Source organism: Oncorhynchus mykiss, chromosome 15, assembly GCF_013265735.2.
Source record: "Oncorhynchus mykiss isolate Arlee chromosome 15, USDA_OmykA_1.1, whole genome shotgun sequence".
Classification (NCBI taxonomy): Eukaryota; Metazoa; Chordata; class Actinopteri; order Salmoniformes; family Salmonidae; genus Oncorhynchus; species Oncorhynchus mykiss.
In genome coordinates, this window is record NC_048579.1 from 32092474 (window position 1) to 32350498 (window position 258025).

At 42.1% G+C, this 258025-nt stretch overlaps 1 protein-coding gene across 4 annotated transcripts; it reads right to left on the reverse strand.

Annotated features, from left to right (window-relative positions):
• Positions 1 to 28457: 28457 nt before the first annotated feature.
• Positions 28458 to 193747, reverse strand: sugct (succinyl-CoA:glutarate-CoA transferase). Of its 4 annotated transcripts, XM_021563085.2 has the most exons (14): positions 193549 to 193747; positions 188901 to 188949; positions 188621 to 188694; positions 186679 to 186764; positions 183481 to 183531; positions 180062 to 180182; positions 171222 to 171313; positions 170322 to 170465; positions 149953 to 150048; positions 133371 to 133442; positions 133069 to 133166; positions 129761 to 129863; positions 51547 to 51610; positions 28458 to 29432 (listed from the first exon to the last, which is right to left on the reverse strand). In XM_021563085.2, the coding sequence occupies exons 1-14, from the start codon at positions 193682 to 193684 to the stop codon at positions 29269 to 29271; spliced, it is 1350 nt and encodes a 449-aa protein (XP_021418760.1). In that variant the 5' UTR covers positions 193685 to 193747; the 3' UTR covers positions 28458 to 29268. The 4 variants fall into 4 exon arrangements, with proteins under 4 accessions (XP_021418760.1, XP_021418761.1, XP_021418762.1 ...); XM_021563086.2 differs by lacking the exon at positions 149953 to 150048; XM_021563087.2 differs by lacking the exon at positions 188901 to 188949 and having other exon boundaries at positions 193549 to 193683.
• Between the last annotated feature and the right edge of the window lie 64278 nt (positions 193748 to 258025).

A 258025-nucleotide genomic window follows, 5' to 3' on the forward strand; every position in this document is an offset into this window, starting at 1 on the left:
GTGGCAAATGGCTTAAGGACAACATATTCAAGGTATTGGAGTGGCCATTGCAAAGCCCTGACCTCACTCCTATTGAAAAGTTGTGGGCAGAACTGAAAAAGAGTGTGCGAGCAAGGAGGCCTACAAACCTGACACCGTTACACCAGCTCTGTCAGAAGGAATGGGCCAAAATTCACCCAACTTATTGCGGGAATCTTGTGGAAGGCTACTCAAAATGTTTAACCCAAGTTAAATAATGTAAAGGCATTGCTACCAAATACTAATTGAGTGTATGAAACTTCTGACCCACTGGGAACGTGATGAAAGAAATAAAAGCTTGAATAAATCATTCTCTCTACTAATATTTTGACATTTCACATTCTTAAAATAAAGATGTGATCCTAACTGACCTAAGACTGGGAATTTTAACTTGGATTAAATGTCAGGAATTGTGAAAAAATGAGTTGAAATGTATTTGGCTAAGGTGTATGTAAAGTTCCAACGTCAACTGTAAGTGTCACAAAAACGTTAGAATCATAGGACTCAAAAAATACTGTGTTTAGGGAGGACGTGGGTCAAATTGACTGGTCACCTGGGAAGTCTTTAAATGTAGATTCCTTGATGTGGTGAATGTGATGGCTCCCATTAGACTGGTCAGGGTAAAGCAGAGATCTAGCCCTTGGTTTAATAATGAGATTCTAGAATCTATAAAAGCAAGGAATAAGGCATTTAACCCTTGTGTAGTCTTAACATTCTGTATACTCCCCTTGTCCCAAGGATAAAAAATGACCCACCTTCACTAAACCCCTAAAATAAAGCATCTTAATTTAAATTTAAACCCCAAATCTATTTTGCACAAAGAAACAACCTGTCATTCATCACAAACTTTGTGATATCTGGGTTGTCCCTCTTTACAATGCAGAAAGACTGCATTTAATCAGTGGACACCACTCGTTTTTATTTCAACACACCCTGTCATAATTGTTTTCTTTACTAAAGTAGAGGCTTATTATTAATATTATTGCTAAAGGTACTGCATAGGTGTAAACACATTTTTTTTTAGCAAGAGATAGCACTTGCATAGCCTTAGAAAGTATCAGAAATGTGCAGTAACCAGTTTGAATGCATTTTATTTAAGGGAAACAATAACAGTCTTGAACGGTTTTGGCAAAATAGTGACATGTTCATATATACTGTACAATGAGGAATTCAACTACAAAATACTAGTCTTCTCACATGTTTTAACCATTGCCCCCACCTACAAGGTGAATAAACAACAAATAATAATAAAATAAAATACATACAAAACAAAAACGTGAAGAACATAAATCAATCAACTCTAATTAGCAAAAGTAGGACAGTATGCAAGTGTGCGTGCATAGACTTTGCAGGTGTATTTCTCACATGTGCAGCACATAGTATTTATTTTACAGTCCTTCTTTGGGGGTCAGAATTGGCATCTCCTCCTCTTACCTGCCCCAGCTGCAGCTGGAGGATCAGGACCTGCCCCAGCTACAGGTGGATCAGGACAAGATTTAGCCCCCAGAACAGCTTTCACAAGCGCTGCAGAGGCTGCTGTGCGGGGGAGGCGCTCCCTTCTTTGAATGTGTGGGGTTACAAGTGCCTTTCCCAGCTGTTCCAGGAACACCCTCCTCTTGTTCCGCTTATCAGGTATCCAGGTAGGGTTGATCTTGTTCCATATCACAAAGGCATTCTATGAGGACACATCAACAATGTTATGGAAATGACCAGGGGCCAGCGGGCAGCCATCCTCCTGCAGCTGTAAGTTCCAATCACCTTGTCCAGGTTGTCCACGCCTCCTTTCTTGTGGTTGTAGTCCAGAATGATGGCTAGCTTTCTGTCCTCACAATCACTGATCTCAGCTGTTTCGTGCAGTGTGCTCAGGAGGACCACATTCTTGTTCCTCTTTGGGAGGTAAGAAACTAGAGTGGTGGTGGGGGTGAAGGCAAACTTTGATAAGAAGGCCTCTCTCCCCCTTGTTGTGAGGAGTGCAGGGGGGAGCTCAGGCTTGTTATTTCTAACTGTGCCAACCACGGTGATCTTCCTCTTCAGGAGCTGCTGGCCGAGTTCAATCAGTAGCACACATAATCTCAATTTCTCTTTGTGTGTGTGTGTGTGTGTGTGTGTGTGTGTGTGTGTGTGTGTGTGTGTGTGTGTGTGTGTGTGTGTGTGTGTGAGATAATTATTTTATAACTGCTGGGTCAAAAATTATGTTTCACTTTTTCTAATGTTGGGGTCATTCTAGGAAAAGTAATCAAATTTTAAGTTGAAAAATATCATTTAGGGGGATTTCTCTGCTGTTAAACATAGTGGTGGGTCATGTTTTAGCCTTAAGACAACACACGTGTTCAGAAATGTAAGAACTCTCAAGAGCAGTCTGATTTTGTCCTATGTTAACTTCTTTGGGACTGGGGGGCAGTATTGAGAAGCTTGGATAAAAATGTGCCCATAGTAGTGCCCTGCTACTCAGTCCTAAAAGCTAAAATATGCATATAGTAGATTTGGATAGAACACACTCCGAAGTTTCTAAAACTGTTTGAATGATGTCTGTGAGTATAACAGAACTCATATGGCAGGCAAAAACCGGAGAAGAAATACAACCAGGAAGTGGGAAATCTGAGGTTTGTAGTTTTTCAAGTCATTGCCTATCGAATATACAGTGTCTATGGGGTCATATTGCACTTCCTAAAACTTCCACTAGATGTCAAGTCTTTAGAACCTTGTTTCATGCTTCTACTGTGAAGGAGGGGGGAATGAGAGCTGAATGAGTCATGGGTCTGGCAGAGTGCCATGAGCTGATCACGTGCCCACACGTGAGAGTTAACTGCGTTCCATCGCATTTCTACAGACAAAGTAATACTATTGAAGATTTATTTTAAAAACATCCTGAAGATTGATTCTATACTTAGTTTGACATGTTTCTACGAACTGTAATATGACTTTTCGTCTGAACTTTCGCCTGGACTTGCCCGCGCCTCCTGAGTTTGGATTGTGTACCTAACATTGCGCACAAAAAGGAGGTATTTGGACATAAATTATGGTCTTTATCGAACAAATCAAACATTTATTGTGGAACTGGGATTCCTGGGAGTGCATTCTGATGTAGATCATCAAAGGTAAGTGAGCATTTATAATGCTATTTCTGACTTCTGTTGACTCCACAACATGGCGGATATCTGTAAGGCTTGTTTTGGTGTCTTAGCGCTGTACTCAGATTATTGCTTTGTGTGCTTTTTCGGTAAAGCTTTTTTTAAATCTGACACAGCGGTTGCATTAAGGAGAAGTGTATCTCTAAATTCCATGCATAACACTTGTATCTTTTAGCAATGTTTATTATGAGTATTTCGGTAAATTGATATGGCTCTCTGCAAAATCACTGGATATTTTGGAACTGCTGAACATAACGCTCCAATGTAAACTGAGATTTTTTTTAACGAACAAAACATACATGTATTGTGTAACATGAAGTCCTATGAGTGTCATCTGATGAAGATCATCAAAGGTTAGTGATTCATTTTATCTCTATTTCTGCTTTTTGTGACTCCTTTCTTTGGCTGGAAAAATGGCTGTGTTATTCTGTGACTAGGTACTGACCTAACATAATCGTTTGTTGTGCTTTCGTCATAAAGCAAGTTCACTGGTAGTTGTTGAGGTGGGACGCTTGCGTCCTGAATATCCTAGAGAGTTTAACATCACAGAAACTAAGCACAGAGCAGGATGGATGAAGCTAAGCGGGGTTACTTTGCTGAGAATATAATTGAGAACAAAAATGACCCTAAAATGCTTTGGAAATAATTTAAGGAGCTAGGCTGCAGTATTGCTACCAAAACAAACTAAACAGTTTTGGACTGAACATCAAGGGAGATGCTATATGAAAAAACAGAGGTTGCCAATTAATTCAACAATTGTTTTACTTCTGTTGAAAGCAAGCTGAATAGCAAGCTGCCCACCAGTTCTAGATTGTATGGAAACAACCAATAAGTATTATGCAGAGGTAGGGGTCCAGCCAAACCCTTTTTCTTTTGCAAAAGTAGCAACAGCAAAAATAGTCCGTTTGCTAGCAGAGCTTAAATGCTCCAACGCCACAGGCCTGGATAATACTCCTGCAATGTTTCTTATAGATTCTGCTGAGCAAATTGGCCCTTGTATTACACATGTCGTTAATCTCTCTCTTGAACAAGGCATCTTTCCCAGGGACATGGTACAAGCAAAGATCCTGGAGAGAGTTGTACATTAGCAAATGCATGAATATGTCCTCAAACAAAGTCTAATGTATGATTTTCAGTCGGGTTTTAGAAAAACACACTCCACTAATTAATGTCTACTTTACTTGATTTCTGGTGTCTACTTCACTTACATTTCTGGTGTCTCACAATAGTAAAACTATGTTGGAGAGCATACTTAGCACAGAGCTTACTAACATTAGCAAATGGCTTGGAGGTAAGATAATAAGCTATCTCTGCACTTAGGGAAAACCGAGGCAATTATTTTTGGATCCAGACCTAAATTGAGTAGGTCCTCTGAAATCAGAGTGGAGTTAGGGGGTGAGGTGCTGACTACTAAAATCTCTGTTAGCTACCTGGGTTGTATCCTTGATGGAAGCTTGGGAGGTGTGAGCATTGCCAATAAAGTGTGAGGGAAGGTTAATGCCAGGACTACGTTTTTGGCTAGAAAGTCCAAGCTGCTTGATAAGAACTCCATGAAAGTGCTAGCCACTGCACTCATTCAATGCCATTTTGACTACGCTAGTACATTCTGGTTTGGGGGCTTATCTAAACTTATGAAGGAGAAGCTCCAGATAGCGCATAATAAGCTGATCAGGGTAGTATTGAAGGTGAGTCCACATACTCACATAGGCAGGAGCTGCTTTCGGGAGCTAAACCTGTTGAGGCTAGGGTGTCCCAGATTAGACATGGTTTGGTTTAAAAGAGTATTTATGGTTCTGCCCCCAGATATCTAACTGATTACTTTCCTCGTGTTAGGTATGCACACAATCACAGCACCAGATCAGGTGTTGCTGATGTGTGACTATACAGGTTCAGGAGTAATGCTGCGAAAGGTACTTTCTTGTATGCTGGAGCCTCAGAATGGAATGAGTTGCCTCTGCCCATAAAAACAACGTCCTCTCTGGGCAGCTTTAAAAATATAGAAAAAATATGTTTGCTGTCTTCTGTGCCCATATAAATAACCTCTATGATGTAACTGCAATGATGAGATAGATGTTCTTCTTCTTTGTTTTGATGTTTTATTATCTCCATGCCATACTGTGTTTAACTGTGCTCGATCTTGCCTAGCCATCTTGTCTCAAGAGGACCACGATGGAAATAAGTCCCAGACTTTATTGTGTGTTATCCTCAATGATTTTACTCATGTGCATCTATGGCTTTTTCAAGTTTTATGTGTGCTTGTTTTTTTTAAATGGTTGAAATAATCAAGTAAAGAACTGAACTAAAAAGCAAAGCCGAGAATACAGTCTAAGAACTCTGGGGGAAAGGGTGAGATGGAGAGCTCTCCGGGCTCCAATCATGAGCCATTACTGACGCAGGTTAATCTAGAGATGTGTACTCTATGAGACAGTGGGGGTGTAGGCAGAACTGTCATTCAAAGCCCTGCTGTGTGGCTTGTGTAGGGTTTGCTTGCGGCAACCTCATGGGGGGACAGTCACAGTGGGGGATGAGGAGGAGCGGGGATTGGAGGAAGCACAGAGAGAAAGACTACACCAAGGGAGCAAAGAGCATGGAAAACAACAGGAGAAAACAACTGGAAAACAACAGAACACCTGACCTAGTTCACTGGTTTAAACAGGGAGATCTTTGACACGTGTGTAAACCCTGGGAGAAAATCTGTTGCTCTCTCACCAATTGGGATTGCAGTGACCTCAACCAGGACAAATTGATAGAGTAAGAGAACTCACCTTTGAACTTTGATAGAAACTTCCTCTGCAAAGATGCCAAGGTGACAGATGCACTTGCATTGTCCCTTCTATGCTATGTATTGCACCAACACTCATGGGCAGGCTTCATTATTACATCATTACCACTGCATAAGTGCCTCATTAGATTATTTGACTCTAGAGTACAAAAAAAAGAACACATGGATCTTCAATACCAAATTGACCTGTAAAATCACGTAATATCTGAGGTCTGACCCAGTTGTATGTGAAAACTTGAAAAGTAAGGCAGCGCTTCAGCTGTCTTGGGACACTTTGTGTTGTAACAAGAGATATCAGGAATCCAAAGGAAATTATCAAGGTCCAAGAAGAAAGTTCCTTTTGTCGTACTAGAAGTAATAAAAGTGATCATAGGATGTGTCTTTGGCTGACAGAAACAGTTAGGTCCTCGCCCTTTCACAGCCCTTCTTTCTGCTAAAGCTTTCAGGGGGTGTTTGGTCAGGGCAGGACTGAGCCTGTTCATGTGATTGGAAAAACGTACACTTCCTTTGTGTTGAATGGGTCAAGAGTGGAAGCCCATCCCGCCCGCCATTTTATTGGACTGAACTTTCTCCCAAAGTGAACTCTCCGGAAAAGAAAATCCCTGAAGGAGACTGTAGACTCTCTCTCTCTCTCTCTCTCTCTCTCTCTCTCTCTCTCTCTCTCAGAGTTCAAGAGGGGGTCAACAGTTGCGTCTTGTATTTGCGGAAAACGTTTGCCATTTTCCACTCAACGTGATGACACACTCTACAGTAGTGAGAAAGTAGAGTGAACAACAGGCACCTACGGATTAGGCCGCAAACTTGTCGGAGCATCGAACAGAGCGAACTTCATAGGTAGCGAAGCTTGAACCAGGGCCCTCTGAATGTGATGAAAGGGAGGAGCATCAGGCTTTTTTTATAGGCCCACGCACCTCTGAGTAACAGCTGGACTGGCTGTTTAGACTGGAACTGCCTCCCCACCCCTCATTTCCCAGAGCTCCCAGTAAACAGAGCACGCCCATGGCAAGACTTCAGAAGGGACGGCAGACAGTTGCACTTCCAGCACTGCACTGCATAGGCATGTGGGAAATTGAGGCTTATATGGGCCATGATGCCGTGTGAGGTCCTCTATCGCTGGTCAGACACCAGATTGATGCAATAGTTTTTTTCTGTTTAATGTCTGAGGTGGTGGACATTTTTTTTAAAAGAACAAAACAAGTTCAGAAAGCTACACAGAATTTGGAAAAGCTGCAGCCTGTTGTATTAACATACAAGACTGACATCTTGGTCATGGTACATTTGCAGCAACCGTCCTAAAATATGTTTACAGTACATGCCAATTGGGTTTACTTTAACAGAGGGGCAGAGGTGTAGCTTGGGGTGTAAACAGAGGTCAGTTTTCTCATCAACACCTTTCAATAGAATTCTACCATGTCATCCATTGCCTTCAATTAATACTGTTTGCAAGAGGTTTCAGCCATGGTGCTTTGCCACCAATGTTGAACTGTTATGGGTGTTTTCTTAGCAAAGAAAATTCAGCATGAATGAAAAGAGGTTGACGTAATAGAATATTGTGTGACTCTTGGAAGCCCACACAAGGCCCTCTGTTTGATATGCTACTGCGTCGGGGGAGAACTGGGTGTGCGAATGGGAATGTGTTTTTTGGATATTTCTTCTCCATTGCGATCTGTCATCTCCGTTTCCCTCTCAGCCCCACCTCGGTGTCATCCCACCCCCATGTGATGGGGCCATAACTGGGGCAGGCTGCCTGGGAAGAACATCTGGGACACGTCTGTGTAACCATGAGTGATCACTCTCTCAGCAGAAGCCTCAGCTATCGCTCACTGTCCTGTCCCTACAGTAACAGGGCAACCAAGCACTGTGAGAGAGAGAGAGAGAGAGAGAGAGAGAGAGAGAGAGAGAGAGAGAGAGAGAGAGAGAGAGAGAGAGAGAGAGAGAGAGAGAGAGAGAGAGAGAGAGAGAGAGAGAGAGAGAGAGAGAGAGAGAGAGAGAGAGAGAGAGAGAGAGAGAGAGAGAGAGAGAGAGAGAGAGAGAGAGAGAGAGAGAGAGAGAGAGAGAGAGAGAGAGAGAGAGAGAGAGAGAGAGAGAGAGAGAGAGAGAGAGAGAGAGAGAGAGAGAGAGAGAGAGAGAGAGAGAGAGAGAGAGAGAGAGAGAGAGAGAGAGAGAGAGAGAGAGAAAGAAATAATTACATTAAAGCAGAGAGAGAGGATGACCCAGGTAAATATTATATGGAGATTTTTGTAATGTTACCCATAATGTTCCCCTAATTTCTGCGTGTCCAGTTTTACGTTAGTTAGGGGAACGTTCTATCTATGTTAGCAAAAACCTTCTGAGGTCCTTTATAGCATGTTTTTGTGTTAAAGTTAGGAGAGCATACCCTTAATTTCAAGCAGAATTTATCTACACTGAACAAAAATATAAATTCAACATGGAAAGTGTTGGTCCTGTGTTTCATGAGCTGAAATGAAATATCCCAGAAATGTTTCATAAGCACAAAAAGCTTATTTCTCTCAACTTTTGTGCACAAATTTGTTTACATCTCTGTCAGTGATAATGTTTGCCAATATAATCCATCCTTCTGGCAGGTGTGGCATATCAAGAAGCAGATTAAACAGCATGATCATTAGACAGATGCACCTTGTGCTGGGGACATTAAAAGCACACTCTAAAATGTACAGTTTTGTCACACAACACAATGCCAAGTCTCAAGTTGCCAGAGAATTGAATGTTCATTTCACTACCATAAGCCACCTCCAATGTCGTTTTAGAGAATTTGTCAGTAGATCCAACCAGCCTCACAACTGCAGACCACTTGTAGCCATGCCAGCCCAGGACCTGCACATCCGACTTCTTCACCTACGGGATCGTCTGAGACCAGCCACCAAGACAGCTGATGAAACTGTGGGTGTGCACAACCGAAACATTTCTGCACAAACTGTCAGAAACCATCTCAGGGACGCTCATCTGCATCCTCACTAGGGTCTTGACCTGACTGCATTTCTGCGTCGTGACCAACTTCAGTGGGCAAATGCTCTCCTTCGATGGCCAGTGGCACGCTGGAGAAGTGTGCTCCTCACGGATGGGTCCCAGTTTCTAGTGTACCAGGCAGATGGCAGACAGCATGTATGGTGCCCAGCGGGCAAGCGACTTTCTGATGTCAAAGTTGTGAACAGAGTGCCCCATGGTGGCAGTGGGGTTATTATCCTGAGACCCATTGTTGTGCCATTCATCTGCCGAGCATGTTTGGGATGCCGTGGATCGTGTTCTAGTTCCCGCCAATATCCACAACTTCGTACAGCCATTGAAGAGGAGTGGGAAAATATTCCATAAGCCACAATCAGCAGCCTGATAAACTCTATGCGAAGGAGATGTGTCGCGCTGCATGAGGCAAATGGTGGTCACACCACATACTGACTGGTTTTCTTATCCACGCCCCTACCTTTATTTAAAGGTAGTATCTATGACCAACAGATGCATATCTGTATTCCCAGTCATGTGAAATAAATAGATTATGGCCTAATTTATTGATTTCAATTGACTGATTTCCTTATATGAACTGTATGAAACTCAGTAAAAATCTTAGAAATTGTTGCATGTTACATTAATATTTTTGTTCCGTGTAAAATGTGGTTACAAAGTTCTCAGAATATACAACAATATTCTAGACGGGATTTATGGGACATTGCAAGAACATTAATGCGTCCAGTTTTGTGAAGATTATGAGAATATTCCATCAAACATACACAGGACATGGTTTCCATGCTCTCAGAATATACAATATTAATGTTCTTGACACACTTCATGGAAACATTGCAAGAACGTTTGTGTTTCAGTTGTCAGGACGTCTCACCTGTTACACATTGTCACTGTTGCCAAGCCCATCAAAGCCCTGATTGATGAACCACTGATCCATTTACAGCTCTTTTTGTCTGTTGGCAAGGTTAGGGTGACACACAATTCTTTCAACTCACACATTTGACACAATTGATTACAATGTGCATGTTGAGTTATAAAGTAATTAGTATTCAACATGTCCTCACCTGGGATTTGAACATCACAACCTGTTGGTTCACAGCATTCAGAGATTCCTGCTATGCCACCTTGTATGTGTCAGTTATCAGATAACTTGACTATTCTCTTATCATTGCTTCTCTCATGAACAATTTAAGGGCTTTTTGTATAGTTGTCTCATGTTGCTGGGGCATATTAACCTGTTTTAATGATACTCTTGAATCACTATGATAGATAAAGGTTTTTCTTGAGTGTACTTTTAAGAGAGCTGATATTTACTTCAAAGTGCATAACCCTATTGCTTACATCTATCAAGTTGTTTTTGATCTACACAATATATCCCTTATTGGGACAGTGGTTAGGTCAGGGGTGTCAAACTCATTCCATGGAGGGCCTACTGTCTTCCTTGTGTCTATCGTCAGAATAAACACCAATCAACTGGGATCGGTGGCTGGACAGTACTTTTTTTAAAACACAATGCAAGAGAAGTACGATCACATCTGTTACACTAGTGCCGAGACCAGTCTTCTTGTCTTCGCTGGACAGCTGTTACACAAGCTCCCAGCTACTATCTAATCAACACAACATTGACATTATTCCACACCTGGTTAACCACTATTGGCTTAATTAAAAAGGCAAACCTAACATGCTGACCACACTGCTTTCGTCGTAAAATAAATTTACACATACATGTTACCCAATCTATGATCACTTGGCCCTATGATCACTTGGCTACATAGCTGATGCCTGCTGGACTGTTCATTAATCACGGTACTCAATTTTGTTTATTTTTTGTTTATTTGTCGACCCCAGCCGCGAACTCAGGCCTTGTGTGTAGTTAACTTACCCTCTCTGCCCATTCATCACCATTTTACCTGCTGTTGTTGTCTAAGCTAATTAGCTGTTGTTGTCTTACCTGTTGTTGTCTTAGCTAACTCTCCCAATCAACACCTGTGATTGCTTTATGCCTCACTGCGACCTGTAGGCTCAGGGAGGAGTGAGTTGGGGTGGGTATTCTATGTTCTATGTTGTGTAGTTCTATGTTTTGGCCGGGTAGGGTTCTCATTCAGGGACAGCTGTCTATCGTTGTCTCTGATTGAGAACCATACTTAGGCTGCGCTTTTTCCCACCTGTGTTTGTGGGAAGTTGACTTTGTTTATGGCCTTTAGCTTCACGGTTTGTTTTTGTAGTGTTTATTGTTTTGTTTGGCATCATTTTCCAAATAAAGAGAATATGTAAGCTCACCACGCTGCACCTTGGTCCTCTTCATTCAACGGCCGTGACAAAGAGTTGCAATCTACTGCAGAGATAGCCTGCAAAGTTCTGTCATACTTTCCAGGTCTATGCCCAAACAGTTCGAGCTTCTAATTAAAAAAATTAATCTCTCCAGAAACAAGTCTCTCACTGTTGCCACCTGTTATAGACCCCCTCAGCTCCCAGCTGTGCCCTGGACACCATATGTGAATTGATTGCCCCCCATCTATTTTCAGAGTTTGTTCTGTTAGCTGACCTAAACTGGGATATGCTTAACACCCTGGCAGTCCTACAATCTAAGAACAACACCTTATCATGTCAAGCTGTGGAAGACCATCGCGCAAGTTTGTTTTCGTTTGTTTTTACAGTGTCTTTGAGATTCTCTATGTAATAAATAGAGCTTTATAAACTAGATGGTAATTTACTCTTTAAAAGCATTTTTTGTGGTAGAAGGTAAAAAAAATTTTTTACCTTTACCATATAAAGCAAAACAGTTACATATAGTCAAAGTTAAATGTAGTAAAATATATGGTCTGATTACGTGTATAGACTACTATATCAACCATATTAATTTGGCTTGTGGGGCAGTTAGATCACAAAAATGTCTAAACTACAGTAGTTGAAGAACTATGTAGAATAGGTTTGTATGTAGGCCTACTGATAGCTAGCTGTAGTTCTATCTAAAAAAAATCAACTCTAGGCTAAAAGTACATTTCTTGAAGAAAATATGTTGTTTGCTAGCTTGTTTAAAAGTATGTATGGTTTAGAAATACATTATAGTAGTAGTAGTAGTATCTGCAGTGGTAATGATGGTGACTGGTTATAGTTGAAAACGTAGGTATATGAAAAGTTTAACATACGAAAGTTGGTTTTGGTGTATCTAGCTTGAACGGTTCAAGAGTTACTGTTGATGGGTTATTTTATTGAAATGTATACAAATTGATATACCTATAGCTGATAAACATTTTACCGAATTTGAAGTTAGGATAGCCTGAACATGTATGTGAAAGTTGGTGGTAGTGTCTGCAGTAGTAATGGTGGTAACTCGTTATACATGAACATGTAGTTAGATGAAATGAAAGTTGGTTTGGCTTGAACGGGTCAAGAGTTACAATTACTGTTGGTGGGTATTATATACTAATTTATGCTTATTTATTTAAGTAGTTATAATGTATAGTGAAGACCACTGCTTGACCAGAGCTAGTGCAGACAAGAGCAGTATTTCTGGTCAGTAGTTGTGGTTGGTAGTTGTGTCGTTGTGTTGCAGGTTCTTTGGACCCTACAGTATGGACGTGGTCAGTACTTGTGGTCAGTAGTTTTGGACAGTAGAGGTCAAGCAATACTCTTTACTAGAGGATGCTGGCCTACTAATCTCATTGCGACCCCCCCCCCCCCCAGGTCTCTGATCACTTTGTTTCCTTTTCTTTTTCCCTTTCCAACCCTAAACACTCAGCCCCTAACCAGATGGTGATGCGCTGTCACAATCTTCACTCTCTCTATCCCATTACTCTCTCCTCTTCTATGCTATCATCTCTCCCTTCTGCTAATCCTTTTCCTTCCTGTCTCCCGATTCTGCCTCTTCCACCGTATTCTCCTCCCATTAGGCATCCTATGACTAGCACTGTCCCCTTTCCTCCCGGCCGGCTTGGCACTCCCCTCCTGCTCCATGGCCGAGGGACTCATTGCAAGCTTACAGAACAGTGCTGCAGACATATGAGCAAAAATGGAGGAAAACTAAACTTCCGGAGGACCTATCATCCTTTCACTTCCTTCTCTCTACCTTCTCTTCCTCTGTATCCACTGCTAAAGCCACTTTCTAACACTCTGAATTTCCCTAGGAAACTCTTTTCCACCTTCTCCTCCTCCTTAATCCTCCACCCTCCCTCCCTCCCTCTCTGCCGACAACTTTGTCAACCACTTTGAAAAGAAGGTTGAGAACATCCGCTACTCATTCAGCCTACTAAGTCCACTGGTCTCACTCACACATAACTACCAAACACCTTGACCTCTTTCTTCCCTCTCTCTCCAGATTACATCCTGTGACTAGTGAGGTCTGGCCGCCCATCAACCTGCCCGCTCGACCCCATTCCCTCCTCCCTTCTCCAGACCATCTCTGGAGACCTTCTCCCATTCCTCACCTCATTCATCAACTCACGCCCTGACCTTAGTTATCTATGTTTTCTTTGTTATTTTGGTTAGGTCATGGTGTGACTAGGGTGGGTATGCTAGTTTTTCCTTGTCTAGGGTTTTTTTTATATCTAGGTGTATTGTAGTTCTAGGTATATTTTTGTCTCTGGTGGCCTGATATGGTTCCCAATCAGAGGCAGCTGTTTATCGTTGTCTCTGTTTGGGGACCATATTTAGGTAGCCATTTTCCCTTGGGTATTTGTGTGTTCTTGTCTATGTGTAGTTGCCTGTTCAGCACTCATTTGTTTAGCGTCACGGTTCGTTTTGTTAGTTTTGTTCAGTGTTCATTCTTGTAATGAAGAAAAATGCACGCATACCACACTGCGCCTTGGTCTCCTCCTTTTGACGGCCGTGACACTAGCCCTTTGTCCACTGATCTCCACGGATGGTTGCCGGCATGGTTGTATGCTCTGCAAAAACACATTCACGTTTTTAGAACACAACCATTTTTATTTAACCTTTATTTAATTGTTGATTTTATTACACAGTACAGTGCCTTGCGAAAGTATTCGGCCCCCTTGAACTTTGCGACCTTTTGCCACATTTCAGGCTTCAAACATAAAGATATAAAACTGTATTTTTTTGTGAAGAATCAACAACAAGTGGGACACAATCATGAAGTGGAACGACATTTATTGGATATTTCAAACTTTTTTAACAACTCAAAAACTGAAGAATTGGGCGTGCAAAATTATTCAGCCCCCTTAAGTTAATACTTTGTAGCGCCACCTTTTGCTGCGATTACAGCTGTAAGTCGCTTGGGGTATGGCTCTATCAGTTTTGCACATTGAGGGAAAAAATTGTTTCATCAATTTTAGATTAAGGCTGTAACGTAACAAAATGTGGAAAATATCAAGGGGACTGAATACTTTCCGAAGGCACTGTATACGGGTAAGAGTCTAGCTACAGTATATTTTCTGATATTACAAATTTCTAATTTTGGCAGAAAGATGTTTTCCTTGCAAGTTAAAGAGTACTGTTAGCTAGCTAGCAAACTTTAGTGTGCTGGCTCGCTTGCTAACATTGCGTGTATGATCTGTGTAGTATTAATATTTGTATCTCAGAAAGCGATTTGCATTGCTAGTTATAGCCTAACGTTAGCTAGCTAGCTAACATTGAACCTAGTTGGCTAGATTTAGCTACCTGCAGATTCATCCTACGGCATTTCATGCATGGTGGCTAGCCATGACAATCTGCCCAAAAGGTCACAAGAAAACAGGGGAGATGGATGATACCTTTCCTGTGTGTCAGACAAAATGCTGTCCCACAAACAGAACACAGGCCTGCCTGCCTCTGCCACCTATGAGTGTCTTTTTAGCTGTGTTGGACTGTTCTTCACCGCAAAGTGAGCCAGAGTAGACTCGATTCATTTGAAAATCAGCGCCTGCTGAAACTGAGCAGCAGATTCAGAGAAGAGGCGTTAGAACAGAACTCCTCTGTTTTTGCTCAAGGAACACTACATAACCTAATGTATTCTGTACATGTAGCCTATATATAGTTTGTCAATCTAATGCAACATCCAAAGCTCCTTCTCTATTTCAGGGGGTTTGCTCATAAATGTTTATTTCCATGATGTTCCAGAGCTTATTTGACATATAATCATTTTGGTATGTATAGTGTGCCCTGACACTCCCCATTTTGCCTTTGATGGTTGAGTGAGTGAGAAGACATTCTACCAGCCAATGGCAAAATCTACCATTATTTTACTGTTGGCTGGTGTTATTCCCACCCCTGAAAATGAACCCACCAGCCCAAAACCATCTGAATTGAATTCTCAGGGGCTCTTTACCATATCTCTATGTTATGTTTTCACCAAAGAAGAAGTCAACCATAGGCTGGGCAGGCATGTGAACCCAGTAAGTATGTGTGGAGAGCGTGCCATTGTCAGAGTTTAAGGTCCTCTTCCTGCTACCTCAAACCATGAACCCTTTGTGACACCTTGGGGGAACAGAGTTCAATACACCCAGGATGGGTAAGGATTCAGCATGCAGCTGAAACTATTTATATTCGGGTGGAAATTGTGGTATTTATTTGATTTCCATTTGACGAGCACAGGAGAGGAAGGGGAAAGAGGAAGGACAGGACAAGCCGCAACAGGCAGGCAGGGCACAGTGTCCTCCTCAAAGAATACATGCTTAAATCATTACCCTATGAAGGGGAAGCCACAACAAGGACACAATGCATGTTATCACAATTAAACAAATATTAAATGGACGAAAAGATGGATAATGCAAGACATCAACAAATGAGAGAGATTGCTTAAGGCTGTGGTATGTGGAATACAGGTTGACATGGGACAGGACTCCTGCAGGTCTTGTGGGTCCCGCGGGATTCGAGCAAGAATGGGAGTGAAGTTCTCGAGTCAAGTTCGAGACAAGACAGGACAGTAGAGGTTGACAAGGGAGTGAATATTCATTCCTGTCCCATCTTGTCAAATAGTTTCCCATACTTGCCTGATCCCGCAACAGTTCCTTAGCCTGGAACAGTTCCATAACATAGAACTTTCCTGTCCCATTCTGATAAACATCACTCCCGTCCCTTCCAGTGCTCATTTTTACACACAAAAATCAAAAACAACTTCTTTTTGTCCCCACTCTGCGGCACAATCACATCAGTGGAAACCAAGACTGTTCTCCGGGCAAGCTTTGTTGTACCCAGATATATTTGAGTCATGTCAGGGACAATTTTAGCATTTTAGCTAATCCTAACCCCTTTCCTAACCTTAACCTAATTATCCTAACCTACCACGCTAATTTTCCCAATTCTCGTAATTCTCCTATCTGCTACGAAATGCCACTTCCGCTAGCTATATCCGGCAGATATGCCCTGAGAACTAATTCCACTAATGCAATACAGCCGCTCTGCTTGTGAGTAGCCATAGAAACTTCTCAGCTTGCTGCTGCTCAGCACTCAGTTGCCTGGACAGAGGTGATTTTGGAAATGAAGGCAGCCCTTGCACTTACCCAGAGTTGGCTTGAATATTAAATGTGGTTTGAAGACCAGGTATTTGAAAACTTAAATTAGTCGACTTGCTTCGCATTCTTGCTGATCGATCGACTCTTTCCTGCCTGTCACGATAATGTCCCAAATGGTATAGACAACTTCACGAAAATGGATGTTCAAGATAGCTAGCAACAATGATAAGAAGCTGCAATGTGGAGAATCATTTGTGGCTCGTTTCAGCTTGTTATTGGTACCATGTTTTGAGGTGTTTTGATTCATCACGTGTATGCTAATATGGCTAAAATTCAAAAGCTAGCTAACCAACAACTGTAACGATGTATGCCTCCCAATTGGTGCAGTGGACTTGGCATTGCATTGCAGTGCTAGCTGTGCCACTAGAGTTTCTGGGTTTGAGTCCAGGCTCTGTCGCAGCCGGCTTCAACCGGGAGACCCATGGGGCGGCGCACAACTGGTCCAGCGTCGTCTGGGTTAGGGGAGGGTTTGCCAGCTGGGATGTCCTTGTCCCATCACACACTAACAACTCCTGTGGCGGGCCGGGCTCAGTGTACGCTGACATGGTTGCCAGGTGTATGGTGTTTCCTCTGACACATTGGTGCGGCTGGCTTCTGGGTTAAGTGGGCATTGTGTCAAGAAGCAGTGTGGCTTGGTTGGGTTGTGTTTCAAAGGACGCACAGCTCTCGGCCTTCGCCTCTTCCGAGTCCATACGGGAGTTGCAGCAATGAGACAAGACTATAACTACCAACTGTATATCATGAAATTGGGGAGAAAAAAAACAAACTGTAACAATGTATTTGAGAGACAGCAAGTTCTCTTTGTGCAAATGTATTTATATTTTCAATAAAGATTTGGAAAGGAAATATAGTTGACATGTTGTCAACAATCCTTTGATTCTTAGCCAACCTCGCCTGTTGTGCTCAACACTTGCACACACATCAGTTTTGTTGCTAAACAACACACATTTCTGTAGTCATATTTGGTAGGAAGTTAACAGAAGAAAACACTCTGGAAATCAGTAAAACTGGGAGGTACCATCTGTCCAATAAGAAACACTTGATTTTATTTTCATTTACACTTAGCTTGCTCAGTCAATGATAATACAGGAGGGTTATTGATATTACTTGATAATAAGTATTTTCTTTCCGTAGTACCAATGAATTGAACTGCTCGCCATATGAAATAAAGAAATCTAAAATACTTCCATATTCCTCAGGCAGCCACACAGATGTGTTATGCATTCAACCTCTCCTGTCCTTCCCCAGCACTTCAGTTAAAACCATAGATTCGTCTTTGGTCTGGTTATTTAATCTCACTGCATGTTATTTCTTTAGAAAATATGGGGTAGGGGTGGGAATCAATTGCTGCTATGGAAATGGGGTACACACATGAAACTGGAATTGATGGTGATGCGGTTCAGTTCCCATTGGCTGAGGCCAGGGCAGTGCAGCGTGGGCCGTGGGGGGAAAGGTAATGTCATGAACAGCTGCCCCAGCTGGATAATCGGTCCGTCCCCTTAATGCGTCAGCAGACCGCATACGGACAACAGGAAGTATTTTCCACAGCTCTCCTCAGACTTCATATCAATGTGCTCAAAATGAGATGATGAGGTCTTATATAAAATATTGCATAAAAACAACATTGCTTGAACTCTGGACCATTTCTTGTTTATCTTTGGTATTTCGTGCATTGCTCCTCTTTTATTCGCCTATTTGCAACCAAATTTTGAACAATGAATGTTTATCAGATATATTTCCCAAAACACCAGCATCCCTACTGTATAATCGCTCCCGAGGGAGACAGTCTGAAAATAGAAGCAGAAAAACATTATAATGTGCATCACACTGTCCGCTGTGGTGGCTGTAGAAACATAATAATATCCATGGGCCCTTATGCCATGTCAATTTGCATGACACCCATAGCAATTCAAGTTCCCTGTTTGGTTACTCCATGTTTAATCATCATTAGGGCTCGACTCAATCTTCAATCGTGGAAGATGCATGTTATAGTGTGATTTAAATTTAAAGACAATCATCCCGCATTCGCAGACTGCATTCACGTTAAACACTGCATATGTCGGCTCATTCGGAAATTACCTTTACATTTAAATCAAGCTACACCATGGATCTTCCACAATACAGATTGAATCAGCCCCTTACTTCCTCCCTTCCTTGAATAATCAATGTTTTGTCATGACTAGATTGGGGTAAAATAGCTTTCCATTGCAAGGCTTTCACCATTTATGTCTTGTCAGATTAGTGACTTTAAAGAGGTGATGAAGGAAGGATGCACTTGAAGAGTATTCGAACAGGGCCTAGTTCAGGATTGTTCATAGTCCTATGTGGATCAAAATTAACAATGGCAGTGTATTCCTGAGGCGTATTTGCCATGAATCAAATGGAAGCAAACAGGCCGAAACTGGGAGGGACTAACCTGGGCTTATCCAATAAGAAACGTTTGTTTCCGTTGCAGAAGCATCACTGTAACTCATGAGAATTAGAGCACGTAATAGCACAGGAGTGACTGAAGTTGCTCAAGACCACCACATTTCGGGTTATGATCAGAGGGATTATGTTTAAAACAGCAGTATACAGCACTTTATTTATAATTTCATTGCACATAGATATTAAGAGCTATTTGAATGAGGAATTGTAAGCACTGTCAATATAATGCTGGGAATTATTTAAAAAAAACACACTGGTAAGCCCGTTAATTACTATATAAATACATAGTAACAAAAAAAAATATGTAGTAACCATTTAGTCTTAACTTTACTTACTAGTAATCAAGCAAGTAAGCACTATATATTTAATTAGTAAATAAAAAAGTTAATTTGTTTTATTATAGGTAAATACAAGTAAGTAAAAAGGTAGGTATAACTAAGTGACAGCTAATAACTACAGTATGTAAATACCTAGTCACGCCACTATTTCAATATAATATATAAGAAACACCAAGGAACACAGTCACAAAATGTATACTAACACATTTTAGTCCTAAAGGTAAGTACAAGTAAGAACCAGCTTAATACTATGGGAATACATAGTCATGCTCTTTCACACTCTTTCAAAGCAATACCTAAGACATACCAATAAATATACATGGTAATTTATCATTTATTACCACGTAATTACCAAAAAAATACCTTCCAAGTCACCTTCGTGTTTATATTATCTCCAGTTATTTCAATGTACTTCACGTTTATCTACCATGTACTGTACGTTCGTAGCTTGGTGTGGCTGAAGATGATGTGTTACCGATGGTGTCTTTCAAAACTTACCCAAATCAAAAACCGTGGATTGATGGCAGCCTTGTCAGGAAACTGAACGAGACAGATGCTGCTTATAAACACGGCAAGTTGACCGGAGACAATTGTATGGTTAAACAGTACAAATGCAATCTATGCAGATCCATCAAGATGGCGAGACCCAAGTATAGGGACAAAATGGAGGAGCAATTCATTGGATTGGATATGAGGCGTATGTGGCAGAGGCCAGTGGTGAAAAGAGTACCCAATTGTCATACTTGAGTTAATGTAAAAATACCTTAGTAGAAAATGGCTCAAGTAAAAGTCACCCAGTAAAATAACACTTGAGTAAAAGTCTAAAGGTTTTAAATGTACTTATGTATCAAAAGTAAAAGTTAAACTATAAATTACTTCAAATTCCTTTTGTTAAGCAAGTCAGACGGCACCATACAATGTTTTATTTTTTATTTACTGATAGCCAGAGGCACACTCCAACACTCAGACATAATTTATAAATGAATGATGTTCTCTTGATAAGTGTGTGAATTGGACAATTTTCCTGTCTTGCTAAGCATTCAAAATGTAACGAGTACTTTTGGGTGTCAGGAAAAACGTATGTAGTAAAAGGTACAGTATTTTCTTTAGGTATTTAGTGAAGTGAAAGTAAAAGTAGTCAACAATATTAATAAAGTCATGTACAGATACCCCAAAGAAACTGACCAGGGTGCCAGCGTTGGAACTTAAGCGACGAGGCCTGGGTCCAGGATGTCTCTAGCGGGGACCCAGCACCTCTCCTCTGGGCCACAACCTTCCCTTTCAACCAGGTACTCGAATCCCCTGCCCCGTGATCAAACCATCAGGAGTTGCATCATCGTGTATGCCGGTTGGCCGTCGATGACATGGGGAAGAAGGGTGGGCCTAGAAACAGGAGACTGTGAGACATAGGTTTAATCCTAGACACATGAAAAGTGGGATGCATACGGAGGGTATGGGGTAACAGAAGACGAACAGCAGAAGGGCTAATAATCTTGGAGATGCGGAAAGGGTCGATAAAAATGGGGGGAAAGATTGTGGTACTCCACCCGGAGGGGCAGGTCTCGAGTGGACAGCCATACCCGCTGCCTGAGATGATACCGGGGAGTTGGGGTTCGGTGGTGATCCGCTTGTTGTCGATACCTGCTGGTGGTCTTGAGAAGAGCTGACCGGGCTCTCTTCCAGGTACGGCGACAGCGGCGGACAAACATCTGGGCTTAGGGTATGCCGACCTCTTCGAAAGCCCAGTGGTAGAGCAGGGGAGGATGTTGCGGGCTAATTCAACCCACACTAGTTGCTGGCTCCAGGTGGTGGGGTTGGTGGAGACAAGGCAGCGAAGCGTCGTCTCCAGGTCTTGATTGGCTCGCTGATTGGCCATTGGACTGAGGGTGGAACCCAGAGGACAGGCTGGCCGATGACCCAATGAACATGCAGAATGCCTTCCAGGAACGGGACGAGAACTGAGGACTCTGGTTGGAGACCATGTCCACCGGGAGTCCATGGATCCGGAAGACGTGTTGTACCATGAGCTGGGCCGTCTCTTTGGCAGAGGGTAGCTTGGGGAGGGGAATGAAGTGGGCGGCTTTGGGAAACCGGTCCACTACTGTCAGGATAGCGGTGTTGCCATCAGACGGGGGAAGACCCGTGATGAAGTCCAGGGATATGTGAGACCAGGGACGATGAGGGACAGGCAGAGGTTGAAGGAGACCAGCCGGAGCTTGCAGAGGAGTCTTGTTCTGCGCACAGACTGTGCAGGTCACAACGAACGCAGAGACGTCCGGGACCATGGTCGGACACCAAAAACGTTGCAGCACAAAGGCCAGGGTTTGACGGGAGCCCAGGTGGCAGGTAAGCCTGGAGAAGTGGGCCCACTCCAGGACCGAGGAGCGGACAGCGTTAGGAACAAACATCCGGTTATCTGGGCCCCCCTGGGGTTCGGCTGGGAACACAGCGCCTCACGGACCTGCTTCCCTATTTTCCATCAGGCACGAGGTGGGAAGGATGGTCTTGGGGTGCGAGAGTGTAGCGGGGAGTGTAGCGGGGCTATAGTGGCATGACAGAGCTTCTGGCTTGATATTCTTGCAACACGGTCGATAGGAGAGGGAGAAGTTCACTTCTCTAGGCTAGGTGGGACGATAATCTATCAGTGGTGGCAGTTGGTTTCTCATCAGAAGCAAACAGAAAAATACTGCAGCTGGAGATTACGCAATAATTGCAACGGAGGACACCAAGCTACCACCTGGTAGATGTAGTCTCTTATGGTCAATCTTCCAATGATATGCCTACAAATACGTCACAATACTGTAGACACCTTGGGGAAAACGTGGAAAACGTAAGCTGACTCCTAGCTCCTTCACAGCCATATAAGGAGTCATTGGCATGAGGAAATTTCAAAAAATGCAGCACTTCCTGATTGGATTTTTATCTGGGTTTCGCCTGTAACATCAGTTCTGTGGCACTCAAAGACAATATCTTTGCAGTTTTGGAAACGTCAGAGTGTTTTCTTTCCAAAGCTGTCAATTATATGCATAGTCGAGCATCTTTTCGTGACAAAATATCTTGTTTAAAACGGGAACGTTTTTCATCCAAAAATTAAAAGAGTGCCCCCTATATCCAACTGGTTAATCACCCTGTCATCTCAGATTTTCAAAATATGCTTTACAGCCAAAGCTAGACAAGCTTTTGTGTAAGTTAATCGATAGCCTAGCATAGCATTATGACTTGCTAGCAGCAGAAAACCTTGACACAAATCAGAAAAGCAATCAAATTAAATAGTTTACCTTTGATGAACTTCGGATGTTTTCACTCACAAGACTCCCAGGTAGATAGTCAAAGTTAATTTTTTTCCAAAATATTATTTTTGTAGGCGAAATAGCTCCGTTTGTTCTTCACGTTTGGCTGAGAAATCGCCCGGAAATTGCAGTCACGAAAACGGTGAAAAATATCCGTAATATCGACAGAAACATGGCAAATGTTGTTTATAATCAATCCTCAAGGTGTTTTTCTAATATCTATTCGATAATATATCCGTCAGAGTGTTTTCTATTCAATACTACTAATAATATATGCATGCATATATTAGCATCTGGGACAGAGTAGGAGGCAGTTCACTCTGGGCACGTTATTCATCCCAAAGTGAAAATGTTGCCCCCTATCCCAAAAAGGTTAATGAGTCAGACATGAAGGATATATTGCTTTCCCGGGAATAGGCCCAAATCCCTGTCATTTGAGTGAAGAGAAGACAGAGAAAAAGGGGGCAGAGGTCGGCCTGCCTTCTGAGAATTCGTAGGCAAGCGAGTAAAACCCGACTGCCATCCGTTCTATTGGCCAAAGTGCAATCATTGGAAAAATACTGTAAATCGTTGACCTACGAACAAGAAAACTACCAATGGGACATTAAAAACTGTAGTATCTTATTTTTCACCTTCTCGTGGCTGAACGACGACATTAGTAATATACAGCTGGTGGGTTTTAAACTGTATCGGCAGGATATAACAGCAACCTCTGGTAAGACAAGGGGTGGCAGCTGGTGCATGATATCTAAGGAAGTCTGGAGGTTACACTCGCCTGAGGTAGAGTACTGCAACAACATTTCCCCATGGGGACAATAAAGTCAGTCAGTCAGTCAGTCAGTCAGTAAGTAAGTAAGTAAGTAAGTAAGTAAGTAAGTAAGTAAGTATCTTAAATCATTTTAAATGTGCAACCAGAGGGAAAATAAACTCTAGACCACCTTTACTCCACACACAGAGACACGTACCAAATTCTCCATTTGGCAAACATGACCGTAATTCTATCCTCCTGATTCCTGCTTACAAGCTCAAATTAAATCAGGAAGCACCAGTGACTCTGTCAATAAAAAAGTGGTCTGATGTAGCAGATGCTAAGCTACAGGACAATTTTGCTACTTACAGATGAATATGTTCTGGGATTCTTCTGATGGTATTGAGAAGTACACCACATCGGTCACTGGCTTCATCAATAAGTGCATATACGACGTCATTCCCCACAGTGACTGTACGTACATACCTTAACCAGAAGCCATGAATTACAGGCAACATCCTCACTGAGCTAAAGGGTAGAGCTGCAGCTTTCAAGGAACCATCAAACAGGCAAAACATCAATACAGGACTAAGATCAAATTGTACTACACCGGCTCTGACACTCGTCGGATGTGGCAGAGCTTGTAAATTATTACAGACTACAAAGGGAAGCACAGCCGAGAGCTGCACAGTGACACGAGTATACCAGACGAGCTAAATTACTTCTATGCTCGCTTAAAAGCAAGTAACACCGAAACATGCATGAGAGCATCAGTTGTTCCTGATGACTGTGTGATCACTCTCTCCGCAGCCGATGAGATTAAGACCTTTAAACAGGTCAACATTCACAAGGCCGCAGGGCCAGTGTACTCCGAGCATGTGCTGACCAACTGGCAAGTGTCTTCACTGACATTTTCAACCTCTCCCTGTCTGAGTCTGTAATACCAACATGTTTCAAGCAGACCATCATAGTCTATGCCTAACAACACTAAGGTAACCTTCCTAAATGACTACCGACCCGTAGCACTCACGTCTGTAGCCATGAAGTGCTTTGAAAGGCCGGTTATGGCTCACTTCAACACCATTATCCCAGAAACCCTAGACCCAACCCAATTTTCTTACCACCCTAACAGATCCACAGATGATGCAATCTCTATTGTACTCCACATTGCCCTTTCACACCTGTACAAAAGGAACACCTATGTGAGAATGCTATTCATTGACTACAGTTCTGCATTTAACACCATAGTGCCCTCAAAGCTCATCACCAAGATAAGAACCCTGGGATTAAACACCTCCCTCTGCAACTGAATCCTGGACTTCCTGATGGGCCACCCCTAGATGGTAAGGGTATTTAACAACACATCCGCCACGCTGATCCTCAACACGGGGGCCCCTCAGTGGTGCGTGCTCTGTCCCCTCCTGTACTCCCTGTTCACTCTTGACTGCATAGTCAGGCACGACTCCAACACCATCATTACATTTGCCGATGACAAAACAGTGGTAGGCCTGATCATCGACAACGACGAGACAGTACATAGAGAGGTCAGAGACCTGGCCATGTGGTGCCAGGACAACAACCTCTCCCTCAACATGATTAAGACTAAGGAGATGATTGTGGTCTACAGGAAAAGAAGGACCGAGCACGCCCCCATGCTCATCGACGGGCCTGTATTGGAGCAGGTTGAGAGCTTCAAGTTCCTTTGTGTCCACATCACCAACAAACTAACACGGTCCAAGCACAAGACAGTTGTGGAGAAGGCACGACAAAACCTTTTCCCCCTCAGAAGACTGAAAAGATTTGGCATGTGTGCTCATATCCTCAAGGTTTTACAGCTGCACCATCGACAGTACTGGTTGCATCATTGCCTGGTATGGCAACTGCTCGGGCTCAGACAGCAAGGCACAACAGAGGGTAGTGCGTACGGCCGGTACATCGCTGGGGCCAAGCTTCCTGCCATCCAGGACCACTATACCAGGTGGTGTCAGAGGAAGGCCCTAAAAATTGACAAAGAATCCAGGCTCATAGACTGTTCTCTCTGCTACCGCATGGCAAGCGGTACCGGAATGCCATGTCTAAATCAAATCAATTTTATTTATATAGCTGATATTTCAAAGTACTGTACAGAAACAAAGCCTAAAACCCCAAACAGCAAGCAATGCAGGTGTAGAAGTACGGTGGCTAGGAAAAACTCCCTAGAAAGGCCAAAACCTAGGAAGGGGTGGCCAGTCCTCTGCTGGCTGTGCCGGGTGGAGATTATAACAGAACATGGCCAAGATGTTCAAATGTTCATTAATGACCAGCATGGTCAAATAATAATAATCATAGTAGTTGTTGAGGGTGCAGCAAGTCAGCACCTCAGGAGTAAATGTCAGTTGGCTTTTCATAGCCGATCATTAAGAGTATCTCTACCGCTCCTGCAGTCTCTAGAGAGTTGAAAACAGCAGGTCTGGGACAGGTAGCATGTCCGGTGAACAGGTGAGTGTTCCATTGCCGCAGGCAGAGCAGTTGAAACTGGAGCAGCAGCTCCAGGTCCAAGAGGCATAGGTCCAAGAGGCTTCTAAACAGATTCTACCCCCAAGCCATGAGTGTCAAGGTTTTCTGTATGTGAAGGAGAGTCGGACCAAAATGCAGCGTGTCGATTGCGATTCATGTTTAATGAAAAAACACACTAAACACAAACACTACAAAAACAATAAACGTGACGAAAACCGAAACAGCCTATACTTGTGTAAACTAACACAGAACAAGGACATCAGGACACTAAGGACAATCACCCACAAAACCCAACACCAAACAGGCTACCTAAATATGGTTCCCAATCAGAGACAATGACGAACACCTGCCTCTGATTGAGAACCATATCAGGCCAAACATAGAACTAGACAAACTAGACATGAAACATAGAATGCCCACTCAGCTCACACCCTGACCAACCAAAACATAGAAATATACAAAGTAAACTATGGTCAGGGTGTGACAATGAGCCTCCTGAACATCTAATCAAATGGCTCCCCAGACTATTTTCATTGCCCCCCCCCCCCCTCTTTTACACTGCAGCTATTCTGTTTATTATCTCTGCATAGTCACTTTAATAACACTACCTGCACGTACATACTACCTCAAATATTTTGACTAACCTGTGCCCCCCACATTGACTCTGTACCGGTACCCCCTTGTATATAGCCCCGCTATTGTTATTTTACTGCTGCTTTTTAAGTATTTGTTACTTTTCTTTCTTTCTTTTTGGGGGGTATTTTTCTAAAAACTGCATTGTTGGTTAAGGGCTTGTAAGTAAGCATCTCACATGTGACAAATACAATTTGATTTGATTTGACTTAAGGCTGTAATCGCTGCCAAAGATGCTTCAACAAAGCACTGAGTAAAGGGTCTGAATACTTATGTAAATCAGACATTTCTTTTTTTATTTATAATACATTTGCAAAAATGTCTAAATGCCTGTTTTTGCTTTGTCATCATTGGGTATTGTGTGTAGATTGGTGCGGGAAAAAAACGATTTAATCAGTTTTAGAATAAGGCTGTAACGTAATGTGGAAAAATTCAAGGGGTCTGAATACTTTCCGAATGGATTGTACAAGTGAATATATTGATAAAAGGCACCTTGTCCTAGAGAGATTTACACGGTTATCAAAATGTCACGCTAGGGTAAGCCTATTCAAAACAGCCATTATTTTAAGTGTTTCTAAAATCCCCTAATGGAAAAATGAATGGTGGAAAAACAATTGCAAACATTTCCCTGCATGACCGCTAGGTTTCATGGGTATTATGACTGATACTGTGGTACTCTATAGCCATTGGTTTCTCCATCCAAAAGGACCCATGTGCATGTCATATTGGGAGTATGTCAAATTGGGTGTCAAATGAAAGATGAGTCTATATATCTTTTTTTATTTTTTATTAAGACATATATACATTTTTCAACAATCTTCCATCCTAAAATTAGGAATAAGCAAATGCTTTGATTTCTGGTCAAGCAGATGGAAAAGGGGTCTCAGATGACATATACCAGAAAAAGTCTTAAAGGGTATTAGAAATACATTAAAACACATTCATGTTGAAGTAAAGACCCCTACCAACTAATATCAACACTTATATTTCGTTTTGGAGAAATTAATTGCCTTGTGTAAGTTTAAGAAACATTTCCTTGTGCCTTGTAGTTCCGTTACCGAAAACCAACAAATCTTTAAGATATTTTCTAATTTCCCCCTCATGAGGAGGAAGGATAATGAAAGTTCACAGAAGTAACAAGTAAAGGCTTAAATATCAATAGTTATAGTGTATTTACAGACATCAAGTTTGTTTATGAATTATATAGTGATAAAACTCTATGAACTTTATGAAATATATAGTGACCAAATCGGTAATGGAATTACTGAAAAACCCATAATGGAATTATTGCAATTGAATTGTCTACATTGGAAAATCATAGTAGTCACAAACCACAGTTGGATCACTTGTTACTGTCCTCCCTTATACTACCTGTCACGACTTCTGCCGAAGTCGAAGCCTCTCCTTGTTCGGGAGGTGCTCGGCGGTCGACGTCACCGATCTTCTAGCCATCATTGATCCATTTTCCATTGGTTTTGTCTTGTATTCCTACACACCTGGTTTCAATCCCATTCACATTACCTGTTGTGTATTTAACCCTCTGTTCCCCTCATGTCTTTGTCAGAGATTGTTTGTTATGTCAGTGTTGTATATATTTTTGTTTTGGTGCACGTCGGGTCCTCGTACCCATTTTTGTTATTTGTTACATTTAGTGTTTGGAGTATGTTTCGTTCATTGTTATTAAATAACTCCATTACACTCAGTTTGATTCTCCTGCGCCTGACTTCCCTGCCACCTATACACACGACTCTGATACTACCACACTGTTATGTTCAGCTAAATAACTGTTTTTTTTCCCCTCTTTCTGTCATTTGGTGGTCAAAGCAAGACTGTGAAAACAGTTTGGGCAACGCCTTCCTCTCACTCTTCCTCTCTCTGCCCCTGGCCGGAAACAATCTCAGAAGTCTATGTTTCATAAGTTTGGACAGCACAGTACAGTACATTAAAGTACAGTAATGTACAGCAAAGTAGGGTACAGCATAATGTACCATACTAAAGATATCTACTTTACTGTACTGTGCTGTGATGTCCAAACTTATGAAACAAAGACGTCTATGATTGTTTCAGATTTGGTCTGGTCCTTTACCAACCAAATGTGATCTTGTTTGGGGCAAAACATAGCTAATGGTCACAAGACTAATAGTCCTGTGAAATAACAAGAACAATGTTCACAACCATTTTATTTGTTGCTAATGAATGTCAGGTTAACAATTACAAATCACCTAGTTGGATCTCACTGGTTGATAATAATTTCTTACATGTGTAAAGTACATTTCATTACAAAAATAATTTATAAGTTCCTTAAAAGAAATGTTGTATGCATCTCCAGCACAAACGTGCACTTGGCTGAACATGGATCAACTCTGGATATGATATAAAGGATTTAAGTGCAGTAATGAGTGATGACTGACCACCAAGATAGCATTAAGCGATATCCTTCCAAAGGCTGAAATGTTTTCCTTATTTCACTGGCCTGAGTGAAATGTCAGACCTACGGTAGAGTGTGTCATATTGATTAATCATGTGTGAATCACAAAGTGATGCCATTGAGACCTAGGAGAGATGCAAATAAAATGCTAGTTGGCTAAGGAAAGGGTGTGTACATACATCATTATGTCATTATTGCTACGTTGGTGGTTTCGCTGATGGTTATTCATGGTTTACAAAAGCAAAACCTTTGTATCAAGGAAGTAACACAAAAATCCTGCAGAGTGGTCCAAACAGGGCTTAGGTGGAAATCCCTGAGATATCTGGAAAACCTAGGAATTTTGGGAAAGTTACCAGTATTTTGCAACCCTTAGGTGGAACATGAAGGTTTTCATTGGTTAACAGTTGTGCTCCATCCAGGGTGTGCAAATTGCTCATTTACCAATTTCACCCGTGCTCTTTCTCAATTATTATTTTCTAGATTCTTTGCGTCCGCTCTCTTCACCTCCTTTATGTAGTGCTTATGTAGTTATTGAGATAGAGCACAGTTATCAATGCACTTCATTCTGGGCAACTGTCCCTGATGCCAGCAGCTGATTGATGACATCATCATTATAGGACAGGCTGTCTCTGAGAACTTGCACAGTGTGTTGACCAATCACGGGAGGGGGCATCGGCTCCCTGCTCTCAAAGGTGTTGAATCGGACCGCTGGCCCTGTGGAAAAAGAGTAGATACAAATTGGTTACACTAAAAACAAACTACAACTTCTGACTTTTGGTGCAGCTTATAAATGCTTCATAAAGCCTTCATAAACACTACATGTGTTACACATAATCTATAACCGTATGTAATGCTTTATAAAGGGTTCATAAATGTGGCATAACTGTGTGACATAACCACCCATGTCAAATGTGACATAACCCACTATGTCAAATATGACATAAACCTGTGCTTTATAAAAGGTGGCATTAGCACCTCTTAATAAAGGCCTTATAAATCATATCATTGGGGATTCACAAAGCATTTATAACCATGCCATGCATCTTGGTAGAGCATTGCAATGCCAGGATAGTGGGTTTGATTCCCGGGACCATCCACGCATAATAATTTATTCACACATGACTGTAAGTCACTTTGGATAAAAGCGCCTGATAAATGATATATATTATATTACTCTAAAACATTTATAGGATGGCCCAACCTCTTTCCCTCTTGGGTGCATTGTCAATATTGGACCTGACCTTAACCTTCTCCGAAATGCTCTACAGCCTTTTAAAATGTTTTTTTTTTTTTTATCCCCGAAATTAGATTCTCTCGGTTCAGTTTTTCCAAGTTTTGGATTTCCCCCATTCTTTCAGGTTTTCCCATTTTGTTCACACTTTAAAAAAAATTGAAAACAACCAAATGTCATTTTCTGTCTTCACAACAATGCATCACCACATCAGGGGTACACTTTTGAGGTTTGGGAAAAATCTATGAAATGTTGATATTTTTGTGTGGTTTCCCTTTAATTCAGTGAACATGAATGTTGTTTGGTTAGCAGGTTTTCTGTAGAGCAGTAATTGCATATGATGATTATTTATTCCATATACAGTGATTCGCATTGTGGCCGCTATGGAATGGCTGGAGTAAAAAGCCAGCAACACTTCGTATTATTCAGAGCCCCATGAAATGACACTATATTTACAATCTACAGACCCTACTGAGAATTCTCTACAATACTTTTACTGCGGCACCCAGAATAGTACTCGCTCTAAGCCAATATCTATTCCATATACAGTGATTCGCAATGGGGGCATTTATTTGACCATGGAACATCTTAAAACCAACATTTAATGCAAATGTCACTTAAATATGAACAAATATGAATCATTGTTAATGTTTAGATAAATTGTTTCATATATATCGTGAATAAATACAGGTTATTGACACCTTTTTACTATTACGTGGGGGACTTTTATTTTGATAATTTGAGAAATTCTGACGTACTTTTTTAGTGTTGCTGACTTGACACTGATCATATGGCGAGTTCGCAAATCAAATGCACACTTGTGGTGCCACTGGAAAATGAACAACAATTGACTTACCCTTTGTTTATTTAAATACTGCTGAACACAAAAATAAATACAACATGGAACAATTTCAAAGATTTAACTGAGTTACAGTTTATATAAAGAAATCAGTCAACGGAAAAAAATTAATTAGGCCCTAATCTATGGATTTCACATGACTGGGCAGTGGTGCAGCCATGGGTGGGCCTGGGAGGGCATAGGCCCATCCACTCGGCAGCCAGGCTCACCCACTCGGGAGACAGGCCCAGCCAATTAGTTTTCCCCACAAAACACCTCAGATGATCCTGTAGGTGAAGAAGCCGGATGTGAAGTTCTTGGGCTGACGTGGTTACACAAGGGATTATATTGGCAAAGGTGAAATTCATACGAATGGGGATGAAAACAAAGTTGTTCACAACATTAGAGACAAATAAGCTTTTTGTGCATATGGCACATTTCTGGGATTTTATCATTTCAGCTCATGTAACATGGGACCAATACTTTACATGTTGCGTTTATATTTTTGTTCAATGTAGTTTGTAGTAGTTGAGTTAGATTACATTGTAGCTACCTCAATTGTTATTTCAAATACTTTTGGTGACTTCACAGCAATTGCTAACTAGCCTAAATGTAGCTAGCTAGCAGGCTCAGCTATATAAAAATCCCTCTAAATACAGCCACGTCTCATGGTCACATCATGAGATTTGTAAATTAAAGAGGAATATAATAATACGAATCAAATGGAGTTTCTACATCTCCCCATTTAGAGTTCCTGGCACAGCACAGAAATGCCTTATCCAGATGGTGTGACATAAGCATTTCTTAACAGACATGCTACCTTTCTTTGTTGTTACTTTTAAGGTTGCAACCAACATGCAGTACCTCCAGCAGGCAGAGAACCATTTGTCTGCAAGCTCAGGGTAGAGCTACACTATTCACAGCCCTTTGCAATGTTCAATGTAATTGCATTGCTGGACTTTGTGAAAGTTAATGTATTTGAATTGTTTTAAAAATATACAAATATAAGGAAATGTATGGTTTAACCATGTCTTTATTTGTTTTAGCTGTTAGTGATAATTCCCTAAGTGTTAATACATTTGTGTTTATATCATTAAGCCTTTATGTACAGAATGGCTTTCACAGCTGGCTGAAGGACTGGACCAAGGTGCAGCATGGTAAGCGTACATTTGAACTTTATTTAAAAATGACGCCGACAAAACGATGGCCAAATGTGTCGGACTTTATAGTAAGTAGAGCGTCATATGACATAAGGCATTTATGTATTTGTTACGAATGACCATAGGTGGCTGACTTTAAAGTATGTACAGCGTCATATGATACAAGCCATTTATGTACTCAATGTGTCATAAATGACCAAAGGGGTCTGAATCATGTCCAATCAATTGAATATACCACAGGTGGACTCCAATCAAGTTGAAGAAACACCTCAAGGATGATCAATGTCAAGTCTCATAGCAAAGGGTCTGAATACTTACGTAAATAAGGCTTTTACATTTTTTTTATATACATTTGCAAAATTTTCTAAAAACCTATTTTCACTTTGTCATTATAGGGTATTGTGTGTAGAATGATAAGGAAAAACTTTAATTTAATACATTTTATAATAAGGCTGTAATGTCACAAACTGTGGAAAAATTGAAGCGGTCTGAATACTTCCCGAATGCACTGTATAGGCCTAATAAACAATTTATGAATGCTCTATAAAGCCCAGCTGTAGTTAATAAAAAATGGGACCCAAGTTGGGGTTAACAAACCTGAGAAGAGTACAATTTAAAAGATGTGGAATTAATGGAGTTGAGAATTGACCTGGATTCATTATTCTGGGGTTTCAGTGATAAGGCTTTCATCATGACAGACAGAGACACATAGATGAGACTGCTCTGATAGTTTCACCTAATTCATGCAGTGTTGGAACAAAGAGGGAAAGAGAAGTAAAGACACATGAGTCAAGACACTTCCTATATTTCAACAAACCAGCGTAGATGATGCTAAAGATACCATTAATTTCCTCATCCAACTTCCTTTGCTCTTATTCCACATTTTGTTGCGCTACTGCCAGATTTCAATTAAATATAAAACATTTTCTGACCGATTTATACACAATGCCCCATAATGACAAAGTGAAAACATTGTTTTAGACATTTATTGAAAATTAAAAACAGAAATGTCCTATTTAAATAAGTATTTACACCCGAGTCAATAATTTGTAGAAGCACCTTATGGCAGTGATCACAGCAGTGAGTCTTTCTGGGTAAGTCTCTAAGAGCTTTCCACACCTGGATTGTGCAACATTTGCCCATTATTCTTTAAAAAATGGGTTCGCGCCCAGGCTCTGTCGTAACCGGCCGCGACCGGGAGGTCCGTGGGGCGACGCACAATTGGCCTAGCGTCGTCCGGGTTAGAGAGGTCTTGGCCGGTAGGGATGTCCTTGTATCATCGCGCACCAGTGCCCATCCAAGAAGGCTCAAGGTCATTGGCCACAGAAAAAATGACATCAAATCACATTATATGCATAGTAACTTTGATTGGAGTGATACTTTCACAATTTTAGCTAGCAGCTAGCAAATCCTTTTTAATAGTTGTCATAAGAAGATAAATAATTAAGAGAAATGATCTATAAAACGTATCGGTGCTCATTGGACATAAAAATTACACAACAAGTTGGAAATCGCAAATTCAATTAGTGGTTTGAAAGGAATCAGTGCCTGTGGCTGTGTGGTCCCAAATCTGGGCTTAAGGGGCTCTTTTCCAAGTTTAAAATGATACATTCAGCATTGGCCATGCAGTCAATGAAGCAAGATTTGTGCCGCGCTCAAAACAAATGTTAAGTCGTAGGACCGCCGCTCCACCTTCCTGCTCAAGTGAGCCGAGCACAACAATGTGAGTCCAAAAATGTATTGTATGCTGCTTCATAAATTATGTAATATGCCAGGGAGATATGTATACTGTAGCTAAGAAAGTAATACTATGTGTATGTTGTGCAGTAAGATGTTAGTAGCCCATGTGCCTCACCCTAATAACGTGGTCTATTTACCCCTCTTAATTTCACTTACTGTTCTTACTGTTCTACTGTAGCCTATAACCTGTTTTAGAGAAATGTAATCACCGAATAGTTCATTGTCTGCTTATATATGCCCCCTTTATTTATCCTACGGTTTAACTTGGTGTACAGGGAGAGCACCATCGTTGTACATTTCAAAAGTGCTAAACAAATAGTTTGGAACTAATGTTACGTCCATCCTAGCTCGCTCATTGTCTTAATCGAAATGACGGATTGTCTCTTATCTGCTTGTCGTCCCCTTATGCCATAGTTTGTACATATCAACTGTCATTAGAAACCACATTTGTTTGAGCAAGTCAGCCATATCAGCTGTTTTTTTTTAACTGTTTCGCTGCCAGACAAGGCTCTGCTGATAGCCAGGTGTAGCAGTGGTAAGATGTTGGGACTGCTGTTGGGACAGATTTATGTAGGCCCTAACAGTTAGTGGGCATATAGTGCAATTCATGTATTGTTTAGTGTTGTGTTGTGTAGTGGCTTTGCTGGCATGCAATACACAATTAAATTTTTTTGCCCCACCAAGATTTACATGCTAAAATCGCCACTGATTACAAGCATACCCATAACCTCATGTAGCCACCACTATGCTTAAAAATATGGAGAGTGGTACTCAGTAATGTATTTGCCCCAAACATAACACTTTGTTTTCAGGTCAAAAAGTTAATTGCTTTGACACATTTTTGCAGTATTACTTTAGTGCATTGCTGCAAACCGGATGCAGGTTAGTATTATGGAGTAACTACAAGGATGTTGATCCATCCTCAGTTTTTTATATCACAGCCATTAAACTCTGCAACTGTTTTAAAGTCACCATTGGCTTCATGATAAAATCCAAGAGCAGTTCCCTTCCTCTCCAGCAACTGAGTTAGGAAGGACACCTGTATCTTTGTAGTGACAGGGTGTATTGGTACACCATTCAAAGTGTAATAATAACTTTACCATGCTCAAAGGGATATTCAATGTCTGTTTATTTTTTATATACTGATAGGGGCCCTTCTTTGCGAGGCCCCTGATAGGGGCCCTCCCTTTCTGTTTGTGTGGTTGGACACAGGTGTGCTGGAGCCAGAGCGGATCCTCACTAGCTGCAACCCGTTCCATAATCAAGACCTCTACAAATACTCAGTCCTGCCACTTCCACTCTGCTGGATCGTAATCTCTGTTCAGTCATGCTTCTAGCTATTTGTTGTTATTTAAGATCCTGTCTCCTGCTGTGCCTATTTCTTTGCCTGACGCTGTTTCTCCTCTCACTGCAGTTTTGCCGCTCTGACTCTAGTTCCTGTATCCTGTTCCACATCTTACTACCCTGTTCTGGATTCAACTCATCATCACTCCCTTGGATTCCCCTCTAGACCTGTTTACCCTGTCCCAACCCAGCTCACTCCAACCTCCGCCTCCACATCTGGTTTCCTACAACTCATCCAAGCTTCCCTGGATCTGCACTTCATCCCTCCCTGTGTTACAATAAATATCTTGGTTCATTCATCCCCACATGAGTTTTCACTGAACCTGTCTGTTCTACAGAGTCAAACCTTCGCCCAAAGCTCACAACCTGTTCCTACTCCCGAGTGCTACGATGAAAATCTCGGAGCTTGCAGAGCTTTTCTAGTACAATGTTCACTAGTAATTGAGCAACAGCCCAGCTCTATTGGTTGCCTCTGTGGTGCAGCGCTTTCCTGGGCCACTGCTGTGTGGGAGAGACTGTCACCCATTGGCTTCTCCTATAGCAGATTCACGGAGGAGATGAGGAAGGTCTTCGACCACCCAATCTGCGGAAAGGATGCTGCTAAACGAGTCATGTCCCTCCGTCAAGGTGGCATGTGAGTTCCGCACCCTCGCCGCAGAGAGCGGCTGAAATGAAGAGGCTCTTCAGGGAGCTATCCGGAACTCACTCACTGAGCCTCAAGGTTAGTTGGCGTCCATGGAAGGATACTGATCTTGCTGAACTCCTTTCTCTCACTATCCGCATTGACAACTGCCTCCGGGCGCGTCGGAGGGTAGGTAGGGTTGCAAGTTCCTTAACATCTGCTTCAGTGCCTTTTCCTTCTCCTCCGACTGCATCCTTACCCCAGGCATGTTCTAAGCCTGAACCAATGCAGCTTGGCCGGACCAGTCTATCTCCAGAGGAGAGGCAGCGGCGTGTCTATACTGTGGCCAGGTTGGCCAGCTGGTCTCTACTTGTTCCCTGCGTCCAGTAAAAGTTAGGCCTGGACACCATTCCACTTAACGCCCTTCTCGATGCCAAGCTTCTCTTCCGTGTACGTGAGAAAACCGTTCCAGTCATCCTACGTCTCTCTGGTAATCACCAGGAAAAGATCAGTTTCCACATAATTAACAGTCCCAACTCTCCCCTGCTTCTGGGTCATCCATGGTTAAACTTTAAAAAAGACGCTCCGAAATTCATCTCAGCTGGCTTGGTCTGTGTCCGGAATAAAACATCCACCAAACCTATGTCCGGTCTGCTTCGCCCTCTTCCCATACCCAGTTGCCCCTGGTCACACATAACTCTGGACTTCGTTACTGGCCTTCCTCCATCTAACGGTAACTCAGTCATCCTCACTATTATTGACCGATTTTCCAAAGCGGCTCACTTAATTCCCCTCCAAGCTTCCTTCCTCCAGGGAGACTACGGACCTACTGGTATCCCATGTGTTGTGGTTGCATGGCATCCCTATTGATATTGTTTCTGACAGGGGACCACAGTTTACTTCCAGGGTATGGAGAGCCTTCTGCACAGCACTTGGGATTAAGGTTAGCCTTTCATCTGGATATCACCCCCAGACCAATGGCCAGACCGAGCGGGCCAATCAATAGTTGGAAACTGCCCTATGCTGTGACTTCGGCTAACCCTTCCTCCTGGAGTGCCCAGTTACCCTGGGTGGAATATGCCCACAATACCCTCATCAACGCCTTGTCAGGTATGTCACCCTTTGAGTGTTCCCTGGGTTTCCAACCCAACTTGTTCCCTGCCCAAGAGGTCGAGGTGCCCTCAGTCCAGGACCACATGTGCCGTTGTCATCGCACCTGGAGGAGGGCCCGGGCTGCTTTTCGTGCCTCCACCAGGACCCAATCTCAAGCTAACCGTTGATGTGCTTCAGCTCCAGTCCAAAGGGTATGGCTCTCGTCTAAGGACTTGCCCTTGAAAGTGGCTTCCAGAAAACTAGCACCCCGATTCATTGGTCCATTTGAGATTGATCATGTCATTAAGCCTTCTGCTGTGCATCTAAAACTCCCAAACTCTCTCTAAATCCACCCCATCTTCCATGTGTCTTTAATCAAACCAGTCTGCTCCAGCCACCTGTCTCCCCCTGCAGCTGCTCCTCCACCCCCTCGGCTCATCGATGACCATCCTGCCTATACTGTCCAGCGGCTTTTGGATGTACTCCGTCGGGGTCACGGTTGCTAGTATTTTAGTGGACTGGGAGGGATACGGGCCTGAGGAGCGCTGCTGGGTGCCCTGTCACATTCTGGACCCATCCCTCCTACAGGATTTCCATTCCTCACACCCTGACAAGCCAGGTAGTGCGCCCGTAGGGGGGTGTACTTGCACATCTGCTCCTGCCACACCCCCTAGTGGACATCCGGTGTCTCCTTAACCTGCAGCCACTCCTCCAGTACACTCTATCTCTCCAACCACACACAAACAGAAAGGGAGTGGAGATGGGTGTGCTGGAGCCAGAGCGGATCCTCACCAGCTGCAATCCGTTCCATAATCAAGACCTCTACAAATACTCAGTCCTGCCACTTTCACTCTGCCGGATCGTAATCGCTGTTCATTCAGTCATGCTTCTAGCTATTTGTTATATAAGATCCTGTATCCTGCTGTGCCTATTTCTTTGCATGACGCTGTTTCTCCTCCTCACTGCAGTTTTGCCGCTCTGACTCTGGTTCCTGTCTCCTGTTCCACATCTCACCACCCTGCTACCCTGTTCTGGATTAAACTCATCACTCCCTTGGATTCCCCTCTAGACCTGTTTACCCTGTCCCAACCCAGCTCAATACAACCTCAGCCTCCACATCTGGTTTCCTACAACTCATCCAAGCTTCCCTGAATCTGCACTTCATCTCTCCCTGTGTTACAATAAAAATCTTGGTTCATTCATCCCCGTTTCCTGGTCTGAGTCTGCTCTTGGGTTCCCCTGTGCTGCTCCACTTTATCATAAACTGATGAGTATCCTGTAAAATCCCCCTCTTGATCAAAATATATGCCATGTATACAAAAGATTTTCATTGACTATCAAACAGTGAATTTCAAATAAAGGTCCCTTACTGTTTGACGAACGATATCCAACCCCGGAAGTTAAACAATTGTGGGTAATGCAACACAAGGACACCGACATTGCGGTAAAGCAACCCGAAAGCAGAGTTTTGGTATGCAGTAAAGTCTGTCATCTGGTATTTACACCACATATCAATCGCTGCGCTTTTCAATAGCTTTGGAGACTCGCGGGGGATGTCAGACAAAAACAAGCCATTTGAGGATAAAGGGACACATCTCCACATCCTCAGAGGGACCCGATCAAGGTCTGAACATTCTATAACCATTTCCTGACACTTTCTATGATTGCATTTCTGTAGAGGACATACGTTTTCGGCAGACTGAAACGACTGACTTTTCATTTGGTGGGCGCTGCCATAAAATTTGTCGTTGCCTCACTGCTTTGATTCCAGTTTTTGATTTTTCTCTCTGCCACTGCGAGTAAATAAATCCGTTGATCTAATGACTGTTTGCTGGAACCATGACATACTGCGTTATGAGAGACAGTTTAGATGTAGAGAATATTGAAAAATAAGAGCCATACAATGCTTTCCCAAATAAACCACAAGGGCTGGACTGAAACTAATGCCCCATATGACACCCAATTCTCTGTACCAACTTTTCAGACGGAAGGTTAACTACAAAACTGAGAGAACGCACCAAAGGACTGAGGCTGTTTTCAATGAAAGATGAGGCCAGGCTGTAAAATGTGAGATCAGAATGAAAAGCAAAGATGGGAGGGAAAGAAAGGAGGGGAGAACAGGACCCTGAACATGGCTGTGTGCGTGTGTGAGGACACGTGCGGTTTCCCTCTGCCTTTCAATGCCTCAGCAGTAATGAACGATGCCCTCACCACATCCTCTATTTCCTCCCCCACTCCTTCGATACGATGGGCGGCCGCAAGGCCACATCTGCTTTCCCACACTGTTCCGTTATCGGAGGAAGATGCTCCTCGTAGTCTCACCACAAAAAGCTCTCTGTTCTGTTCGGGTCTTTCCATCTTTCCTTTTCTAGTCCTCTGCTGGGTCTTACAACAGACTGATTCTCTCTCCCTCTATCTAGAGTCTATCCCAACCTCTCTGCTTTCATTTCTATTGGAGATCAATTCATCAAGTGAAAAACTCAAGGCCTCATCGTAAAGCAAAGGGATTTATCCCTCTATTGAAATATGCATGTACATACACACACACCCACCCACCCACCCACATTCTGTGCCCAGCAGTTCCATAGTCGGTGCCAACTCATTACTGGCCATGGCTCAGCTCCAGAGTATTGTAAATGGGATGGATCGGTCCGATGCAGACAGTCCCATTCAGGAAGCACCCTTTTGGGGGACACGGATGGAGAGAGACCGGGAGACTAAGCCAGTGAGACAGAGGGCATCGGGGCTTCCTGACCTCCTGAGGAAATAGCATGCCGCCGAGCCTGAGGTTTCAGTGCTCAGTGGCCCATGAGTCAGCCAACAGACCCACAGGCCCACAGGAGATTTGTGGAAAAGTCCAGAGAATTTGATAAATACCTAAATAAGCGGTGAGTCAACACATACTGGAGCTCTCTGTATGGCCCATTCCTGACGGTACCCTGTGAAACGACAGACGATTGAGATAAAAAATTTAAAAAGACTGTCTGCCCAGTGGGTTGGCACAAAAGGGCCAAGAATGGGACAAAAGAGCGGTGCTCATGTGCAGACCTATGCCCTTGAGGTTCTTGGTCCCTGCTGGTTGCGCGGGGTGGGGGCACATCCGGGACAAAGATGAAGTGAGAGGGGTTCAAACTCTGAAACAGTCCGTCAGAATCTGGTCTAGTGATAGCGCTGCCAGCCCCGGACCACACATAACCCTTGACGACAGGGGTTTGAGACACGTCTCAGCCACTCTTCTGTCTTTGCCCCTCGCTACCATGTATCAAACACTTTTCTTTCGCATCTGTTTGATCAAGGAAAATAAAATATGTGGGAGGGAGAATCAGAATGTAGATCTTCTTTAAAGCAATAACTAAAGCAGTCAGATGAAATAGGGCTATGAGAAGAGAATACTTTCCGATGTATCGTGACAAAGTATTGCTCATTATATTAAAAAGAACCGGACACTGTGTCCCTCTCTCCTCTCTCTTGCAATTGTTACTCTCTTTGGCTCTTATTCCAGTTCCAAAGAAAATTATGGAGAGAGGAGTGGGGGGGGGGGGGGGGGGACTCATTCACAGCATGAAGCTCCACAGAGCTGTCGGTTGAAGTACATCTTCATCCTCTGCACTTTGAACCCACGCAACAAGTCACCCCTTTTCAGTCTCTTTAATCAGCCTCCCTGGCTTCCCTTGAACGGTGGAATACATGTTTCATGGGTATTTCTCTTCTGAGAAATGGATACAGAGTGGTCTGGATGAAAAAGTCACATTTTTGATCTCACAGAAAACTTTTTCTCCTCCCTGATTATTGCCATACAATTTTTAAAACACACCCTGACTGTATACATGCATGTACTTTATGTAGCCATGTGCGCACGTACACACACACATTTCTTGACTTTGTTGCATCACGATTCCACCATCCACCATAATAGAGTTTAAGAAAACAAAAATGTGTATTTTACAACGAATGCTTCATTGAGGGATCTACATCCAGCAGACAGTGACCTAAATGCTCTGTAAGATAAAATAGCCTGAGGAGGAAATGCAACTTAAAGAACCTTGATGTCAGAGTTAAGAGGCCTGGTGGTTCCCTCAGCACCCAAGCAGCTCTTTGAGAGCGAGTGCTTCGGTGGGTTTACAGTGGGGAGGAGATAGAGATGTTTCAGCCTGGGCAACTCACGCTGGGACCCTCCCATTAACGTCAATAGCTGCCATAGTGTACCGAGTGGCAGACTGTAGATAACAAGAACCTTGTACTGTCATTCCTGTACCCCTGGGGCCAGTGAGGTGCCTATTTCATCTGAAAACATGCTTGAGTTTGACACATTGGAGTTTTGATCTATATTGTTGAATCAGTTGAACCCATACCGCAACCCTGCTCTTCCTGTCTGTGCTAAATTCTTGCCTCCGGGAATGAAAAGGAGATGCCACTTCTAGTCAGGAGTAAAAACATGGTAGAAAACAACAAAAAACGCAGGGGGTTGTGTACAGAGCTGGTGTAATAAGCGAGTAAGGGAGTTTTCCATTGTGACATATTATAATTAAGCAATAAGCCCCGAGGGGGTGTGGTATATTCTTATGCACGACGCAACGCTGATTGCCTAGATAGAGCACTTAGCCTGTTGGTATGTATGTGGACACCCCTTCAAATTAGTGGATTCGGCTATTTCAGCCACACCCGTTGCTGACAGGTGTATAAAAGCGAGCACCCAGCCATGCAATCTCCATAGACAAACATTGGCAGTAGAATGGCCGGTACTGAAGAGCTCATTGACTTTCAACGTGGCACTGTCATAGGGTGCCACCTTCCATCAGTTTGTCAATTTTTTTCCCTGCTAGAGCTGCCCCGGTCAACTGTAAGTGCTTTTACTGTGAAGTGGAAACAACAACGGCTCAGCCACAAAGTGGTAGGCCAAAAAAGCTCACAGAATGGACATACAAGTGCTGAAGCGCATAGCGTCTATCCTCGGTTGCAACAATTACTACCGAGTTCCAAACTGCCTCTGGAAGCGACGTCAGCACAAAAAACTGCTCGTCAGGATCTTCATGAAATGGGTTTCTACGGCCGAGCAGCCGCGCACACAAGCCTAAGATCATCATCTGAAATGGAGTGGTATAAAGCTCGCTGCCATTGGTATTTGGAGCAGTGGAAACAGGTTCTGAATCACGCTTCAACATCTGGCAGTCCGACAGACAAATATGGGTTTGGCCAGGAGAACGCTAACTGCCCCAATGCATAGTGCCAACTGTAAAGCGTTCTAGTCTAGGGCTGTTTTTCATGGTTCGGGCTAGGCCCGTTAGTTCCAGTGAAGGGAAATGTTAACACTACAGCATACAATGACATTCTCAACAATTCTGTGCTTCCAACTTTCTGGCACAAGTTTGGGGAAGGCCCTTTCCTGTTCAAGCATGACGATACCCCGTGCACAAAGCGAGGTCCATACAGAAATGGTTTGTCCTGATTGGTGCGGAAGAACTTGACACGCCTGCACAGAGCCCTAACCTCAACCCCATTGAACTCCTTTGGAATTAATTGGAACCCCGACTGCAGGCCAGGCCTAATCGCCTAACATCAGTGCCTGACCTCAACAATGCTCTTGTTGCTGAATGGAAGCAATGTTCCAACGTCTAGTGGAAAGCCTTCCCAGAAGAGTGGAGGCTGTTACAGCAGCAAAGGAGGGACCAACTCCATATTAATGCCCAGGATTTTGGAATGAGATGTTCGACATGCAGGTGTCCACATACGTTTGGCCATGTGGTGTATACTGGTCATATACCACAAACCCCTGAGGTGCCTTATTGCTTTTATAAAATGGTTAACATAATTTAGAGCAGTAAAAATAAATGTTTTGTCATACCCATGGCATACGGTCTGATATACCATGGCCAATGGTACAGGGTTCAGGGTTCAAACCAAACAGTTATAAAATAATATAAAATACGCCGGTAATATACCCATTCGGAAAGTATTCAGACCCCTTGAATTTTTCCACTTGTTGTTGCGTTACAGTCTTATCCTAAAATGGATGAAATAAAAAACGGTCCTCATCAATCTACACACAATACCCCATAATGACAAAGTGAAAACCGTTTATTTTTTATTTTTTTACATTTTGGAAATGTACAGTATATATAAAAAATGTAAATACCTGATTTACCTAAGTATTCAGACCCTTTTGTATGAGACTCAGGTGCCTCCTTGGACATGCTTTGGAAAGGCACACACCTGTTTATATAAGGTCCCACAGTTGACAGTGCATGTCAGAGCAAAAACCAAGCCAAGACAGGATTGTGTCGAGGCAAAGATCTGGGTAAGGGACCCAAAAAATGTCTGCCGCATTGAAAGTCCCTAATAACACAGTGGGCTCTATCGTTCTTAAATGGAAGAAGTTTGGAACCACCCAAGACTCTTCTTAGAGCTGGCTGCCCAGACAAACTGAGCAATCAGGGGAGGTGACCAAGAACCCCCTACTTGGACAGGGAGGTGAACAAGAACCCGATGGTCACTCTGACAGAGCTCCAGAGTTCGTCTGTGGAAATGGGAGTTTCAGAACTTTTCAGAAGGACAACCATCTCTGCAGCACTCCACCAATCAGGCCCTTTATGGTCGAGTGGCCAGACGGAAGCCACTCCTCAGTAAAAGGCACATGACAGGCTGCTTGGAACTTACCAAAGGGCCCCTAAAGGACTTTCAGACCATGACAAACAAGATTCTCTGGTCTGATGAAACCAAGATTCAAACACTTTGGCCTGAATGCCAAGCATCACATCTGGAGGAAACCTGGCGCCATCCCTACGGTGAAGGATGGTGGTGGCAACATCATGCTGTCGGGATGTTTTTGAGTGGCAGAGACTGAGAGAATAGTCAGGATCGAGGGAAAGATGAACGGAACAAAGTACAGAAAGATCATTGATGAAAACCAAACCTGCTCCAGAGAGCTCAGGATCACACACTGGGGCGAACGTTCACCTTCCATCAGGACAACAATCCTAAACACACAGCCAAGACAACACAGGAGTGGCTTCGGGACAAGTTTATGAATGTCCTTGAGTGGCCCAGCCAGAGCCCGGATTTGAACCCAGTCTAACATCTCTGGAGAGACCTGAAAATAGCTGTGCAGCAACGCTCCCCATCCAACCTGTCAGAGATTGAGAGGATCTGCAGAGAAGAATGGGAGAATCTCCCCAAATATCATAGCCAAGAAGACTCGAGGCTGTAACCGCTGCAAACGGTGCTTCAACAATGTACTGAGTAAAGGGTCTGAATACTTATGTAAATGTGATACTTCAGTTTTATATTTGTAATAAATGTGCATAAAGAAATTCTAGAAAACTGTTTTTGCTTTGTCATTATAGTGTATTGTGTGTAGATTGATGAGGGACAATTATATATAAACAAATGTTTAAAATGAGGCTGTAACGTACCAAATGTTGAAAAAGTCAAGGGGTCTAAATACTTTCCGAATGCACTGTATATCAGCATCTCCATCAATCTCCTTCAGTTGCATGGATGATCTGATTAATGACTGTTTCAAATGACACTCATTTTAATTAAGCCCTTCTAATTTTGCTTAGATGAGGTTTAAGCGTGGTTCATTAAATGTAGGAGTTATCAAATAATCTATTCACAACCTGTGATGACTCTTATTCTTCAATGTCACCATAAATGCTTTGAAAAGCTTTATTAACATAACTGTCAGATGTTGAGGGTGCTTCTAGGATGAGGTAAGCCTGCATTTAAAATAAGATCAAATAACTTTGGCATCTGCACTAGGAGACATTGACTTGGAGATACAATTCCATGGGAAACATTGCATTAGAGACTTATATAATATTCATATATACTGAACAAAAATATAACCACAACATGTAAAGTGTTAGTCTCATATTTCATGAGCTGAAATAAAAGATAAAATAAAATAAAAGCTTATTTCTCTCACATTTTGTGCACACATTTGTTTACATCCCTTTTAGTGGCATGTCAAGAAGTTGATTAAACAACATGCTCATTACACAGGTGCACCTTGTGCTGGGGACAATAAAAGGCCACTCTAAAATGTGTAGTTTTGTCACACAACACATTGCCACGTCTCAAGTTTTGAGGGAACGTGGAATTGGCATGGTGACTGCAATAATTCCCACCAGAGCTGTTGCCAGATAATTTAATCTGTTAATTCTGTCTGTAATAAAGCCCTTTTGTGGGGAAAAACAAATTGTGATTGGCTGGGCCTGGCTTCCATGCCCTCCCAGGCCCAGGACCCTCTGTCCAGTCATGTGACATCCATAGATTAGGCCCTAATGAATTTATTTCAATTGACTGATTTACTTATATGAACTGTAACTCAGTTAAATCGTTGAAATGGTTGCAAGTTGCATTTATATTTTGTTCAGTATATTATATGCATAACCACAAAATTCTCTAGGGTATATCCTATTCCTCCCATTTCCAAAGGTCTATCTCCAATTTATCGGGGTGAACCTACCTACACATGTATTTGTTTGATATGAGATGGAAAACACATTTCCCCAAAGGGACACAATAAACATTGTAAGACTAGAAATGTTATATCCACAACCGTTTCGCTGAGAAAAGTATTTGGGCTCTCAATCTTTACCATAAAACTGCCTGGCCTGGTCAAGTTTGTAGTAAATGGAATATGTCTGACATTATTTATGAGGCCTATGTTATTTTCCTTAAATACATGGGACATTCCATCTGATACAAGTTACATTAGATATAGACTAATACTAAGAAAACATGATGAATTCTGAATCATCTGCTGGATTTGAATAACAAGTAACATCACTTTTTTTATTGTGATAAAGGAGCAGTAAATATTACAGGGGGGTTCTAAGCTATGAGGTAGTCACCTGAAATGGTATACAGAAGTTAGCCCTATTTGGTAAAAGACCAAGTCCATATTATGGCAATAACAGCTCAAATAAGAAAAGAGAAACAAAAGTCCATCACTTTAAGACATGAAGGTCAGTCAATATGGAACATTTCAAGAACTTTGAACATTTCTTCAAGTGCAGTCGCAAAAACCATCAAGCGCTATGATGAAACTGCCTCTCCCGTCACAGGAAAGGAAGACCCAGAGTTACCTCTGTTGCAGAGCATAAGTTAATTTGAGTTACCAGCCTCAGAAATTGAAGCCCAAATAAATGCTTCACAGAGTTCAAGTAACAGATACATCTCAACATCAACTGTTCAGAGGAGACTGTGTGAATCAGGCCTCATGCTGCAAAGAAACCACTCGTAAAGGACATTAATAAGAAGAGGATACTTGTTTGGGTCAGGAAACACGGGCAATGGACATTAGACCAGTGGAAATCTATCCTTTGGTGTGATGAGTCCAAATTTGAGATTTTTGGTTCCAACCGCCGTGTCTTTGTGATACGCAGAGTAGCTGAACGGAGGACCTCTGCATGTGTGGTTCCCACTGTGAATCATGGAGGAGGCGGTATGATGGTGCTTTGCTGGTGACACTGTCAGTGATTTATTTAGAATTCAAGGCACACTTAACCAGCATGGGGACCACAGCATTCTGCAGTGATACGCTATCCCATCTGGATTGTGCTTAGTGGGACTATCATTTGTTTTTCAACAGGACAATGACCCAACACATCTCCAGGCTGTGTAAGGGTTATTTGACCAAGGAGAGTGATGGACTGCTGCATCAGATGACCTGGCCTCCACAATCACCCAACCTCAACCCAAATGAGATGGTCTGGGATGAGTTGGACCGCAGAGTGAAGGAAAAGCAGCTAACAAGTGCTCAGCATATGTGGGAACTTCTTCCAAGACTGTTGGAAAAGCATTCCTGTTGAAGCTGGTTGAGAGAATGCCAAGAGCGTGCAACGCTTTCATTAAGGCTGTAACGGTTCTTCTCCTCTTCTGAAGAGGAGTAGGAAGGATCGGACCAATATGCAGAGTGGTAAGTGTTCGTCATTTTATTAAACTGAACACTACAATACAAAGTAAAACAAAAAGAACAACCGAAACAGTTCCGTCTGGTAACCAATACAAAGACAGAAAACAACTACCCACAAATCATAGTGGGACAACAGGCTGCCTAAGTATGGTTCTCAATCAGAGACAATGATAAACAGCTGCGTCTGATTGGGAACCATACCAGGCCAAAAACAGAAATACAAAAACATAGAACAACACATAGAATGCCCACCCCAACTCACGCCCAGACCAAACTAAAATCGAGACATAAAAAAAGGTCAGGACGTTACAGTACCCCCTCCGCCAGCGCCGGAATGAAGGGCGACTCTGGCAGCGCCGGAGTGAAGGGCGACTCTGGCAGCGCCGGAGTGAAGGGTGACTCTGGCAGCGCCGGAGTGAAGGGCGGCTCTGGCAGCTCCTGACTGATGGGCGGCTCTGACAGCTCCTGACTGACGGGCGGCTCTGGCAGCTCCTGACTGACGGGCAGCTCTGGCAGCTCCTGACAGACGGGCGGCTCTGGCAGCTCCGGACAGGAGGGAGACTCTGGAAGCGCCGGACAGGCGGGAGAACCTAGAGGGTGGAGACAGCCTGGTGCGTGGAGCTCAAGACAACCCTGAGAAAAGACATAACCCTGGTCCCAGAGTCCACAAAGACCATAATTATTCTGAAGTTCACAGTCCCTTGGGAAGATTGCCTTGAGGAAGAGTACAAGAGGAAGAGGGCCAAGTACGAGGGACTAGTCATAGCCTGCTGGAAGGCTGCAGGAGTTTTTCTGGGCAATCCCTCTACAGAGCCTAAAGCACACTGTATCAATGGAGCGAAGAGGAGGAGAGACATCAGCAACACCATCAAGGCAGACGAAAAAGCCTCAAGATGGATCTAGATCACAAAGGAGATGCATGGAGAGCAGAGTAATGTCACCTGGATACAAGTCAGGGTCTGATCAACCTTGTCTGGGTAGCCTGGGCGAGGGTGTCTGATCTTGTAAGACCCAAAACACCCTATGACCCCAGGTTACATCACTAATGATGTGTCCAAGAGCCTCAAGAAATGTATTAATTAAAAAAAAAATCTAAATCAACGACAAAAAAAACAATAAAATCTATTTCAATCCCACTTTTTAATGCAACAAAATTTTAAAATAATCCAAAGGGAGTGAATATTTATGATACCAACTGTAGCATAATGACATGCATATTTTAGCCAAATTTAATTACATGACTGAATCGTTTGTTAAATTTTCGAGAATAGAAATTTGGTTGCAGTCCAGGATCAGCTGTGTCCATTTTAGCTGTGAACTTCAAAGGCATGCCGCTGGTCCAGCTAATAAGGATCCCAATGGGGAATGCCACACAATAAACAGTTCTGCACAATCTCTAATGAGGCAGCTTCTCACAATCAAAGGCACAAAACCTATTCGAAGCCTATTCTCCATCACTGATATGTGCAAGACAGACAAAGACCATCATTGAAGAATGGTGGAATGTGGAATTCATCAGGACTCATCAGAGTGGTTTCTTGAACTGACTTACTTCCCATCAGACGTTAATCATCCCCTTTAGTTTGACTGTTCTGGACATCCATTTTAAGGGACTTACTCTCAGACCCAAGAGCCCCACCCCCTTCCAACTCAGCTAATTGCCAATTTTGCACTTAATTTTGCTGTCATTCCATTAATTGCTCTTCATTGTGTTCTTTAGCCATGCATATTTTCATCGCCATTCACCCAAGACAGGTGAGGCCATATAGGCACAATTATTGTGCCCTATTCTGACTTTCTCACTCATGAAAAAAAGACGAAAAAAAAAGACAATTACTGTGGCGAATTTGCAAGTGCACAGACAGAAAAGCAGGCCGTCTCCCAGAAGTTAAATGGGTCTGAACTTCCGATGCACTAGGACCCTTCCCTGCTCAACTCCCCCAAAATAACCCCTTCTTTGGTTGATGTTTGGTTTTATGCAAATCACAGGGGGAAGATTAGAGAGAATAGAAGTACTCAGAGATGTAATGTATATGTTGGAAAGATGCTTGGTCAGGGGCCCGTGACATGGTACTAGGTGTCTGTTGTGGTTTTCCTGTCTTTGTGGATCATTCTTCACAATTATCCTTGATTCGGCTTGGATTGGCACATCAATGTTCAGGATACACAATGGTAAACACCACATTGAAAACATCAAAGCCCACCACTGATTGTCGGGGGGGAGGATATATCACCCATTTAGAATTAATTGAGAAATCAGCTTCTAAACATACCTGTTCCAGCAGTGAGCTCAGAATAGAACAACACATTTCAAGTTCATAAAAAAATACAAGATTTGTGCAAAAAAATGTGCACTACAGATCAGACTTCCTTGGTGCAGTACATACTGTAGCAGACCTGGGATAACTATAGTTTTAAATATGTAGTTACTTTGGAGGTGACTACAACTGTTTGATGCCAGATCCCTCAAAATAACTACTTTTTAAAACAATTTAATACAGATCAGAAGTGTCTACTTTTTAAAAACTATTTGAATACAGATCTCAGAAAGCAACTACATTGTAAACTATATGAATGCAGATCTGAGAAACAACTATTTTTTTTTACAACTATTTAAATACATATCTCAGGAAGTGACTACTTCTCAGAAACTATTGGATTGGCTGCCATCAACTAATGGCAAAAGTCTGTATTTCGAACTTCATGTTGCAGATAGAAATATAATGAATAGAGCACACAATTTCCTATACTACTCCAATCCATCTGACAGTAGATCATACTTGATCTACACAATACATTTCCATCTGAACATACTGTACATTTCGCTACACTCGCAATAACATCTGCTAACCATGTGTATGTGACCAATAAAATTTGATTCGACATTTCCATTTTCCTGAACAGGCCCATGTGTAGATAATCAAGTTACAGCTACTACCACCAGGCCATCAGAATGCTGAACAGCTAACCCTAGGATATTTAGTTACATTACACACTTACTAGCCATATGTTGTTACTGTTATCATTCTCAGTAACACTTAACATGAAGCAATTTCTAAAGTCCTATGTAACAATAATTTTGCTATTGTAGTAATCAGTTACTAAAGATGTATAAGAACTTGATGTCAAGTGATACTGTATTACCTTATGTCTCACTGATTATGGAAATGTACAGGTAACTGACAAAATAATGGAATCACTTGGGAGTAAATGAGGGATACAAAGTACATTGAAAGCAGGTGGTTCCTGAGTTAACTAATCAATTAACATCCCATCATGCTTAGGCTCATATATAAAAATGCTGGGCAGGCCAATATTTTGACTACCACAGCTATGTCCACATAGAATGTGAATGCCCCCATCCACAGGGCTTGAGTGGTCACTGAATGGTTTGGTGAGCATGAACACGATGTAAACCTTATGACATAGCCGTCTCAGTCTCCAGATTTCAGCCCAATTGAGCACTTAACGCCTGAGACATCGCTTTCCACCACCATCAACAAAACACCAAATTACAGAATTTCTAGTGGAATAATGGTGTCGCATCCTTTCAGTAGAGTTCCAGACACTTGTAAAATCTATGCCATTGTCACGCCCTGATCTGTTTCACCTGTCCTTGCGCTTGTCTCTACCCCCCTCCAGGTGTCGCCCATCTTCCCCATTATCCCCTGTGTATTTACACCTGTGTTGCCAGTTTGTCTTGTTTGTTCAAGCCTATCAGCATTTTGTCTCAGCTCCTAGGTTTCCCTAGTTTCTCTTTTTCTCGGCCTCCTGGTGTTTGACCTTTGCCTGTCCTGACCCTGTATCCGCCGGCCTGACCACTGCCTGTCTCTGAGCCTGCCTGCCTGCCATCCTCTACCTTTGCTCCACCTCTGGATTTACCGGCCTCTGCCTGACCTGACCCTGAGCCTGCCTGCCGTCCTGTACCTTGGCCTCTGCTCTGGATTAAAGACCCCGTCTGCCTTGACCTGTCATTTGCCCGCCCCTGTAATTACAATAAACATTGTTACTTCACACAGTCTGCACTTGGGTCTTACCTTGATTCCCGATCGCCATGGTACATTGATGCTGTTCTGGTAAATGGTGGCCCAACTTGTATTAAGACACTTTATGTTGATATTTCCTTTATTTTGTCAATTACTTCTTTCTCAGTCATTTTGAAACTGCAAAAGTGTTTTATTCAAATGTTAAGATTAGCCCATGTCTCTGACTGTTGCTTAGATCTAGCTAAATGACTGAAAGGGACATTCATCAGATGTTTTCAGGCCAAACAATGTCTATGTCCCAGGCCATTAGTTATATACCTCAATGCAAATAAATGTAAAAAAAATAAAGCAACATCTGTTTGGTTAGGGGTATAAAAAAGTTGTATAACTGTACATTTGTATCACTTTCCATTCTTTTGATCGATAAATGTTAATGTTTAGCATGTTTAAATGTATTCTAAAATCATTAAGTATTATAATTATATAGCCTATATAATTGTAGGCTGTATATAAACATTCATATTTACACAAATTAAACTGTTGTAATTTTTGGTCCTTGATTGAATATTTGGCAGTCATAAAATAATTATTTTGTTTTCAAAAAACTTTTATTCATCTAAATATGATTTGTTTTTCTGTGCGAGCCACAAGGGCTCATAGGAGCAGGAGCCTATATCCTGTTTCTGTAGCGTGACGCAGCTTGATGTACACCCTCTGGACAGGAGGCTAGTCTATTGCAGGGCCTTACCCCCAATCGATCTCCTTAATGCTTAATGTGTCAAGCAGATATGCATCGGGTCCCACTTTTACAGTCTTTGGTATGACTTTATACGTTGTAATTTGTTTAAAATGACAATCTATTGTCACAAGTATCCCTGTAGGGCTCAGGCTCTTACCTGGTACTGCAATCTTTCCAGCTGTTGGGTGGTTCATCTCCAGTATAAGGCCATTGTTTGCAACCTGAACAAAAATATACAAAAGATGAAGATTAAGAACCATTCACTCTTCTTTATCAACTTATTTCATTAACACTTGGCCATAAGGGCTAAAGAACACTGTCATAAAACAGACATACACTATACAGTATATACAAAAGTATGTGGAAACCGCTTCAAATTAGTGGATTCGGCTATTTCAGTCACACTCGTTGCTGACAGGAGTATAATATCGAGCACGCAGCCATGCAATCTCCATAGACAAACATTCACAGTGGAATGGCCTTACTGAAGAGCTCAGTGACTTTCAACGTGGCACCATCATGCCACCTTTCCAACAAGTAGGTTCATCAAATTTCTGCCCTGTTAGAGCTGCCCCAGTCAATTGGAGCAACAACGGGTCAGCTGTGAAGTGGTAGGCCACGCAAGCTCACAAAACGGGACCGCCAAGTGCTGAAGCGCGTGTAAAAATTGTCTGTCCTCAGTTGCAACACCCATTACCGAGTTCCAAACTGCACCTGGAAGCAACGTCAGCACAAGAAATGTTAGTTGGGCACTTCATGAAATGCGTTTCTATGCCCGAGCGGCCGCACACATGCCTAAGATCACCATGAGCAAAGCCAAGTGCCAGCTGGAGTCGTGTAAAGATCGCCGCCATTGGACTCCGTAGCAGTGGAAACGCATTCTCCGGAGTGAAGAATCACGCTTTACCATCTGGCAGTCCGACAGAAAAGTGCTCAAGGGCTAGATAGTGCTCTAGCCTAGAACCCCCTTCACTGGGGGGGATCTGTAGTCTGTTCTATACACTATGCATTTTAATATCATAAACCTCCTGCACTCGAAACGTCCACATCGCCCACAGTTGAATCAAAAGGCTCCCTATCCGGCCTGTTTAACTAACTTAGGATAATTAGCGCTATACATCAGAGTGTGGGCAAGCTGAAGTCAGACAGTTACATAAGGACGAAGAGTCAGACCACCAGACATGTGTGACACTCTCGGTCTCTCATCGACATGGACTCGCTGACCCTCGGGAGCATATTACCACAGCGACAGCGTCGAGAGAGTGCGCCTCTCCGTCATGTTATATTTAGAGGCTGCATGGTGGTGATTCACGTCTGGCCTACCTGGTTAAATAAAGGTGAGAAAAAAAAAACTCATGGGTAATGAGCTAGAGTTGGATTTGCGTCAGTCTGCCCAGACGTGAGTCTCTGTCTCTGTCTACTCCTTTCCCATTGGTATCTGCGTTCTTCATGTCGAGGGAGGTCATGCACACAAGAGCACACTTACGGCGCGTTTACATGGTACGGGGTAGACAGCAAAATGGATGTCCTTTCACACCGAGCCACAAATGCCGTTGTGGCTCGCTGTGAATGACGTCAGCCACGGTAGACGGGGCTTCCCGTCAAAGTTATAATATTTTAAACTTTTACTGTCTGCCGTAGCATTGCTTTTGTACCGAAATCACCATAGCAACACATACAGTTATGCTGGCTTGATGGTTCTTTCTTGCTTTCTTGTCCAGTTATGCCGACTGGTCGTTATGCGGATTAGACATTGATTGCACAGCATTAGAGTCACACACACAACTGACACTGCAGCAACTATGTGTGTTCACCACCAGCCATAGTTCAGCGTAAGTTTGCTGATGCTTTGGATGCCAGGGTTGTGGAGTTAACAGAATGCCAGCTTATTGCACTTAAAATAAAAAAATACTCATAGCCCTTGCACAGAGAATGAACATAAATTTGACACAATTCTTAATTTGTTTTTCAGTCAACAGCAGCTTTACCACTTGGTTTGCTATATGACACTGAAGGATGGGGCTGGAGAAATGTAACCATTCTCAAATGCATAGCAGGAGCTATGGATACAAGGATTGACAGTCCACAAGATCAACATGATCAAGTTATATAATTCATTGAAATTACAGTAAATATTGCCAATTGCACCTTTAATATGCAGTCTCTTCTTGTTGCACATTGAAACCATGGGTTTGATTAGTACGACTCCAAATGCTTTCTTGAAGCTCAAGGGGGCAATAGTTTATTCTGAAGACCTGTTTGCCAAGTTTGATTGAACAGGGTTCCAATTATCGCACTGTTCTCGCACACAAGGGTGTTATGTATTTGTCTTCAGGCACAGTTTATGCATCATTGATGACTCTCTCTCTATTCATTTTTTGACTCGCTTACACTCGCTTGTTGGTTCTTGAAATGCAAATGCTTCCAGACCGCCATAGTCTACGGCACATTTAATACATGAGTGAGACCGAGAGAGAGAGAGATTGAAGGAGATTTTTATGGAGTACTAACTGGTAGATATCTCTGGCCTTGTACTATTTTTATGTATAACAATGGATCTCCCGGTCTCACTTTTCAGGTAAGAATAAGTCCCTTATAAGCAAGTGAGGCCGATGTGTGAAGCAGGCTTGAAAACAGCAGCCTGGTCCCCACTCACAGAGGTCATGACAGGCTAACTTTATGTACACTATCGTTCAAAAGTTTGGGGTCACTTAGAAATGTCCTTGTTTTGGAAAGAAAAGCACATTTTGTGTCCATTAAAATAACATCAAATTGATCAGAAATACAGTGTAGACATTGTTAATGTTGTGAATGACTATTGCAGCCTGAAATGGCAGATTTTTTATGGAATATCTACATAGGCGTACAGAGGCCCATTATCTGCAACCATCTCTCCTGTGTTCCAATGTGACGTTGTGTTAGCTAATCCAAGTTTATCATTTTAAAAAGGCTAATTGATCATTAGAAAACACTTTTGCAATTATGTTAGCACAGCTAAAAACTGATGTCATGATTAAAAAAGCAATAAAACTGGCATTCTTTAGACTAGTTGAGTATCTGAAGCATCAGCATATGTGGGTTCAATTAAAGGCTAAAAATGGCCAGAAACAAAACAAAGCTTTCTTCTGAAACTCGTCAGTTTATTCTTGTTCTGAGAAATGGCTATTCCATGCAAAAAATTGCCAAGAAACTGAAGATCTCGTACAATGCTGTGTACTACTCCCTTCACAGAACAGCACAAACTGACTCTAACCAGAATAGAAAGAGGAGTAGGAGGCCCCGGTGCACAACTGTGCAAGAGGACAAGTACATTAGAGTGTCTAGTTTGAGAAACAGACGCCCCACAAGTCCTCAACTGGCAGCTTCATTAAATAGTACCCGCAAAACACCAGTCTCAACATCAACAGTGAAGAGGAGACTCCGGGATGCTGACCTTCTAGGCAGAGTTGCAAATAAAAAGCCATATCTCAGACTGGTCAATAAAGAGAAAATATTAAGATGGGCAAGAGAACACAGACACTGGACAGAGGAACTCTGCCTAGAAGGCCAGCATCCTGTAGTTGCCTCTTCACTGTTGACGTTGAGACTGGTATTTTGCGGGTACTATTTAATGAAGCTGCCAGTTGGTGGTTCTTGATAATGGGCCTTTGTACGCCTATGTAGATATACCATAAAAAATCTGCCGTTTCCAGCTGCAATAGTCATTCACAACATTCACAATGTCTACACTGAATTTCTGATCAATTTTATGTTACTTTAATGGACCAAAAATTGTCTTTTCTTTCAAAAACAAGGACATTTCTATGTGACCCCAAACTTTTGAACGGAAGTGTATATCTAATTTTAGGCAGTTTACTCTTCCAACTGCTGCTACACAAAAAAGTTATTCTGGCTCTGAATTTTCATTTGAGGCCCATAACCCCATTAATCCCAATATGTAGGACAATGATTAAAGACGAGAATTCCTTACTCAAAGGACAGAATGATGAGTCTCTCCCTTAAGACGAATGGTGGAATGGTGTGTACTTCCTTTAACAGGGGGAGCCATGACCGTAGCTCTGTCCATCTCGCATTTTCCCCTGCAAATGGCAGGTCTATGAGACAGCCATGAAAGACGATGGCTTTTCCTTCCCAGTCTCTAATCCACCCTGACCTTGAACAAGAGCAAGATGACCTGATAGAGTTCAGATTCTCCAGGAATATTGGCCTGCCTCATATCTCACTCTTGTTTGTTTCATTCAGTAAGAAACATGGTTGACCTTGTGGTTGACAGCTACCTGGAGAAGGCTGGAGTTGACTATGGGACTGATTCAATAAAACCTGCCATCTTTGTTAACAAATTCTGTCTCACATGGAAACTAAAATAAATTAAGCATCCAACTTTGAGAGGAAACCATCTGTTATTTTGACAGTACCCAGAACCTTCCCATTTGACCCCAGGATAAGGCGTGTGAAACATTGATTGTTTGATTGAATTGAGCCCAGAGTTGGACTTCTACCTTATAAACTTATCCAGCAACTTCATAAAAATGTGGAAATAAGATTTGCAGTCTGAAATGAAAACGACATATGAATGGCCAGGTGGCCACATGCTCAACAGAACTTTTGTACTGCTCTTCCAAAGACCTCAATGAAAATGTTTGGTACTTTTTATTGGTTTGTATGAATCACGTCATGAATCATAATATTGCAGTAAATATGGGGTAGCCTGGCCTGAGACCAAAAGCCAGGTCCAGCAACTGTGTCAACCCTACATGTTCGTCTTTATGCCAAGAGATCTGAACTTCTTGAGAAATGTTCTACAATATTGTATAGGATAAACACTTGACACAGCGCCATCATGGCGTGTTGTAATAATGGATGGGAAAACTGTTTAGAGAACGAAAGATAAAACGGTAGCTTAAAAAACCTTATCATCCTCCAAACAGTAATCCAAGACAGTCAATCTCCTAAATACATGATTAAGTGAGGGAGCGATAGGAAAATAAAAATTTCAATTCCCAGCTTATCCATATGCTGATATTGAACTTGACAGCTGAACCCCTCCTTACAAGGATTTGACAGATAATCAAAAACACAATTGTGGAAATGAAAAGGTGGTACATGAGCGCCACATGCATCTCCCATTTCCCCCGATGCACACTTGAAACAGGGTTCACTTTATGCCTGTGTCAGCAGGCAGTAAAAGCCCTGTTAATTTATGTGTCTCTCATTTTTCATTTTATTTATGTGCCTCCTTTCATCGAACCAGGCCTCACTGTCTCCTCTACTGCCACACTCTTCGCAAGTATCTGCTTGGGAAGCTCTGTGGTTACATGAGAGGGGAAAACATTGATCGAATGCTTTAGTTTAAACATAATAATTACACACATATATATATGATTGTTTTGTGCATTCAAATATGTTATTTTCCCAACATAAACAGTACCAGTCAAAAGTTTAGACACACCTACTCATGCAAGGGTTTTTCTTTATTTTTACTATTTTCTACATTGTAGAATAATAGTGAATACATCAAACCTATGAAATTAAACATATGGAATCATGTAGTAACCAACAAAGTGTTAAAAAAAATAAAAATATATTTAATATTTGAAATTATTCAAAGTAGCCACCTTTTTCATTGATGACAGCTTTGCACACTCTTGGAATTCTCTCAACCAGCTTCATGAGGTACTCACCTGGAAAGCATTTCAATTAACAGGTGCGCCTTGTTAAAATTGAAATTTCTTTCCTTCTTCTTCTACTTGTTAAAAGACCAAGTCCATATTCTGGCAAGAACAGCTGCTCAAACAACCAAAGAGAAATGACGGTCCATCATTACTTTAAGACACGAAGGTCAGTCAATCTGGAAAATGTCAAGAACCAAAAACCATCAAGCGCTCTAATAAAACTGGCTCTCATGAGGACCGCCACAGAAAAGGAAGACCCAGAGTTACCTCTGCTGCGGAGGATAAGTTCATTAGAGGGACCAGCCTCAGAAATTGCAGAACAAATAAATGCTTCAAAGAGTTCAAGTAACAGACATATTACAACATCAACTGTTCAGAGGAGACTGCATGAATCAGGCATTCAAAAACCCACCAGCAAACACAAATAAGACACAAATAATAAGAAGAGACTTGCTTGGGCTAAGAAACACGAGCAATGGACATTAGACCGGTGGAAATCTGTCCTTTGGTTTGATGAGTCCAAATTTTAGATTTTTTGTTCCAACAGACGTGCCTTTATGAAACGCAGAGTAGGTGAACGAATGATCTCAGCATGTGTGGTTCCCACCGTGAAGCATGGAGGAGGAGGTGTAATGGTTTGGGGGTGCTTTGCTGGTGGAACTGTCTGATTAATATAGAATTCAAGGCACAATTAACCAGCATGGCTACCACAGCATTTTGCAGCGATACGCAATGGAGGAAACAGCAGAGGGAGCACCCCACACCCACATCGACGGGACAGTAGTGGTCCACCCACACCCACACAGACAGCGTACGGAAACTGCTCCGCCCACAACCGTAAGGCTCTACAGAGGGTAGTGAGGTCTGCACAACGCATCACCGGGGCCAAACTACCTGCCCTCCAGGACACCTACACCACCCGATGTCACAGGAAGGCCATAAAGATCATCAAGGACAACAACCACCCGACCCACTGCCTGTTCACCCGGCTATCATCCAGAAGGCGAGGTCAGTACAGGTGCATCAGAGCAGGGACAGAGAGACTGAAAAACAGCTTCTATCTCAAGGCCAGCAGACTGTTAAACAGCCACCACTAACATTGAGTGGCTGCTGCCAACATACTGACTCAACTCCAGCCACTTTAATATTGGATAAATTGAAGTAAAAAATTTATCACTAGCCACTTTAAACAATGCCACTTAATATAATGTTTACATACCCTACATTACTCATCTCATATGTATATACCGTACTCTATACCATCTACTGCATCTTGCCATCTTTATGTAATACATGTATCACTAGCCACTTTAAACAATGCCACTTTTAAATCTTTACATACCCAACATTACTCATCTCATATGTATGTACTGTACTCAATACCATCTACTGCATCTTGCCTATGCCGTTCTGTACCAACACTCATTTATATAACTGTATGTATCTATTTATACATCTCCCTTTACACTTGTGTTTAGAAGGTAATTGTTGTGAAAATGTTAGGTTAGATTACGCGTTGGTTATTACTGCATTGTCGGAACTAGAAGCACAAGCATTTCGCTACACTTGCATTAACATCTGCTAACCATGTGTATGTGACAAATAACTTTTGATTTGATTTGAGTGCTGCATCAGATGACCTGGTCTCCACAATCACCCAACCTCAACCCAATTGAGATGCTTTGAGGTGAGTTGGACTGCAGACTGAAGGAAAAGCAGCTAACAAGTGCTAAGCATATGTGGGAACTCATTCAAGACTGTTGGAAAAGCATTCCAGGTGAAGCTGTTTGAAAGAATGCCAAGAGTGTGCAAAGCTGTCATCAAGGCATCATTTTCGTCCCTCATGATGCCATCTATTTTGTGAAGTGAACCAGTCCCTCCTGCAGAAAAGCACCCCCACACCATGATGCTGCCACCCCCGTGCTTCACAGTTGGGATGGTGTTCTTCGGCTTGCAAGCCTCCCCCTTTTTCCTCCAAACATAAGGATGGTCATTATGGCCAAACAGTTCTATTTATGTTTCATTAGACCAGAGGACATTTCTCCAAAAAGTACGATCTCTGTTCCCATGTGCAGTTGCAAACCATAGTCTGGCATTTTATGGCGGGTTTTGAGCAGTGGCTCAAAACCCGCCAGGTTATGTCAATATAGGACTCGTTTTAATGTTGATATAGATACTTTTGTACCTGTTTCCTCCAGCATCTTCACAAGGTCCTTTGCTGTTGTTCTGGGATTGATTTGCACTTTTCGCACCAAAGTACGTTAATCTAGGAAACAAAACGCGTCTCCTTCCTGAGCGGTGTGACAGCTGCATGGTCCCATGGTGTTTATACTTGCGAACTATTCTTTGTACAGAGGAAGGTGGCTTCTTCAGGCGTTTTTGAAATGGCTCCCAAGGCTGAACCAGTCTTGTGGAGGTCTACAATGTTTTTCTCAGGTCTTGGCTGAGTTCTTTTGATTTTCCCATGATGTCAAGCAGAGGCACTGAGTTTGAAGTTAGGCCTTGAAATACATCCACAGGTACACCTCCAATTGATTCAAATGATGTCAATTAGCTCATCAGAGGATTCTAAAGCCATGAGATAATTTCTGGAATTTTCCGAGCTGTTTAAAGGCACAGTCAACTTAGTGTATGTAAACTTCTGACCCACTGGAATTTTGATACAGTTTATTATAAGTGAAATAATCATTCTGTAAACAATTGTTGGAAAAATTATTTGTGTCATGCACAAAGTAGATGTCCTAACCGACTTGCCAAAACTATAGTTTGTTAACAAGAAGTGATTGAAAAACGAGTTTTAGTGACTCCAACCTAAGTGTGTCACGTTCTGACCATAGTTCTTTTGTTTTTTCATCATCCATTAAAATGATGCATTCACACCACGCTGCACTTTGGTCTTCTTACGGCGATCGTGACAGAATCACCCACCACAACAGGACCAAGCGGCGTGGTGACAGGCAGCGGCAGCAGGAGCAGGGCAAGGAGGAATGGACATGGGAGGACGAGTTGGACGGTAAAGGTCCCTGGTCACAGCCAGGAGAATATCGCCACCCCAAGGAGGAGCTGGAGGCAGCGAAGGTGGAGAGGCGCTGGTATGAGGAGGCAGCACGGCGGCACGGATGGAAGCCCGAGAGTCAGCCCCAAAATTAACCAGATTAACCACATTAATCTTAATGTTAGAGGCCCGTAAAAGCCTGTCATTGGGGGGGAAATTCTGCTGTAGTGCTTTGCGTTACTAGAGTTTTATCTATACTGAACAAAAATATAAACACAACATATAAAGTGTTGGTCCCATGTTTCATGAGCTGAAATAAAATATCACAGAAATGTTCCATACGCACAAAAAGCGTATTTCTCTCAAATTTTGTGGACAAATGTCTTTAAATCCATTGTTTGTGAGCATTTCTCCATTGCCAAGATAATCCATCCACCAGACAGGTGTGGCACAACAATAAGCTGATTATACAGCATGATCATTAAACAGTTGCACCTTGTGCTGGGGACAATAACAGGCTCTCTAAAATGTGCAGTTTTGTCACACAACACAATGTCACAGATATCTCAAGTTTTGAGGGAGCGTGAAATTGGCATGCAGGAATTTCATCTAGAGCTGTTGCCAGAGAATTGATTGTTCATTTCTCTACCACAAGTCGCCGTCAACGTCATTTTAGAGAATTTGGCAGTATGTCCAACCGGCCTAATAACCTTCCGACCACATGTAACCACGCCAGCCCACATCATCTGAGACAAGCCACCCAGACAGTTGATGAAACTGAGGAGTATTTCTGTCTGTAATGAAGCCCTTTTGTGGGGAAAAATAAGTGTTGATTGGCTGGGCCTGGCTTCCCAGTGGGTGGGCCTATGCCCTCCAAGGCCGATCCAAGGCCGACCCATGGCTAAACCCCTGCCCAGTCATGTGAAAACCATAGACTAGGGCCGAAGGAATTTATTTAAATTCACTGATTTACTTACAGTGGGACAAAAAAGTATTTAGTCAGCCACCAATTGTGCAAGTTCTCCCACTTAAAAAGATGAGAGAGGCCTGTAATTTTCATCATAGGTACACTTCAACTATGACGGACAAAATGAGAAAAATAAATCCAGAAAATCACATTGTAGGTTTTTTAATGAATTTATTTGCAAATTATGGTGGAAAATAAGTATTTGGTTAATAACAAAAGTGTATCTCAAAACTTTGTTATATACCATTTGTTGGCACTGACAGAGGTCAAACGTTTTCTGTAAGTCTTCACAAGGTTTTCACACACTGTTGCTGGTATTTTGGCCCATTCCTCCATGCAGATCTCCTCTAGAGCAGTGCTGTTTTGGGGCTGTTGCTGGGCAACACAGACTTTCAACTCCCTCCAAAGATTTTCTATGGGGTTGAGATCTGGAGACTGGCTAGGCCACTCCAGGACCTTGAAATGCTTCTTACGAAGCCACTCCTTCATTGCCCGGGCGGTGTGTTTGGGATCATTGTCATGCTGAAAGACCCAGCCACGTTTCATCTTCAATGCCCTTGCTGTTGGAAGGTTTTCACTCAAAATCTCATGATACATGGCCCCATTCATTCTTTCCTTTACACGGATCAGTTGTCCTGGTCCCTTGGCAGAAAAACAGCCCCAAAGCATGATGTTTCCACCCCCATGCTTCACAGTAGGTATGGTGTTCTTTGGATGCAACTCAGCATTCTTTGTCCTCCAAACACGACGAGTTGAGTTTTTACCAAAAAGTTATATTCTGGTTTCATCTGACCATATGACATTCTCCCAATCTTCTTCTGGATCATCCAAATGCTCTCTGGCAAACTTCAAACGGGCCTGGACATGTACTGGCTTAAGCAGGGGGACACGTCTGGCACTGCAGGATTTGAGTGCCTGGCGGCGTAGTATGTTACTGATGGTAGGCTTTGTTACTTTGGTCCCTGCTCTCTGCAGGTCATTCACTAGGCCCCCCCATGTGGTTCTGGGATTTTTGCTCACCATTCTTGTGATAATTTTGACCCCACGGGGTGAGATCTTGCGTGGAGCCCCAGATCGAGGGAGATTATCAGTGGTCTTGTATGTCTTCCATTTCCTAATAATTGCTCCCACAGTTGATTTCTTCAAACCAAGCTGCATACCTATTACAGATTCGGTCTTCCCAGCCTGGTGCAGGTCTACCATTTTGTTTCTGGTGTCCTTTGACATCTCTTTGGTCTTGGCCATAGTGGAGTTTGGAGTGTGACTGTTTGAGGTTGTGGACAGGTGTCTTTTATACTGATAACAAGTTCAAACAGGTGCCATTCGTACAGGTAACGAGTGGAGGACAGAGGAGCCTCGTAAAGAAGAAGTTACAGGTCTGTGAGAGCCAGAAATCTTGCTTGTTTGTAGGTGACCAAATACTTATTTTCCACCATAATTTGCAAATAAATTCATTAAAAATCTAACAATGTGATTTTTCCTAATTTTGTCTGTCATAGTTGAAGTGTACCTATGAAAATTGCAGGCCTCTCTCATCTTTTTAAGTGGGAGATCTTGCACAATTGGTGGCTGACTAAATACTTTTTTGCCCCACTGTATATGACCTGTTATTCAGTAAAACAAATTGAAATTATTGCATGTATCAGTAAAATGTATGTTTAGTATAGTAATTATTATTTTTAAATAATTAAATCCATGTACAGTAATATTATCCACTTGGACACCAGGCATTGTTTCCAGACAAATTGTCAGACATTTGTGTCACCATGGTTGTTGAGTTATTAAATATTGACAAAAAAATGTCCTACATGCTATAGTGGCAATTAAATAATTGACCAAACAAGCTTTAAGTGGAGTTTGCAATTACGTAGATTGTGTGTTTGTAACGTTCGTCGTCTTCCTCTGATGAGGAGTAAGAGAGATCGGACCAATTTGCAGCGTGGTAAGTGTCCATTTTAATCAGACAAACTGAACACTTCAAAAATACAAAATAACAAAGTGAACCAAACAAAACGGTCCTGTGTGGTAACAAACACTAACACGGAAAATAATCACCCACAACTCAAAAGTGAAACCAGGCTACCTAAATATGGTTCTCAATCAGGGACAACGATAAACAGCTGCCTCTGATTGAGAACCATACCAGGCCAAACACAGAAATCCCAAAAAATAGAAAAAGGAACATAGACAAACCACCCAACTCACGCCCTGACCATACTAAAACAAAGGCATAATAGAAGAACTAAGGTCAGAACGTGACAGTGTTATTAAGTCATTATGTTTTTAAATGATAATGCCCGAGAAGCCGGTGTTTGGAGGATATATAGTCGGGTGTTGTACGGCAAACCGTGCCAATATATCCTCCAAACACCGGCTTCGAGGGGATCAAAATTGAAGTACATAACAAATGAATAACACATAATCTACTTAAACAAAGTTGTCCACAATATTTGAAAGAAATAAGCTTTTTGTTCGTATGGAATATTTCTGGGATCTACAACGGGTTAAAAACATATTAAAATAATGATTTACATATTTTCATAAAAAAATTATTCATAGTAATTAATCTTTCCACAAAATATAGTCCTGACACAAATCTAGGGTTGCTACCTAAGCTGGTTGGTTGTTTGTTCAAACAGTTCGGTTGCCAGAGACATGACCCAGTCTTTTCATTCTGTATATATGGACGCAACCCAGTCGTTCATTCTAAATGTTCCATTGCCATACTGGCTGACAACATTCATATCCCTTGCTTGCTAGCCAACTACAGCTAACTTACAGTCACGTCAAACACTGCAGCCAGAATAACAGCAAAGTAGCTGTATTTGCGTTTTTTTTAAAGCTATTTTCAAATTACATTTATTTGGATCCATAACAATGAGCTACAATTTCGCCTGCCATAGAAAGTGTGTTCTCTCGTCAGGACACTGTTTTTCAGAGGAGCTAGCCAACAACACAGCTGACGCGATCACTTCAAACTGAAGCTGGAAAGACAGCAAACTAGCTGCACTTTGTTTGTTTACTTGTTTTCTATTGATAGTTTTTTGTATATATCCATACAAATTATGCTGATTCATGATTTCAACTGGCTGAGAAAAGTTGCTTTCCTGTCTGTCTCATTCCGACCCCCGACATGTTCATTACTATGGGACAGCTTGAGATCGAATTTGAATATTGAAACAATGTTGAAAATGTCAGAGAGACTGACAGCAAGGTTTACACAAATCTCCACTGTTGAAAACGAAATGTTAGTCAAAAATAAATGTGAGATAATGTCTAGATTTTAATAGTGGAGTTCAATTTTATAAATTGCCTGGCTGGGCTGATGAGACAGTGGATTGCGCAGTCAGATGGAACAGATGAAATAGACATTTCAATGTCATAGATTTAGCCGGTGGTAACTTGTGGAATAGACACCGGCTGGAATGTGGTTTTAACCAACCATTGCATAACTTTAAATAAATTGTTACCACAAGGGTGAAATGAGATGACACTGCCAATGCAAAGGAGCAGGTTACATCTAAAATGTCACAGAGCATCTCCAACAGCTGGAGTGATAAGTCCAGTGAAGCTGAACTGATAGCAGTTTCTAGACCATACTTCTTATAAATAAAAATCTTATATAACCCAGATGTGTCAACGTTGCATTCAGGGAGCCTACTTTGCCATTACTGCATCTCATTCTGTTTACCTATCAAATTGATTCACCTAAACATCCTTCTATGCCCCATTCTGAATGTCAGAATTTAGCAAAAACATTGTTTTGAATACCCAGAATCCAGTTTTACTGATGACATGGAAGACTTGAAATGCAATCAAATCTGGAAGCGCATAGTCAGCATTAGCCTAAACAGCCACATTGCTGGTTTCACAGAACAGCAAAATGTTATGCGGCAACAAGACTCAAGATCCTTACCTGTCTGGCATATGTAGTATTGTGTATGGGGAAAAACTTTAATAATAATACTGACTTATCATTTGAACATTGGGGAAAGTTAAAAAAAATACATATAAAAAAACAAGTATGCTTTAATCCAGCCCTGAATCACGTGCTTTAATGTTTGAAGCCACCTCAGTATTCGTTCCGACACAGGGCTTGATCAAAAGATAACCCGGTGATGAGGACAATATGTTCCTGTGGCTTACTCTCCTCCTCAGTCTCTTTGACTGTTTACAATCTCTCTTTCCCCTTCCTTGCTTTCATTTTTTCATCTCTGCATACAGTGCATTCGGAAAGTGTTCAGACCCCGTGACTTTTTCCAGAGTTTGTTACGTTACAGCTTTATTCTAAAATCCTCGTCTGTCTACACACAATACCCCATAATGACTAAATGGAAGCAAAAACAGGTTTTTAGAAATGTTTGCAAATGTATTAAAAATAAAAAACAGAAATACCTTATTTACATAAGTATTCAGAAACTTTGCTATGAGACTCGAAATTGACCTCAGATGCATCCTGTTTCCATTGATCACCTTTGAGATGTATCTACAACTTGGAGTCCACCTGTGGTAAATTCAATTGATTGGATTTGGAAAGGCACACACCTGTCAATATAAGGTCCCACAGCTGACAGTAAATGTCAGAGCAAAACCAAAGCCATGAGGTTGAAGAAATTGGCCTGAATGCCAAGTGTCGCATCTGGAGAAAACCTGGCAACATCCCTAAGGTGAAACATGGTGGTGGCAGCATCTTGCTGTGGAGATGTTTTTCAGCGGCAGGGACTGGGGAGACTAGTTAGGATCGAGGGAAAGATGAACGGAGCAAAGTACAGAGAGATCCTTGATGAAAAACTGCACCAGAGCACCCAAGACAGCATGGTACAAGTCACTGAATGTCTGTGAGTGGCCCAGCCAGAGCCCGGACTTGAACCTGATCTAACATCTCTGGAGAGACCTGAAAATAGCTGTGCAGAGACATTCCCCATCCAACCTGACAGAGCTTGAGAGGATCTGGAGAGAAGAATGGGAGAAACTCCATAAATACAGGTGTGCCAAGCTTGTAGCATCATACCCAAGAAGACTTGAGGCTGTAATCGCTGCCAAAGGTGCTTCAATGAAGTACTGAGTAAAGGCTCTGAATACTTACGTAAATGTGATATTTCATTATTATTATATTTTTTTCATTTGCAAATATTTCTAGAAACCCTGTTTTGCTTTGTCATTAAGGGGTATTATGTGTAGATTGATGAGGGGAAAAAACGATTCAATTCATTTTAGAACAAGGCTGTATACGTTACAACAAAATGTGGAAAAAGTCAGCTTATATAAAACAATGCATTTTTGGTCCTGAGAGCATTTAAGATGAATCCAAAATACATAAACGCTGGTTCCTATTCTATATATGTTCAAATTAAGCATGGACTCTGACAAGTGGTATGAGAACATAAAACACTCCGCCGAAACAGGTTCTGGAGGGAGAGTGTGCAATAACATTTGTATTTGATCAGCGAAAGAAAGGCTCACAACAATCTCCCCCCTTGTTATTTCAATCTGACAGGCGCTAATTCAGTGCTTTAATTTAAGCAAGTCTCCTAAACCTCTCAGCTAGTTGGCTTTGATGCCCATTGCAGGCGATCTCGCACTCGTCTTTCCGGAAGGAGCTGGTGACACCTGCGGCTACGCCGGGGTCACAGAAAAGTCCTCCGTGCCGTAGATGAAAACTGAAAGGGAGATTAATGTTTTGCAGCGGCCTCGCAGACTTCGCTGGGGTCACACCAGCATCCTGCTGTGTGGCCATTTAATACCCAGTCTCTCTTCCTATCTCTTTGCGAAGAAGTCTGATGACTGGTATTATCAACCAGCTCACAGGAGAGGCACTGCCCTTCCCGCCACTAGCAGCGCAATGCACAAGCCCAATCACTTCCAACCCACAACGCAACTTCACTGCACATCAAGTGGCCCTGCACATGACTACACTAGGTAAAGCAGGGTTGTGTGGGGGCCTGATAGAATTTTCTACTTCAGCTCTGTTTAATGTATGGATGTCTCTGGTATATAACAAGCAAATTACAACCAAGTAAAGTTGCCCTTTACATGACAACATTAAAGAGGCTGGGAAAGATTTGTTCAATGTTCTCATAAATATGTAAATGCATTTTTTCACCGCAACATGGTCAGTCAGAATTACGTATTTTCAAATTTTGCCAACTGGGTATTGATGGCCAAATTCAATGGTTTGCAAAATAATGATGAAAAATGGTTTACTCTTTCATAAGAGCTGGCTAAAGAAGCCAAACCAGTTTCCTCGTTGCAAGAGGATATGATTTGTCGTGCCTGGTTTCTTCAGTACACTCACACCGTAACCAATACTCCAATTAGGTCTCGGGCGGCGAGTTGATACAGGTACAGCACGGTACAGATCTAAATAGGGCTGCCCAAGCCACGCTCAAATATCACCCCTGTGGTTCAATATCCTAAACATTAGACATATTATGGAGTTTTTCATTTCAGAATGACAACAGTGCTAACTGCTCCGAGACCTCAGTCGTGACCCTTTCTGTTGACTCACGACTTTCCCGGACCACGAAGGACAGGATCGAGTGCCTCACAGCTTTCCTCCCTTGACACCAGGAGCTGGCTACCGAATGTGTGTTTTGTAGCGATACTCTGACCATATGGACAGCTGGGAGACAAAGTGGGTTAAAGGCCTAACCACTGTTGCGGATCTAGCTGGAAAAGAGTGGACAGTGATGAAGTGGTTTAAGGCACAGTTTGAAATTTACTGGGTGTGTGGGGGGTGGTCCAACTCAATGTATTAAAAAAATGAAATGCACATCCTCCCCAACCTTAAACATATTTTCACATAACCTTCCCGTTATACTGTAAAAATTGTTTAAAAAAATCATGCTCCCCCACATTGAATTAACAAAAAAATTATGATTATGACCACAAAAAACAATAACAGTAGCGACCCTGTGTTTATAAATGTGGATATCGACTTTTGTGGCATAATCAATGCCACGCAGGGCTACGGGCCAGAAAGTTAAGGGTTCGCAAATTACCACGGAGGAGAATACCTGCTTATCTCATTACTTTACGATCAGAGCCGGCTGCAGACAATGATCAGCTAGGGGGAAATCAGATTTTCAAAATGTTGATGCTATATTTAAACCTGTTTTTGCATTGCCATTATGGGGTATTGTCTGTAGATAGATTAAATTGTTAATTCAATTTTAGAATAAGGCTGTAACGTAACAAAATGTGGGAAAAGTGAAGGGTCTGAATACTTTCCGAATGCACTGTAAATGATTTATGAATGCAAAATAGAAATGACAGCACATTGACTGCATAGAATTCATACATAAACCTTTAATGCTGGTGTTATAGATCAGATGGCAACACGCACAGTTAATTACCATGAAGGGCTTAGCTATAAATGCTTTATGAATGGGAAAATAGATTTGACTTTTCATACATAGACTCTTTATGTGTGTGTTATAGACCAGTATGATCAAATTAGGCCTAATTGTGATGTGGAGGAGGGCTGTTAATGAGTTACAAAAGAGTTATGATATGACACTCAATGAGACGATCTGATACGTCAAATTTACCCTGAGGATTCAATCCTGTGGAGATATTCATGCATCATTGACCTCAGTGAGAAGAAGGTAAGTCACAGGTCTATAAAGACCAGGAGGGGAAATGGGGCCAGTACAGGGCTATATATCAGCATAATTTTCCAAACATGGTTTGGCTTTTTGGCATATTCACTAACATTGGTATGACAAAAGCACACTTTTGAGAACAGCAAATTTGATGACACCAGGCTGTCATTGTAATGATGCATCTATTATGATTCCTAAATATGAGCATGACATGAATGTGCTATGTTATAACCTGTTATAACACATTCATTAACCTGCTTATAGATGTGTAATAATTGTGCTATGGATATGCAGTCAAAGTAAATCGTTACCGGATAATTAGGGAATGTGTCTAAAATGAAAGAAAGTGTATAGTAAAACCTGCAGAATGGTGAATGTAAACCATGGATAACACACACTTCCATCCCCTGTGCCGAATAAAAAAAAAACACACAACCCTCCCCAAAGCAAAAACAAAGCAAACCCTCCCCTATTATGGACCCCTAAGTCATTTGGAGAAAAGAGACTCTCGAAGCATTCAGTGTAACTACAACACATACAGTATCTAACTTTGATAAACCCTGATTCCTCACAGAGTGTGCCGAGTAGTGACATTCGCAGTCCCCAAAAAAAACAACAAGCTACAAGACCACCCAAACTCATTTACCTCACTGGTGATAAAATAAGTTATGCTGTGGATCACAGCTGATGAAAACATGACATCTAACGTGAGAGTAAAATTCAAAATGGGAGTGACTGCTTTGACACCATATGCGTATAGAAACGTTTACCAGTATATTTTAGGGATAAAAATCCATAATCGTGGATCCCAATCTCTATCCCCAGAAACCCATGTGGATGTAGAATGTATTTTGTGTAAATATTTGAACTCACAGCAGCACACTTCACTGATTAGAGCGTAAGCCTGCCATCTGATTGTCAGGGGCAAATTATTAACTGTTAGGGTTCTCTAGAAGGGCGCCACATCCTCAAAATCAGCCTCAAACATAACAATTTACTGTATTTTCTGTAGCCAGCAGTGTTGAAAATATGGGAGATTCCCTGACTTTGTTGGCCCTTGGGTAAGAGGAACAAAACAAAAGGTGGCTCAAGGGAAGGGGGGGTAAACTCTTCCGTCAAGCGGCACCTCTGGATTCAACTTGCCCAAGAAAACAAAATGGCTCCGTATGGCCAAGACGCCGAGCACAGGCAGACAGTCTACCTTCTGTGTATACAGATGGGCTTGTACACAATACAGCCATACAACTGGCAGAGGGAAGCTCAGTCTGGAAAGAGAATGATACGAGAGTAAAAGGAGGAGGGAATGAGAGAAAGGGATGGAGGAGAGGTGATAAAGGCAGTGAACAGGATCCCCAGTCCTGCCTGTTCTGATGGGACAGGCACAGGCTAAAAAACAATGGGAGAAGCTGCTGGCTCTTGGAGGTTCGGTGTAAATTGTGAAAACACTGATGGATCAGGGTCGGAGGTTGATAAGCTAAAATTTCCTTCCTGAACTGTCTATGATAGAATCAGAATGTCTATATTTTTTTGACCATCCCCGAGAGGGAAAGGCTCTCTGGTCAACAAGAGATGATTCACTTGACAGCAGAGCTCAGGGCAAACAGGTGCATGAAATTGCATAACTTGTTTAAGCCAGACAAGATATTTCCCTCACTTTTATCATTCACAAAAACCCTGCCTCCTCAGTCTCTAGTGATTGTTCTTTTTAAATCCTTCCCTATCCTCAACAAAAGTTTTCTGACAACGGAGTAATGCCGTTTTATAGGCTCTTAACCAACCGTGCTATTTTGTTAGATTTTTCGCAATTTTTGTAACTTATTTTGTACATAATGTTGCTGCTACCATCTCTTCTGACCAAAAAGAGCTTCTGGACACCAGAACAGCGATTATTTACCTTAAATTGGACAAATTTTTCTATAATGAGTCGGACGAGAGGGATTTACTACAGACACCTGAACAGACCCTCATCCCTGTCATTCGCAGGAGAAAGAGACGGCGGTTTTGCGGAAGGAGATTGGGGTGCCTTGTGAGGATCCGGCAACGAATGGCTAACCTGTCTTTGCCATCGGTACTACTGGCCAATATACAAACGCTGGATAAGAAATTGGACTAACTAAAAACACGTCAACAAAACAAAGGATATGATAGTGGACTTCTGGATACAGCAGAGGGGGCACCCCCCTATCCACATCGACGGGACAGCAGTGGAGAAGGTGGAAAGTTTTAAGTTCCTCGGCGTACACATCACGGACAAACTGAAGTGGTCCACTGACACAGACAGTGTGGTGTAGAAGGCGCAACAACGCCTCGTCAACCTAAGGAGGCTGAAGAAATGTGGCTTGTCACCTAAAACCCTCACAAACTTTTACAGAAGCATAATTGAGAGCATCCTGTCGGGCTGCATCACTGCCTGGTACGGCAACTACACCACCCTCAACCGCAAGGCTCTCCAGAGGGTGGTGCAGTCTTTTACAACGCATCACCGGGGGCAAACTACCTGCCCCTAGGACACCTACACCACTCGATGTCATGGGAAGGCCAAAACGATTATCAAGGACAACAACCCCCGAGCCACTGCCTGTTCACCCCGCTACCATCCAGAAGGCAAGGTCAGTACAGGTGCATCAAAGCTGGGACCGAGAGACTGAAAAACAGCTTTTATCTCAAGGACATCAGACTATTAAACAGCCATCACTAACACAAAGAGGCTGTTTCCTACATACAGACTTGAAATCATTGGCCCCTTTAAATAAATTGATCACTAGTCACTTAAATAATGCTACTTGAATAATGTTTACATATCTTGCAATACACATCTCCTATGGATTTACTGTATTTTATACCATCTATTGCATCTTGCCTATGCTGCTCTGTCATTGCTCATCCATATATGTATATGTATATATTATTATTCCATTAATTTACTTAGATTTGTATGTATAAGGTAGTTGTTGTGGAATTGTTAGATTACACTAGATACTAACTGTTACTTTTGATTTTGACCTCCCTTTGTTCAGGGACACATAATTCAATTTCTGTTAATCCATGGATTCTGGTTGGGGTATGTACTTAAAGTCACTGTGGGGACGACGACATCGATGTACTTATTGATAAAGCCAGTGACTCAGTCAATAAAAAAAACAGATGCTAAGCTAAAGGACAGTTTTGCTAGCACAAACTGGAATATGTTCCGAGATTCTTCCGATGGTATTGTGGAGTACACCACATCACTGGCTTCATCAATAAGTGCATTGATGATATTGTCCCCACAGTGACTGTACGTACATACCCCAACCAGATGCCATCAATTACAGGCAACATCCACATTGAGCTAAAGGGTAGAGCTGCTCCTTTCAAGGAGCGGGACTCTAACCCGGAAGCTTAAAATAAATCCCTCTGACGAACCATCAACCAGGCAAAGCGTCAGGGCCCCTCAGGGGTGCGTGCTCAGTCCCCTCCTGATCTCACTCATGACTGCACAGCCAGGCACGGCTCCAACACCATCATTGAGTTTGTTGATGACACAACAGTGGTAGGCCTGATCACCAACAACAACGAGACAGCCTATAGGGAGGAGGTCATATACCTGCCCGTGTGGTGCAGAGACAAGAACCCTCCCCCTCAATCAAGACAGTCGTGAAGAGGGCATGACAAAACCTATTCCCCCTCAGGAGACTGACAACATTTGGCATGGGTCCTCAGATCCTCAAAAGGTTCTCCAGCTGCACCATCGAGAGCATCTTGACGGTTTGCATCACCGCCTGGTATGGCAACTGCTCAGCCTCCGAATGCAAGGCACTACAGAGGGTAGTGTGTATGGCCTAAGTACATCACTGGGGCAAAGCTTCCTGCCATCCCGGACCTCTATACCAGGTGGTGTCAGTGGAAGGCCTTAAAAATTGTCTAAGACTCTAGCCACCCTAGTCATAGACTGTTCTCTCTGCTACCCCATGGCAAGAGTACCGGAGCGCCAAGTCTAGGTCCAAGAGGATTTTAAACAGCTTCGGCCCCTAAGCCATAATACTCTTGAACATCTAATCAAATGGCTACCCAGACTTTTTGCATTGCACCCCCCTTTACACTGCTGCTTCTCTCTGTTATTATCTATGCATAGTCACTTTAATAACTCTACCTACATGTACATATTACCTCAATTACCTCGACAACCGGTGCCCCCGCACCTTTACTCTGTACCGGTACACCCTGTATATAGCCTCCCTATTGACATTTTACTGCTGCTCTTTAATTATTTGTTACTATTATTACTTATTTTGGGTGGTATTTTTCTTAAAACTGCATTGTTGGTTAAGGGCTTGCAAGTAAGCATTTCACTGTATGGTTGTATTTGGCGCATGTGCCAAATGTTTTTTAGACTGCCTGAACCTAAGCTTGTGTAGAATACATTTAAAAAAATATTTGTGACAATATAAATCTACATTAGTGGTGGAGACCAAATTCTGACAGGCTAAACACACTGGCTATTTTGGTTGTCATTTTTGGTTGTCATAACCTCAGTCACATCGTTGTGTGTGAGCGTATGTTCATTGGCTAAGAGCAAAAGACCATGTCACACTAAGACCCCGGTGTGTATTGGAGTGTGTGAAAGAGAGAGACTACAAGAAAAGGAACCACGGAGGAGAGGACCCTCCTGTAATTGAGCCTGTCAAGCTGCTATTGTGGTCTCCAATTATACAAAGTAAAGATCTGTTCACACGGACAATTACCCGATTCTCCTCTCGGTCACCTTCCTTCCACTGTCATCCTTCAACAGAGCTTTGACATACTATAAGACAATAAGAACAAATGAATTACGAGAACAGTATATTCCATCCACCTGGGTTTTTACATTTACTGTACTTTACCATGTAAGGAGGCATGTTGTTGTATAGTTAAGTCCGTGGAAAGGTTCACCCAAAATCATTTAGATTTACAGGGCATAATAAAATCAGTCATTACTGTAGTCAAAACAAACTACATTTTCCGAGACACTCAATGCAGGTGAGCACATGAACATCATTTGGAGATTAAGGACCCAATCAGAAACCTCTTTTAACGGACCTCCAAACATCGCATGAAAGACATTTATTTTATTTGTAATATCAGCGTCTTCCTGCATTTGGAAGTACTAGTGGTTAGAGCGTTGGACTAGTAACCGGAAGGTTGCAAGTTCAAAACCCCGAGCTGACAAGGTACAAATCTGTCGTTCTGCCCCTGAACAGGCAGTTAACCCACTGTTCCTAGGCCTTCATTGAAAATAAGAATTTGTTCTTAACTGACTTGCCTAGATAAATAAAGGTAAAATAAAATAAAATAAATGAATCCACACCGAAGAGAGAGGGCGTTCGGGTTAACACAGTTTCTGATTAGCAGGTGGGTAGCCATGTTGCTCAGAGGAGTCTGTAATATTGATATCCTTATGTCTGATCCTAAGCTTGTCATTGAAACATACACATAACACTTACATGGCTGATGTGCTTTGATTTTAGTGTTGGTTTTGTGGCAGTACAATCAAACAATCCTCTGGGCTTGTAATCGAGTCTGGAATGGTACTTTTTATGTCATGGGGCAAAGTCTGTAGCAAAATCACATTTAAAAAGTCATCTAATGGCCATAATTGAAACAAAATGGATCTAAATTTTAAGTAATAGCAAAGAGCAACTTTTCATGCAATAATTTTACTCTGACTGTCTCGGGGTAGTCTGAGTGAGGAGGGGAAAACTAGCTATTATTGGCAGAGAGGTTTAGAACTCTCTTTCTTATTGGTCTATTAACTAACTTACCACCTGGTGATGTCATCAGGTAGGCAAAAACTCCATCCGACCAAAACAGGCTGAAAATTCAGGGACTTTTCAAACAGCTAATACACTAAAAGGGCATTATCCTTATTTGCATAATTTCACAGTATTATTCCAACCACATAGTGTGGCAAAATACATATTCAGTCCTTTTGGAAAGTATTCAGAGCCCTTAACTTTTTCCACATTTTGTGATGTTACAGCCTTATTCTAATAGCAAAGGGCCTTACCCTTTGCTATTAACTCGAAATTGAGCTTCGGTGCATCCTGTTTCCATCCTGTTTCCAATGATTATCCTTGACATGTTTCTACAACTTGTTTGGAGCCCTTTGGGGTAAATTCAAATGGTTGCACATGATTTGGAAAGGCATTGTCCGAGCAAAAACCGAGCCATGAGGTTGAAATAATTGTCCGTAGAGCTCAGAGACAGGATTGAGTCGAGGCACAGATCTGGGGAAGGGGACCAAAACATTTCTGCAGCATTGAAGGTCCCCAAGAACACAATGGCCCTCATTATTCTTAAATTTAAGAGTTTGGAAACACCAAGTCTCTTCCTAGAGCTGGTCACCTGGCCAAACTGAACAATCGGGGGAGAAGGGGGAGAAGGGACCAAGAACCCGATGGTCACTTTGACGGAGATACAGAGTTCTTCTGTGGAGATGGGAGAACCTTCCAGAAGGACAACATCTCTGCAGCATCCACCAATCAGGCCTTTATGGTTGAGTGGCCAGAAGGACACCACTCCTCAGTAAAAGGCACATGACAGACCGTTTGGAGTTTGCCAAAAGGTAACTGAAAGACTCTCAGTCCATGATAAACAAGCTTCTCTGGTCTGATGAAACCACGAATGAACTCTTTGGCCTGAATGCCAAGCATCATGTCTGGAGGAAACCTGGCACCATCCCTACGGGGAAGCATAGTGGTGGCAGCATCATGCTGTGGGGATGTTTATCAGAGGCAGGGACTGGGACACAAGTCAGGTTTGAGGGAAAGATGAATGCAGCAAAGTAGAGAGAGATCCTTGATGAAAACCTGCTCCAGAGCACTCAGCACAGACTGGGGGTGAAGGTTCACCTTCTAACAGGACAACGACCCTAAGCACACAGCCAAGATAACGCAGGAGAGGCTTCAGCCAAGATAACGCAGGAGAGGCTTCGGGACAAGTCTCTGAATGTCCTTGAGTGGCGCATCAAGAGCCCGGACTTGAACCCGAATGAACATCTCTGGAGAGACCTGAAAATACCTGTGCAGCGATGCTCCGAATCCAAGCTGGCAGAGCTTGAGAGGATCTGCAGAGAACAATGGGAGAAACTCCCCAAATGCAGGTGTGCCAAGCTTGTAGCATCATACCCAAGAAGACTCGAGGCTATAATCACTGCCAAAGGTGCTTCAACAAAGTACTTAGTAAAGGGTCTGAATGCTTACGTAAATGTGACATTTCAGGGTTTAAAAACAATAAAAACCTGTTTTTTGCTTTTGTCATTTTTGGGTATTGTGTGTATAGATGGGGGGAACTATTTAATCAATTTAAGGCTGTAAGGTAACAAAATGTGGTCTGAATATTTTCTGAAATATTTTTCCATATATAGACACACCCTATGTGTTTTAATAAAATCAACTACATACATTGAGCTTGTCTGATGATTTACTCTTCAAATCAAATCAAATCAAATTTTATTTGTCACATACACATGGTTAGCAGATGTTAATTCGAGTGTAGCGAAATGCTTGTGCTTCTAGTTCCGACAATGCAGTAATAACAAGTAATCTAACTAACAATTCCAAAACTACTGTCTTGTACACAGTGTAAGGGGATAAAGAATATGTACATAAGGATATATGAATGAGTGATGGTACAGAGCAGCATAGGCAAGATACAGTAGATGGTATCGGGTACAGTATGTACAAATGAGATGAGTATGTAAACAAAGTGGCATAGTATAGTATAAAGTGGCTAGTGATACATGTATTACATAAGGATACCGTCGATGATATAGAGTACAGTATATACGTATGCATATGAGATGAATAATGTAGGGTAAGTAACATTTATATAAGGTAGCATTGTTTAAAGTGGCTAGTGATATATTTACATCATTTCCCATCAATTCCCATTATTAAAGTGGCTGGAGTTGAGTCAGTGTCAGTGTGTTGGCAGCAGCCACTCAGTGTTAGTGGTGGCTGTTTAACAGTCTGATGGCCTTGAGATAGAAGCTGTTTTTCAGTCTCTCGGTCCCAGCTTTGATGCACCTGTACTGACCTCGCCTTCTGGATGATAGCGGGGTGAACAGGCAGTGGCTCGGGTGGTTGATGTCCTTGATGATCTTTATGGCCTTCCTGTGACATCGGGTGGTGTAGGTGTCCTGGAGGGCAGGTAGTTTGCCCCCGGTGATGCGTTGTGCAGACCTCACTACCCTCTGGAGAGCCTTACGGTTGAGGGCGGTGCAGTTGCCATACCAGGCGGTGATACAGCCCGCCAGGATGCTCTCGATTGTGCATCTGTAGAAGTTTGTGAGTGCTTTTGGTGACAAGCCGAATTTCTTCAGCCTCCTGAGGTTGAAGAGGCGCTGCTGCGCCTTCTTCACGATGCTGTCTGTGTGAGTGGACCAATTCAGTTTGTCTGTGATGTGTATGCCGAGGAACTTAAAACTTGCTACCCTCTCCACTACTGTTCCATCGATGTGGATAGGGGGGTGTTCCCTCTGCTGTTTCCTGAAGTCCACAATCATCTCCTTAGTTTTGTTGACGTTGAGTGTGAGGTTGTTTTCCTGACACCACACTCCGAGGGCCCTCACCTCCTCCCTGTAGGCCGTCTCATCGTTGTTGGTAATCAAGCCTACCACTGTTGTGTCGTCCGCAAACTTGATGATTGAGTTGGAGGCGTGCGTGGCCACGCAGTCGTGGGTGAACAGGGAGTACAGGAGAGGGCTCAGAACGCAACCTTGTGGGGCCCCAGTGTTGAGGATCAGCGGGGAGGAGATGTTGTTGCCTACCCTCACCACCTGGGGGCGGCCCGTCAGGAAGTCCAGTACCCAGTTGCACAGGGCGGGGTCGAGACCCAGGGTCTCGAGCTTGATGACGAGCTTGGAGGGTACTATGGTGTTGAATGCCGAGCTGTAGTCGATGAACAGCATTCTCACATAGGTATTCCTCTTGTCCAGATGGGTTAGGGCAGTGTGCAGTGTGGTTGAGATTGCATCGTCTGTGGACCTATTTGGGCGGTAAGCAAATTGGAGTGGGTCTAGGGTGTCAGGTAGGGTGGAGGTGATATGGTCCTTGACTAGTCTCTCAAAGCACTTCATGATGACGGATGTGAGTGCTACGGGGCGGTAGTCATTTAGCTCAGTTACCTTAGCTTTCTTGGGAACAGGAACAATGGTGGCCCTCTTGAAGCATGTGGGAACAGCAGACTGGTATAGGGATTGATTGAATATGTCCGTAAACACACCGGCCAGCTGGTCTGCGCATGCTCTGAGGGCGCGGCTGGGGATGCCATCTGGGCCTGCAGCCTTGCGAGGGTTAACACGTTTAAATGTCTTACTCACCTCGGCTGCAGTGAAGGAGAGACCGCATGTTTTCGTTGCAGGCCGTGTCAGTGGCACTGTATTGTCCTCAAAGCGGGCAAAAAAGTTATTTAGTCTGCCTGGGAGCAAGACATCCTGGTCCGTGACTGGGCTGGGTTTCTTCCTGTAGTCCGTGATTGACTGTAGACCCTGCCACATGCCTCTTGTGTCTGAGCCGTTGAATTGAGATTCTACTTTGTCTCTGTACTGGCGCTTAGCTTGTTTGATAGCCTTGCGGAGGGAATAGCTGCACTGTTTGTATTCGGTCATGTTACCAGACACCTTGCCCTGATTAAAAGCAGTGGTTCGCGCTTTCAGTTTCACACGAATGCTGCCATCAATCCACGGTTTCTGGTTAGGGAATGTTTTAATCGTTGCTATGGGAACGACATCTTCAACGCACGTTCTAATGAACTCGCACACCGAATCAGCGTATTCGTCAATGTTGTTATCTGACGCAATACGAAACATCTCCCAGTCCACGTGATGGAAGCAGTCTTGGAGTGTGGAGTCAGCTTGGTCGGACCAGCGTTGGACAGACCTCAGCGTGGGAGCCTCTTGTTTTAGTTTCTGTCTGTAGGCAGGGATCAACAAAATGGAGTCGTGGTCAGCTTTTCCGAAAGGGGGGCGGGGCAGGGCCTTATATGCGTCGCGGAAGTTAGAGTAACAATGGTCCAAGGTCTTTCCTCCCCTGGTTGCGCAATCGATATGCTGACGGTTTGATGAAATAAGACAATTGCCTCAAGAGGGGGCCAGAGATCGAGATAACCAGAAGAAAAAAACATTAACCTGACCCAACTATTCTCCTCCTGCTCTTGCTTGCTTTCGCAGATTCTGCCATTACTCTCCTAAAGTTGCCGGTAATAGGCTACAGGAGGAGTCTCATGCGGAATACCAATTTATCTTCTTATTTCTACCGATCTGTGTACCAGTTATGGTTTTCATATGTAAATTAACATTAAACAGTTTAATTTAATTTATAATAACGTCTACATATCTCACAATCATTTTCATGTGATGAATCAAAATTCTATTGTCCATTGTCCTGTTGAAAAACAAATGATAGTGGGACTAAGGGCAAACCAGATGGGATGGTGTATCGCTGCTGTGGTGACCATGCTGGTTGAGTATGACTTAAACTCTAAATAAATCACTGACAGTGTCACCAGCAAAGCACCCCACACCATCACACCTCCTCTTCCATTTTTCACATTGGGAACCACATATGTGGAGATCATCCGTTCACCTACTCTGCGTATCACATAGACACAATGGTTGGAACAAAAAATCTCAAATTTGGACTCATCAGACGGAAGGACAGATTTCCACCAGTCTAATGTCCATTGCTTGTGTTTCTTGGCCCAAGCAAGTCTCTTCTTATTATTGGTGTCCTTTAGTTTTGGTTTCTTTGCAGTAATTCGACCATGAAGGCCTGATTCACGCAGTCTTGATGTTGAGATGTGTCTGTTACTTGAACTCTGTGAATCATTTATTTGGGCTGCAATTTCTGAGGCTGGTAACTCTACTGAACTTATCCTCTGCAGCAGATGTAACTCTGGGTCTTCGTTTCCTCTGGCGGTCCTCATGAGAGCCAGTTTCATCATAGCGCTTGATGGTTTTTGCGACTGCACTTGAAGAAACGTTCAAAGTACTTGAAACGTTCCATATTGACTGACCTTCATGTCTTAAAGTGATGATGGACTATTGTTTCTCTTTGCTTATTTGAGCTGTTCTTGACATAATATGGACTTGGTCTTTTACCAAATAGGGCTATCTTCAGTATACCACCCCTGTCACAACACAACTGATTGGCTCAAACTCATTAAGGAACAAAATTCCACAAATGAACTTTTAACAAGGCACACCTGTTAATTGAAATGCATTCCAGGTAACTACCTCATGAAGCTGGTTGAGAGAATGCCAAGAGTGTGCAAAGCTGTCATCAAGGCAAAGGATGGCTACTTTGAAGAATCTGAAATATAAAATATATTAGGATTTGTTTAACACTTTTTTGGTTACTACATGTTATTTCAAAGTTTTAATGTCTTCACTATTATTTCACAATGTAGAAAAAAGTAAAACATTAAGAAAAACCCTTGAATGAGTAGGTGTATCCAAACTTTTGACTGGTACTCTATATATAGTTGTTAGTGCTTGACTAAAACCATCTTGGTCGACCAACAGCCTAACGACTAAACAATCGACCAGTCGACTAAACAATCGACCAATCGACTAATTGGGGTCAGCCCGAAAACAGCTAAACGACCAACAGCATGGTTAAGCAAGGTATTGATTCCGACATTTTTGGACTACAAAACAACTTTTGATTTAGAAGCACAGAGAGTTACCGCAAGTCACAAAGACAACAGGAGCTGTCTCCACTATTCCAGCACCATTTCAACATCATCTAATCAGCTATGCTGAATCTAATACAGTGACAACTAAAAGATACCCCAAAATATATTTAGTCCAATCGATGTAAACTAAATACAGTGCCTTGCGAAAGTATTCGGCCCCCTTGAACTTTGCGACCTTTTGACACATTTCAGGCTTCAAACATAAAGATATAAAACTGTATTTTTTTGTGAAGAATCAACAACAAGTGGGACACAATCATGAAGTGGAACGACATTTATTGGATATTTCAAACTTTTTTAACAAATCAAAAACTGAAAAATTGGGCATGCAAAATTATTCAGCCCCTTTACTTTCAGTGCAGCAAACTCTCTCCAGAAGTTCAGTGAGGATCTCTGAATGATCCAATGTTGACCTGAATGACTAATGATGATAAATACAATCCACCTGTGTGTAATCAAGTCTCCGTATAAATGCACCTGCACTGTGATAGTCTCAGAGGTCCGTTAAAAGCGCAGAGAGCATCATGAAGAACAAGGAACACACCAGGCAGGTCCGAGATACTGTTGTGAAGAAGTTTAAAGCCGGATTTGGATACAAACAGTTTTCCCAAGCTTTAAACATCCCAAGGAGCACTGTGCAAGCGATAATATTGAAATGGAAGGAGTATCAGACCACTGCAAATCTACCAAGACCTGGCCGTCCCTCTAAACTTTCAGCTCATACAAGGAGAAGACTGATCAGAGATGCAGCCAAGAGGCCCATGATCACTCTGGATGAACTGCAGAGATCTACAGCTGAGGTGGGAGACTCTGTCCATAGGACAACAATCAGTCGTATATTGCACAAATCTGGCCTTTATGGAAGAGTGGCAAGAAGAAAGCCATTTCTTAAAGATATCCATAAAAAGTGTTGTTTAAAGTTTGCCACAAGCCACCTGGGAGACACACCAAACATGTGGAAGAAGGTGCTCTGGTCAGATGAAACCAAAATTGAACTTTTTGGCAACAATGCAAGACGTTATGTTTGACGTAAAAGCAACACAGCTCATCACCCTGAACACACCATCCCCACTGTCAAACATGGTGGTGGCAGCATCATGGTTTGGGCCTGCTTTTCTTCAGCAGGGACAGGGATGATGGTTAAAATTGATGGGAAGATGGATGGAGCCAAATACAGGACCATTCTGGAAGAAAACCTGATGGAGTCTGCAAAAGACCTGAGACTGGGACGGAGATTTGTCTTCCAACAAGACAATGATCCAAAACATAAAGCAAAATCTACAATGGAATGGTTCAAAAATAAACATATCCAGGTGTTAGAATGGCCAAGTCAAAGTCCAGACCTGAATCCAATCGAGAATCTGTGGAAAGAACTGAAAACTGCTGTTCACAAATGCTCTCTATCCAACCTCACTGAGCGCGAGCTGTTTTGCAAGGAGGAATGGGAAAAAAATTCAGTCTCTCGATGTGCAAAACTGATAGAGACATACCCCAAGCGACTTACAGCTGTAATCGCAGCAAAAGGTGGCGCTACAAAGTATTAACTTAAGGGGGCTGAATAATTTTGCACGCCCAATTTTTCAGTTTTTGATTTGTTAAAAAAGTTTGAAATATCCAATAAATGTCCTTCCACTTCATGATTGTGTCCCACTTGTTGTTGATTCTTCACAAAAAAATAAAGTTTTATATCTTTATGTTTGAAGCCTGAAATGTGGCAAAAGGTCGCAAAGTTCAAGGGGGCCGAATACTTTCGCAAGGCACTGTATGTGGCAGTCCATTGTACTGATTTCTTTGTGTGTGTGTGCCTGCAAGTAGAAAAAACATGCCATCCTCCACTTTTCATGTTGCCTAAACCATTTAAACCTCTGTCACTTTTGAGTTTTGTTGTCCTAGGTTACCTGGCTAAAATACTTGCTCGCTAGCCTAACTTTCTTTCATAGGCAACGATATGCCAGGCCAGCTAGCTAAGCATACTACATCTAGCTACATGTTGAACTTCCATCCTTTCAGACCAGGGGCACCGTTTATGAATTTATGGTTGGATCAGAATCACCATTATAACCATTGGCCAGTAATGAGAATTAAGTAAAACCAAGTCGAAATCCCTATCTCCTTCCATGGCGAATTTAGCAAAGGGACAATTTTAGCTAGCAAGCTAGCCACCGGAGGACAACACAACGAAATGCAACAACTTTTTTTCAGTCAATAATGATGTTTGTCTTATGATGTGATTGGTCTGAAGCCAAATCCAAACGGGCTTCCCTTGACACTTTTTTTTGGTGTGCCAGGACCATTCACAGCTGACCTCACTCAGTTTAGCTCAATGCTGATTGGCTATTATTTTTTAAACATTTTATCAAGGGATGCCAAATACTCACTGGCTTCCCTTGCATTCAATGCTACGGGCGGCAATAATCTCATACTCTTTCTGACCAGCCAGCACCAGATAGATACACTACACATACAGAGACAGAAGGGTGCTGTTTCGTTTGCTCAAATGCTTTCTCCGCTGATGTACATTCTAACGTCTTGCGAATTTAAGGGCATTTATGAAACAGATAGACAAAAGATAAATTATTCAATGTTTTTTTCTTTTTTTTTCGGTCAATCTTTTGGCGAAGCCTGGCTTCCATTGGCAACCATGAATACACGCAACTGGAAATATATGAGCCAAATGTTTTTTTTTTAGCTTCACTGTCCAAATACATATGGGGGGGAGTGTATATCCATGAGAACCCTTTTGACTTCTGCCACCAAAATAATTCTCATGGATCATGTTATGCTCGTAATCCACAATCATTTCTCAAATTCCTGTGGCTTGACTGTGGACAGAGCAAAACTCTGTGGTCAACTCAGATTAAGTCTAAGTGAGAACAGAATGCTGTCCGAGCGGTATGTCTTCGTTTGTCTCTGCACATAAACATAGAAGGCCTCCTGAAAGCCTGCCCTTCATATCTGGCAAACTCACAGCAAAGCATCAATCTTTCAGAGAAAAAGGTTTCACACTCACTCATTCTCTCACACAATTGCATGCACGCACGCACGCACGCACGCACACACAACCAGTATCGACCAGCCCCATAAACACACACAGAAACACACGCACAGACCTTATTATTTGTGCCGCATCCTGGCTCAAGTCAATAGCCCATTTAATGGATTGATTGAGCAAGGGATGGTGAGGCGGTTTGTGGAGGTGAGGTGAGGACAGGAGATGAAAATGACCCAGATACGGTTCAGAGCTCTGTTTGAAACTATAGCTCAATGTCGCTCCCCTGGAGTTTCCTCCTCCTTGTCTGACCTCACCGGAGTATAACCATGTTTTGAAATTCTTTCATATTTCACCTGCCTGTAAAAAAAGTGGCCACCGCTGCCATTCCCTGTATAGAGAAGCTCCCAGAGTTGAAAGTTAAGTAAAGTCTATCACCAGGAGAGAGCTTTGATGTACCCTGAATGGATGACCTTTTTGAATGAATGAATGCTGAGAGGTTTATCCTCATATAAACCATGTATTTTTGGACAAAGGGGTGTTCGCGGACAGCCTGGGTCTGGTATGACGCTCGACTTTGGGAGTATTGTGTCACAGGTGGACACACTGTCAGTCACCGACTCCATGTGAATGAAGGGCCCCTCGGGCAGGAGCTATCCAATCATGTCGAGACCTGCTTCACTCAGTTGGCTCTGGGTGACACACTCACGCTTTGTTTCACATTTGCATTAGCTGATCCTGCCCGCGTTCACGATATGTTACAAAATACTACAAGTCCGGTGCACAGATCAATCAAACATAACTAATTGCTGGATATTGTACCAGATGTAAGATCTGATTTTGATTCAGATATAGTGGAGATACATTTCTGTTATATCTTTTGAAGTGCCATTTACGATGTTTGAATAACGACTTCAGAATATCTCCAGGATCAGTTGGAGTACAACCAGAGGGCCTGGAGGGAAGATCGATGTTGGCAGTCGAGTCGAGACCCACATCTGTTGCACAGCACACAGTTTGATGAAAAATAACTGCACCTATAGCGCGAAGGCTAAATGCTATATCAGGAGTGCCTAATATTTAAGGCCGTGGATCAATTCCCAAAACTTTTACTTTTATCGCATAGCCCTTCCTCGTTTTCGGCAATGCCCCAAGAAAACCCAGTGTGGGGAACTGTAGCGTTGCACAACGTGCTTCCCCGGGCTCTCTCTTTGAAATTGAGTGTGTGCTTGTGGTTAAGGATTAAAGGAAAAGGCTGTCCCAACAGCATTATGTTATGGTTTGATATTCACTTGAACTCAAAAGTTACAATGTGAGAAGTGTTCAACGTCATGAATACATTTAGAATTTTTACGAGCTTACTGGTATATTGCCAAGACTACTCTGCTGCCACTTCCATTTGGAGTGAGGAATTATCTTGGAATAACAGAACGGCAACACTAGAACACCCACTGATATCAAACTGGTTGTCTGGTGAAAATTGTGCCTCAGTTGCAGGATATCTGGTGACTAACTGTGTGGTCTATGCAATTTTGGCTATTAATCTCTGTGTTTCTCTACCCAAACAAAGAGGATAGGGGGTATCGTCAGAAGTAGGAGAAGGTGACATTCTTTGGAGTGACCGATATCGAACAAAGGGCTGCCACACCAATACCATTCAATCAAGCTACCCAGGCAACCTAGGGCCCAGGAAACAAATGTCATGTGGCCAGCAAAGCACGAAGCCAGATAACGCAATTTGATAATTAGAGCATGAACTTGCCCAAGTCCTCAGACTCCATTTGAAGTAAACAGTCGGCCTCTCAGACCGAGGCAGAGAATGTAACAACAGTAGATATGATAACACCGGTTAATGTATTAATTAAAAACAAGTTATTATTCACCTGATAATGTAATAACATATTATGTGCATGTGTGGTCATGTGTGCTTATTGTAATAAAGTATTGCATTAACCATTCAACATTTTATTACGTTAACCGGCAAGTTAATACTTTAACAGGTTTAATTACATTAAAAAATCTAAAAGTTATGACAGTACCAGTCAAAAGTTTGGACACACCTACTCATTCAAGGATTTTTCTTTATTTTTACCATTTTCTACATTGTAGAATAATAGTGAAGACATATATGGAATCATGTTTTAACTAAAAAAATGTATTTTATATTTCAGATTCTTCATAGTAGACACCCATTGCCTTGATGACAGCTTTGCACACTCTTAGCATTATCTCAACCAGCTTCATGAGGTAGTCACCTGGAATGCATTTCAATTAACAGGTGTGCCTTAAGTTAATATGTGGAATTTGTTTCCTTCTTAATGTGTTTGAGCCAATCAGTTGTGTTGTGACAAGGTAGGGGTGGTATACAGAAGATAGCCCTATTTGGTGAAAGACCAAGTCCATATAATGGCAAGAACAGCTCAAATAAGCTAAAAGAAGCGTCAGTCCATCATTACTTTAAGACATGAAGGTCAGTCAATCCAGAACATTTCAAGAACATTGAAAGTTTCTTCAACTGCAGTCGCAAAAACCATCAAGCGCTATGATGAAATTGGCTCTCATGAGGACCGCCAGAGTTACCTCTGCTGCAGAGGATAAGTTCATTACAGTTATCTGCACCTCAGATTGCAGCCAAAATAAATGCTTCACAGAGTTCAAGTAACAGACACATCTCAACATCAACTGTTCAGAGGCGACTGCGTGAATCAGGCCTTCATGGTCGAAATGCTGCAAAGAAACCACTACTAAAGGACACCAATACGAAGTAGAGACTTGCTTGGGCCAATAGACATGAGCAATGGTCATTAGAACGGTGGAAATCTGTCCTTTGACAACCGCCGTGTCCTTGTGAGACGCAGAGTAGGTGAATGGATGATCTCCGCATGTGAGGTTCCCACCGTGAAGCATGGAGGAGGAGGTGTGATGGTGTGTGGGTGCTTTGCTTGTGACACTGTCAGTGATTTATTTAGAATTCAAGTCACACTTAACCAGCATGTTCCCCACAGCATTCTGCAGCGATACACCATCCCATCTGGTTTGCGCTTCGTGGGACTATCATTTGTTTTTCCACAGGACAATGACCAAAAACACCGCCAGACTGTTTAAGGGCTAATTGACCAAGAAGGAGAGTGATGCAGTGCTTCACTCTCCCAACTTCAAACCAGTTGAACTGCAGAGTGAAGGAAAAGCAGCCAACAAGTGCTCAGCATATGTGGGAACTCCTTCAATACTGTTGGAAAAGCATTCCAGGTCAAGCTGGTTGAGAGAATGCCAAGAGTGTGCAAAGGCACAGGGTGGCTACTTTGAAGAATATAAAATGTATTTTGATTTGTTTAACACTTCTTTGGTTACTACATGATTCTATATGTGTTATTTCAAAGTTTTGATGTATTCACTAGTATTCTACCATGTAGAAATAAAGAAAAACTCTTGAATGAGTAGGTGTGTCCAAACTTTTGACTGGTACTGTATATTTTTTTTAAGTTATTACATTAACTGTTGTTACAAGGCTCATTTGTCCAACTTCTCTTTCTGGTATTTATAAAAGCTCTTCATGCCTTCCAGAATGAGCAGTACCATGGCTGATGAGAGAGAGAGAGAGAGAGAGAGAGATACACATGGCTCTGGCGGGGAGACTGACCACACTTCTGTCACTGTTTGCTCAGGGCCCCGTTTCAATGTTGCTGTCCGCATGGAGGAGCTTGTGACAGGGGAGCCTCTGTTCTTGCTCTGAAAATAGATCCAGAACCTCCACTTCTTTTCTTGTCCTGTCCCGTCGTTCTGGGGGCCTCTGATTGTTCCTCTCTCAATGGGTGTCCGCCTCAGTGCCCACACCATGGCAATGCTCTCCACTAACCAACGCAGAGAGAGATGATTATGATAAAATGCAGTTAAAGTCTTGGGGCAGGTAGGTAGTAGCATAGTGTCTTGTGCATTCACCGTTCCCGTCGTCTATGGCTTCTCTGTAGTAGGACTCAAGAGATGAAGTTTGAGCTCCGTTGCCACTGGACTCCCTAGTAGGTAGCTAGCTAGCTACTCCACTCCTACCAAGTAAGTTACACAATATCAAGTAACTTATTCTAAAGCATTGCCCTCAAGTGTATACTAAAATGACCTCTTCAAAGTCATTCCCTCCATTTACATCCTCCAATGCCACCAGCCACCACAATAACATAATGTGCAGATGTAGGATCTTAATTTGATCACCCTGTTGCAGGAGAACTTTCCTGCAATGCAGGACATTTAAAACTTGTAGTGTATTTCAGGTTTATAAAGGCTTAGGAAGTTTGTAATTCCACATTGAAATTGTAGACTTGATTTTCCCTTCCAGAAAATGAATCTACATCTGTACAGTCAAAATATGCAGGTGTGTCTGCTTGAACTCAGAGGTTCGCGAGGAGAAGTGGTGCATCGTCTGGTCACAGAACGTTGTCTGTGTGGTGCCACTGAGTGATAGGACATTGACCTGACGGGACCTGTGAGTAGGCGAGTTGGCCTCAGTCTCTCAGAACAGACGGATCAGATCCCATGGGATGCGGAAGGCACACGTGCCAGGCTTCTAAGTGCTCGTGGCTCGTGTAAGATTCATCTCCCAGATCGCAAACATTAAGGACAGAGAGAGTGTGGCTTAGTCTGAAGATGACTATAAGGACAGATGGGAAACTGCAGTATATAGGTTTGGAATGTGCCAAGAAACACATACACATTTAACACTTCATTTTTAGGATCTGTAACTTAGTGATGAATACTTCACTGTCGTCGTTCAATAATTGATTGAATATAATTTATTCATCTAAACATAACTGTGCTCTTTCTTTCATTACACATGGTTAAAATTTCATTATGACAATGTACTGTGGTGCACTGTGGCATTATCGTTCTTGTTGTTGAAATATAGCTCAGTGGATCGGAGGTAAAATTAAAAAAAAATCATTATGAAAGGGTCACGAGGCAAAAATAAACACTGCATTATTGTTGTTTTCTGTTTTACAGGTACCAAATAGTTACATTGCTATTCTAATGGGAAGGTGAACGGAAAGGCTCTGGAGCAACGAACCGCCCTTGCTGTCTCTGCCTGGCCGGTTCCCCTCTTTCCACTGGGATTCTCTGCCTCTAACCCTATTACAGGGGCTGAGTCACTGGCTTACTGGGGCTCTCTCATGCCGTCCCTGGAAGGGGTGCGTCACCTGAGTTGGTTGATTCACTGATGTGGTCATCCTGTCTGGGTTGGCGCCCCCCCTTGGGTTGTGCCATGGCGGAGATCTTTGTGGGCTATACTCAGCCTTGTCTCAGGATGGTAAGTTGGTGGTTGAAGATATCCCTCTAGTGGTGTGGGGGCTGTGCTTTGGCAAAGTGGGTGGGGTTATATCCTTCCTGTTTGGCCCTGTCCGGGGGTGTCCTCGGATGGGGGCCACAGTGTCTCCTGACCCCTCCAGTATTTATGCTGCAGTAGTTTATGTGTCGGGGGGCTGGGGTCAGTTTGTTATGTCTGGAGTACTTCTCCTGTCCTAATCGGTGTCCTGTGTGAATCTAAGTGTGCATTCTCTAATTCTCTCCTTCTCTCTTTCTTTCTCTCTCTCTGAGGACCTGAGCCCTTGGACCATGCCCCAGGACTACCTGACATGATGACTCCTTGCTGTCCCCAGTCCACCTGGCCGTGCTGCTGCTCCAGTTTCAAATGTTCTGCCTTATTATTATTCGACCATGCTGGTCTTTTATGAACATTTGAACATCTTGGCCATGTTCTGTTATTATCTCCACCCGGCACAGCCAGAAGAGGACTGGCCACCCCACATAGCCTGGTTCCTCTCTAGGTTTCTTCCTAGGTTTTGGCCTTTCTAGGGAGTTTTTCCTAGCCACCGTGCTTCTACACCTTGCTTGCTGTTTGGGGGTTTTAGGCTGGGTTTCTGTACAGCACTTTGAGATATTAGCTGATGTACGAAGGGCTATATAAATAGATTTGATTTTGATTTGATTTAATGCAGCAACACTTCACAAGTCTATTTATTAATAACTGATTTCAACCCACTCTCTACATGGTTTGATTTTTCCATCAACCCTTTAAAGCCACAACATCAATATGAAGCCACAACATACCTTTACACATCAATACTTAGAGGAGAGCATTGAAGTGCACCAAGCTTCACAAAACACACTAGCCTCAATGATATCTCAAGATGTTTTCCTTCAGTCAAACCTCCCTAATTTTCAACTTAAACTTTTCAGATTATACCTCTTGTTATTTACACCTGTAAAACACAGCCCTGCAAAAAGCTGGTTGCAATGTTGCAACAACCAAACTAACAACTGTACACGATCAACATAATTTGACAAAACAATACCATTTCCAGTGGCCACCGGAAATGTTTAATTTTGGTTAAAATGTGGGATTTTATTGTATTGTGATTCCTGCAGTCTGGATGATATTATATTAATAAATAAAGATATTAAAATACAATCCCAGTGTTGAGGATGGTCCACAGGGTGCCACAGGCAGCTCGAAGAGGGATTCCCTCAGACGTACATCCAGCTCTTCTCCAACCAATCAGATTAACCAACCAATCAGATGAAGGGAGGAATGCCAGCCAGGTCATTCGGAGTGGGAACGTGCCACCACACCTCCCAGTCTTCTCACTGCCACTGGATGGATATCCAGGATATCTCATATTCATTTCTGTCGTTTGTTTCAGTTTTCCAAATGGTGGCTCTGGACCCACTGCAATTCATCTTGGGTCAATTCTTAGTTTTAACAACCCTCTTTTGCTGGGTCACAGAAAAATCTAAAATGTAGGTTTGTACCAACACAATACGTCCGTCACTTTTTTGCTATTTGACGGAATCTTTACTTGTTGCTGAATCTATTAGTGTTGTGAGGTTACTACATTTACCTCATCTCAAGTCTTCTCTCATTTCTCTCTGGTGCATTGTTCTGCATAAACAACATGACACAACACCATTAGTCATTGACAACCCTCAACCAACCTCCTGGGAAGTTCCCATTCCTGCACACTTTGTTTTTGTCATGAGTAGACTTGTGTTGTTTGGTGTGTTCTATTAGTCATAACAAAAAGAGACAACCCTTCTCCTCAGACTCCTTTATCGGTGCATGACTGTTGAGATCCTCATCATTAACAATTTTAGGATTTGGTGTCCAGAAACAACATCATAATTGAGGAGTAGTCTTAAAGCAAGGGACTTGGTGGTCCCTAGTCATCATAAGCCACAGTAGGGAGGTAGCCCTTTTAGGGGCTGTTCTGAGGTTCATGGGGACAGATGGACCGAACGTGATTGGCGGAGGTTACGGTTACCATTCGATTAAGCGAGGGCATGGATGGGCGGCCGATGGGCGGCCGATCAAAGAGGGCCGAGACAGGCCACAGATATGTTGTCCAGAGCTCTCTGGAAGTTGTGACCGTCTCTGGCACCACCACCAGTGTCAGCCTTAATTGGACTCTGCATTCTTTCCTGCTGCTCATGCCAAATTATGACCCTGGGAAAGTTTGCATAAGTGCAAGGGTGAAAGTAAACCGGAATGGTCCGGTCCGGCACCTGGCAAAATAAATAGTGGCGGTACGGCGTACTTGTAAAATGTGTGCCTATCACAATAATTAAAACAAATGGCAAGAAAACTAAAGGCAGTTACACCATTATTTAAAATTGCCGTATGTCAGCTGCATGAAAGTTTGCAAATTGACTTGAAAATGGTTGGTATTACCCTCCAATTTGCATTGTGGTTCAACGAGAACACTAACATTCCACTGGGTAAAAACTGGTTGAATCAACATTGTTTTCATGTCATTTCAACCAAAATAAATCTATGTGATGATGTTGAATCAACGTGGAAAACTGATTGGATTAGCAAAAAGTCATGAACGTAAGGAAATTTAATATTTTTTACTTAAACCCAATGACAGGGTGAAATTGTTGGTTGATTTCACGTTAGTTGTAAATCAAAACTAGACAAACTTTTGCCAAGGCGGAGATGTGCATCAATTCTGGCTACAAGTGTAGTGGGCCAAATGACAATCACCAAATGCCATTACTCTTTTAGATATGTTCATTTCCATTCATCAAGTTGTGCTGTTTGGATGCTGGAATTATTTTGTTAGTGGCCAAATGTGCGCAGTTAGCCAACAGGAGAGCCTTTTGAAGCGATTATTTGTCAGTCAGATGAAAACATCATGACAGATTATTTTGTTTACCTTTATTTAACTAGGCAAGTCAGTTAAGGCCTAGGAACAGGGGGTTATCTGCCTTGTTCAGGGGCAGAATGACAGATTTTTACCTTGTCAGCTCGGGGATTTGATCTAGCAACCTTTTGGTTACTAGTCAAACGCTCTAACCACTAGGCTACGCTGCCACCACAGCGTAGTTGTGTTTGTGTCACATTAAAAAGATCTTTACTAGGCCTAATAGACCACCATTCGAAATTAACAAGGATTCTATGTAATTCCATGATTAGACCCACTGAAAAATGTACAAAACGTAGAAGCCTTGTACCGGAAAGAACGTAAATCTGATTCACCCCTGCAAAAGTGTCACACAAAATCTATAACTGTCGATGCATCTGCATGGCCATAAAATAATAAAATAATCAAAAGCATAAATGTCCTTGTTTACAGCCAATATTCTGCATTGCAACCTTTTCCTTTTACACGTCACTGAGCAGTTGCACCCATTCTGATTGCAGCTCCATTGGGAAAAAGCTGCATCCGCAAGAGCACAGGGGACCTCTATGGACAGGAAGACAGATTGCATCTAAATATCAACTATGTTTCAAAGAAAACAACCAGTTCAGTCACTTCCCATTTACCAGCAGAGTGGATCAGAATATGGGTCACGGACCAGAAGTGGTTAAAATTGCATAATTACATTGTCTAATAAAAACAATGGGATAGCAATACTTTGATTTAGAATGTATATGATCCTGAGGGATGATAAACAAGTTGAATAATGTATTGACTACCAAGAAGAGTAGTCTTTTATCCAGTCATATTGTAGCCTACACTCAAAAGGGTTCTTTCGCTGTCCACATAAAATAACCTTTCATGGTTCCAGGTAGAATCCTTTTGGGTTCCAGGTAAAACCCTCTGTGGAAAGGGTTATACCTGGAACCAAAAGGGGTTCTTCAAAGGGTGGACAACCGAAGAACCCTTTTAGGTTCTAGATGGCACCTTTTTTTCTGAAAGTGTAGTTTATATTCAAACTTGGAATATTGAATCAGTGTGTGTTTGATATTGCTCTTGGGGAGGAATTTCCAAAGCAAAAATTTGGCATAATTCCATGAACTACAAGCACTTAATAATTTTGTCTCATTCCTCTTGACAGAGCTGGTGTAACTGACTCAGGTTTATAGGCCTCCCTGCTCGGACACGCTTTTTCAGTTCTGCCCACAAATTTTTACATAGGATTGAGGTCAGGGTTTGAAATGGAAACACCAATACCTTGACTTTATTGTCCTTAAGCCATAACTTTGGAAGTATGCTTTGGGTCAATGTCCATTTGGAAGACCCATTGGCGACCAAGCTTTAACTTCCTGACTGATGTCTTGAGATGTTGCTTTAATAGCTCCACATAATTTCCCCTCCTCATGATGCCATCTATTTTGTGAAGTGCACCAGTCCCTCCTGCAGCAAAGCACCCCACAACATGATGTTGCCACCCCCGTGCTTCACGGTTGGGATGGTGTTCTTCGGCTTGCAAGCCTCCTACTTTTTCCTCCAAACATAAGAATGGTCATTACGGCCAAACAGTTCGATTTTTGTTTCATCAAACCAGAGGACATTTCTCCAAAAAGTACAATCTTTGTCCCCATGTGCAGTTGCCAACCGTAGTCTGGCTTTTTTTTAAGGCGGTTTTGGAGCAGTGGCATCTTCCTTGCTGAGTGGCCTTTCATGTCGATATAGGACTCGTTTTACTGTGGATATAGATACTTTTGTGCATGTTTCCTCCAGCATCTTCACAAGGTCCTTTGCTGTTGTTCTAGGATTGATTTGCACTTTTCGCACCAAAGTACGTTCATCTGTAGGAGACAGAATGCGTCTCCTTCCTGAGCGGTATGACGGCTGTGTGGTACCATGGTGATTATACTTGCATTATATTGTTTGTACAGATTAACGTGGTACCTTCAGGCATTTGGAAATTGCTCCCAAGGACGAACCAGACTTATCGAGGTCTACATTGTTTTTTCTGAGGTCTTGGCTGATTTCTTTTGTTTTTCCCATGATGTCAAGCAAAGTGGCACTGAGTTTGAAGGTAGGCCTTGAAATAAATCCACAGGTACACCTCCAATTGACTCAAACATAGCTGATGCTTCTAAATCCATGACATTAATTTCTGGAATTGTTCAAGCTGTTTAAAGGCACAGTCAACTTAGTGAATGTAAACTTCTGACCCACTGGAATTGTGATACAGTGAATGAATCAGTCTGTCAACAATTGTTGGAAAAATGACTTGTGTCATGCACAAAGTAGAAATCCTGACCGACTTGCCAAAACTATAGTTTCTTAACGAGAAATTTGTGGAGTGGATGAAAAACAAGTTTTAATGACTCCAACCTAAGTGTGTGTAAACTTCAATTGTATATAAATATTGAATACTATCATTCCAGAGCACAACTGTTTAATCTTGACATTTGCAGTGCCTTCAGAAAGTAATAATACCCCTTGAAATATCCCACATTTGAATTAAAAATGGATTACATATATTACTTTTTTCACCATTTACACACAATATTCCATGATCACAAACCCAACGATGGAACTGGACTTGAAATGGTTGGCCATTTTTTGGATTCGTTCAGTTCTCGAATCAGTTCTTTAAAATCAATTTTCAGAAGTTATGAGCTAACAGTCCTGAGGTTGTTTGACCCCACATGAACTATGACAGCATCAGCTCCCTGTTGTGAAAGGTTCGGAAGCAGCCTTGTAATGTCCTGTACTCGTGCTCCTGGGTAGCACAGGGTTTTTGCCCCAGGAACCAAGTTGTTTCTTACAAAAGAGCTGCCGATGACGACAGCTGGTGCAATGCCTGAGGAGGACCAGCAGTTATTTTGCCTCGAGTGGTTTCGCAAACCCCTCAAGGACCGGAGGGCAATGGGGCCCGATGGACCAAAGCAAGCTGCAGTATCCACTGTGGATGATGAATGGGCAAGTCTCTCAGGCAGCCTCATGGTCTGATGAGGGTGGGAACTATTAGGATCTGAATCCGAGTTAGAAGCCACGGGAGAAGGAGACAGAACAGAGGATTAAGGAGCAGGAACTTCTGGATCCAATCTCGAATCCGAAGCACCAAGGGAAGAAGGCGCCGGAACCTCTGGATCCCCGGTGAGTGACATATCTCCATGGGTGTTTGGTTGGGTCGAGAACATGAACATCCCCCAAATCATCCAGGAGCATCCTACTAGCTCCGTACTCCAGGCAAGGGGGAGACCCGTTTGGGGAGGGATCCCTGCAGAGTACCGGCCAGTCGGCCGGGCCGACGACACTTCCACCAGACCAGAGCGGCATCTGGCTATTGGGGTATAAGAAAAATAAAAAGTAGGTGTGCCTCGATCTACAGACAATTCCTTCGACCTCAAAGCTTGGTTTTTGCTCTGACATGCACTGTCCACTGTGGGACCTTATATAGACAGGTGTTTGCCTTTCTAAATCATGTCCAATCAACTGAATTTACCAAAGGTGGACACCAATGAAGTTGTAGATACATCAAGGATGATCAATGCAAACAGGATGCACCTGAGCTCAATTTCGAAGCAAAGGGTCTGAATACTTATGTAAATAAGGTATCTGTTTTTTTACTTTTAATACATTTGCAAAAATGTCTAAAAACCTGTTTTGCTTTGTCATTATGGGGTATTGTGTGTAGATTGATGAGAAATGTTTTATTTATTTAATCCATTTTAGAATATGGCTAATGTAACAAAATGTGGAAAAACGGAAGCACTGTATTCAATGTCTGCTTTCAAAATGTCTACCCATCTACCAATAGATGCCCTTCTTTGAGAGGCATTGGAAAACTTCCCTGGTCTTTGTGGTTGAATCTGTGTTTGAAATTCACTGCTCGACTGAGAGAACTTACAGATAAATTAGCCATTCAAAAATCACATTAAATACAACTTATTATGTGAATTGTTAAGCACATTTTTACTCTCTAATTTTGGGGGGCTTGCCAGGGATTGAATATTTAATATTGACACGAGAAAAAAACAGCCTAGCATCAGAGTCTCACAGTGGAAGGAGAAAACTGTGATACGAGTCAATAAATTCCACGTCACTCCCTAACGGTTTTGATGTCTGAAGCCGAGGAGTACTTCCAAAAGAGGGATGTTTTTTTTCCCAAAAATTCAAACAGATGTTTGTTGGAGCTGCCAAATGTTTCCCAGGTGCCCTGAAAAACAGTCATGAAAAATAACAAGCGATGGCAAGGAAATGCCGTCTGAAGGTCGTTCAAGGACAGCTCTCATGAACACCAGAGCGGAGAAGCCCATTTATAAACAAATGCCCTCTGCAATAGTCCAGAATACACCAGCACTTAACCATTGCTTACACATGCATGGTCTAAACATCTTTGAGAGCTTAAAAAACAACTTGCACATTGAACTTCTTCTTGAACTGCACTGTCAGTAAAAGGCTTGAAAATAAGCATTTCACGGTAAGGTCTACACTTGTTGTACTCGGCACATGTGACAAGTAAAGTTTGATTTGATATGATTTGAACTTGCCTGCACTCCTAGAAAAAACCCTTTTGATATCCCTTTTTGGTTCCATGTAAAGTTGATGACCAAAAGTATGTGTACACCTGCTCGTTGAACATCAAATTCCAAAATTAGGGTAAGAAATATGGAGTTGGTCCTCCCTTTGCTGCTATAACAGCCTCCTTCTGGGAAAGTTTTCCATTAGATGTTGGCACATCTCTGTGAGGACTTGCTTCCGTTCAGCCACAAGAGCATTAGTGAGGTCGAGCACTGATGTTGGACGATTAGGCCTGGCTCGCAGTCGGTGTTTCAATTAATCCCAAAGGTATTCGATGGAGTTGAGGTCAGGGGTCTGTGCAGGCCAGTCAAATTCTTCCACACCGATCTCGACAAACCATTTCTGTATGGTTCTCGCTTTGTGCACGCACGGGGGCATTGTCATGCTGAAACAGGAAAGGTCCTTCCCCAAACTGTTTGGTCACAAAGTTGGAAGCACAGAATCGTCTAGAATTTAATTGTATGCTGTAGCGTTAAGATTTACCTTCACTGAAACTAAGGAGCCTGAACCAGGAAAACACAGCCCCAGACCATTATTCCTCCTCCACCAAACGTTACATTTGGCACTACAGTATGCATTCGGACAGGTAGCGTTCTCCTGGCATCCGCCAAACCCAGATTTGCCCGTCAAACCCAGATTTGCCTGTCAAACCCAGATTTGCCCGTCTGACTGTCAGATGGTGAAACGGGATTCATCACTCCAGAGAATGCATTTCCACTGTTCCAGAGTCCAATGGCGGAGTGCTGTACAATAATCCAGACAACGTTTGGCATTGGACATGGTGATCTTAGGCTTGTGAGAGGCTGCTTGACCTTGGAAACCCATTTCATGAAGCTCCCAAAGAACAGTTATTGGGCTGACGTTGCTTCCAGAGGCAGTTTGGAACTCGGTAGTGAGTGTTGCAACACGAGGACAGACCATTTTTACACGCTACGTGCTTCAGCACTCGGCAGTCCCGTTCTTTGAGCTTGTGTGGCCTACCAGTTCGCGGCTGAGCTCTTGTTGCTCCTATACATATCCACTTCACAATAACAGCACTTACAGTTGACAGGTGCAGCTCTAGCAGGGCAGAAATTTGACTGACTGACTTGTTGGAAAGGTGGCATCCTATGTCGGTGGCACGCTGAAAGTCACTGAGCTCTTCAGTAAGGCCATTCTACTGCCAATATTTGTCTATGGGGATTTCATGGCTGTGTGCTTGATTTTTTTTACACCTGTCAGCTACGGGTGTGGCTGAACTAGCCAAATCAACTAATTTGAAGAAGTATCCACAGACCTTTGTATATATAGTGTAGAAGCCCTTTCCACAGAGGGTTCTACATGGGACCCCAAAGGGCTCTATCTGGAACCAAAAAGGGGTATCCTATGGGGACAGCAGAATAACCTTTTGAGTGAGTGAGTGAGTGAGTGAGTAAGTGAGTGAGTGAGTGAGTGAGTGAGTGTGAGTGAGTGAGCAAGCTAGGCAAATAGACAGACCAACAGACAGAGAGACGTCCCATCCATTTCCCATTTTGGAATTACTACAGCTTCATGACCATGCCTTTCAGTCTGAAATCTGTTCTGATGAGCACTAAAATGCTAATGATCTTGTGACCTTAAAGACCTCGTCAATGGTTTCCCTCCCACCACTGACCATGCCAGAGAGGTTAGCCAACTGACCCTTAGCATTCACACAGGGCATCATTAAGCCCCCGCCGCTGTGACCATGACCATCCTTCTCGCGTGCGTACGTGTATGAGTGTTTGTTCTCAATCCCTTCCCTTAGGGCTCTCGGCTTCCGTCTCTCCTTTGCTGTGACCCAGCTGTGAGAGGGACGGGACAGGGACACACACAATAAATTGATCTTGCTCATGTCCTCTGAAAGGCAACAGCCTTCCCTCCTTTGGACCTCTCCCTGTCGTAATCTCTCATGAAGATGCTTCCCACACACACAGAGCATTGATCAGGAAGTGTCTCTGTGGCTGACCTGGAGGAGGACCCATGTTTAGGTAGGGAGCGAACAGGAAGGAATGGGAGGGAAGCTGCCAAGATAGGGGAGAAACCCAGGTGAATGGCCTTCACCTGTAGCTCATGGCAAGGCCACCCCACACAGCTGTACAAGCCCATGCCACAGCCAGCGACCCTTGATCATTAAAGCAAAGCCTTCCTCCACTACAGGGGAAAGACAAGTGCGTGTTTGTGGGGGAGGCACGGGCGGGCAAAACCATTAGAGAGGGGCATCCCTGTGTCTTTCAATGCAGGCGTGAAAGCACTCACAGGGCTTGCATGTGTGTGACTTCCACCCCAAGGTTTGACAATTACAGCACCGGTAAGACACACAAAGTCTACTTCCAGGGCACAGTTTACCGTTTCCCTCCTTTCCCCCAGCGGGATTCTGGGACATTTCAGGACTACTTGGACATATAAAATGTCCCACCACAAGAAAGTGGTTATACATTATTTCCGTATCGGGGAGGTGGTCACTGTGTAAATTCCAAGTATCCTTAATATGGCATTTCTATTGTTTGCAGATGCTTTTTCTTTTGTAATCCTGTCTCAGTCGAGTTTGAAGCACCCATGTCTGGCCAGCCAAAATTGTAAACAATGGCCTGCTCTGTGCTTTGAATGAAAAGCAAAAGGGTCTTTCGCATTGCAGTTCCTGTCAACTACTAGAATGTGGCAGTGAACATTGAAGTTATCTTTTTTTTTATTTTTTATCCAGTACAACACCATTAGACAACTGTTTTACTCTTTTTACTGGAGGCAGCTGCTTGGGCTAATTAAGGATGACCACAGGGTGGATTCCATTGTGTTGCACACAAGTCAAATCTTCCCCTTTCCCTTTCTAATGCTTTCATTCATTTGCTCATCCTCGTCTCTTCCTCTCCTGGAAATCCTGAGGATATATATTCCGGCGAGGCGTCAGGCAAATTATCTTCTCAGGGCCGGTAAGAGTCTTTCACACGGTGACTCACAGAGAGAGGAAGAGAATGGAAGGCTGGCCGAGTGGACGGTCCCTTGACTGCAATCTAATTCACTCCAGCTTTCAGCCACTGGAGCCAGCAGTATTAAAGCTCAAAGCCATCACAGCAAATGTTTGGAACCGACGAGGCACTCATTCACATACTCTCAGAGACTAAAGGAATAACAGAGTGTGAAACAATGAAAGAGGAGTTCAAGCACTCCATCTTGTCAAACACAATAAGAAAAACTAGACCTTCAAAATCCAATTCATAGTGTCAGTTCCTGGGCTTACGTTTACAGAGTTCAACAAAACATGACGAGATAACATTTCCATTGCAAATTACTTCAACAGATTCCCTTATTCTTATCACTATAAGCCTTTGCTGATTGATTGTGGCCCTTATCTATATTTTTAAGTTCATCAAAAGCAACCCGATACAACAATATCAGTGTCAGGACTTTGGATTTGGTTTTTGGAAAATCCAGTTCTCGGGAATTCCTGTTTAATTCACACCAGACCCTTCCCTGATGCTTCGCTGCTTTCCCCAAAAACTCCCATCACTCCCTGTCTGTGCTTCAATCCTTCAAGTGGCCATGTCCTAAAACAACACATCATGTGGAAAGCTAACACCCTGGGAGCCGTGCCATTCAGGTTATTTGCCTGAGATGTATTGACTGTAACACATTCAAAGCAATTGGAGTGTTTTTCTTTTTATTATTAGCGTTTGGGTTTCATTATCTTGGCCACATTTGCTGCAGGGCTAGGGAGAAAAAAACAAAGCTTAGTTATCCGTTTGTACAAACAGAATGGCTGATTTTCAAAGCTTGAAGACAAATCCTGTGAGGTCCAACACTGATCTTGGCAGCAAGAATGACTGGTTGCGGCTTGTTACTCAACGCATTGATGTCCATCATTAGTGTCATTAATCGGGTCAGTTTCAGCTGTTTGGATAATACACAAATGACTCCCTGTGTTGTTCTTTATGCTTGTGAACCGAAACATACAGTGCCTTCGAAACGTATTCACACCCCTTGACTTTCTCCACAATTTGTTGTGTTACAGCCTGAATTTAAAATAGATTAAATGTATAATGTTTTCATTACTGGACTACACACAATACCCCATAATGGCAAAGTGGAATTATGTTTACATGTTTTATATATATATATATATATATATATATATATATATATTATTTAAAATGAAAAGCTGAAATGTCAATAAGTACTCAACCACTTTGTTATGGCAAGTCTAAATAAGTTCAGGAGCAAAAATGTGCTTAACAACTCACATAAGTTCCATGGACTCACTGTGTAAAATAATAGTTTAACATTATTTTTGAAAGACTACCTCATCTCTGTACCCCACACATACAATTATCAGTGAGGTCCGTCAGTCAAAATGTTAATTTCAAACACAGATTCAACCACAAAGACCAAGGAGGCCTTCCAATGTCTCACAAAGAAGGGTACCTAGTGTAGATGGGTAAAAAAAATACAATAAAAAAAAAATAAAAAAATGAGCATGGTGAATTTGTGAATACTTATTTAAATTAGAAATGTTTTTAATTTTCAATAAATTTGCTAACACTTTGTCATTATGGAGTATTGTGTCTAGAAAACATTTTTTTAATCCATTTTGAATTCAGGCTGTAACACAACAAAATGTGTAATAAGTCAAGGGGTATGAATACTTTCTGAAGGCACTGTATCATTAGGAGGTCATACAAAATGCGGAGCAATGTGAGCAAGAGGTCAAGACAATCCATAGGGCTTATATCATAATGGTGAACGAGCAGTCACATTGCGTTACCAAGCGCGCAGGTTAAGACACACTTGCATGGTCAAAGTTACACTTTATTTTCACAGCTCCTTTCAAAACAAATACGAGCAGAAGCCCAAAAGTTCTGAAGTCATTACTCATGTGTGCTACTCAAATGAGACATACTTCAAACGGATCACTGTGGACTTGTTTCCTTCTGTAACTATGGCCAACACAGCGCCACAGATGGCAAGAAAATACTGACGTTGCAGTTGAAAGGTGATATTACTGGAGCTTTTAACCCATTCAATGAAGGACTAATGTTGTTTCCCAAGATCTGCTTTAAGACAGTAAATTCCTTGACCCTCATGGTATACACTACTGATACAGTTGATGCTACCTCCTACCCAAGGGGAAAATATGTAAATGTGGATGTACTGGAGGAATATAATTATTGTATTCTAACACAACATCACAGAAAGATTAACAATGTAAACCATGTCCCTAAACAGAAAATTAAACACCCACTACCAAAATGGGGAAAACAGGCTACCTGAGTATAATTCTAAATCAGAGACAACGAACGACACCTGCCTCTGATTGAGAACCATACTAGGCCTAACACATAGAAAAAATAACAGACTACCCAACCCAACTCACGCCCTGACCAACCTCAAACAAAGACACAACAAAGGAACAAAGGTCCCCCCCCCCCCCGAAGGTGCGGACTTCGGCCACAAAACCTGAACCTATAGGGGAGGGTCTGGGTGGGCCTCTGTCCGCGGTGGCGGCTCTTGCGCGGGACTTAGACCCCACTCCACCATAGTCTCGGCCCATTTAAGTGGCGCCTTGGGAGCGGCCGACTTCGGACTGGGGACCCTTGCCGCGGGAGATTGGACAGGAGATTCTGGCAGCGCTGGACCGGCGGGCGATTCCGGCAGCTCCTGACTGACGGGAGGCTCCGGCAGCTCCTGACTGACGGGCGGCTCCGGCAGCTCAGGACAGACGGGCGGCTCCGGCAGCTCAGGACAGACGGGCGGCTCCGCCAGCTCAGGACAAACGGGCGGCTCCGGCAGCTCAGGACAGACGGGCGGCTCCGGCAGCTCAGGACAGACGGGCGGCTCCGGCAGCTCAGGACAGACGGGCGGCTCCGGCAGCTCAGGACAGACGGGCGGCTCCGGAAGCTCAGGACAGACGGGCGGCTCCGGCAGCTCAGGACAGACGGGCGGCTCCGGCAGCTCAGGACAGATGGGCGGCTCTGAAGGGAGGAGACGGAGAGACAGCCTGGTGTGTGGGGCTGCCACAGGAGGAGGCCTGGTTCTTGAAGGAGGCACCGGATGGACCGGGCTGTGGGGGAGCACTGGAGCCCTGGTGATCAGCCTTGGCACCACTCCTTGGCACCACTCCTCCCGGCTGGATCACCATTTTAGCCCGGACCCTCCAGAGTGCAGGCACAGGTTGAACCGGGCTGTGGGTGAGCACTGGAGATCTGGTGCATACCACTCACACCTCTCCCTTAGGCTCAATACCCACATTCGTCCAGCACGGGCGGAGCACAGGCATAAGACGCACTGCACCCTCCCAGCGTTTCGGAGACACAGCATGCAGAGCCGGCGCAGGATACCCTGGGCCGAAACGGTGTACTGGAGACCAAACACGCTGGGCCGGCACAACACGCCCTTGCTGGATGCCCACTCTCGCATGGCACTTGTGGGGGGCTGGCCTATAGCCCACCGGGCTATGAGCGCGTACTGGCGACACCGTGCGCTTGACCGCATAACACGGTGCCTGACCAGTACTGCGCTTCTTCCAGTAAGCACGAGGAGTGGGTTCAGTTCTCCATCCTGACTCTGCCACACTCCCCGTGTGCCCCCACAAAAGAGTTTTGGGGCTGCCTCTCGTGCCTTTCGCGCTGCCGTGCTACTTCCTCATATCGCTGCCGCTCAGCTCTGCCTTGTGGCGGCGATATTCCCCAGCCTGTGCCCTGGGTCTCTTTCCGTCCAAAATCTCCTCCCATGTCCAGGAATCCATAACCCTCTGCTCCTGGTCGATACCACTCTGCTTGGTTCTTGGTTGGTGGGTGTTTCTGTAACGGCTGTTGTAGGTGGAAGAAGGTGTGGACCAAAGCGCAGCGTGGAACATGTTCATGATTTTAATAATGGAACACTGAAACAACGAAAGTCCTGTAAGGTGCAGAAAAACACTAAACAGAAAATTAAACACCCACAACCAAAATGGAGAAAACAGGCTACCTAAGTATGATTCTCAATCAGAGACAACGAACGACACCTGCCTCTGATTGAGAACCATACCCACCCCAACTCACGCCCTGACCAACCTAAAACAAAGACATAACAAAGGAACTAAGGTCAGAACGTGACAGCACCTGTGCTCAATTTCGAGTCTCATAGCAAATGGTTTGAATACTTCAGTAAATAAGGTATTTTTGTTTATTTTTAATAAATGTGCTTTTTAATTATGGGGTATTATGTGTAGGTTGAGGATAAATTATTGAATACATTTTAAAATAAGGCTAATGTACCAAAAATTTGGAAAAAAATGAAGGGGGTCTAAATAATTTCCGAATGCACTGTAAATATTAATTGCGTTGAATCTACTATGTTACTTCAAGTTGATAGCTCTTTGAATCTGTCAATCGATCAGACGATTACTGTTGGCAGGCAGCACGGCCACAAAAAAAAAATATGTTGGCCCTTAGATGGCGGGAGCAACTTAGAAAGTTTCGGGAGGGTGGGGCTTACGGGATAAATGGGAAGTGGTGGAAAACATGTTTTCCGGCTTGGGGCGGGGGGAACTAGCAAAGGGCTGGTGTGTGTAGAATCAAATATATGAAAAACCCGCTCTCTAGACAGTTGGATATAAGACATGTAATGACTACAGTACAATGCGGCGTTGTCTGGACCTTTACTGCGAGCCTACACACGTCAATATGGATTGATGGATTGTTCTTCTCGTAACACAGTCCAGGAAGAGCTGCTGAGAGGATAAATCAGACAAGGCTTACAGCCCAAATGAGTTGAGCATCATAAAAAAAAAGTGAAACAAAAAAAGTGAAACAAAAGCAACAAAAAAAAGTCAGCCTTCTCTTTTTGTCTGCTTGCGTGCATAAGAATACCCCATTTTCCATCCATTGACACATCTGGTAGCCATTTTGTGAATGTCCAACATCTAGGCCTACAGCCTGATGCGATGGAGCCAGTACATAGGAAATATCAAATATTGTCCAGGACTGGAACCTGGTGTTGGTCCTGGCAGGGAGTCGGTCGATAACCAGCTTCACTTTGAAACACTGACTTTTGGTGGAAGAGGTAAGAGCAACCCACGTTCCACTGAGCTCACAATAGCCAGGCATTTTTCCATACATAAACATAGTGTCATATGTATGATTTATTGAGATGGAACATGAGCAATGTGATATCGCACACATGCTACATCGGGAGGAAAATGTAAGTGTGAAACATTTGGCTGTCGTTTTAAAACTGATGGTTGGAACGAGTAAACTGAGAACTCCAGCTAGTTATTTTGATTAGCTATATGATATTGTCTGTCCAAAGGCGAAGGTGACCAAACATGAAAACCGCTTTGGTTCTCATAGAACGTAAGATACTTGTTCATAGTTTACATATCACCATAATCGAGCTTGCTGAAATAAGTAGATTAATTCAATGAGAGAATAGTCAAAACAGCTGATAACTAAATTAGCAGTGCAGGATGTCTGCACATAGCAAAAGAGTGCCAAAGTATAAGTAATGAATGTGCAGGGAAATGTTAGACTTTGTACCACAGCAGAAAGAGCAATGTATCACAATCCAAAGGTTGAGCGTTCAAATCCCAGACGGGGTCATATTTTAGCTGATCAGTGTACCATTTAATTTAAAATCCCCATACCATTTTATTACTTCAATTATAATGGTTTGATTTTGTGAAGTTAATGTGATAGCGTGACATGTAAAGCAACATGTGATAAAGCATTTTACATTAATTTATTTTTTTATTTTGACTAATTTCGATACTGTACAATAATAGTGAAGACATCAAAACTATGAAATAACACAATTGGAATCATGTAGTAACCAAAAAAAGTGTTCAACAAATCAACTAATATTTGATATTTCAGATTCTTCAAAGCAGCCACCCTTTGCCTTGATGACAGCATAGTACTCTTGGCATTCTCCCTACCAGCTACCATGAGGTAGTCACCTGGAATGCATTTCAATTAACAGGTGTGCCTTGTTAAAAGTGAATTTGTGGAATTGCTTTCCTCCTTAATGCGTTTGAGCCAATCAGTTGTGGTGTGACAAGGTAGTTGTGGCACACAGAAGATAGTCCTATTTGGTAAAAGACCAAGTCCATATTATGGAAAGAACAGCACAAATAAGCAAAGAGAAACGACAGTCCATAATTACTTTAAAACAGGAAGGTCATTCGAACCGGAAAATTCCAAGAACTTTGAAAGTTTCTTCAATGCAGTCGCAAAAACCATCAAGCACTATGATGAAACTGGCTCTCATGAGGACCACCACAGGAAAGGAAGACCCAGAGTTACCTCTGCTGCAGAGGATAGGTTCAGTAGAGTTACCAGCCTCAAATTGCAGCTCAAATAAATGCTTCACAGAGTTCAAGTAACAGACATCTCAACATCAACATTTCAGAGGAGACTACGTGAATCAGGCCTTCATGGTCGAATTGCTGCAAAGAAACCACTACTAAAGGACACAGATAAGAAGAAAAGACTTGGGCCAAAAAACTGGAGCAATGGACATTAGACCAGTAGAAATCTGTCCTTTGGTCTGATGAGTCCAAATGTTTAATTTTGGGTTCCAACCGCTGTGTCTTTGTGATATGCAGAGTAGATGAATGGATGATCTGCGCATGTGTGGTTTCCACCGAGAGGCATGGAGGAGGTCGTGTGATGGTGTGAGGGTGCTTTTCTGGTGACACTGTAAGTGATTTATTTAGGATTCAAGGCCCACTTAACCAGCATGTCTACCACAGCGTTCTGCAGTGATATGCCATCCCATCTGGTTTGAGCTTAGTGGGACTACCATTTGATTTTCAACAGGATAATGACCCAATACACCTCCAGGCTGTGTAAGGGCTATTTGAACAAGAAGGAGAGTGATGGAGTGTTGCATCAGATGACCTGGCCTCCACAGTCACCCGACCTCAACCCAATGAGATGTGTTGGGATGAGTTGGACCGCAGGGTGAAGGAAAAGCAGCCAATAAGTGCTCAGCATATGTGACCTGTTTCAGGAAACTAGGCGTATGTCGAGGGTCACTGCATCACAGGAGAGCCGTTAGAACGTAATGCCTCCTAGAACATGTGAACTTTCATGTTCCTTAATAACAAACTTGTATGCCATCTGTAAATACTAATTAAATTGTTAATTTACGAGCCTAGTTGGTTAAGCCACAGAAAAAGTCTGCAACCTTCCCGCTAGCCATGATTGGCTGAGATAATGAGTGAGCTGGACATGCCGAGAGATGAGTTTGGATTGGTCTGCCATATAGCATGATTCTGTCTATTTGAGCTGGTTATTATGTCTAGGTTATCCTGTCTAACGCTACTTTTTGTTTTAAATGTATCGGAAAGTAATACTTAAAATACTCTACTATGCAGATTCATGCAGAGAGGTAACATCATGATTTGGATTATGGTTCATTGTTTACCTAGCTAGCTAGCTACATGTCTTAGAAAAGGACTCCACTATGCAAGTAAGCATTTCAATAGAATGTCACCAAGACAGCTGTTGATAGACGTGGCTGGGAAATTTGCTCTGGCTATCTACTCAGATATCAGTGCCAGAGCGCAGAATAACTGACAAATTTACAAATAATCAACACCCATTGAATATGGCCGGTGTCAGTAAACGTTGGCAAAAAATAATACAAATTGTTGCCAGCAGCACACTTGCAATCACCCATGCTCTGGATACCGTAAAAACAGTCTAACCAGCTCAGCTAATGCGAGTAAAATGGTCAGTTAGCTGTTCTCTCATTTGTGTCTGGAAGTAGCTTGCAAGCTAGCCAACGTTAGCTGGCTTGGGTGCTTCACTGTTGTTGTTGTGACATAACGTGCAGATCAACCCTTAAAGAGATGGGTGGGGCTAAAGCTTAAGAGGGTGTGAACAATGCTGAATGGGTGTAGACAAAGAATAGCCTTCCAGTAGGTACCAAAACATTCAAAAGGCCATTTTCTCAAAAGTGAGTTGTCAAGTTTATTAACTTTCAAAGCAAAATTAACTTTCCCATTGATCCTCAAATACAGTGTAAAACATACCATTGTGTAGCTCTGTATCTTTGCTTTTAACAATTGTAAAAATAAACATAATTTAAAATGTCGCTACATAAGACCAAACCAAGGTGGTCGGTCACATATGTAGGAACTCCTTCAAGATTGTTGGAAAAGCATTCCAGATGAAGCTGGTTGAGAGAAAGTATGTGCAAAGCTGTCAAAGGCAAGGATGGCTACTTTAACATTTTTTTTTGGTTACTACATGATTCCATGTTATTTCACAGTTTTGATGTCTTCACTATTATTCTACAATGTAGAAAATAGTGCAAATAAAGAAAAACCCTTGAATGAGTAGGTGTGTCCAAACCTTTGACTGGAACTGTATGTTTAATGTCTGCCAATTAGCTTGGCATGCCTCACTTGATATTGCATAAAAATTATCTGGATAAAAAAAAATAACCATAGAATTTTACAGGAAACTACAAGCTACTAATTAGTGATGAAAATAGTGGAACAACTTTGAATGTATTTCTACAGCTGTCAGGGGCAATGTGCTGGAATATGTTGTATTTGCTGTATGGTTTAAAATATGTCGTATTTGTGCCAACTGTCAGTGGAAATGTTGTACCAGTTTAAGTTATTTTATCATTATGTTGATGAAGGTTGAGCACCTCTTTTGACACTGCCAGCTCTGCAATCGCTTTGTAAGAACTGCAATGTTAAGATGTTACTGTGCATTTTCCAGTAGCTTAATAGTAGCTGGGCCACAGGAAAAGTAAAATGTTTAATTTTCAATAGCTTACTCTGAAGTAGTTGCAGGTGGGTTATTGTACAAGTCACAGTAACTTACTGTTGCCAATCCGTCATACTCACTGAACTGATGGTCTAGGAAGAAAATTAGTATTACAATAACATGGTGACTAGATATAAATTAAATATCACATGCACTTATCTTAGCCTCTAGAAATCTAATTAGCGTAATAATTAAAATAATTTTAATCTGTCAGTTTAAGCCAGAGATATTATTTGCATGGGCTGCGTCTCAATCCACTGCATCCGCCAATGTCGACGTCCCCCACCTGCTGTGAAAGGTGGAAGAGCGGTGTTTGTCAAACCATGAGACATCCCGAAAATCGGTCCTCTCACAAAAGCGTCTGTAGATTCCGAATGGTTTTGCAAACAAACTATGGAAAGATGGCTCTCACGAACAAGATGGTGTAATCCGTTTTGATTGATGACCCCCACAAGCATCATGGGACTACAGTGCATTCGGAAAGTATTCATTCAGACCCCTTCACTTTATCCACATTTTGTTACATTACAGACTTTTTCTCAAATGGATAAACAGATGTTTTTTTTTCCCTCATCAATCAACACACAATACCCCATAATGACAAAGCAAAAACAAGTTTAGATTTTTTTTTCAAACTTATTGAAAATATAAAACAGAAATACCTTATTTACATAAGTATTCAGAACCTAAATGACTCAGACCATGAGAAAAAAAGATTCTCTGGTCTGATGAAATCAAGAATGAACTCTGGCCTGAATGCCAAGCTCCATCACTACAGTGAAGCATGGTGGTGGCAGCATTTTCAGTGGCAGGGATAGGGAGACTAGTCAGTATCAAGAAAAGATGAACAGCACAAAGTACAGAGAGATCCTTGATGAAAACCTACTCCAGAGTGCTCAGGACCTCAGGCAGGGGCAAAGGCTCACTTTCCAACAGGACAATGACCCTAAGCACACAGCCAAGACACCGCAGGAGTGGACAATGTATTGAGTGGCCCAGCCAGAGCCAAGACTTGAACCCAATCGAACATCTCTGGAGACCTGAAAATAGTTGTTCCCATCCAACGTGACAGAGCTTAAGAGGATCTGCAGAGAATAATGGGAGAAACTCCTCAAATACAGGTGTGCCAATCTTATAGCGTCATACCCAAGAAGACTCAAGGCCGTAATCGCTGCCTACGGTGCTTAAACAAAGTACTGAGTAAAGGAACTGAATACTTGTATTAAAAAAAACAACCAATGTGACATTTACATATCTAAAATAGTTTTTGCTTTGTCATTATGGGTATTGTGTGTAGATTGATGAGTAAAACAACAATTGAATACATTTTAGAATAAAGCTGTAATGTAACGAAATACGGAAAAAGTCAAGGGTTCTGAATAGTTCCTGAATGCACTGTATGTGTAGGAAGGGGTAAAAGTAAGTAGGCAATCAGGATATATAATAAATTGAGTAGTAGCAGCATATGTGAAGTGTGACAATGTTTATGTCTTTGTGTGTGTGTGTGTGTGTGTGTGTGTGTGTGGTGTCAATATGCATGTGTGTGTGAGCATATGTAGTGCGTGTGTTGGAGAGTCAGTGTAGCATGTGTGAGTGTGTGGGTAATATATTGAGTGTGCAAAGAAACAGTGCAAGAGAGTCAGTAATGTATACTCTACGTCAAGTGTCCTTGAGCACTGCAAGTTTTACGTTGATGTAATGTTGGTGGTGATAATTGGACAATTATTTACTTTATCGTGGGCAGCTTTTTGTAAAGTGCAGAAATGTGTTATTGCCAATAAGTCTGTAGCTGCACTGTAGCAGGACATTTCAGGTTGCTAGCAACCCAGGGGTTATGAGTTCAAATCTCATTTAAAACAGAGTCCCAATTGTGGCCACAGTACAAAATTCTACAATATTTTAAAGTAACTGAAATCAGAATAAGGCAGCATACTGTCATTTTATAGAAATAACACCAAGTTGTATATGTTTACTTTATTTTTACTGCAACTTTAGACAAAGTGCAGAAATGTATTTTTGTCAATAAATATATATCCAATCTCCATTATGTCCACAGACCTGGTGGTCCAGCAGGAACTTTAGGTAGCTAGCAACCAAGAGGTTGTGAGCTCAAACTCCAAGTGAGGTTGAGTCCCAAGTAATCAGCATATGGTAGTATACTGTCCTTTCACATTAACACCTTCATTTAGCTGTAAAATTAGAGTAACTTGTTGTAAATTTACCATATTTTCAACGCAACTAGACAAAAAGCTCCATGGGACGATGACACAACATTCTGAGAACATCCTAAAAACACCTTTGGGGACATCTCTGGAATAAACCGGGAACTAGACAATACCTGCATGGAAACATGGCTGTTTAAATTGAATTCATGTCAATTATGCCTTTTAAAGTAAAATATTCAAAATTACATTTGACACCTGGGCTTTCACATGTGCTCAACTGTTGTCAATGTCATTTCACAGTATCACATGTTGTATCCCTGTGTTTACACATTTACTTCACATTAATTTCATGAGTTCATGTTCTCACATGTTGCCATGTGTGTAGTTCTATGTCATCATATGTTGTATCACATGCTATCACATTTTGCTTCACATGTTGTCACGTTATCATGTGAAATTCATGAGGTTTTTCTATGAGGGATTGATTGATTGATTGTTTGATTATGTAGGCACTATGTTGGCCTACATTTCTGCGGACAGATCAGGACTTGTTTTGTCTCTGCCCAAGATTGTCCCTTCATCAACCTGAAGGGCTTCGCAGAACTTTCATCAGTTCGCCCCCACCCCAAATCTGCTTTCCTCATACTAACCTCTCCCACTCATTCAATCCACCCTCTCTGTGTCTTCTCTTTGCATTCCCTCTCTTCTATTCCATCTTTTTTCTTATTTTTTTGCAGTCTCTTTTATTCAATTGCACTCTCCCCTAAACAATCCCCTATCCTGTCAGCTAATCACTCTTCCTCACCCTTCGCCCTCTGACCGGGTCTTTTCTTAGTCTGAGCAGACGGCTACCACAGATTTCAAAAGTGAATTAGGATGTTGGAGTTTTCTCTGCAGGGGAATACAGTAATAGAGAGATACACTGTACCTCTCTCTGGCAGTTATATGGTCCAGATGCACTATTTGGTGTCAACGGTCAATCAGCAGATGTAGGCACGGCGGTGTGCCACTTTGTTATGGTGCTGTGGTTCCATGCCTATACATTAGCCACAGAGACACTCGCTGTATTGTTCTCTCTTGGCCTATAGCCTGGGTTTCCGGCACACGTGTGCTCTCCGACAAGGCGTGGTATTACACGAGTCTGTGAAACCGATGCAGCCTTTCCCCGGAGGCTCGGTTCCAGTGTCAATTCGGCAAAGCAGCATTCCAAAGTCGTCTTTGTTGTGGTGGTGAATGTTCTGGGGCATTGTCTGGGGGATGTGGTCTACGCGCCGCGACAAAGAGGCGTTGCGGCAGCCTGGGAAAGCCACAGCCCGATCTGCTCTCTATGGACGTTTCAAAGAACAACAAGATGGAGACGCAGGCCGGTCAACGAGCAGCTTAGGTAACATTGTGGCTCAAAGCACAGGGCAATATGACTTGCTCAGACGGTTCACAGCACGCACAGCCCTCGAAGAAACATGTCAATGAGTCATATAATGGACGTCTCCTGAATATGACATTTCATTGCGGGCCAGGTGGTGACAAAGCTGTTGCTACCAAACCCTAAGTAACTCTTTGATCCAATCCAAACTGGATCAATCTAACAGTTGGCACAGAAAGCCAATGAAAACAGATGAATCGCGGAACATCTTAACCGCTACACCTGGAGGGCAGGGGCAAAACATACCACTTCAGTGTTATAGGCAGGCAAAATTGAGATCAATCTATCATGTCAGCTGACTGGACTGGATGAGGAGCAGGTTTGCCATCTCTGCCAGGCTGGCTTGTTACCATGTAAATCAGGCGTGTTTACTTTTGTTTGGGAAAAAGAAGAGGTAGGAGGACAGAGATAAATTGCAATGTTCCAGTGTGAATGTTTTCATGTGTGTTTTACTCAATCCGGCTCTCACAAATGCTCTCCGTCTTGCTGCTTTGTCATAATTGGGAATGTAGTCCTCGAAAGAAGAGACAATGTTATTGAACAGGCTTTGCTTATGCCATTACAAAATGATTAATACTGTTTAGATTTTTTTTATTATTATTATTATTAAAAAAAGTGTAGGGTGGTAATCAGCCTTAATATTGCAGATAGATTGCAGCTTCTATCAACGTAATTCCTATCCCCATATATGTTTTGCAAATCTATCTATATGTTTTACATATGTATATATATATATATATATATATATATATATATATATATATATATATATATATATATATATAAAACATATATATATATATATATATATATATATATATATATACACACACACACTGCTCAAAACAATAAAGGGAACACTAAAATAACACATCCTAGATCTGAATGAATGAAATATTCTTGTTAAATAATTTTTTCTTTACATAGTTGAATGTGCTGACAACAAAATCACACAAAAATTATCAATGGAAATCAAATTTATCAACCCATGGAGGTCTGGATTTGGAGTCACACTCAAAATTAAAGTGGAAAACCACACTACAGGCTGATCCAACTTTGATGTAATGTCCTTAAAACAAGTCAAAATGAGGCTCAGTAGTGTGTGGCCTCCACGTGCCTGTATGACCTCCCTACAACGCCTGGGCATGCTCCTGATGAGGTGGCGGATGGTCTCCTGAGGGATCTCCTCCCAGACCTGGACAGATGGAGCGAGACATGATGTCCCAGATGTGCTCAATTGGATTCAGATCTGGGGAACGGGCGGGCCAGTCCATAGAATCAATGCCTTCCTCTTGCAGGAACTGCTGACACACTCAAGCCACATGAGGTCTAGCATTGTCTTGCATTAGGAGGAACCCAGGGCCAACCGCACCAGCATATGGTCTCACAAGGGGTCTGAGGATCTCATCTCGGTACCTAATGGCAGTCATGCTACCTCTGGCGAGCACATGGAGGGCTGTGCGGCCCCCCAGTGAAATGCCACCCAACACCATGACTGACCCACCGCCAAACCGGTCAATGCTGGAGGATGTTGCAGGCAGCAGAACGTTCTCCACGGCGTCTCCAGACTGTCACATGTGCTCAGTGTGAACTTGCTTTCATCTGTGAAGAGCACAGTGCGCCAGTGGCGAATTTGCCAATCTTGGTGTTCTCTGGCAAATGAAAAACATCCTGCACGGTGTTGGGCTGTAAGCACAACCCCCACCTGTGGACGTCGGGCCCTCATACCACCCTCATGGAGTCTGTTTCTGACCGTTTGAGCAGACACATGTACATTTGTGGCCTGCTGGAGGTCATTTTGCAGGGCTCTGGCAGTGCTTCTCCTGCTCCTCCTTGCACAAAGGCAGAGGTAGCGGTCCTGCTGCTGGGTTGTTGCCCTCCTACGGCCTCCTCCACGTCTCCTGATGTACTGGCCTGTCTCCTGGTAGCGCCTCCATGCTCTGGACACTACGCTGACAGACAAAGCAAACCTTCTTGCCACAGCTCGCATTGATGTGCCATCCTGGATGAGCTGCACTACCTGAGCCACTTGTGTGGGTTGTAGACTCTGTCTCATGCTACCACTAGAGTGAAAGCACCGCCAGCATTCAAAAGTGACCAAAACATCAGCCAGGAAGCATAGGAACTGAGAAGTGGTCTGTGGTCCCCACCTGCAGAACCACTCCTTTATCGGGGGTGTCTTGCTAATTGCCTATAATTTCCACCTGTTGTCTATTCCATTTGCACAACAGCATGTGAAATGTATTGTCAATCAGTGTTGCTTCCTAAGTGGACAGTTTGATTTCACAGAAGTGTGATTGACTTGGAGTTACATTGTGTTGTTTAAGTGTTCCCTTTATTTTTTTGAGCAGTGTGTATATATATATATATATATATATATATATATATATATATATAGATATATATATCTCTATCTCGAGGGAGTTTCTGTCCCGAAGCAAGCACCAGTTAGCCTGGAGCTAGGCCCCTCTCCCGGCTAGCCAAAGAAATCAAATCAGATAATTCCTGGGCATCAATACCTCTTTTGCCAATTGGCCTGGACACTATGCTGCCGACACGGAGCCGTGCCGATCCATTACGACTGGTCTGCCGACGTAACCACCTGAGGGGGTTTCAACAGGCTCTCCCGTTGCGACGTCCCCCTAAGGTCTGCTAGCTGTCTGAATCGTCGCGCCTCCAGCTTGCCTAGCTATTCACTAGACCCTATGATCACTTGGCTACACATGCCTCTCCCTAATGTCAATATGCCTTGTCTATTGCTGTTTTGGTTAGTCATTTTTGTCTTATTTCACTGTAGAGCCTGCAGCCCTGCTCAATATTCCTTACTTGGTCCTTATGTGCCAACACCCACACATGCAGTGACCGCACCTGGCTTAAATGGTGCCTCTAGAGACGAAACCTCTCTCCTTGTCCTAGGAAACTATGCAGTTTTTTGTTTTTTTACGTGTTATTGTTACTGTTCATCGACTACAGCACGGCATTTAACACCATAGTGCCCTCCAAGCTCGTCATCAAGCTCGAGACCCTGTGCAACTGGGTACTGGACTTCCTGACGGGCCGCCCCCAGGTGGTGAGGGTAGGCAACTATATTTCCACCCCGCTGATTCTCAACACTGGGGCCCCACAAGGGTGCGTTCTGAGCCCTCTCCTGTACTCCCTGTTCACCCACGACAGCGTGGCCACGCACGCCTCCAACTCAATCATCAAGTTTGAGGACGACACAACAGTGGTAGGCTTGATTACCAACAACGACGAGACGGCCTACAGGGAGGAGGTGAGGGCTCTCGGAGTGTGGTGTCAGGAAAATAACCTCACACTCAACGTCAACAAAACTAAGGAGATGATTGTGGACTTCAGGAAACAGCAGAGGGAACACCCCCCTATCCACATCGATGGAAGAGTAGTGGAGAGGGTAGTAAGTTTTAAGTTCCTCGGCGTACACATCACAGACAAACTGAATTGGTCCACCCACACAGACAGCATCGTGAAGAAGGCGCAGCAGCGCCTCTTCAACCTCAGGAGGCTGAAGAAATTCGGCTTGTCACCTAAAGCACTCACAAACTTCTACAGATGCACAATCGAGAGCATCCTGTCAGGCTGTATCACCGCCTGGTACGGCAACTGCTCCGCCCACAACCGTAAGGCTCTCCAGAGGGCAGTGACCACCCGAGCCACTGCCTGTTCACCCCGCTATCATCCAGAAGGCGATGTAAGTACAGGTGCATTAAAGCTGGGAACGAGAGACTGAAAAACAGCTTCTATCTTAAGGCCATCAGACTGTTAAACAGCTACCACTAACATTGAGTGGCTGCTGCCAACACACTGACTCAACTCCAGCCACTTTAATAATGGGAATTGATGGGAAATGATGTAAAATATATCACTAGCCACTTTAAACAATGCTACCTAATATAATGTTACATACCCTACCTTATTCATCTCATATGTATATGTATATACTGTACTCTATATCATCTACTGCATCTTTATGTAATACATGTATCACTAGCCACTTTAACTATGCCACTTTGTTTACATACTCATCTCATATGAATATACTGCACTCAATACCATCTACTGTATCTTGCCTATGCCGCTCTGTACCATCACTCATTCATATATCTTTATGTACATATTCTTTATCCCCTTACACTTGTGTCTATAAGGTAGTAGTTTTGGAATTGTTAGCTAGATTACTTGTTGGTTATTACTGCATTGTCGGAACTAGAAGCACAAGCATTTCGCTACACTCGCATTAACATCTGCTAACCATGTGTATGTGACAAATAAAATTTGATTTGTGTAGCCAAGTGATTTAAAAATCCACCACTCCAGAAACAAGTCTCTCACCCTTGCCGCTTGTTATAGACTCCCTTCAGCCCCTAGCTGTGCCCTGGACACCGTATGTGAATTGATCGCCCCCCATCTATCTTCAGAGTTCGTGCTGTTAGGTGAACAAAAACTGGGTAATGCTTAACACCCAGTCAGTCCTACAACCCTAAATGCGTAACCATGGGCATCATCCTGACCAACTTGCCTCCTAAATACACCTCTGCTGTCTTCAACAAGGATCTCAGCGATCACTGCCTCATTGCCTGCGTGAGTAATGGGTCAAACGACCACCCCTCATCACTGTCAAACGCTTCTTAAAACACTTCAGCGAGCAGCTGTTTCTAATCGACCTTGCCCGGGTATACCGGAAGGATATTGACCTCATCCCGTCAGAAGAAGATGCCTGGTTGCTCTTCAAAAGTGCTTTCCTCTCCATCTTAAATAAGCATGCCCCATTCAAAAAATGGAGAACTAAGAACAGATATAGCCCTTGGTTCACCTCAGACTTGACTGCCCTTGACCAGCACAAAAACATCCTGTGGCATTCTGCATTAGCATCGAATAGCCCCGCGATATGCAACTTTTCAGGGAAGTCAGGAACCAATATACTCAGTCAGTTAGGAAAGCTAAGGCTAGCTTTTTAGAACAGAAATTTACTTCCTGTACCACTAATTCCAAAATGTTTTGGGACACTGTAAAGTCCATGGAGAATAGGAGCACCTCCTCCCAGCTGCACACTGCACTGAGGATAGGAAACACTGTCACCACCGAAAAATCTACGATAATCTTTCATTTCAAAAAGCATTTTTCCACGGCTGGCCATGCTTAAACCTGGCTACCCCTACCCAACATTTCAGCACCCCCTGCAGCAACTTCCCCCCCCTTCTCATTCACCCAAATCCAGAAAGCTGATGTTCTGAAAGAACTGCAAAATCTGGATCCCTACAAATCAGCTGGGCTGGACAATCTTTCCAAAACAGTAATGTGCAGCAGTCTTCATCGACCTGGCAAAGGCTTTCAACTCTGTCAATCACCGCATTCTTATCGGCAGACTCAATAGCCTTGGCTTCTCAAATGAATGCATCTCCTGGTTCACTAACTACTTCTCAGACAGAGTTCAGTGTGTCAAATCGGAGGGCCTGTTGTCCGGACCTCTGGCAGTCTCTGGGGGTCCACAGGGTTCAATTCTCAGGCAGACTCTTTTCTCTGTATATATTAATGATGTCGCTCTTGCAGCTGGTGATTCTCTGATCCACCTCTACGCAGACGACACCATTCTGTATACATCTGTCCCTTCCTTTGGACACTGTGCTAACAAACCTCCAAACGAGCTTCAATGCCATACAACACTCCTTCCGTGGCCTCCAACTGCTTTTAAATGCTAGTAAAACTAAGTGCATGCTCTTCAACCGATTGCTGCCCGCACCTTACCACCCGACTAGCATCAATACTCTGGACGGTTCTGACTTGTGGACAACTACAAATGTGGACAACTACAAATACCTAGGTGTCTGGTTAGACTGTAAACTCTCCTTCCAGACTAACATTAAGCATCTCCAATCCAAAATTAAATCTAGAATCGGATTCCTATTTCGCAACAAAGCCTCCTTCACTCATGTCGCCAAACATACCCTCGTATAACCGACTATCCTACCGATCCTTGACTTTGGCGATGTCATTTACAAAATAGCCTCCAACACTCTACTCAGCAAACTGGATGTAGTCTATCACAGTGCCATCCATTTTATCACCAAAGCCCCATATACTACCCACCACTATGACCTGTATGCTCTGGTTGGCTGGCCCTCACTACATATCTGTCGCCAAACCCACTGGCTCCAGGTCATCTATAAGTCTTTGCTAGGTAAAGCCCCGCCTTATCTCAGCTCACTGGTCACCATAGCAACACCCACCCGTAGCACGCGCTCCAGCAGGTATATTGCACTGGTAATCCCCAAAGCCGCCTTTCCTTCCAGTTCTCTGCTGCCAATGACTGGAACGAATTGCAAAAATCTCTGAAGCTGGAGTCTTATATCTCCCTCTCTAACTTTAAGCATCAGCTGTCAGAGCAGCTTACCGATCACTTTACCTGTACACAGCCAATCTGTAAATAGCACACCTCATCCCCATATTATTACTTACCATCTTGCTGTTTTGCACCCCAGTATCTCTACTTGCACATCATCATCTGCACATCTATCACTTCAGTAGTAATGCTAAATTGTAATTATGTTCACCTCTAGGGCCTATTTATGGCCTACCTCCCTACTCTTCTACATTTGCACACACTGCACATAGATTTTCTATTTTTCGTGTTATTGACTGTACATTTGTTTATGTGTAACTCTGTCTTCTTGTTTTTGTTGCACTGCTTTGCTTTATCTTGGCCAGGTCGCAGTTGGAAATGAGAACTTGTTTTCAACTGGCCTACCTGGTTAAATAAAGGTGAAATAAAAATCTCTCTCTCCATACACACACGTACATAAATACAAATAATACATATATTATATACACATTTTCCTTTATTACCCTACCACCCCTCCCTAATTGGAGTAAACTATTGAACAACAACGCTTCTACTTCCAGCTTATACATTTTACGGGCACACAGTCTACTTTACAATAGATCTATTTTGTTTTTTTACTCCTTTCCCCTCCTCTCACCTCAGCCACACCCGTCTGTTTCTTTCACAAAAATTCTGAACCTATTTGTTTGACAGACACAGCGTGTTTACATTAGTTATCTTGTTGTTATTATTTGTTATTATTCCCAACCTTTAGCTCCATTCAACCCATCCCATCTAACTCTTAACACAATCCATTTTGGATTTCTATTTGCCATAGGTTGTTCAACTGTGCTGTGATGTTTCACAAAAGTTCTGAACCTTTTTACAGATAGTGCATTTCAAAAATAAATGTTGCTAAAAGTATATTATTGATCAATTGACTATGATTTTCAGATCACCCAGTAGTGCTATCTGCAGTTAGCTCCAGGTAAATATTGCAATTCTTCAGCCATTCCTGGACCTGTGACCAAAAACAAGCTACATATGGACAGTACTTAAAAATAAATGATCTAATTATTTTGTCTCTTTGCAGCAAAATCTGCAGTGCTGAGGAGGTTGTATCCCCCCCCCCCCCCCCCCCCCCCCCCCCCCACCCCCACCCCCCACACACATAACATTCTATTGGATGCAAGAATTTTGTATAATCATTTCAATAGAGAAATTATACGTTTTGAATCTGGCATTGCTTTGCGTATCAGTTCATAAACAATGTGCCATGAAATCGGTACATCGAAAATCTCTTCCCAACTATTTTGCAATCTATATTGCCCAGCTCTAAATGTTTTGGTCCTTAAATTAAACTGTTATACTTTTTTATTCATTTATTTTATTGTTATTTTTGTAACCAATTATGGTCTTTAATGCAGGGTTGACAGAAAAGCGCCTTACTTTTTCTCCCTTCCACTATCCTCTACATTTTTGCTGTAATGCTGCAATTAGTTGGATGTAATTTTTGGTAGAGCAGACATTTCCATATATTTTTGTTAGCTGCATGTGTGACATAACTCCACCAGTCCTATTTATGATATAATTTACAAAAGAATATAGCTTTTTAAATACTTTTTCAAAAAATAATGGTATTTAATCTATTAGTATATTTGAGGTAAACACAATATTTGCTGTATAATTGTTTGTATTTTTTTCTGGTGGATTAAATTGAAACTGAAACCAACCTTATATGGCTTGATTTAAAATAGCGATATTTGGGAGAGGATTTCCCTTTCAAATAACTGAAAGTGCGAAAAAGGCCAATTTTGAACATGGAATGAGATATTCTTATTCATGTTCTAGAGAAACAGTTCGGATTTAAGTATATCTTCTGTATGACTGAAGCCTTTAGTGAGATGTCTAATGCTTTAATATATAATAATTTTTGCCCCCCGAATTCATATTCATTATATAAATACGGCCGTTTAATTTTGTGTGGGTTGCCGTTCCAAATAAAATGTAATATTTTTTTCTCATAGAATTTAAATAACTGTTCGCTAGGTGTAGGCAAGACCATTGTCACGACTCTGACCGAAGGTGGCTCCCCTTCCCGTTCGGGTGGGGCTCAGCGGTCGTCGTCGCCGGCCTACTAGCTGCCACTGATTATTTTCTCCCCCTCCTTATGTGTTTATTGAGTACACCTGTTTTGAGTTGGTAATAATTAGTGAGGCTTTATTAGTCAGCCGGCCCGCCTGGTTCTTTGTGCAGGATTGATTATTGTAACCCTGGTGTTTGCATTAGAAGTACATGTTCGTGTATTTAGTGCTAGACTGTTTTCGTTTCCCTGTGTCTGGGGCATGTGGGTTGAGCACCCGTAAGTGGGTTGACCGTAGTTCACCGTGTGTGCATTAAAGTAGCTCTTTATTGAACTCTGCTTTCCTGCGCCTGATTTCACCCTCACGACACCCAGGACCTTACAACCATAAGCAAATAGGTCAACTGGGATATGATTAAAGAGTTAATCAGGTGATCTTTCCACAAATAGACATGCATTTTCCTTTCCATGGTAGCAAGTTCTTATCTATTTGGCTAACTTTCCATAAAAATGTATTGGAGTGATATCATTTATTTATTTCGGGATATGTATACCAAGTATGTCCACATCACCATCAGACAATTGTATTGGTAAACTACACAGTAAAAGTTGTACTTTTTGGTGATCCAATATGTAATATAGTGTACTTATCATAATTTGGTTGTAATCGAGAGAGGTTAGAAAAAGTATCTCGATCCTCTATGAGGCTGTGGAGGGATCCAAATTGTGGATTTAAAGTAAAACTTTAATCATCAGCAAACAATGACAGCTTTTAAGCCCTGGGTTTCTAAGCCCTTGATATTATTTTTGGATCTGATTTAATTCCTAACATTTTGATGACCATAATAAATACATATGCCAATATTGGACAACCTTGTTTTACTCCACTTGCGAGTTTTAAACTTGGTGAGAAGTAGCCATTATAAACTATTCTACACCTACAGAGCTTCCACCGCGGGACTTAGAGGTACCCAGCATCACGGCTTCATTGCTCCAGACCACCACAAGGGGGAGGTAGAGCACTCATTATGCATTTGGGTCCCAAGGTTTTTATATGACCAATCATATTGAGTGGTTCCAATGACGAATTTGACGCGAGCAACCTCTCCCTGGTGACTTTCTTCATCAAAGATGGCTGACAAAACATTACTGGGGAAGCAAATGTAAGTTATAATGTCATAACGAGTCAAGCAAAAAATGTACAATTGAGAGGAATATGTTAGTTAATGTAGAGACAAACGATTGTGCCTTTTTTTTTGTCATAAAGTTAATTTACGAAAATGGCTATTTAGCAAGTCTTATCTGTCATGTCCAATACCAGGTGTATCAAACTCAAACTGTGTCTGCATGTATGTATTACAATTATACAATCAACAATGTATACAATTACCACTCCTGCCCCTGGGACATGAATGCCTACACATTGTATCTATGCAATAGACTAGAAACATGATTTAAGTAAAGGCTGCTTTGTAATTCATATTTACAGAATAAAAAACAGTACATCCTGCCAGCACGCCCACAAGCGTGCTGAATGACGCGTGGAAGAGAGCAAGGAACCAGATGGGAGTAACAATCCAGGCTATTTGCTCTTAGACCGGCATAATAATGTAATGAAACTTGCAGGGAGCAGGTTTCGAAACCTCAACATTCTAGTCCAGCACGCTATCGACTGTGCCCAAATGTATTAATTGGGGTTGGGGCTGATTGTGGCTAAATGTGGAAAATCTATTATTATTAGTTATTCACAAGCTAGCAGGATGGGCAATTAGCTGAACAATAGACAATTCAACCTTTACTAAAGAACAGTTTAATAGCCGAGCTAGGTGTGAAATCTCCCCCCAACTTGCAACAAATGATTTGTATCTGTATTTCCACAGCTACAGTTGAAGTCAGACGTTTACATACACCTTAGCCAAACACATTTAAACTCAGTTTCACAATTCCTGACATTTAATCCTACTAAAAATGCACTGTCAGTTAAGATCACCACTTCATTTTAAGAATGTGAAATGTCAGAACATTAGGATAATTATTTATTTATTTCATCTCATTCCCAGTGGGTCAGAAGTTTACATACACTCAATTAGTATTTGGTAGCATCGACTTTGAATTGTTTAACTTGGGTCAAACGTTACAGTTAGCCTTTCACAAGCTTCCCACAAGTTGGGTAAATTTTGGCCCATTCCTCCTGACAGAGCTGGTGTAACTGAGTCAGGTTTATAGGTCTCCTTGCTCGCACACACTTTTTTCAGTTCTGCCCACAAATGTTCTATAGGATTGAGGTCAGCGCTTTGTGATGGCAACTCTAATACCTTGACTTTGTTGTCCTTAAGCCATTTCGCCACGACTTTGGAAGTATGCTTGGGAAGTATGCTGCCACCCCCGTGCTTCACGGTTGGGATGGTGTTCTTCGGCTTGCAAGCATCCCCCTCCCCCTGAGCGGTATGACGGCTGCATGGTCCCATGGTGTTAATACATGTGTATTATTGTTTGTACAGGTCAATGTGGTACCTTCAGGCATTTGGAAATTGCTCCCAAGGATGAACCAGACTTGTGGAGGTCTACAATTATTCTTCTGAGGTCTTGGCTGATTTCTTTTGATTTTCCCATGATACCAAGCAAGGAGGCACTGAGTTTGAAGGTAGGCCTTGAAATACATCCACAGGTACATCTCCAAATGACTTGAATTATGTCAATTAGCCTATCAGAAGCTTCTAAAGCCATTACATAATTTCCTGGAATTTTCCAAGCTGTTTAAAGGCACAGTCAACTTAGTATATGTAAACTTCTGACCCACCGGAATTGTGATACAGTGAATTATAAGTGAAATAATCTGTCTTAACAATTGATGGAAAAATTACTTGTGTCATGCACAAAGTAGATGTTCTAACCGACTTGCCAAAACTATAGTTTGTTAACAAGAAATTTGTGGAGTGGTTGAAAAAGTGCATGTAATCTTCCAACTTCAACTGTACCTACACACATATCTACCTACACACGGTTAATGTTATATATATATATATATATATATATATATATATATATATATATATATATATATATTTAGATCTAAAAGGATACCTTTAATGTTTCACTATTTTTATGAAATACACTCATCTGAAGAGCCTCCACTAACTGTCAGGTATTTTGAGTGTACTCATGCTTAGGTTTAAGATGGGAAGGTTAAGACAATTAAGTCACAATAATGCGGAGGGTCTACTATGGGGTCTACCACCCATCAACCATGGGACCAGCTCAAGCATTGTAGCTAAACTGCTTAGGTAGAACGCAAGCATTCTGAAGTAGATCATGACAAGGTGAAATAAAATTGCAATTTAAGCTAATGCCAGGAAAAAGACAAACCATCTAGCCAGCTAGTTAACGTGTAGTTTGAAGATTACAAGGTGAAGACAACAGGGTTCTAATATCCCATAACTCTTTGCAAATCATGAGACCAGCTTTGCTAATTAAAAACTGCCCTCGTAGTCATTATATTTCTATAGGCGGTAGGCTACACTTCTGGGCAGATCACGCTAGAATCCTGTATGGAAGATATCCATATTACAGGGATTTGCACTAGAGCTATCCCTCAAAAGGCCTTTCTCCACGTCAAATACAATAACGTTCCTCTGCAGAGAATGACAATATGTTTCGATTTGATGTGCGACATGAGAGATATGCACTTGTTATGTCAGTGTCATTTCAACAATAATCTTCATTTTAATTTGACTTTACAAACAACAAGAGGGCTTAATTGGAGTATATTTCTTCGGAGCCTAGACCTATATAAAATAACTTAACTGGCTGAGGTAGGCTATGAGGCTTAACAGCCTAATAGAGGTAGGACTGGTCAAAAATGTAGCATCCTACATAAAACAATAATTTAAAGAAAAAAAGTCTGCATTTTCGAACTAAAACAATGTAACCAATAATTAAACACTGTCTCCTCTGAACAGTTGATGTTGTAATATGTCTGTTACTTGAACTCTGTGAAGCATTTATTTAGGCTGCAATTTCTGAGGCTGGCAACTCTAATGAACTTATCCTCTGCAGCAGAGGTAACTCTAGGTCTTCCTTTCCTGTGGCGGTCCTCATGGGAGCCACTTTCATCATAGCGCTTGGTGGTTTTCATGACTACACTCAAAAAAACGTCAAAGTTCTTGAAATGTTCAGAATTGACAGACATTCATGTCTTAACCTGTTAGAGCTCTAGGGGCGCTATTTCATTTTTGGATAAAAAACGTTCCCGTTTTAAGCGCGATATTTTGTCACGAAAAGATGCTTGACTATGCATATTCTTGACAGTTTTGGAAAGAAAACACTCTGAAGTTTCAGAATCTGCAAAGATTTTGTCTGTAAGTGCCCCAGAACTCATTCTACAGGCGAAACCAAGATGATGCATCACCCAGGAATTAGCAGAATTTCTGAAGCTCTGTTTTCCATTCTCTCCTTATATGGCTGTGATTGCGCAACGAATGAGCCTACACTTTCTGTCGTTCGCCCAAGGTCTTAGCAGCATTGTGACGTATTTGTAGGCATATCATTGGAAGATTGACCATAAGAGACTACATTTTCCAAGTGTCCGCCTGGTGTCCTGCGTCGAATTCGGTGCGCAATTGCCAGCTGCTTCTACTTTACCATTTGATTCAGGGGAGAAAGCATGTGTCCAAGAACGATGTATCAATGAAGAGATATGTGAAAAACACCTTGATGATTGATTCTAAACAACGTTTGCCATGTTTTCAGTCGATATTATGGAGTTAATTTGGAAAAAAGTTCGCGTTTTGAGGACTGAATTTTCGGATTTTTTTTGGTAGCCAAATGTGATGTATAAAACGGAGCTATTTCTAATACACAAGGAATCTTTTTGGAAAAACTGAGCATCTGCTATCTAACTGAGAGTATCCTCATTGAAAACATCAGAAGTTCTTCAAAGGTAAATTATTTTATTTGAAGGCTTTTATGTTTTTGTTAATGTAGCGTGCTGGATGCTAACGCTAATGCTAACGCTAAATGCTAACGCGAAATGCTAACACTAGCTAGCTACTTTTACACAAATGATTGTTTTCCTGTGGTTGAGAAGCATATTTTGAAAATCTGAGATGACAGTGTTGTTTACAAAAGGCTAAGCTTGAGAGATGGCATATTTATTTAATTTCATTTGCGATTTTCATAAATAGTTAACGTTGTGTTATGCTAATGAGCTTGCTGATAGATTTACACAATCCTGGATACAGGGCTTTTTTCATAGCTAAACGTGATGCAGAAAACGGAGCGATTTGTCCTAAACAAATAATCTTTCAGGAAAAACTGAACATTTGCTATCTGAGAGTCTCCTCATTGAAAACATCTGAAGTTCTTCAAAGGTAAATGATTTTATTTGAATGCTTTTCTGTTTTTTTGTGTAAATGTTGCCAGCTGAATGCTAATGCTAAATGCTACGTTAGCCATCAATACTGTTACACAAATGCTTGTTTTGCAATGGTTGAGAAGCATATTTTGAAAATCTGAGATGACAGTGTTGTTAACAAAAGGCTAAGCTTGAGAGCTAGCATATTTATTTCATTTCATTTGCGATTTTCATGAATAGTTAACGTTGCGTTATGGTAATGAGCTTGAGTCTGTATTCACGATCCCGGATCCGGGATGGGGAGATCAGAAAGGTTAAAGTAATGATGGACTGTTGTTTCTCTTTGCTTATTTGAGCTGTTCTTTACATAATATGGACTTGGTCTTTTACAAAATCTTCTGTTGTTCGTGAGTTGTTTATTACATAATGTTGCTGCTACCGACTATTATGACTGAAAAGAGCTTCTGGACATCAGAAATGTGATTACTCACCTCAGATTAGAATTAGTTTTTCTTCCATGAGTAGGACAGGAGGGATATACTACAGACACCCGACCAGGCCCAGATCCCCGTCATTCGCTGGAGAAGGAAACTGAGATTTCGCAGAAAAAGATCAGGGTGCCTTGTAAGGCTAATCTGCCTTTGCCCACATCAGTGACTGGCTTAATCAATAAGAGCATTGAGGACGTAGTCCCCAAAGTGACTGTACACATTCCCCAACCAGAAGCCACGGATTACAGGCAAAATTCGCACTGAGCTAAAGGGTAGAGCTGTCGCTTTCAAGGAGCAGGAATCCCGCTATGCCCTCTGACGAACCATCAAACAGGCAAAGCGTCAATACAGGACTAAGATCGAATCGTACTACACCGGCTCCGATGCTAGTGTAAGGCTGGTCATGGCTCACATTAACACCATTATCCCAGAAACACTAGACCCACTACAATTTGCATACTGCACCAACAGATCCACAGATGATGCAATCTCTACTGCACTCTACACTCCCCTTTCCCACCTGTACAAAAGGAACACATATGTGAGAATGCTATTCATTGACTACAGTTAAGTGTTCAACACATCCGCCACGCTGATCCTCAACATGGGGGCCCCTCAGGGGTGTGTGCTCAGTCCCCTCCTGTACTCCCTTTTCACTCATGACTGCAGGCACAACTCCAACACCATCATTAAGTTTGCCGATGACACAACAGTGGTAGGCCTGATCACCGACAAGGATGAGACAAACTATAGGGAGGAGATCAGAGACTTGACCGTGTTGTGCAAGGACAACAACCTCTCCCTCAACGTGATCAAGACAAAGGAGACAATTGTGGACTATAGGAAAAGGAGGACCGAGCACGCCCCCATTCTCATTGACGGGGCTGTAGTTGAGCAGGTTGAGAGCTTCAAGTTCCTTGGCGTCCACATCACCAACAAACTAATATGGTCCAAGCACACTAAGACAGTCGTGAAAAGGGCACCACAAAACCTATTCCCCCTCAGGAGACTGAAAAGATTTGGCATGGGTCCTCAGATCCTCAAAAGGTTCTACAGCTGCACCACTGAGAGCATCCTGATGGGTTGCATCACTGCCTGGTATGGCAAACTGCTCAGCCTCCGACCGCAAGGTACTACAGAGGGTAGTGTGTAAGGCCCAGTACATTACCAGGGCCAAGCTTCCTGCAATCCAGGACCTCTATACCAGGGGTTGTCATAGGAAGGCCCTAAAAATTGACAAAGACTCCAGCCACCCTAGTCATAGACTGTTCTCTCTGCTACCGCACGACAAGCGGTACCGGAGTGCCAAGTCTAGGTCCAAGATGCTTCTAAACAGCTTCTACCCCCAAGTCATAAGACTCCTGAACAGTTAATCAAATGGCTAACCAGACCTTTGAATCCCCCCCCTCTTTGCTGCTGCTACTCTCTGTTATTATCTATGCATAGTCACTTAAATAACTCTACCTACATGTACATATCAACACCGGTCCCCTCGCACATTGACTCTGTACCGGTACCTTCTGTATACAGCCCCGCTATTGGTATTTACTGCTGCTCTTTAACTATGTGTTATTCTTATCTCTTACTCTTTTTTGGGGGGGGGTTCTTAAACTGAATCGTTCGCTAAGGACTTGTAAGTAAGTATTTCACTATCAGGTTGTACTACCTGTTGTATTCGGCGCATGTGACAAATACAATACAATTTGATTTGAATTCAACTATTAAACTTTAAGAAGGCACTACTGTTAATTGAAATGCATTCCAGGTGACTACCTCATGAAGCAGGTTGAGAGAATGCCGAGAGAATGCCAAGAGTGTGCAAAGCAGTCATCAAGACAAAGAGTGACTACTTTGAAGAATCTAAAATATATTTAGAACACTTTTTTGGTTACTACATGATTCCATATGTCTTATTTCAAAGTTGATGTCTTCATAATAATTCTACAATGTAGAAAATAGTAAAAATAAAAAACCCTTAAATGACTAGGTGTGTCCAAACTTTTGACTGGTACTGTGTGTGACCGAGTACTGTGTACTCACCCTAGCAGAGCTGGTTAGGCTGTTATGTTATCCAGAGCAATGGTGACTGCGACTGTGTTGTCAGACTGTCAGTTCGTAAATTCAGAGAATTTTGCGTTCAGAGCGCACACTGGACGCTCTGGCCTATGAGTAGGGTTGATCTGAACATTCTGACCTCACAGCGGCAGTCAAGCATCCAAGCTAACTGGCTAACATTGGCTAGCTTGCTAGCTATTTCCAGACACATAATGACACTCTGACCATTTTGTTGGCCCTAGCAGAGCTGGTTTGGCTGTTCTCATGTTATCCAGAGCGTAGGTGACTGTAACTGTGCTGCTGGCAACAATTTAATTATGCTTTTTTGCCTAAGTTTACTGACACCGGCCATATTCAATGGGGTTTGAGCGTTAGTAAATACGTCAGTTATTCTGAGCTCTAGCATGCTCAGACAAGAGTGCTCTGAAATCGGAGTAGATGGCCAGACTGAATTTACGAACAAACCCGAAATGGTTACTTGCATAGCAGAGTCTTTTGTTGCAAGGCAAAAGCCATATCTCGGTGTTCTTCTGCCCATCTTTATATTTTCTTTTGATTGGCTAGTCTGAGATGGCTTTTTCTTTGCAACTCTGCCTAGAAGGCCAGCCTCCCGGAGTTGCCTCTTCACTGTTGACGTTGAGACTGGTGTTTTGCAGGTACTATTTAAAGTAGCTGCCAGTTGAGGACTTGTGAGGCGTCTTCTTTCTCAAAATAGACACTCATGTATTGTCCTCTTGCTCAGTTGTGCACCGGGGCCTCCCACTCTTTCTATTCTGGTTAGAGTCCATTTGCGCTGTTCTGTGAAGGGAGTAGTACACAGCGTTGTACGAGAGCTTCCGTTTGATGACAATTTCTCGCATGGAATAGGCTTCATTTCTCAGAACAAGAATAGACTGATGAGTTTCAGAAGAAAGGTCTTTGTTTCTGGCCATTTTGAGCCTGTAATCGAACCCACAAATGATGATGCTCCAGATACTCAACTAGTCTAAAGGCGGCCAGTTTTATTGCTTATTTAAACCAGCACAACAGTTTTCAACTGTACTAACATAATTGTTAAAAGGTTTTCTAATGATCAATTAGCCTTTTAAAATGATCAACTTGGATTAGCTAACACAACGTGCCATTGGAACACAGGCGTGATAGTTGCTGTTAAATGGTACGCCTACGTAGATATTCCATAAAAAAAGATATATATCGCCGTTTCCAGCTACAATAGTCATTTATAACATTAACAATGTCTACACTGTATTTCTGATCAATTTGATGTTATTTTAAAAATGGACAACAAAAGAAAATTCTAAGTGACCTCAAAGGGTAGTGTGTATATATTTTGTTAACCTATATTTAACCAGGCAAGTCAATTAAGAACACATTTTACATTTACAATGACAGCATGGACAGAAGATCCACAATAATACCTTGTTTGTCATTAGTTTTCTACACTCTTTTAAGCATTTAAGCTTTTAATTAATGTCTGTGACAGATCAAATATATGTTTTTCTGTCATCATAGAAACACTGTCTGCAGTAATCTCTTTCAATCACTTATTTTTTACCCACCCTCATTTAGCATAGAGATCCATTTAAAGATGTCGGGGGTAACTTTTTTGAAGATCTCTCATAATAACAAACACCAGGTTGAGGAGCTGTGGTGATAACGAGATATCAAGCAGCAAGCAAGTGGTTGTTCATTTTCACAACTCCCTCTGGCCCCTACCAAATCTAAATATGAGAATAATGTCCTCGCTTTTCCAATCAATAGCTATTTGTGTATATCAATAGAAGAATTTGGAACCCGCGACCCATGGTCATTACAGAGATCAACTGTAAGACCCTGCCCTACCTGCTGTGCTTGCCTCCTGACAGGTCATCATTGCAAAAAAATATATCTGTTCTTAATTCACTTACCCGTATTGATTAACATTTAATATAATTAAAATAACAAAGAGGAGGGGGTGAGTCTCAGATGAAACTGACTCGGAGGCCGTGTGAGCCAAAGCACTGTGGGGACTGACCTGTGGTTCGGAGAACACCTGCTGGATGTTGTTGATGGGGCCGCAGGGCACGCCTGTCCCCTCGAACCTCCTCAGCCACTCGCCTGTCAACTCTTCCAAGAACCTGGGAGCCGGGGAAGAAGAAGAAAGGGGGGGGGGGTTGTGGTTCGAAGAGACCGCAAAGTGAAGCTTTCAAAATTACAGCAGGGGACGAGGAGTCGGAGGCCACAGCCGGAGCTGTTCCAGAGACACAACAACTCCAGCAAGTGTATGTGGTCATATGTAGACCCTGCACTCAGCTTCCTGCTTTGCCCTCGATCGCAGAATATCCTAAGATGGCAAGAGTGAGGCACTCTCTCTCGCACTTGCTCTCTCTTCACCCACAATCCCCAGCAGTTGTACACTCACCACACACACAGGCGTGCATACTCGCCTACACACATGAACTTCGGGATAAAGAAACACTTGCCTGATTTGCCTTTTATGAAGCCAGAAAGAAAAATACGCACCCCAAAACAACAACATTGACGAATACGCTGATTGAGTGAGCGAGTCTATTAGCAAGTGCATCAGCGATGTCCTACCCACAGCAACTATTAAAAACATTGCCAAACCAGAAACCGTGGATTGATGGCAGCATTAGCGCAAAACTGAAAGCGAGAACCACTGCTTTTAAACAAACAGTGTAGCTATTCCCTCCGCAAGGCAATCAAACAAGCTATGCGTCAGTATAGAGACAAAGTAGAGTCACAATTCAACGGCTCACGGACTACAAAAAGAAAACCAGCCCCGTCGCAGACCAGGATGTCTTGCTCCCAGACAGACTAAAACAACTTCTTTGCTCGCTTTGAGGACAATACAGTGCCACTGACAGGGCCCGCTACCAAAACCTGTGAACTCTCCTTCACTGCAGCAGATGTGACAAAAACATTTTAACGTGTTAACCCTTGCAACGGATGCAGGCCCAGATGGCATCCCCAGCCATGCGCAGACCAGCTTGCTGGTGTGTTTACTGACATATTCAATCAATCCTTATCCCAGTCTGCTGTCCCCACATGCTTCAAGAGGGCCACCATTGTTCCTGTTCCCCTAAGGTAACTGAGCTAAACGACTATCATGAAGTGCTTGGAGAGACTAGTCAAGGGCCATATCACCTCCACCCTACCTGACACCCTAGACCCACTCCAATTTGCTTACCACGCAAATAGGTCCACGGACGACGCAATCGCAACCACACTGCACAAACCCATCTGGACAAGAGGAATAACTATGTGACAATGCTGTTCATCGACTACAGCTCAGCATTTAACACCATAGCACCCTCCAAACTCATCATCAAGCTCGATACCCTGGGTACCAATAACAACAAGCTCGATACCCTGGGTACCAACAACGACAAGACGGCCCTCAGTGTGGTGTCAGGAATGTAACCTCACACTCAACGTCAACAAAACAAAGGAGATGATCGTGGACTTCAGGAAACAGCAGAGGAGCACCCCCCCATCCACATCGACGGGACAGTAGTGGAGAGGGTAGTAAGTTAAGTTCCTTGGCGTACACATCACGGACAAACTGAATTGGTCCACCTACACAGACTGCGTGGTGAAGAAGGCACAGCAGCGCCTCTTCAACCTCAGGAGGCTGAAGAAATTTGGCTTGTCAGCAAAAGCACTCACAAACTTTTACAGATGCACAATCGAGAGCATCCTGTGGGGCTGTATCACCGCCTGGTACGGCAACTGCTCCACCCACAACCGTAAGACTCTCCAGAGGGTAGTGAGGTCTGCACAACGCATCACCGGGGGAAAACTACCTGCCCTCCAGGACACCTACACCACCCGATGTCACAGGAAGGCCATAAAGATCATCAAGGACAACAATGACCCAAGCTACTGCCTGTTCACCCCGCTATCATCCAGAAGGTGAGGTCAGTACAGGTGCATCAAAGCAGGGGCCGAGAGACTGAAAAACAGCTTCTATCTCAAGGCCATCAGACTGTTAAACAGCCACCACTAACATTTGAGTGGCTGCTGCCATCATACTGACTCAATTCCAGCCACTTTAATGAAGGAAAAACTCATGCAAAAAAAGTATCACTAGCCACTTTAAACAATGCCACTTAATATAATGTTTCCATACTGTACCCTATATCATCTACTGCATCTTGCCATCTTTATGTAATACATGTATCACTAGCCACTTTAAACAACGCCACTTTTATGTTTACATACCCAACATTACTCATCTCATATGTATATAACGTACTCTATACCATCTACTGCATCTTGCCTATGCCGTTCTGTACCTTCACTCCTCCATATATTTTTAGGTACATATTCTTCATCCCTTTACACTTGTTTGTATAAGGTAGTTGTTGTGGAATTGTTAGGTTAGATTACTCGTTGGTTATTACTGCATTGTCGGAACTAGAAGCACAAGTATTTCGCTACACTCGCATTAACATCTGCTAACCATGTGTATGTGACAAATAGAATTTGATTTGATTTTACACTGCTGTCCGATAAGGTCATGTCCGAATACCCATACTAGCGTTCTAAATAGCAGCCATTTTCACATGTAATTTTTTTATAGTAAGTGAAACTGAAAAAAATGTGTATGCTTTAAATGCCAGGATGTCATACTAATTTCTGCTTTTGATCTAGTACAATTATCTGGACATATTGAGGAAGAGAATTGTATTTTGAGACCAATGTGTGTCTGACCACAGCTGACAATCAGCTCTGGGGATGCACTGTACCAAAATGAACGATTGGCGGGAATCAACACAATTGTGCCTTAGCTGACACATTCTAAGTAGCATGAGACTAGAATGTTATTTGTTGCTTACTTCATTCGTTTTTACTTAACAGTACATTCTACATAGTATGCAGTAAAATGAGTACACAGTATGCTGTTTAAACAAGTAGTAGACAAGCCAGATTTCGGACACGGTCAGTGTCATGTAACGAGTCACCCTCCTCCGGTGGTATTAGATAACGTCCCATTGTTAAATGCCTCCGATCCCATCACGCCCCTTGACCCCTTAGAGAGGAAACAGCCGACCGGGCCTGGGGCCCAACGAGTGCTTTTCATGACAAAGCGACTAGAAGGGAGGGCAGATGAAAACATCTGTGTGATGGTCTCCGTGTCCTGTTGCCTTTTCTCTACGCCACATCCGTTACAGGCTCTCTGGCCAAACTGAGAACTTGCAGACTTACCAAACAACACATGAATATAGATGAGGAAAGCCTCTAGCTAAAAAAAAAATAATAATTGCCATAAATCCGATTTAAAAAAAACTTTGTTTACTGTGAAGAAGGAGGCTTTACCTCTGGGAGAGGATGTGAAGCAGCTCTTGGCGATGCTGCACTCTGAGTGTGTTGCTTTTGTACTTGGGCTCGTCAGACAGATGATTCAGGCCTAGCATCTGGAAACACAAAGTCTATACTAAGTCACTTGGAAGGGATTCTGGGTGACAGTTCAGTGATACTAGTAGCACTGTGAAATACTAACCCTAATAGCAAACTGCGACAGAAAATATTAACTAAAAGTAACATTTAAGCCCAATATGAAATTGCAAGATTATGTATTTTATGCTGTTTGATAATGCATGAAGGGTCATGCTACTTACTTTGCACACTTTGACAAACTGCTTGTCGTTGCCCGCAGCCACAACCAGGTATCCATCTTTGGTTCTGAAACCCTGAAAACAAGATTCAAGGCTTTTCATTATTTTTTTTAAATGTTCTACATTGTAGAATAGTGAAGACAAACTATGAAATAACACATATATGTAATCATGTAGTAACTAAAAAAAAGTGATAAACAAACCAAAATGTATTTTATATTTGAGATTCTTCAAAATGGCCACCCTTTGCCTTGATGACAACTTTGCACACTCTTGGCATTCTCTCAACCAGCTTCATGAGGTAATGACCTGGAATGATTTCAATTAAACAGGTGTGCCTTGTTAAAAGTTAATTTGTGGAATTGTCTTTTCTTCTTAATGCATTTGAGCCAATCAGTTGTTTTGTGACAAGATGGGGGGGTATACAGAAGACAGCCCTATTTGTTAAAAGACCAAGTCCATATTATGGCAAGAACAGCTCAAATAAGCAAAGAGAAACGACAGACCATCATGCCTAGAAGGCCAGCATCCCGGAGTCGCCACTTCACTGTTGACGTTGAGACTGGTGTTTTGCGGGTACTATTTAATGAAGCTGCCAGTTGAGGACTTGTGAGGTGTCGGTCTCTCAAACTACCCACCCTAATGTGCTTGTCCTCTTGCTCAGTTGTGCCGGGGCCTCACACTCTTTCTATTCTGGTTAGAGTCAGTTTGCACTGTTCTGTGAAGGGAGTAGTGCACAGCGTTGTAGGAGATGTTCAGTTTCTTGACAATTTCTCACATGGGATAGCCTTCATTTCTCAGAACAAGAATAGACTGACTGAGTTTCTGAAGAAAGGTTTTTGCTTTTGGCCATTTTGGGCCTGTAATCGAACCCACAAATGCTGATAGTCCAGATACTCAACATGTCTAAAGAAGAAGGTCAGTTTTATTGCTTCTTTAAATCAGCACAAGTTTTCAGCTGTGCTAACATAATTGCAAAAGGGTTTTCTAATGATCAATTAGCCTTTTAAAATGATCAACTTGGATTAGCTAACACAACGTTCCATTTGAACACTGATGGTTGCTGATAATGGGCCTCTGTAAGCCTATGTAGATATTCCATAAAAATAAAGAAAATCTGCCGTTTCCAACTAAAATAGCCATTTACAACATTAAAGTCTACACTGTATTTCTGATCAATTTGATGTTATATTAATGGACAAAAACAAGGACATTTCTAAGTGAACCCAAACTTTTGAATGGTAGCGTATATATCTATCACACACAAACAGTGCCTTCGAAAAGTATTCAGACCCATTGATTTTATCCACATTTTCTTAGGTTAAAGCCTTATTCTGAAACTTATTAAATTGTTTCCTTCCCCTCATCAATCTACACATAATAACCCATATTGACAAAGCAAAAAACTATTTTTTTGAAATTTTTGCTAATTTATAAATTTCCATAAGTATTCAGACCCTTTACTCAGTACTTTTTTGAAGCACCTTTGGTATCAAGTGTTCTTGGTTATGATGCTACAAGCTTGGCACAGCTGTACCTGGGGAGTTTCTCCCATTCTTCTCTGCAGAACCTCTCAAGCTCTGTCAGGTTGGATGGGGAGCGTTGCTGCACAGCTATTTTCAGGTCTCTCCAGAGATGTTCAGTCAATGAAAAACATCCCCACAGCATGATGCTGCCACTACCATGCTTCAACTTGGGATGGTGCCAGGTTTCCTCCAGAAGTGACACTTGGCATTCAGCCCAAAGAGTTCAATCTTGGTTTCAATCGACCAGAGAAACTTGTCTCTCATGGTCTGAGAGTTTAAGGCGCCTTTTGGCAAACTCCAATCGGGCTGGCATGTGCCTTTTACTGAGGAGTGGCTTCCGTCTGGCCACTCTTCCAAGTTGTAGAAACATCAAGGATGATCAATGGAAACAGGATGCACCTGAGGTCAATTTCAAGTCTCATAGCAAAGGGTCTGAATACTTATGCAAATAAGGTACCTGTTTTTCATTTTTATACATTTGCAAAAAAAAATCTAAAAACCCTGTTGATGCTTTTTCTTTCTGGGGAATTGTGTGTAGATTGCTGAGGATGTTAATTTATTTAATCCATTTTAGAATAAGGCTGTAACGTAACAAAATGTGGAAAAAGTCAAGGGTCTGAATACCTTTCGAAATCACGGTATATACAAAAAGTATGTGGACACCCCTTCAAATTAGTGGATTTCGCTATTTCAGCCACACCCGTTGCTGACAGGTGCATAAAAATTGAGCATACAGCTATGTAAACATTGGCATTAGAATTGCCTTATCAAATTTCTGCCCTGCTAGAGCTGCCCAGTCAACTGTAAGTGGGGCGGCAAGTAGCCTAGTGGTTAGAGCATTAGGCCAGTAACCAAAAGGTTGCTGGATCGAATCCCCGAGCTGACAAGGTAAAAATCTGTCGTTCTTCCCCTGAACAAGGCAATTAACTCACTGTTCCCCAGTAGGCTGCCATTGTAAATAAGAATTTGTTCTTAACTGACTTGCCTAGCTAAATAAAGGTTCAATAAAAAAAGATAATTATTAAACATTTTTAAAGTGCAGTTATTGTGAAGTGGAAACGTCTAGGAGGAACAACCGCTCAGCCACGAAGTGGTAGGCCACACAAGCTCACAGAATGGAGAGTGTTGAAGTGCGTAAAAATCGTTTGTCCTCGGTTGCAGCGCTCACTGAGTTCCAAAGTGCCTCTGGAAGCAAAGTCAGCACAATAACTGTTCGTCAGGAGCAGTGGAAAAACCTTCTCGAGTGATGAATCACACTTCACCATCTGGCAGTCTAATGGATAAATCTTGGTTTGGCGGGTGCCAGGAGAACACTACCTACCCCTATGTACAGCTCAACTGTAAAGTTAGGTGGAGGAGAAATAATGGTCTGGGTCTGTTTTTCATGGTTCGGGCTAGGTCCCTCAGTTTCAGTAAAGGGAAATTTTAATGCTGCCGAACACAATGACGTTCTAGACGAGTCTGTGCTTCCAACTTTGTGGCAACAGTTTGCAGAAAGGCCCTTTCCCGTTTCCGCATGACAATGCCCCCGTGCACAAAGCGAGGTCCATACAGAAATGGTTTGTCGAGATCGGTGTGCAAGAACTTGACTGGCCTGCACAGAGCCCTGACCTCAACCCCATCGCACACTCTTGGGATGAATTGGAATGCCGACTGCGAGCCAGGCCTAATCGCCCAACATCAGTGCCCGACCTCAATAATGCTGTTGGCTGAATAGAAGTAAGTCCCCGCTGCAATGTTCCAACATCTAGTGGAAAGCCTTCCCAGAAGAGTGGAGGCTGTTATAGCAGCAAAAGGGGACCAAACCTATAGTAATGCCAATGATTTTGGAATAAGATGTTCGATGAGCAGGTGTCCTGATACTTTTGGTCATGTAGTTTAACAGACTGATCTGTAATAGACAAATAAACTATGGCAGAGAAGCAGAGAGAGTGGTTATTTTGTTTTAAAATTATTGCTTTGGTTAAATCCCGGTTTGTTCAGTCATCGACTAAGGGCAACATTTATTTTATGCAACAATGTTTGTTGTAAGGAGATGATTATTTAACTAGAGCATTATCATGCTGAAACATGAGGTGATGGCGGCGGATGAATGGCACAACAATGGACCTCAGGATCTCGTCACAGTATCTCTTTGCATTCAAATTGCCATCGATAAAATGCAATTGTGATCATTGTCCGTAGCTCATGCCTGCCCATACCATAACCCACCATAAGGCACTCTGTTCACAATGTTGAAATCAGCAAACAGCTCGCCCAAACGACACCATGCACATGGTCGGCGGTTGTGAGGCTGGTTGGAATATCCTGAAAAATTCTCTAAAATGACGTTGGAGGCGGCTTATGGCAAAGAACTGAACCTTCAATTCTCTGTCATCAGCTCTGGTGGACATTCCTGCAGTCAGCAGCCAATTGCAGGCTCCCTCAAAACTTGAGACATCTGTGGCATTGTGTTGTATGACAAAAATGCACATTCTAGTGCCATTTTATTGTCCCAAGCACAAGGTGCACCTGTGTAATGATCATGCTGTTAAATCAGCTTCTTGATATGCCACACCTGCCAGGTGGATGGATTATTTTAGAAAAGAAGAAATGCTCACTAACAGGGATGTAAACTAATTTGTGCCCAACATTTTAGAGAAATATGTATTTTGTGCATATGGAACATTTCTGGTATCTTTTATTTCAACTACTGAAACATGGAGCCAACACTTTACATGTTGAATTCATATTTTTTTCCTTTGTGTAGTTATAAAGTTATGTTGTATTTTGAGTGGAACACCCCTTTAAGGTTTAGTAACCCCTCTAAAAGTTCCATACAGATCCAGAGCAAGAGACCATGAGTTCACCAACCAGATGTTCTCGGGGGAACCAATCAGGCTACTGATCTGGACATTACTTGGTTCGCTAAATCACAGAGACACTCAATGATATGGTAACAGGAATGGAGGACAAAACAACAGATGACAACAAGGAACCTCTGACCCTTGAACCGAAACTTCCTTGAGAGTTCGGTGGAGATCCAGTAGTTTCTTTCCCAATTCCCATACACTACTTCAAGAGACAAAACAGTCATCAACTTCCCGCTTTCTGTCTTGCATTTGTTGACAGTGCTGTCTCGACGGGGAGTGATTTAAAAGGCATAACCTTGCAACCACCCGGCAACCCCTCAAGTTTTTTCAACCCTCCCTCACTCTGGAGTAAATCAAGACATGCTTCATTGTTTGTCTGGGGTGATACACCTTAAAACAAAGCTTCGATTCATGTTGCTATCCCCTTTTAGCCCCCACATTTTTGCAGCTTAGCTTCCTTGCCAGCCAGTGGCACAAAGGGAACTAGGGAACAAAGTGCACAGACAGTGGTTAATGAGATTTTGTTTTGACAAACTTTTAGCCATCAGATCAAATTATTTCAAATTAAGGAAGGGGAGCGATGGTGGAGGACTGTGGCAGAAAAGAGAGGGGAGACAAACCAGTTTCCCACTGGGCCCAGACAATCACCCTTTAAACTGCTCTGGAACACTTTAGACTCAGACAGCTCTGTAGACAGACAGGCCCAGTTTGATGCCTCTCTGACCTAATGCAAGTTCCCTCGATTGTCCTCCCACCAGGGCACCTCACATGCTGGCATGAATCCTGACAGCGAGGAACAACAGTGATAAAATGGAGTCGTCAGTTTCCTTGGCTGGCTCATTGGACAATAGGCTAAGCTCACTTCACTCACAGAACAGCCCAATAGTTTGGTTTTCATGATAATAATGAATTATGAAATATTTAATAGAAACAAAAAAAACAAGCATGAAATATTTAATGAAAAAACAGAAAAAATATGGAATATGAACTCAATTTCAAACCTGGACAACCTTTCACATTCCAACAACTAGTTTCCTTGACAAAATGTATTATCCCTCTGAATGGGCCACAACACAAAATAATCCTCCAGTCCCATAATCCCCATGCTACATCATATATAGGTGAAACATTTAATTACCAGAGTGTTTGATGTTGTCAATTTTGCCAAGTAACCTGAAGCCCAAACACCCCCCACAAAAAAAAAAAATTAACTAGACTCTTGGTATTATCTCATTCGAATGACTTAGTATCTTGTTTGAACAACTTAATTGTTATTTTGTCAAATTAGGTCTCATTTGTTTTGCAAACCGTGTAATGATAGTTGGAGCCATTCATTTACTGATTCCATCCATTGATATGAATATTCAGGGACAGTTCTTTGATACAAAATAAGCCCTGCTTTAGGCTATGCCAGGAGCATATAATTGAGAATAATTCGAGCAGATTTAAAAAAAATGGTGTTGGCTTCTCTCCCATTCCAACCCCACCCACAGTATCTAAATCTAATTTATATTCTACTTTCTAACATTAGGATATGTAGTTTCTATTTTGAAGGACTTCAAATGTATTAACAGAGGTTTTAGGTATGCAATACATAGGCTGTAATATATACTGTAATATATATATTTTTTTAAATATTGGAATACTAACACCATAATATAAATCAATTAAGCTAAAACATCTTAAGTAATTTGTAAATAATAAAAGGGCAGTATTAATTTATTTTCATAAATAAAAAGGAATAAATAAACTCAAACTGCAGCGGTCAAATGATTTGTGCAAAGAAGCAAGCACCAACAAGCTTCACATGTGCATTGAGTGTGGGAAATATGCTCTACAAATTAAAAGGCTGTAGCAACCATTACACGGTCTGACAAGCTGCAAATGATGCCTATTAGACAAAATACAAATTAAGTCGTTCAAATGAGATAATAAGTTGTTCAAACGACTTAGTATCTTGTTTGAACAACTTAGTATCTCCTTTGAAGGACTAAGTAAGAAGTTATTCAAACGAGAAAAGTTGTTCGACTGCGATACAAAGTCGGTCGACTGAGATACAAAGTTGTTCCAACAACTTACGTTGAGGTACGTTAAGGTAAAAAAAGAAATGAGGTAATTCAAGAGTCTACGCTTATTCTTTTTTTAATTCCTGGGGCATCAGTGAGTCTAGTAGTCTGGTTATTTGAAACTGAGAGACTATGGCAGCTGTGACTAGATATGGAGGTAACAGTATCTAACCATTAAGGTTTGGAGCTGAGCTGGGACGAGAAGGCCACATGGCTTGGGAACATCACCCTGCTTGCTTTGATTCCAGGTCATCTTCTCAAATGACTCATGAGCAGTCTGAGGCAAGCTCAGTCTCTGGCAAAGGCTGGGGCGAAATTTGTTTAACAGTTTTCTCTACACCTGAAAAAGTTTGGGAAAATAGGTTTTTCCAGGATGCTGACGATATGTGAAACCTCTATGTAAGACCTAAATTACTTTGATTGGCATTAGAGTCATGACACATTATTGTAATTTAGATACAATGTTTTTCCAGGACAATATGTGCAACAGCCTGCCACTTACAATGTAATCAAATTTAACAATATTCTGTTTTGGACCGGAACTGGCCGCACTGCACATAACACAGCCCAACCATAATCCAAACCAAAGCCACGGTTTCATCCCAGGCCCAAGGGAGAATGGCATTGTGGATAGAGTGTACACTTAGGGAGAGCCGCTACAAGGGCCACTCATTGGACCAAAGATACTGGCCTTAATATCATGTTCACACAATAAGACCCAACCCAATGAATGTACATTCTCCCTCCTACTAAAAACAGATGTGCGGGGACATAAACTAAACATGTACTGTATATCAACACTGACATTCAGAGAAAATAATATCATTCAAATCAATTCTCAAACTGGCAATATATGCATGTAAGACATGAAAATACGTACACGGAAACAAATCCATAACATTTACTTATTTAAACATACAGAATCACAACAGTCATGCATATTCTCACACACTAACACACCACATTGATATATATTTTCCCTCTTTTATTATTCTATCCCAATACAGAGACCAAACGGTTATAGGAAAAATATAAATGATGGCCATTCCCACAGTAGGCCTACTTGCGGCGAGTAAAACACAGCTATCGAATTACATGTAAATGTCAGATGGAAAACCCAAATGATTCATTTTCTGATTAACCAAAAATCTTTCCGTCCACAGATATGCCTTATTTTGTGGGCCCAGGCACATCAAACTCCAATACCAGAATTAAAACAAACCGCATGATCCCTCTTGTGCCATAATAAAATATACGGCTGACTTAATTTGGCACAACGTCCTTTTCGATTTGTAAATGGGTGTTCTAGTTGAGAAGACCTCATATAAGCATATTCCAACCAACTGGTCTGTTACAAGCAGATAAAGATGTATTTTTCATGACAAGATTAAGACATTAGGGGAAAGACCGCACCTGACCACAACTACATAAAACGCACCGCAATTATGTCATTTTAGCACATTTTGCATGCCTATGTGGGTTTATTAATCAGTTAGGCTGAAAATGCATTAAAAAAAATGTTCTACATGGATAAAATATCATTCCTTCCTACAGTACTTGACAATATTGCTTTGCTCTCATGCATGGACACAGTCAAACACATGAGATATGTTTCAAAAAGAGACATCGATTATTTGCTGTGTTTGGGCAAGACCTGACCTATAGTGCCGGAATACTTGTATTACCACTAAAGGCTCAAAATCCAGAAAAATGTACCAGACAAATGGCAAGGTTTGGACCAATTCTCCGCCCATCTATCTGCAGTTAATCTCCCCAAGACTAATCACAACAGCAAAAAGGAAACCAAAAGAAACAGAAATCAAATCATTTATATGAATCCATTGACGCATCTCCAACATATCAGTCATTATAAAAACATTATGCAATACCAGTCAAACGATTGGGTTTTATTTTTACTATTTTCTACATTGTAGAATAATAGTGAAGACATCAAAACTATGAAATAACACATATGTAATCATGGAGTAACCAAAAAGGTATTAAACAAATCAAAATATATTTGAGATTCTTCAAAGTAGCCACCCTTTGCCTTGATGACAGCTTTGCACACTTTTGGCATTCTCTCGGCATTCTCTCAACCAGCTTCATGAGGTAGTCACCTGGAATGCATGTAAATTAACAGGTGTGCCTTGTTAAAAGTTAATTTGTGAAATTTAATTCCTTCTTAATGCGTTTGAGACAATCAGTTGTATTGTGACAGGTTGGGGTGGTATACAGAAGATAGACCTATTTGGTAAAATACCAAGTCCATATTTGAGCAAGAACAGCTCAAATAAGCAAAGAGAAATGACAGCACATCATTTGTTTAAGACATGAAGGTCAGTCAATCCGGAAACATTTCAAGAACTTTGAACGTTTCTTCAAGTGCAGTCGCAAAAACCATCAAGCGCTATGATGAAACTGGCTCTCATGAGTACCGCCACAGGAATGGAAGATCCAGAGTTACCTCTGTTGCAAAGGATACGTTCATTTGAGTTACCAGCCTCAGAAATTGAAGCTCAAAAAAGTTTTGAGTTTAAGTAACAGACACATCTCAACATCAACTGTTCAGAGGAGGCTGCATGAAATCAGGCCTTCATGGTTGAATTGCTGCAAAGAACCCACTACTAACGAACACCAATAAGAAGAAGAGACTTGCTTGGGTAAAGAAACACGAGCAGTTGACATTAGACCAGTGAAAATCTGTCCTTTTGTCTGAAGATTCCAAATGTGAGATTTTTGATTCAAACCGCCGTGTCTTTGTGAGACACAGAGTAAGGTGAACAGATGATCCCTACATGTGGGGTTCCCACTGTGAAGCATGGAGGAGGTGTGATGGTGTGGGGGTGCTTTGCTGGTGACAATGTCTGTGATTTCTTTAGAATTCAAGGCATACTTAACCAGCACAGCTACCACAGCAATACGCCATCCCATCTGGTTTGCTCTTAGTGGGACTATCATTTGTTTTCAACAGGACAATGACCCAACACACCTCCAGGCTGCGTATTGGCTATTTGAAGGAGAGTGATGGAGTGCTGCATCAGGTGACCTGGCCTCCACAATCACCTGACCTCCACAATCACCTGACCTCAACCCAATTGAGATGGTTTGGGATAAGTTGGACCACAGAGTGATGGAAACGCAGCCAACAAGTGCTCAGCATATGTGGGAACTCCTTCAAGACTGTTGGATAAGCATTCCAGGTGACCCTGGTTGAGAGAATGCTACGTGTGCAAAGTTGTCATCAAGGCAAAGGGTGGCTACTTTGAAGAATCTCAAATATAAAATATAATTTTTGGGTTACTACATGATTCCAAATGTCTTATTATACATTTTTTATGTCTTCACTATTATTCTACAATGTAGAAAAGAGTAAAAATAAAGAAAAACACTTGAATGAGTAGGTGTGTCCAAACCTTTGACAGGGACACTCTACCACTTAAACAACACACAGTGTAACCCAGATTGCTCAAAAAGCAGATGGGACAGAATAATATAAATACGCCGCTCAGCTCAATGTATAATAAATTGGATGAGGAACAAAACACCTATTTATTGCCCCCATTCTAAATGTAATCCAAATTGTAAGTACAGTAACGGCTAAGTACAGGAAATGAGGGGAAAATCTACACCAAGCAAAATAGCCATTTTTTCCCACAAAAATAATGCAAGGACAAAAGTAATTCACACTAATATTTTGTGATTGAAATCTATCCTCAATGTTCAATTGATTTTTACATGACGCATCTACCTCTAGCATCTACCTCCTCTGCATAAATCTCTATGAGGTGCAGTGTAAAAAAAAATCTTTATTGAGATCAAAATGGAGTGCGCCGTTCCTCCCAGTGTCTTTGCTTAATAAAAAGAGCAGTATGAGAGCTCACTCAAGCTTCCCCTGCAAGCAACCTGAACCAAGGCCAAGCTCCCTCTTGAACCCATTGAAATCCATTTCGAATGGACTCAAGAGGTGGTGGGCTGTTTTCTAGTGCAACAAAACAAATAACGCATCTTGATTTAGTGAGACAAAAAGACTAGGCGCAACTTTGGTCTCAATGGGCATTCCCCTGCTAAAAGAAAGCTGAAATATGAATAGAAAATAAATGAGGCCAATATCAAAATAGGGTGGTGAAGCTTCTTCTTTCAGGTGTAGTTTTGTATGAGAATCATACATGAAAACAAGCGATAGTAGGAGGTAGACCTAATAGTGTACTAATACTAATCAAGTGCCGAGTCTGCCATTTTGTTGTTTCTCAAATTAATGAGTGGGCCTTTATCAGTACCAACTCAGTGGCCTTGTGGTTAGTGTCTGTCATGAGATCAGAAGCTAGGGAGTTTGATCCCTGGCCAAGTCATACCAAAGACTGTAAAATGGGACCCAATTCATCACTGCTTGGCACGTAACTTTGCATTCAGTGGGTTAGCAAACCAGCACATGCTGCCAACAGACTTTAAAACTACTGCTGAGCCTGCAAGGCCAAGCGTTTGCAACTTCATATTAACGTTTAAGTAAGTGCATGGAATGTTTAGCACAATAGATGTGACAAATATTGGATTGTATAAATAAGACAAAATGCACTCTTAAGAACAACCTGGGGAGGTAAATACAATTACTCCCATAAGAGGTTGCTATTTCAGTATTTGAAAGAAAACAAACCCAAAAACAAAGTGGAATTATTAGAGGTATACATGTCTCCATTTAATGTAGGTATGAATGTTCAAGCAGTAAGCCTGGTCTGAATGGATCATCACTTCATGGAGTACAGAGCAAAAACAACAGCAAATTTGTCACTGTCCCAATACTTTTGGAGCTCACTGTAGATAAATTATACCTGACCAATTGGAATCCACACTTCAAGATTGTTTTGATCACACGGAATGGGGTATGTTCCGGGTAGGCTACGAGAATAACATTGACGAATACACTGATACGGTGACTGGAAGTGAATAGGAGATCTTGTAACCTCTGTGATTATTAAAACCTACCCTAAACAGAAAACGTGGATCGATGGCAGCATTCGAATAAAACTGAAATTGCGAACCACCGCATTTAACCATGGCAAGGTGACTGGGAATATGTCAGAATACAAACAAATGTAGTTATTCCCTCCGTAATGCAATCAAACAGTATAGAGACAAAGTGGAGTCGCAATTCAACGGCTCAGACACGAGCCGTATATGGCAGGGTCAATCACGGACTATAAAGGGAAAACCAGCCACGTCGTGGACACTGACGTCTTGCTTCCGGACAAGTTTAACACACATTGCCACCAACGCGGCCTTCTTCTCCGTGGCCGACGTGAGCAAGTCATTTAAGCATGTTAACCCTCGTATGGCTGCCAGCCCATACGACATCCCTAGCCGTGTCCTCAGAGCATGCGCAGACCAGCTGGCTGGAGTGTTTACGGACATATTCAATCTCTCCCTATCCCAGTCTGCTGTCCCCACATGCTTCAAGATGGCCACCATTGTTCCTGTACTGGTGAAGGTAGGTGAAGGTAGGAAGGTAGGTAGTGGCCACGCACACCAACTCAAATCATCAAGTTCGCAAAAGACTCAACAGTAGTAGGCCTGATTACCAAAAATGAAGAGACAGCCTACAGGGAGGCGGTGAGGGCCGAGGGAGTGTGGTGCCAGGAAAATAACCTCTCACTCAACGTCAACAAAACAAAGGAGCTCATCAAGGACCTCAGGAAACAGCAGAGGGAGCACCTCCCTATCTACACTGCTCAAAAAAATAAAGGGAACACTAAAATAACACATCCTAGATCTGAATGAATGAAATATTCTTATTAAATACTTTTTTCTTTACATAGTTGAATGTGCTGACAACAAATTCACACAAAAATGATCCATGGAAATCAAATTTATCAACCCATGGAGGTCTGGATTTGGAGTCACACTCAAAATTAAAGTGGAAAACCACACTACAGGCTGATCCAACTTTGATGTAATGTCCTTAAAACAAGTCAAAATGAGACTCAGTAGTGTGTGTGGCCTCCGCGTGCCTGTATGAACTCCCTACAACGCCTGGGCATGCTCCTGATGAGGTGGCAGATGGTCTCCTGAGGGATCTCCTCCCAGACCTGGACTAAAGCATCCGCAAACTACTGGACAGTCTGTGGTGCAATATGGCGTTGGTGGATGGAGCGAGACATTATGTCCCAGATGTGTTCAATTGGATTCAGGTCTGGGGAACGGGCGGGCCAGTCCATAGCATCAATGCCTTCCTCTTGCAGGAACTGCTGACACACTCCAGCCACATGAGGTCTAGCATTGTCTTGCATTAGGAGGAACCCAGGGCCAACCGCACCAGCATATGGTCTCACAAGGGGTCTGAGGATCTCATCTCGGTACCTAATGGCAGTCAGGCTACCTCTGGCGAGCACATGGAGGGCTGTGCGGCCCCCCAAAGAAATGCCACCCCACACCATCACTGACCCACCGCCAAACCGGTCATGCTGGAGGATGTTGCAGGCAGCAGAACGTTCTCCACGGCGTCTCCAGACTGTCACGTCTGTCACATGTGCTCAGTGTGAACCTGCTTTCATCTGTGAAGAGCACAGGGCGCCAGTGGCGAATTTGCCAATCTTGGTGTTCTCTGGCAAATGAAAAACGTCCTGCACGGTGTTGGGCTGTAAAGACAACCCCCACCTGTGGACGTTGGGCCCTCATACCACCCTCATGGAGTCTGTTTCTGACCGTTTGAGCAGACACATGCACATTTGTGGCCTGCTGGAGGTCATTTTGCACGGCGCTGGCAGTGCTCCTCCTGCTCCTCCTTGCACAAAGGCGGAGGTAGCGGTCCTGCTGCTGGGTTGTTGCCCTCCTACGGCCTCCTCCATGTCTCCTGATGTACTGGCCTGTCTCCTGGTAGCGCCTCCATGCTCTGGACACTACGCTGACAGACACAGCAAACCTTCTTGCCACAGCTCGCATTGATGTGCCATCCGGGATGAGCTGCACTACCTGAGCCACTTGTGAGGGTTGTAGACTCTGTCTCATGCTACCACTAGAGTGAAAGCACCGCCAGCATTCAAAAGTGACCAAAACATCAGCCAGGAAGCATAGGAACTGAGAAGTGGTCTGTGGTCCCCACCTGCAGAACCACTCCTTTATTGGCGATGTCTTGCTAATTGCCTATAATTTCCACCTGTTGTCTATTCCATTTGCACAACAGCATGTGAAATGTATTGTCAATCAGTGTTGCTTCCTAAGTGGACAGTTTGATTTCACAGAAGTGTGATTGACTTGGAGTTACATTGTGTTGTTTAAGTGTTCCCTTTATATTTTTGAGTAGTGTACATAGACAGGACCGCAGTGGAGAAGGTGGAAAGATTCAAGTTCCTTGGCGTACACATCACTGCCAAAGTGAAATGGTCCACCCACAGCGCCTCTTCAACCTCAGGAGGCTGAAGAATTTTGGCATGTCACCTAAAACCCTCAAACTTGTACAGATGCACAATTGAGAGCATCCTGTCGGACTGTATCACCGCCTGGTACGACAACTGCAGCGCCCGCAACCACAGGGCTCTCCAGAGGGTGGTGCGGTCTTCCCAACACATCACATGGGGAAACTACCTGCCCTCCAGGTCACCTACAGCACCTGAAGTCACAAGAAGGCCAAAAAGATCATCAAGGGCAACAACCATCCGAGCCACTGCCTGTTCACCCAGCTATCATCCAGAAGGCCAGGTCAGTACAGGTGCATCAAAACTGGGACCCAGAGACTGAAAAACAGCTTCTATCTCAAGGCCATCAAACTGTTAAATAGCCATCACTAGCACATTCGAGGCTGCTGCCCTATATACATGGATTGAAATCACTGGCCACTTTAATAATGGAACACTAATCACTTTAATGTTTACATATTTTGCATTACACATCTCATATGTATATACTGTATCTTAGTCTATGACAATGCTCAAACAAATATTTACAGTTGAAGTCAGAGGTTTACATACACGTTAGCCAAATACATTTAAATTCAGTTTTTCAAAATTGCTGACTTATAATCCTAGCAAAAAAATCCTTGTCGTAGGTCAGTTAGGATCCCCACTTTATTTTAAGAATGTGAAATGTCAGAATAATAGTAGAGAGAATTATTTATACGATCTTTGTCGCAATGTGCAGTTGCAAACCGTAGTCTGGCTTTGTATGGCAGTTTTGGAGCAGATGCTTCTTCCTTGCTGAGCGGCCTTTCAGGTTATGTTGATATAAGACTCATTTTACTGTGGATATAGATACTTTTGTACCCGTTTCCTCCAGCATCTTCACAAGGTCCTTTGCTGTTGTTCTGGGATTGATTTGCAATTTTTGCACCAAAGACGTTCATCTCCAGGAGACAGAACTCGTCTCCTTCCTGAGCGGCATGACAGCTGCATGGTCCCGTGGTGTTTATGCTTGCGTACTATTCTTTGTACAGATGAACGTGGTACCTTCAGGAGTTTGGACATTACTCCCAAGGATGAACCAGACTTGTGGAGGTCTAAAAGAAAATTACTGAGGTCTTGGCTGATTTCTTTTGATTTTCCCATGATGTCAAGCAAAGAGGCACTGAGATTGAAGGTAGGCCTTGAAATACATCCACAGGTACACCTCCAATTGACTTACATTATGTAAATTAACCCATCAGAAGCTTCTAAAGCCATGACATCATTTTCTGGAATTTTCCAAGCTGCTTAAAAGGCACAGTCAATTTAGTGTATGTAAACTTCTGACCCACTGGAATTGTAAATTATATTATAAGTGAAATAATCTGTCTGTAAACAATTGTTGGAAAAATTACTTGTGTCATGCACAAAGTAGATGTCCGAACCGACATGCCAAAACTATAGACTGTTAACATGAAATTTGTGGAGTGGTTGAAAAACACATTTTAATGACTCCAACTTCAGTGTATGTAAACTTCTGACTTCAACTGTATATATTCTTAATTCCATTCCTTTACTTTAGACTTGTGTGTATTGTTGTTAAATTGTTAGATATTACTGCATTGTTGGAGGTAGAAACACAAGCATTTCGCTACACCTGCAATAACATCTGCTGAACACGTGAATGTGACCAATACATTTAATTTGGTATGAATGATGGTCGCATGAACAGGGTCCAAACAGGAACAGATTAATGAATGCACTAAGTGGTGAAGAATGAATCGGCTTAAGTGGAAGGAGAAACATAAGTTAGTACAATGTTCAAAGTGTGATGTTGTTGAACTACTGAGCCACATTGCCACAGTTAACATTGCTTTCAAACAAATTCAAAACGGATATTATTGCAGTGCACAATAACGAAAATGTGGATTGAGAAAGGGCCTCTGCTTTACTGAAAAGTAATGGTGATTAGAATCCAACTGAGAGTGACAGTTGAAACCAGCTTGGGGGCAGTCTGGTTTAGTGGCATGACACATCATAAACTTCAGTTGGGTTCCTAACCACATGATCTACTTCCATAACAGAATCTACTGTAAATCACACTAAATAGTTTGTTGTGTCCCGTTTGGAAGGCTGGTGAGCTCATTCTTCAAATCTCCCCATAAGCACTTTTTCCCAGCCAAACTACTGAGCAACCCCTACTGAGGGGTTATCAAATTCAACAAATTATCAAATTCAACAATTATGCAATTAAAACGTTATTCTACGGTAGGTATCAAATAATTGAAATTGTAGAAATGTGAAAAAAATATTCTGCACACCTGATTTTACCTCACCTAAATTGGAGACCTCAAAGAACGTTAAAAAATGTACGTTTAGGAGACACCGTCGCTCTAGCTAGCACTGATATTTGCAGTGGCTAATTAATGCTAAATAAGTGAATTGTTTAGCCTCACAATTAGCTAAGATGCTTAGCTAGCTAGCTAAAATTGTTTACAGTTAGTTAGCAATCGTTTCAACACTCTGTTGCTTGGTATTGTAGCGCTGCTGTATCAATTATAACCTGTCAAAAATGACAGGTGTATCCAGTTGTGTTGACATTTTACCATTGTGTCACGAGGCCATGCATATCCATTTTCTATGCATATTGGAAACCTTTGCAACCGATCAAGCCACCGGTCTCAAAGACACAGTTAACGCTACTGTATCAGACTGAAGGGTATAAATGAAGGAAACCTGGTTAAGTGGAAAGCACGCTGGTTGCACTGCACCTGATATGGAACGATGCTCTCATGGGCTGTTCCCCATCTCCTGGCTTCCTTCCCAGCATTGAGGTAATTTGCAGCAATGTGTGTGAGACAAGCCACCTGAGAGAGCGAGAGAGAGAGCAAGAGAAGGGCACAGTGAGAGCCGAGCTTGAAATCTATGACCTGTCAGCAAGCTCATTATACCCCGCTGCTCAGTGAGTCCAGTTAACTCAAACCTTCACAGCACTTTGTTGTGAAAACAAGCAACAGCTCCACCACGTCTTGCAACATGCTTCACCTCTATTTTTCCTTATCGATTTATCATTCACTAAATAGCAACTGTCTATTGTCAGGTGATATATATTAGACGTTTTGAAGGTTTTAAGCACTAAGAGTAGCATTTCAGTATCTCCTGTTGTGTCAATGGCAGACTCCCGGGGTGAGTTGACAATGCCCAGATGAAACCTCATTTGAGAGGCTCTGCAGCTGAGACAATATTTAGCTATGTAAACACTGATGCTTTTAGAAGCTGTTGACGCAAATGTTTAAAGGAACATTCGGCGAGTTTGCCAAGATCAAAGCCCTGTAGTGATGATTTAATATCAGAAATGGGATGGAGGGTCTCCACACAGCATCTGCATTCTTCCTCTAAGCCCCATTCCAACTTCCACAGTAAGCCTGGCCTGGCACACAGCCATGAGTCGGGCCTATCCATCTCCAACAGCTTCTACATTCAGGTAATTGTCCACTGTTTGCACAATTTTGGAACATACTGTCTCTCTTCGTGTTTAAATAACACCGGTTAACTTCTTGACTTCTATAGTTTGTTCTTTAACGGACTCTCAACAAAGTTAAACAATCACACCTGAAAGTGTGTAAACATCTGTGTAAATTGGTAATAATAGCAAGATTGATTATGACAATAGTGGATGCCATATGAATAGCATTGCATTACAATCCTAACTTCTATTTAAGAATGTCTCAAGTCATTCTTTATACTGTGTCTTGTGTCGGGACTTCGTTCAGATGGGGGGTGGTCATTCATGCCAAGTACCGCAAAACTAATCCACAGGACAATAACCAAGTAGCAATTCCAATGCCTATCATTTGCTCCACACTTGCTTTTTGGCAGAAGAATAAATTACTGTACGCTTTTCAGACAGCCATGACTTCAGCTCTGTTAATTTTCGACTTCTCTAAGCTATTCATTCTAACTCGTATTTATTTGAGATACTTGCCTGCCAGGAGCTATCCTAATTTAGATTGGAAGGGTATGAATGTCCCTGACAGAAACCACAAGGCGGCCATGATGACGATACCAAATTTAAAAAATGGTCTACAAGGGAGTCAATTACTGAAGTCAAGGCAATGAGGACAAATAGAAACAAGCCTTTAAAAAGCTGAGCTTGTGCCTGCGCTCCATTCTGATAGGTCAGTCTTAGTCCTCCAATGGTTCCAATTTTGGTCCGATTCCACTATCCGCTGGTGTGGTTCAAGTCCTGTAATTGTCCCACAAAGTGTAAGCCATAAAGAGTTCACCCTCACTGGCTGAAACAGAAATGTGGTCCCAGAACAGCAGTCACTCTCCCAGCCACTTAGGCCTGTCAGGGAGATCGCACAAGAGCTCTTCCAGAGCCAACTGTCCCTCTGCTCACATTGCATCCACATAGTTCAGCATCCTGCATGACATGTTCCTACTTAAATCATAGAGTTGGATTATTTGATGCATCCATCCATAGAAATCAAAACATGGTTGGAGAACAATATCAAATAAAGTCTCGATTCTGTAACCTTAAGAATATGCTCAGATGTGTGTTCAAATGTTTCTTAGAATTAAATATCCATATTGTGAGCAGATTGTAGGCTGCATTGCCTTGGCACTGACATCTCCATATCATGAGAACTGTTTGCACTCAAAAAGCCAATCCTGCAATCATGGTTACACATTTAATGTGCGTGTCGTTATTCCAAACCACGATTGTAAAAGGCTCATCCTTACCTTAACCTCAGAGTATTAACAGATGTTATTTCAAAAGGATTTGTTTCTGATTTTTAAAGAACCACTTGATATTGTGACAAACAGTGGTAAACTGGTTGCAATGACGTCATGCTCAGGTTGAACAATGGTTGGATATCATTTGTTTGTATTTTTAGGAAAACGTCTTCTTCTCAACCACAAAATCAGTTAACAACCAGAAAATCACATAATTAAAAGATGTTATATGGCAAATTTAACCCGCTGGTTAATATACACCGAACTCTGATAGCCAATTGCAGAAGTGTCTCATTTCAATTTGGAAATACACTATATATACATGCAAAAGTTATATAATGCATATATATTAAAAGGAGCAATACGTAATATTTTAGCCATAACTTAAATGTCATTTTATTTTTTAAGACACTGCTTAGAACAACCTGAAATGTCTTAGTACTGCTTCTAACCTTCATATAATGATCCAAAATTGTATTGCTAACATTTTTGCTATCAAGAATGGGAACCTATCATAATATACAAAGTTGTACACAAAACAACAGTTGGACCGACTAGTCACGGGAAAAAAAGGGTAATTTGCAGTATCACGCTGCGTTCTAAAACGTTCTCGCTTGGATTTCCAATCCTTTGCTACTACTGGTATGTAGTTGACAGTTCGCGCTACATGCAGGTGGAAATGTTGCAAAAAAATGATTTAAAAAAAAAAGGTTTTAAAAATATGTTTGATAATTATGCATCTCGCAACCCTTTTAGCCAAAGGATTGGGAATAAAAGGTCATCTGGATTGGCCATTCCTTTATGCTCATTTGTGTCCAGCCACCATCAAATTGCTCAGAGGTTAGATTACTGTGGCCACAAGACATCAGTAGGAATGCACAATTGGACATGGAGGGGATGGGTAATATATTTATCTCTGGCAGCCCAGGGGTCGACCACAGCAACCATGACCTAAAAGCCTCAGATGTGACTTTATGCATCGACCACAATCCACACACAACACCATACATTTAGAAATGTATGAAGGGTGGATAAAAACTTCCAAGGAAGAACTCCCTGACCCAAAACATAGGGATACAAACAATTGTATTATTGGAGCTACCTCCCAAAACCACATCCTTTGTGGGAATTTGTATCATCCAAGGACACAGAGTCTGAACGGTTATTTCTGCAACATGGTCTGATACAATATGAAGGCTCACAAGCGAGAATGGGCAATTCAAGTCAACTCTCTAACATAGATTCCTGTAAATAATCAAAGCCCCAAATTATGGGAATCAACAATCAGAGTCAAAATCCCCAAAAAATTCAGCAGGAACAAATTGTTTAAATCTAAATGCAGCTTTGAAAATTGAAATGTACACTGTTGAAATGTAAGAGTTCAAAACAAAATATTTTTAAATAATAGCCCATTTTTATGTATTCATAAAAGCTGAAAACTATTTATAAAACAATACCATCCATTTTAATCACCTGTTATGCAGATGAGGCATACTGCAGTTTTTATACTGTGGGTAGATAGCCAATTTATGATTCTATGACACTGATTGCTTGAAAGCTGCACTCCCTAGCGCACATACAGTGCCTTGCGAAAGTATTCGGCCCCCTTGAACTTTGCGACCTTTTGCCACATTTCAGGCTTCAAACATAAAGATATAAAACTGTATTTTTTTGTGAAGAATCAACAACAAGTGGGACACAATCATGAAGTGGAACGACATTTATTGGATATTTCAAACTTTTTTAACAAATCAAAAACTGAAAAATTGGGCGTGCAAAATTATTCAGCCCCTTTACTTTCAGTGCAGCAAACTCTCTCCAGAAGTTCAGTGAGGATCTCTGAATGATCCAATGTTGACCTAAATGACTAATGATGATAAATACAATCCACCTGTGTGTAATCAAGTCTCCGTATAAATGCACCTGCACTGTGATAGTCTCAGAGGTCCGTTAAAAGTGCAGAGAGCATCATGAAGAACAAGGAACACACCAGGCAGGTCCGAGATACTGTTGTGAAGAAGTTTAAAGCCGGATTTGGATACAAAAAGATTTCCCAAGCTTTAAACATCCCAAGGAGCACTGTGCAAGCGATAATATTGAAATGGAAGGAGTATCAGACCACTGCAAATCTACCAAGACCTGGCCGTCCCTCTAAACTTTCAGCTCATACAAGGAGAAGACTGATCAGAGATGCAGCCAAGAGGCCCATGATCACTCTGGATGAACTGCAGAGATCTACAGCTGAGGTGGGAGACTCTGTCCATAGGACAACAATCAGTCGTATATTGCACAAATCTGGCCTTTATGGAAGAGTGGCAAGAAGAAAGCCATTTCTTAAAGATATCCATAAAAAGTGTCGTTTAAAGTTTGCCACAAGCCACCTGGGAGACACACCAAACATGTGGAAGAAGGTGCTCTGGTCAGATGAAACCAAAATTGAACTTTTTGGCAACAATGCAAAACGTTATGTTTGGCGTAAAAGCAACACAGCTGAACACACCATCCCCACTGTCAAACATGGTGGTGGCAGCATCATGGTTTGGGCCTGCTTTTCTTCAGCAGGGACAGGGAAGCCTGAAGCCTGAAATGTGGCAAAAGGTCGCAAAGTTCAAGGGGCCGAATACTTTCGCAAGGCACTGTATATGAACTTAATCTGATACCTGCATTTGATGTATATGTACCTCCTTATCTTGTAACTCAGAAGTGTATTACGTGGAAAACCTACTGTTGATGTAGAGATGTACAGGGCCTTCAGAAAGTATTCACAACCCTTCACTTATTCCATATTGTTGTTACAGCCTGAATTCAAATGGATTAAATGTATACTTTTTCTCCCCCATCGACACACAATACCCCATAATGACAAAGTGAAAGAATGTTTTTATATTTTTGAGGCAAATCTATTGAAAATGAAATACAGAAATATCTCATTTACATAAGTAAATCACACCCCTGAGTCAATACATGTTAGAATCCCATTTGGCAGTGATTACAGCTGTGAGTCTTTCTGGGTAAGTCTCTAAGAGCTGTACACATCTGGATTGTACAATATTTGCACATTATTATTTTAAATAATTCTTCAAGCTCTGTCAAGTTGTTGTAGACAGCAATTTTAAAGTATTGCCATAGATTTTCAAGCCAATTTATGTCAAAACTGTAACTAAGCCACTCAGGAACATTCAATGTCGTCTTGCTAAGCAAATCCAGTCTAGATTTGGCATTTTTTTTAGGTTACTGTCCTGCTGAAAGGTGAATGTCTCCCAGTGTCTATTGGAAAGCAGACAAGGTTTACCTCTACGATTTTGCCTGTGCTTAGCTCTATTCCATTTCTTTTCACGCCAAAAAAAAAACTCCCTCGTGCTTGCCAATGACAAGCATAAATAAAGGTTAAAAAAATACCCATAACATGATGCAGCCACCACCATGCTAGAAAAATAAGAGTGGTACTCAGAGTGTTGTGTTTTCCCCAAACCTAACGCTTTGTATTCAGGCCTCAAAGTCAATTTCTTTGCCACGTTGTTTGCAGTTTTACTTTAGTGCCTTGTTTCAAAACAGGATGCATGTTTTGGAATATTTGTATTATGTATAGGCTTCCTTTTCAATCTGTCATTTAGGTTAGTATTGTGGAGTAACTACAATGTTGATCCATCCTCAGTTTTATCACAGCCATTCAACTCTAACGTGTCTCGTGGCAAAATCCATGAGCAGTTTCCTTCCTCTCTGGCAACTGAGTTAGGAAGGTGGCCTGTACCTTTGTAGTGACTGGGTGTATTGATACAGCATCCAAAGTGTAATTAATAACTTCACCATGCTCAAAGGAATATTTAATGTATTTTTATTTTTACCCATTGACGAACATTGGAAAATCTCCCTGGTTTTTATGGTTGATTCTGTGTTTGAAATTCACTGCTTGACTGAGGGACCTTTAGGTTAATCGTATGTGTGCGGTACAGAGATGAAGTAGTCAATCTAAAATAATGTTCAACATTATTATTGAACAGAGATTGAGTCCATGTAACTTATTATGCGACTTGTTAAAAAGCAAATGTTTACAGCTGAACTTATTTAGGCTTGCCATAACAAAGGGGTTGAATACTTGACTCAAGACATTTCAGAGTTTCATTTTTAATTCATTTGTGTGAATACTTTGAATGCATTGTATGACTTAACAGTCCCTGGCCAAGTGATGTATGGCACAGAACAAGGACATCAGATCTGCTGTGAGAAAGGGGTGAATTAGGGTTAGTTCCCTAAGAACCCCTTAAATTTGTGTATTTTGGTTCAATCCAACTGCGATCTGCAGAAAACAGCCTCGCAAATATTTGTTGAGCTTTACTTTTCCCTCGACCTGCCACGATAAGACAATAGAAAAGGTTACACTGGAATGTTTCAGGCGTTGGTGGGAGGAAAATAGAGATATTTTCACGAAGATGATACAATGTGCTCTCATACTGTTCCAGGAGGACATTTATTTGTAAAGGATTCAGTAAATCTCAAATGTCCTCTTTGCCTAGTAGTGCAAGTGACACCGCTCGCATTCGAAGGATGGGGATCCTTAACTTCAGTGGGGCCTCCAGGGTACACCAACCTTAGCCATCAAAGTGCTACAAAAAACGAATATCCACCGATACCCTGCAGCAATGTCAAGACAGTTGAATAATTAGTTCACTGATTGCCTGTCAGTTAAGCCTACATTAAATCGATCCATCTTGTGAAATTTTAAAAAGCACCAAGTTCTATTTAAACAAGGCCTGCTTCTTAGACCGATTACTCTGCATGCCTTATCAATGTACCCGAGTGGAGCTTAATTGTCACATGGGTCCCATGTTACGATGTGAGAGAAACGAGAGCACGACATAAACCATTCTCCTAAAGCAACAGTGTCATCCCTCAGATTAATACGCAGCCAAGGAGCCTAACATGATCCAGCTTTGAACTCGTCCTGTCTGAGAGATCACGGCAACATGCTGTCAGGAGAGACACAAGTGCCGGGCCGACATGTAAACGCGGACGTTCTTCACACTCCATTGATTTAAATGGAATTACGTTCTTGGCGCCGGAATGGTCTGGTCTCCATTCTCAACAGGAGACAGAATCTCTATTGATAGTCACTGAATCAGGTCTAGTGTATGCTGAGTGTTTTCAGATCTCAGGCATTGTGGCGACTGGGTCTAATGGACAGTCATCCTTACAGCAAAACCAAAGTTTTGCTCAGAAACTATAGGACCAGAAAGATTGTGGGCACTATCAATACGGTGGATCAAAGGTTGTGCATGGCCAAATCTTACTGTGTAGCTGCTTAAGAGCAGCTTAATGTTGCTTAATGTTGCTGCTGGCTGTGGGGAGAAATATACCATGTATTTTGTATAAAAATATTCACAAAATATAATTAATTTATTTACTACAAAATATTTGTTTCTTCAAGAAATACATCATAGCACATTTCCTAACTGAATAGTTATCAAACTAAAAGTTAAAAGCACCAACACATTTTTTTTTTTTTTTGCATTGTAATTACAGAAAATGTCCATAACTTTATTTCATTAACAGTGGAATGACAGTGTTTCACAGTATTACTTATCCGCCAGTGTTGTGATTAAGCTGTAATATTTGTCTATTAATTTCTCACACCGGAGCAACAGTTGTAAAACTGAGAAAGCGTTCTGACTTTGTGGCTGTGTTATCTAGTGGAAATGGCTAATTTCCTGGTTGTTAAAAATCTGCAGTTTGCTCAATTTCAGTTTGTGAGAAAACAAGCACTGAATAGCGTAGGTACCGTCAACATCGCTATGCGTAGCACCTTTGAGGACATCCGACACAGTTCAGAAAATAGAAAGTGTTAGGTCAGACTGAAGAGGGGAAGGGGATTGCTGCAGTTTTATGCGCTTTTAACCAACAGTGCTATTTTGTTTGTTTTTTCACATTGTTTCTAACTTATTTTGTACATTACGTTACTGCTACTGTCTCTTATGACCGAAAATAGCTTCTGGACATCAGAACAGCAATTACTCACCTTGAATTGGATGAAGAATTATTCTTTAATGAGTCGACGAGAGGGATTTACAACAGACACCCGAACGGCCCTCATCCCCGTCATTTGCAGGAGAAAGAGATGAAGGTATCGCGGAAGGAGATTGGGGTGCCTTGTGATGATCTGGCGATGAGTAGCTAATCTGCTTTGCCATCAGTACTATTGGCCAACGTACAATCGCTGAATAATAAAGTGGACGAAATACAAGCACATATAGCCTACCAACAGGACATAAAAAAATGTAATATCTTATGTTTCACAGTCGTGGCTGAACGACGACATGAATAACATACAGCTGGCGGGTTATACACTATCAGCAGGATAAAACAGCTGGTGCATGATATCTAAGGAAGTCTCAAGGTTTTGCTTGCCTGAGGTAGAGTATCTCATGATAAGCTGTAATGTTAAAAGCAGGAAGCACCTGTGACTCGGTCAATAAAAAAAGTGGTCAGATGAAGCAGATGCTAAGCTCCAGGACTATTTTGCTAGCACAGACTGGAATATGTTCCGGGATTCTTCCGATGGCATTAAGGAGTACACCACATCAGTCAATGGTATCATCAATAAGTGCATCGATGACGTCATCCCCACAGTGACAGTATGTACATACCTCAACCAGAAGCCATGGATTACAGGCAACATCTGCACTGAGATAAAGGGTAGAGCTGCCGCTTTCAAGGAGCAGGACTCTAACCCGGAAGCTTACAAGAAATCCCGCTATACCCTGCGACGAACCATCAAACAGGCAAAGCGTCAATACAGGACTAAGATTGAATCATACTACACCGGCTCCGACGCTAGTCGGATGTGGCAGGGCTTGCAAATTATTACAGACAACAAATGGAAGCACAGCCACGAGCTGCCCAGTGACACGAGCCTACCAGACAAGCTAAATCACTTCTATGCTCGCTTCGTGACAAGCAACACTGAGGCATGCATGAGAGCATCATCTGTTCCGGATGACTGTGTGATCACGCTCTCCGTAACCGACGTGAGTAAGATCTTTAAACAGGTCAACATACACAAGGCTGTGGGGCCAGACGGATTACCAGGACGTGTGCTCCGGGCATGTGCTGACCAACTGGCGGGTGTCTTCACTGAAATTTTCAACATGTCCCTGGTTGAGTCTGTAATACCAACATGCTTCAAGCAGACCACCATAGTCCCTGTGCCCAAGAACACAAATGCAACCTGCCTAAATGACTACAGACCTGTAGCACTCACGTCCTTAGCCATAAAGTGCTTTGAAAGGGTGGTAATGGCTCACATCAACACCATTAACCCAGAAACCCTAGACCCACTCCAATTTGCATACCACCCAAACAGATCCACAAATAATGCAATCTCTATTGCACTCCACACTGCCCTTTCCCACCTGGACAAAAGGAACGTCTATGTGAGAATGATGTTCATTGACTGGGGCTGGATTGGAGCAGGTTGAGAGCTTAAAATTCCTTGGTGTCCAACAAACTAGATTGGTCCAAACACACCAAGACAGTCGTGAAGAGGGCATAACAAAGCCTTTCCCCCTCGGGAAACTAAAATGATTTGGCATGGGTCCTGAGATCCTAAAAAGGTTCTACAGCTGCAACATCGAGAGCATCCTGACCGGTTGCATCACTGCGTGGTACGGCAATTGCTCGGCCTCCGACCGCAAGGCACTTCAGAGGGTAGTGCGGATGGCCCAGTACATCACTGGGGCAAAGCTGCCTGCCATCCAGGACCTCTACACCAGGCAGTGTCAGAGGAAGGCCCTAAAAATTGTCAAAGACCCCAGCCACCCAGTCATAGACTGTTCTCTCTACTACCGCATGGCAAGCGGTACCGGAGTGCCAAGTCTAGGACAAAAAGGCTTTGCACCATTGGTTAGAGTCTGTAAGTAAGCATTTCACTGTAAGGTTTACACCTGTTGTATTCGGCGCACGTGACAAATAAACTTTGATTTGATGTGAATTTCATTTAACAGAGTCAGGGTATATGCAGCAGTTTGGGCCGCCTGGCTCGTTTCGAACTGTGATGACTATCTCTTCCTAACAAAGACAGCCAACTTCGCCAACCGGGGGATGATTTAACAAAAGCGTGTGCAAATCGGTGCACAAATGTACCTAACCATAAACATCAATGCCTTTCTTAAAATCAATACGCAGAAGTATATATTTTTAAACCTGCATATCTAGTTCAAAGAAATCCAGGTTAGCAGGCAATATTAAACTAGGGAAATTGTGTCACTTCTCTTGCGTTAATTGTACGCGGAGTCAGGGTATATGCAACAGTTTGGGCCGCCTGGCTCGTTGCGAACTAATTTGCCAGAATTTTACGTAATTAAGACATAACATTGAAGGTTGTGCAATGTAACAGGAATATTTAGACTTATGGATGCCACCCGTTAAATAAAATACGGAACGGTTCAGTATTTCACTGAAAGAATAAACGTTTTATTTTCGAAATTATAGTTTCTGGATTTGAACATATTAATGACCTAAGGCTCATATTTCTGCGTGTTATTATGTTATAATTAGGTCTATGATTTGATATTTGGTAGAGCAGTCTGACTGAGCGGTGGTAGGCAACAGCAGGCTCGTAAGCATTCATTCAAACAGCACTTTCGTGCATCAAGCATTGCGCTTTCGTGGTTCAAGCATTGCGCTGTTTATGACTTCAAGCCTATCAACTCCCGACATTAGGCTGGTGTAACCGATGTGAAATGGTTAGCTAGTTAGCGGGGTGCGCGCTAATAGCGTTTCAAACATCACTAGCTCTGAGACTTAGAGTAGTTGTTCCCCTTGCTCTGCAAGGGCCGCGGCTTTTGTGGAGCGATGGGTAACGATGCTTTGAGGGTGGCAGTTGTCGATGTGTTCCTGGTTCGAGCCCAGGTAGGGGTGAGGAGAGGGATAGAAGCTATACTGTTACACTGGCAATACTAAAGTGCCTATCAGAACTTCCAATAGTCAAAGGTATATTAAATACAAATGGTATAGAGAGAAATAGTCCTATAATTCCTATAATAACCTCAACCTAAAATGTTTTACCTGGGAATTTTGAAGACTTATGTTAAAAGGAACCACCAGCTTTCATATGTTCTCATGTTCTGAGCAAGGAACTACAACGTTAGCTTTTTTACATGGCACATACTGCACTTTTACTTTTCTCCAACACTTTGTTTTTGCATTATTTCAACCCAATTGAACATGTTTAATTATTTATTTGAGGATAAATGGATTTGATTGATGTATTATATTAAGTTAAAATAAAAAAGTGTTAATTCAGTATTGTTGTAATTCTTATTGTTACAAACAAACAACAAAAAATACATTTTTAAAATTTGTATTATTATTTTTTTAAATAATTGTCAGATTAATCGGTTTCGGCTTTTTTTGGACCTCCAATAAATCGGTATCGGCTTTTACCCTACAGAGGGTAGTGTGTATAGCCCAGTACATCACTAGGGCCAAGCTTCCTGACATCCAAAGGCTCTATACCAGGCGATGTCAGAGGAAGGCCCTAAAAATTGTCAAAGATTCCAGCCACCCTAGTCATAGACTGTTCTCTCTGCTACCGCACGGCAAGCGGTACCAGAGTGCCAAGTCTAGGTCCATGAGGCTTCTATGCCCACGCACATTGACTCTTTTGGGTATTTTTCTTAAAACTGAATTGTTGGTTAAGGGCTTGTAAGTAAGCATTTCACTGTAAGGTCCTATTGTATTTGGCGCATGTGACAAATTTACTTGATCTCTTAAACATCCAATAAAATAAAACAGCATATGGTCAGACAGCAAAAAAAGATTTGCTTACACAGTCATTCAGAGATTATTTATGTATGTTCCCAAGTATCGCTTTCTTCTTTGGTCTTGTGGCTCAAATTATATTCTTAGCGGGAATGGATTCATTCCACCAAGAGCAAAGGAGGGGTATGTTTCATAATCAACAACTCATGGTGTGATTGTAGTATTGTAAAAACCCTTAAGACTTTCTGTTCTCCCGACCTGGAACACATCACGATCAAATGCTGACCACATTATCTCACGAGAGAATTCTCATCAGTTTGTATCACGGCTGTCTACACCCCTTTTCCACATTACAGCCTTATTCTAAAATATATTTTTAATTCATTATTCTACAAATGATACCCCATAATGTAAAAAGCTAAAACAGGTTAAGACATTTTTGCAAATTTATTACAAAAAAATAAAAAATAGTTACATGAGTATTGAGACCCTTTTATATGAGACTTGAAATTGAGCTCAGTCGCATTTTGTATCCATTAATCATCCTTGAGATGTTTCTACAACTTGATTGGAGTCCACCTATGGTAAATTGAAATTGATTGGACATGATTTGGAAAGGCACACACCTGTCTATATAAGGTCCCACAGTTGACAGTGCATGTCAGAGCAAAAGAGCAATGAGGGCGAAGGAATTGTCAGCAGATCAACTAGACAGGATTGTGTCAATGCACAGATTTGGGGAAGGGTACCAAAACTTTCCGCAACATTGTAGATGCCCAAGAACACAGTGGTCTCCATCCCCTGGCCAAACTGAGCAATCAGGTGAGAAGGGCCTTGGTCAAGGAGGTGACCAAGAACCAGGTCACTCTGACAGAACTCCAGAGTTCCTCTGAGGAGATGGGAGAACCTTCCAGAAGGACAACCGTCTGCAGCACTCCACCAAATCAGGCCTTTATGGCAGAGTAGCCAGAGAAGCAACTCCTCTGTAAAAAGGCACATGACAGCATGCTTGGAGATCGCCAAAAGACACCTAAAAGGACACAGACTATGAGAAACAAGATTCTCTGGTCTGATGAAACCAATATTGAACTCTTTGGCCTGACTGCCAAGCGTCACGCCTGGAGTAAACTCGGCACCATACTTACGATGAAGTATGGTGGTGGCAGCATCATGCTGTGGAGATGTTTTACAGCGGTATGAACTGGGAGACTAGTCAGGATTGAGGGAAGATGAACGGAGCAAAGTACAGCGAGATCCTTGATGAAAACCTGCTCCATGGCACTCAGGACCACAGACTGGGGTGAAGGTTCACCTTCCAACAGGACAACGACCCTAATCACTCAGCGAAGATAACACAGGAGTGGCTTCGGGACAAGTCTCTGAATGTCCTTGAGTGGCACAGCCAAAGCCCGGACTTGAACCCAATCGAACATCTCTGGAGAGACCTGAATATAGCTGTGCAGTGACGCTCCCCATCCAACCTGACAGAACTTGAGAGTGTCTGTAGAAAAATAATGGGAGAAACTCCCCAAATACAGGTGTGCCAAGCTTGTAGAGTCATACCCAAGAAGACTAGAGGCTGTAATTGCTGTCAAAGGTGCTTTAACAAAGTACTGAGTAAAGGGCTTGAATACTTATGTAAACTGTGATTATTCCGTTTTCAATTTTTAATACATTCACAAAAATGTCTAAAAACCTGTTTTGGCTTTGTCATTATGGGGTATTGTGTGTAGATTGAATAGGAAAAATAACAATTTAATCAATTTTATAATAAGGCTGTAACATAACAAAATGTGGAAAAAGTCAAGAGGTCTGAATACTTTCCGAAGGCACTGTATGTATTGGATAACGGCACAATCATTTGGGCTTTTTTGGGCATGAGCTCATTAAATATCTTTAATGTAGTGTTAAAATGTTTTATTTAATGTATGGCTCACCATGCTCAGATAGCATCAGGCTTGAACTTTCGATCAAAGCTCGAAACTAATCCAGACATATGCCTATTTATATGCTTTAAAATGCTTTTGAATGACACTTCTGGTTTTGGGGAGAAATACCGGGTTACCTGGGAGAAAAGTGATTTCTTCTATGGATGGAACATTTGTAAAATACAGGGAAAATATTCAACCCTACTCCCTGCTGTTACGATCAACTAGGAGTGATGGGTGGAATCAGGCGCAGAGAGCAGGGTTCAATCGTTTGTCAAATTTATTCACCAGCGCAACAAAACAGTCACGCCAACACACAGGGCGTATATAAGTTACCAGTCCAAACAACAGGACAAAAATAGTCCGGAGAATAAAGACACTAAATAATCACACTATCAAACACAGCGTAACAAAAAACAAGCCCGCACAAATACCCAGCGGGCCTAGTGCTCTTAAATACCCTACAAACAAACCCTAATACAAAACAGGTGTACCCAATTACCCAATAACCAAAACAAACGGAAAGGGAATCGATGGCAGCTAATAGGCCGGCGACGACGACCGCCGAGCACCGCCCGAACAGGAAGAGGCACCATCTTCGACGAGGTTCGTGACAGTACCCCCCCCCCCCCCCCCCCCCCCCCCGACGCGCGGCTCCCGCAGCACGCCGACCCCGGCCTCGAGGACGACCCGGAAGACGAGGCGCAGGGTGGAGGCGGTGGAAATCCCTAAAGAGGGAAGGATCTAAAATGTCCCTCCCCGGTACCCAGCACCTCTCCTCCGGACCGTACCCCTCCCAGTCCACGAGGTACTGCAGGCCCCCCACCCGGCGGCTCGAGTCCAGAATAGCTCGTACTGTGTACGCCGGGGACCCCTCGATGTCCAGAGGGGGTGGAGGGACCTCTGGTACCTCACTGTCTTGTAGGGGACCAGCTACCACCGGCCTGAGGAGAGACACATGAAACGAGGGGTTAATACGATAATAAGAGGGAAGTTGCAATCTATAACACACCTTGTTTATCCTCCTCAGGACTTTAAATGGCCCCACACACTGCGGCCCCAGCTTCCGGCAGGGCAGGCGGAGGGGCAGGTTTCGGGTCGAGAGCCAGACTCTGTGCCCTGGTGCGAACACCGGGGCCTCACTGCGGTGGCGGTCAGCGTCTCTCTTCTGCCATTCACTGGCCTGCCTGAGAGAATCCTGGACTGCCCGCCAGGTCTCTCTAGAGCGCTGTACCCACTCCTCCACCGCAGGAGCCTCGGTCTGACTCTGATGCCATGGAGCCAGGACCGGCTGGTAGCCCAGTACGCATTCGAATGGCGACATATTCGTGGACGAATGCCGAAGAGAGTTCTGGGCCAACTCTGCCCACGGGACGTACCTCGCCCATTCTCCTGGCCGGTCCTGGCAATACGACCTCAGAAACCTACCCACTTCCTGGTTTACTCTCTCCACCTGCCCATTACTTTCGGGGTGATAACCAGAGGTAAGGCTGACCGAGATCCCCAGACGCTCCATAAACGCCCTCCAAACCCGGGACGTGAACTGGGGACCCCGATCGGAGACGATATCCTCTGGAACCCCATAGTGCCGGAAGACGTGGGTAAATAGAGCCTCTGCAGTCTGTAGGGCCGTAGGGAGACCAGGCAATGGGAGGAGACGGCAAGACTTAGAGAACCGATCCACAACGACCAGAACGGTAGTGTTCCCCTGAGATGGGGGAAGATCAGTAAGGAAATCTACCGAGAGATGGGACCATGGCCGTTGTGGAACCGGGAGGGGCTGTAACTTCCCTCTAGGAAGGTGCCTAGGAGCCTTACTCTGGGCGGATACCGAACAGGAAGAGACATAGCTAGGGATGTGAGGCTCTAAGGTGGGCCACCAGTATTTCCCCCTAAGACCCCGCACTGTCCTAGCAATCCCCGGATGACCCGCAGACGGTAGTGTGTAGGCCCACCGAATCAACTTATCACGGACACCAAGCGGTACGTAACTTCGACCAGTCAGACACTGTGTAGGCGCAGGTTCAACCCTTAACGCCAGCTCAATGTCCGCGTCCACCTCCCATACCACTGGGGCCACCAGCCGAGAGGCTGGAAGGATGGGAGTGGGTTCGATGGACCGGTCCTCGGTGTCATAGAGATGGGACAGCGCGTTGGCCTTAGTGTTGAGGGAACCTGGTATGTAAGAGATCGTAAATCTAAAATGTGTAAAGAACATGGCCCACCTAGCCTGACGTGGATTCAGTCTCCTCGCTGCTCGAATATACTCCAGATTACGGTGGTCAGTCCAGATGAGAAAATGGTGTTTAGCCCCCTCTAGCCAGTGTCTCCACACCTTCAGGGCCTTTACCATAGCTAGTAACTCTCCCCACATCATAGTTCCGCTCCGCCGGACCCAGCTTCTTAGAAAAGAAAGCGCAGGGACGGAGCTTCGGTGGCGTGCCTGAGCGCTGAGACAGCACGGCTCCAACCCAGCCTCGGACGCATCCACCTCCACTATGAATGCTAACGAAGGGTTCGGATGCACCAACACGGGAGCCCCAGTGAACAGTGCCTTCAACTGGTTGAAGGCTCCATCAGCCTCTGCTGACCACCGCAGACGCACCGGCCCCCCCTTCAGCAGTGAGGTAATGAGCGCCGCTACTTGACCAAAACCCAGGATAAACCTCCGGTAGTAATTGGCAAACCCTAAAAACCGCTGCACCTCCTTTACCGTGGTCGGAGTCGGCCAATTACGCACGGCGTTAACGCGGTCACACTCCATCATCATCCCCAAGCTGGAAATGCGATAACCCAGGAAGGAGACGGCTGGTTTGGAGAACACACATTTCTCAGCCTTGACGTATAGGTCATGCTCCAGCAGTCGCCCAAGAACCTTGCACACCAGGGAAACATGCGCGGCGCGTGTGGTAGAATAAATCAAGATGTCATCAATATAGACTACCACAGCCTGCCCGTGCAAGTCCCTGAGAATCTCATCTACAAAGGATTGGAAGACGGCTGGAGCATTCTTCAACCCATACGGCATGACGAGGTACTCATAGTGGCCTGATGTGGTACTAAACGCTGTTTTCCACTCGTCTCCTCCCCGAATACGCACCAGACTATACGCGCTCCTGAGGTCCAGTTTTGTGAAGAAACGCGCTCCGTGGAATGATTCCACCGCCGTAGTGATGAGAGGTAGCGGATAACTAAAACCCACTGTGATCGAGACCTCCCTCCTTTTTCCTCACAAAAAAGAAACTCGAGGAGACGGGTGACATGGAGGGCCGAATGTACCCCTGTCTCAGAGCTTCCGTGACATTAAACAGGAGACGAGGAGGCTCACACTCTCCTCACCCGAGGGAGCCGGACGCACGGTAGCCAGGTAGAGCTCTAGCTGGAGCAAAAATGCCTCGCACCCAGCCGCCGCTCCATCGTACTCCCTCGTAGGGGAGAGACGCAGTGCGCCGGACCCAGAGGACGACGTAGGTGGAGTAGGTGGTGTCGGCAGTGGGGGAGCTGGGGTAGACGTCGGTAGACTCCTCTCCCATCGTTCCATCCTCTCCATCATGTGGTCCATCGCGGTACCAATCCGATGGAGGACAGCTGTGTGGTGATGGACGCGCTCCTCCATAGTGGGGAGAGGGGTGGTCGCTGCTCCTGCTGACTCCATTTCTGGTGGTGCGGGCTTCTGTTACGATCAACTAGGAGTGGTGGGTGGAATCAGGCGCAGAGAGCAGGGTTCAGTCGTTTGTCAAATTTATTCATATAAATTGCCAGTCCAAACAACAGGACAAAAATAGTCCGGAGAATAAAGACACAAAATAATCACACCATCAAACACAGCGTAACAAAAAACAAGCCCGCACAAATACCCAGCAAACAAACCCTAATACAAAACAGGTGTACCCAATTACCCAATAACCAAAACAAACGGAAAGGGAATCGATGGCAGCTAATAGGCCGGCGACGACGACCGCCGAGCACCGCCCGAACAGGAAGAGGCACCATCTTCGGCGAGGTTCGTGACACCTGCACACCCACGACTGCGTGGCCATGCACGACTCAAACACCATCATTAAGTTTGCAGACATGACTGTAGTCGGTCTGATCGCCGACAATGTCGGGACAGCCAACAGGAAGGGCCCTGGCAGAGTGGTGCCAAGATAAATGCTTCTCTGTGGTGAAGAAGGTGCAACAGAAACTGAAGAAATCCAGCATGGGCCCTTGGATCCTCAAGAAGTTCTACAGATGCACAATCGAGATCATCTCGACCGACTGCATCATTTCCTGGTACGGCAACAGCACCGCCCTCAAATGGAAGGCTCTACAGAGGGTGGTGCGGACGGCCTAATACATCACTGGGGGTGAGCTGTCTGGCTTCCAGTACATCTACACCAGGCGAGGAAGGCCCAAAAGATCGACAAGGACTCCAGTCTTCCGAGCCACGGACTGTATCGGTGCATTGGGTCTCGGACCAACAGGCTCCAAGACAACTTCTACCACCAGGCCATCAGACTGCTGAACAGCTAATCCTAGCTGCACCTTAGAGACTATCTGTACCTTGTTGGATGTTTAGAATTGATTTTATTCTGTACAGGCTTCCTTGTTTTCACTCTGTCAATCAGGTTAGTATTGTGGAGAAACTACAGTGTTGTTGATCCATACTCAGTTTTCTCCTATCACAGCCATTACACTCTGCAACTGTTTTAAAGTCACCGTTGGCCTCATGGTGAAATCCCTGAGTGATTTCCTTCCTCTCCAGCAACTGAGTTAGGAAATATTTGTAGTACCAATAGCTACCGCTATTTGCGAGGAATTGGAAAACCTCCCTGTCTTTGTGGTTGAATCAGTGTTTGAAATTCACTGCTCGACTGAGAATCTTAAAGATTATTGTATATGTCTGAGGTACAGAGATGAGGTAGTCGTTCAAAAATCATGTTAAAAACACTTATTGCACACAGATTAAAGTCCATGCGAAAAAAATCTAAATTTAAACCATTTTAAATTCAGGCTGTAACACAAAATGTGGAAAATGTCAAGGGGTGTGAATATTTTCTGAAGGCACTGTAAATACAGTCAATTACTTCCATGCATACTACCTCTACTGTTGTGTTGTTCCTTAAAAGCGCTGGTTGTCACGATTCAAATGTGCTATTTTAAGGGATCATGCCGGCGAAACTCACAGCTGTGCTTGCAATAGTGCATATGAAATGGGAGAGTGTAGCAGACGTAACAATAGTCATTTCATTTTGCTGGGATGTTCTCAGGCAGATTTATAGCTCTCAAAAAGAAAACACACAAAATACATTTGTAGAATTGAAACAAATATCCCATTCACAGAAGCCCTGAAATCAAAAGCCCCCAAAAAAATACAAATATACTATTGGAATTCTCATTTGAATAACTTAGTATCTTGTTTGAACAACTTAGTTAAAAATAGAATATATAATATATAAAAGATACTAAGTCATCTCGTTTGAACAACTTAATTGTTGTTTTGTCTAATAATAATTTTGTTATGCAGCTTGTCAAACCATGTAATGATTGCTGCAGCCATTAATTAACGTATTCCATACACTGATATGATTATTCATTGACAGTTCTTTGATAGCCTAAAGCAGGGCTGCTTTGACTGGCAGAGTTTGTAAGTGGGAAAGTGGAGCAGAGCATAATTCAAACAGATTTTTTTTTTTAAATAAACACCTGCATAACAAATTAGATCTAATTAGACAAAAGAACAATTAAGTTGTTCAAATGACTTAGTCATTCGAACCAGATACTAAGCCGTTCAAGCGAGATACTAAGTTGTTCAAAAAAGATAATTCCAAGAGTAAGTTTTTTTTTTTTTTTTTGCATTGGGCTTCTGTAACTTTCTCTTATTTTTATTTCACCTTTATATAACCAGGTCGGCTAGTTGAGAACAAGTTCTAATTTACAACTGCGACCTGGCCAAGATAAAGCGAAGCAGTGTGACAAAAAAACAACACAGTTACACATAGAATAAACAAACGTACAGTCAATAACACAAGATAAATATATATATATATACAGTGTGTGCAAATGTAGTAAGATTAGGGAGGCAAGGCAATAAATAGGTCATAGTGTCGAAATATTACAATTTAGCATTAACACTGGAGTGATAGATGTGCAGATGATGATGTGCAGGTAGAAATACTTGCACATCATCCGTCTCTTGGTCACAGATGGCTGAAATCACTTTGTGCTTAAAGCTTAAGTTGTAACGAGTCTGCACACATTTGAATGGTGTCTCAGTGCCGCTCAGGAGACGTTTGGCATTACAGTCTCTGTCGTCAAGTTAAATGAAAGTGCCAATATTGTACTGTCACTAAATATGATCATATTTATTTTACAGTAATACGAAAGGTGAAATATTACAGTAAGTCATTTATAATTTGATTGTTACTATATTTAGAAAACATTTCAGTCATTTCAAGCTCTATTGCCCCACTGACTGAATAGGGGAAAAAATCATGTGATTTTTCATATTTTTATCATATTTGTTTGTCCTTGAGCTAGTCTTCAAAAGTGAGTGCACCTCAGCAATTTATAACTATTTTTACCAGAAAGGTGAGTTCCAGACCTTTCTAAAACTATGCAGCATTACAAGTTATTACTTTTGTGTATGTCTATTTAGGCAGAAATCTTCTTTCCAAGAGTATTATATTATTAAGGGACTGGATTCAACCAGACTGGTGGTAAACGTGAGTTACCTGGGTGGAAAGCAGGTTGCAGTCAATGTGAACACCCCTTCCTGTCCTGTGACACTGCAGCAGGGCGGCCATGATGGCTCCGTGGGCGTAGAGTCCTGTGGCCAGGTCAGTCATTGCGACGCCCGGCCTAACTGGGTCCCCATCCTGCGCAACAGAGCAAGTAAAACATTTTTTTATTGAGAAACCATTAAGCAGACTTCCATCCAAAGCAACTTACAGTAGTGAATGTATAAATCTTCGTATGGATGAGTTGTGAGTTAAAATCCCAGGTGAGGACACGCCGAGTTATAATTACTTTATAAATAAACAATGTAGTCACGTATGTCAAAGTAAAATATGTATGTTGAAAACAATGTACAGCGAGCATACAAAACATTAAGAACACCTGTTCTTTCCACGACATAGACTGACCAGGTCAGCATTACTGATGTCACTTGTTAAATCCACTTTAAATCAGTGTAGATGAAGAGGAGACAGGTTGAAGAATAATTTTGAAGCCTTGAAACAACTCATACATGGATTGTGTATGTGTGCCATTCAGATGGTGAATGGGCAAAACAACAAATGTGCCTTTGAATTGGGTATGGTAGTTGGTGACAGGCGCACCGGTTTGTGTCAAGAGCGGCAACGCTGCTGGGTTTTTAATGCTCAACAGTTTACCGCATGAATCAAGATTGCTCCACCACCCAAAGGACATCCAGCCAACTTGACACAACTGTGGGAAGCATTGGAGTCAGCATGGGCCAGCATCCCTGTGGAACACTTTCGACACCTTGTAGAGTCCATGCCCAAACAAATTGAGGCTGTGTCTAGGGGGGAAAAGGGGTGCAACTCAATATTAGGAGGGTATTCCTAATGTTTTGTACACTGTGTATATATCGGGGAGAGAAACATATTCACCTCAGGGCCAGTGATGTGCATCATGCCAGAGACAGCAGAGGCGATTGAGTCATACCCTGGTCGCTGGGACAGCGGCCCAGTTTGTCCATAGCCTTGGAACCAACACACACACACACTTTATAACCTTCCCATAGCAGGACTTTGGCTTCATGCTTAAGAACACCCCTAGGCCATGGAATATTTACAATAAATCATGCACCTCACGCCTTATTGCTTAATTCTACAAATATTAGGGTGGCAGATAGCCTAGGGGTTAAGAGCGTTGGGCCAGTAACCAAAAGGTCGCTAGTTCGAATCCCAGAGCCAACTGATCATGCTCATAGATTAAGCCAGAAGCACTCTAACAAGTGATGGGTTATTAAAGTATACTATGCAGAAATCACTCTGCCATTTCTTGGTTGCCAAAACTTTTAATAGTTCACCTAATTTCAGTGACAAAATAAGCAAGTAAATAGTAGATAATCATTGTACCATCAAAACCGCTGTGAAAGATATATTTTCCATAACCTGGTGTACAAAACCGAAAATAAAAGGAAGTGAAAACAAAACTTAAGAATGAATATATACTTACATTTCTATGTGCATTTGGTCAGCATCTCCCAAAAAGTTACATATTGCCACTAATAACTAGAAGCATAGAAATAGCACACATAGAACAGATCTACCGCTTCTTAGACTTGCTTTCAATGATAATGACAGATCTATAACTCACATGTCTATGTGAATTTGGTTGGGTTGCCCCCAAAAAGGTCACATCGTAGCCTCAGCACGAAACCTTTCCACCTCTATACCATGGCAGAAATATTTTACCCCAATGTGAAACACACACAAACCATCTAACCCCTCTGTACTATACAGCAGCAGCATGGTATTAACCCCTATGAAAAGTCACACTAAATAATTAACCCCTTTACATAAAGCAAACACAATTGCAACTCTGTTGTCCCGTGTCAACACTGGGCAAATATAATCTTGAGCTGACAGCCTTAGAGTGATTTTAACCAATATTTGCTATTCCGGGAAGTATAGAGAGGGCCATAAAGAATAGACTAGTAAACCCTTATATCTACAGAAAGCTTGGGAGCAGTAGTCCATATTTGGATAAGACTTACTGGATTGGCACAGCACAGGCTCAAATACATGATACAAATGATTATTTTTTTCTATAAAAACCTTGAGTATCAAAAAAAAAATTATATGAATTATTCATGTGAATGAAAAAGTATTTTCACCCTTTGAATCCTTTACAAATATTATTTCAAACAGAGGGTTCATGACATGACGGATTATTTGTCTTATACCTTTAAAATGTTTTATGAAATTATTTTAAAAAGATAGATACAGTAGAGACGTCATATAGCGGAATATACCTTCAAGAAGTCTGGGGGGTAAATAAATATAAATTCCTACAGAGACAAAATGCATGTTTTTCTATTCCCCCAGAACAGACGAGTAAAACGTTATCTTGCATTTCTCTCTGCCTGACACAGAAATTTGGAAATCACATGAGCTTCAGACATTCTTTCCCAAGATGGCATAGCAGTTCAGACGTATTTTTGTCCTCGTCCTGTCGTGTCCCGTATATAGATATATTTACAACTTTTTTTCACAAACATTTTTAATTTTCCAAAAACTCATCTTCAGAACACTCTCCTGCAATCCGCTTCACCAATTTATATTTATATAAAAAAGTATTATTTACCTCAGATCTGTAATCCTCCGAGAGGCTAGCCAGAAATTATCCAGAAGCTAGCCGGGAGCTAGCCAGAAGCTGGTCCAGAAGCTACTCTGAAGCTGGTTCAGAAGAGTGTTAGCTTATTTACTGGCTAATCGTTAGTACTCAGCTAACCAAGGTTTGTGGTCATCGGCTGTCCTTTGGCTCGAAAATCTATCGCCAGTTTTGTACGGCACGGTGCAGCGCAGCGCGGCTCGGAACGGAACATACCGGATTTCGGCCGCTGGCTCTGGACATCCATACCTGGATCTCACAGCTAGCTAGCTGCTATCCGTGCGACTATCGGCTTTCGTCAATTCCGGAGCTAACATCAATTGTTCCGGAGCTAGCCAGCTGAAGAGTTCCATCAATCACTCCTGGGCTGCAGTCACCTATCCGGACCCGTTTTTCTGCCTACGCAGAGCCCCACCGGGCCTTCACAGCTGGACTGCCGACGTTGTCTACCCGAGGGAATTGTCCGGCTGGCTCCTCCGGCGCAACGTTGCCTGGGCGCCCATCTGCGGCCTGCTAGCCGTTGGCTATCTTATCGGGTGCTATCTGAATAGACAATCGGACAATTTTTGTTTTTATTTTATTTTTTATTTATTTATTTTTCTTCTTGGGCCTCTATAACTATATCTATTGTTTTTATTTTTGTTGTTGTTGTGTGATTTGGATTAATCCCCTCTACCAAACGGAAACCCACTAATCTACTGACGGAACGCAAGAGTTGGCTAATAACAGACCTCCATCCTATGCTAGCTTGCTCCTATGCTAGCTTGCTCCTATGCTAGCTTGCTACCGATTTAGCTGTCTAAATCGCCGTGACCCCCAACCAACCTCTCCACTCACTGGACCCTTTTGATCACTCGACTGAGCATGCCTTTCATTAATGTCAATATGCCTTGTCCATTGCTGTTCTGGTTAGTGTTTATTGGCTTATTTCACTGTAGAGCCTCTAGTCCTGCTCATTATACCTTATCCAACCTATTAGTTCCACCACCCACACATGCAATGACATCTCCTGGTTTCAATGATGTTTCTAGAGACAATATCTCTCTCTTCATCACTCAATACCTAGGTTTACCTCCACTGTATTCACATCCTACCTTACCTTTGTCTGTACATTATACCTTGATGCTATTTTATCGCCCACAGAAACCTCCTTTTACTCTCTGTTCCAGACGTTCTAAACGACCAATTCTTATTGCTTTTAGCCGCACCCTTATTCTACTCCTACTCTGTTCCTCTGGCGATGTAGAAGTTAATCCAGGCCCTGCAGTGCCTAGCTCCACTCCTATTCCCCAGGCGCTCTCTTTTGACGACTTCTGTAACCGTAATAGCCTTGGTTTCATGCATGTTAACATTAGAAGCCTCCTCCCTAAGTTTGTTCTATTCACTGCTTTAGCACACTCTGCCAACCCGGATGTTCTAGCTGTGTCTGAATCCTGGCTTAGGAAGACCACCAAAAATTCAGACATTTTAATTCCAAACTACAACATTTTCAGACAAGATAGAAGTGCCAAAGGGGGCGGTGTTGCAATCTACTGCAAAGATAGCCTGCAGAGTTCTGTCCTACTATCCAGGTCTGTACCCAAACAATTTGAACTTCTACTTTTAAAAATCCACCTCTCTAAAAACAAGTCTCTCACCGTTGCCGCCTGCTATAGACCACCCTCTGCCCCCAGCTGTGCTCTGGACACCATATGTGAACTGATTGCCCCCCATCTGTCTTCAGAGCTTGTGCTGCTAGGCGACCTAAACTGGAACATGCTTAACACCCCAGCCATCCTACAATCTAAACTTGATGCCCTCAACCTCACACAAATTATCAATGAACCTACCAGGTACCTCCCCAAAGCCTTAAACACGGGCACCCTCATAGATATCATCCTAACCAACTTGCCCTCTAAATACACCTCTGCTGTTTTCAACCAAGATCTCAGCGATCACTGCCTCATTGCCTGCATCCGTAATGGGTCAGCGGTCAAACGACCTCCACTCATCACTGTAAAACGCTCCCTGAAACACTTCAGCGAGCAGGCCTTTCTAATCGACCTGGCCGGGGTATCCTGGAAGGATATTGATCTCATCCCGTCAGTAGAGGATGCCTGGATATTTAAAAAAAATGCCTTCCTAACCATCTTAAATAAACATGCCCCTTTCAAGAAATTTAGAACCAGGAACAGATATAGCCCTTGGTTCTCCCCAGACCTGACTGCCCTTAACCAACACAAAAACATCCTATGGCGTTCTGCATTAGCATCGAACAGCCCCCGTGATATGCAGCTGTTCTGGGAAGCTAGAAACCATTATACACAGGCAGTTAGAAAAGCCAAGGCTAGCTTTTTCAAGCAGAAATTTGCTTCCTGCCACACTAACTCAAAAAAGTTCTGGGACACTGTAAAGTCCATGGAGAATAAGAACACCTCCTCCCAGCTGCCCACTGCACTGAAGATAGGAAACACTGTCACCACTGATAAATCCACCATAATTGAGAATTTCAGTAAGCACTTTTCTACGGCAGGCCATGCTTTCCACCTGGCTACTCCTACCCCGGTCAACAGCACTGCACCCCCCACAACAACTCGCCCAAGCCTTCCCCATTTCTCCTTCTCCCAAATCTGCTCAGCTGATGTTCTGAATGAGCTGCAAAATCTGGACCCCTACAAATCAGCCAGGCTAGACAATCTGGACCCTTTCTTTCTAAAATTATCTGCCAAAATTGTTGCCACCCCTATTAATAGCCTGTTCAACCTCTCTTTCGTGTCGTCTGAGATTCCCAAAGATTGGAAAGCAGCTGCGGTCATCCCCCTCTTCAAAGGGGGTGACACTCTTGACCCAAACTGCTACAGACCTATATATATCCTACCATGCCTTTCTAAGGTCTTCGAAAGCCAAGTCAACAAACAGATTACCGACCATTTCGAATCTCACCATACCTTCTCTGCTATGCAATCTGGTTTCAGAGCTGGTCATGGGTGCACCTCAGCCACGCTCAAGGTCCTAAATGATATCTTAACCGCCATCGATAAGAAACATTACTGTGCAGCCGTATTCATTGATCTGGCCAAGGCTTTCGACTGTCAATCACCACATCCTCATCGGCAGACTCGACAGCCTTGGTTTCTCAAATGATTGCCTCGCCTGGTTCACCAACTACTTCTCTGATAGAGTTCAGTGTGTCAAATCGGAGGGTCTGCAGTCCGGACCTCTGGCAGTCTCTATGGGGGTGCCACAGGGTTCAATTCTTGGACCGACTCTCTTCTCTGTATACATCAATGAGGTCGCTCTTGCTGCTGGTGAGTCTCTGATCCACCTCTAAGCAGACGACACCATTCTGTATACTTCTGGCCCTTCTTTGGACACTGTGTTAACAACCCTCCAGGCAAGCTTCAATGCCATACAACTCTCCTTCCGTGGCCTCCAATTGCTCTTAAATACAAGTAAAACTAAATGCATGCTCTTCAACCGATCGCTACCTGTACCTACCCGCCTGTCCAACATTACTACTCTGGACGGCTCTGACTTAGAATACGTGGACAACTACAAATACTTAGATGTCTGGTTAGACTGTAAACTCTCCTTCCAGACCCATATCAAACATCTCCAATCCAAAGTTAAATCTAGAATTGGCTTCCTATTTCGCAACAAAGCATCCTTCACTCATGCTGCCAAACATACCCTTGTAAAACTGACCATCCTACCAATCCTCGACTTTGGCGATGTCATTTACAAAATAGCCTCCAATACCCTACTCAACAAATTGGATGCAGTCTATCACAGTGCAATCCGTTTTGTCACCAAAGCCCCATATACTACCCACCATTGCGACCTGTACGCTCTCGTTGGCTGGCCCTCGCTTCATACTCGTCGCCAAACCCACTGGCTCCATGTCATCTACAAGACCCTGCTAGGTAAAGTCCCCCCTTATCTCAGCTCGCTGGTCACCATTGCATCTCCCACCTGTAGCACACGCTCCAGCAGGTATATCTCTCTAGTCACCCCCAAAACCAATTCTTTCTTTGGCCGCCTCTCCTTCCAGTTCTCTGCTGCCAATGACTGGAACGAACTACAAAAATCTCTTAAACTGGAAACACTTATCTCCCTCACTAGCTTTAAGCACCAACTGTCAGAGCAGCTCACAGATTACTGCACCTGTACATAGCCCACCTATAATTTAGCCCAAACAACTACCTCTTTCCCTACTGTATTTAATTTATTTATTTATTTTGCTCCTTTGCACCCCATTATTTGTATTTCTACTTTGCACATTCTCCCATTGCAAATCTACCATTCCAGTGTTTTACTTGCTATATTGTATTTACTTTGCCACCATGGCCTTTTTGCCTTTACCTCCCTTATCTCACCTCATTTGCTCACATCGTATATAGACTTGTTTATACTGTATTATTGACTGTATGTTTGTTTTACTCCATGTGTAACTCTGTGTCGTTGTATGTGTCGAACTGCTTTGCTTTATCTTGGCCAGGTCGCAATTGTAAATGAGAACTTGTTCTCAACTTGCCTACCTGGTTAAATAAAGGTGAAATAAAATAAAAATAAAAATTTAGCAGGGATTCTTATGAAACTAGGTAATGTAGTATCGCTGACATCCACTGTACTACAGTATAATGCACATAATTTGAAGCACAGCGGCAAGCTGAAACCAGCCATATGTCATACTTATATTTCTGACAGTTTTATATAGTACAATAAAAACAACATATTTTTTTTCTATAAACAGCCTACTATCCGATTTCAGGGACTAAGATGTGTCAGCTCAAGACGTAATTAATTCAATAATAGCAAGTAACTTTTAGCTTACAAGGTCCCACCTTATGCAGACATAGATGTTTTTAAAAGAATATATTGAAAACATACAGTATGTTGCATAACACGAACTAACTAAAACAGGGAAAAGGAATATTGGTCTTGTTTGATTGAGGCCAAAAAACAGACATTGCAGAAGAAAATCAGGAGTGTTTACGTGTACTACGCTATAGCCACTGCAGCCCAATCAAAATAAGGACTCCAGGGGGAGAAAAAATAATAATTAAAAAATCGAACCATATTTCACGGTCTTCGACTTAGATTCTTGGAAAAAACTGGGCAGACGTGTGGCCACAAAGTGTTTAAGCCATGTTTTGTAAGGAGCTAAGCATCCTGTACAGAGGTCACAACATAGCTTGACTATGTGTGTCTGCATAACCCTTTTAAGAAAAAGAAATACACAATATTCTATTAAGCAGTGTATATTTTTGGGTGACAATGCCATTGAAGTTACTGGCAAGGACATAACATGCAAGGCTACAGTTTGTCGTTTTTAGAAACAGCAGGCTAAATATATTGGAAGATTTCAACCACTGCCGAGTCTTTTGCAAAGTGGGCACTCTGTCTTAAGTCGTTTCCATGAGTGGGACTGCCGATATGCGCCATCACTGGGATCTGAAAGATTACATAAGCAATCATACCCCATGTGTTATTGCTTAGTTAAAAAAAAAAATCATAATAAAATATGGCTACTCAAAATTGCCACGAGGTCACTAAATTTCTCCAAGGCAATCAACCAATAAGCAAAAATAAATCAAATGATGACATCATTGCAAGAGGCTCACTGCACATAAAGCAAGCACGTTCATTAAGTGAACTAAAATGTATTTTAAACTGTCACAGGCATAAATGGTTTCCTGTTCACTTGATTGCAGCATAAAGCTAAGAAGGGAAATCGATAAAATGTATATTTTCCTAAAAGTGTGTCTTATCCTGGAACTTTAATGGCTTAATACTGAAAAAAAGAGCTAGGTGGTCTGCTCAAATTAAAGATCAGAACACTTAAAACAACTTTGAAATTGAAAACTGTGTATGGATATAAATAAGGTTGAAAAAGCTATTCTATAAATATCTGGAGACATCAAAAAACTGAAATGGTTTATGAGGCAAAGGCCACATGAAGCTAATCAAAACACATTAGCTACAGATTCACAAAAGGAAGTTGTCTAAATCCAGCTAAATTAAACATTTCAACATGAGCATTGTAAATCTTTCCAATTTCACTGTAGTGTTTACCATCCACAATTTACCAAGGCCTCGTGGGTAACGTCTCCAGCATTTAACAAGAAAGTGGGCTTGGAAATTTGGCAACATAAGTCACCTTCCAACAAGACTTGGGGAAATTAAAACGATCTGCAATTCATTGCTTTCCTTACCACAGGGAATACAATGGCAAATCTTAAACCAACTCACCACATCTGACGTATCTGGGTACTAAGACAGGAGGTATGTACTAATGGTTGACACTTTATTTCGACACTTTATCTTGACCCTGTGGTGTTTGAAGAAACTAGAAATCCAGGGGAATACATGTTTACTAGGGTGTTAGGCTCCCTCTAGTGACCATCAATGAGAACTTTAGCCATTTACTTTGATCTGATTTGACACAAAAAGGCCCGTGATAACATATAGCAATACCACTTCAACACAGAAGGGTATGCCAAGGTGACACGACATCACTGCACAGGAGACGGTGACGTGGGCTTTTGAACAGTGTGACAAGATTCCAGGATTTAACAGCTTGACCACACGCGAAATCAATCTCTAGCGTGGGGACATACGCCATCAGTTACAGATTAGTGTGGCAACGGAGCAATTTTCGCATAAAGCCTCACTTGCTTTGCGAGTGAATAATGCAGACAGTAAACTGAAATGGGCCTTTTCACAAGGTCCCAAAATTAATTGAAAACATGGATAGTAAAGATTGACAGCATACAAAACAAAACAAACAAAAAAACACTCTTTAGAGGCATCAACATAATGGAGTAGAAATTGTCACCCAGTCATTACATTTCCTCAATTAAGGATTTGCAAGCCATAAACTAGAGCTCTCCCACACCATACACACGCACGTTGACTAGCTAAAACCCAAAGTCGGGGTCATTACATTCAGGGTGTGGAAACGGAATTCCAATCAAAACGATTCAGAGACTTTATTCGGTTTTCTGATGCTAAATATTTCATACATGTTGATCACAGAAATGGAGTTGCAGAAAGGTGTGGGTTCAATATAATGCTGGGATAATTTGAAAGCTGGGTGGAGAGGAATGAGCACAGATCCAGGGGTAGGTACCTGAAATAGAGCAATACACCAGTCTCGGGGCTGCTTTGTGTACATCGTCGTAGCCAAGGCCCATCTGATCAAGCTTTCCAGGTAGATAGTTTTCCACAAGGACATCACACATCCCTGCAAGCTGAGGAATGCAGCCCATTACATCGGTTTCTCCTGTGCTGTATATTGTCACCCAAATCGTCATTCGCAATGTCAATGCACCCACATATCATCATCGGGAGAAAGATTGGAATGGAATGCGAAGGTCATTCTAGCATGATTATCAATAAAACGTCACAATGCGGTGCAGAGCATTTGATTTGGCTGCTGGGGGGGCAAGGACACCTCCAGCTGCGCTAAAACCATTGACAACTGCGTTTCGTTTTCAAGGGATTGTTAAATTAATGTTAGCTATAACTCTTTGGTTTTAATATAGTCACCTCTTGAAGAAGATCATAGTCTGAAAGATAAGAGTTATACAGCAAGTAACTGCATTTTCATGATAGTAAACGTGTATTGGTATAGAACAAGAATGCCCGCACACGGTTAAAGCTCCCAATGCACATTCGGAAATATACACGTTTCATCACACCTGACCATTGCGGACACGACGCATGGTGGGTGCAAAAACTATTTGTGTATCTCTAATCATTTTACGACAATGAGATAGGTACATGTTGTAGTTCCAGAAAATAACATATGTATTTACAAAATGACCAAGTGGGTAACCTGGAAGGCAAGACAAATCAAAGTGACATATTCATTGTAAGAAATGGTCTGATATCAAACCTCTAGGAGACATGGTACACAAACGCTGAATCCAATACAACTCTCTTCTCAATTATCGATTATCAGTATCACCCCACCTTCCTGGGAGTCTTAACATGTTCAATGCCAATTGAAAGAGAGCTACATTGGCATCGAAAGAGCTTGACGGCGGCAAATCCTCATCCTGGTAGACATAGTCAGTCGGACTACCGCCATTACCACTATAGGCTAGTAAATCAAACAATATTTAGATTTCCAGGGATAAACTAGATGGCTGTTAGCTTGTTAATTACTAGCAATACTGACATGGTCCATCAATCAATGTAGCCTATCATGTCTGTCAGCAGCAACGGTGAAATACTTATTAACAAACATTTTTTAAAGGGGATGTGCGCTAGGTAGGGCTACATTGGTTGAAGAAAAAAAGTACATTAGGTCTACTTCCCAAAGTAGTGTAGTTATACGACTTATCAAGTATGTAGTACAATAGAGAAATAATGCACAAAGTAACCTGGTGTCAGGAAAATAACCTCACACTCCACGTCAACAAAACAAAGGAGATGATCGTGGACTTCAGGAAACAGCAGAGGGAGCACCCCCCCTATCCACATCGACAAGACAGTAATGGAGAAGGTGGAAAGTTTTAAGTTCCTCGGCGTACACATCCACCCACACAGACAATCTGAAGAAATTTGGCTCATCACCAAAAACACTCAAACTTTTACAGATGCACAATCGAGAGCAACCTGTTGGGCTGTATCACCGCCTGGTACGGCAACTGCTCCGCCCACAACCGTAAGGCTCTCCAGAGGGTAGTGAGGTCTGCACAACGGAATTACCGGGGGCAAACTACCTGCCCTCTAGGACACCTAAACCACCCGATGTCACAGGAAGGCCATAAAGATCATCAAGGACAACAACCACCCGAGCCACTGCCTGTTCACCCCGCATTCATCCAGAAGGCGAGGTTAGTACAGGTGCATCAAAGCTGGAACCGAGAGACTGAAAAACAGCCACTATCTCAAGGCCATCACTACCATTGAGTGGCTGCTGCCAACATACTGACTCAAATCTCTAGCCACAATAATAAAAAAATGGATGTAATAAATGTATCACTAGTCACTTTAAACAATGCCACTTTATATAATGTTTACATATCCTACATTACTCATATATCTCATATGTATATACTGTACTCTATACCATCTACTGCATCTTGCCTATGCCGCACGGCCATCGCTCATCCATATATTTATATGTACATATTCTTATTCATTCCTTTACACTTGTGAGTATGAGGTAGTTGTTATGTAATTGTTGTATTACTTGTTATCACTGCACGGTCGGAACTAGAAGCACAAGCATTTCGCTACACTCGCATTAACATCTGCTAACCATGTGCTTGTGACCAATAAAATTTAATTTACAATTTACAAAAGCACGTTAAATATATTCACATGAGTGCAGCACACATAGCCTAGTTTCATCGGAATATCATCTGCAGGCAGCAAAAGTGTGCAGCTCTCAACTGGTTTTGGCATGGGGTATCTCACAGAAGAATGACATCAGTAGCCGGTAGGGTAGGAAAGCAGTTTCCACCAGTAAAATCTAATGCTAACTCAGGCAACAATGGGTATGCAAACCAGGTATTGAAAAAGTTTAGTCTGAAGTGTTGGTTAGTAGGCTACGTGGGATGCGCAAATGTCATCATGCACTGTTCGCATCAGGGGCATTGACATGGATAGACATGGGCCAGGGTGGTCAGAGGACCACCCACTGGGGAGCCAGGTCCCGAGGTCGATCAAATCAGTTGTGTGGTTTAAGTAGTGTTGTGGACTTAATCCATCAAATCGTAGAAAAAAATACTATGTAAAAATAAAATAAAAAGTAGTATAGAAAAAAAATTAAAAAGGGTGTGATTTTGAGAGTGAAAAGCTGAAAAATCTATAGGAAAATGTGATTTATTTTTTTAAACATACGGGTTCCTTTCCTTCGCAGGGTGCCTTTCCTTCGATGGGCATGCCCTTTGGGAACTTTTTGGAAAAATGTTTGTACACGCACTTCTCCAGGAACCCCTACACCACTGCATAGGGCCAATGGAAAGACAGCAGTCACACAAAGCATGATGTTAAAGCATAAGCAGTACATAAACTCGGACATAATACACCAGTAGGTCCCAATCATAAGAATACAAAAACACAACCATTAAACATTTCCCAATTGAAATGTATAACTATTACTTCCCAAACCAACAAAAACATTTCACGTTTAGCACACAAAGTAACCGGTGACCTAAAGTTTAATGTGGAACTGACTGCGTTGGAACTAATTTGCAGATTTGAAACAAACAGACAATCATAATATTAGTAAAAAAATATCAAATTCCCAATTTGTGCTACAAAACCAACTGAATCTCACTTTAGTTGGTCTCGAACACAAGACAACACTGTTACAATCATTTATTCAACAATCCCTTGAAAACGGCACGCAGTGGTGGAGCTACCCCGGGTCTCCTTTCACCCCAAGAGACAAATGGAATGCTCTGCACCTTAGCAACATTTTATTGATAACGATCTTGAGAACAGCAGCCTGTTTCGGCCCATTCAATGTGAGTGGAATTCAAATGAAATGTACCATTCTGAGAAATAGCACATTCCCAATCATCTTCCTACCTCTAAGATTATCTTGGCTCCTCTTGGGTCTTTGAGATTTACAGCAACGCTCTACAGACAGAATCAATACATTGTTAAAACAAACATAAAATATTTTTCAGGCAAAATTCATATACATCAAGTAAAGCAAACAATAGCAACTTTCAATGTGACAATACAAGACACTGCTTCTTGTACATGTAACTGATGTGATCTAGTGAGCTGTGTACACTAGTAGTAGTATAGTAAGTAGAGTTACCGCCCATGACCGTATTTGTTAGTGACAGAGACATGGTTGTTGAATTTGATCCATTTTAAGTCCTGTGGCCTTCACCGAGCTAGTTCCTAGGCGAAAGCTATCATAAAAACTTTGACAATACGGAACATCATAAGGCCTTACTTTGATGGCCTAGTTTTACCCTAACACAGGGGTGTTAGGAATTTCCTAGTTTACAGGCTACATTAGGCCTGCAAGTCACATAAAGCTGTCTTGCAAAGTGATTGGTGATTCTATTGGAATCCAGAGTTCCAATAGAATCCAACAGTTGGAATAGTATTCACCTGCATTCAGAATGACTGTCAAGGTTAGGACAATTGAAAAAGGACACGACCTAAACCATTTAAACTGGAACAACCATTTCAGTAACAGGTGCAATAAATCTAGCTGATTGGGTTAGTTTAGAAAAAGGTATGTTATTTATCTTTGTGTAGCTTAAGAAAAGGTCCAACGCAGCAGTTTTTATCTCAATATCAAATCATTTTGGGGTAAGAATTAAGTACCTTACTGTAATTATTTGCAATTGCAAATGGTCAAAAAGAAACAAAAATAGCTTCTTAGCAAAGATACATTTCTCATGCAAGAATTCTGCTAGGACTGGCAATAATTTTGCTAAAACAGGTATTTTCAAACACCTATTACACTAAAAGGGCATTATCATAGTTTTCACAGTATTACTACAACTTTTGTGCACTGGGCTTTTAAGATTAACCAAACAATCAATGTACATGCAAAAACAGATATTAAAAACAATCCCCCCCCAAAAAAATCTTCCTGTAGTAGACCATGGGAAATAGGATAATGATGGGTGTGGTTTTGATGGGAATGTTTTACTCTCTACAGAGTAAAACAATAACTCTGGTTATTAATACTAATAATGTGGTGATTTGAACCACTGAGTGTTAATTTCACTCTTTGACTATGTACAAAAAGTGATGTAATTTCTATACGGTTTTCCCAATATGGATGGAAATACCCTCAAATTAAAGCCGACAGTCTGCACTTTAACCACAGGCATTGTATAATTTAGAATCCAAAGTGTTGGAGTATAGAGCCAAAACAACAAAACTGTCACTGTCCCAACACTTTTGGAGCTCACTGTACATGTCAGAAACACCTTTGGCAGTTTTTCTTTTTTTTCTCTTTTTTTTTTACCTTTATTTTACTAGGCGAGTCAGTTAAGAACAAATTCTTATTTTCAATGACGGCCTAGGAACAGTGGGTCAACTGCCTGTTCAGGGGCAGAACGACAGATTTGTACCTTGTCAGCTCGGGGATTTCGGTTACTAGTCCAACGCTCTAACTACTAGGCTACCCTGCCGCCCCAGTGATTAGCGGTGAGTCTTCTTGCGTAAATCCGTAAGAGCTTTGCACACCTGGATTGTGCAATATTTTTCCATTATTCTTTTCTAAAGTATTCAAGCTCTGTCAAGGTGTTGGGGATCATGGAAAGACAGCAATTTTCAAGTCTTGCCATAGATTTTGAAGCAGGTTTCAGTCAAAACTGTAACTTGGCCACTCAGGAACATTCACCCTTCTTGGTAAGCAACTCCAGTGTGGATCAGGCAGTAGGAAGCTCTCTCAACCATTTATATGCAGATGATACAGTCTTATACTCAGCTGGCCCCTCCCTGGATTTTGTGTTAAACACTCTACATCAAATAATTCTCAGTGTCCAACTAGCTTTCTCTGCCCTTAACCTTGTTCTGAACACCTCCAAAACAAAAGCCATGTGGTTTGGTAAGAAGAATGCCCCTCTCCCCACCGATGTGATTACTACCTTTGAGGGTTTAGAGCTTGAGGTAGTCACCTCATACAAGTACTTGGGAGTATGGCTAGACGGTACACTGTCCTCCTCGCAACACATCAAAGCTGCAGGCTAAAGTTAAATCTAGACTTGGTTTCCTCATTCGTAATCACTCCTCTTTCACCCCAGCTGCCAAACTAACCCTGATTCAGATGACCATCCTACCTATGCTAGATTACAGAGAAGTAATTTATTTATCGGCAAGTAAGGGTGCTCTTGAGCGGCTAGATGTTCTTTACCATTCGGCCATCAGATTTGCCACCAATGCGCCTTATAGGACACTGCACTCTATAGTCCTCTGTAAACTGGTCATCTCTGTATACCTGTCGTAAGACCCACTGGTTGATACTTATTTATAAAACCCTCTTAGGCCTCACTCCCACCTATCTGAGATATCTACTGCAGCCCTCATTCTCCACATACAACACCCGTTCTGCCAGACACATTCTGTTAAAGGTCCCCAAAGCACACACATCCCTGGATTGCTCGTCTTTTCAGTTCGCTGCAGCTAGCGACTGGAGCGAGCTGCAACAAACACTCAAACTGGACACCTATCTCAATCTCTTCATTCAAAGACTCAATCATGGACACTCTTACTGACAGTTGTGTTTGCTTTGCGTGACGTATTGTTGTCTCAACCGTCTTGCCCTTTGTGCTGTTGTCTGTGCCCAATAATGCTTGTACCATGTTGTGTTGTCATGTGTTGCTGCCTTGCTATTTTGTTGTCGTGGGTCTCTCTTTATGTAGTGTTGTCTCTCTTGTCCTGATGTGTGTTTTGTCCTATATCTTTTTTTATCCCGTCCCCGCAGGAGGGCTTTTGGTAGGCCGTCATTGTAAATACTAATTTGCTCTTAACTGACTTGCCTAGTCAAATAAAATATGATTTGTTAAGCCAAATCATGGGGGACATCCATTTCACTCCTGAACTGATTTAGGCTCGCCTAAAATAAAATAAAAAAGTGGTGAAAACGTTTGAAACATTTGTTATTTCATTTATTAACATTTGTAGAATTGTCTTTTCACTATGACATTGTGGAGTATTGTGTGTAGATCAATTACATAAAATGACAAATAAATCCATAAAAAAATTATACTTTGTCACACAACAAAATGGGATCAAATTCAAGGGTTGTACCTTTTTGTTTCTGTTCACACTGAGAAAATAAGCACTCTCATCACCAACAAACGGAGGTCCCCATGATCTGGTGTCGTCCCCAGCACCTGTCAGAAATGATCACTAATCAGAAAAAAATACTATTTCTAATCATTTTAAATACTTTAGCTTGATTGAGGTTTCCTGGTGCAATGGAAGCAATATAATAATTGCTTCAAAACTGAATTGAACCCAGGTCTGATGGATTTCACTATAATTACATGTCATTACATTATTAAGATGCCAGTGAAACATTGGCCAATGATCACCATTGCCTATGCTAAGGAAAGTTCAAAATCCTTCTTAAAACCTTCTTAATTAAATTAAAACATAATTCCTTCCACCCTTCTTTTAGGTTGTTGCTGATCTGACGTGATTGGGAAGCACTTTAGAATAACTCCAAGTAATAAAAGCATTTTATGGATTTAATAGTAAATAGTTTATTCATAATTTATTCATCATTACTCCATTCATAATACGTTTAATATAGGTCCTTATAAACAATTTACTAATTATTTGTTAAGTCTTTCTACGTGGCCTCATCTAAAGTGTGGGCCTTTTATACTTTATAAATGTTTTGAGTGTAATTTCTCACAAAAAGATGGACATGCCATTGTTGGACATTCCAGCAGTACCTGATGCTCTTTAATGTCTCAAAACAGCCTCAATGGTAAAATAATATGCACACAACACAGGATGTTAGAACGACTGCCCATACAAAGCAACTTCTCATTTTGAAAATGGCCTACTGTATGTGGCATCGATATGAGTCAGAAACATTTATTCTATTGTCAAAATGTACTGCAAAGTGGAAATAAAGTCAGTCTCGTCCAAAACGGAGATTTGTGAAATAGGAAACAAATGGTATGTTACAGAATGAAGGGTAATGTAACAGTTTTCCTTGTGTTGGGTTTATTTTAATCCTTCCCACATCTGGCAGCACCCAAGTAATCATACATTCGGAGTGCAGCTGCATGTGACACCATCGTAACGCCCACAGTCAATTTGGGTGGACATTCGATGTCCCTAAGGGGCAAATTACACAATGTACATGAGGGAAAAAATGTTTTTAAATTCAATAGCTACGAATCTAAATGCCTTAAAAACCTCAAAACAACTATAAATTGTAGAAATGCATATACAAATATTGAAAGCATTTAATGAGACCACAAAAAAATGAAATATTAAAATATTGTCCCATTTACAGTGCAATTTATTGACGGTACTAGCCCCAGAGATAGGCTATCTAATGTCAAACCGACTTTGCCATGGTTCCACAACAGCTGGTTGAAGCTAATTGGTGAAAGAAGTTGGCTAGCACTAGCTAGCCTAGGCGACTTCAAGACACAAGATCTGGTTAGTCTGTTTCAAGTTCTCTAGAAGGGTGAGCTGTGTACTGTTATTAAACATGTTAAACATGTTATGAATCATTATTAAAAACGTTAAAAGTTTTTATATGTGTGTGAATAACTAGGTTACCAACATTTACATATGTGGGAGAAATTATTAAGAAATTCTTAACTATTTAGTAATCCGTTATAAATGCTTTATTGTGTTGAGCTAGTTTAAAGGGCTACTCATGATTGGTGAAAACAATGCCGTGGAAGCCTTGCTTGCGCCTATCAAATGATGTTACAGCAGTGATTACTTTGAGGAAGGATGCAATCCAACAGAGCCTTCAAAATATTCACAAAACTTCATGAAATAGGTTCACATTAGTCTTACACAGCAGTGACACCATGTGGCTGCTGATTGTCAGAGTCACTGAAAACAGAACAACGTCAACAAATACTCTAGTCTAGGATAGTGTCGAAGTTGCAAGTGAGCACCTTTCGTAACTGCACGTTTACATTTTCCACTGACAACAATCAATATTTTTCCAAAATCTTACAGAATGTAACACAGAATGTGTCTCATCACTTGCCTGGTCTCTCGACTTTGATAATCTCAGCACCCATGTCTCCCAGTATCATTGTGGCAAATGGGCCAGCCAGGACCCTGAAAAAAAAGAAAATAGATCATGCACACACACACACAACGACAACCAATTTCTGGCCCACCTCCCTAACCTCAAGGCTGACGGATAACAAGCGAAGAACAATAGATTATATTGGATAATTGAATGAGAACATTTTTGTATAATTTTTTTTATTTTTATATATATATATAAATAATTAAAAAAAGAGTAGGCTATGTGAATATACCTTGTGAGGTCTAGGACTTTAACACCCTCCAGTGGTCGAACATTCTCTCCTGCGTCAGACAAATAGAGTGGTTAGACTAGTACAGCACCGGGTGCATAATAACTTGCAACAATAGAGCCTGTTGGTGGGCTATATGCCTTGATTAGCATAAAGCACATCAAGGTAGGCCTGAGACTTATGCCGGGATTTAAAATGTCAGCATTTTGGCATTTACCTTTCCATTGGCAGTTCTATCAGTCCCCCTTTGTGCTTTTTAGTAGACACTCTTATCAAGAGCGACATACAGGAGCAATTAAGGCTAAGTGCCTTGCTCAAAGGCACGTCAACAGATTTTCACCTAGTTGGCTCAGGGATTCGACCCAGCGACCTTTCGGTTACTGGTCCAACACTCTTAACCACTAGGCTACCTGCCTAGCGGTTGGCATAGCCAGAACGTGGGCATATAGAGTATCTGTCAAATAAAATAGTTATTGTAGTGCTGACAGAGAGCTTGCGCTCAACGTAGGAAGCTAGCACACAACAGAAATACTGCCATTTAAAACAGCTGAGAACTCTGAAATCTCAGACTTCCGACTTCAGTGCATTGAAGACTAAGAACTCGGAAATCAAACGAACTCCGACTGGAGATTTTTTTTATTTTGAACTGTCAGAGTTCACGGTTGTCTTGAAAGCACCAAAAAAAAAAGTTTATCACAACAGTCATAACGTCGAACAATTACACAAGGACCACAGCCCGTGAAAAGTTATCTTCACAATAATTTCAGAGTTTCTTGTCCGCTGAAAAGAAAAAAGTAAAATGGAATTGGAGTCAAAAGGAGATGGTTCCTCAATGCGGTAAAAAATGAATGGATTAAAAATGGGATGTTGGAGGAGTGTGAGAGACATTAAGTTCTACAACCTCCTAAAAGGAAGCAATTCCCAAACCTTCCATAACAAAGCCATCACCTACAGAGAGATGAACCTGGAGAAGTGTCCCCTAAGCAAGCTGGTCCTGGGGTGCTGTTCACAATCACAAACAGACCCCACAGAGCCCCAGGACAACAACACAATTAGTCCCAACCAAATCATGACAAAAAGATCATTACTTCACACATTGGAAAGAATTAACAAAAAAAACAGAGCAAACTAGAATGCTATTTGGCCCTAAACAGAGAGTACACAGTGGCAGAATACCTGACCACTGTGACTGACCCAAAGATTTGACTACGTAGACTCAGTGGGCATAGCCTTGCTATTGAGAAAGGCCGCCGTAGGCAGACCTGGCTCTCAAGAGAAGATAGGCTATGTGCACACTGCCCACAAAATGAGGTGGAAACTGAGCTGCACTTCCTAACCTCCTGCCAAATGTATGACCATAGGGATACACATTTCCCTCAGATTACACAGATCCACAAAAAATTTGAAAACAAACCCAATTTTGATAAACTCCCATATCTACTGGGTGAAATACCAGTGTGCCATCACAGCAGCAATATTTGTGACCTGTTGCCATAAGACAACCAGTGATGAACAAACACCATTGTAAACACAACCCATGTTTATTTTCCCTTTTGTACTTGAACTATTTGCACATTGTTACAACACTGTTTATAGACATAATATGACATTTGAAATGTCTTTATTCTTTTGGAACTTCTGTTAGTGTAATGCTCACTGTTAATGTTTATTTCACTTTTGTTTATTATCTACTTCACTTGCTTTGGCAATATTAACATATGTTTCCCATTCCAATAAAGCCCTTGAATTTTGAGAGAAAGAGACAGATCAAAATATACCCTATGAGTAGCCTGCTACAGTACCTTTATGGACCTTAATAGACCCATAACTGATCCAAATGGTTGGATAATCAGGACTAGGCTGTATGGTAGTCCATAGCTCCTTTCTTGTGTATTTTATTCCTCATGTTAAACAATCGTTGGAAATGACTCGTAAGCATACATTTCACGGTAAAGTCTACACCGGTTGTATTTGGCGCATGCGACAAACACAAATTGATAAGTTATTTCGGCATTAACCATTCAAAACAGGACGTTTGAGTAGTTGTCTTGCTCTTCACTATCACAGGGTTCATATCAAATGCAATACTATGCATGCCAGTCTCTCTTTTGGCTAAAAGTAAATACTAAATACTGAGTTCATTTTAGTATACTGTAAACAAATGACGTCCTTTCAGTTGAGCGTACTAGAGCTTCGCCTGTCTACCAGAAGTTGATGCTGTTGCTACGCAACCTCTTGCTAGCTTGTTAGCATAAGAAATTACTAGCTAGACATTTTACGACTTTAGGTGTGTTTGTAATTTCAATCTGGGGTGCCAGAGTGGGTGTTCATAAATTCAGCCTGTTCAAAGCGCACACTGCCTGCTCTGGCCGAGGAGTAGGGTTGATCCGAGCCTTCTGACCTCCCTCACAACCAACGGCAGTCAAGCACCCAAGCTAATTGGCTAAAGTTGGCTAGCTACTTCCAGACACATAACAGAACCCCACACTCTGACCATTTTACTCGCCCTAGCAGAGAGCGTTGGTAACTGTGCTGCTGGCAACAATTTAATTACGCTTTTTTGCCAATGTGTGTTTGTAAATTCAACAGCTATTCTGCGCTTTGGCACACAGACGAGAGTGCTCTGAAATCAGAGTAGATAGCCAGAGCAAATATTTACAAATGCACCCGAATGCACAATGTCCATTGAGAACACACAACAACTATACCACTTAGCTAAGAATGACGTGAATAATCAAGTCAATAAACATTGAGTTGTTAGATTGCATATAGTTAATATACTGGCAAGTTCAATGTAATAGTAGCCAACTAACATTGGGTAGCAAGCTAACATACCGGTACATACTGGTGTAATGATATGCTATGCGGTTCATAAAGATAGCATAACTAAAAAATTGTCAGCCAACATAACATGTAACTTATTTGAAATGTCATTACTTTATTACATTGCTCAAAATTTTCTTAACATTTGTCATAACTGGTTCAAGCAATGACTTGGTATCCGCTCTCGTTGGAATTCAGCTGCATATTTTCCTCAAATTTGAAAATGTTGAAGCCACGCCCATTTGGTGAAGAATTGCATTATGGGCCCTAAAAACCAGGAAGTAGTGTCCACTGCTTGTATGCTTCGTATTTTGGCAAATGTAGTACAACATCCGTGAACTTTTGGAATACTAACTATATCCATACTACATTCTCAATTTACATCACAAATAGTACTGTTAGCATGAGTATTCAAACACAGCTAAGGAGAAACTGAATGCACCAATTTTTGTTTTAAATTTATACAACAGGTGGGTCCAATCCTAATTGGTTCCAGCCGGTGTCTATTCCACAAGTTAACACCAGCTAAATCTATGACGTTAAAATGAATATTTACTCTGTTCCATCTGACTACGCAATCCACTGTCTCATCAGCCCAGACACTAGATAACACAGAGAAAGGCCGAACAGCTTTCCCAGTTTTGACAACAGATGCTGCTCCGGCGGGAGAAATCATTAGGCAAATATCACAGCCAGGTACACTGGCAGGTAAGTAATACTGTGAAACACTATCAGTCCACTGTTTGCACCATATATATTTTAGGTACATTTTCTGAAATTACAACCAAAAACCCTGTGTAGCACCATTAAAATAACTGTGAGAAAGCAGTGCTCGGAGGGCTGGGTCAAAGGACATTGTGTGCAGTGTCCTACCGTAGCTTGCTAGCAGCCTCAATGGTAGTGGGAACGGCATGTAGTAAACGTGGTCTGCAGATATACATAGGAGTAAGGGTCTATAAACTCAATGACTGACAGGGAGCTCTGTATTGAAGCCACCACACATCCATATTGGTTCTCCTCAATTGTAAAAAATTAAATAAAATAAATAAATAAAAGATTTGGGAAGCTATAGAAATGCATTTATTAATGTCTACATTCATTTGACACATGTATTATATTACAGACATCTTAGTGTATACTTTTAAATTACAATATGTGAGCTAAACATACAAATATATATAAAAAAAAATCCTTAAAGGTTTTTTTTTTGTACTAATGTTACTGTCCCCAATACTGCAAAATACTTGAAAACGTAATTTTGTCCTTAAAACATGTAATAGTAATACTGTAGAATTACATTTATTCCTATGGAGGACTGAGCCTACTAGGGCCAATATGTCCAACCAGTGGCTTCAAAGCCTCTCAATGGACAATACATAGCATCAGCAATCCAGGGTTTAAAAACAACATTAGTTTTGACCCGTAGCTGCGCATGGTCGGTTTTATGGGTGACTAACTTTCTTGGCATGGGGTGTAATGGTTACTCCAAACAGTTTTCCATTGGACAGTTTCAGGTAGGTCCCGCCCTATTTACTAAACCTGTCCAATAGAAACGCTAGGTTGTTGAAACGTCGGCGTGTTGATTAAAACCATGCATAGTCCTAGGTCATCAATATGTTGATGAGTGAAAAGTCTACCAGTATTTGTCCACTACACAATATCAAATATTTGTTCATGGTGTTTAGACCCTACTTAGATAAGGACATCCAACAATTTGATAATTGCTGAATAGCAGCATACTATCGGCGAGAAGTTTAATGACACATCAATTCGCTATCGTACTTGTAGGCAAGTAAAGGACAAGAAAACGACACCTCAGCTCAAATACCTGGCTGTGTGTTGGAAAGCAGCCGCCTGAGATTAGTGCGAATACTTTGATGTTGTCGAAACATACAGGGTTGAATCCCGCTGGCCAAGAGTCGAACAAATGCACCGCACTTGACGCGTGTTAGTATCTTCGACATGTTTTTGGAGTCTTTATTCAGAGCGATGTCCGTGTTGGAGTGTTAGGCCTACACTAGCCTATCAGAAGGCATTGAATAGCCCTGCCTCCTCTTGGGTGCGTTCAAGACACACTATACAAATTCCACTCTTACCGGCACAATACCATTGCATATTGAAGTGCTTGAACAGACAGTTTAAAAAAAATGATTGTCTCATTTCTTAATTAAGTCATTTTTGGTGATGTCTAGTGCTGTAGGTAGAAGACAATCACAGACAGCAAGAAAAGTTCGGGGTCCACGCCTTGGTTCTGCTTCCCCCACATGGATAGGGTAATACGGGGTAGCAGAACCAGCTAAGAACAATGTCTAATTGCTGACACAAAAAGCAACGTTTGGAGAAAAAAAAATGGTAGGTGAATGACGGTCATGCATGTATGGTCGAATAAACTATGAAGGGAAATAAATGGCTACAGTTTACACTTTTTTAGTTTTTTCATGAACTGTTGTTTTTAGAAAAGGGGAAGATCATTTTAAGTACCGGAGGTGCCAGGTACCCGGTAGAAGATTATGGCGTAGGGTTTCACACAAGTGTATTAAAATCAATTTTATCCGTTCTATTTAGAAATTATTTAGTAAGAAATACTTAAAAGCTAAGTATAGTTGTCTTATTTTACTTATTTAAATAAAATATTTGGCTGAAATGGTGTCGCACATGTCACCATTAATATCTGCACTATGAGGAGATGTGATGTAAAAGTCCCTCTTTTTAACTCACATTCTCTTTGTTCTTTCTTTGTTGTTCCCTTTCAATACCATCCATTATGTACAATTGCTCTAAATATTATTTCAATAATGCAAAATTTTAAATCCCAGCAGTCTTTAAAATTACATTCAGGAGCAAAAGGTTTTCAATAGTTGTTTTTAATTCATTAAAAAAATGTGAATTGGAATATAATGTTGGACTGTAATATAACTAATAACTTTAAATAAAATTGGAATATAACACTTAATAACAATAACTTAAGTAATTAATTCAGTGTAACATTGATGTGGCAACTCTCTTATGCTCTTGCACGATTGTAATTTGTACATAGGTCACCAATAAAATAAGCTATCCCCAGTCAAATTACCTTCTACACTGCTCACACCTAATCCAGTCCCCACCTGTGACTGAAAACGGGGAGAGATGCTGATTGAAAAGCTCTCTTGAAAACATAGCTAGCTATCTAGCTATATGACATAAAATGCTGTGTAAAATAGCTAAAAGGCTTTAAAGTATCAGTCCCTAATGGAAACATTGAATAATGGAATTGAGTTACATTATCGTTTTTATATACACTGCTCAAAAAAATAAAAGGAACACTAAAATAACACATTCCAATCTCTGAATGAATGAAATATTCTTATTAAATACTTTTTTCTTTACAAAATCACACAAAATCACACAAAATTATCAATGGAAATCAAATTTTTCAACCCATGGAGGTCTGGATTTGGAGTCACACTCAAAATTAAAGTGGAAAACCACACTACAGGCTGTTCCAACTTTGATGTTATGTCCTTAAAACAAGTCAAAATGAGGCTCAGTAGTATGTGTGGCCTCCACGTGCCTGTATGACCTCCCTACAATGCCTGGGCATGCTCCTGATGAGGTGGCGGATGGTCTCCTGAGGGATCTCCTCCCAGACCTGGACTAAAGCATCAGCCAACTCCTGGACAGTCTGTGGTGGATGGAGCGAGACATGATGTCCCAGATGTGCTCAATTGGATTCAGGTCTGGGGAATGGGCGGGCCAGTCCATAGCATCAATGCCTTCCTCCTGCAGGAACTGCTGACACACTCCAGCCACATGAGGTCTAGCATTGTCTTGCATTAGGAGGAACCCAGGGCCAACCGCACCAGCATATGGTCTCACAAGGGGTCTGAGGATCTCATCTCGGTATCTAATGGCAGTCAGGCTACCTCTGGCAAGCACATGGAGGGCTGTGCGGCCCCCCAAAGAAATGCCACCCCACACCATGACTGACCCACCGCCAAACCGGTCATGCTGGAGGATGTTGCAGGCAGCAGAACGTTCTCCACGGCGTCTCCAGACTCTGTCACGTCTGTCACGTGCTCAGTGTGAACCTGCTTTCATCTGTGAAGAGCACAGGGCGCCAGTGGCGAATTTGCCAATGTTGGTGTTCTCTGGCAAATGAAAAACGTCCTGCACGGTGTTGGGCTGTAAGCACAACCCCCACCTGTGGACGTCAGGCCCTCATACCACCCTCATGGAGTCTGTTTATGACTGTTTGAGCAGACACATGCACATTTGTGGCCTGCTGGAGGTCATTTTGCAGGGGTCTGGCAGTGCTCCTCCTGCTCCCCCTTGCACAATGGCGGAGGTAGCGGTCCTGCTGCTGGGTTGTTGCCCTCCTACGGCCTCCTCCACGTCTCCTGATGTACTGGCCTGTCTCCTGGTAGCACCTCCATGCCCTGGATACTACGCTGACAGACACAGCAAACCTTCTTACCACAGCTCGCATTGATGTGCCTTCCTGGATGAGCTGCACTACCTGAGCCACTTGTGTGGGTTGTAGACTCTGTCCTTTATTGGGTGTGTCTTGCTAATTGCCTATAATTTCCACCTGTTGTCTATTCCATTTGCACAACAGCATGTGACATATTGACATATTATTGTCAATCAGTGTTGCTTCCTAAGTGGACAGTTTGATTTCACAGAAGTGTGATTGACTTGGAGTTACATTGTGTTGTTTAAGTGTTCCCTTTATTTTTTTGAGCAGTGTATTTTACCCCAGACGATCTGGTAGTAAGGTTGCTATCTAGCACTCCAAGCAGCTTATGCTAACTAGCTAGCATAAACTAGCACTAACTGGGTTAGAAATAGTCTAAATGCCAGGTAGACACACATTCATAACCATAAAGAGGTAACTAGTCCCCCTAGTAGGGGGGCAGGGGCGAGTTTCCCCCAACACACTCATCCAACATCCAACAGTGGTTTGCAAAAGTATTCATCGCACTTGGCAATTTTTCCTGTGTTGTTGCCTTACAACCTGGAATTAAAATAGATTTTCTTTGTGGGTTTGAGTCATTTGATTCACACAACATGCATACCACTTTGAAGATGCAAAATATTTTAAAACAAGAAATAAGACAAATAAACAGCACTTGAGCGTGAATAACTATTCACCACTCCAAAGTCAATACTTTGTAGAGCCACCTTTTGCAGGGATTTTTGCCCATTCTTCAAGGCAAAACTGCTCCAGCTCCTTCAAGTTGGATGGGTTCCGCTGGTGTACAGCAATACTTAAGGCATACCACAGATTCTCAATTGGATTGAGGTCTGGGCTTTGACTAGGCTATTCCAAGACATTTAAATGTTTCCCCGTAAACCACTCCAGTGTTGCTTTATCAGTATGGTCATTGTCCTGCTTGAAGGTGAACCTCCGTCCCAGTCTCAAATCTCTGGAAGACTGAAACAGGTTTCCCTCAAGAATTTCCCTGTATTTTAGCACCATCCATCATTCCTTCAATTCTGACCAGTTCCCCAGTCCCTGCCGATGAAAACATCCCCACAGCATGATGCTGCCACCACCATGCTTCACTGTGGCTGCAGCTCCTTCAGGTTTATCTTGTGACTCTTTGTTGCCTCTCTGATTAATGCCCTCCTTGCCTTGTCTGTGAGGTTTGTTGTGGTGCCAGATTCTTTCCATTTTTTTATAATGGGTTTAATGGAGACTCACATCTCCCTCACTAGCATTAAGCACCAGCAGTCAGAGCAGCTTACAGATCACTGCACCTGTACATAGCCCATCTGTAAACAGCCCATCTATCTACCTACCTCATCCCCATACTGGTATTTATTTATTTATTTTGCTCCTTTGCACCCCAGTATCTCTACCTGCACATTCATCTTCTGCCGATCTACCATTCCAGTGTTTAATTCCTATATTGTAATTACTTCGCCACCATGGCATATTTATTTCCTTAACTTACCTCATTTGCACTCACTGTATACAGACTTTTTGTTTTATTTTGTTCTACTGTATTATTGACTGTGTTTTGTTTATTCCATGTGTAACTCTGTGCTGTTATATGTGTCGAATTGCTACGCTTTATCTTGGCCAGATCGCAGTTGCAAATGAGAACATGTTCTCAACTAGCCTACCTGGTTAAAAAAAGGTGGGGAAAAAAAAAAATGGTGCTCCATGGGATGTTCAACATTTCTGATACTTTTTTATAACCCATCCCTGTTCCACAACAGGTCCCTGACCTGTTTGGAGAGCTCCATGGTCTTCATGGTGTCGCTTGCTTGGTGGTGCCCCTTGCTTAGTGGTGTTGCAGACTCTGGGGCCTTTCAGAACAGGTGTATATACAGTTGAAGTCAGAAGTTTACATACACTCAGGTTGGAGTCATTAAAACTTGTTTTTCAACCACTCCACAAATTTCTTGTTAACAAACTATAGTTTTGGCAAGTCGGTTAGGACATCTATTTTGTGCATAACACAAGTAATTTTTCCAACAATTGTTTATAGACTACTATTTCACTTATAATTCACTGTATCACAATTCCAGTGGGTCAGAAGTGTACATACACTAAGTTGATTGTGCCTTTAAACAGCTTGGAAAATTCCAGAAATGATGTCAAGGCTTTAGAAGCTTCTTATAGGCTAATTGACATCATTTGAGTTAATTGGAGGTGTACCTGTGGATGTATTTCAAGGCCTACCTTCAAACTCAGTGCCTCTTTGCTTGACATCTGGTTCATCCTTGGGAGCAATTTCCAAACGCCTGATTGCACCACGTTCATCTGTACAAAGAATAGTACGCAAGTATAAACACCATGGGACCACGCAGCCGTCATACCGCTCAGGAAGGAGACGCGTTCTGTCTCCTAGAGATTAACGTACTTTGGTGCAAAAAGTGCAATTCAATCACAGAACAACAGCAAAGGACCTTGTGAAGATGCTGGAGGAAACAGGTACAGAGTGTCTATATCCACAGTAAAACGAGTCCTATATCGACATAACCTGAAAGGCCGCTCAGCAAGGAAGAAGCCACTGCTCCAAAACCGGCATACAAACCCAGACTATGGTTTGCAACTGCACATGGGGACAAAGATCGTACTTTTTGGGGAAATGTCCTCTGGTCTGATGAAACAAAAATAGAACTGTTTGGCCATAATGACCATCGTTATGTTTGTAGGAAAAAGGGAGGCTTGCAAGCCAAAGAACACCATCCCAAATGTGAAGCACAGGGGTGGCAGCATGTTGTGGGGGTGCTTTGCTGCAGGAGGGACTGGTGCACTTCACAAAATAGATTGTATCATCATGCAGAAAAATGATGTGGATTCCTGCCGTAATCCCTGGACCATTGCTCCTGACCTTCATAGCTAGCTAGCACCCACCGAGTTACCCAGTACCGAAGTAATCCCTGAGGCCCACCTCCCGGCCTACTCAGTTGTTCACCCGGACTCCACCCAAACACGGCTAGAACCCACTACTCCACCGGATCCTTGCCGTAAGCTCTGGACCTAGGCACCGGATCACCGCTGCTACCGAGTGGCTTTGTCGACACGGCGCCCTGCCGCACCACCATGACTGGTCTGCCTTCAACCGGCCTTCGTCGGACGTCGGACAGACGCTTCTACAATCCCCGGGCTACTAACTTTAAATGCTGTGTCGCCCGCATGCTAGCGTATTAGCGACTACTCCGCGGCTTTCCTGTTCCATCTATTGCTGCCCCCTGGACCCTATGATCACTTGGTTACATAGCTGATGCCTGCTGGACTGTCCATTAATCACAGTACTCCATTCTGTTTATTTTTTTGTTTATCTGTCGGCATCAGCCGCAAACTCAGTCTTTGTGTGTAGTTAACCGACCCTCTCTGCCCATTCATCGCCATTTTACCTGTTGTTGTTGTTTTAGCTGATTAGTTGTTGTTGTCTTACCCGTTGTTGTCTTAGCTAGCTCTCCCAATCAACACCTGTGATTACTTTATGCCTCGCTGTATGTCTCTCTCAAATGTCAATATGCCTTGTATACTGTTGTTTAGGTTAGTTATCATTGTTTTAGTTTACGATGGAGCCCCTAGTTCCTCTCATCATACCTCTGATACCTCCTTTGTCCCATGACCCACACATGCAGTGACTTCACCCATTTCAACCAGCATGTCCAGAGATACAACCTCACTTATCATCACTCAGTGCCTGGGCTTACCTCCACTGTACCCGCACCCCACCATACTACTGTCTGCACATTATGCCCTGAATCTATTCTACCACGCCCAGAAATCTGCTCCTTTTATTCTTTGTTCTCAATGCTCTAGGCGACCAGTTTTGATAGCCTTTAGCCGTACCCTCATCATACTCCTCCTCTGTTCCCCGGGTGATGTGGAGGTAAACCCAGGTCCTGCGTGTCCCCAGTCACCCTCATTTGTTGACTTCTCTGATCGAAAAAGCCTTGGTTTCATGCATGTTAACATCAGAAGCCTCCTCCCTAAGTTTGTTTTACTCACTGCTTTAGCACTCTCCGCCAACACTGATGTCCTTGCCTTGTCTGAATCCTGGCTTAGGAAGACCACCAAAAATACTGAGATTTCCATACCCAACTACAACATTTTCCGTCAAGATAGAACTGCCAAAGGGGGAGGAAGCCTGCAAGTTCTGTCATACTTTCCAGGTCTATACCCAAACAGTTCGAACTTCTAATTTTTAAAATTAATCTCTCCAGAAATAAATCTCTCACTGTTTCCGCCTGCTATCGACCCCCCTCCGCTCCCAGCTGTGACCTGGACACCATTTGTGAAGTGATCGCCCCCCATCTAACTTCAGAGTTTGTTCGGTTAAACTGGGATATGCTTAACACCCTGGCAGTCCTACAATCTAAGCTAGATGCCCTCAATCTCACACAAATCATCATGGAACCCATGAGGTACAACCCTAAATCCGTAAACATGGCCACCCTCATTGACATTATCCTGACCAACTTGCCCTCCAAACACACCTCTTCTGTTTTCAGTCATCATCTCAGTGATCACTGCCTCATTGCCTGTATCTGCTATGGGTCCAGGGTCAAACGACCAACCCCCATCACTGTCAAACGCTCCCTAAAACACTTCTGCGAGCAGGCCTTTCTAATCGACCTGGCCCGGGTATCCTGGAAGGGTATTGACCTCGTCCTGTCAGTTGAGGATGCCTGGTAATTCTTTAAAAGTAATTTCCTCACCATCTTAGAAAAGAATGCCCCGTTAAAAAAATACAGAACTAAGAACAGATATAGCCCTTGGTTCACTCCAGACCCGACTGCCCTTGACCAGCACAAAAACATCCTGTTGCGGACTGCAATAGCATCGAATAGTCCCTGCGATATGCAACTGTTCAGGGAAGTCAGGAACCAATACACGCTTTCAGCAAAGGCTAGCTTTTTCAAGCAGAAATTTGCATCCTGTAGCTCTAACTCAAAAATGTTTTGGGACACTGTAAAGTTCATGGAGAACAAGAGCACCTCCCAGCTGCCCACTGCACTGAGGCTAGGTAACAAGGTCACCACCTATAAATCCATGATAATCAAGAATTTCAATAAACATTTCTCAACGGCCGGCCATGCCATCCTCCTGGCTACTCCAACCCCACCCCCCAGCTACTCGCCCAAGCCTCCCCAGCTTCTCCTTCACCCAAATCCAGATAGCAGATGTTCTTAAATTGCTGCAAAACCTGGACCCATACAAATCAGCTGGGCTAGACAATCTATCTGGACCCTCTCTTTCTAAAACTATCCACCGCCTTTGTTGAAACCCCTATTACCAGCGTGTTCAACCTCTCTTTCGTATCGTCTGAGATCCCTAAAGATTGGAAAGCTGCCGCGGTCATCCCCCTCTTCAAAGGGGTTGACACCCTAGACCCAAACTGTTACAGACCTATAACTATATCCTGCCTATCTAAAGCCAAGTTAATAAACAGATCACTGACCATTTCAAATCCCACGCTCAAGGTACTGAACGATATCATAACCGCCATCGATCCAAGGCTTCAACTCTGTCAATCACCGTATTCTTTAAAAAATATATATTTTATTGTTTTTACCCCAATTTCATGGTATCCAATTGTTTTAGTAGCCATTATCTTGTCTCATCACTACAACTCCCGTACGGGCTCGGGCGAGACGAAGGTTGAAAGTCATGCGTCCCCCGATACACAACCCAACCAAGCCGCACTGCTTCTTAACACAGCGTGCATCCAACCCGGAAGCCAGCTGCAGTGTCAGAGGAAACACCTGCACCCAGCCTGCCACAGGAGTCGCTGGTGTGCGATGAGACAAGGATATCCCTACCGGCCAATCCCTCCCTGACGACGCTAGGCCAATTGTGCATCGCCCCACAGACCTCCCGGTCGCGGCCGGTTACGACAGAGCTTGGGCGCAAACCCAGAGTCTCTGGTGGCACAGCAGTACAGCGCCCTTAACCACTGCGCCACCCGGGAGGCCCTAATCACCGTATTCTTATCGGCAGACTCGATAGCCTTTGTTTTTCTAATGACTGCCTCGCCTGGTTCACCAACTACTTTGCAGACAGAGTTCAGTGTGTCAAATCAGAGGGCATGTTGTCCGGACCTCTGGTAGTCTCTATGGGGGTACCACATGGTTCAATTCTCGGGACAACTCTTTTCTCTGTATATATCAACGATGTAGCACTTGCTGCACACCATTTCCTGATCCACCTCTACGCAGACTACACCATTCTGTATACTTCTGGCCCTTCCTTGGACACTGTGTTAACTAACTTCCAAATGAGCTTCAATGCCATACAACACTCCTTCCGTGGCCTCCAACTGCTCTTAAACGCTAGTATAACCAAATGCATGCTTTTCAACCGTTCGCTGCCCGCACCCATCCGCCCGACTAGCATCACAACCCTGGACGGTTCCGACCTAGAATATGTGGACAACTATAAATACCTAGGTGTCTGGTTAGACTGTGAACGCTCCTTCCAGACTCATATTAAACATCTCCAATCCAAAATCAAATCTAGAATCGGCATTCTATTTCGCTACTAAGCATCCTTCACTCACGCCGCCAAACTTACCTTAGTAAAACTGACGATCCTACCGATCCTCGACTTCAGGGATGTCATCTACAAAATAACTTCCAATACTCTACTCAGCAAACTGGATGCAGTCTATCACAGTGTCATCCATTTTGTTACCAAATCACCTTATACCACCCACCACTGCGACCTCTAGTCGGCTGGCCCTCGCTACATATTCGTCGCCAGACCCACCGGCTCCAGGTTATCTATAAGTCTATGCTACGTAAAGCTCCGCCTTATCTCAGTTCACTGGTAACGATAACAACACCCACCCATAGCACACGTTCCAGCAGGTATATATCACTGATCATCCCCAAAGCCAACACCTCATTTGGCCGCCTTTCCTTCCAGTTCTCTGCTGCCAGTGACTGGAACGAATTGCAAAAATTGCTGAAGTTGGAGACTTTTATTTCCCTCACCAACTTTAAACATCAGCTATCTGAGCAGCTAACCGATCGCTGCAGTTGTACATAGTCCATCTGTAAATATCCCACCCAATCTACCTACCTCATCCCCATACTGTTTTTACTTTTCTGCTATTTTGCACACCAGTATCTCTACTTGCACCTCATCATCTGCTCATTTATCACTCCAGTGTTAATCTGCTAAATTGTAATTATTCGCTCCTGTGGCCTATTTATTGCCTACCTCCTCATGCCTTTTGCACAGACTGTATATAGACTTTATTTATTTTTCTACTGTGTCATTGACTTGTTTATTGTGTTATTGCCTTGTTTATTGTTTATTCCATGTGTAACTCTGTGTTGTTGTCTATGTCACACTGCTTTGCTTTATCTTGGCCAGGTTATAGCTGTAAATGAGAACTTGTTCTCAACTAGCCGACCTGGTTAAATAAAGGTGAAATACATTTAAAATAAAAAGACTACCACACTCCCTGACAAAACTGTATCACTTGAGGGTCCTAGCTCTGTAGCGTGTATATGACACATGTGATATTTCCTGTGATATAATACCATTTGTAATAACATCATAACCAGAATTTCAGTTACTACCATTTTGTTGATTTAAAATAACTGCATGCACCACAGAAAAAAATGAAACAGCACAAAATCCTGCAGAACATTGACCCAAAATACCCGCAGTTGCGTATCACCACTACTAGATGTCAGTAAACGACCATATTTCAGTCTGCATCAAAGCCATGGAGACATACCTTGGCCATATGACTTGAAGGTATTATTTTAACATTGGCTGTCACTTATACAGACTGAGTCAGTTAATGCTTCAAACTGCCCAGCATCCAATACAGACTATAGGCTGTTTTTGTTTCACATAATGATCATTATGTGGAGAAAAATAATAATTATTTTCACTGAAAAGGATTTAATAATTTTATTGTTTTCATAATAATACAAAAATAAATACTGACCCCCTAAAATTATGCCAACTGACATGTCATTTAACACAATGCTGCTCACCTCCTTCTTCAGTTGCGAGTGGAGCTGGTTCAGGGGTATGGGGATGGGGAGACAGGGCTGCTGAGCCTGAAGCTGCATCTGTTGGGCCTGGCACCAGACGGGGGGCAGGGACAACTGATTTAGTATGAATAGCTTGCGAAACATTTGCCTGCATTGATTAAATGTCGGCTAAAAGAGGAGCGAAATGTAAACACTCAGAAATTTCTGTGAAGATATTAAATAACTAATGTTAGGGGAGCAAAAGTAGCCTATTTAACTTTGGACTAAACTAACAGATTCATTTCCACCACTAATGGACTGCACCCACCTTCCTCCTCACTCGCAATTCACTGCTAGCAAGTAACGTTCGCGCATGGTTTGGAGGGGGGGAGGGGAGTTGCCAAAAACAAGAAAAGAAAAATAAACCGTTCGTTTTATTAGTACATTCTAAATAAAATATTATATTAATGATGATAGGTTAATAATAAAAAAATTAAAAATTATACCTAATGCTCTAATGATTTTTTTAGGGCCCCTGTCAGTCATAGGCCCTTAGAATCGTCCTAACTTTTTGTTTTTGTAAGAAGTGTTGACATGCTGAATGCACCAAGGTGTCTGTTTAAACTACTAGCGCACAGCTTGAACACCCATGCATACCCCACAAGACTTGCCACCAATGGTCTCTTCACAATCCCCAAGTCCAGAACAGACTATAGCAGGCGCACAGTATTACATAGAGTCATGGCTACATGGAGCTCTATTCCACATCAGGTAACTGATGCAAGCAGTAGAATCAGATTTTAAAAACAGATAAAAATACACCTTATGGAACAGAGGGGACTGTGAAGAGACACACACATGCACAGACACACATGATTAGACATGCAATCTACACACACTCTACACACACGTACATGTGGATGTTGTATTGTAAATATGTGATAGTGGAGCAGAGGCCTGAGGGAACACAGTACATGTATTGCGTAAAGTGTTATGAAATGTCACATAATATTTTAAACGGTATATAATTGCCTTAATGTTGCTGGACCCCACGAAGAGTGGGAGCAGCTAATGGGGATCCTTACTAAATACAAATACAACAGATACATTTTTAGATGGGCACAGATCAGAGGTTACAAAATAATTCCAAGAATATGTGTATATGGTATGGTAATTCATCTGTGGATGGTATATCATATCACCCTGGCACTGGGAGGATTTGGCCATACTTCCTAACTGAGCTGCGGGAGAGAATGGAATCTGCTCAGAATATCACTGTGATGCCAAATATAATTTTAAAACGGCCACAGAGTTAATTCGCTGAGCTGTGAGAAAACTATGCATAGATCAACAACATCACGTTCACTCCACATTAGTGGCCTGTGGGACAGAGTGAAAGTCTGTGCAAAAAAATATCCTGATCATCCACCCTATTTGCAACAACGCCCTTAAGTAATTCTGCTAGTAATAATAATATCGCAAAGAATGTAACTTTCTGGGCAAATTGAACAACTTTTGGTTCGAATCAAATCAAAATCAAATCAAGTGTTATTGGCCACATACACATGGTTAGCAGATGTTATTGCAAGTGTAGCGAAATGCTTATGCTTCTGGATCCGACAGTGCAGAAGTATCTAACAGATAACATCTAACAATTCCACAACAAAACCTAATCTAGTAAAGGAATGGGATGAGAATATATAAGTATAAAATATATAGATAGGGCACCATCATGTTATAGGTATGCTTGTCACTGGCAGGGACTCGGGAGTTTAGTCAGGACCAAAATAAATATGAAAGGGGCAAATCCCAGGTAAAAACTATTTGCCTGTGCGCTTCTCTCTGGGGCAACAGGGAGAGCTTGCTCTGACCCCCATTCATCCTTATCCATGTCTTCTGCTTCCTCCTTCAGGGTGAAATTGTGCAGAAGACATGCAGCTCTAAAAACAATAGTTTTCTCAAGGGAATAATAACCTGGGTGGAACTGTGATGTATTTTTCTATACCTTACTAGTCCAGTTGGATGGCCATTATTATACCTTTATTTAACTAGGCAAGTCAGTTAAGAACTAATTCTTATTTCCGATGACAGCCTAGGAATAGTGGGTTAACTGCCTTGTTCAGGGGCAGAACGACAGATTTTTACCTTGTCAGCTCAGGGAATTGATCTTGCAACCATTCGGTTACTAGTCCAGTGCTCTAACCACTAGGCTACCTGCCGTATGGCGTGAGGAGATATGTTTTCAGAGAGTATGCAGAATCGCCCAGGATGTGAAACTGTGTGTGTTTGAGGTGGATGTAAAGAAGGCAGTTTCTGTTAACTCTTCCATCATGCACTGAGCCTAGTATAGATGTCCAAGAAGCACATTGTTTTCATCTATGTATGTATCTTAATTGTTGGTACTGGTATGGGGATGTTTGTGCCATGTATGGCTCCAATGACTCCAGGGAAATTTGTGTTGGAGGGAAAGGCTCTTGACCTCTCAGGGAACTCAACGCTAGGGCCATTTAACAAATTCCTCTCTTGTTAGAGAGGACTGTACAAACCTTCGATGGTCACTTCTGGTCACCCTCACGGACTCCACAGTACCCAATGCTTACTTCACAATCTTTGAAACATCAAACGGATCTCCCAGGTACATCTTTCTTATCAATAAACCCCACTCCTACTCCAGACTGAGAACCGTTCGGATGCTACAGACTTGAATGTTTGAATGTTGAATGCCAGCCCAGGACCTCCACATGCAGCTTCTTCACCTGCAGGATCATCTGAGGTGGAGTGTGGAGGGGTGCTGAGGAGTATTTCTGTCTGTAATAAAGCCCTTTTGTGGGGAAAAACTCATTCTGATTGGCTGGGCCTGGCTCCCCAGTGAGTGGACCTATGCCCTCCAAGGCCTACCCATGGCTGTACCCCTGCCCAGTCATGTGAAATGCATAGAAAGGGCCTAATTAGTTTATTTCAATTGACTAATATCCTTATATGAACTGTAACTTAGTCAAATCTTTGACATTTTTGCATGTCGTGTTTATATTTTTGCAGTGGTGGAAAAAGTACCCAATTGTCAAACTTGAGTAAAAGTAAAGATACCTTAATAGAAAATTACTAAAGTAAAAGTGAAAGTTACCCAGTAAAATACTACTTGAGTAAAAGTCCAAAAGTATTTGGTTTTAAATATACTTAAGTATCAAAACTAAATGTAATTGCTAAAATATACTTAAGTACTTAAAGTAAAAGTATAAATAATTTCAAATTACTTATATTAAACAAACCAGACGACACCATTTTATTTTTTATTTACGGATAGTCAGGGGCACACTCCAACACTCAGACATAAACGTAGCATTTGTGTTTAGTGAGTCTGCCCGATCAGACGCAATGCGGATGACCAGAGATGTTCTCTTGATACAGTAAGTGCATGAATTTAACCATTTTCCTGTACTGTTAGCCATTCAAAATATAACAAGTACTTTTGGTGGTCAGGGAAAATGTATGAAGTAAAAAGTACATTATTTTCTTTAGGAATGTAGTAAAGTAAAAGTAGTCAAAAATATAAATAGTAAAGTAGAGTACAGATACCCCCCAAAAATGACTTAAGTAGTACTTTACACTACTCTATTTTTGTTCAGTATATGTGAATACAGATTTGAAAAAAGTACTACTTTTTCAAATCCAGAGCGATTTACAGGAGCAATTAGGGTTAAGTGCCTTACTCAAGGGCACATCAACAGATTTTTCACTGAGTCAGCTCTGAGATTCAAACAAACAGCTCTTCAGTTACTGGCCCAACCTCTTAACCGCTAGGCTACCCACCATATGTATTTCAGGCCTTATTTTGAGGTCCTAGATTTACCCTAATACAGGGGCCTGAAACTCATACACATAATTTTTTACCAAAACCACACCCATTCCACTTTTTAAAAATGATAACATATTCAATTAGGATCTCACTTGGTGAAGTCATTGTTCAAAGGACTCAAAGTGGATGAATTCAACAACCATCTCTGTCACCAACCAATGCAGTCATGGGCAAGGCAATCTGGGAAATATTTGAATAAGCTTTACACTAAGCAATGTGTTTGATTTAACACTGTTTAACACTGTAACTTTCAATTTCAACACGAAGTGAAGAAGATAACCTAGCCTTTAAACCAGAAAAGTGTGGAGCGTTAGCTACATGTTGGAAATTATTGAAACATTGAATCAACACGAGATGAAGAAATAAACCCACCTTCCTTTAGACTAGAAAGACATGAGACCAAACCCCAGTTGTACCACGTGACCACCCAGATGACACATTTGAAATGGTTAGAAAACATATGTCTTCTGCCTCCCGGGTGGCGCAGTGGTTAAGGGTGCTGTACTGCAGTGCCAGCTGTACCACCAGAGACTCTGGGTTCGCGCCCAGGCTCTGTCGTAACCGGCCATGACCTGGAGGTCCATGGGGCGATGCACAATTGGCCTAGCGTTGTCCGGGTTAGGGAGGATTTGGCCGGTAGAGAAATCCTTGTCTCATCGCGACTCCTGTGGCGGGCCGGGCGCAGTGCTAACCAAGGTTGCCAGGTGCACGGTGTTCCTCCGACACATTGGTGCGGCTGGCTTCCGGGTTGGATGGCGCTGTGTTAAGAAGCAGTGCGGCTTGGTTGGGTTGTGTATCGGAGGACGCGTGACTTTAAACCTTCGTCTCTCCTGAGCCCTTACGGGAGTTGTAGCGATGAGACAAGATAGTAGCTACTAAAACAATTGGATACCACGAAATTGGGGAGAAAAAGGGGTAAAAAAAAACAAACATATATCGTTAAAAAACTTCTGCCATGGTGCCCCAAATTCCTAATGAGTTAATGATTTAATTTAATCGGGTAACAATTAAACATGGTTAGTGGATTAAATAAATAACAGTCATCAGATTAATGAAAGCCAAGTCACAACAGCCTCATTCCTATGCTACCAAACAGTGGTCATCAACCTGTTCTACACTTTTGTTAAATTGAAACATTTGTTTTCCTCCTTCACAGGAAAGACAAGATGGTGATTTTCACAAGAGCAACAAGTGACGTGAATGCACTTTTTATGTATTACATTTTATAAATTAAATTATACATTTTATAAATTAACTTTTAAAGCTCACAATATGTGGACTATGCATTAAATATACTTGTGTCCAATAAACCCTTGACTACCATGCTTGGTGCAGAGCTTGTTTTTGTTTGCTTGTTGATTGGGACAGTCAAGGGCCCAAATTAGGTTAGCAAAGGGAGAGTGTATTACTGGAAACTTCCTGAATTTTGGTAACTTTCAAGTAAGAAATAATAATTATACAATTACTTCTAGTGGCATTTTGCGGTACTTCAGATTATCTTTGGCCCTCTGTGACCTAATCACATGTAAAATATATTAAAGGAGTTTCAAGCAAAATAAATAGAATGACAAAGCTGTAAAATATTATTCTAAATATATACCATCAACTTGGTGAATAACATTGTTTAATGAGGATTTCAGCATTAGATATCCTTTATATATTTTTACACATGTATTTATTCATCTTTGTTGTGAATGTTTTGGTGGCAGTTGTGAAAGAAGTCCATAGTTGGAAGAGTTGCAGTTATTTGAATTAATTATTTGTTGGTGCATGCTTAATGATTTTATGTTCTAGATGGCTCTTTTTTTTTTCCAAAGAGTGCACTTCAGTTCTTTGTCTTGCCCATTCATCCTCTAAATGGCACACACACAATCCATGTCTCAATTGTCTCAAGGTTTAAATATCCTTCTGTCTCCTCCCCTTCATCTACACTGATTGAATTGGATTGAAAAAATTGGATAAATAAGGGATTATAGCTTTCACCTGGAGTCACCTGTTCTTAAAATAAGGGAATCAAATTTGCAAAGGACAACTTCTCATTTATTTTCTCAAGTCTTAGATGCTTCTCTTCTCTTCATCGCCCCCTTATGGAGTCTTCCTCGTGGAACAGCACCATAATGTCCCATCTTCAGACAGAAGAAAGAGCAACTTTTGTTCATAGTTTGAAATGGAATCATAGACAAAAATCGTTTACATTAAAAAATATATTTTTTTAAAGTTTCAAATTATGTCTGGGGACTGGAAAGTTTATTTTGACAAATCTGACAACATAACCCAGTGCAGGCAAGGAGGAAGTTTGGGCTTCTTCAGTGGAACGGTATGATTTCCCCTCAGAGTTGGGATGTTGGGAAGAGAGGCGGAGAGAGTGATCGAGATCCTCAATGGTCTCAAATCTCATATCTCACAAACAGACGGACTGCATTCTCACTCGGGCTACCTTTTTCATTTTTATGAAGTGTACATGATGGGTGAATTTGAATATGATTGGCTCTCAAGGGGGTTTGGCTCTCAAGGGTGGCTAGAAATAATTGGTATTTCTGTCTGGTGGTATAACAGAGGTACTGGTTGTGTCCCAAATGGATCCCTGTCCCCTATATAGTGGATGGTTCAGGTCAAAAGTTGTCCACTAAATGGAGAATATGGTGCCATTTGGGTCACACTAATGTGTGCATGGATGCCACACATGATTCCACATAGCAGGGTAGCAAAAAAACAGCTAGCGCCAACCCTGATTGGGAACCTTTGGGTGAGTGTCTTGCTTTAAATAATTTCCCTTCACTGTGTGCAGTGCTTCCATCCCAAATGTCACCCCATTCCCCAGCATAGAGCCTTATGCACCCTGGTCAAATTGAGTGTACTAAATAGGGAATAGGATGCCATTTGGCCCATTCTGTTTTTATGCAGGCATATGTGTTGTGGGCAGTGGGGTGTGTAAAACCCATAGGAAGTTTAAGAACATCTATCCTTGATCCATACATTTTTAGAGTGATTCTGTCAAGCTGTCGGTCGGGGAGGTTTCTCACAAGAGTGGCAGAGTGGAGTGTCACACGGTTCAAGTGTTTCTAGACGCTCATCAACTCCTGCTGCTCGGAGATGAAGAAGGGTGTGTGTGTGTGTGTGTGTGTGTGTGTGTGCTCCCTCACTCTAAGATGATGAAGTGGGATCTGAATAGAAGATTGCTTGTGTTAAATAGATAGTTCACCAAAATTACACTAACACATTGGTGGATACCTTGTCCATACACTGGCTACAGGGTAAGGAAACAATGTCGTTTTGTAATTTGAGTCAACTCTCTCTTTAACCTTCTACTGCAGTGGGCTAAATCAGGGTCACAGTGTTTCTTGGTAGTCTTAAATCTACTTTGAAACAAAATAATATATATCTCACACACATGGTTATGGGCTGAAAAAAAAGGACACCTGTACCATGTCAGATATAGTTGAAATGTATTAAATTTTGAGTTTGCGTTGCGATATTACACTTGATAAAAATCACAGTTGGCAGTTGGGTTGCTTGAATAACCCAAAATGTTGGTTTGGATTACCCAAACATGGGTTAATTTAGGTTATTTTCACGAGGCTTGGCTTATTATGGGCTAGTTATTTTTGGCAACCCGTGAGAGTAAACGTAATTCCTGTTCAGTCAATTATGTTTTTCATGAAATTAGATGATAAATCAAAGTATGAAAAATGACTGTTGCTTTTACGCTGGTAAAATTTGATCATAAAGTTCCTGGTCCCCTCCCCCATGTCAAACAATTAGATTAATTATTAAGGGGACAAGGTGACATCAACTTAACTTTCATTTTAATACACCCATGTTAACATATTCTCTTACCTAATTTAAATAAGTACCACCTTGTAACTAACATCGGAGAAGGCGTGTTTGCAGATAGGCATGGTTCCATGCCTGCAAATGTCTGCAAATATAATACATTTCCCCTTTCATCTGTGTCTGTTGTTAAATGGTTACTGGCTAGCTAGGTCTTCAGCCAGCATGGAACAGGAACTCCGATGCAGTTTTTAGGTCAACACATTCGTCAGTGCTGCTGTGAACCACAATCCAAATGGGAGACATAAAAATATATAACTGATGAAATGTCAATGTTTGAGTTGCTTTGTTACTGCAACACTGCATCCACGTTAATTGACATAGGTGTTTCAAAGTGCTGTCAGTCAATGTGAGCTCATGAATAAAAGCTCCCCGCCGACTCAGTCTCTCTTTATAAACTTCCTGGTAGTTAGCCTACGAGAAAAACTCATTTTCAGATTGACTGTTCAGGACCTTTAACTTCGTACACTGCAATTTGACATTTTCCTTGAATATTTTAGAACATTACAAAACTCTAATATAATATAAAAAATATTATTTGCATATTGTATCAGTGATAACTAGCCCGACATTTGTATTTGCATTGGATCTTAAACTCATACACTTGTGTAAGCCTCAGGAAAGCTACAAATGCCAGTGTTAAACCTTAACAAGTTAACTGGAATGACATTTACTCTCAAGGGGAGCCAATAAGAATGATCAGGAAAAACACACCCCTACTAAGCCACAACTCCCATCTTCTGATCTGACCTGCTGGGTCATATCTCAGTAACCCAGCATCCATAACTCAGCCTCAACAACCCAACCTTGTTTTTTTTAAAGAAAACAAACCAACTAAGTGACCCAATGCCTGCAATCCAGGAATTGGGTCATCCAAACAACCCAGCATTTTTTAGAGTGCATGTAGCGAACGTCACTAGAAAGCTAAAATTGGGAAGTGTATGTGCGTGTGTGTGTGTGTGTGTGTGTGTGTGTGTGTGGACAAGTTAGGACTTGGTTGATGGGTCAGAGTGACTTTCAGAAACCAAGTTTGTACTACATGCAATGTGACAACTTCGAGTATGATGTTGATAAATTACTATGTGTGTGCGCGCATGCATGTGTGTGTCTGCATGACAACTTGAGCCATACATTCCATGCGATAAATGACTACATGTATTAAGTCACTCAAAAGGGCCTTCCTCTGCCAGAAATGCTTCAGGAAATGCTAAGGTTGTAACTCAGCCAGGAGGACATGAATCTTACTTTGGCTTTATATTCAAAAATTACTTTATATTCTGTAGCTCCAGGCTGTAAACTTTCAATGATTTACCACCCTCAGGAAAACATCAAGGTCTTCACACGTTTAACAGATAGAAAGAAGGAAAAAGAGACAATCATCCCAATTTTCAACAGGTTTTTATTTTTAAAACATTCACACCAGGAAATCAAGCTCTAATTTATGGATTCCACATGACAGGAATTACAGATATGCATCTGTTGGTCAGAGATACCTTTAATAAAAAAAGGTAGGGTTGTGGTCCCAAACATGCTCAATGGATGACATGTCTGATGACTATGCAGGCCATGGAAGAACTGGAACATTTTCAGCTTCCAGGAATTTTGTACAGATCCTTGGAACATGGGGCTGTGCATTATCATGCTGAAATGTGAAGGGATGTCGGTAGATGAATGGCATGACAATGGGCCTCAGGATCTCGTCAGAGTGCCCCATGGTGGCGGTGGGGTTATGGTATGGGCAGGCATAAACTATGGACAATGAACACAATTGCATTTTATCATCGTCGTGTTTCAGCATGATAATGCACGGCCCCAACGTTTATATCGGCAAACCACTCGCCCACACAATGCCATCTACCTGGTACAGTTGAAAGCGAGAATCATCCATGAAGAGCACACTTCGCCAGCGTGCAAGTGGCCATCGAAGATGAGCATTTGCCCACTGAAATAATTTACAGTTTTTTACAATCGCTTACACATGAAGTGGTACTTGAGGCACACTCAGTGAAACCATTAACTCATGTAACTAATATTCAGACCAAGTCTGCAAAACTGCAAGACCCATTATCTGCTTTACACTCAGTTTGCAATTGTAAAACACACTTTTTGCAAAACACTAAACACAGTTCTCTACATTAGACACATCATTCAAAATTAACAGGTCTTGTGTTTCGTTTGGAAAACACTGCCATTCCAAATGCCTCACTCATTTACTGATTACCTACACCCAGTGCTCACGTGTGAATACACTTATAGCTAATTTCTTCGCTTATAAATCAGAGCTTGAGCACTATAAATATGCTTCAGGTTGGCTTTCTTGGTTTGGACAACAATGGAGGCCAATTTTGGAGAGAGAGTTAGAGGAAGAGGGGGACGAGGGCAAGGAGGAGGACAAGGACAAGACTATTTGTTAATCTTCTACTGTATTTGTTTTGTCTGTTTCAGTTCATCCTGAAAACTGGATGAAAATATGTTTTCAGAAAGAAATATATTTTATTTCCCCCCCTTACATTTCTGTTTATAGTGTAAATATATACTGAATATGCATACATACTGTATATATTTGTGCACGTGTGAGTGCTATGACAAACTGCCGCGGACTCCACTGAACATGCAAAAGACACAACATAGTAGTGTTTTACATTTGTCACATCCGTGTGTAGTTGACGTGTATCAGAGCTAATCATTTGATGGTTTGTGTGTAGAGTTTTGATGCAAAAACACAATTTTGACAAGTTAAAATAGCAAAATTAACGCAGTTATAAATGTTTTTTAACGTTTAAAATACATTCACAAAATATTAAGTGTGTGCCCTCAGGCCACTAGTCTACTACCACATATCTACAACACAAAATCTACGTGTACATGTGTGTGTGTATAGTGCATATGTTATTGTGTGTATGTACAGTGCCTTGCGAAAGTATTCGGCCCCCTTGAACTTTGCGACCTTTTGCCACATTTCAGGCTTCAAATATAAAGATATAAAACTGTATTTTTTTTGTGAAGAATCAACAACAAGTGGGACACAATCATGAAGTGGAACGACATTTATTGGATATTTCAAACTTTTTTAACAAATCAAAAACTGAAAAATTGGGCGTGCAAAATTATTCAGCCCCCTTAAGTTAATACTTTGTAGCGCCACCTTTTGCTGCGATTACAGCTGTAAGTCGCTTGGGGTATGTCTATCAGTTTTGCACATCGAGAGACTGAAATGTTTTCCCATTCCTCCTTGCAAAACAGCTTGAGCTCAGTGAGGTTGGATGGAGAGCATTTGTGAACAGCAGTTTTCAGTTCTTTCCACAGATTCTCGATTGGATTCAGGTCTGGACTTTGACTTGGCCATTCTAACACCTGGATATGTTTATTATTGAACCATTCCATTGTAGATGTTGCTTTATGTTTTGTATCATTGTCTTGTTGGAAGACAAATCTCCGTCCCAGTCTCAGGTCTTTTGCAGACTCCATCAGGTTTTCTTCCAGAATGGTCCTGTATTTGGCTCCATCCATCTTCCCATCAATTTTAACCATCTTCCCTGTCCCTGCTGAAGAAAAGCAGGCCCAAACCATGATGCTGCCACCACCATGTTTGACAGTGGGTATGGTGTGTTCAGGGTGATGAGCTGTGTTGCTTTTACGCCAAACATAACGTTTTGCATTGTTGCCAAAAAGTTCAATTTTGGTTTCATCTGACCAGAGCACCTTCTTCCACATGTTTGGTGTGTCTCCCAGGTGGCTTGTGGCAAACTTTAAACAACACTTTTTATGGATATCTTTAAGAAATGGCTTTCTTCTTGCCACTCTTCCATAAAGGCCAGATTTGTGCAATATACGACTGATTGTTGTCCTATGGACAGAGTCTCCCACCTCAGCTGTAGATCACTGCAGTTCATCCAGAGTGATCATGGGCCTCTTGGCTGCATCTCTGATCAGTCTTTTCCTTGTATGAGCTGAAAGTTTAGAGGGACGGCCAGGTCTTGGTAGATTTACAGTGGTCTGATACTCCTTCCATTTCAATATTATCGCTTGCACAGTGCTCCTTGGGATGTTTAAAGCTTGGGAAATCTTTTTGTATCCAAATCCGGCTTTAAACTTCTTCACAACAGTATCTCGGACCTGCCTGGTGTGTTCCTTGTTCTTCATGATGCTCTCTGCGCTTTTAACGGACCTCTGAGACTATCACAGTGCAGGTGCATTTATACGGAGACTTGATTACACACAGGTGGATTGCATTTATCATCATTAGTCATTTAGGTCAACATTGGATCATTCAGAGATCCTCACTGAACTTCTGGAGAGAGTTTGCTGCACTGAAAGTAAAGGGGCTGAATAATTTTGCACTCCCAATTTTTCAGTTTTTGATTTGTTAAAAAAGTTTGAAATATTCAATAAATGTCGTTCCACTTCATGATTGTGTCCCACTTGTTGTTGATTCTTCACAAAAAAATGCAGTTTTATATCTTTATGTTTGAAGCCTGAAATGTGGCAAAAGGTCGCAAAGTTCAAGGGGGCCGAATACTTTCGCAAGGCACTGTATATGCACGTACATGTGTGTGTCTCTTCCCAGTCCCCGCTGTTCCATAAATCAAATTAAATCAAATTTTACTGCTTGCATGAGTTACTTCATGTGGAATAGAGCTCCATGTAGTCATGGGTCTATGTAGTACTGCGCGCCTCCCATAGTCTGTTCTCGACCTGGGGACTGTGAGGAAACCTCTGGTGGCATGTCTTGTGGGGTATGCATGGGTGTCCGAGCTCTGTGCCAGTAGTTCAAACAGACAGCTCGGTGCATTCAACCTGTCAATACCTTTCAAATACAAGTCGTGATTAAGACAATCTCTACTCCACTTTGAGCCAAGAGAGATTGACATGCATATTATTGTTAGCTCTCTGTGTATATCCAAGGGCCAGCCGTGCTGCCCTGTTCTGAGCCAATTGCAATTTTCCTAAGTCCTTCTTTGTGGCACCTGACCACATGACTGAACAGTAGTCCTGGTGCGACAAAACTTGAGCCTGTAGGACCTACTTTGTTGATAGTGCTGTCAAGATGGCAGAGTAACACTTTATTATGGACAGTCCTCTCCCCATCTGAGCTACTGTTGTATCAATATGTTTTGACCATGACAATTTACAATCCAGGGTTACTCCACGCAGTTTAGTCACCTCAACTTGTTCCATTTCCACATTATTCATTACAAGATTTAGTTAGGGTTTAGTGAATGATTTATTCCAAATACAATACTTTTAGATTTTGAAATATTTAGGACTAACATTCCTTGCCACCCATTCTGAAACTAACTGCATCTCTTTTAGGTGTTGCAGTGATTTCACTGGCTGTAGTAGCTGACGTGTGTAGTGTTGAGTCATCTGTATACATAGACAAACTGGCTTTACTCAAGGCCAGTGGCATTTCATTAGTAAAGATTAGAAAAGTAAGGGGCCTTGGCAGCTGCCCTAAGGAATTCCTAATTCTACCTGGATTATGTTGGAGAGGCTTCCATTAAAGAACACCCTCTGTTCTGTTGGACAGGTAACTCTTTATCCACAATATAGCAGTGGGTGTAAAGCCATAAGACCTAAGTTTTAACACCTATCAGCAGACTATGATCAATAATGTCAAAAGCCGCACTGAAGTCTAACAAAACAGCCCCCACAATCTTTTTATGACAAATCTCACTCAGCCAATCATCAATCATTTGTGTAAGTGACATACTTGTTTAAGGTCCTTCCATATAAGCGTGCTGAAAGTCAGTGGCCAATTTGTTTACTGTAAAACAGCATTACCTGGTCAAACACAATTTTTTCCAAAACTTTACTAAGGGTTGGTAACAGGCTGATTGGTCGGCTATTTGAGCCAATAAAGGGGCCTTTACTATTCATAGGTAGCGAAATTACTTTAGCTACCCTCCAGGCCTGACGGCACACACTTTCTAGTAGGCTTAAATTGAAGACATAGCAAATAAGAGTGGCAATATCGTTCGCTATTATCCTCAGTAATTTTTCGACCAAGCAGATGAGCTTCCTTGACATGGTTTCTGACAGTTTGTGCAGAAATTATTTGGTTGTGCAAACCCACAGTTTCATCAGCTGTCCTGGTGGCAGGTCTCAGACGATCCCTCAGGGTAGCCAGGCCAGGGCTGTGCAATCCTCAATGGGGGTGGAGAAAACACTAGAGAAATGCTCAGCCTGCAGCTATACAGAGTCTGCGTCCCAAATAGCACCCTATTCCCTACCTAGTGTACTACTTTTGACCAGAGCCCTGTCCAAAGTAGTGCACAATATAGGGAATAGGGTGCTATTTTGGACACAAACTCTGTATAGCTGCAGGCTGAGCATTTCTCTAGAGCTGTGGTGATCGCATAGCAGATAATTTAGTCCTTCCTTCCCTCGCTTGGCAGTTGTTCTGTCTTTAATACCTGGGGCTTTTAGTCTTTACTGTCTTTCGTTTGACAAATTATCCTTGTTTGTATGAAGTGTCCCTCTGTTCCTCTCAGACCTGTAGACATATAACTTATAGGGCAGTCAGGATTGGTTAGTAATGGAGAGAAGTGGGAGAGACAGCCAGACAAAGAGAAAGAAATAGAGGGGGGGATCGAGAGAGACTGCTTGGTTTTTAGAGGGATTTAAAAAAAAGCAATTTGGAGAACTGCATAGTACTTAGTTTGGAGGACCTACCGATCATATTATACTGTATAACCTGCCTTCAGTACAGGATACAGAGATTCATGTTTCAGTACGTACTTATACTGTACCACCTGGATTCGGTCTTATGTATCAAATTTGAAATGGTGTTTTTTACACTGGATAAAAGTAGAGACTCAGAGCTACAAAATGGTATATCATACACTGCATTTGAGGAACAATGGAAAAGTTATTCTGCTTTGAAAGTTGATCAACTTGTAAACTCACTTTTGAGAAAATGGCCTTTGAATGTTTTGGTATCTAGTGAAGAGCTCTTCTTGGCCTACACCCATTCAGCATCGTTCACAGCCTCTTAACCTCTTGAATCTAGGGGGCACTATTTTCATTTTTGGAAAAATAATGTCCCCAAAGTAAACGGCTATTTTGTCAGGACAAGATGCTAGAATATGCATATATTTGACAGCTTAGGATAGAAACCACTCCTCCAAAGTTTCCAAAACTGGCGAAAGCCTGAGAAAAATCCAATCAGGAAGGGACTCTTATTTAGAAAGCTCTGCGTTCCTATGCGTCCCTATTGAGCAGTGAATGAGATATCTACCAGATTCCTTTTTCTATGGCTTCCCTGATGTGTCTAGTTTCACAATACATAGTTTCAGGCTTTTATTTTGAAAAATGAGCCTGAACGTCAACATTGCGTCAGTGGTCAGCTGAAGTCTCTCAGAGTGTTTTGTGCGTAAAGGACAAATGCGGCCATTGTTTCTCTCTATCCTACTAAGAAGCCACCAGTCTAGGTTGATATATTATCGAATAGATATTTGAAAAACACCTTGAGGATTGATTATAAACAACGTTTGCCATGTTTCTGTCGATATTATGGAGCTAATTTGGAATATTTTTCGGCGTTGTAGTGACCGCAATTTCCGTTCGATTTCTCAGCCAAACGTGAAGAACAAACTGAGCTATTTTGCCTACAAAAATAATATTTTTTGAAAAAAGGAACATTTGCTATCTTACAGTGAGCCTCGTGAGTGAAAACATCTGAAGCTCATCAAAGGTAAACGATTTGATTTGATTGCTTTTCTGATTTTCGTGACCAGGTTGCCTGCTGCTAGCTCTTCATAATGCTATGCTAGGCTATCGATAAACTTACACAAATGCTTGTCTTGCTTTGGCTGTAAAGCATATTTCAAAATCTGAGATGACAGGGTGATTAACAAAAGGCTAAGCTGTGTTTCAATATATTTCACTTGTGATTCCATGAATAGGAATATTTTGTAGTAATATTTATGTCCGTTGCGTTATGCTAATTAGTGTCAGTTGATGATTAAGCTCCCGGACCCGGGATGGGTAGTACAACAACGAACACAATGCCAACAATGCCACAGTTCTGGGAATTAACTAACCATGTTCAATGTTAGCTAGCTAACACATTAGGCTCTAACTAGAAAAGCAAACGACTCTGAGATACGAATAATAACGTCAGCTAGGGAGCCAGCCAGCTAACGTAACAGTAAACTTTAGCTTAATCCTCTATGGCATGGTGTTGCCCACAAGCAACAAACTACCTTTTTGGACCTCACACCGCCCCTTTAATAAAAAATTATAAAAAAAGATATATAATATCCCCTGACATGTCTGTGTCCAATGAAATGAGGGGCTGAAGTGGGTGTGGCCTTTTGTCTGGTGGTGGAGCAGTCCTTTCAGGAAGCAAAGCCGCATGGGACACAGTGCCACCAATTGGTAAGATAAAATCACTTTTTAACGTTTAAATTGAAATAACTTTATATTTAAAAAAATATATGCATGAGTATGCAAAGAAGTATGTTTGATTGTTTAAAGACTTATTTTGGTTTCATTTATATACTAAAACTGTGTTTTTTGGTTCATTGTCTCAGGGCAACATTGTGCAGTTAGAACCCTTTTGTTGGGAGAATATCATGCTAAAGTGTGGAGATGTGCTCGGATGCTTAATTCAAATCAAAATCATATCAAATGTAATTTGTCACATGCACCGAATACAACAAGTGTAGACTCTACCGTGAAATGCTTACTTACAAGCCCTTAACCAACAGTGCAGTTCAAGAAGAAGAAAATATTTACCAAGTAGACTAAAATAAAAAGTAATAATAAAAGTATCACAATAAGAATAATGAGGCTATATACAGGGGGCACCGGTACCGAGTCTGTGTGCGGGGGTACAGGCTAGTTGAGGTAATCTGTACATGTAGATGGGGGCAAATCAAATCAAATCTGAGTTTGTCACGTGCGCTGAATACAACAGTGAAATGCTTACTTACAGGCTCTAACCAATAGTGTAAAAAAGGTATTAGGTGAACAATAGGTAGGTAAAGAAATAAAACAACAGTAAAAAGACAGGCTATACAGTGCCTTGCGAAAGTATTCGGCCCCCTTGAACTTTGCGACCTTTTGCCACATCTCAGGCTTCAAACATAAAGATATAAAACTGTATTTTTTTGTGAAGAATCAACAACAAGTGGGACACAATCATGAAGTGGAACGACATTTATTGGATATTTCAAACTTTTTTAACAAATCAAAAACTGAAAAATTGGGCGTGCAAAATTATTCAGCCCCTTTACTTTCAGTGCAGCAAACTCTCTCCAGAAGTTCAGTGAGGATCTCTGAATGATCCAATGTTGACCTAAATGACTAATGATGATAAATACAATCCACCTGTGTGTAATTGCCACAAGCCACCTGGGAGACACACCAAACATGTGGAAGAAGGTGCTCTGGTCAGATGAAACCAAAATTGAACTTTTTGGCAACATTGCAAAACGTTATGTTTGGTGTAAAAGCAACACAGCTCATCACACTGAACACACCATCCCCACTGTCAAACATGGTGGTGGCAGAATCATGGTTTGGGCCTGCTTTTCTTCAGCAGGGACAGGGAAGATGGTTAAAATTGATGGGAAGATGGATTGATCCAAATACAGGACCATTCTGGAAGAAAACCTGATGGAGTCTGCAAAAGACCTGAGACTGGGACGGAGATTTGTCTTCCAACAAGACAATGATCCAAAACATAAAGCAAAATCTACAATGGAATGGTTCAAAAATAAACATATCCAGGTGTTAGAATGGCCAAGTCAAAGTCCAGACCTGAATCCAATCGAGAATCTGTGGAAAGAACTGAAAACTGCTGTTCACAAATGCGGAATGGGAAAAAATTTCAGTCTCTCGATGTGCAAAACTGATAGAGACATACCCCAAGCGACTTACAGCTGTAATCGCAGCAAAAGGTGGTGCTACAAAGTATTAACTTAAGGGGGCTGAATAATTTCGCACAACCAATTTATCAGTTTTTGCTGTTGAGCTGTTGAGGAGCCTTTTGGTCCTAGACTTGGCGCTCCGGTACCGCTTGTAGTGCGGTAGCAGAGAGAACAGTCTATAACTTGGGTGACTGGAGTCTCTGACAATTTTATTTTATTTCCTCTGAAACGTCCGATTATATAGGTCCTGGATGGCGAGAAGCTTGGCCCCAGTGACTTGGGCCATTCGCACTACCCTCTGTAGCGCCTTATGGTCAGATGCCGAGCATTTGCCATACCAGGCAGTGATGCAAACGGTCAGGATACTCTCGATGGTGCAGCTGTAGAACCTTTTGAGGATCTGGGGACCCATTTTCAGTCTCCAGAGGGGGAAAATGTTTTGTCATGCCCTCTTCACGACTGTCTTGGTATGTTTGGACCATGATAGTTCGTTGGGGATGTGGACACCAAGGAACTTGAAAACCTCGACCCGCTCCATTACAGTCCCGTCGATGTTAACGGGGGCCTGTTCGGCCTGGCTTTTCCTGTAGTACACAATCAGCTCCTTTGTCTTGATCACGTTGAGGGAGAGGTTGTTGTCCTGGCACCACACTGTCAGTTCTCTGACCTCCTTCCTATAGGCCGTCTCATCGTTGTCGGTGATCAGATCTACCTACCACTGTTATATCATCAGCAAACTTAATGATGGTGTTTGAGTCGTGTTTGGTCACGCAGTCGTGGGTGTACAGGGAATACAGGAGGGGACTAAGTACACACCCCTGAGGGGCTTCAGTGTTAAGGATCAACGTGGCAGACGTGTTGTTGCCTGCTCTTACCACCTGGGCGGCCCGTCAGCAAGTCCAGGATCCAGTTGCAGAGGGAGGTGGTTAGTCCCAGAGTCCTTAGCTTAGTGATGAGCTTCGTGGGCTCTATAGTGTTGAACGCTGAGCTGTAGTTAATGAACAGCATTCTCACATACAGTAGGTGTTCCTTTTGTCAAGGTGAGAAAGGGCTGTGTGGAGTGCAATTGAGATTGCGTCATCTGTGGATCTGTTGGGGCGGTATGCGAATTGGAGTGGGTCTAGGGTGTCCAGGAGGATGTGTTGATGTGAGCCATGACCAGCCTTCCAAAGCACTTAATGGCTACTGACATGAGTGCCACCGGGCAGTAATCATTTAGGCAGGTTACCTTCACTTCCATGGGCACAGGGACTATGGTGGTCTGCTTGAAACGTGTAGGTATTATAGACCCGGTCAGGGAGAGGTTGAAAATGTCCGTGCAGAATCTTGACAGTCGGTCCACGCATGCTTTGAGTACATGTCCTGGTAATCCATTTGACCAAGCAGCTTTTTGAATGTTGACCTGTTAAAAGGTTTTGTTCATGTCGTCTACCGAGAGTGTTATCAAACAGTCACCCAGAACAGCTGGTGCTCTCGTGCATGCTTCAGTGTTGCTTAACTAGAAGCGAGCATAAAAGGCATTTAGCTGGTCTGGTAGGCTCGCATCACTGGGCAGTTCGAGTCTGGGTTTCCTTTTGTAGTCCATAATAGTTTTCAAGCCCTGCCACATCCAACGAGTGTCTGAGCCTGGTGTAGTAGGATTCAATCTTAATACTTTATTGACGCTTTTTTCATGGTTCGTCTGAGGGCATAGCGGGATTTCTGATGTGTCCGGATTAGTCTCCCGCTCCTTAAAAGCGGCAGCTTTAGCCTTTAGCTCGATGCGGATGTTGCCTGTAATCCATGCCATCTGATTGGAATCGGTATGTACAGTCACAGTGGGGGGGAACGTCATCGACGCACTTATATATGAAGCCGATGACTGAGGTGGTGTATTCCTCAATACCATTGGATGAATCCCAGAACATATTCCAGTCCATGCTAGCAAAACAGTCCTGTAGTGTAGCATTCATGTTATCTGACCACTTCCGTATTGAGCTAGTCACTGGTACCTCCTGTTTTGTTTTTGCTTGTAAGCAGGAATCAGGAGGATATAATTATGGTAAGATTTGCCAAATGGAGGGCATGGGAGAGCTTTGTATGCATCTGTGTGTGGAGTAAAGGTGGTCTATGATTTTTTTCCCCCTGGTTGCACATGTGATATGCTGGTAAATATTTGATTTAAGTTTGCCTGCATTAAAGTCCCCGGCCACTAGGAGAGCCGTAGTCAATGCTTTTACTATACTATCTACTGATCCTTAAAGGAATTGGACACAAGAACATTTTATGGGCTAAAGGAACATGATCGAGCAGTTAGGGTCATTCCCTCTGACAGTGAGCTTGAGGAGAGTGACAATGAGGACAGTGAGCAAATGGTCCCATTCAAGAAGAAGAAATAGATTGAACCAATACCTGCCATCAAAACCAAAGAAATTAGGCTACAAGATACTCGTCTTGCATGGCTCTGATGGTGTCCCGAAACAACTTAGAAATCTACACAGGGAGAGTTGTACATCCCCCTGAGCTAGCAGATGGGAGCAAGTGGCAATGTTGTCCTCCGCCAGCCAGCCAGCTAATGTTAGCTAGTTAAACAACAATGAACACAGTGCCAAATCATGTTTTACTACCCTGCATGAATACAGCTCTGGGATACGAATAATAAAGTCAGCTAGGGAGCCAGCTGGCAAACATTAGCTAGCTAGCTAGCTAACTCTACACTTTAGCTTGAAATGAAAATGAGAAACGTGTAATATCTTAAAATGTAGCTAGCTAATGCTAGACTATCTTACCTGTATACATCATCATGCATGATGGACGTGTCTCCCTGTCAGGAATGCCATACCACGGTTGCCCTTAGTTTGAAGATGTAATCCGAAGACAGGTGTTTTCTCCATCTCTACAGATAACATACTCTAATTCCATTGGGTTCAAAACTTGATCCTCCAGAAAGTGGAGAGCAACACTTATGCAGCTCCGCTACACAAAACATTAAAAAAGCTGTGTTCAACAGGATTACCAACACAGACTGACAAGCTCAAATAGACCGAAGACTTCTATACGGAAGACCAATCCGAACTCTGAACTCGACATGTCCAGCCCACTCATTATCTCAGCCAATCATGGCTAGACGGAAGGTCAAATAATCAAATCTAATTTTATTTGTCACATACACATGGTTAGCAGAAGTTAATGTGAGTGTAGCGAAATGCTTGTGCTTCTAGTTCCGACAATGCAGTAATAACCAACGAGTAATCTAAACTAGCAATTTCACAACAACTACCTTATACACACACAAGTGGAAAGGAATGAAGAATATGTATATAAAAATATATAAATGAGTGATGGTACAGAAAAGCATAGGCAAGATGCAGTAGATAGTATCGAGTACAGTATATACATATGAGATGAGTAATGTAGGGTATGTAAACATTATATGAAATGGCATTGTTTAAAGTGGCTAGTGATACATTTTTCCATTGTTAAAGTGGCTCGAGTGGAGTCAGTATGTTGGCAGCAGCCACTCAATTTTGAGATAGAAGCTGTTTTTCAGTCTCTCGGTCCCTGCTTTGATGCACCTGCACTGACATCGCCTTCTGGATGATAGTGGGGTGAGCAGGCAGTGGCTCGGGTGGTTGTTGTCCTTGATGATCTTTATGGCCTTCCTGTGACATCGGGTGGTGTAGGTGTGCTGGAAGGCAGGTTGTTTGCCACCGGTGATGCATTGTGCAGACCTCACTACCCTCTGGAGAGCCTTACAGTTGTGGGCGGAGCAGTTGCCGTACCAGGCGGCGATACAGCCAGACAGGATTCAATCAATTGTGCAACTGTAAAGGTTTGAGTGCTTTTGAGTTTGAGTGCTTTTTTTGAAAACCCAAATTTCTTCAGCCTCCTGTGGTTGAAGTGGCGCTGCTACGCCTTCTTCACCACGCTGCCTGTGTGGGTGGACCAATTTAGTTTGTCCGTGATGTGTACGCTGAGGAACTTAAAACTTACTACCCTCTCCACTACTGTCCCGTTGATGTGGATAGGGTGGTGCTTACTCTGCTGTTTCCTAAAGTCCACGATCATCTCCTTTGTTTTGTTGACATGGAGTGTGAGGTTATTTTCCCCAAAACACCCCGAGGGCCCTCAGTTCCTCCCTGTAGGCCGCAAACTTGATGATTGAGTTGGAGGTGTGCATGGCCACGCAGTCGTGGGTGAACAGGGAGTACAGGAGAGGGTTCAGAACGCACCCTTGTGGGGCCCCAGTGTTGAGGATCAGCGGAGTGGAGATGTTGTTACCTACCCTCACCACCTGGGGGTGGCCCGTCAGGAAGTCCAGTACTCAGTTGCACAGTGCGGTGTCGAGACCCAGGGTCTCGAGCTTGATGACAAGTTTGGAAGGTACTATGGTGTTAAATGCTGAGATGTAGTTGATGAACAGCATTCTCACATAGGTATTCTTCTTGTCCAGATGGGTTAGGGCAGTGTGCAGTGTGGTTGCGATTGCGCCGCCTGTGGACCTATTGGGGCGGTAAGCAAATTGCAGTGGGTCTAGTGTGCCAGGTAGGGTGGAGTTGATATGGTCCTTGACTAGTCTCTCGAAGCACTTCATGATGACGGAATTGAGTGCTAGTTGTTTAGCTCAGTTACCTTAGGTTTCTTGGGAACAGGAACAACGGTGGCCCTCTTGAAGCATGTGGTGACAGCAGACTGGGATAAGGGTTGATTGAATATGTCTGTAAACACTCCAGCCAGCTGGTCTGCGCATGCTCTGAGGACGCGGCTGGGGATGCCGTCTGGGCCTGCAGTCTTGCCAGGGTTAACACGTTTAAATCTTTTACTCACGTCAGCTGCAGTGAAGGAGAGCCTGCAGGTTTTGGTAGCGGGATGTGTCAGTGGCACTGTATTGTCCTCAAAGCGGGCAAAGAAGTTGTTTAGTCTGTCTGGGAGCAAGACATCCTGGTCCGCGACGGGGCTGGTTTTCTTTTTGTAGTCTGTGATTGACTATAGACCATGCCACATACCTCTTGTGTCTGAGCTGTTGAAATGCGGCTCTACTTTGTCTCTATACTGACGCTTAGCTTGTCTGATTGCCTTGCGGAGGGAATAGCCACACTGTTTGAATTCAGTCATGTTTCCGGTCACCTTGCCCTGATTAAAAGCAGTGGATCACGCTTTCAGTTTCGCGCGAATGCTGCCATTAATCCACGCTTTCTGGTTTGGGAATGTTTTAATAGTTGCTGTGGGTACGACATTGTTGATGCACTTGCTAATAAACTCGCTCACTGAAAGCGTATTCGTCATTGACGCAATGTGGAACATATCCCAGTCTACGTGATCGAAGCAATCTTGAAGAGTGGAATCAGATTGGTCGGACCAGCATTGAACAGACCTGAGCGTGGGAGCTTCCTGTTTTAGTCTCTGTCTATAGGCTAGAAGCAACAAAATAGAGTCGTGGTCAGCTTTTCAGAAGGGAGGGCTGGGGAGGGCCTTATATGCATCGTGGAAGTTAGAATAACAATGATCCAGGGTTTTACCAGCCCTGGTTGCACAATCGATATGCTGATAGAATTTAGGGAGTCTTGTTTTCAGATTGGCCTTGTTAAAATCCCCAGCTACAATGAATGCAGCCTAAGGATATGTGGTTTCCAGTTTACATAGAGTCAAATGAAGTTCGTTCAGGGCCATCGATGTGTCTGCTTGGGGGGGAATATATGCAGCTGTGATTATAATCAAAGAGAATTCTCTTGGTAGATAATGCAGTCGACATTTGATTGTGAGGAATTCTAAGTCAGGTGAACAGAAGGACTTGAGTTCCTCGATGTTGTTATTATCACACTACATCTCATTAATCATAAGGCATACCCCCCCCCCCCCCCCGCCCTTCTTCTTACGAGAAAGATGTTTGTTTCTGTCGGAGCGATGCGCGAAGAAACCAGCTGGCTGTACCGTCTCCAATTACAGTCTCTTATGTCTCTCTGGAATGCTACCCTTGCTCGGATTTCATCTACCTTGTTGTCAAGAGACTGGACATTGGCAAGTAGTATGCTTGGGAGCGGTGCGCGATGTGCCCATCTCCGGAGCCTGACCAGAAGACCGCTTTGTCTGCCTCTTTTACGGCGTCGTTGTTTTGGTTCGCCGGCAGGGATCCGATCCATTGTCCTGAGTGGTGGGCAAAACAGAGGATCCTTTTCGGGAAAGTTGTATTCCTGGTCGTAATGATGGTGAGTTGATATTGCTCTTATATCCAATAATTCCTCCCTACTGTATGTAATAAAACCTAAGATTACCTGGGGTACCAATGTAAGAAATAACACGTAAAAAAACAAAATACTGCATAGTTTCCTAGGAACGCGAAACGAGGCGGCCATCTCTGTCGGCGCCGGATTATCCGATCCAGTTGCTCGCTTTTTCTGTGGCATATCCAAGAAAGCTGGTAATTTAACCATTTTATTTGAATTTACAGATGGCACACAAGTTTGTTGTTAAGGCACAAGAAAGTTCACATGTTCGAGAAGGCATTTCTGCCAAAAAACACATTTTGATTAAAAAAATATTTTTTGTTCAAACGGCTCTCCTGTGAAGTCGTGACTTGCAACATATGCCTAGTTTCCTGAATCGGGTCACATATGATACTGTACACATCTGTATACTACCGCAAGATGTACACCGGCACAGGAGCATACTAGGTTTCTCTGTTCACAGGAACATCAGCCTGTGCTCAGTGCTGCTCTTGGATCATCTTACCCCCACCCAGAAGTAGTTTCACACACCAGCCTGATCTCATAGAATGACATTTTCAACCTCTCCCTGACAGTCTGTAATACTTACATGTTTCAAGCAAACCTCCATAGTCCCTGTGCCCAAGTCCCATAGTCCCTGTCTAAATGACTATCGCCCCGTAGCACTCACATCTGTAGCCATGAAATACTTTGAATGGCTCACATCAACATCATCATCATCCCAGACACCCTGGAACCTCTCCACTTCGCATACCGCCTCAGCAGATCCACAGATGATGCAATCTCTATTGCACTCCACAATGCCCTTTACCACCTGGACAAAAGGAACACCTCCTTGATAATGCTGTTAATTGACTACAGCTAAGCACTCTATACCATAGTGCCCTCAAAGCTCATCACTAAACTAAGGACCCTGGGATTAAACACTGTACAAGGCACACAGACCCCCTCGCACATTCGTCGAGATATGCTGAGTTTCCTTGTAGGCCTATTTGGCGGGGAAACTGTGAAGCCAGCTCTATAGCCTATTGCCGATTTCTGTTTCACATTTATTTAATAAAAGGCTCAATGTCTGTATGCAGCTTTTAATTAATTCATACATAACTGTTCTTTATATGGCCTAAAATAAACGTGTTAATATGGGCAGAATATTAGCTATAGGCTATAGCATACCGGATTTTTATCTGTTTATGAAAATTTGGTATTGATAGTGAGCATGTTTCCCTAGTGAGGGGAGTCACATGGATAGGCCTACTTTTAGCTACTTTGAAACTACTTAGCATGTTAGCTAACCCTTTCCCTGACTCCTAACATAAACCTTAGCCTTAACCCCTCTGTAACATATAATACGAATTGCAATTTGTAACATACTGTACGAATTACAATTCGTAACATATCATAAGAATTGTACTTCATAACAATTGTACTTCATAACATATCATGGACATCCACAAAATAATACATACCATACCAAAAGTAAAATACCATACTAATTTGAGTGTCTCGGATTTTAGTTTACTAAGTTACGTCTAAACCTGAGACTAAATGCACGCACGCACGCATGCACGCACACACACACACACACACACACACCACCCAGAGGTAATCACCAAAGCTGAGGTTTTCCAGCTTGAGCTAAGCCGATGGTTAAGGGTGCGTCCCAAATGGCACCTTATACCCTATATAGTGCACTACTTTTGACCAGGACCCATAGGGCTCTGTTATGTAGGGTGTCATTTGGGATGCAGCGCACAGGGCTTTGTACCCAAAGAAACACAGCAGGGAGGAATGTCAATTATTACCAAATTCAGGAAGGGAGAGATTACAAACTCCCATGGCTTCAAAAGGTATAAAAACTGCCCTGTTCCCCTGTAAATCGCTAGAAACTTGAACCAGATGTATTGTACCGGAGTGCATTTGTGCAGCAACATAACATTGTTGTTGTGGATTGCCTAAAAAGTTATTAGATAGGCTAATGTAGGGAGCTGGTGGTGTGTGTGTGTTATGCTGCTGGAGTAATGATGTAATCACAGTTATAACATTGAAAGACCAATGGATGGGGTAGCTAGAGGAAAACAAAGGACCTGTGAGTTCAAGTTACTTCTGTAAATACAGTATATCTACACTGATTGTACAAAACATTAAAACAAACCTTCCTCAACCTTCCTCATATTTTCCCTTCCTCAAAAGGGGGAGGGGTGAGTTGCACCCCTCCCCCTTTTGCTCTCAGAACTGCCTCAATTCATTGGGTCATGGACTCTACAGGGTGTCAAGTGTTCCACAGAGATGCTCCACTGCTTCCCACAGTTGTGTCAAGTTGGCTGGATGTCCTTAGGGTGGTGGACCATTCTTGATACACATGGGAAACTGTTGAGTGTGAAAAACCCAGCAGTGTTGTAGTTCTTGACACAAAGTGCTGAGCTGGCAGCTACTACTATACCCTGTTCACACACACACAATCCATGTCTCAATTGTCTAAAGACTTAAACATCCTTATTTAACCTGTCTCCAACCCTTCATCTACACTGATTGAAGCAGATTTAATAAGCGACATCAATAAGGGATCATAGATTTTTACCTGGATTCACCTGGTCAGTCTATTCCATACACTCTTAAAAATAAAGGTGCAAGTTGGAACCAAATACCATAAGGTTCTTGAGAGCGATGCCACAGGGGAACCATTTTAGGGTCTCGGATGAACTGTAAATGGGATGTTTTTTTTTTCCAAAACCAGAAATGTTTTGGCCATATAGGACCAGAATTGTGGCCTTGCTGTAGGGTTTAAAGATTTATTTGCACATTTCCCAGGCTGCCTTTGAAGTGAAATATCCACAGAGCAGTTGTTGTTGGGGTTTAAAACCTCTCTGGTACCAGTGGGACAGTAGCGTCCCACTTTGACAACGGCCAGTGAAATTGCAGGGCGCGAAATTCAAAACAACAGAAATGCCATAATTAAAATTCCTCAAACATACAAGTATTAGACACCATTTTAAAGATAAACTTATTGTAAATCCAACCACTTTACAGCGAAAGCACACCATGCGATTATGTTTGGTCAGCGCCTAGTCACAGAAAACCATACAGCCATTTTCCAGCCAAGGAGAGGGCTCACAAAAGTCAGAAATTGTGATTAAATTAATCACTAACCTTAGATGATCTTCATCAGATATCACGCACAGGACTTCATGTTACACAATACATGTTGTTTTGTTCGATAAAGTTAATCTTCATGTCCAAAAACCTCGGTTGAAATTGGCGCATTATGTACAGTAATCATTGTCTCAAACAAACATCCAGTGCAATTTCAGAGAGCCACATCAAATTACAGAAATACTCATCATAAACATTGATGAAAAATACAAGTTTTATACATTGGATTAAAGATAAACGTCTTGTCCAGCCGCTGTGTCAGATTTCAAAAAGGCTTTACTGTGAAAGCACACCATGCCATTATGTTAGGTCAGCGCCTGGCCACAGAAAACCATACAGCCATTTTCCAACCAAGGAGAGGTGTCAGAAAAGTCAGAAATAGCGTTAAAATTAATCACTTATCTTTGATGATCTTCATCTGGTGGCACTCACAGGTCTCCATGTTAGACAATAAATGTTTGTTTTGTTCGATAATGTCCCTCTTTATGTCCAAAAATCTCAGTTTTGTTGGTGCGTTTAGTTCAGTAATCCAAAGGCACAAAGCGCACTCTCAACATCCAGACAAAAAGTCCAAAATGTACAATAAAAGTTTGTAGATACATGTCAAACGATGTTTAAAATCAATCCTCAGGTTGTTTTTGTCATAAATAATCAATAATATTTAAACCGGACAAAAGCTTCGTCAATAGAAAAGGAGAAACAAGAAATGCGCACTCCCGATCATGCGCTGGACTCATGTCTGGAAATTTCCACTGTCCACTCATTGAAAGTACTGTATCTCCCTCATTTTTCAGAGTAAAAGCCTGAAACAATGTCTAAAGACTGGCCACATGTAGAAGAAGCCATAGAGATTGTGAACTGGATCCTAAGTCTTTGTATGGTGGATAGGCTTTCAATGGAAAAACAGCCTTTCAAAATAATAGTACTTCCTGGATGGATTTTCCTCTGATTTTCGCCTGCCATATCAGTCCTGTTATACTCACAGACATTACTCTAACGGTTTTGGAAACTTTAGAGTGTTTTCTATCCAAATCTACTAGTTATATGCATATCCTATCTTCTGGGCCTGAGTAACAGGCAGTTTAATTTGGGCACGCTTTTCATCCAATATACCAAATGCCACCCCCTACCCTAGTGAAGTTAACTGCCTTGCTCAGGGGCAGAGAGGAACATTTTTCCACCTTGCCAGCTCTAGGATTCAAACCAGCAACTTTGCGCTCTTAACCGCTAGGCTACCTGCCGCACAGTTCCCAGTACCACCCATGACTGTGTTTGTTAGTGACAGAGACAGGGTTGTTGCATTAATTCATTTTCAGTCCTGTGGCCTTCACCACGTGAGATCCTAAGGGAATATGTTGTCATTCAAAATTAATTATTCAATACAATAGATTTTCCATAAGGCCTTATTTTAAGGGCGTAGTTTTATTCTAATGCAGTGGCCTGAGTAGCATAAGATGAATTAATTAATTAATCAATCAATCAATTTACATGCAAAAACATAGATATTGAAACAAACATAAAAAATCAACCTGCAAGAGCTGAGGAAGAATCATTTAAGAAACTTTTATTTTTTTTCAGTGTATATAGGGGATGTGGTGTCATTTGGGAAGCGCCTCCATATAGCTAGATAAGTACATCAACTTCCATCCACAGAGGCACATAGCCTGTAACCTGATTTGAGGCTCTCCGTTCAGCTCAGTAACTGAGGGAAGGCTCCCTCCTTAACACAATTACCTCTCATTCACAAACATCCATTTGAGAGCAGAGCTCTGCCGGACCACCACTCAGAGGTGAGCTGGGGATTTTTACCTGGAATAAACCCAATCTTCATGGTTCAGTCCCAACACTATTCCCTACACAGTGCACTACCTTTGACCAGGGCCCAGAGGGCTTTGGTCAAAAGTAATACCCTATCTAGGGAATACGTGCCATTTTGGATGCGGCCCATGTCACAATGTGTCACCAATTATATAGCTGTGCCAGCAGGATGATTCAGAACAGGGTCACCTTGGACCTTATCTCTGCCTCATCTAGGGGAGATTGGACTGGTTCAATTGTGAGTTTGGTTGGGGCGGGAAAGGAGTGGAGGGCTGACTTTTTGTTTTCATTAACTCTCTTTTATTAAAGGAATGCTGGAAGGGACAAACTGGGGAGAGAGGGGAGGGTTGATTCAGGTGAGAAGAAAAATGTGTCCCAAATGGCTCCCTACTCCTACAGTTCACTGCTTTTGAAAAGAGCCCTATTGGCCCTGGCCAAAAGAAGTGCAATGTAGGCAAGATGGTGCCATTTGGGACGCAGGTGAAAAGGCTGGTCAGTTGTGGTGATGATGGTGATAAGTCAGTTGATGTGTTGTCAATTCTCCCTGTGAACTGACAAAGATCAGTGAGCGGCAGCTTGCGTCTCCACACGGAGCAGACGTCTGTCAGTTTGCATTGCCACTCAGGCCAGGGCCAAGGTCGTCTACAGACCATATCTGTCACTTCCTAGGGGATACTAGGAAGTGACAGATAGTCAATGGCTTTTTCCCTTTTATAATTAATATATGCCATTTAGCAGACGCTTTTATCCAAAGCGACTTACAGTCTTGCGTGCATACATTTTATGTATGGGTGTTCCCCATGCTCTACCAACTGAGTTACAAGGGACTCTTCTTCTCATCATCTAGGCATGGATGAATGAAGACCACAGACTCAGACCCTTAGGCTGCCAGTGGGACAAATTCTAAGACGTAATTGGAGGAAATTTGACTAAAAGATTAACATTTAATTTTCTGGAAACTTGTAGCGATACTGGAGTAGATCCCTTTTTCTTTGTTGAATTGTTTTTTTTTATTTTTTTTATCACGTAATGGACAATAGCAGCCACCATTACAACAACACTGTTCCAATGATTGAAAACGGATGAGGGAGACCAATTTGAAGCATTATTTTTTCAACTGAATCAGATGCAGTTTGAATCTTAAAACTCTGCGACTTCTCCACCCTATTAATAGTCAGCCAGACCTCTGAGTCTATCAAGAAGAAGTTTATCCGCCAGCTTCATTCTCATCTCTCTCTCTTTCTGGTTCCACAGCTTTCTAATTGCCTATTGTTCTGTAGCTGTACAGTCTGGATCATGCACTGACAACCAACCAACCAGCATCCTCACAAATTCATGTGAAGACCACTACAGAGGTTTCACAGGGAACTCAGCAATTCTACAGTTTTTTTCCTCTCCCTCTCTCCATCTCTCTTGCTCTCTCCATATCATCTTTCTGTCTGGTAAGAGTACATGTCAAGATGTAACGTCCTCATGCATTTGTCATTTGTCAATCAGATGTCCTCTCCTCTCATCCACATGAGTTGCTTACATAAAATCATAAGCCTGACTGAATGTTCAGATATTATGTTCAGATAGGTTCAAAGTCATCACGAACAATGAAAAACATAAAGACAAAAGTATGACAACAGACTTAATACCAGTCTGTCCCAACAGAGGGACAGGGGGGACAGGATCAAACCTATTTTGCTCAGGCATCTAGCTGGCAGCATGAGGTTTAGAGTTGCAAAGCTACAGGTCATTTACTAAAGTTACTGGAATTTTCAGTAATTTATGGCAATATACAGTAATGGTAACTTTGGTAAATTATACTTGAATAACTTAAATATATATACAGTACCAGTCAAAGGTTTGGACATCTACTCATTCCAGGGGTTTTCTTTATTTTCACTATTTTCTACATTCTAGAATAACAGTGAAGACATCAAAACGATTAAATATCACATATAAAATCATGTAGAACACAAAGTGTTGAACAAATGGTAGTCACCTGGAATTCATTTCAATTAACAGGTGTTCCTTGTTAAAAGTGAATTTATGGAATTTATTTCCTTAATGTGTTTGGGTCAAACACTTGTGTTGTGACTAGGTAGGGGGAGTATACAGAATATAGCCCTATTTGGTAAAAGACCAATTCAATATTATGGCAAGAGCAGCTCAAATAAGCAAAGAGAAATGACAGTCCGTTGCTTTGAGACATGAAAGTCAGTCAATGTGGAAAATGTATAGTGCAGTCGCAAAAACCATCAAGCTCTATGATGAAACTGGCTCTCATGAGGACTGCAACAGGAAAGGAAGAACCAGAGTTACCTCTGCTGCAGAGGATAAGTTCATTAGATTTACCAGCCTCAGAAATTGCAGCTCAAATAAATGCTTCACATAAATGAGTTCAAGTAACAGACATATCTCACCAACTGTTCAGATGAGACTGTGAATCAGGCCTTCATGGTCAAATTTCTGCAAAGAAACATCCACTAAAGGACACCAATAAGGAGAAGAGACTGGCTTGGTCCAAGAAACACACGCAATGGACATTAAACTGGTGGAAATCTGTCCTTCAGTATGGGTCCAAATTTGAGATTTTTGCTTCCAACCTTCGCGTCTTTGTGACGCAGAGTAGGTGAATGGATGGTATCAGCATGTGTGGTTCCCACCGTGAATCATGGAGTAGGAGGAGGTGTGTTGGTGTGGGGGTGCTTTGCTGGTGACACTGTCTGTGTTTTATTTAGAATTCAAAGCACACTTAACCAGCATGGCTAACACAGCATAATGTAGCGATATACTATCCCATCTGGTTAGCGCTTAGTGGGACTATCATTTGTTTTTCAACCGGACAATGACCCAACACACCTCCAGGCTGTATAAGGGCTGTTTGACCAAGAAGGAGAGTGATGAGTGCGGCATCAGATGACCTGGCCTCCACAATCACCCGACCTCAACCCAATTGAGATGGTTTGGATGAGGTGGACTGCAGAGTGAAGGAAAAGCAGCCAACAAGTGCTCAGCATATGTGAGAACTCCTTCAAGACTGTTGGCAAAGCATTCCTCATGAAGCTGGTTGCGAGAATGCCAAGAGTGTGCAAAGCTGTCAAGCCATATCTCAGACTGGCCAATAAAAAGAAAAGATTAAGATGGGCAAAAGAACACAGACACTGGACAGAGGAACTCTGCCTAGAAGGCCAGTATCCCGGAGCCGCCTCTTCACTGTTGACATTCATACTGGTGTTTTGCGGCTACTATTTAATGTAGCTGCCAGTTGAGGACTTGTGAGGCATCGGTTTCTCAAACTAGACACTCTAATGTACTTGTCCTCTTGCTCAGTTGTGCACCGGGGCCTCCCACTCCTCTTTCTATTCTGGTTAGAGCGCTGTTCTGTGAAGGGAGTAGTACACAGCGTTGTACGAGATCTTCAGTTTCTTGGAAATTTCTCGCATGAAATAGCCTTAATTTCTCAGAACAAGAATAGACTATTGTGTTTCAGAAGAAAGGTCTTTGTTTCTGCCCATTTTGAGCCTGTAATCAAACCCACAATTGCTGATGCCCCAGATACTCAACTAAAAAAGGCCAGTTTTCTTGCTTCTTCTTTAAATGCAATAACTAAAATACAGTCAGTCATTGCATAAGTATTCAACCCCTTTGTTTAGGCAAGCCTAAATTAGCTGAGGAGTAAAATTTGTTTTAACAAATCACTTTAAAAGTTAAATGTACTGTGTAAAAGAATAGAGGTTGACATTAATAATTTTATATTATTACTATTAAACCTTCCTCTGCCCCCCATGCATACAACATCTGTAAGGTCCCTGAGTTTAGCATTGCATTTCAAGCACAGATTCAACTACAAAGACCAGGGAGGCTTTTCAAAAGCCTAATAAAAAAAGGGCAGTGATTGGTAGATGGGTAACAATAACAAATCAGACACTGAATATCTCTTTAAGCATGGTCTAATTAAAATTATACTGTGCATGATTAATTAAACCACCAGACACCACAAAGATAAAGTCATCCTTCTGAACTGAGTTGCAGGGGAGGAATGAAACTGCTCAGGAACGTTAACATGAGGCCATTGGTGATTTTAAAACCGCTACAGAGTTCAATGGCCGTGGTGTGGGAGAAAACTGAGGATGGTTCAACATTGTAGTGACTCCATAATAATGACCAAAATGACAGAGTGAAAAGAACACATATACAAAATATTCCAAAAACATGCAACTTGTATGCAACAAGGCACTAAAGTAATAAAGTAGTACAAAAACAAAACATGGCAAAGGAATATACCTTTTGGCCTAAATGCAGGTAACTGCATCCTTATTTTCAAGCATGGTGGTGGCTGCATCATAGTATGGGTATGCTTGACATCAGCAAATAATAGGGAGATTTCCAGGATAAAAAGAAACAGGATAGGCAAAATCCTAGAGCAAAACCTGCTTCCGTCTAAAATGACATACCCAAATCGTAGCTCAGGACTTGAAGCAAGGATATGCATATTTTCATTACCATTTGAAAGGAAACACTTTGAAGTTTGTGGAAATATGAAATGAATGTAGGTGAATGTAACACATTAGATCTGGTAAATGATAATACAAAGAAAAAAACATGTGTTTCTTTATTTAATTTTTGTACCATCTTTGAAATGCAAGAGAACGGCCATAATTTATTATTCCATCCCAGGCGCAATTTAAATTTTGTGCAAAGCAGTGTATGTGCAAAATTTTAGAGTGAAAATGTTGAATCAAGACTGCCCGAATGTGCCTAATTGGTTTATTAATACATTTTCAAGTTCATAATAGTGCACCCTTGTCAAACAATAGCATGGTATTATTTCACTGTAATAGCTACTGTAAATTGGACAGTGAAGTTAGATAAATTATTGTTAAAGGTTTCTGCCCATATCAGATATGTTTATGTCCTGGGATTTTTTTGTTTGTTACTTACAACCTTATGCTAATCACATTAGCCTACGTTAGCTCAACCGTCCCGTGGGGGGACACAGATCCCGTAGAGGTGGACTTAGGGAGCTGAATACTTGAACTGCCTTCGGAAAGTATTCATACACCTTGACATATTCCACATCTTGTTGTTACAGTCTGAATTCAAAATCGATTAAATCATTTTTTTCTCTCACCCATCTACACACAATACCCCATAATGACAAACTGAACCTGTATTTAAACATTTTTTGCAAATTTATTGAAAATTACATACTGAAATATCTCATTTATATAAGTATTCACAACCCGAGTCAGTACATGTTCTAATCACATTTGGCAGCGATTACAGCTGTGAGTCTTTCTGGGTAAGTCTCTAAGAGCTTTGCACACCTGGATTGTACAATATTAGCCCATTTATTATTTTCTAAATTGTTCAAGCTTTGACAAATTGGAGCATTCACTGCCTTCTTGGTAGATTTGGCCTTGTGATTTAGGTTATTGTCCTGCTGAAAGGGGAATTCAGTGTCTGGTGGCAAGCACACTGAACCAGGTTTTCCTTTAGGAGTTTGCCTGTGCTTAGCTCCATTTAGTTTTTTTTTATCCTGGGAAACTGCCTAGTTCTTAACGATTTAGAAGCATACCCATAACATAATGCAGCCACTGCTGTTGTACTCAGTAATGTGTTGTATTGGATTTTTCCTAAACTTAACACTTTGTATTCATGACAAAAATGTATTGCTTTGCCACATGTTTTGCAATATTACTTTAGTGCCTTGTTGCAAACAGGATGCATATTTTGGAATATTTTTATTCTATACAAGCCTCCTTCTTTTCACTCTGTCAATTTGTGTTAGTAGTGTGGACTGACTAAAATGTTGTTGATCCAGCCTCAGTTTTCTCCTATCACAGCCATTAAGTCTCTAACTGTTTTAAAGTCACCATTGGCCTCATAGTGAAATCCTTGAGTGGTTTCCTTCCTCTGGGAATTAGGAAGGACGGCTGTATCTTTGTAGTGACTGGGTGTTATTGATACACCATCCAAAGTGTAATAACTTCACCATGCTCAAAGGGATATTAAACATCTGCTTATTTTTTTTAAGCATCTACCAATAGGTACCTATCTTTGCGAGGTCCATGGAAAGCCTCTGTGGTCTTTGTGGTTGAATCTGTATTTGACATTCACTGCTCGACTGAGGGACCTTACAGATAATTGTATGTGTGGGGTACAGAGATGAGGTAGTAATTTAAAAATCATGTTAAACACTATTGCAACGTATTAGTCCATACAACATGTTATGTGACTTGTTAAGCAATTTTTTACTCCTGAACTTACTTTTGTATATCTAATGTATGTGGACACCCCTTCAAATGAATGGATTCGGGCTATTTCAGCCACACCCGATGCTGAAAGGTATATAAAATCGATCACACAGCCATGCAATATCCGTAGGAAAACATTGGCAGTAGAATGGCCTTACTGAAGAGCTCAGTGACTTTTTTTGTATTAATCTTTAAAAATGATTCTTCCACTTTAACATGCGTTTTGTATACATTGTTGACAAAAAAATACAAGTAAATACATTTTAATCCCACTTTGTAACACAATAAAATGTGAAGCAATCCAAGGGGTCTGAATTATTTTGCAAGGTAATCTAACTAGACACCTGTGAAAATCTGAGGTACCCTAAAAGGCCACGAGATAACGAAAGTTCTAGTAGTTTATTGGTAAGTTTCCGGAAATATACCCTCCCTTTGCAACTCTACTGAGGATGCATCCCAATTCCCCACATATATTGCTATACACTGATTATAACAAACATTAGGAACACCTTCCTAATATTGAGTTGCACCCCCCTCCCACTCCCTTTTCCCTCCTCCCTCCAGAACAACCTCAATTTATCGGGGCATGGACTCTACAAGGTATCGAAAATGTTCCACAGGGATGTGGCCAATGTTGACTCCACTGCTTCCCACAGTTGTCAAGTTGGCTGGATGTCCTTTGGGTGGAGGACTATTATTGATACACATGGGAAACTGTTGAGCGTGAAAAACCTAGGTGCAATGCTGTTTTTGACACACCGCTGCACCTGGCACCTACTACCATACCCCATTCAAAGGCACTTATATTTTGTCATGCCCATTCACCCTCTGAATGGCACACATGCACAAACCATGTCTAAATTGTCTCAAGGCTTAAAAATCCTTCTTTCACCTGTCTCCTCCCCTTAATCTATAATTGAAGTGGATTCACCTGTTCAGTCTAGGTCATGGAAAGAGCATGTTTTGTATACTCAGTGTATAGTGCAGTAGTTCTTGACTAGAGCCCAATGGCCATTTGGGACACAGTCCCAGAGAGAGTAGTAATACAACCCCCATTCAATTTGCCTGGTTCTGAGAATGAAGAGTAACAGAACAGAGTGAAGTGAAGCTCATCCATTAAATTATACTTTTCAGTGAACCTCTCAGTGCTACTTCTAAAAGATCTGTCATATCCCTATCTGCTCCATGCCACTCTCACAACACAGCCCTCATCATACATAGCTCAGTCAGCCTGACTGTCCAAAAACCAGGGCACACCGTTTATTTTAAACTCTGAAACAAATCAAATTAAATTGCATTTGTCACATGTGCTAACAACCTTACCATAAAATGCTTACTTACAAGCCCTTAACCAACAATGCATTTCAAGAAATAGTTAAGAAAAATATGTATTGAATAAACGAAAGTGAAAGAAAAAATAATCTAAAAGTAACACAATAAAATAACAATAAAATGCTATATACAGGGGGTACCAAGTCAATGTGCGGGGATACGGGTTAGTCAAGCACATTTTTTAAGTGACTATGCCTAGATTATAAATAGCGAGTAGCAGCAGTGTAAAATCAAATGGGGGGGTCAATGTAAATAGTCCATTTGATTAATTGTTTAATTGGTAGAAGCTGTTAAGGAGCCTTTTGGTCCTAGACTTGGCGATCCGGTATCGCTTGCCATTTGGTAGCAGAGAGCACAGTCTATGACTTATGGTCAGATGCCTAGCAGTTGCCATAACAGGTGGTGATGCAACTGGTCATGATGCTCTCGATGGTGCAGCTGTAGAACTGTTTTCTTTAAATGTTTTATTTTTTAACTCTGTTTATTCAGTTTTACACACAAGACAACACAAAACAATATAAATAATATACTCAACTAGAAAAAATGCAAATAAATATAATAGCTTTAAAGATACCGTACTTTAGACAAGATAAACACACCGGGCAGAAGGCTACAAAGGCCAAAGGGCAATCTGTAGGACAGAGCAGACACCTCACCATTGTTCCTGTAAACGGACAAGGGATAGGGGTGGTGAAATGCAGCCACTCACAGACAGTCATGGCCACGAACCGACCATCCACCAAAAACAAAGTTTACAATGCTTTAAAAAATAATAATAATAATTTTATGTAAGTGTGAACAAAATAAATAAAAAAACAGGGCAAAACAGGCTCAAGTTTTAGTTTCTGACCGGGCATGATGAACAAGGCATCCACAGGTCACAATCAATAAGCACTTCATCAATCTTAATGTCCGTCCCCCCCCCCCCCCCCAAAAAAAAAAAACGTGAAGAAATGCTCATCCAGCCCTTAAGTCAGAGGAGTCGAATACAGACTTATTTTTGTTTTAATATGAATGACATTAGATGATGGACTGTTTAAAGTAAGACCGGAATGGGGCCCAAGCCTCATAAAACAGTTTGGGGTTCCCACGTGTATTGAATTACATTTTTTCTATGGGGGAACTGCCATTTTCCCGTTCTGTAGTATTAGCCGTCTAGCTAAAAGAGTTGTATAAGCAAGTGTCCAACTGAATTCTTGACAAGGGGGGTACTTATGGTCAGTACTCCAAAAAGGACTGTAAGGGGAGATGAATCTATAACAGTGTCATATATACCAGAGAAACATTTAAATATGAATTCCCAGAAACCTGACAGTTTGTGACAGCCCCAAAACATATGATGTGGCTCATTCCATTTTACATCGGACACAGATAGGATCGAAATCAGAGAACATTCTTCCTAGTTTGGCCCCGGACCAGAGGATACGGTGAACCACCTTGAATTGAATGAGGCTGTGTCTAGCGCTAAATTAGGACGAATGCACCCTGTGCAGCACAGATTCCCAGGTGTCTTCCCCAAGTTCCTCCCCTAAATTATTTTCCCATCGAGTCTTTAAAGGCACCAAAGAAGGGTTTTGTAAGTCATTAATGATTGCACATACATCTGAAAATGCGCCCCTAGGAAGCTTGTTCAGCTCAAAGATGTTCTCTATAGCTGTATTTGCAGGACTATGGGGAAATTCAGGTGTGTTAGCTCTGACAAAGTTCCTAGTCTGGAGATAGCAGAAAAAGTGGGAATTGGGGAGGTTGAACTTTTCCTGTAGCTGAGCAAAAGAGGCAAATGTATCATCAAATAATAATTGGGCTAAAGAGGAGAGTCCTAGTGAGTGCCAGATGCCAAAAGCCCCATCATTTAAAGATGGAGGAAATAAAATGTTCTGATTGATTGGGCCTGATAGAGAAAAGCCTCGGAGGCTAAAGGCTAAACAGAACTGATTCCAGATTTTAAGAGACTGCTTTACAATTGGGTTGACACACCTTTTGCCTAGGGACACTGGGAGAGACGAGCACAACACAGAAGAAAGTGCAGCAGGTTTACACGATTCAAACTCCATCTGGACCCAGAGTAGTCTAGGGCCAGTAGGATCAGTCTGCAGCCAGTACAGAAGGGCTCTGAAATTTGCAGCCCAATAGTATGTCTGAAAATTTGGAAGAGCTAAACCACCTGTAGCCTTAGGCTACTGTAAATGTTTTCTACATATCCGTGGTACCTTGCCATCCCAAATAAAATACATGAATGTTTGATCCAGTGAATTAAAAAAAGATTTTGGAATAGAAATGGGTAAACATTGAAAAAAAAGGTAAACATTTGGGCAACACATTCATTTTAATAACATTAATCCTTCCAATAAGAGAAAGAGGTAGTGAATTCCAAATAGTAAAAGATTGTTTCAAACTGTCTGCTAGAGCAATAATGTTTTCCTGAAACAAATTTTAATATTTCCTTGTCACTCTCAAGTAGGTGAATTGATCCTAACCACTAACCTAGTGGTTAGAGTGTAACCGGAAGGTTGCAAGTTCAAATCCCCGAGCTGACAAGGTACAAATCTGTCGTTCTGCCCCTGAACAGGCAGTTAACCCACTGTTCCTAGGCCATCATTGAAAATAAGAATTTGTTCTTAACTGACTTGCCTAGTTAAATAAAGGTAAAATAAATTGATCCCGGACAATCCTAAACTGAAAACTTGTAAAAAAGCACTTTAAAGCAGCCTTATTTACAGGAAAAAGCTCACTCTTTCCTAGATTCAGCTTGTACCCTTAGATTGATCTAAACCTTTTAAGAACAGATAGGCACGTGGCAATGAGGTATCAGGGTTGGAGATAAACAAAAGGTTGTCAGCATATAGCGAGACTGCTCTAATCCCATCCTGATTATACCTAGTGGGATGGCAAGGGGCTGGATTGCTAAAGCAAACAACAAGGGGGAGAGTGGACAAACCTGTCTGGATCCGCGGTGCAAAAAGAGTCAGAGGACAGGTTGTTAGTCTGTACCGAAACCATGGGAGAAAAATAAAGAATCTTTATCCACGCAATGAATTTGAGGCCAAAACCAAATCTATTAAAGGCAGCTGTTAAGGTAGTCCCACTCAACGAAGTCAAAAGCTTTTCCCGCATCAAGTGAGACCACCACCCCCGGGTCCCCTGACGCTGGGGAGTACAGTATTTTCATAAGGCGTCTAATATTGAAAAACTAATTCCTATTTCTCACAAAGACGCAGATAAAGACGCAGATAAGGAGTTTGTCAGAGTGTATTACTTGGTGCAGCGTGCCTTCCATACGAATGGCGAAGAGCTTGGGTAAGATTTTGTAATCACAGTTTAAAAGAAAGATTGGGCAATAGGATCCACATTCCAGGAGTTCTTTGTTTTTCTTTAATAGTAATGAAATTGAAGCCTGAAAAAGACTAGGCTGTAGCTTTGAGGTATTATTAATGCACTCTGCAAATAACCAAGACAAGAATGGGCCAAGCAGACCAGAAAACGTCCTGTAAAATTCGGTTGGAAAACCTTCCGGACCTGGTGATTTACTATTTTTCATTGCGGACACTGCTGTTGCAATCTCCTCAGGTGTATGTGAGTCTGATTCAATTGAAGGCATATTTAAACCATTAAAGAATGAATCAATCAGCAAAGGGTCTTCAGGAGATTCAGAGGTTTATAGCGCAGAGTACCATTTTTGAATTGATCACTGATCTCTTTATGTATAACTGTGGTGGCACCAGACAGGGTCCTAATTTGTGGGATTAAATGTGAGGCCTCAGATCTGATGTGTAAGGAGTTTACTGGCCTTGTCACCTTGTTCATACACTCTGTATCGAGTTCGCAAGAGTAACTGTTCAGCTTGCCTGGTAGAAAGCACATCAAATTCAGATTGGAGTAGTTGGCGCTCTTTATATAGATCAGACGAGGATCTGTAGCTTACTTCTCATCCAATGTGGCTATGGCTTCGCTCAGGTCCCGAAGTCGCTAGGAGCGAGCTTTGTTTTGGTTGGCTGTATAAGAAATAATTTGGCCACGTAGGTATGCTTTGAGAGACTCCCATATGGTAGAGCAGGACATACCTGGTGTTTAATTAATTTATAGGAATAAGGTGATTTCAAAATAAATGAAATTGACAAACTCCTTATCTGAGAGTAAAATGGGGTTAAGACGCCATTGATACCACCTAGGAGGTCACTGGGGAAACTCTAGTTCAAGCACTAATGGTGAATGGTCAGAAATAACAATACTCTTGTAAGTACACCGCCGACGATTAGGCAGAAGTTTTTTGTCCAAAAATAAGTAATCAATGCGGGAGTATGTTTAATGAACATGAGAATAAAAGGAATACTGTCTATCTGTAGGGTGGAGGAAACGCCAGGCCTCACACATAGCATATTTCTGAAGAAAAGATTGAATAAGTTGGGCACATTTAGAAGGGCCTGTAGTTCTTTGTGAGGATTTGTCAAGAACTGGGGACATTGTACAGTTGAAATCCCCCCTAAAATCAACAAAATGGAATCTAATTTGTGTATAGCAGATAAAAAGGAATAAATGAAACTCGTGCCATCCCAATTGGGAGCATAAACACTAGACAAAACAAGAGAGAGGTAGAAAACGGTTACTATGACGTATCGTCCCTTAGGATCAGCAATAACCTCTGAAGCTACAAAGGGAGTAGATTATCAACCAAAATGTCAGCACCTCTTGATTTACTATGAAAGTTAGAGTGGAACACTTGACCAACCCAGTCCCTATGCATCCTAAAATGCTCACCAGTCCTCAAGTGAGTCTCTTGTAGAAATGCAACATTTGCATTCAAACCCTTTAAGTGTGTCAGCACCCTCTTATGCTTCACAGGGTGGTTAACCCCCTTGATGTTCCACGAAATGTACTTGATCATATTATTTTGGCCACCCTGAGCACTACCGTTATACAACCCTGTCATTAGAGCACAGAGTGGAAAAGCTATGAATACCCAAAAAGCCCAGAATACCTTGTCTCAGAATAATAATGTACGGTGTAAGATACTTGGAAAAAGTACAGAAAAAAAACTAAAAAGACAGAATGACAACATTAGAACTGAACAATTCAACCTCCTTCCTCCCCCAACCACCTCCCCCCATCCCAGACAGTACCTCCCCAAACGAGGTACAAGCCTAAATATGTCTGTGAGAGTGCGGTGTTAAACCCAAACCCACTGTCCCACTCTTTAAAGGCACATTTATGTTAGTAAATCAAGCAGCAAAAAGAGAGATTTTTTTAAATAAAAATAAATAAAAGTGAATCCCTTGTGCAATTGAAATTACAAGAGCACCACTTGTACATATATATAATTATATTCCCAGTCTTATAACAGGCATTGAGAAAGAAAACAAATAAAATGTATCAAGGCTCTCAACCAAAAACCTAATAAGAAGTAAGCAAATTGTATTAAAACTATCAAAAAATATATAATAATAATAATTGTCTAGTTTGACAAAAAAAAAAAACTTACAGCCAAGACCAAAAAAACTGTGTGTGTGCAACGTTGAAAGTTTGCTGGGCATAAATGACATTCAAAACCGCCCAAAACAAGTTTCCTCAGTACAAATGGATGCAGTAAACAAATAGCCAAAAATATTTTGAGTCACTCAGACACTATGTAAACAAACTGAATAGGTGAATGAGATAACCTGGTAAAACAAAGGGTAAAACCTTAATACAATGAAATTAAAATGACTGAATGCTTGTAATGCCAGCACACTAGATGATCAAAACATTAGGTCACATCAAATAAGTCTGAATGGGTTCACCAACTCCCCAACTATACAATAATAGTATGTTATAACTAAACATAATTGTACCACGGGTGGGCTATTTGCTTACTATCCACAGTTCGATCTATGGGCAAGTTCAAGACTTCTTGATGTGACGTTGAATGTGAGCCATAGCCTCATCCGGAGAATCAAATGTATAGTCTTTACCATCATGACACAGCCATAAACAGGCAGGAATTGCAGTCCGTACTTAGTAGTCGTTTGGCCTGCCCGAATGCTGTGCGCTGCCTGGAAACAGTGGGGGAGTAGTCCTGGTAGATAGAGAAGCTCTGTCCTTGAAAGCTCAGAGTGGTATTGCGGGCTCCTCGAAGAATTTCCATCTTCTCATGGAAAAAGTGCACACGAAGAATGATGTCACGGGGCCTCTTACCATCCCAGGGCTTTGGGCGCAGCGACCTGTGTGCATGATCAATCAGGGGCTTCTCATCCATGGCAAGAACATCCTTCAGCAGCCCAGAAACTAAATCCGTGGCGCGAGGCATTTCTGCTGACTCTGGGACCGATACCAGTCTCAGATTATTGCAGCGAGAGAATCCCTCTAAACTCACACAACTCTCCTGCACCTTTTTCAGATCCACAGCCAGGCATTTCACATCAGCCTCCAGGGAGGTAGTTAAGTCAGAGACATTGGTAGCAGAATCGTTGTAGTGTGCAACTCTGTTGTTGTTTGGAGTGATGTGATTGCTGGCACCATCTCGTTCCACAGGATGATTAGATCTGCTTTTAAAGTATCAGAAACCTCCTGTATTCGGACCTCAATTGTAGCAACTACCTTCGTTTTCATTTCAACTATCTCAGAGCGTAGTAGTTTGATGGCCTCGAGAATGTTCATTTCAGCGGCGCCAGGCCAAGCCGTACCCCCGGGTAAAGTGTGAGTCCCCAGGCCCTCAGACTCAGGAGAGGGTGGTGATAAGAGTGGGTCTTGTAAGCCGGGTTTTCTCAAAGTCATGTTTTTGGCCTTATGTTTCGTCGACATGCTGACATTCGAAAGCAAAGTAGTCTTGGTTTTTACGGAAAGGGATCACCAAACTAATATTTCAAAATAAATACGGTTCTGCTTCAAAATTCACATAAACTTTAAGAATACTGCAGGAGCAAATGGAAAACACGTTAGTAGCACATGGCGGTGTAGAACTTTTAGAGGATCTGGGGACTCATGCCAAATCTTTTCAGGATCCTGAGCGGGAAAAGGTCTTGTCGTACCGTCTTCACAACTGTCTTTGTATGTTTGGGCCATGATAGTTCGTTGGTGATGTGGACACCATGGAACTTGAAACTCTCGACCGGCTCTACTTCAGCCTTCAGGGAGTACAGGAGGGGACTAAGCACGCACCCCTGAGGGGCCATCAGGAAGTCCATGATCCAGTTGTAGAGGGAGGTGTTTCGTCCCAGGGTCCATTGCTTAGTGATGAGCTTTGTGGGCATTATGGTGGTGAACGCTGAGCTGTAGTCAACCAACAGCATTCTCACATAGGTGTTCCTTTTGTCCAGGTGGGAAAGGGCAGTTTGGAGTGTTGATTGAGATTGTGTCATCTGTGGATCTGATTGGTGCGGTATGTTAATTGGAGTAGGTCTAGGGTTTCCAACATGATGGTTTTGTGAGCCATGACCAGCCTTTCAAAGCAGTTAATAGCTAATGACGTGAGTGCTACGGGGCGGTAATCATTTAGGCAGGTTACCTTTGCTTTCTTGGGCACATGGACTATGGTGGTCTGTTTGAAACATGTAGGTCAGGGAGAGGTTGAAAATGTTAGTGAAGACACTTGCCAGTTGGTCTTTGCATGCTTTGAGTACACTTCCTGGTAATCTGTCTGGCCCCGCAACTTTGTGAATGTTGACCTGTTTAAAGGTCTTGCTGACATCGGCTACAGAGAGCGTGATTAGGGTTGCAAAGGGTTGGAAACTTTCTGGTAAATTTCTGGAATTCTTACGGAAATTTTCCATGGGAAGGTAAGCCCTGGAATTTGGGGAATTTTGCTTAAATTCATCATAATTTAGCTTATAACAGTGATCCTTTTTTGTGTGATACACATAAGGCAATTCTAGGTCTTGTGGCATATTTTGGTTAAACTATCCCCAATTCAAGGGAATTGCAACCCTCTGCATGCACAGTGCATTCTTCCATCACATGTGCAGTGCACTCTTCCATCACATGTACAGCTGATTCTCAAGATCTTGCACACTAATGAGATGCTATTGAGCCCACACTATGACACTGTCTGAGCCATGGACTACATGCTTTCTGGTAAGTTTTGATTGCAATATTGGGTGGGGTGAATATATTTTATACGACACACATTATTTTTTTGCTAACTAGTAAATAGTAGCCTACAGCAAAGTGTGTTTACATTTCTAACTTGTTACCAATTTCTGCTAGTTAATGTTTGCTTCCATGTGGGTTTTAGCTTGCTTGAGCCTGCTAACTGACGAGTGTTAATTCACCTGTTTTATTTTAAAACATTTATCTTACAAAGGAGTTGTTTAATCTAACTGCATAACTGTTTATCTGTATTTGGGGTTCTTTTACTATTTTTTTTCTAAACTTTACAGGAAAATGTCAATGGCACTATCTGTTGTGTGGAGACATTTCACTGCAACTAATGTAGAAGGAAATGTTGTGTACATTTACAAATACTGTGCCAAATCATATTTGAAAAATGCAAAAAGATGCAGAATAATCTGGCCATGTGCATGAAGTTCCCTCAGCGCTCACAACAAGCAACCTCTGACAAAAGTCCCTCTACTTCTTTTCAAGGTGAAAATTATGAATCAGACACCTTATTGATAGCAACAGCTCATGGTCCTCCTGGAATCAGAAGTCATTTTGACTCAATGGAGGAACGTAGTCAGAGAAAGGCTGATGAACGTCTTGCTCGAGCTGTGTATGCAACTGGTTCACCTCTGATGCTCACAGGCAATGTGCATTGGAAGAAATTTATGAAATTTCTTCGCCCAGCATACACCCATCCAGCCAGACATGCTTTATCCACTCATTTTCTGGATGCAGAGTTCAACAGAATTCAAGTGAAGGTCAAGCAAATTATAGAGAAAGCAGACTGTATTGCAATCATCTCTGATGGGTGGTCAAATGTTTGTGGGCAAGGATTAATTACCTACATCATCTCCACCCCTCAACCAGTATTCTACAAGAGCACAGACACAAGGGACAACAGACACACTAGTCTCTACATTGCATATGAGCTGAAGGCAGTCATCAATGACCTTGGACCACAGAAGGTATTTGCACTGGTGACAGACAATGCTGTGAACATGAAGGCTGCTTGGTCTAAAGTGGAGGAGTCCTACAGCAGCCTGAAACCTCTTGAAACCTATAGCAGTAGCCATTTCACGGATTGAGGGAGACAATGCCATCCTGTCTGATGTTCAGACTCTGCTTGCAGATGTAAGAGAAGAAATCCGTACTGCCCTGTCCACTTCACTGTTGCTCCAAGCAGAGGAAACTGCAGTTCTGAAATACATCAAAAAGTGTGAAGATCTCTGCCTGAAGCCTATACACGCTGCAGCGTACATGTTGGACCTCAAGTATGCTGGCAAGAGCGTCCTGCCTGGTGCAGAGATCAACAAGGCCTATGGTGTCATCACTAAAGTGTCTCGCCACCTTGGCCTGGATGAGGGTAAGATTCTTGGCAGTCTAGCGAAGTACACTTGCAAGCAATGGCTTTTTGATGGAGATGCAATATGGCAGTCGTGCCATCATATGCCATCAGCCACCCGGTGGAAGGGACTTTGTGGATCTGAGGCTTTTTCCCCTGTTGCCTCCAAATCCCACCAACATCAGCCGCCTCAGAGCGCAACTGGTCCTTGTTTGGGAACACACACACCAAAGCACGGGCCAATACAAGGGTTGAAGAAATTGATAGCCATCCTGTCAAACTTGAGGCTTTTTGAGCCTGACAACGAGCCATTCTCAGCAAGGTTGGAAAGTGACAGTGAAGATGAGGCCTCAGAGTCTGATGTTCAAGAGGTGGACATTGAGGAGGTCCAGGGAGAACACATGGAAGCCTGAGAGGAAGACAACCAAAGGTTTTGTTTCTACACTATCTTTTTACAGATGTATGTTGAAAAGGTTTTTGGGAGATGCGATGGATCATTGGGGATCTATCAATATTCCCTTTCTTTTGTTGTTCAGTGAAATCATCCCATGTTTAATTCGTAACTAAATATTTTTTTTAAATTTCTATTGGAAGGATTTAATCATTTGCAATTAGGTCTACTTATTATAAGGTCAAATGTGTATGATTCTGTCTCCATATAATATGGTAAATATATCCAATGCAAAAAACATCTACATTTAAATGGTATTAATATTAATTTGTATATATTTTCGTTAATTCCCATATATTCCCATTAATTCCCACAGAAAGTTTCCACCTCTGAATTTTCCCCAAAATGTGCAACCCTAAGCGTGATCACACAGTTGTCTGGAACAACTCGTGCTCTCCTGCATGCTTCAGTGTTGCTTGCCTCGAAGCGAGCATAAAAGGCCTTTAGCTCATCTGGTAGGCTTGCATCGCGTCGCTGGGAATCTCGTGGCTGGGTTTCCCTTTTGTAGTCCATAATATTTTTCATGCCTTGCCACATCTGACGAGCGTCCACTGATGGATTGTGTGTTTCAGTGATGAGTTGAGAGGGCTTTCTGCTGAAGGACTGATTATAATGCCAATGCTTTATGTCAAGAGGATGCGCTGTCCCACAAATGTTGCTTTAAAAGTGGCAAGCACTCTGATGCCAGTCACTAAACTATACAGGATCTGTATGGTTTACTTGATCTCATCTGCGCACAAAGCACCCCGTGAGGGATGCATGATGGGATTGGGATGAGGGATGGTGTGGTGGTGGTGTTGTGTGTTATTGTATTTTTGTCTGTACTGAGCAAAGCTGTCACACAAGTAGGAGCAGCAATATGGAGGCTGGATGGCTAACCTTCTCATTGCATTGTTGGAATCCCAAATGGCACCCTATTCCCTATAGTGTACTACTTTTGACCAGGCACCGGCTCTTGTCAGAAGGCATGCACTATATGGGGGTATGGTGCCATTTGGAATGCACAATAGGTCGATTATCCTAGATGACATAGGAAAACCATTTTACCTCTCTGAAGAACCAAAAATGTTGAGTTTTTTACAAAACAGAAAAGGTTTTGACCTCCCGAATCGGAATTGAATAGTTTTAAGCCTTATTTGCATATTTCCCAGAGTGCCTTTCGAGTGAATTTGAGAGATACCATAACACCCACGACTATGTTTGCTAGTGGTAGACATCATTATTGCATTGTCTGGTAGCTTTCAACAAATGAGATCTTAAGAGAGGGTTTTCTAAGAGAGGGTTTTCTAAACTCAGTCTTTTACCTTAGCATTACACAGCTGATTCAAGTAATCAACTAATCATTTAGCTTTGATAATTTGATTCAGCTGTGTGGTGTTGAGGTCCTGAGGATTGAGTTTGGGAACTGCTGTCATAAGTGAATATGTTGTCATTTAAATTGTATAATTTAAGGCAAGGCAAAACAGTACATAATTCAAAAGCCCTTCTTTTGAGGGCCTAGTTTCACCCTAACACAGTCTGAAACTCCTAGTTCACAGGCCACATCAGGACTGCAAATAACATTATGCTGGCTTGCAAAGTGATGTGTAATTCCTATTGGAATCCAGCCAGATTGTTTAAACATCAAAACTGGAACAACCATTTCAGTAACGGATGCAATAAATCCAAGAAACAGATTGGAATAGTATAGAAAAATATGTGTTAATGACATTTGAGTTGCATGGGACGAATCAAGCAATTACATGCAAAAACATAGATTGAAACAAACAATTAAAAAACCTACCTAGAGCATAGGTGTGGTTTTGGTTAAACTCGGGTTATGAACACCAACACTGAGGTTATTTTACACCACTGAGTGTTCATTTAACTCTTTACAGTGTTAATGAAAACCTTGAATCAACACTAGAAATGTTACACTGAAAAATCAACACTGGCCAATTTGCTGTGTGCTATGAAAGAGACTGAGGAGGGGTCAAAAGTAGTGCACTATACAGGGAATAGGGTGCCATTTGGGATGCAGATAAGTATGGGGCTGTTGGGATGTGAACTGAACACATTTGTGGTTGCTTGCATCTCATTGTCATTGTGTTAATTTTATGGAACGATGTGTGAGACAAGGGTGAGAGACTGGAACAAGGAATTGCTTTAGCGCGTCATACCTACTGTATTTCTGTCTGCTTGAATGGCGAATAGCTCATATACACATGAAACTTGAAATTACCCCAGGAATCGATAGAACATCGCTCAGAGATGCACAAATACGATATAACATTCAAAAGAGGGAATCGTACTTTAATGTACTAAATAAGGCATAGGATACCATTTGGGACACACCAAATCGTCCATAAGATGTCCCAAACTCTCAGCCCCTGCAGCAACATCACTCATTTACAGGCTCCAGGGTAGATGGCTATAACAAAGGCTTGAGTGAAGCATCGCACATTTAAATTACATTATCGTCCATAATTAAAGCAAAGAACAGCTTTCCACTGCACTGATAGGAGCAGGGAAGTCCAGAGGGATGTGGGTTCAGCAGTGGACCCCAGAGGGATGTTGGTTCATTTCCCAGACACATCAGGTATTCATTCCCACACCTATAATGCTTTTTATTAACAATTCATCTGAATTAAAACAAATTTCCCCCATTCAACCTAGAGTTAGAGTTTCATTACAAGGAATGTAAAGTAGCCTATGCAGGACATACTGTATCACTGACACCAGCGTCATGGCTCTGACTGAACCATGGTTGTATGTCTCACCCTTATGGAAAATCACAAGATGAAATCATGTAAAAACATGTGTTTTGGAACACTTCGCGTGTTGATGTGGATTTTCACGTGATCGCAAAACCTTTCCCATGTGGATTCAAAGTTTCACATGGGATTTCACAGATGCCCTGCAAACAAAAATGGTCTTTATGATACACACAGTGCTTTAATCTTACGTATTTGACAACATTGCGTGTTTATTTATACAGTAATTATTATTCAACATGTCCTGACCTGGAATTTGAACTCACAACCTTTTGGTACACTGCATTCTAATCTTCCTGCTACGCCATCATGTCTGTGTCAATAACAGATTTCACCTGTGTTCCTGTATTCCTACACTTTGGACTTCAAAGTAAATCTCAGCTTTGTTTAAAATACACGATTATATTTATCATAGAGATTCAGGAGTAACAGTAAAACCGAATAATATGCCAAATCAGCATTCAACAACAATACAGAAAACCCTCAAATTGTTGAAATAAGTCAATTAAATTAGTGATGAGAGAATAGTCAGAATAAATGATAACTGAAATAGCAGTGCAGATGCCACTCTTTTAGTAGGTGCAAAAGAGTATAGTATAATGTGTGTTGGACCGTTACAGCCTTTGTGGTGCAGCAGGTTGGTTCATACCTTAGCTGAAAAATGATAACACATGCAAATGCATGTCATCATGTGAAGTTTAAAAAACGTTTCACATGTGAAGTGTTCCAAAAACACATTTTCACATGTGAAATGTCACAAACTGTTTTTTTTTTTTTAAATATCCTAAATGTTTTTTAATAAGTTACCAGCTACTGAATTGGTTGTGAAAATAGTGGAAACAAGTTTTAATGTACCTTAACAGCTGAACTGTATTTTTACAGTAAACATACTGTAAAACAACTAACTGTATTCAGGAAATACAAAGAAATTCAAATTCAAATGATTTTCAATAATTTTGGAAATGGGTTCACTTTCTGAATTGACTGGAACTTAAATGGAATTGATCTCATATTGGTCAGCACCCTTGGGCCGCAACCGCACCTAGAATTTGAACTCACAACCTCTTTGATGCCAGCAAACTGAATTTACTGCTTCACCAACAGGTTTATTTGCAAGAACACATTTCTGCACTTTGCAAAAAGTTTCATGGAATCGAGTCAATAATTGTGCTATTATCTGACAACACCAACAAAAAATAGCTGTGCTTGAGGACACTTGACATTAAGGTCTAGATTCAATCAGATAAAGCATGAACATGCTATTGCCAACATCAGCATAGCTGGTGCAGATCCGTAAGAGTGCATTAACACTTGAGATTTGAACCGGCAACCTCTTGGTCTGGATTGCATTATTGTCTCAGCAGTTCCACAAGATGGTTATTTGCTACCAATAACATAGATCCACACACTCTCAAATAGAATTCAATCTAGTACAGGCTTATCTGAAACACAAACAAGATAGAATATAACAAGGAATTTTTCGAACTATTGAATAGTTTGGGGTAGGCCTAGTCTCTGACAAATGCTCCTCATAGCCAGATGCTGATGACAGGTTGCCCTATGCTGGGGAAAGGAGTTCCAATGATGGGCGTTAAGGTTATTATGCTGGTGGTGATGGGGAGGTGGAAGGTCATTGGAAGACTGTTGCTGCAAAACAACAAGTGGGTGACACAAGGTTTGAGTTTACTTATGAATACTCCCCTAGTTTCATGCCCATTGGTTGAAAGGAAAGAGATTTTTGCACGGGTGAGCCAATAGGTTAACCAGCAACAGTGGCGGGATTGCATTAGTATGCCATGCTCATAGGCTGAAGTTAATAGGTGAATGACATTCCACATGCTTGCTAATAGGAAAGGAGGAGGAGATTATGACACCCGATAAATACCTGCTATGCTGATGAGGTAACATAGACACTATCATATACATACTTTACCTGATATGCTCATAAGGTTTCATTATAACCACTACCATATAAATCCCTGATTTGCTGATGTGAGATAGGAAGTGATGTGAATTGAGTTTACTAGATTAACGAAAAGTGATGATCCATTCAGACCAGCCTTATTGATTAAACTTTAGTAACTACATCAGTACGGTTATGGTACAGTGTTGTTCCCAGGTGTACAAAAAGGTAAAAGGTACACATACGGTACCTTCAGAGGTACAGATAGCAACTCACATGGTACTAGTTGGAACCTTTTAAGGTACATGTGTATAATCTAGTATTATTGTACAATTTTCTACCAAGTATATTGAATATAATGCTACGTTCATAACCATGTGGGAGGTGGGAATTTACCATTTGTGAAGTCATAACTATCAGTTGGATGCATTTATGTGCTTTGAAACATCAATTGGCTAATGGCCAACAAGCTGCGTCCACCATAAACTAAAAGTACAGCTATCATGCTTGTAAACAGAGTTTAAAAACCATATTAATAGATTGCTGTTTAGAAAAAATGTTTTGTTGTTACATTTAACTGCAGATAACAGCAAATGCATTTATTAAGGTTATTTCATTAGTAGGGGATGTCCAAGGTCTGCATGTGGGAGAAGTTGGAGCTCAGGGATGATTTTCCACTCAGGCATTTTCCACTAGTAACTAAACTCAGCAAAAAAATAGAAACTTCCCCTTTTCAGGACCCTGTCTTTCAAAGATAATTTGTAAAAATCCAAATAACTTCACAGATCTTCATTGTAAAGGGTTTAAACACTGTTTTCCATGTTTGTTCAATGAACCATAAACAATTAATGAACATGCACCTGTGGAACGGTCGTTAAGACACTAACAGCTTACAGACAGTAGGCAATTAAGGTCACAGTTATGAATACTTAGGACACTAAAGAGGCCTTTCTACTGACTCTGAAAAACACTAAAAGAAAGATGCCGACGGTCCCTGCTCATCTACGTGAACGAGAATTAGGAATGCTGCAAGAAGGCATGAGGACTGCAGACGTGGCCAGGGCAATAAATTGCAATGTCCGTACTGTGAGACGCCTAAGACAGCGCTGCAGGGAGACAGGACAGACAGCTGATCGTCCTTGCAGTGGCAGACAACTTGTAACAAAACCTGCACAGGATATGTACATCCGAACATCACACCTTCGGGACAGGTACAGGATGGCAACAAAAACTGCCCAAGTTACACTAGGAACGAATAATCCCTCCATCAGTGTTCAGACTGTCCGCAATAGCCTGATAGAGGCTGGACTGAGGGCTTGTAGGCCTGTTGTAAGGCAGGTCCTCACCAGACATCACCGGCAACAACGTTGCCTAAGGGCAGGAACCCAGACTGGCTAAAACAGCCTCCACTCGTCTGGGAAGGCTTTCCACTAGATATTGGAACATTGCTGTGGGGACTTTCTTCCATTCAGCCTAAAGAGAATTAGTGAGGTCGGGCACCAATGGGCGATTAGGCCTGGCTGCACAGGGCTCTGTGCAGGCCAGTCAAGTTCTTCCACACCGATCTCGACAAGCCACTTCTGTATGGACCTCGCTTTGTGCACGGGAGCATTGTCATGCTGAAACAGGAAAAGGCCTTCCCCAAAGTGTTGCAAAAAAGTTGGAAGCAGAGAATCATCTAGAATGTCATTGTATGCTGTAGCGTTAAGATTTCCCTTCACTGGAACTAAAGGGCCGAGTCAGAACCCTGAAAATTTGCCAGAGACAATTATTCCTCCTCCACCAAACTTTACCGTTGGCACTATGCATTGGGGCAGGTAGTGTTCTCCTGGCATCCGCCACAGCTTTACACCATTCCAGCCGACGCTTGGCATTGCGCATGGTGCGGCTGCTCGGCCATGGAAACCCATTTCATGAAGCTGCTGACAAACCGTTCTTGTGCTGATGTTGCTTCCAGACTCAGTTCGGAGTTGCTTCCAGAGGCCGTTTGGAACTCGGTTTTGAGTGTTGCATCTGAGGACAGATGTTTTTCCACGCTATGCGCTTCAGCACTAGGCAGTCCCATTGTGTGAGCTTCTGTGGCCGATCGGTTCGCGTTCGAGCCGTTGTTGTTCCTAGACGTTTCCACTTCACAATTACAGCACTTACAGTTGAACGGGACAGCTCTAGCAGGGCAGAAATTTGCCAAACTGACTTGTTGGAAAGGTGGCATCCCATGACAGTGCCACGTTGAAAGTCAAGGAGCTCTTCAGTAAGGCCATTCTACTGCCAACGTTTGTCTATGATTCTAGATTCTATGGCTGTGTGCTCAATTTTATACACCTGTCAGCAACAGGTGTAGCTGAAATAGACAAATCCTCTAATTTCAAGAGGTGTTCACATCATTTTCTATATATAGTGTATTTACTTTATTTTTACTGCAACTTTAGGCAAAGCGCAGAAATGTATCCTTGGTAATAAATGTCTAGACAATCTCCATTATGTCCATAGACCTGGAGGCGCAGCATGAACTTCAGGTAGCTAGCAACTAATAGTGAGGTTGACTCCCACGTAATCAGCAGACTAACATTAACACCTTAATTTAGCTGTAAAAATACGGAAACGACTTGTAGATTTACCATCATACAGTGTTCTGAGAATGTCCTAAAAAAGTCCTTGGGACATCCCTGGAACAATAATGTAACTAGATAAAATCTGGAGGGGACCATGACTTGACATTTTAATTAATGTCTGTCATACCTTTTTAAGTAAAGTATTCTAAATTACATTTGATATCTCAGCTTTCACATGTGCTCAAATGTTGTCACATGTATAGTGTTATGGTACAGTATCACATTCCTCATGTTGTCACATTTATTTCACATGTCATGTGTAGTTTCATGTTCTCACATGTTGACATTTTGCATCCCCATGTTGTCACATTTATTTCACATTCATTTAATGTGAGATCATGTACTCATGTGCTTACATGTCACATGTTGCTTCACTTGTATTCACATGTTATCACTTTAAATCACATATGA

Excerpts from the sequence above, each read along its gene's own strand:
- sugct (XM_021563085.2), bottom strand. The coding sequence starts at position 193,684 with ATGTCGAAGATACTAACACGCGTCAAGTGCGGTGCATTTGTTCGACTC. Across the intron at positions 188,695-188,900 it reads AAAGTCCTAGACCTCACAAG|GGTCCTGGCTGGCCCATTTG; the intron begins GTATATTCACAT and ends CTTTTTTTTCAG. Across the intron at positions 150,049-170,321 it reads GCAACCTGCTTTCCACCCAG|GTGGCTTGTCTCACACACAT; the intron begins GTAACTCACGTT and ends TCGCTCTCTCAG.